General features: G+C 38.2%; 4 protein-coding genes and 1 long non-coding RNA gene across 10 annotated transcripts; 3 read left to right on the top strand and 2 right to left on the bottom strand.

Annotated features, from left to right (window-relative positions):
- The first annotated feature begins 32,086 nt into the window (after positions 1-32,086).
- Positions 32,087-45,369, top strand: CHORDC1 (cysteine and histidine rich domain containing 1). The gene is made up of 11 exons (XM_021545014.4): positions 32,087-32,276; positions 35,641-35,690; positions 37,681-37,737; positions 38,234-38,394; positions 38,974-39,074; positions 39,995-40,053; positions 41,066-41,136; positions 41,423-41,528; positions 42,618-42,737; positions 43,329-43,391; positions 43,917-45,369. The coding sequence occupies exons 1-11, from the start codon at positions 32,213-32,215 to the stop codon at positions 44,058-44,060; spliced, it is 996 nt and encodes a 331-aa protein (XP_021400689.2). The 5' UTR covers positions 32,087-32,212; the 3' UTR covers positions 44,061-45,369.
- Positions 45,370-55,325: 9,956 nt separating this feature from the next.
- Positions 55,326-85,029, bottom strand: LOC110478414 (N-acetylated-alpha-linked acidic dipeptidase 2). Its single transcript, XM_021545012.3, has 19 exons — positions 84,859-85,029; positions 83,264-83,375; positions 80,187-80,373; positions 78,999-79,100; positions 78,034-78,159; positions 77,165-77,351; positions 76,050-76,143; positions 75,622-75,720; positions 73,871-73,956; positions 73,139-73,258; positions 72,648-72,730; positions 69,750-69,813; positions 67,658-67,725; positions 64,494-64,585; positions 62,998-63,088; positions 62,073-62,337; positions 58,812-58,893; positions 57,796-57,888; positions 55,326-56,246 (listed from the first exon to the last, which is right to left on the bottom strand). Exons 1-19 carry the CDS (start codon positions 84,944-84,946, stop codon positions 56,057-56,059), a joined length of 2,229 nt encoding a protein of 742 aa, XP_021400687.2. The 5' UTR covers positions 84,947-85,029; the 3' UTR covers positions 55,326-56,056.
- A 5,789-nt stretch (positions 85,030-90,818) lies between these two features.
- LOC110478412 (putative N-acetylated-alpha-linked acidic dipeptidase) lies at positions 90,819-117,238 on the bottom strand. Of its 3 annotated transcripts, XM_085574819.1 has the most exons (20): positions 117,096-117,238; positions 116,487-116,567; positions 115,699-115,807; positions 112,517-112,703; positions 111,647-111,748; positions 110,012-110,137; positions 107,926-108,112; positions 106,697-106,790; positions 105,253-105,351; positions 103,330-103,415; positions 102,218-102,337; positions 100,812-100,894; positions 100,441-100,504; positions 99,848-99,915; positions 97,802-97,893; positions 96,883-96,973; positions 95,812-96,076; positions 94,222-94,303; positions 92,833-92,925; positions 90,819-92,166 (listed from the first exon to the last, which is right to left on the bottom strand). In XM_085574819.1, exons 2-20 carry the CDS (start codon positions 116,494-116,496, stop codon positions 91,977-91,979), a joined length of 2,148 nt encoding a protein of 715 aa, XP_085430945.1. In that variant the 5' UTR covers positions 116,497-116,567; positions 117,096-117,238; the 3' UTR covers positions 90,819-91,976. The 3 variants fall into 3 exon arrangements, with proteins under 3 accessions (XP_085430945.1, XP_021400679.2, XP_085430932.1); XM_021545004.4 differs by lacking the exon at positions 116,487-116,567; XM_085574806.1 differs by lacking the exons at positions 115,699-115,807; positions 116,487-116,567 and having other exon boundaries at positions 116,981-117,238.
- A 37,643-nt stretch (positions 117,239-154,881) lies between these two features.
- On the top strand, positions 154,882-189,593 carry LOC146768646 (uncharacterized). Its single transcript, XR_014953665.1, has 3 exons — positions 154,882-172,631; positions 172,698-183,314; positions 184,327-189,593. It is a non-coding gene; the product is annotated as an uncharacterized LOC146768646 (long non-coding RNA).
- Positions 189,594-190,264: 671 nt separating this feature from the next.
- Positions 190,265-288,071, top strand: NOX4 (NADPH oxidase 4). Of its 4 annotated transcripts, none has more exons than XM_021545015.4 (18): positions 190,265-190,422; positions 191,190-191,285; positions 200,172-200,282; positions 201,164-201,248; positions 201,884-201,981; positions 203,810-203,837; positions 206,105-206,177; positions 210,737-210,817; positions 214,594-214,822; positions 216,827-216,991; positions 217,122-217,184; positions 229,999-230,059; positions 251,922-252,003; positions 276,264-276,383; positions 279,758-279,866; positions 280,418-280,486; positions 282,542-282,642; positions 287,481-288,071. In XM_021545015.4, the coding sequence occupies exons 1-18, from the start codon at positions 190,366-190,368 to the stop codon at positions 287,599-287,601; spliced, it is 1,749 nt and encodes a 582-aa protein (XP_021400690.2). In that variant the 5' UTR covers positions 190,265-190,365; the 3' UTR covers positions 287,602-288,071. The 4 variants fall into 4 exon arrangements, with proteins under 4 accessions (XP_021400690.2, XP_085430915.1, XP_085430909.1 ...); XM_085574789.1 differs by having other exon boundaries at positions 190,339-190,422; positions 200,176-200,282; XM_085574783.1 differs by lacking the exon at positions 190,265-190,422 and adding an exon at positions 190,805-190,829.
- The last annotated feature ends 287 nt before the right edge of the window (positions 288,072-288,358 follow it).

The following is a 288,358-nucleotide window of genomic DNA, read 5'->3' as shown; positions in this document are numbered from 1 at the left end:
GGAATGACATCTGAGTAAACAAGGCTCTAGCATGTCTACTTGAAATCTAATTATTTTTCCACCATGTAGGAAAACCTACATAGCTCCATTTATTATGAAAGAATGACACAACACAGCTACATGAATGGAAAACTTCATAAAAAAATCTTTTTTGTTCTGTGCACGCACACTTTCATGTTCGTTTTTACAGGTTCTCTGAACAAATATAGCCCATTATAAGCTCCCATTTCCAAATAGCACTCTGCTTGGATAAAATTTGTAAAAGGACCTGAGGGACTGGGAAGCCAAATGCTGAAGTTTCTATTGCCTGTCACTTGAGAAGGATTTCAACTAAATTTTTGAAAGTCTCATAGTCACTTGAATAGCATTAGCTTTGAATGGGATTTGGGCTGCTTTGAAAACATAGAATCCTAGAATCAAATATAGGTTGGAAAAGATTTTTAACATCGAGTCCACCAATTAACCAAGTACTGCCAAGTACCACCAAACAATGCCCCCTTGTGCCACTTCTACACTATTAAATCCTTCCAGGGAAGGTGACCCAACCACTTCCATGGGTAGCTTTTTTCAATGCTTGACAATCCTTCCCATGGAGAAATTTTTCCTAATATTGAATCTAATGATGGAAGTGGCTCAGTGAGCACTTCTGCCAGCTCACTCACCTCTTCTCATTGAGCTTCTTCCACATTCACTAAGAAGAGAGTGTTTTCACCACATCAGAGAGAATACCTGAGAAATGGAGGAGGAAATCAGACCAAAATCCAAATTTCCTGCACTTTAAATATTTTTTTGCATTAATACTATAAATAATTTTTTGCATTAATAGTGCTTAATACTAGTTATTAAAGGGGATTGATAAGAGAAGCACTGCAAGGAATGGACTCACCTTCTAATTTTCCTTTCCTTTGTAGACCAGTTTTTGTCTCATTCTTTTTGCAATTTTCCAAAGAAATGCAATACAGGAAGAACTGACAGAATCATCCAGTGGAATGATTAATGTAGCAACTAGGCTTTTGGTCTGCATATGATGCAGAGGGATAGCTTTATCATGAGGAGTAATAATTAAATCCTGTGTCTGGTGGTATCTGGGATGTCTGATATGAACTGCACCCACCACAGAAATATTAATGACTGTAACTGATTTTCTGCTATTTGAATGTCTTTTAAAAGTGCGTCTTCTCAGAGCTGGAAGGGACTTACTATGACTTCCTAATTTACATGGCAAAGAGACTTTATTCATCTATGGTGTCAAAGGTAATTGTTGGGCTAATGAGATTTTATATCAGACATTTATCCAGCTAAATAAACAGATCAGACTCAGCTTGTAAGAATGGCCAGGAGATTAATTTGAAATGTGAAAGAGTAGAATTTGGAGAAAGCATTTCTTGCTGCAATATGCAGACAAACTGCAAAATTGGAAAAGGCAGAATCTTTTCTGTCATGTGGTATCAGACATAGAGCTCAGGATGCAAAAAATAGCTTTCAACTAATTCAAACTAATGAAGTAATTGAAAGCAAGCGCTGATTGTCATCTTTGATGTGAATCAGCATGGAGGGTGGGGAATATGTTTCTCTCACAGGGGAGATGGAAGCTTTCACATGTGCAGAGAGCAAGGAAACATGGTATGGAAACCCCAGCCCAGTGTGGGAAGGCAGGCGGTGAGTGAATTGTCTGCCCTTCCCTTCACCTGCCCCAGCTGGATTCACTCCAACATTATCCTGCTCTCCTCTTGCTCTCCCTCCCACTCCACGTGGCTCATCATAATTTCTTCTCCTAATCCTTGCCACACTGGTTTCCATCCAAGCTTCCCCAATCCCAGCCATCAGACATCAAGCACATTAAGTTCTCAACTCCCTGCTCCTTCTTCTGCACCAGGCTCCTTTCCCAATTCCCTCGCAACTTGGATCCTTGCCTAAGACACGCCCATCTCACCTTCAGTGCACCAAAGACCTGCTCCTTGCCCTAATTCCAATCCATACCATTCAGGTCATGTTTTCACTCTTTCTCTGTAATTTCTTTGCCCAGACTCGGGAATTTTCCTCCCATACCACTTCACATATCTTCACTCTCCATATCAGTATCCAGGTCTGCTGAGAGCAGCTAAGGTACAAGGCCATTAGAACGAGTTCAGAAGGGACTCACTATTTTCATGCCTGGTACTCTTTGCACCCTATCCCCAAACAGCCAGGCAAAGTCTTATTAATGAAAGTAAAAGATATTCTTGGCAAAATAAAATCATGCAACAGCAACAAATTGTGGGTCCCATCCCCATTCCTGAAATATTCCCACCCTTGCTGGATGCTTTAAAGTCCTGATGCTTAGGCAGAAGAAGTTCAGATAAATAAGACCTATTAGCAAAATTATTTGGACATAAAATGCCACCTTAAGTTTGCTCACTGGAGCTTGGGGACAGAGATATTAATGCAAGAGACAGGGGGTTTTTTTGAGAAAAACAGCCAAAGAAGACTGGAGAAACCCTCCAGAGATTCTCTGACAGCAACAGAGGTTTTCCTGAAGGGGAACAGAATTTAAAGGCTGAAGGGGAAGAATGTACTATACTGAGCCATGAAAACCCTAAGGAAAATGAAGGGACACTCACTGTATCCAAATCCAAATCCAAATCCAAATAACATTTCGACCTATTGATGACACAAGAGATATCAGGAAGGAAGCTGGAAAAAGCATTGAGGGGATAGTATGAAGGAAAAGTGCTTGGTCTTGGCATGACAGAATTAATTTTCATTTCTCATAAGTTATTTTGCCAGTTCTCTTGCAATGTTCCCTTTCTCCTTCCCTTGATTTGCATAATCTCTTTCTAGGGATTGTAATGTAGCCTGCATTGCCCTTTTGGTCCTTAAGGAATCATTATTTTACTTTTTCTTTACAGAGTTTTCTTTCTTAAGGGGACTTTTTCCCTAAGCCTAGCAATACAATAAACTCAGAAAATTCAGTGATCAGTGCCAAGGCAACATGCTAAAAACATCACAAAATACTATATTATGGAAATTTACATTTAGGACTTGTGCAGAAACTTAGCCTAGGGAAATGCTACAGAAAAAAAATGCTTGGCATTTTAATGTTGGTGGTCTCAGCTTAGACTAAAGATAGAATTAATATGACTATCTATCATTCCTCTTCCCATATACAGGTCCTTGGCTAAACAGAAATGTTTCAAAAGGAGTGATGGCTCAGAATAAACCAAGTTTCTATTTGTGGGGCCAAACATGGCCCCATTGCTCCTGTCAGTGGAAGGTGAAGCTTTCATTTAACAATCATTCCAACAGCATACAAGGGTTCCTCCTATTTTTCCATTATGAGAAAAGCTGTGCTTGTGTGAAAGTATGTCTTTCTTTAGGGAATGAACCAACATAATCCTGGTGAGTTCTCATGTGATCCCTCCTGGTTTCTCGCACTATGCCAGAGGACATTTAAATAAATATGAAAAGCAATGCAGCAGTTGGTTTAAGACAGAGACTGCATGCTGTGCTTCTCAGTTCACTAAAGGTCATATCCTTTGGCAGACACAAACCTCCTGATGCTTTTTTTCAAGAGCTCAGAATGCCAAACAATAGAATATTAACAAGGTAACTTTCCCCAGGTGACAGGTGAAGTTAAATTCCTTCTCCCTTTCAAACTCATACATTAAATGTGCAATCATGCTGTGAAATAAACAGGACACACAGAGTGGCTGAAAGAACATCCACATAATAGTGAACTTAATGTTGCGTGAACTGATATGTTCAGCATTTATTTTGAAAATTGCTTGTATTTAGTCCTTTTGCCCTTGTTTGGTGAAATTGACAATCCACGCTCAGAAAGGATCCAGAACCCAAACAGAGGAAATGCCAAAGTTCTGCAGTGACACAGAACAGAGCATGTGGATGTCAGAAGTGCATCCTGGGCTCCTATTGATGCCCAGGAATTTCCTATCCTGCGATTACAGGTCAGATATTCTACATTACACTACCACAATGGTCTCCCATAAGGTCCATGCTCTTCTCACAACTGGGGTTCAGCAAATCCCCATAAAGAAAATTCCACCCTGAAGGAAAACAACTGCTTTTGGAGGGAAACTGAGGCATGGAGGGTAAAGTGACCTATAAAGTTGAAGTAGATTAACACTGTAAAGCTGAGTGTTGCAACTTTTAGCCTGGTGCTGTACCCAGGCCTCATCTTTCTGCTGTGCTTATACTACCAGATCCTGCTCAAAAGCTCATTGAAAATGAATAAAAAACCTATTGACGTAGTGGTTTTCCAACTTTGCTCTCTAGCTCCAGAAATAAGCATCCCTATTTAATTAGAAATATCTACAAAAGGCATCAAAAATACCCCACTAATTTTTTACTCATTAACTTCTCATACATGCTTGATTAATTTGTGTGTATCTGGAGAATGCTGCCATTAATGAAGCTGACACCCTTTCACTAGGATCAGAGTGCTACGGATCTACTGGGGAACTGGCTGGGGCTGCACAGAGACTTGTGCCTTGTTAAAATTTGTTCACTGCATTAGTAAATACATTTCTGAGATCAGAAAAATAATGCTAGTGTGTTTTCCCCTTTTTCTGATTCCTTTCTTATATTTACCTGACTCCCCTGCATGTTTGGTTTGTTTTTTGGTTTTTGTTTTTTTTTTTGAGGAAATATAAAATTCATAGATTCTGATGTTGTTCATTGAAAAAATGACAAAATCCCCTGTATCAGCAATTAAACTGCAGCCATGAAAACAAGCTCAGAGATTTATCCTCCATTCCTTCAGGCAAGAGAAAGTTCATGCCCACAGGTTTGCTGCAAAGAAGCTCATCAAACTCATTAATACTCTTGGAGCAGACAATCAATCCCTTCAGGTCAAAGAAGGGAGGTAATGGTATCAAGGCTTAAACAGCAGCCCTTCAGCAGTTCATCTGGTGTTGGCTTCAGATTATGGAGATTCATCCCTGAGGCTGAAGGCTGGGTTTTGTGTATTCTCTCTCCATTTCACACAATCCCAGACAGTGGCTGGGGCATTTTTTTTTCTTTTTTTTAAAGGAAAAGGCTTCATAAAATACAAAGAAATAGAATAATGGTCCCTCTGGAAGTAAAGGGATGTCCTATTACAAGAAAGCCTAACTTCTGAAGCACATAAAATACATAAAATGCCTACATAAAATGTGAGCATATGATCAGGGCAGAAATGTTATGGTTCAAGGCACTTTATGCCCTTTTCCGTATCTGTAGGCTTGTGGAACCACAGCATGTTTATACTTAGAAACCAGAAGAATAGGTAATTAATGAGTGAAACTTCCTTTTCTTTTAGCTTGCTGCTCTAGATGCCCTATTGCTGTTATCATCCACCATAACTTCTTGAGGCTCAACTCTATTCATCAGCTATGAGCACCCCCAACAAAAATAAGAGAGATATTCCTTATACAAAAGGCACTTATTTTGGTAAAGGGGAGGATCCCATAAAAAATGCCTGGTTTCATAATGTGCACTGTTAGTAGATGCAATTTATTTTCAGTACTACCTGCATTCTTTAGTTAACAATAACTCCAGATTAAGGCCTGTTTACTGACTTGCAGTGTTCCCTTTGCTAGTGCAAGAAAGGACAGAATAAATTACAGGATGCCAAGAATTCAGGGAGAAGCACGTACTGCAGAAGCACACTGCTTCTTCCCAAATCGCGTGCGGCTTTCAGATGGCGCCAGGCAGAGTGACAGACCTGCACATCTCCCAAAGCCCGGTGCAAGCACTGCAGGAGAGAAGCAGGTCATGCAGTGCCCCAGCAGAAGGGCTGGGGTGCAGCAGAGGGAGGTGGGTGCAGAGCTCAGGGCACCTCTGGTGCAGGGCATGGAGCTGCATTGAGCTCTGCCACTGCAGCCCCGGGTCGCTGTGGCTGCAGCAGGGCTGCATGGCTCCCTGTGATGCTGTTCTGCTTATCCAGTGGGATATTATTGATCCCAGTGCTTCCTGGGATCCAGGGAGCTTTGTGCCAGCTATCAGGCTGGAGGGACCAACTGTTTAGCCACTTTCCACATAAAGCCTTATCCAGGTACAGCCTGGATCAACAAGACAATGCAGCTGAAATAAGTATTATTTTCCAAATGAACTGAACTTGCTGGTCCTGTGATGCTGTTCTGTTTATCCAGTGGGATATTATTGATCCCAGTGCTTCCTGGGATCCAGGGAGCTTTGTGCCAGCTATCAGGCTGGAGGGACCAACTGTTTAGCCACTTTCCACATAAAACCTTATCCAGGTACAGCCTGGATCAACAAGACAATGCAGCTGAAATAAGTATTATTTGCCAAATGAACTGAACTTGCTGGTCCCAGACCACCTCTGGGTGCAGAGAACATCACAGACAGGGCAAAGGCATTCATTTCCCTGTGTTTTTCAGTTTTCAAACAAATTGGCATCAAGCAAACTAGTTTTTGTAGGAAATAGCTACTAAAAACCATTTCATATACCCATGAGCTCTGTGGCAGTAATGGTAGTATATGAGTAAATAAAGGGAGTAAAAAGGTTAAATTAATTCAACAATCAGATTCTCTAATCAAATTGGAGGCCACTTTTTCTCAAAAAGCTATCTCTAAAGTCCACAAGTGCTCCCACAATGGCAGCAGAGCAAACCAGACTCAGTTTTAATTTTACCATCTTATTTGCTATTGTGACACTGAGATATTTCATTTCCAGTTATTTCTGAATTACAGTGCTGTAGCACAAAGCACAATCAGACTGGAAGATCAAGTATATTCCATATGACTTGAGATTTATATTTTTTCCCTGTGTTTTTGATATCTATTTAAGATTTCACAATGTAGAATTTGGGTAATAAATCAAATCTTAGATTAAAATATGCAATAGTATCAAGAACAGTGTTAATCTCAGTTTACTAGTTCACGTGAAAACTAAATCCCATATCATCACTTCCAAAAAGGATTCAGGCAGATTAAATCTGACAGGACAGCATGGGTAATTTGTGCTGTGGTAGCATGCAGTGTACTAGTTTTCAGATAATTTCTCATTTCCAGGGCATTTGAACATTTAGCTTTGAAAGTCTGACACATAAAAGGGAAAAAAAAGCATTTGAGGAAAACTGTTTTCTCTCTTTCCTCCTCACCTTTTAGTTCACTTTTGAAGAAGTGAAGGAACGTGAAGATGGATTGCCATCTATTGGTGCAACCAAGAAATTCAGCAAGTACCAGAATCTAGAGGTACTCAGTTTCTATATATAGCACTTGCTTAAACATATTAGATGCTGTCTACCACATACCTACAGCAACTTAAATGACCTATTTAGACAAAACCAGATTTCCCTCTTTTTTTTCCCCAAATGATATACCTGGATTCTCCAGTCAGGTCAGTTTTGAATACAGCCAATAGGTATCAGGGATTGCCTTTGTATTCTGCTATTGTTTATAGAGGCCTTACAAGCTATATCCTAGATCTGAAAAACAAATTAGAAAAAAATCAAAAAGCAAAGGTCTTGTTTATAATAGCTCATTTTAACAGAGGAATTTTAGGTTTCTTGGGAAGACACAAGACATTACCTTTTTTACAATAAAGCTCAGAGAAATGAAGGTGGAAAAGTAAATTAATTTAAAGATTTCAAACCATAAGGACATTTCCTGATAGGCAGGAAGAGGAGAGGTTATATCAGAGAAAAGGACCAAGAAGGGTGCACAAAAATAACACAGGAGAAGAGACTGAGACCAAACAACACAAATCTTTCATGGTTTTAGCTAGCTGTCCCCTCTACCAGACTTTCCACCATGAAGTAAGTATTTTTTGGGTAATCTTTTAATTTCATTGACTCTCAAAGCCAAGAGCAGACAAGATCCCTTATGGATGATGCTACCTCGGGTGCCTGGCACCACACACCAGCTGGATGTTGCTCTCTCCATCCACCACTTGAGAGATTTACATGGCATTTTTCAATTTCATTCACAGCAGCACTATTTAGATTATGGATATAACATTATTTATTATGATCCAGATAATTTTGCTTACAGGTAATTATTTCACAAAAGCAGAATTAAAGGAATGACAGCCAGCAGCAAAGGGAACGATGCTGATCTCTTCCCCCATCACAGCTGGGTCCTGCGCAAAGACATGTGCTCTGATATTAAGGTTTTTCCATCTGTGTCCCTACAGAAATGGTTAGCACAGATTGGAGTTTTAGTTCAGGCCTCACTGAGGACAAGGTCTCCCTTTTCTATTGCTCCAAAGATGATACTTCAAAGAGGCATGTCTTTGTTTCCTTTCTTCCTTCATAAAAGGAATGTGTCAGCATTAGTTTACTCATCCAGCCTTATTCAGACATCTTCTATCTTTCATCTATCCATAAGACTCCATCTGCCTTTAGATCAGGTTTCTGTCTTCCTCCTAACCTGCCATGACACCTTGCCATAATCTCCCCTTCTTCCATTGATGCAGAGCATTTTCCCATTCAGCATGATCAATCTGTGGGAGGTGGAGGGTATTTCCCTAATGCCTTGGGAAATGTACCCTGGAACAAGGATTCACTCTGCAAACCCTATTATTCAAACTGCAGACTGAAAGACTGAAAATCTTTTTTTTTTTTTCTGTGCATGATCTTAGCAAGGAGAGCATGAAATGAGAAGATGGGAGTGTCATGATCCGCTTATAGCGGGGTGTCGTGATGGTTCGTTAGCCGATCCCAAAGTGCAAAAGACAAACAGCAGGTTAATCACAACAAATGCACCTTTATTAGGGGCCAAAACAATAAATGTGATAGTGGGGTCAGAAAAGAAATAAAAAGGATAGAGAGAGAGAGAGAGAGAGAAGGGGGTGATGGGAATAGCTACCAACACAGGCGGAGTCCTCACTGGTCCAGACGATGGGGATCCGTCTTGTTGTGCTGGGGAGAGTCTCCAAAGTCCCACCTAACCCAGGGGTCCAGTTATAGTCCACAGAGGGAAAAGGGGGGAACAGGCAGAACAATGAGAGTCTATTGAAATTGCTATGGGGGGAACAGGCGTATCTACAGAAAATCATCCAGGCTGAACAAACACAATAAAGAATAAGTCCATTGAAGTTACTGGAGAACAGGTCAGGTAATTCTCCCCCCCCACTCTTTGTGGTAGGGGTCTCAGTCTCAGTCCTTGGGGAGAGGGTTCTTGATCTCTGTCTGTCGCGGTGGTAGTGAGACAGATGAGGGGTCTTCAGTGAGAGACCACCAGAGTCACCCCACCAGTTCATTTGGCTTAAAGGTGGAGAGTGAAGCAGGAATTGCAGTAGGCCGCTCCATGCTGGGTCCACGCTGGGTCTTCGCCAAGTCCTTGCCAATTCCTTGCCAAGTCCTTGCCGGGCCTCATTGGGAACAGCAACGTAACGGTGCAGCGGCTGCACCTGCACTGTTGCCTTCTCCAAGCCGGAACTGCAGAGGGGGAAGGGAGTTCCTGCTCGTGGCAATCGGCAAGCAAATGAGTGAGGGTCTTCAGATGGCCTCTTACAGGGAGGAACCTGCTTTGTGTTCCTGGGGGTTGCTGCCACCAGCACTGAGTCGAACTCAGAGGAAGGCTGGAGTGCTACAGCCCAGCAGCACATCCCTGTTCCCTGAATTTTGGGCTATCACACTGGCTAATACAAGCCAGAGCATCCCCTTTACTTCCAACACCACCACTTCTGGGCATCAAATTTCTCTCCAAAAGAAACTAAATGGAAACAGCATGCCCCTGTTTGAGAAAACAACTTTCCATTACTTATTCTCACTGTCAGGAAAAAGTTAACAGTGGCCAATGTTAGCACATAAGTAAATTAGACTACCATGATACTGCATCACAGAGATATTTATCAAGTAGATTTGTTGATATTAATGCCTCTAAGACCAGCATGGAAACAGCCTTTGGGGTATATAATGAACAAAATTATCAGAGTTGGAGTGCAGAGAATATTAGACTGCACTGCTGACTGACAAGGGAGAAATTGGCTTATTTACTATTAAGAAGCCAATTTATAGTGTTATGTGGTTCTATGTCTCTGTTTATCATGAAATAATATATAGCTCTGAGGTTCATTTATTTATTCTGCAAACCTTTCTCAGTCACTGGTTCCCCCCAAAAAACAGGTGGTGGTACTGTTATTTTATGGGAAAGGTGCTGCACAACAGCTTTCATTCACTTTGGTACTGCGAAATAAAATGCTGAGCTAAACCACATTGCAAGGGAAAAGAGCAATAATTAGTAAGTAAACCATTAAACCAGTTTTATAAAGCAAAATAGTTTAATAAGACGAAGAAAAGTCCACCTTGGGTTCTACTTTTGTCAACTGATTTTCAAGCAAAAAGGCACTGCAGATGGCTTTCAACCCACCTAACAGAGGTGCTGAATTTTGTCAGCATAACTACTGAGGTGCCAAAGCTCAAAAAAATCAGGTAGCACCCTAACAGCTATTTTCCACAACATGCAGATCCTGGCTCCATACACAGTGATGACAGAAAAGTGCCTTTGAGGCAAAGTACCCAATGCAAGACTTATCTTGCAACAGATTGCTTAGGAGAGCAGGAAAGAGACTAAGTACAGCCCCAAGACACTTTGCTGATATTTGGCAATAAAAAATTGCTTTAATCTGTGAAAATCTCTGTGAAAGGTGAAGTGTGTGGTAAACAAAGGCCCTGGCTCTTGCTATTGACACCAAGTTGTAAAAGGTGCAAAATCACTGATTTGAATGAAAGAGTATGCATTGGACTTAGACTGCTTCCTTCTTATATCATCTAATGCCTTTCTGTAAGTCACTCATTTGTGTTAATTCATATATATAAATACCTTTTTTTCAAGTGTCTACTTTCTTGAGCTTTCAGAAGTCTTGACAATAACTTCAAATCAGACCACACCTGTCAGCAGGGAAAGTCTGCTCATTAATATTATGGAATAGCTATCTTCAAGCACTCAAAATAAATTTTAAAAAGCTCTTAATGGATGTAATAATAGGCTACTATAAATATACAGAGCTGAATATTGTATACAGGTGAATTCTGAAACTTTGGAGTCATGGGAGCTAAGTCTATAAATCCCTGTGCTAGCATGAGATGAGTAACACCCCAAATATAGAAAGAGCCTGAGATGATTCATTCAGATTTTGTCTTCATAACTGCTTAGGTCAGGACAAGGGAATTACTCCATTTCCATCCCTACCATTCAGTTACTTCCACAGATTAAGGGTTTTGTGGAACACTGCCAAGTAAGAACACCACTGCCATCTTTTAAATGCCTGTTCATACTTTAAAACGCTCACTTTAACAAAGCCGGCAAAATTTGTTACTCTATGAATACAGCCAGGAGAGGACCTTCAGTCATTTAAGTCATGGTGGTAGCATGTATGCGACTTCTATTGCCTATTTGCAGAAAGAAGAATGTCCCCTCCTCTACTCCTGCATATTTTCCCAGCATTTCTGACATGAAATCTGCAACACAACAGCAGCTAAGAATTTTATTTCTACATATTTCACTGTGCAAAACTAAGAACGTAATGAAGGCACAGATCCAGAAAGGTCCTAATAAAGAATGGCCATGTGGATATTTATTCCATTCTCTATCAATAGTCCCTGGAATCTAATCAAGAATGATGGGTTTTTGGAAGGGAGATGGTCATACAAATTCTAAAAGAGATGTCTTGAAGTCAAGGAAGGTTTGTCGTTGGTATCAATGACATGTTCTGCTTGAGAATACTGGAGAAGTTCTTCTTTATTCATTCTGGGACAGTATCCATCACATTTAAAATTAATATTTCATTAAATATTGCACTATCCCAACTGTGCACTTCAGAGTTTTGGTTATAGATGGAAGGTATTTTAAGATTAATAATGTTGATTTCATAGACTACAGATTTGGCAAAAGTTATTTCAAAATTCAGGGCTTGATCTTGCAGCCAGCTGCTATTGACCCATTGGCACTAATGCAATGTGTACATAAGGAGAGCAAGGCCTGATCATCTGTGTGCAAAGTTTCAGCATGGACTACAGGAGGGAATCATTACAGTAAGCAATATAAAAGCCCAGCACTAATGACATGATAGTATTGACATAATGTAACAGAGACTGCAATCTCTCCAGTGCAGTTAAAGACATAGTTTTCAACTTTGTAATCATGCTGAACAGGGGCCTAAATCAGCACAGAAAAAAAGTCCATCAATTTTAGTGCAAATTAGAACAAGAGAGTCAACATAATGGGAAGCATTATTGAGAGCATTAATTCAAGGATTTCCTTCTTGCCAATTTTTGTTTCTCATTTTTTGTCAAGGCTTTCACTCAGCAGATACAGCAATTTTTTTTGTAAAGAGAGATGAGTGAAAAATGCCAGTGGGCCTTTCTGACAAGAAAGTTAAACCATGTTTTTTCATCTACACACAGAGATGTGTTACTCATTTGGAGTGCTGGGTCATAAGAGGAGCAGAGCATATTCTCATCCTTTTACACAAAGGCTGTAAGGCATCATCAAACCTCTGTCATGCAGTGACATTAGTAGCTTGTCCTACAGACAGCTTCCCACAGCAAGGGAGTAGTTCTTGCTGAGCATTCCTCTGAAATACACTGTTCACACTGCCACCAAGGGCATTGCACTTGTACATCTGTTCTGCTGTCCATTGTCACTTCATAGGGGTGGATTCTGCAGCAGAGTTCTATGACTGCTTTGTCTTAGGGATAAGCTTAACTTTTCTTACATGTTTTCTCTCCATTTCAAATGGCAAAATCCATTTCCATGGTACAATCACTCCTTTTGCTGTCAACTCTTATTTTGAAAGAGCACTTGTTTCTGAACCCTCTCTTCTTTATCTGCTTTGACAGGACCTGTTAGAACAGAGGAAAGGCTCAAGAACTTCTTGTAGTTCTGTGAAATATTCTGATTTTCATGTTGCTGTGCAACTGATTATTATTTAGCTTAGATTGTTATTATTTTACTATTATCTACAGTTGTAAGGCAGTAAATATTAGCCAATGTTCCTGATCCTACATGCTTTTTCAAAGAACTCAAGTCTTCCCTGTAGGAAAGCTCTTTGAAAGTGCATGACTTGCTAAGGTCTTTTGTACGAAGAAATTAACATTAAAAATACAAGAAATTAAAAAAAATAAAGAATCAGGCTTGGTTTGCTAATGTGGGCTGCAGTCAGAAACTGAAAAATGCTTCAGCATTTGCACTGCAGTGTTGGACACTTCCCATTTGTGATCATCTTCCATTATGGAAGTATTGCCACTAGTTTTTCATACTAGTTTATTTCTTAACATCTGGATCAGATTTAATAGTAATTACACATGTTGAAAAGAGCTTGGGATTTGGGGGCTCTGAGAAGGCAGGAAAGGTGGTTTTCAGTAGACAAATGAGCCCTTGAGTCATTCAAAGGGAATTCTATTCAGTACAAATTATTTACTTTTTCCTTTACCTTACTGAAATGTGGCTCAAAAAAAACCCTGTCCAGCAATTTAGTCCAAGAATTTCAAAACCAGATGGCACAGGGTTCAAATGCCTAAACATAAGCATATAGATCTATTTTGGATCCACTGGGCTATTCAAACATCAGTATGGAGCTGTCAGCCATGTCATCAGGAAGACTCATGCCACTCTGGCTGGATTCAAGTATTCCAGAGGGAGTGCTGAAAATTAGTAGTCACATTTGTAACCCTTGGCCATAATGGTAGAACAGGAGTTGCACAGACATTGCAACTTACCAGAAGTGCTAACAGAGAGTCATTGGTCATGTGGAAAAGTTGAAATCTGAGCCTTTAAACTAGCAAGAGCAGTAGGTCAAAACCACTGGAAACCAAAATATTAAAGACACAGTAGCTCGAAGGCGATTGCCTTGGATAGTTGTGTTGGATGCTGATCTTTACCTACCAGAGGAGCTAAATAGGTTATCAACTCAATTCTCAGTAAGAAGAAAATGGAATACAAATTGCTATCATGTGCAGGAGATATCTGATTGACTTTTATCATGTGCCAGGTGAAAAACTATAATTCTCGATCAGATTCTCCCCTTGAATAAAAATTGATTTTGTCCCCACTCACAAAATGAAAATACATTCAATTATATCACAAAAGAAGTCAATCCCTCCATTACACATAGAAAAGATATCTTAATTCAAATTCTTTATATTCCAGAAGTATTTCCATCACTCATTTGATCCTTTGGGGGCAGTGGGCAAATTTTATTTTGTCCACATGTGGTCACAATAATAGTTATGGGGCCATTGTTACAGAAAGTAGACATCTGGGGTGGTACTACTAACTAAATGTAGATTTCTATATTTGAACTACTCTCTGTAGACTTCTTTCAAAATCGAGTGGGGAAAATAAACATATTTTGCTGTTATTTTTCTTATGCTAAAGTAGGTATCTAAAATAGGTCAAAAAACCTGCACCTTAGTTGGAAGTGTACGTTTTACTTCACCAGTAACCCAGAACTTTGGGTATCTCAGAAGTAAATGTCAGCACTGCAGATGTCTATAGTTAGATGAGATTATTTCAGTCTCAAGGATAAGAAGATATGCAGATTATGTTATTCCTTTGCTTTCAAGCCCATAATAGTCCTGCTACTGCAGCATTCCTTCTAGTAGGAAGTAATACACCAGTGATGATACACTGCTATTTAATATGACAAGAGTTCAATATCAGTTCTGTAATGCCCCTATTAATGTATTTTTCAGCATCACGGTTCATCATGAATGTCTACATTAAATATTAGGAGAACAGCATCTGTCTTGCATAGAGCAGAGGTGTTTAAACTGGAATAGATAAAAATGTACAGGTGTGGAAGCACCACGAAGAATCACGTAGCAGGAGGAGGGCTAGAAGAATGATGCACTGAGGGCACTTAGATCAGGAGGTCATCAGGAGCCTAGCATATCTCTATGTTCCTTCTCAGGATACCCAAACTGGGAAAGAAAAGACAGTGTGTAAATCATGAGGGGTCACAGGTGGAACAGGATGCAGAGACTAATCTCCAGTTTATATGGGGAACGAAAAAGCCATATCCAAAATCACCAACCTAAGCCAAATCCAAAAGATTAAGAGAATCTGGCCTATTTCTCTCATCCTCTGTGTAGAATTGTAGAATCATTAAGGTTGGAAAATACCTCTAAGGTCAATGAGTCTAACCATTAACCCAGGACTGCCAAGTCCCCCAATAAACGATGCCTATAAGCACCATACCTACATCTTTTTTGAACACTTTTAGAGACTGTGACTCCAGCACTTCCCTGGGCAGCCTGTTGCAGTGCTTGACCACCCTTTCAGTGAAGGAATTTTTCCTAATGTTGAATCTAAACCTCCCCTGGCACAACTTGAGCCCATTTCTGTTTGTCCTTTTGTTTGTTACCTGAGGGAGTGCCATGCAACTCTGTCCTTGTGGCACCACTGGGAATCTCGGTCTGCCTGCACATGGAGCTGCAAGGGAAGACAGAATATTTGAACACACATGATTTGGTGTTGCATACACTTGAGGAAATGTGTGGATTAATGAATGAAATCAGCTCTGTTTCAAAATTTAATCGTTCTCGCCTCTCTAAAATCTCCTGTTGAGACCTCCTATGGTGCTGCTACAATGCTGCAACCTTCTTTCTGACAAAGTACCTCTCCCTCTCTATCAAAAACCAGCTCCTCATCACTGTTTTGTTTCATGCCAGTAAATATCCAAGAGCAGAAAATATTCTACACTACTGTAACACCGAAGACTTCATGAGTATTACACCAGATTTTCAGAGGCACAGTTATGAAGGAATTCCAGTCCTGTTCAGCTGTTAATTTCAGACTAGCAGCACAACTAAACTCACAATTACATTGTTTCACCTGGCTAATACCAAAGAGAAAAATGGTCAGTGACAAACCCTATCCTAGAAAGCACTGAATTGTGGGAGACAGGGTAGTTTAAAACTGATTATGTTCCATAGTTTTGTGAATTAACAAATTGAAATCTGGTTCTTAACTATAAGAAAGAAAAATTATTGCTTGGGTATATTATTAATTCAAAAGAAAAATAGGCATAAACTGGCATAAATTGCCACAGCTCTGTTGATATCAAGTAAGAGCTTATTTGCATCAGATGAACATCCAAGTCATATTTTATAACATGCTCAATTTTGATTAATTATTATAGTCCTAAAAAGAAATTTTCACTCCTCAATTATTTTCACACTATACATAAAAAGAAAAAAAATCCCTGTCATTGAATATGCCAATAAATATTCTTTAGCCATAAGACAATTAATAATTCTTTTCATAATTTGAAGAACATTAGACTTGTTCACAGTTGATTTGTCTTGGAAAGTGAGCAGCTACATCTCCTACACTCATTCAGGTGGACTCAACAATATTGTCTGTTGTCCAAGTCTCTGCTTTTTCCTAACCAATGAGTTAGTTCATCAGGAACACCTGCAGAACAGAAATCTCCAAATGGACACTTTAAAAATCTAGACAAAACTGGACATGATTTTCTATGTAACCAGTGTAGAGGTGCCTGTATGAACCATCTGCAAAACTCTTATCCTCATTGTTCAGAACTACAGAGGTATTATTCATGCAGCAGTCTGGGCCTCTATTCTTCTGCCTTTAATTCACAATTCTTCTTTAGAAATAAAAACCCCCACATAATTCTGAGTCCTTTGCTCCCATGTGAGACAGACCAGGTTTTTCCTTGATCTGCCAATTATTTTATGGTTCATTCCCTTTCCTTCTGTATTATTACAGTAGTAACATACTGGATGTTTAGAAAAATCATGTCTATGGGCTGTTAGTCTCCAGATGTGTGAGACGTGGGAAAAGGAAAGAGAATGGAGAGAAAAAAGCAGGAGTGAAGTAAAAGAAAATTGAGAGGTAGAAGCAGGCAAGGGAGGGAGGAAGGCACAAAAATACGCAGCTACCCCATTGCTACAGGAATCAACACATCTGATTGCATTGGGAAATGCTGAGTGAATTTTTGAGGTCAAAGCACAAGTCATGAGGCATTTTCTTCAGTCAGATCTCTGTGGAAGCACTTGTGCATAACAAGCATGCTTACATCTAAATTTTTTTTTCTTTGATAACTCTGCCCTATTTGTGTTTATTTAACATGGGAATTTTTTTCAGTGGCTTTATACTGAATACACCAATATCCTTAATCTCATTCAACCGTGGTGTAATACCCAATGTGGGTAAATACTTAATCTCTCCCTAATTTAAAGGATATTTAGAATTATGTCACAAACCTGTGCTGTCTAGTGTCATGATCTCCTCTGACTTCATATGCCAAGCAACCTTGGACTAAATTTATACTTAGATGGAAGACCTTCTGAAGAATATATCTACAAAAATGATAATTAAAAAAACTATTTTGGTAGTTCAGAACACAAGGTTCTGTGAGTAGGCATTCTGAACTTTTACAGAAAGATGCTATAGAATTTCTTATAGGATTATAAAAGGTTATAGACTTTAAAGCAGATTGGAAGATTCTTTAATAGGGAGTCTATGTACTGTTATATTTTAAGGTCCTGACCCTTTCACAGTGACAAACCATGATTGATTAAAATGGTCACATAAAATGGTATTTGCTTTGGCAAATTGCTTCTAAAATATACTGTGGTTCCAAAAGTCAGGGTCTATCATCAAATATAAACATCTACAGATGTTTTTAAACTTGATTCTGCCATCTTGAAGATATGACCAGAAAATATTCTATAGTGAGTATTTTAGGAACAACTGGTTGATCCCAACTGTTAAAGAAATGAAAATATGTTCTTTCTTGAGGTTGTTAAAATATAATATAGTATAAACTATGGAAGAAACATCAGTAAACACTGATTTACTCCTGTGGGTAAATACATCGTCATACATTGTCTTCATTTTTCCTAGGATCATAGGGAAATTCAGGCTGAAAGGAAGTTTGGGAGGTCTCTAGTCCAATCTTCTGCCCAAAGACAGACCACATATGAGGTCACACCCCATTGTGTCTGGCTTTATCCAGTCTGCTCTTGGAAACCTCCAGACACAGAAGCTGCAAAATGCCTCTGTGCAGGTTGTGAATCTGCTCTTTTCATGCATTCCCAACTGTCCCTCATCCTCCAACCATGCATCACTTCCTTAGCTAAGGCTCTTCTTTTGGTTTGTATGTTGTCATAGCTATGTTTTAATCCCTAAACTGGATTTATATTGGTGTACCTTACTGCCTGTAGAAAATCCTGGTGATACTAATGAGATTATGCCCAAGTGCAAAGGCATCCATTCCTGGGGCAGGCCTGCAGATTCTGCAGACCTCCTATGTAAGCAAAGGAAACAAATATCATGTTAAAAAAATATTTCATACAATTGCAACTTGCCTTTTAAACAAACACATTTTCTGTAGATCTCATTTGCTAAGCAAAAACTAAACCCAAACACTAAAATCAACAACAAAAACAACAACAAAACAAGAACAACAACAAAACAAGAACAACAACAAAAAAACCACAGCCAAAAAAAACCCCAATAACAACAAGAAGAAAGTCAAAACAACCCCTTAAAATCCTTTCAATTAGATATAATTTAACAAACCTAACTTAACAAAGCTGAGGATGTAAAAGAAGCTGGAACAGTATATATATTTAGAAGCTAAGTCAAATCCTGAGAAGCTTTATATAATGCAGTAATGATCTACCTAGAATTATAGGAAATTTTCTGTTCAATATGCTAGCTTATCCCACATATTTAAGGACAGAAACAGGCAAATAAATGAATACAAGATTTGAGACTGTGACATAAAAAACAGAGAAAACGGGAGTCTAATATATACTGTCAGATAAAAAGAGACTGAAGTGAGATGATAACATGGTTTTAACACCTTGAAGGAAGCAATATAAAGGAATGAAAAGACTTATTCACAGTGTGAGTAGAGCTAAACCAATTTGTATTTAACAGGACCTGCAAATTAAAAAAAAAAAAAAATTGGCAAAACAATATCAAGATTTTAGGGGAACAGAACAAAGACTCCGGCAGGGAGACTGCCACATTCTTCAAGTTTCTTAAAACCTCTGCTGCCTTGCTGGTCAGCCAGGTAGGCCCTGGTGCTGCAGTGAGTCTGGCTCTCTTTGGCCATGGGATGGAGGTTCCTGGCTGGCTGTCCCGCTGGCTGTCCTGTTTGCTCCCGAATCTGTGCCCAGCCTGCTGCTGGTGGTGCGGATTGCTGCGGCACCGGGAGCACAGCAGGGCACAGAGCACGGGGAAACCGAGGCACAGCAATAGGGAAGGACACTTGTCTGAGTCTCCAAAGACTTAAGTGGGGCACAGCAAAGTGACAAATCTGAACCTGAGGGGGCTACTTCTAAAGCATAGAGAGAACACGGGGAGGACACAACCTGTGAGCAATAGGAGGGTATTAGGGGAGGGGTGCAGGGTAAGGGCTCCTCAGGAGAAGCCAACACGGGGAGGGAGCAAACCTCACAACCCAGTTCTGCTCCGAGGAAGGGATGAGAGACAGGGAACACTCCAGAACCAAAGGAGTGTGCTACCTTTGACAGACAGGGGTAAGACAGGGGAACAAGGGAGGTATACAGGTGGATTGACATGTGGATTGACATACATTTTGGTGGGGAAAACTGTGGTAAACAACTCAGGACTGAACTATTAGGGAAGCCAAATGGGGTACATAGAATGAAGCATTACAAACTTATAACAAGGAATATCAAAACATACTACAGAAGAACCAACTGTAAAATAACAGACTAGCATACTGCAGTGGTCCCTTCTCAGTGGGATGCCCAACCTCTACCCACATTAATCACCTTGGTCAGCTGGAGCTCCATGTTCATCTTCACCCACAAGGACAGGGTCAACTACTGCCCACCCAGCTCTCAGCAGTGACAGACACACACGTGAGAGCCAGCCTGTTTCTGAGAAGGCTGCTTGGAAAGCATGAAGACTGAGAAGCATCTCTATGTGAAGACTGGCCCCTAGCCTCACTGTGGTCACTGGTGGAGCCCCATTGCACACCACCCACCACGATGCACTGCCCTCAGCAATTAGCAGTGAGCAACATCAGCAGACCTAAAGCCCTGTCATCAAGGGCTTTCATATTATCATTATTATATGATGTCTGCATTACACAATTTCTTTCCGATTACTGGACTAGATCACATCTCGTCTATTCCTGTCTCCTGCATGCCAACAGCTAAAATGGACCAGGTGTGCTCCTGGAGTCCCTCTGGAGTCCTGATTTCACCTGGGATGTTTCTAGTTTATATGCTCTGAGACCACTCTGAACTAAAGCAGAGAAAATGTGCATGGTGGGAGCTCAATTCAAAAGTCCACTCTTGATCCAAATTTAAATGCTAATAGAGATTAATCCAATTACTCAGAGTTTCCAAGCAATTGCCTTTTTAGCCCTCTTCACCTGGGTATAGAAAAATCTGGGCTTTATTCCCAGGAAAAATCTCTTTTGTTTCTGCAATTTTACTTTTGCATTCCTCACCCTCATGTGCCCAGTTTCTGCAGGGACCATAATTTATGTCAATAACTTCAAAGTTTCCTACTTTGTCTTTTTTTACTTTGTCCTGGTAATTTTTTTTATCCATTGGAAATGGCAGTACCTATAGATCACATTTAAGAAATATGCTTGTGTGTTTCTTATCTAAGACCAAGGACCCAGTGGAAGTGGCCCACAGATTTCCAGAGATTCAAAGGCCACAAGAGGGAAACCACTGTTTTACAGAAGAAAGGACAGAGGCAATAATCAGTCTACAACACTAACACAGAACTTATGGAGGATGACCTACTTCTGGAGAGGCAACAATGCCTCTTCAAATGCTCTACTGCTCTATTCCACTGCATCTCCCTTACGCTTCATGATTAAATCAGAGTAATCATACAAGGGAAAGAAAATTCCACATATGCTACAATTAGATTTTAAAAAATGCCCTTTCAAAGCTCAGCATCACAGATCATCTTTGATTTAAAAGACATTTTATTAGTCATGATGACTCCATACAGGCCTGAATCCATTGCAATAATATTGAAGATGACAGCATAACCAAAAAAATAAAGGAAAATGAAGGCAGGCATTGTCTTCATTATTCCTTTATATTGCAGTATCTTCTGCAGGATAAATCAAATGGATTTTACAAGCTAGGTGTTAAAGCAGAGATTCATTTTTCATAGCTTTCATACACATTTTCCTGGATTAGGCAAACAACTGTCAAATAAAGGCTAAACTGTGCTTTTGGAGTCAACTGATCCCTCAAGCAGTTCTACATAAATCACACTGTATTTATTGGTAGCCTCAGACAAATAAGCAGTAGCCCTGACTAACAACAACAAATGTAATAAAATAGCTACGCCTCATTTCTTCTAGAAAAGAGGAGAGAAGTAGCATAACCACATTCCTGCTTGTTCTGATGTTACAGTGATTTTTCTGTCAGTGCCAAACAAGACAGACATCCTTTCTCAAATTATTTCTTAAAGAAGGAGTGGCTGACTAAGAGCAAGTAAATTAGGTATGACACAAGTTACCTGGATTTTATTCCTTGTCTTGATATTTCTCTCTTAATATTCTTAGTATTTCTCTCTCTGTTCCCAAGCATTATATATGAAAATAATTACTTAAGTGTGTATTAAGAAAATGTTCATTGCATATTACTTGACACTATGGCAAGCAGAGTCAGACGGTCCAAGATCTTTCACATGTGGGATGAGTCTAATTGTTTTGAGAGATGTTATATACAAGCATAATAACATGGTTACAATAAAAGAGCCTGATTCACTATTGTAATTATCTTCCTAGGAATACAAATAAAATATTGTATCTGACTAATATTTCCTAATATTTTTCTTTAGAGCCTGAGAAATCATTGGAATGTTGAAATACAAGCGCCAGCATTCCTTTCTCAAGACTGAACAGAGAAGATTTAGAGCAGCAGCACCACCTACCGGTACATTTGTCACCAAATTACCTAAAAAGCAAACAAAATCACCAAAACAGACCATTAAATTAATTGCAAGATATAACACGCAAACTTTATCTTCAACTCTATCATCCTACTGCCCAGATCCATTGAAACCAGGACCCACATCAAGGGGTACCCACATTATTAGTGCCACAGAACTCTTCTTTCACAAGAACTTGTTCTTTTATTATAGGCAACTGTTTCCTTGAGCCACAATTTCACATTTTTTTAGCCTGGATAATTTTGCAGGACCAAAGTCTGCCTAATTTATGCAGAGGCTTCAGATAAAAATCAGGGTAGTTCTTCAAAGTGAGTATACACAGGAAAGAATGTTCCTGGAAGAGGCAAAGCCATCGTTAAGTGGCAAACGGCTTATCAAGCTGTCGGCAGTGTCAGCTCTGGCTGAGAAATCTGAAAGAGCAACAAATGCAAGGTTAGTCAGTGATTATTACTTGAGGATGGGTGGCATTCACATAACTGTGGAAACAGAGAAATCTCACGAGTCTCTACTGATGAGATTGTTTTTTCCAATGTGAAATAGCAATGAAAATACCTAGAAGATCATAAGGAAAATACCCATCTCATCACCTTAAGCTTTGAAACAGGCTCTAGCGTGCAGATAAATATTTTGTTAAGCAAGGATTATGGCACACTGTAACAAAGAAAAAAATGACACAGAACGGAAACTGCCATCAATTGTAAAGATCTGAGCAACAAGACGGGGGGTAAAAACAGCAAAAAAAATGAAAACAGACAATTTCACCAAATAAGCTTGAAATAAGAAAAATCTAGTCTAGTATCACATGATACTAGATATAATAGTCACACTTCTTACATTGAGTATGTCAGCTTCTCTAGACCAAGAACCCATCCTTTGGCAGGTGCTGTTGTGCTCAAACCACACCTGTAGTTTACACATCCCCACTGCCCACAGGCTTATCTGCCACTAGGTATTACTGCAAGGCACTGTTCCTGTGGAGGCTTTGATCTCGATGCTGAGACCATCTAAGGCAGACCTGGGCACCAAATCACTCGTTCTGCAGCTGAGCATCCTCTCAGAAGAGCTGTTCCAAAGCCTCTGTGCTCTTTTACTGCCAGCACAAGTTTAATGCACAAAGCACTTGCATCCACTGGGATCTAGTCTACAACCACAGAAATCTGGATACAAGGGCTCCAGCTTCCCTTGCACAACAAATATGGATTTTTTTTTAAGACCCCCTAGTAACTAATTGCCTGCTCACATATATTTTGGAATTACTGCTGACTTTTATAATGGATTTAAGCTAAAACATCTGGTCACATGACTATTTACATGCTACTTTGGAGAATTTTGAGACCAGCCCAGGAACTGAAATTACAAATACATATACCCTGGTCTTGCTGGTCTTACTTCTAATTACTCATTCCTGAGAACATGACCAGTGTCAGCAGTTTCAGTGCTTAAGGTTCTCCTAGTGGTTACATATGGTCAAATGCACAGTTTTCCTCCTTTTAAAATTTCTAACTGATTGACAGATCCATTTATTTACAGTTTAATAGACACTGCAGGCTGCAGACTTCAATTAGATCATTGCAATAGGATAAAGGGAAATGCAAGCTGTGTGAAGGACAAGTGGCAGTTGGGTGTCTTCATTCCTCACTTGGTCTCAATGGAAAATTTCAAAGGTATCAACAGAGGACACTACAGCATGTGATCTTTTCCACTTTTTACTGCTATAGGGTTTTAATTTCAGTTCTAGGAAAGTGACTGTCCAGAAAGTTTGTAGAATCCAAGCTTTTTGCAAGAACTGTAGAGGTGATTGCTCTCCAGATGGAAGCATTACTTGCAAATAACTGCACTGACATTTTCTCCTTTGCTCTTTTCCTCTCCTGTCACAGCCACATTAATAAGTCACTAAGAGCACGAAATGGAGACCAAATTGTTTCAGATGACTAATAGAGTTCAGATAACCCAATTAATTTAGTGTCTAACCTAAGGCACCTTAAAAGAACCTCAATTTTTCAGCAAATAGTCATTCAGCATTATATGAAGATAAAATAACTTTCAGTAATCTCAAAGGAAATGCCAAATACCAATTTAAAGTAAATGGGAACATCCTTGGGTTTTATTAAGACTTCTAAGACTTTGAGATTAAAAAATAATATATTATTTCTAAAAGATTCACTTGTGTCTATCTAGAAATTACACTTTTTTACACTGCACATTTGAAATTGCAGTCACTGTGCACTTCAGAACTGTCCTGAACTAAACTCCATATCTGCAAATAATTTCTGAATAATGTGGTCCTTTTTCTCCCATTTTGCAACAAAACAGAAGGATAATGTATTTTTTGAATAGTACTGACAAAATATCAAAGCTCTCCAACAAGCACATCCTTTCATTCATCAGCTCCATTTGATTTCAAGTCATTGTTTTGGTTCTACAAAATAAACATTTTGTGACCTTTTTTTGAGATGAAACAGTTAAATTCAGACAAGGAACTGGTAAGCATTACATCAATGATCTCTAAATACAATTTTAGGAAATTTATTACATAAACATTTGAACTTTCATTGAATAAGTTCATTTTGGGTTAACCCTCTCCTAGCTTCTGCCTAAAGAGAAAACAGGGCTGTTGCCAAAACTTGGGTTTTTCAAATGCCCAGCTGTTGCAATGTATTCTACAATCTTACCTCTGGCATCTTTACAACACCTATGTGTTTGCCTAAAAAAGATCTTCCCTATGAATATGCTTTCCCAGCATATGTCCAAAATGGATATTTGAATTTTGTGATTATCTCAATATCTTGGCAAGTTTTGCACACAGTATATACCTCTGGTTTTACCACATTTTCTCTATCTGTAGTCTAATATTTATATATCTATTTATATCTATAGCTACTTATAATTTGTATTTCCTTCTACCTTTTGCTGTGCTCTAAACCAGCTCATTTCATATCTTCATTGCTGTCATTGTTGTGGCTCCACTAGAAATTCTACACACAGTGCCTCAAACAACTTCATATTTATACTGTAAAGAACAGTGAAAGGGGAGAGAAGCACATATGATAATATACTCTGTTGTTGTAATCTTCTGGTAGAATGTTTTTCTCAGTCAGAACTTCAGTAAGAGGATACTATGAAAGTGGCAGTCACTGTAAAAAGCCAATTTTGAAAAGGCCATCAGGTGCAAAATTGTAAGAATGACAGAGCTTGCTCTGGGCCTCCTCCTCTTTTTTTTTTTTCCTTTCCTTTCTGCATAGCTCCAGCAGCTTCAGCCTGCTTGCTTATATGCTTACTTATAAGCTAGACAGCTTATAAGTAAGAGACTGATGCTCTTTTGAACTGCTATTTCAGTTTACTGCTATCTAGATCAAGCAAAGAATGTTTTATTTTTCTAGCTTATTTTATTGTTCTGACTCGATCCAATTTCACACTAAAGTCTTGCTCCCTCTATTTCCAAACTAACCAGTAAGTTAAAAAAAAAAACCAACAAAAACCCCAAGAAACCACAAAAATCATAGTTACCATAGAAACTATCTCTTAGGGACAGAACAATTTCTTAAAGAAGTCTGCAGAGGAGTACTGTGTATCACCAGGGCTGTGACACAATGGCTAAGAAAAAATGAGGGACAAGCTGTGCTCCAGAGTCTGAATTTCTCACAAGTTTCATGGAGTGATGCAGAGTGTCTCTGTTGAAATAGGAATTGCTATGTGCACAGAACCATTGTAATGGACACAAGTCCATCACAAAAAAATAAAACAGAGTAATAAAACCTATCCCTTTGCATCTTCAAGTTGTTACACTTGATAATAGTATGACTGAGGTGTTGCATCAGTCCCAGCTGATGGATATCACTCTTTGCATTTGTGTTTACATTTGTGAAAGAATGACAGAGTTCCTCTGGATGGAAATAATGTGTTATCTGGGCTTCTTATGGTACTGACATTTTCCAGTCTTGTGATACTATGAGGAAAATAAATCTCTTGTCATCTCAGCCCATAAATGGCTCCCATTGGCATTAAAAAGTCTGAAAAAACCATAATTACAATTGCAAAAAAAAAAATAAAAAATAAACAGAGACAAAACCCAAGTAACAGATCCTACATGCATTCCCAATGCATGACATCCCAGGCATAAGTGCAGACATTTTTCTATTCAAAGATGCTGCCAAATGAAAAAAAAATGTCAGTGCTATTTGTTCCTGCTACTAAAAAAAATATGTTTTCTGAACTTCATTTCAAAATCACTTTGTATTGAGAATGCCTTCTGGAACACAATCCAGAGCTGTTACCGGAGAATTCTGCTACCACCTTCTGGCTGACAGAAATTCTTAGCACTGATTTAACCAGCACACACTGAGTTCATAATGCATTTGCTGTTTTTCAGTCTGCACTCTTCACATGTTACTGCCCCATCTTCTTTAATACATAAATAGGAGTTACACACAAAAACTCAAACTGTCATTTTGCAAACCCTTCTGTTATGTATTTTTCATAACCAAAATTAAACTTCTTGGCATAAAACTAAGTGGGCTTTTTCCATGTTTTATCCCTCTCAAAAAAGTGTTGTGATTCAATCCAATTTATTTCATTATCAATGAACAGAGAAATCCATTGTTAACACCACTATGAAAAATACTTTACACAAAGTGGTCTTGTAAATTCTTTTGCACACTTCTCCCACTGCATGTGCAATTAGTCCCACTAACATCACAGCATCCGAACAAATGTAATCAGTATGCCAGATAGCTGCTTTTGCTTGAATATACTTGCTTAAAAGAGCATAACCAGATCATAGCTTCCTTAGCTGTTATGACCTTTTCTACCATTGCCACAATTTATTCTTAAAACTTCTGTAGGTGCCAAAAAAATCAGCACTTTTTTCCTTTTTTGCTTTTCAGAAAGTAGCCAGACATTAGCTCCAGAAAAGCCTGAAGCTGTTAGATTCAAGTTTCAGAATCCTTATGACAAACTAATTTACACTGTGTATTTAGGCATTTAAAATACCCTTATTTCGAAAACAATATCAGATGTGGGGAACTGTCCAAGAGATCACCTTGAATGAGTTTGGTAATACCGACCAAGTGAAAGTAATCATGAGGAAAGTGTAGAGGAGGAGCAAAGGAGGTCATCATTATTTACCAGAACTAAGGCCAGGTCACTTCTAACATAAGCCCTTTCTGTTGTTGAAACTGGTGCTCAGAACTTCAACCAGATTTAGCTGTGTTGTCACATTCAAGGGAAAAGAAAAGGACAAATAGCTGGAAATGGAAGCTCAAACACTCCATGAAAATATCCACCAAGTTAAAGTGAACACGTTACTATGCTGTAACTTTTCAATATCTGATCTAGAGACTCATAGAACCATTAACTTGGATGAGTGACCTTAAACATCACCTAGTTCCAAGTCCCCTGCCATGGGAAGTGGTGTTACCCACTACATAAAGCTGCCCAAACCCCCATCCAATCTGGCCTCAAACATTTCCGTTCTCTGAGCAATCTGTTCCAGTGTCTTACCACCCTCACAGAAAATAACTCCCTAATACCTAATCTAAACCTGACCTCTTTCCCTTTAAAGCCATTATCCCTTGTCCCATCACTCCATGTCTGGGTACAAAGTCCCTCTCCTGCTTTCTTGCTGCCCTGCTTGTGTACTGGAAGTATGCTCTAAGGTCTCCCTGCAGCCTTCTCTTCTTCAGGCAGAACAACCCCAGCTCTTTCAGTCTTTCTTCAAAAAAGAGGCGTTCCAACCCTCTGGCATCTTCATGGCTCTCCTCTCATTGCTCCAGCAGGCCAACATCTTTCTTGTGCTGGGGGCACCAGAACTGAACATGGCAGGTGAGATCTCATCATGACAGAACAGAGGGACAGAATCTCCTCCCTTGCCCTGCTGACCATGCTGCTTTTGATGCGGCCCAGGACATGGCTGGCTTTTTGGGCTGTGAGTGCACATTGCCAGGTTGCGTTGAGCTTCTTAGCTCAACATGCCCCAGTCCTCAGGGCTGCTCTTATTCCATTCTCTGCCCAGCCTGGACCTGTGCTTGGGATTGTGCTGACCCATGTGCAGGACCTTGCACTTGGCCTCGCTGAACTTCATATGGTTTATGCAGGCCCATCTCTCGAGTCTGCTAAAGTCCCCCTGGATGGCAGACTTAGTTTCAGTTCTTCTCCCACCTGTATTCCTGTAATCCATCAACTTTGTGTTTGAATTGCTTTGGGTCACAGCATTAGTGTGCTGTATGTAGCTACACAAATTATCTTACTATTTTCTGTCATCTAGGGAGTTGAATTCTTTAAATTCCAACATAGCATTTATGTTTAATAATTCACAGATTGTGTAGCATTTCAATCTTGTTTCAGCTGCAGGAAGGATGAAAAAGGTCATTACAATACATGCATGTTATGACAAACAAGTTATGACAAAGCAGCACTCTGGAGAATGGCTGTACATATTACATCAAACAGGTTTTACTCTCTGCAGTGAGGTCAAAGGCAAAGAAAAATTTAAATGGGGAAGCATCACATATTATCCCATATCCTACTCAGTAACAAAATTTTCAGTCTCTTTAGCAGCACTTGAAAGCAGACTTCTGAAAACTGCCTAAAATATTATAGTGTTTTCTAGATATTGCAGGCACCTAGGTCACTTAGAAAATTACCTTTGAAAATTCTGCCTTAAATGAATTCCAGCAATCGCACAGCAAGCCTGTGCTAAAGTCTGATATCAAAGGAGGTGGTGAGCCTTAATGAAGCATCTACTTAAATTCAGGTTGTGCTTTAGCAGCAAGCACGCTGGCGGATTATTAGAAGCAGATGCTGTTTAATCTCTCTTACCTCCTTGGGAAAACCTGGCATTTAAAAAATCACAGAAGGGATTCTCTCACAGAAGGAGAAAAGTGTTCTCTCCCAAAAAGTCAGTTGTTCTGCTTCTCCATGAGATGTGACATTTTAAGATGTTCTGCCCATCAAATCTGAAAATATTCGGATGAACAGGGCAGTTTCTTGCAAACTCTAAAGGCTTTTGGCTTTTAGCTTTAAAAGGATTTACATTTGTATTTTTAAGCATCTGCTAAGCTTCCTAAAGAAAGAATTTGATTAATTCTTTCACATTTTTATATTTGATCTGAAACAGAGCTACATGCCTTGATTTTAAATGAGTCCTCAGAATCCATTTAAATTTCAAGGACCCCCTCTCTGTTCCAAGGAAGTTGAAGGAGCCCCAAATACTCTCTGCCTCTGATTAGAAACAAAAATACTCTGGTATGGTGCAACAGCTCTCGCCTGAAGCTTGACTACTGAAAACCTTCTCCTCTCCCTCCTTCAGATTTATTGAAAGCTGGTTTAGTTTGAGGATTTTTTGCAATCCTATGTTCAGCAGTTCTGCACAATGTCCTGATTTGAAGACTCCAGGATGAAAGACTCCTCACTCAACAAACTGGGGAAGAAATCAGATTTGCAAAGATTCTGCATTTTGAGAAGTGAACTGAAACATCCTGTGTCTTTACAGATTCTCGATTTACAGGGAAGCTATGCCATTTCCAATGCTTGGAAATACACCTAAGTCCCATTAACTGTGGATGAGATGGAATAACTTTTAACTGGTAGAAATTCAAGGTGTCTTTTTTTCAGGGAAATCTTTGCACAGAATCTAGTTCTGTGGGAAAAAAAATCCCTCTGCTATCAAACATACATAAAATCCAGAATGAATATTCTCCTGTGTTCAAGGTAGAACACTGCTTCCAAAATTTTTTAACTGTGACATTTCTGACATGAGAAAAGTAGAGCAAATGTATTTAATATAAAAAGCATACACTCACAAATCTTTCACTATTTCTCAGATAAGATGTCCTATAACACCTAATACAAGATCCAATCACTAAAGGCACCATAAAAGCTTGTCTAACACTCTGGAATCCAACATTTTGGAAGACTTGAAACTGAGAATGAAGGACACGACACATAAAAATTATCTATGTACTTTTCATATTTTAAGTTCTAGGGAACCAAAATCCAGTAATCATCCATTAGACCATTATTCCTCATACTCTGAATCTCAAATGAAAAGTTTCTACACAAAATATATAGGAATAAATTAAAGTCTGTCATGCCCACAAGATGATTATCTAAATCTGATTTGAACAAGTTACTTTCTACCTTTCTGCCTTTCCAAAACTGGATTGAAAGCCTCTCATGCCTTCCTATCCAGCACAATAAATGCCTTTTTGAAGCTGTGCATACTTCTGTGAGATGAGGATTACGTACTGTCAATTTGCAGTATTTTGTGCCAAATACCCACAATTCCAAGAGCTGATTAAAAACCATTATTTGCTTCTATAGTGTTCTGTGAAACAAAGCACCTCATTCTATTTAGCATCATGTACAAAGATGACAGATACAGATCGGTAATTTTCAGAGGTCTGACTGTATGTGTTGAAATTAACAACAAACTGAGTTTTCAGGTGAATTTTCTTTAATGCCACACGCTGTAGAATTTTGAAATATGAAACAAATACATTCTTTTTCAATTTCTGTCTGGAAGATATAAAGGCATGCCTCCATATCAGTGAGATAGTAATTAGGTGGGGAATATACACAAGATACTTTTTGGGAACACATGGATTGTAGTTTTCTTTTCACAAGTGTTGAACCAAACTCCATTACTAACGTTATAGGAATGCTACTCTTTAATCCAGAAAATACCACACTGCTAAAATAACTTCTCTTGAATTTTTAAAAAATATTCTTTGAACAGAAATCGATGCTGCCTCTGCAGAAGCATAACATTTTTGCAAAATGTTGGCTCCTTCTAAAACAGATATATGCATGCACGCTACGGCTAAAATGCAACCATGGTCACAGAAATACCACTAGACTTATTTTATGGATATGAATTACATTTTATTTTCATGTGGCACTTTCACTGACAGGAAAACATGAACTTTATGTTTTAAGAACAATTCTTCATCTTATGAAGAATTGATAATGTAATGATGCGCATACACATATATACAACATTTTTGTTCATCTTCTACTTATTTTATAAGACATCTAACAAAAAAAGAAATAATTAAGTGACTTTATATAGAAAGAAAAGCATTCTCATGTATCCCCTCTCTTTCCAAACTCTTATTACCATTTGCATTTATACATTAAACTGCTTCTGGTAAATAGCAAGAAAATGTTTTTTTTTTCTTCTTTAAACTACAAGGGACTTCAATAGGAACTGCAGATCAGAGGGAAGCACTATGTATTCAACGGCTCAAACAAATGTGCATCTTTATGTGAGCCACACATAAAAAAATGCCAGCAGACATCAGGCATCAACTCGTAAATTAGCAGACCAGGGCTACATCAGAAGCAGTCTCCTGATGATTCTTTTGCACCCTGAAGCTCCCTTTAAGAAGCACTTTTTTTGTTCATTCTGTGCATGTGTGCTTCAAGATTTCTCATAGGCTGCACAAACGCCTGGGCAATTCTATTCTAAAAGCTGTGCTGTACATGTTTAACTAGGAGGAATCAGTTTGTAATTGCATGCAGAAACGTAGATATCTGTAGTTATGTATTTAGAACAGCATGCAGTGACAAGAGAAGGAACGGCTTCAAAGACTAAGAAAGTTTTAGACTCAGTATTAGGAAAACATTATTTATTCTGAGGGTGGTGAGGCACTGGGACAGGGGATGCCCCATCCCGGTGTGCCAGGCCACGTTAGATGGGGCTTGGAGCTCCGCGGTCCAGTGAAGTGTCCTTGCCTATGGTGGTGGGGCTGGAACCAGACTGACCTTGCAGGTCCCTTCCACTGCAAACTGCTCTATGATTTTAAATACAACCTCTATAATGCACACTGTACAGTACATATAAGTTGGCCAGCTGTCGGGAGCAGCCAAGCGAACTTTCAGACAGCTAAGAGAACGTGGTTTTCATAGCAGGCTTCCCACACTGGCATCTCTGCTTGAACGCAGATGAGACAGCCAGCCCATACATACTCACTAGCATTTATTTTAAATAAAACTCATAGGCAAGGAAAGGGGGGAAAAAAAAAAAAAAAAAAAAAAAAAAAAGGGCGAGAAATCCTGCGGAGACCGAGGGCTCCCGCCCGGCCGCGGCGCGGCTGCCGGCCCCGCGCCCGGCCGGCCCGCGGCCCCGCAGCGGCGCCTGCGCGGCCGCCCGCCCGCCGCCGGCCCCCGAAGCTTCGTGAAGGTTCCGGCAGGCTCCGGCCGGCGCTTTCCGCCGCGGGAGCGGCCCCGCCCCCGGGCTGCTGCCGGCTTCCTTCCTTCCTTCCTTCCCTCTCCCTTCCGCCGCGTCTCGCCGGGCTCGGCTCTCCCGGGCGGCGCGGCAGGCGGTGCTGCGGCCATGTCGCTGCTGTGCTACAACCGGGGCTGTGGGCAGCGCTTCGACCCCGAGAACAACACGGAGGGTGAGAGCGGCGGAGGGGCCGGGGCGGGGGGCGCGGGGAGCCCGGCCCGGCCCGCGGGGGCTCCTGGCCCGGGACACGCGTGTGCGGCCGGGGCCGGCCCGGCGCTGTCTGCCGCGCTTGTGCGTGCCAGAGGTTCTCCAGGCCCTCTGCTGAGGGCCTCTGAGTGCGGCATTCATCGCAGTTACCAGCGGCGGCCTTTTGGGTTTTAGTCTGATTAGTTGGTTGGTTTGGTTTTTTTTTGTTTTGTTTTGTTTTTTTTTTTTTTGTTATTTTTTTGTGTGTGTGTGTTTGTTTTTTTTTTTTTTTTGTTTTTTTTTTTTTGTGTGTGGACTTGCAGCAGTGATTAAATGTGTCTGGATTGCACACATGTGCTTTCTCTTCCAAGTGCCCTGAGCGCTTGCAGTACTGCTGTGTGTGCTGGGAATGCTGGTGAAGCGTATTAAAAGCTCTGTCATTTGGGGTTTTATCATTCCGCAGAGCTGCAGAAAGGTGAACTGAGTTTTCAGAAGGCTTGCCCCCACCTGGTTCATGAAGTAACTCTGTTGGTTGAATTTCTAGAATGCTCTCTCTGTTAATTTAATTTTTAGTGACCCCTAGGGCTAGAAGTAGGCTAACATGTTCTAGCTTGTTCATTTTCTGAGGTTTAGGACCGTGGTAATAAGGAGTGTTTATTTTTCTCAGCTACGTGTTTTTGCATAGAGAGGGGCAACATATTGTGTAAACTTCCTAATGTTTCTAACAGCAGAAGCGGGCATAGTTGTGGAATGCTTACATTTAGTGATCTCTTCCACCACCATCTCTGACACCCCTTTGCCCCAAAAAGTAAAGCCTATAAGGGTATTTATTGTTTTATAAAAATATCCTAGTAGGACTTCTTGACCTTTACTCCTTATAAATAACACTTCTTTGTGGTTTGTGATTAAGCTGTAGTAAACTAGGTCAGGTTGGCATGGCCATATGCTAGCTCTGTGGTGTTTGGGTTGGGGAAAAAAACTTCATGACATGAAATTTGTTTCAGTAAGTGGCTGGAACATGTAGTGGAATCACTGTGTCCGAGACTAAGCATTTCGGAAGGTAAATGTAATTATTCACAGATGGCTACAAAGACCAAGGTTTTGCATATGGGTGACCCCTACAAATTTCTACTTTGACATCTAATGAAAGGACTGTTAAAGTGCTTTAAGGATGCAGCAGTAAGGTGATAATAGTGTGTGCACAGTAGGTTCAGTTTGGCTGTGAAATTGACATCAAAAAAGCTCCAAAGAAACAAAAATCTGAAAAATTGTGGTACTTGTGTCTCCAAAAATTGCCTGAGGGTTAGAGAAAATGGCTTTGAAATACTTAGGTTTTCCTGGTAAAGGAAAGATACTAACAGCAGTGGGGAGGTGACTAGTTTTGTTTTGTTTTGTTTTTTAATGAAAATGTAGAATAGCAACCAAAGGCTGCAGCAATCTGATATCATACAAATCCAAACTAGAATATGCTTTTATCTGCTTGTACCCTAATTTTCCAGTTTTCCCTACCTAGTGTGAGAAGAGGTCCTTTGTGTCAGGTAAGAGCTGTTGGACTCAGCATGAGCACAGGCGAGATGGTGTTTTACTGTCCTCTAGCAGGCACAGTGGTCGGACTGCTCAGATCCCGCTGGCTCTGCTGAGACACTGCAGAGTCCTTGTCCTGGCATCTTCTCTCCTGGAGCACACAGGGCCCTCAGGAGGCAGCAGCCAAGTGTGCTGTCATTTGCTCCATCTGGTACCTACTTCAGAGTAGGCTCTAGGGATTGAGGAAAAAGGATTGCACTTGGCCAGATGGATGACCAGGCACTTGTCTCTGTCTACCTTGAGCTGGAGCATAGCCACCCCGAGACAGTTGATTTTGTGATAGTTCTGGTCTCTAAAACAGTTGCTGTTATTAACAGCATCTCTCTAGTGAAGAATGGTTGTGAAGAATTAGAAATATTCATTTAAGTCTTCTGACTCAGAAATAATTTTTGCTACAAAACAGAGTTTATTCTCATGATGCTTCTAGTGGCATACTTTCATACTTTTGGAAAAGAATAACCTCTGCTTTTATTTTTATTTTATTCAACTGTGAAGTCCTGGTCTCCTTCCAAAATAACTACCTTTTTCCTTTTTAAATTTTCCTGTGAGGTTTACCAGCATTAGCTTTTCATCCTGAAACTGAAGGAATTGATAAAGGTTTATGGATATATTTGTAAGTCTTGCTGAAGGTCTGATGTCCCAAAATATGTGCATTTTGATTAAAGGTGGGAACTGATGTCTCAGACTGTATTAGTGCTTTAGACTAGGCACTGAATATAAAATTGAAGAAAATTATACAAAATTATGTTAATTTTTAAATCTACATATTTATAAAAAAAAAGATAAAAACAACCAAGTTTGGGTTGGATTTTTGCCTATTAAATATCTGTAGGCAGATTGCTAATAAAGTTATTTATCACTCTTTTTTTTTTTTTTTTGCTTCTTATTATATGCATTGTTACTGTTTGTCATTTTAAATTTTAAGTGATTCTGATTTTGCTTTAAAGGTTCAAATGTAGTGTTTAGAATCAAGTCAGTAAAATACTATCCATGCAGTAAATGGCAGTGAGAAGTTATATAATCAAAGCAGTTTTATTACATGTGAAAGAATACAAGTAAAAGAGAGCAGCTTTGTAATGTTGATAAACATCTGTAAATACAAACACTTTGATTAATGGAGGCTGTGGTCCAGTGTAGTGTTTGTACAGAATGTATTAGTAATAAATAGTATTGACACATCAAAATTGTGTGGAAGACTAACCTTTGGGTTCACATCCTTAGGTGGCTTAGGATACTACAAACATTGAAAAAAGAACAAGGTAATTGTGGTTCAAATCATAAACTCATTATTTGCATCAAGAGACTTTTTTAACAGAATGCTTCTCAATAGAAAGCTCTGATCAGGTTCAAATAGATGTATTTGAAGTGTTAAATCAATGTTTTCTGTTGGTCAGGTAGCCATAGGGTCACTTTCTAACTTCTGCAAAATTACCAGTCAGGCCTGGTTACTGATAAAGGCCAGAGTGATCCATAGAAAGTTTACTTTCTCCGTGTGGAAGCAGTAGTTTGTCTTAGACACCTGCATTCTAGTTTGTGTTGTATTATACATAAGAAGAAAGAAGACCTGATTATTTCTGTTTAATATATGCACTCAGAGAGCATTTTTTGTGGAATCTGGATTTTTCTGAGTAATGATGTGCATTCGGGGAAGTGGGGTAGCTCATGGCATACATAAATTACAGATGTGGCATTTTCTCTGGGTGTGTAATCATATGAATAAAGATTCTTGGTATGCTTCAATAGTAATAATAATGATTGTCTTCTAGGTTCATGCACATACCATCCTGGTGTGCCTGTTTTTCATGATGCTCTCAAAGTAAGTATGCAACTGTCCTTTTAAATACTATCATTTTGGTTTCTCATCTTTTTAATTCCCAATTTTTCAATATGGAGAAACTGATGTTCAGACTATCCTGAGCAGCCCCATGAAATTAGAAAAGCACGGTTACTCATTCCTGAAAAAGAAATTAAAAACTCCACTCATATGGTCTAAATGCCATGCAAGTCTAGATTACTTGTTTCCTGTTGATTAACTGACTTTAAGTCTCTCAGCAGTTTAATTAGGTCCTCTAAATAGGACTGTGGAGCCATTGAGAGTTTTCATACTCTTTAAATTAATTAACCTGCTTGAAATTCAGAGCAGCTGCTTGTGGTCTAACGTGGCCAGGGCACTAATGTGTATGTGACATTCGTCTGGTGTAAATAACAGCAGTTCATTTAATCAGCCAAATGAGGTTGAGTTGGGACTGGTCACCCATGCCTTTTATGCAGCTGTCCAAGACTCTTGGGCTCCATCTTCAGTGAAGAATTAAATATACTTGTGATGGGTCTCCAGTGCTTAGGCCAACTGCACAGCCCATCCTTGGTTTTGTGCTAAACTGTTTTCCTTCTTCAGGATCTACTGGATGCATACAATGTGCTTACAGGGAATCATCTCAGACACAACTGCTGAAACAGTAGTGGAAATCATTATAATAATTTGTGTGTAGTCAGAAATCTGGTGTCCAAAAATGGAGCCTGGCACTATATTAATACTGGTGTAGCCTAATTGACTTTTCTTAGAACACTAAACTGCTGTTTAGCTGAGCTTTGAGGGGAGTGAGTGTTGTTTATTTTTCTTGGTACTTAGGAACTGCTTCTACTGGAAGTTCATTTCATCCCAACAATGTGGTGTGTTTTGGCCTTGTGAAAGCTTCTGCATTTGTTCTGGGCAGTGTGTTTGCTGTGAGCTGTTGCTTATAATGCAGTACTGACTCTAGAACCATCCATTGTGTGCCACTGGCAAATTGGGACAAATACTCTTGGGTCAAACACTGTACAGTTGATTAGACAATGGTAAATTTTTGTGTACAAAATTATAGCTGTACTCAGAGCACAGTACAAAAATCTACATAACTACAAAGAGAAATTATACAGTTAGCTCAAAAACTTAGTTTTACTCCCTCTTTCTCTTACATACTCACTGTTTATAAACAAGTACCACTTTCCCCCTTCTCCTTATCCTAATTAAAATTTTATCATAATTGCAAATGAGCAGTTTTCTTCGTGCTACGAGTTTAGATAACCTAGGTGGGCAGGATGAACCTTTGTCTCCTCAGCTGTTGAAATAGTTAATGTTTTGAGGGTATTTTAGAACGTCCTACATAAACCGATTGTGTTGCACCACTTAGGCTTTCAGAGTGGTGGTGCATTAGTCAGACTGTTGCCTCTTTGAGAGAGAACTGTTGTTCTTTGAGTTCTAAGGTAGATTATTCACAGTAGCAAGGCAATTTGCTCTAAAATTTAATTTCTGGTTTATATAATAAAAAGTGCTCTTAATTGATGTAGTTGGATAGCTGTGCAATGCATATATCCAGCTCTGTTGGTGGGAAATAAGCAATTGAAAGATTTGAGTCGTGCTCAAGAAATGAAAAAAAAATCCCTATCATTTTTGGAAGAGGGCCTGTGCATTGAGCCACAGGTGAGCTTGGTCTCAGGTGTAGTATTTGTTTGTTTTGCTTATGTATTATTTTATGAGATGAAGTAACATTTCTGTTTTCTGTTGTACAGAGTTGGCAACTAACTTTTCATGGAAGTATTGCCTCAAATTTCTGAACTTTCTGATTAAGGCAGCATCAGCAAACTAGAAGAATTCTCTGGCTTTTAAAATTGCAGATGATGATATTGTCCACAGTAGGGAAGAAAACAGTTGCTAATTTTGATGTGCCATGTCTTTTAAAGAAATATAACAAATATTGTGCTTTTTTTAATCTGTTGTCAAGTTTGGTAGTCATGCCTATGTTGTTTCTCTTCCAAAATGTTTATAGGGTTGGTCATGTTGTAAGAGGAGAACAACAGACTTTTCTGACTTCTTAAGCATTGTGGTATGTACTCATGATTATTTACGATTTCTATACTTGTCAAGTGACTGTGATTAATATTAAATGGTGTATGTGCTTACATGTTTTAAATTTGCCTACTTCTCTTAAAACCGTCTTAATTGTTATATACTCTATTTTTCTTCATATAATGCTCAAGGCTTCATGTAATGAAGTCAAGGCTCATTTTCAAGCTTTGTTAAAATTATCAAAATAGATTTTGACAGAACTGCTTGCTAATAAAGAAGGATGGTCAACATGTATTACTGTTTTGCTTGACTACAGAAAGTATGCATTTTTCTTTTAACTTACGTCCAAAATGAGAATATTTTCCTCTTTAGGCATAGGTTTTTCCTTTCAGCCAGTGTTTATAGTGGAATAAAGGAAAAGATGGAGCTGAAGAAATGAGTCAAGAAGACTTGTTGCAGTTTTTGTTAATTTTTAATGCATATAAACTACACTGCATTTATATATAAATAAAAATATATGCTTTCCATAATAGGGCTGTACAAAGGGTCTCCATAACAGTGAGAAACCTCCTGAGCCTGTTAAACCAAAAGTCAAAACTACCTCTGAACGAAAGGAGCTAGCTGAACTGAAACCCAAATTTCAAGAACACATAATTCAGGCACCAAAACCATTGGAAACAATTAAGAGACCAAGGTACGGTATATGAAACTTTAGGTTTTCCAAATTTGTAGTCAGTTGGCCAAGTTAAAGCTTGCTTGGTTTTTCAGTGTTGTACATTTCATGTAGTGTAGAAATTCTGAAATTAAGACCTTAGAAGACCATGGTTTTGGTAGAAGTGATGTTGTTATCTTGAGCTTCAGAACATGAATAAATAATTCTGGTTGTGACAAAGAAGTACTGGATATTTCAGCACTTAGATCCACAAGAAGCAAAAATTGAAGTCTATAACCTCATAGCTTAAAATGCCACTAGAAGCTGTGTTAAATGTTTTAAATAGTAAAAAAATTAATTTTGGGGTGCTTGTATTTAGATTCCTTAGAATCTCTGATTTATTTTTGTTTTTGTAGAATATTTAGGATTTCCAATTGAAAGCCAAGACTGCCTTCCAAGTTTTTTTCATAAACAGTACAGATTGACATTTACAAATGTAATTTGTTTGTTAAAGTGAGGTTTGAAAGGAAGAGCCTTGTAGGAAGATTAAAAGTTACTGCTTTGTCTTCTATAAATTCTTTCTTATTAAATGAGTTGACACTAATACATGGGTTTTTTTAGCCCAGATGAGCCAATGACAAATTTGCAGCTGAAAGTGTCAGCTTCCTTGAAACAAGCTCTTGATAAACTGAAACTGTCATCAGAAAATGAAGGGAGAAAAGGTAAGGAGACAGGGAAATTAAGTAGGTATGTGATACTGAGTGTCGCACAAATAAATGAAATGCAGATCTTGTCATTTCTGAAGTGATAGTTTCCTATAATTATGTTCTTTTTCTTAATAATCTGGGAAATACCTTCCAGTCCAGGAATGATGATTGCAGTCCAAATGTGGATAACATGGAGACTTGCTTGTCAGGAGCAGTTCATTGTCCTTAGCATTATTTGAACTGTGTCTTTTGTAAGATTTCATGGATAGAATGGACATAATGGGAACATCCATTTCTGAATGTGACTGATGGAGTTACCAAAAAATAAACTTTACTCCCTATTGTTGCAGAGACAGTATCATATAAAGCCTTCATAAATTGGTGAAATTCCTCAGAACACTAGCTGGTTCTCCCTTCTCTGTTTTTCTTCTTTCTTCCCATATTTAATTTGGAATTTGCTTCCAGAACTACACTCCTCCTTAAGAAACTTTATCATTTCAACCTACGCTTGTGGCTATTTTATGCTCTTTTGTTCTTGTGCCAAGCTAATTTAGCTCTTCTTTCTGTATGGTATCCAAATTATTTCCTTGTATGTATTTATAGACAACAGTTGAAGCCTTTTACATTCTTAGTTTTATAAAACTGAACAAGATGAATGATTGTTCACTTCCCCTGTGATTGTAATGATCCTCTCATCTTTTTTATTTGCCTCACTTAAAATGTGTAAAGATAGTATAGAATTTGATGCATAGGTAATACAGCTTTTCAAATATTTCTCTGTACCTCTCTGGCAGATTTCACTGTCAGGCAGAAAATAGAAGCTTGAAGAGGAAGGTTTTTCTAATCTACTCAGCTCAGTTTGCTCCTTAATAAAAGCTAAGTGTTCAGTCAATTATACAATTCATTTGCTATTTTCTATAATAATCTGTTTACAGAGGAAGATGGTGATGAAATCAAGATTGGGACAGCGTGTAAAAATTCAGGCTGTTCAAAAGTAAGTGGTTCAGTTGTACTCTAAATGCAGCTGCTCAGCTATAAAGTGAGCATTTTGGTTTTTTCTGTGCTAGAAGTTAATTTGGAAAAGGCACAAAGTCCATTGGGTTTAACAAATGCACATTTGATAACATGCTTTATTATGGACAAATGCAAGTTGTTCACAGAAATTTGAAGATTATTTTTTTCCTAAACCTGTCATGAATTTCTAATTAAGCTTGTCAGATCCATAGTACTGAGGTTTTTCAACTTAGCATATTAAATAAAATATAATATTGGTGAGAGGTGGCTTACTTGATAACACTTAAGTTGCTCTTGATAATGTGTATAGATCAGAAGCATCTACAGATCTTAGCAATTAATGCTTCCTGTAAGAAGAATTAAAAAGTCAGTGTTGTAACACTTCTAGCACCAAAATTAGTCATTATATTACATAGTCATTTAAAGTAAAAGTAACACTGACAGGCTTGTTTTGTGCAAAATGGGACAGTAAAATTTAAATAGCTATTTTATCTGGCAGATTTTGCATTATCTACCGAAGCTGTGGTGGGAGGAGAACTTTTGGCAGTCTTTGTGTTGGGAAGAACTGATCTGATATTCTGTGGCTAATTTGTATATTGTTTATTTTACTTTCTGTAGAGAATTGATGTGTTTTATAAATGACAAATTTAATTTATTTTCAAGTTCTTGTTTTCTCTGAATGCTCAGAGTATTTTAAAGACAGAAATATCTGAGGATCTGCAGTGACCTTTTTGAGCATAGATGATGTCACCATTCATGTGTGCCATTGAACTAATATAAAGACAGCTTCTCAGCAATGCCAGAACTTTCTGTGAAGGAAGGTTGAACAGTTACTGGGGAAAGCTAGGACAAGCCATTAGATCTAGATTATTTACCCAGGAGCTTTGTCATACTTTGGTCATTATTTCTGGCTTTTGTCATGTTACGTTTTATTTTTTTCCTTGCTCCAAATCCTGTAACAGTAATTCAATTTAAATGCTTTGTCCCACCAGACATACGAAGGACCACACAGCACAGAGGAAGTATGTATATACCATTCTGGTGTACCTATATTCCATGAAGGGTTAGTATTCAGCTAACTTCCATTTTTGTACCTGTGTTCTGTGAAGGGTTAGTATTCAGTTAACTTCAGTTTTTTTTATCTAGTCGTTTGTGTCTTCCTGCTTTCTTGTGTGTTCCTGCTAGATGAAGCCTTGATTTATTCTCTATTCCCTCTTCTGCCAAAAAATGGCAATGCTTGAAGGGGGTATACGGAAGTAACAGTAATATTACATAAAGGAAATATCTTAAATGGTCACAGTAAATAGTGTCCTAAATATTGTTTGTTAATTACTTTGCAAACTTTCAAGGATGAAGTACTGGAGCTGCTGTAAAAGAAAAACTTCTGACTTCAATACATTTTTAGCTCAAGAAGGCTGCACAAGAGGAGCACATGTATGGACTAAAAAGGATGCAGTAAGTAATGTTAAGATTGTGTTCTGTAACTGGCCATTCTGAATTTGGAATACTGAAATGTGGTTTGTAGCTTGATTGAGATATTACTGTAGCTGAGCCATTACAGATCACTACATCTGACATAATGTGGAGGATACATAATGTGCACAGCAGGAAAACTGAGAAATGGAGGGTGAAGTAGTCTGTGGTACAGGTATACTTGATTCTTTAAGAATATTATAGAATATAATAATGGACCAAAACATTTGAAAAACATTATTTGGTCACATGATGGATACAGGTGAACACAAAGTTCTAGTTACGTATGTATGTCTGTTGCCGAGACAAAAAGGGTTTGACACTACAAACATCAGGAATGTTTAACAAAAGAAAATAAAGATATATTATAAAAAGTGTCATTTCATTACCTCATTCCAAAACAGTTACTTCACAAATCCTTTATGTCCTTTAAATCTTACAATTGCTGGTTGCTTTGAATATTTTATGTTTTTGTTCAAGAATTATTTGCAAGTGCAGAAAGTAGGGATTAAAAAAAAACTGAAGACATGAGTCCAAAGCAGAAGAGTGTAGAAAAAGAAAGTAGAGAACTTCCCCCATTTAAAGAAACCATGTGTATGTTAACTTTATGTGTATTGAGATAATGGGCTTCTGTCCAGCAAGGGTTTTTATTACTTGAGCTTTTTGTTTTTATTTCGAGGGTTTTTTCACAGTTTACTTTTTCTGCATCAGAGAACAGAGGGCAATACATTTTTTTTTTTGCAGGACTATGAAGCATTTTTGGATTCATGTCATCCTTTCTATTTGTTCAGTTCCTTTCTATAACCTGCTGGCTAACTGTAGTCTTGGAAAGGAAGTTGATCCACCAAGTAACATTTTTTGTTGTAGTTTGTTTGAGAGGGAGATACTGAAATACTTAGTAAAAAGAACTGCAAATGGAGTCTTTCAGTCTTCTGTGAAGATGAAATTTAGTCCTTTATTAGCTGTGCTAATTGGCTATTAAAAAAAGTCCTGGGCGTTTATGCTGTTAGTCTTGTAAAAAATATTCAAATGTAATTCCAAGTCTTTTTTTTCCTGTACCTTTTTCCACAGGGTACAAAAGTAGTTCCATGCAGGCATGATTGGCACCAGACTGGAGGAGAAGTGACTGTTTCTGTATATGCTAAAAACTCTGTCCCTGATCAGAGTTACGTAGAAGCTAATAGCACAATGGTGAGCCTCTACCTTAAGATCAGCAACTTCGACATAGGGAAATCTGCACAGCTTTATTTACAAGGCTGAGATAGCATAAGACTCTTTTTTGAGTAACTGCTTTTTCTTGGCATTTGTGTTTGTTCAAGTATGTATAGCTTTTTCCTCCCTTCTGTTTGGACATCTGCACTTTAATGTGTGGGGGTTTTTTAAAGCCGCAATAAAGTGTACCAAAAAAAAAAAAAATCTTAAATTTGACTTCCATAAGTAAAACCCAAGCATGATGGGTTTGCATCACCATATGTATAAATAATTGTAGAGTCATGATTTAGTTGTATTTGACTTAATGTAATTTGATACCATTCTTTATTGTATGCTGTTTCACAGCTGCTAATAATAAACAGGTGTCAAAATGCCTCTGTGATTTCTTTATCTAAAATGATAAGCTGCCAGTGCAGATACTCACTTCTATTTCTGAGGGCCAATTTTATCACTTTGGTCATTGTAGGAGCCAAATTCTAAAATGGTATATTCTGTTTAAACATGCTTGAGGTGTCAGGTGTTTTATTAACATGATAAACTTGTCTTATTTTCTGTTGTTTTTCTGTTAAGGTAAATATCCATATTGTATTTGAAGGAGAAAAGGAGTTTCATCGTAGTGTGAAGTTATGGGGAGTAAGTATAAAAATATTTTTTTCTATTTAAAAAAAAACAAAAAAAAACAACCAAAAAAACCCCAGAAGGAAATCAAAACATAAGCCATTAGCTTCCTCTCTTCCAAAATGATTTGGTTTTCCTCACTACTTTGTTTTTTGAAAGAATTTTTGTTGTATGACATTGAGTAATTACATTTAAATCTGAATATAATGACCCAGGAGCATGACATAATGGGCACTGCTTTGTACAGGAGGTGGCCTTCCAAAGTCCTTTCTGATCCCAACACCATGGTAGTGGCATTGCAGAAAACCCTTGGTTAAGTACATTAGCCCATGTATGTTAGATATGCATAGGCATTTATGTCATATATTTATGTCATAAATATTCTGTAGCTTGGGAGTGGGCAGCAATCTTGTTTTCAAGATATTAGAGGGATCTTCACCTAAACATTACGGAAACTCAGTGGTGAGGTACTCCTTAACTTAATTCCCTAGTGTCTATCAGTCTGTTAAATTGAAGTGGGAAATACCTTTACTGTTTCAGGTGATTGATGTAAAGAGGAGTTACGTGAACATGACTGCTACGAAGATTGAGCTCACTATGAGAAAAGCAGAGCCCCTGCTATGGGCAAGTCTGGAGTTACCAGTATCCAACACACAACCTAAAAAGGAGAGTTCGGATCAATAACAATTCCAAGAGACAAGTTATTTCCCATGATGAAGTGGTGACTTGCTACTGTAATCAAATATTTAACTTTTATATGGGTTTCTTTTTTTTTTTAATGCTAGTTCATCTGTTTCCTTCTAGAAAGAAATTTGACGCACAGTAAATGGGGGCGTAAACTTGAAAGGGAGCTCTTGCTCCCCTGGGTATGTTTATGCTAGATGTAATGTCTCCATGGGAATTCAGAGTAAAACAGCTATTGCCCTTTGCTTGCAACCTTCCCTGCCATGCACTGACTATCCCAGTAGCTGTGCTCTCTGTTGACAGTGAGTGTCTTTGTTTTTCAGCCATTCTGTTTAGACTGGATGCATTTGGTAGCCTGTGTTAAATTCAACACTGTTATGAAGCATACAGTAATGCAGATACAAAAATGTGAGATTGAACTGATTAGCATGTAATTCTACATCTAGAGTAAAAGGTTACATTAACAGAAATAGGAAGTTGTACATTTGTAGACTTCCATGTTTTGAAACAGGTTTTTTTCAATTGCCCGTTGGCTATGGAGGAATGGAATGAACGGTGTTATTCCAAGGATTTCAGTACTTGTTGACTCCTGCTGTCTTTCATGTATCAAAGCAGATCAGGTTAAAATTTTAAAAAAGGTGGCAAGAAGGGATATTTTTTTACTTGTTTACATTTGCTATTTGAATAGTTAGATATAAGAGCAAATGGACAGTGAAATGGCTGTATAACAGCATTTCAGCTGTGAAGAGTATGCAAACAGGAAACTATTGTAAAATTACCAAAGTGCTGTATATATTTGGCAGCCTTTAGAATGTATAGTCTGTCCTATTTTACAACATCGAAGATACCAAGACTCAAAGTAGATGGATATGTGTAGTAGGAGAAACCAGGACACACTGTAGGTGTCTTGGTAAAACAATTTCCACATAAATGTGTGTATATCTTGACTCTGAGAACGGTCATCTAAGAACTGCAGTTATATACAGGACAAATCTTAGGAGAAACAACATGCTTTAAAATGTCTGTCTCAAATTGTAATTGTAGCTTTGAATCAAAATACTTTAAAAGAATACTGTACCTTCTGAGCAGACTGTAATTAGAAATCAAGATCATAGTTTTATTTTCAGTTTATCAGTAAAGGTGTGTAGCTGAAAACAGGATAGCTGTAAAAATTAGGTATTTTTTATTCAGGTAGCAACACACACAGTAACATTACTGTCTATTTCTGGTTGGAATAGTTCCTTAATTTTGGCTTTCAGCTGAAATAAAAATGTTTTCCTACTAAAGTAATAAAAAATGCACACCATTATTTATTGTGCCTAATCCTGTATATGTAAGCAAGAGGTCTTCTGGACTGTTAAAATGCATGGACGCTCATCTACCAGCTGTGGCAGACCTGGAGTAGTTTCAGGAGAAACACAGGGTGTAGTAAAGGCATTCTGAAGTGAAATACAGATTTATGAGAATCTTGCTGTTTTCCAATAGGTATGATTTGACTTAGACTTCTGTCTCTAACAGTACTTGAAGTCCTACTTCATGCTTAAAGTAGTAGGAAATACATTACCAAAGAAACAGTCCCTGAACACCAAGAAGGTAACACTGGTGATACAAATATATATATATAAAATTGTTTTGGTGCTTCTCCTAATTTCAAGATCATTTGTCCTCAATTAGTTTGAGCATATTTGTATGCTCCCTTGGGCCCTTGTAAAAAATTTCAGCTCTAAGTTCTGCCATATAGATTCTGTTAACCTCTAATAATGCCCTTTTTTTCCTCCTTTTTTAAACCTAAAAATGTCAGGTACTGCAAAGTGATAGGGTACAAGCTTATAAAATATGTGCCTGCCAGGTGGTCCTCTAAAAGTGGAACAGATGTTCTTTGATGTGTTCTGAACCAACAAGCGGAGTACTTATTAGTATGATAGTGAGAACATCAGTGGATGAAAAATTCTAGATAGCTGTAGCTACTAGCATACCATCTGTGTTTGTGTGTGCAGAACTCTGAACTTGGACAGCAAAATTAGTAGTGCTTAAATGCCAGGATAAAGTTCTTGTTTAACAAGCAAGTTCAAATGTGTCTATCCATATGGATATATAAATACCCTAATTATGTTAAAAAAAATGTGGAAAACATATTTTCTCTTAATTTGCATCCTCATGTGCAGTAGGTCTACATAATGTAAAACCTATTTTAAAGAACTACATGGAAAATGGAATTCCTTGAGAAAACAGAATTTGTTTTTAAATTGGTCATATTCTATGTTAGTGTACTAAACCCTAAATGGAGAGAAATGTGGATGAATGGGTCATCTGCTGTGAATGCTGTAGGCTTTGGGGTCTTGTAACTACTTGTTACACTCTTTCAAACTATGTTCTGCTGGTAGCTTAGTCACCTTGGCCATAAGTGGGAGAAAGCTCCTGTAAACACCATCTCCAATTTTGCTTCTGCTTTTTATTCATTCCTCCTGCTCTTCTCCTGTTGTTCATACTTTTAGCACAAAACTAAAGATACTTCAGGTGTTCTGTAATGACTCCCCCCATCAGTGGCAATACAACCACTTTTAAAACGTACCTGTTTAAAAAAGCAAGCAAACAAATCAAAGAACCCTTGAAAACCCCACTAGCTTTGGCCAGGCAAGAAGGTATATATAGATTGCACGATAACAGCATAGTTTTTGTGCCCTGGAATGCTTTTGAAAATAAAAGTGTAAACCTTCAGATGGCCTAGACTGCCATAAACTGTCTAACTGCAGCAATTCTTAGCAGTTTCCTATAACCATGTCTGCATCTATCCTGAAGCTGCGGGAGCTGTATCACTTAGTTAATTTGCATATTTTGAGCAGTTGCTCACAACAGGCTTCAGCACAACAAGGGTTGTTCCTGGTGTTTCATGCAGTGACATCCTGACGTGAATAGTGGTAGCAGACACTTCGATAGAATATTGGCTTAGCTGTAACTTTTATTAGCAAGTGTGGAGAGAAGGTAAGGCCAACTGTAGTGTACTAAACCTATCAAGATACTTCCCCAAAAGCAAGATTTGTCAAGTAAGCAAAGTGATATTTGATCACAGGCATTCTCCTGTCTAATAATATGATACTAAATTGCAAACCAGTATGAACAGGCATACTCGGTGTCAAATTAATCCTTTCTTCATGTTCTCAGATGTTGTGCTGTATTTGTCAAATTAAATTGATACAGTCTAACTATATTTTTATAAATAAGTATTTAAGAGCTGTAGTGTGTTTCAGTATGGGTTTATGTGTTGCACCTGTAGGCAAGCATGTTACATGGGTCAGAACTGACTGTCCAGGTGCATATACAAATTCACCTTCATGATCCCTTTATAATATGAACAATTGCATGGGTATACAAGTTTATGACAGAAATCATAATCTTTTCCTCCATATGTAAGCCAGTCTTCCCATCTTACATATTTTGTACCAAACATTACATCCCAGGTAAAAAGTGATAGGATGAAAGGAAATGGTGTTGAGTTGCGGCAGGGGAGGTTTGGATTGTTAGGAAAAACAATTTTCATGGAAGGTGTTATCAGGCATTAGAACAAGCTGCCCAGAGAAGCAGTGTACTCACCATGCCTGAAGGTGTTGAAAAAAACATGGGTATGGCACTTAAGAATATGGTTTAATGGTGAACGTGGTGGTGCTACCTTGGTAGTTAATGATTCTAGAGGTTTTTCCAATCGTAACAATTCTATGATTTTGTATCTGTAACAACATTTCTCGGAGGAATTGGAATTTATGTGAAATGTTAATATGCTGCTAAGCACAGGGCAGATCAGCTACTCTGACTCTTAGGTGCTGATACAACTTGACAAAAAAAATCTTCCATTTGATGGTATTCTGGATTGTGTACATTATCAAGTCACCATTTCAGTAGTTTAGGAATCAGTTTTACTAGGAATTTCGCCTTGGAAAAAAAAATATACCTATTCTACATAATGATACATTTTTGGCTTGCATTCTTTAAACATGGCATGAGTATTGATTAAATACTATATCTGTTAATGATAATGGTCTTTCCCAATTTGCTACTAAATTTTTTTACTTTTGTTCAGGAAGGAGATCCATTTAAAGTAATGAATGTGTCTGGAACACTGTTTAAGGGTGGTAATAATTTTGCCATTATAAGAGTTTTGAATTACAGTTGAAGAGGAGATGTCTTTTCGCATGGCTGTTTGATTCTGCACATACACAAGACTTACACGCAGAAATTAATCTCGTGTCTTCATGCTCTAGTTTTTTTCTAAATGTATCCAATAAAATTCTTATTACATGCTGGTTGCATTTGGGGTTTGTGTTTGAGTCCTTCTGTTATGGGTGAGAACTTCCTGTTTGCGGCATAGTTAATGAAGTAAAATGTAAGTGGGCATTTTCCACATGTGAGTCTGTTTAGGAGGGAAACTGCATTGCCAAGGGGTTTTTCCCCACCTGTAGTTCCTTTCTTTGCTTGTTGCTTTTTAAAGCCACAGCCCAGTCCAGATATGAGTTTTGCAGAAATCTGAATCTGGTTACTGAGATGGGGGCCTGTCTCATTCACAGAAGTAGTTCAGTCCAAGAATTTTGAGCTGTCACAAACTTAAAGGAAGTGGAATAATTCCAGGTACAGGGGCTGTTTCTAAAGTTGCTGAAGGTACTGTTAATTTGATTTTTTTTCTGGTTTCTTAGAAAAAGAAGATACTTTACAAAACCTCCGGCATTCACTCAGTGCAGAAAAGGATTCACCTCTTGAAGCTTGATATCTTCTATGGTAATAAATACTTAGGCTTTTCATGAAGTTTGGGTAGATGTTTTAACCAGAGGGTAACCAAGGTATTGTCACAGACATTACAAACTAATCCACAGTCAAATGAGTGTTTAAGGAAAAAAATGAAGCATCCTTTTGAATAAAATATTTTTTGTTATCTACTAGAAACAACTATTAGAATAATTAGTTATTTGTTAAATTTTAATGAAAGCTGCATTGCAATAAAATTCATTTAAAGCTACCTAGAGGCAGATCTTTTACCTTACAATGGTCTATGAAATATTTTTAGTCCAGAAACCTTGTTCTCTGAAATGTGATTTAAACCTATGATAAATATTGATACTGCAATATTATTGCTGAATTCCATGCTTGGGAGAAAACTAACCTAATATACTTCTAGCCTAATGTGCTTTTCCTAATTTGTTCATCCTTAATTGTAAATCAGGCTTGTGTATAACAAGGCAGAGTTGATGCAGTGTTCTTCTTTACCCCAAGGGACTTAATTTAGGATTATAAGGAATGCCTTCTAATCAGGTTATATCATTATGTACATAAACAACCGAAATTTTAAATGTTCTGCCTGTAGTGAAAGCAGTTAACATTTGGAGTGTCTACTCATGATCAAAATTTACAATAAAGAGGTAGTTTAGGTTCTTTAACTGCAGCTTTGTGAACTGAAAGCTTGTTGGCTCTTCTGTTACCAGAGTTTTACTTTACTGGATAACTTAAATGGGATGCTTGTGCTTTCCAAGAGCAATTAACAGCTGTAAAGAAGAGAAGGTTGGTAAAATGGTTGGAGGACACTGAAATGTAGTTGAAAAGAAGCTTTTAAGAAAAAGATTACTGCATGTTTGTTGTTGAAAAATAATTCAGAGAATACGTGCTAAGAATGATGCAAAGGAACAACTCCCAACAGCTAAACTTGACCGTGTTTTGTACTTTTCTCATGTGTTTAAGGATTTACCTGCTTGCTGTGTGAGCACAGTGGTATTGGTCAGTGCTTCTTTTGCTGTTACTTTTCCTCAACATCATTTTAATTTACAAAAGAGCCAATTAAATTAGTTGCATTTATAATTAAATAGTTGTATTGGCACAGATTGCCTGAAGTCTTGGGTATGGCTGGGACTTGTACAATGAAAAGTGGCCAAACTCAGTGTGGTTTAGTGGTAATAACCCAAATATTGAATGTGTAATTCCTAAGCTAAACCATGTATAATTTTAATGAGTTTTGTATTTCACAATCGTATTATATAATGCACGTATGTTTTACATTAAACTGTCCCATAAGGGTACTTCAGTAAGCATAACTATTCAGGAGTGTATCGCAACTTGCAGTGTTCCCTTTTCCTCCGTGCATTGCAGGTGTTCTTCACTGAAGTTTTAAATACAGTTTTGTGCTGACTGAGCAGTAGCTGTTAGAGAGCTGATAGATTTTGCCAGAGGTTCTCCATATTCTGGTAATTGTATTTTAATACAAAACAGAGTGTAATGCTGCCTGAGAGTTAAGTGCCAAGTCCTGCAGTCGCACTCTGAATCCTATACAAATATCTGGTCCTCAGGCAGGTTGTTTTTTATCATATTGCAGATGACAAGGATGATATTTGCCAAACTAAAATCCAGTCAGGCTGAATTAGGTGAGTAGGAGTGGTTTGAAAATACAGAAAGAAAAGCTTGGTTAATTTCATGCATTTCTGAGGTTTACCAAGACTGGACACTAAGTGTGCATATGACTATAGATAAATAGCGGTCCTTAATGATTTTTCTTGAAAAAACTTGAGACCTCCCCCACATTGCCCCCAGGTGCCAATCTCTCCTGACAGTCCAATGAACACAGGAGTCCCGTGGCTGGTAGCATGGTAGAAGCTTCATTCCAGCCCTGCAGGGTCCCAGAACCCAGGCTTGCTTTGTATGAATTTCTTTTAACCTGCCTGCAGCTTTGTTCTGGCTTGTTTATCTGTTAAAACTTTTCTCATGTCCAGGTGGCTGTTGTCTTACTTGGTTTTCCTTGTTTCTCATTCTGTAGTTGCTTGTTGTAGACATATTTTTATATAACTACTAAACCTAGAGCAGGTTTACTGTGCAGAGCAACATACTGCTGACTCTAGAGTGCTATGTCACAGAGGGATACATGCAGGGGCCCTGAAAATTGAGGCATAGGATGTGGTGTAGAGGACTACTCATATGGGATGATTGGAGAAGGGGCACTTCTGGATAACAGAGATCCCAGGAAGAGAAACAGCTCATAAATATTATAACTGTTTTTCCATTGAAAGGTTTGTACTATCACTTCTTTTTTTTTCTTTAATAATAGACACGAATCATTCTTCAATCACACAGTTAAGATTTCAAGCATACCAGCAATGAACCTGTCTTTTCTTACAAAGTGCATTTCTTTCTGCCTGTAGTAAGACTGGCAGGATGTTTGTGTGACTCCTGTACTGTGGCAGTGGACGACGCTATCACTGCTGTCAGTACCCACACTCCTGTAAGGGGAGTGCCAGGATAATATGTGTGCTGCAGACTGAAGAGAGCTTTAGCGCAGGCAGGTGGTGTCCAGGTATGCAGGCTTTGCTGGAGAGTATGGAATTATGGCTTGGGAGACAGCTGAGAAAACAAAAGCAATGCTTCAGTAGGAGGATGGTGGTTCCAGAAATATCTGAAGAGATGAGCGACCTCAGATCTAAATCTTTCAGTGCTCAGTGTTCACAACTGACCATGTTTCCTCTGCCTGAACTCCTGCTTCTTATGGGTTACGTAAGGGCACGTTGTCACAGCAGTTGCTGTGTTCAGCAACTGTGGCTTGGGTTTCCTTCTAAAAGTACAGCCAAGTTTGGAAGTAATGTGGATAGCAGCATGAGGAAAGGTCAATTGCACTGTCAGCAAGCTAGCAAAGCACATCTGGGGAAGGTGCCATGTAAACTTAGCAAGTCTATTCTTATCCGATACCGTGCTGTGAAATGCTTTTCTATTATTGCCTCTCCCGTTTTTTCCCTTAATGAAAGGTTGGAGCATGTTTGGAGTTTAATTGAACCAGGTCCAGCCCCTCCTGCATGAGATGCCTAACAAAGCATTCTTACTCCTCCTCCAAAATTCCTTGAGCTGCCTGAGCTGAAGATGTTTAAGCATGCAGCATCCTTCAGGAGAAGCACTGTTGATGCTGACAGGAGGATCCTTGACCTTATAGATTCCAACTGGCACAAGTCTCAGTGATGTAATGGGAACAATCTTTAACAAAGACTGCTTGCTAAATTCAGCTCCTGCTGCTTTCTATAAGGACACCTTATATGAGCAGGTGCTGTTCTTTGAGGAACAGAGCACTTTGGTTCTGCTCTGAATAGCAGAAGCAAGATTTCTGTATTTCATTTAATTAGTGTTATCTTCTCTGCTCTGCCATAGGGAAGTTCATGATGTTCATCATTCAGCTTTTTCAATAGCACTGTTAACTGTACACTGAAATCCTATGAATAAAACTAGGGGAATTTAGAGAGAAAGAAAACAGGTCATGCATGACCAATTTACATGCAGAAAGAGGTCCCCAAATGAGTCTGACAGAGTAGTCACCTGAAGATTCTAGCACATAGGGTTACAGATTTCTTTCCAAAGGCAAACCAAAGGTATTTCAACCGTAAGAGAATCTGAATCATAGGATCAAACAAAGGTTTGGGTTGAAAGGGACCTTTAAAGCTATCCAGTCCAATCCCATTGCCGTCTTCAGCTAGATCAGGTTATTCAGAACTTTCAACTTGAAAGTTTCCAGGGATGGCATGTCTAGCATCCATCTGGGCAACTTGTTCTAGTGTTTTCTCACTTGCATTGTAAAAATCCTACTAGTATCTCATCTAAATTGACCCTTCTCCAGTTTAAAACTATTAACCTATTGTACTAATGCAATGGGTCCTGCTAAAAATTTTGTCTCTAAGTTGAAACAAACTTCCAGGCACTGTCCCTTTGGAACTGATTTTCTAAAGAGGCAATTGACAACCTATATATCCAAGTGATACTTGCTCCATCCAAGTTTAATTTTGCCAGATTGTTTTGCAGCTCCAGTCTACTAAGCTGAAGGGTCGGTTTCTCCCATTTGTAGGATTCGCTAATTGTTTCAGGCGGGCTGAGTGAAGGAACTGGGCAAATGGAATTGGGGAAGGACACAGTAAGTGATCCAGTGTTATCCATTTGTAAAGAGAGTCTGAAACACTTCAAAATTATGGGAAGGCAGAGCTACACTTTGCATTGGGGGACACCAACAGAGGTTTGTTTGCTTATCTATACAACATAAGATTCTACTTATTGAGGAAGGAAAGGCAGTTGGAGCTCTGAGTAACTGATCCTTTCAATACCAAGAATAAGGGATTTTGTGAAATTTAGTTAGTATAAGCAATTTGTAAGTAGTTTGGTTTCCTTATTTATAAGGGTTTGGATATCACTCTCCCTCAGTAGAACTTTATAGACAGGAATGGAAATAGGTTTAATATATTTTGTGTATTTCTCAGGATGTAGCTGGTCATGATGAAACTCCCATTCACACAGTTATCAATTAAGTTGACAAGAACAAAATGATCAATGCCAGCTGTGCATTCTGCCTGCTGTGAGCTGTAATTTATTCTTACAGCTTCAAACTGCACAGGGAAGCAAGGAAAGATTGTATGTTATTTTGCAGCAGCAAGGTAATAGTACAGAACCTCAAAGGCTAGCTACCATTGAAAGTCTTATGTTTACTGGTGAAACATTTGTTCACTAGTTATACACTTCTGTAAATGAAGGAAGAAGAAAGTTCCATCAAATATTTCCTTACAATGTGGAAACTCCTTTTTTTCTTTATACTCTGATGATCCTACAGCAGCAACCACTGGCAGACCCAAAGTTGGCTGTTGCTCATATGGAAGAGGCACTAATGGCTTTTTTCCACCATCTAGATATCCTAACCTTCCCTTGGGGCACATTGATTACTGCCAGTTGTAGTAAATGTAAAGTTATGATGGAGCTGGAAGAACTCATGATTTGGAGAAAAGGGAAAAAAAACAGTGTAGTTATGTACCAGTCACATCATTGCAAGATATTCTTAAGCAGTAAGTTCAGCTACAGATGGGGAAATGAACTCATGAACAGTAAGTGTCCCCAGGAAGGTAAAAGGAATGAGAACAACAAAAAATGTATTTGCTGTTCATAGGATCATAGAATAGGTTTAGGTTGGAATGGACCCTGAACATCCTCTAGTTCCAACACGCCTTCCACTAGCCCAGGTTGCTCAGACCTCCATCCAACCTGGCCTTGAGCACTTCTAGGGATGGGGCATTCACGCCTTTGGGCATCCTGTCCCAGTGCCTCATCACCCCACAGTAAAGAATTTCTACTTCGACTCTAAACTCACCTTCTTCCAGTTTGAAACCATTCCCCTTGTTCTGTCACTACACATCCCTGTAAACAGTCAATTCCAGCCTTCTTTAGCTACTGGAAGGCTGTAAATAAGGTCTTCCCAGAGCATGCCCTTTCCTAGGCTGAGCAACCCTAGCTCAGTCTTGTCCTCATGAGAGATACTCGAGCCCTTTGATCACCTTCATGGCCTCCTCTGGACTTGCTCCAACAGGCCCACATGGCTGCTACATTGGGGTCTCAGGGCTAGAAGGAGCACTCCAGGTGAAGCCTTGCCAGAGCAGAGGGAATCACCTGTTCTGTGCCCCAGCATCAATTACTCCTGTTTCTTATGTGTGTGCTGGCAAGGTCAGTTTTGTACTCTATTTCTCAACAGAAGAGGTAAAGCATGGACTGTGGAAGTGTAATTTCCTCCTCATGTGCCTAAAGCTTGATCTGTGAAAAGGAACGGTAAATTATGAGAACAAAATCCACAAGCATACAATCCATCTTTCATGGAGGCGTATTGAAAGCATCTCTTCTTGGTGGCATATATCCTCCAGAACAACTTCCCACAAGTTATTTCTGGTAACCTTGTTTGAATTCAAGGCATCTGAGATGAGAACAAGAACTCTGTCCTGCTTTTCTAATTCTGGCCTCTTTAGGGCCACATCAGTTCTATTCCCCATAAAACAAAGAAGATTTTATTCCTACAACATGTTGCAATTTATGGTAGTGAGAAAAACTGTAGTATATTTTACATAAGAGATTAATATGGTTAATGTCAGTTTGCACAAGCTGGAATGTGATTCAGTAAAATTATAGCAATTTAATTCGTTTTAAAGCATATAGATGAGAATTACACCTAAAAGGCAAATGAAGCATCACTTTTTTTTTTTCTTTTTATACAAACTAAACAGTTCTGTAAAACTGGCCTTCTCATACATTTCTATTCCTCTTTGAATGCAAAATCAGCTCCTGGTGGGAAATGGTCTTCAGGCCTTACTTGAAGACAAAATTATCTCAAGCTCCATGCTAATAGTAACTGCCCTTTAGATGAAAAAAATATTAAAGAGATTTCCTGGGAAAAATAGGAACAAAAGCTGCCATTGGTTTAGAACTAAGAAAGTGCCAAAAAGAGGAGAGAATAACTTTTGGTTACCGTGCAAAATCTTTATTTTCCAAAGTGCAAATGAAGGAGGGATATGCATAGAGACTTCCAGTGGGCTAGATGTGCACTCCACTGAGACCATGCTTTTGGATTTCTGCATATATGCAGCTGTTTTCCCTGATTATCAAGGGTCAGTACTTCTTTGGTAATCGTAGGCAAGTAATTTCTTTATTTTTTAAGGAATAGAAAGCAAATCAGTGTAAAGAGCATTCACCAGTCCTGCAGAATAAATTCTGAAATGCAGAGATACCTTTGGTGTTTTCTATTATAAAAGTAATTATCAGAACAAGAAAAATGTACAGGCTGAGTATTACATTTCTTCCATCAAAATGTCTGCTGTTCATCACTGCTGTGGACAGAATTTGCAGGTAACTTGGTAAATAATTGTTTTCATAACTGTACATCCAAAACATTGGGTCCTCAAAGCTGGTTGATCTCTCAGAAAATTCCAATCAGAAACTGTTCCTGCTTCCCCCCTGTTCCCACTTCTCCCTAGACTCAAATTTGTTTCCATCCAGGGCTGTTCCATAAAGCTACAGTTCTGTCAGTAGCAGAGATGCATCAGTTCCTAGCTCAGGAGTTCTCTGACACATAGAGCTCTGCTGACCTACCATGTGGTTTGGGAGGCTGGAGACTCAGGCACTGGGACACTGCAGTAGCCTGGCAGCCCTGTGTGCCACATTCTGCTGGGGGAGTTTGCAAAGCCATCATCTTATGCAACTTCCTTCAGTGTGTCTGCTGCTGCCTGCACAGTGAAGGCTGCAATGGAAATCTGCCTCTTCACTTCTTCCCAGGCTTCATGTTGATCAGCTTTGCTTTCGATATCAAACATGGCATCATAGATTCCTGGGAAGGATTCTCCTGCATATTTGTTGTGGCTGCTTGGAGCAAAGATAACATGTCTATGGGAAAAGAAGAAAAAGGCAATTATCCTAAATAAAATAAACTATTGATATGGTTGTGTGTTCATTGTGTGTGTGTACTATATAAAACAGCTATGAATCCCAGGAAGATCAGAACTTACTAAATATACAGGAAAATTGGTCTTTAAAAGGACAGGAATGGTCACGAGCAAAATCTGTTGGAAAGGGCACAGATTTAGGTCAGGTGGCCTACTCCTTGGGAAGAGATGACACATTTGTCTAATTAGGAACAAAACCATGTTACACTTTTTAAAAATGAGAGCTCAACAAACTTTTCAAAGTAATTTGCCAGTCTGGAACAGGGAATACAACTAGTTATAGATGTGAGATATGGGATAGAAACCTCAAAAACAATTAAGTAGCTGCATAATGGTCAGCAGATTACTTACCTTGGAAAGGAATTTAAAAGAAGGGGAAAAAAAATCTGTGGGTGAATTCGTGAGAAAAGCATGAATTCTTCAGAAAAGAAGTGCTCATATTGGATCAGAACTGCACGAAATATCAATCTTATTTTTTGGTATAGTTTTTTTCCCTAAATAATTAATAGCTGCAGATCTGCAATTAAATTGATTTTAACTATGAAGTATCAAAGCACATTTACACTACATGAAAGAGTCCTCCCAAATGAAAACAAAACATTAAAATTACATTAATAAATGCAAGCAAGTAAGAACTAATAATAAAAAAGCCCAGACAGCTCCAAATGATACCAAACACTCTACAAAAAAATTTCTAGAAAGAAATTACTTAATTCTTCTCAAAGTGTGAGTGGAGGATGGAAGTTCAATTCTCAGTTCTACCTGCCTGAAAGACTTCTGGCATGGTGTGAAAGGCATCCATCAGTGAATCAGACATATCCAGTTGTTAGAAAAGGGGGATACTGAAAGCAAAGTGAGGTACTTACACCCCTGACACTGAAAGCTGGCATCTTGTCAGCTATTCCTAATAAAAGCACTGGGTTTCTAGGAAGGATACAGTAGTTAGTGGTTTAAGCTTTTTGGAGCACCTATAGAAGCAGCCAAATCTGGGACAGATGGGGCTCTGTAGCACAGCTCACAGGCCTTTATCCTGTGCTGGAGGGTCCTTCCCTCTCCAAACTCTCCAAGCTCTCCCTTCTTGGCTTCTCTCTTCAACTGACCCTCACTACACATCTGTTCTCATTTACTCTACCCTATTTGTACCTTTCTTTTCAATACAGTTCATTCATTCTCCACTCAATCCTCACTTTGCAGACAATCACAAGAACAAATTGTAACAGCAATAGTACTGCATATCTGCAAGTAAAAGTCAGATTAAAATGCTGTTGTAGTTTAACCACAGCTGATAAAAAGAGCCAAAAGAGAAGAATTTGGCTCCACAAGACTGGTCTAGCCAAGTTCTCCTTAAGGGTTACAAACAAAATCCACTACTCGCTGAATTGTACTTAAAGCAATGTGTTGAACTGTAATTCCTGTGAAACCCATACAGCAATTCAACTGACCAGTCAGCTGCAAAAATAGGGTGCAGGTCAAGAAACTTTTAGCCTCACCTGTAAAACTTCCTTCCTGGCAAGCCCAGAGGATCAGTGAAAGCTCTTTCTACTAACATCAGCTGATCGTTCATGATGCGCACTGCAACTGAACTGCAGGAGAGTGAGACAGAGAAATGTCACACAGCAGGGAAACATGACCTCCCAGTTTCATTTGAAACACTTCTCTTTTTTTTTTTTTTTTTTTTTTGACAGAAAAAGAGAAAAAAAGACAAGTGTGGTCTACAGTTCACAAGAAAAGGTGAGGTTTTGCAAATGGAGATGCTGAATACATGTTATATTAATGAATTGATATTTCTGTGTTAGAAAACAAAATTTCACACTGTGCAAAATAAAATGGGAAACTTTCTGAGAGTGTCAGATACTTCCTTAGTGTTAAATGGCTCTGAAAGATGTCACTTAACAGCGGGAAGAAGAAGAATGAGATTTACACAGATGTAGACAGCTAAATTTTGGTACCCATCCATAAGCCAAATGTCCATAGTCCCGTTCCTATCTATACATAACATAGTAATGATGAGATTAACTGCCTAAACACAACTGGTACCATATGTGGCCTGCAGTCACAGCATTCAGAGAGCACAGGAGCCCTTCAGGGGCCTTAGGCTCTCAAGCATCATATGATATTCTGAAGCATCATCCTCTGTCTTTGAAGTGTGCTGAAAGTACAAATTCTAGCATCACTTGCAACGCTCAAGTGTAGGTGTTTAAGTAGAGATCTCAGTCCAACTCTTAATGTTCATTGCTACCTGCCTTTCCATGTATTACAGTAATTTTAATGCCAACCTGATACAAGCAATAAGCTCTACAGCTCATACTATCAACCACAGGAGACATTCTTGTATCTGCTAATTCACCTTAAAAGCTACTGCTTGTCTCAGGGTTCAGAGCTCTGTTCTACACTAATCAGAGAAAATCCTTGTGTAGTAGAAGAAATAAAGTACTGCCACTCTGCGTACCTAAGGCTAACCAGGACATAAATATACACATACACATAACTCTTTTTTCTGACTTACTCTTTCTTGTCAACTAGTTCAAGTCTTCTGTGAAATTCAGCAGCAGCCTTTGAAAAGTTCACCACAGCAGAAAAAAGAGGATCTAGGAATAGAAAGACTACATGAACAACTTCATAGTATTCACTAAGCCAAATATACCTTTCGGTTGCCCAGTGGGAAAAGAACTACATTTGTCTTGCTGATATAATAACATTAATTTTGTCATTTTTACATAATTGATTGGTTTCCTTAGAGCAGACTTTAAAGAGCTGCACTACTAGCAAATACTTTTTGCAATGAGACCGACAGTAAAGCAGACTGCTTGGGAAAGCTTTCACAACCATACATCTTCCTTCTGCCTTGCAAGCAAAAAATTGGCTGTCATTGCAAACTGAGAGCTCTGCAGTTTCCTGTTTAACAAATGCACTGCAGCGTGCAGGTATAAAAAGCCTGACTTCCATCAGAAATACCAGCTGTTCCAGAAGGCTGTGGAAAAAACAGCAGGATTGCACTCGAGGAGAAAGATGTCCCATTCACAGCACACCAGGAGAGTGTGATACGTGCACTGAGCAGTGTGAGGTGAGGCACAAAAGGCACAGCTGTCATGGCACACAGGGACAGGCACAGCAGGTTAAAGCAGCCAGGTCCTGTGCTTGTTGGGCATTGGAATTGCAGCACAGGAGGTGCCTGTGCCACGTCCCCCTGTGCTGTCCCACAGCACTGCCATTCAGACCCCAGGGATTGCCTGACTGTGTGCAGGCAGGTGGGCAGGAATTGCTGCTGCTTTTTCCTGCCCTGACCCAGCCCAGTACATCTAAGACGTGGAATAACTTAGAGAAGCCTTCCTTTTAATGGCAATACCAGCTGTGATAATTTTCTTGTGGAAGGCTCTGTTTAATACACACCTGGGAAAAGTATTGATTTATGCAAGTAATTTTTGTAGAATAAGTCACAGGTGGATGTTACGATGCCAACTTCTGGCCCCTCCAAAACTCAACTTAATTAGAAAAAAGACAGTTTAAAACTTGTAAATTTTGCCCACAAGTTTCAGAAGACTTTGGTTAAACCAGAGTATCCTCTCTTCAATTGCTCAGGAAGATGGGACATACTATCAGATCATCCCCTAAATCCAGTCCTCTGTTGGCAACTATTAACACATCACTGTTTATAGATTTATCACCCGATTTCACGAGACAGGCTTTCTGTTCCCTGGACTCCTATTGAAAGCCGTTCCTCAGACTCATTTGCTCTTCTATATCTAGCAAACTTATTTATTCATCACAAGCCTACACTGGCTTCATTTTTGTCTTATTTCTGTTGCTTAGTTGGTGCAATTGGAGGCACAGATTTTATGTATGCAAGCTGTTTACAGACTGCAGCTCAGAGGGACAAGTTGCCTTGTGAGGATGAGAATTCACACTTACCACAACCCTCTATGGTTTTCAGGGGGCAGAGTCCTGCCCTGCTGACATCATGGCCATATCACAACAACAGATTATATTTCAGGAGTAGGAGGGAATTTAAGAGTGAAAAAAAATAAAAGACCATCTGAAAAATAATGCAAGAAACTTTGTGTTCATGTTCACTAACTATTCAGTGTTGTCAATGTCGGTTATCTTAGAAAACATCACATTTCTTTTTTCCCCACTAGAAAACATTATTTCCTGATAGCATATGACTACAAGCACAAATTTTATGAAAAAAAGGTTTCATTTTCATTGTTGCAGATGAGCAGCTAAAATGTGAAACCAAATGCAAATAAGAACCTTAATATATTATTTTAAAGGACAATTATATGAATTAGTCAGGCTTAATCAACAATTTTCTGACATTCAATGTTGACAATAAGCAGTTCTATGAAAATGTTGAGTGAAATAGATTTTAATTTTCACAGTATTGTAAAACCTACCTATGTTATTTTATGTACTCTGGTGCAATACAATAAATAAACAATTAGAAATCATAGCTTCATTCAATAAATAATTTAAAATTCATCAGGCATCAGAGAAGAGCCATGAAAATAATGATAAGACTGAAAAACATGCCTTGTAAAAAATAGTCAAAATTACACATTTATAAAGTTATTAAGGAGAGGTGTCAGTGTTATTTAGGTGGAAAAAAAAAGCTAAAAATAGAAGATTGCTTCTAGATTCTAGGAATGAGAATAAATGCATTTGTCAGGAGGTAGTTTATGTAGCTTTTAATCTGAAAATAGAAATTCAAACAATAAAAGTAAATTATTTCACAGAAATTTTGATAGATGTTCTACTACTGTAAAAAAAAAAAAATAGATTTGATCTTACATGCTGCAGTGAACACTAGAACATATTGAAGTAACTCTTGGTGTTTTACAGAATCTCAGACCAGATGATCCATCACACAAGATGCTTCCTCTGTCTCAAGAGGCCTTTTTACAAAAAAGGGTGTCTTTTCAAAATGGTTAAAAAATTTTCACCAAAATCATTACATGACATTTCAAACGTAATTTTTAATTTCCCTCAAATGTGGGTTTAGTTTGAGTTACTTACAATGTTTCACACACTCCAAATGAGAACTGCATCTCCAAAAGCTGATTTCTCTCTCTAAATCATGGGTTCATCAGATAGCAAGTGAATTAGGACTGACTGAAAAATCTCCTTGGTGCAGAAACACAAGGAGTGATCACAGCAAGAAGGAAAAAAGAAGAAAAAAAAAAGGAGACTGAAAACGACTGTGTAAGCTATCCCAGCCTGGGATCCTGAGCACTCTGCCACTTTAGACCTGTTTTATGGGGTCCAGAACAATGTGCTCAGGTGCTCAGCAAATGGATGTATTCATGCAGGAGAGCTGGAAAAGTGCTCCTGTGGCTTAAAAATGGCAATGAGGCACTAAGGGAGATGGTGGTCCTCCCCAGGGTCAGAGGAAGTTTTGGATGAAGAGGAATAGACACCTACGTCCCTCAATTTCAAAGCAGTTGCCATAAGCACTTGTCTTCTTTTCTAAGCAAGGAAGTGAGGACCAGGCTGAGATACCTCTTTGTCCTATATTTGAGGTCCTTAACTGCCCATGAGCACTCAAATAATGCCTGTAATTAATAATATGCATGAAAATTCTTATAACTCTTTTGTCAAGACAATAATGTGCTAAACTTGTGTTTAGAACAAAAATAAAATTACTTTACTGTGATGGCAAAATTCAAACAGGAAAGAAAGGAATTGATTTGCAGAGCCATGACAGATGTAACGCGACCCTGCATGATTCTAATTAATGCACATAATGCACAGTCCTGTAGCTGTTACTCACCAAATGATACTTTGTAAAGTTTCAGCTGTTCTTCATGCTTCATGGCCAATTTATAAATTCTGTTGCTGTATCCTTTTAAGGCTTCTCCATAGTCTGTAGTGTGGAATGGAATGACCTGGGAATCTGCCAGTTCATAAACCAGTTTGCCTCGTAACTGGGCAATTGTTAGCTGTTTCATGAAGGTGGGGTCATAAAATTTTTCCACTAGCTCAAATGTCTCATACACAGTGTGATAAACAGGATAATTGCTGAATTTGTCTGCTTTCTGGAAAAGAGCAAGCAAATTTGTCAATGCCCTGTATTCTGACTGCAGTTAATAGATGTATTGATCCCTTTACAACTTTGATGTTTTGTTTGGTTTCCAAATCAAAAAAGCTATTTGCTACAAAACACAATTTAATATCCTTCATTTGGGTGTGTTTGTATTAAAAAATTGAACTAATCCAAATCCATGGACTGTTGCACAGGATTAAGTGAGCAGGTTTCCTTCTCTCTACCCAAACAGACCTGCCTTCAGTTCCATTGCACAGAGGTTGCCCTCTCCAAGAGTGAAAACAATTTGGAGTTTGGATAGCAAAAGTCCTCAATCATAGCCCCTTTTTACCTTGTGTAGCTATTTCTGAACACAACTATGGAAGATTTGTATATTAAGAGGACTATTAATAGCATGGTGGAACAAACTATCCACCTTCAATCAAACTCTATAAATACCTCTCTGTGAACTTGACATCCTATAGAATATACACATCACTGTAACATGCTTTATTCTCCAAACATTTTGGTTTCTTGCTAAATTAAGAAACGTCACTGATATACAAACCAGTCAGAGATGCTTTGAAGCTTTTTTATTAATTATTAATACATGCTTTTAACTGGATGACTGCTCAGCACTATCAAACTTCTTCAAGCAGTCTGTCAGACTTACCCTATTTTTGGTGTAACGAGCTCTGCCTGATGCAATTCCCAGTCGCTGGAAGTAAGCTTCAAAGTCACTGCCTGACCCCAGTTTATTTATTCTGCATGCAGAAAAGACAACATCTTAGTGAGAGCACTTACTGAACAGTATGGTAGTAATTTATGCAAAATGCAGATTTTTAAGAGAAATTGAGGTCAGTTCTTCTGAAGGGCACATCAGGGACACTAGCAAGATCAGAGACTAGATGAATGGCAAGCTTAATTATTTAACTGATTTTATTCCAACACTCTGATTCAGTATCCAATATTGCTAGGAAGATCTTTTAATTGTAGCAATCCTAATTATGGCAGCGATGACATTAAAAATACAAACACTTTATGCGCAGGAGCCATAAAATCGCATCAGGCACGTCTCCGCCGTCTTAAAACATCAATCATCTATTTCCAAACTAATCTGAGTTGGGCAGCAATATGTGTAAAGACAGATGTGTTTGTGCACTTGTCGCGTTCCGCAGCAGAATCCAGGGCCGGTACAGGATTCCCAGCGCAAGGCGCGGGCGGCGCTCGGCGCCTGCGGGCCGCCGCTGCCATCTGATGGGGAGCTGCGGCGTGGCAGGGCGAGGGAACGGCGCTAGGCAGACCTAGCGCTCCAAGCATTTTCAAATATTTACGTTTGAAGTTAAGCATTAGGTTTATATGTATGGCCTGATGAATAATTACTGTTTCTCAACTAAAAAAAAAAAAAAAAAATCTGTTTCAGCTGAAGTTAGTGTACATTTCTGCAAGGGACTATGTGCATGGACTAAGAAAGATCAAATCTGGCAGCTTTTTCAAAAGGAAGAAATCTCAGTGAGCCTAATGAATCCCGAAACTCAGCAGAGCCAGAAACATGCAGAAGACTTTTGTCAAATCAGAAAAAAGGGGCAGTTCTGTTTACCTTATGTCAGTAATGCCACACTGTGAATAAGATTTAGCCTGAATCACAGGTGGAAAGAGTGTTTTGGAGTTGTAATACCTTCAAATATGAAGTGTTAATGTATTCATACATAGCTTTGTAATGTAACACATTTACATTCATTGTATAAACAAGGAATAATTATCTCAAGTTTTTTAATTACTGCTTTTTAATTACTGCTCTAGGCAGCTTCTTTCAACTGTTTGCTTATCCTAATAATTTTGATTTTATCTTATCTAGTAGGTGACTAAACTATGTTTTGAACACTTTCCCCACCCTGCTTTTTTTGGAATGCTTTTCAAATTGCTTTTCTACTAATAAAAGGGTCTTTAGAAAGTGTGAGATTTCATAATGTCAACATAATTAAATAAAAATAATAAAATTTTATTTTATTTTACTATAAAACAAGGTGACTAGAGAGTCACCTTGTGCTAAAAGGTTTTGTATTGTTGCCATAAATAGCACATCTAAAACAATTCTGGTGAGTAGCCATGCCATGATATGATTAAAATATTGGGGTAAAAAAACCCTGAAACATATTAACAACTTACCTGGGATAGCTATTATTTTCAGATGCGGGATCTTTCTCAAGCCAACTCTCATAAAGAGATTTATTTTCATAACCCTCATCAGGGCTTAGAATCTGGAGAGGGAAATATAATAATCTCATTGGAATTACCTCTAACTCAATGAATTATCAAAGGAGATCTTTGCAGCTCCCTGCTTTGTTCCTAACCAGCAGTGTTGCTGCATGCAGGGAAGTGAATATTGACATTTGTTACACATATTTATGAATTCCCAAGCAAGGAAAGCATCTCACAGGCACTTGGAACCAACCACAGACAGTAGGAAAGAACAGGATAAATGGATGCTACCTGGAGCTCATCTGCTACAGGGGGAATGTGTGTGTACCCACCAGAGCATACATACTATGGGACTCCTCCAGAAACTAGAACCTGCTTTCTTTCAGCAGGCATGGGGAGATGACAAACACAAGTCTGTTTGCCCTGAGGTTTGCCTTGCACAGCAGCAATATCCTCTCAACAAGGCTAAACCTAACATTTGACTGCTTGTTCTGTAGGAAAAATACAAAAGAATTGTGCTAGAAGGAAGGGTCCAAAGCAGTCATATTGTAGCAGTTCCAAAGGGACTCAACAAAGCCTGGAGAATCATTGTGCAGGACACTGGATGTATAGATGTAGGTCTCACCCTTACCTCAAAAACAAAAACAAAAACAAAACCTCTGTAACCAGGATGGAAAAGGTAAGTATTAGTGCTGTCATCATGCTGCCAGCAAAACTATGAAAGAGTGCAAGATAAGTTGACCAAAGCTGTTAGAAAATCTGTGGCAGAGTAGAAATAAATCAGGACTCCAACCCTGGTCTCCAACTATGCTTAAACAACCTTTAATAGACAAGGTCCTTTAAGTATAAGATTGGTTGTGATGTGCAGAGGATTGGAATTTTGTGGTTTTCCAAAATACAAAGCATAAATGTTCATGGACACTTACATAGTCCCACCATATTGTTGAGACTTAAATTTGGCCTTGAAAAACAGAGACTCCAAATTGAAATTGCAAAGAGTTCTGACCTCTGAGATTCTGTCAGCAGCTAGCAAGAAAATAACAACTTTGTGAAATAACTGCTTGGCTGCTGTCATTTTCAGGGTACTCTGGTCAAGTCCTAGGGCTAAAGTAAAAACTGCACATTAATAAGATCAAGCTGAACTCTGACATATGGGAGCAAAAGCATTCTATGCTCTGGCAAAGATTTATTCTAACAGCTCTGGTCATGTAAAAAAACATTGGTCAGCTTTTTCATACAACACTGAGAGCACAGTAAAACATAATATTTGCCCTGACTTAGATCCAAAATTAGGATCAGCATAAACTTCCTGCTAACTCAAGAGAAGATGAAGAGTTTTTAAAGTATAAATGCAAAACAAGCACTGATAATCACAGGGGAATTGAACTATTGCAGACACCATTTGGTGGTGATCAAATGTCTAAATCCTGGCAGTAAAGCAGGGCCAAAAAGCCAGTCAACAGCTCAATGTCTCATCTGTATGTTGGATCACACTGAAATGCAGAACTCTCTGAGAGAAAGCACTTCATGTGTACACTACACATCTTTCTGGTGAGAATTGGCTCACTAAAAAACAAGAAGAGCAAAGAGATCTTTGGATGTTGGATAACTAGATGTGGGACACCTTACTATGAACAGAAATAACTTTTCTTTGGACAGGCATAATCGGGCTGCCAGGTTTTCTAGTGTTTACATTATGCTTCTACTGTTAAAAGCAAAAATAACAGTGAATATGACATTTATTTTTACAAGTCAGTCTCAAGTACTTTGCATGGTACTTTAATGGAAGTTTTCTACTCAAACCAGCAACAGCTGAATAGTTGACTTAAGATCAAGAATTGGTACTATTTTTAGCCCAAAGTACTTTTTTATAACTTTGTTTATCTTTTGCAGTAAAATGTCTTCTTGAGTTAGCAGCTTACTGCAGACAGAAAATAAATTATTTTATCAAGGGCCCTGCAACACTAAGAACATGAAAATTTTTATAGACAAAAGAGAATGCTCTTCAGTGTGCCGAATGTCAGAGCTAATATTTGAGCAGCACAGTTTCTTCCCTCTGCAAGAATGAAAGCTTAAGATAGAAAGAATTGATAGGAAAATAATATGTAGAAAAGAAAAGAAAATAAAGGGAATAGCATAGATAAACTTCCCCAGATCTAAACCATGGCATTTCAGGTGGTAAAAATGTACTTTGAAAATAACTTGGGATTAATGCATCTAGCAGGATGGGAGATTGGTACCTGGAGTCATCCTACCAGGTGCCATTACAGGGCAGATTTTTACACTGGACCAAGTGACCTTAGTTCCCTTAATATGAGAGGGGGGAAATAGTTTGAGTTCAGTACATAAAAAGCTAGACAACCACATCTGGTCAAACAAATCTCACCCTAAAGGCACCAATTTCTACCCAATGCCTTTACAGGAACCTGTGTTGCTTAAGTCAGACAGAGCTATCTGCTGTTAATGGAGATAAATCCTCTTCTGAGGATGGTGGCAATGACTCATGGAGGAGCCTAATCTGGTTAACTCATGGAAAATATGGAAAATAGAGTTCCATGCTTTAATGGATCACAACCTTTCAGCCTTATGATAATGTATCCTGAGAGGTGAAAGTGAAGGAGTCATGGTTAAACCGCTTGAAACAATGAAAATCCATACATCAGACCTGTTAAAAAACCTTCTTAATCCTTTAATATTTATCACATATTTCACGGACTCAGTGAGATATGGAGGAGATTCAGGGGATGGTAGCCAGCCAATGTAAAAAATATTTCTCTTCAATGTTTATAAATTTAGGGAATTGATCTTGCTCAAGCATTTTTATTATTATTATTTATTTTTATTATTGTGTTCTTATATCAAGCTTTTATTTTTTTTTTTTTACTATACATTGCAAATAAGGTTCCACTTATTTCAGTGACACATTTCAATCTTCTTAAGAATATTGAGGAACTGTGAACATGGGCTGTGTACTGCTGATGGGATGTTTTGCTATTGATTCTGGTGGGATCAAGATTCTTCTAGCACAGCAATTAAAAAAAATCTGGTATTATTCAATAGTCTAATTTTATAAAATAAACTTGGGGTCTTACTTATTCTTAGAAAGGCAGAAAAATAGATGGATTCTGTACCTCTTTTGTTAGATTATACACCAATTTGTAGAGAAGAGGGGTACAGTCAACTCTTAATGTGTAGTTACCTGAAAAAAAAACAAAAACATGGAAATTTTCCCTTGATATACTAGTGGCATTATCTTCTTAATGGATTAAACCCGGCAGTCCTTTCTTAGATAAACATTTTGACTAAGGCAAGAATTTAGATCTTGCCTTGGAATGTATACAGAAACAGACTGCATGGTCTCACTTTGTAAGCTACTGCCACTACAAGGCAATAATGTATTGGTTACAGTACATCCACAGTGATGTAATTAAGTCTTCCCATAGCTCTAAAGTATGCCTAATTATCCCTCATTAGCTACAAACTCTTGTCACTCATACACTTTCCAAAGTTTTGTTGAATAGAAGGCAGAAAGTAAGATGATGGAAAAAACACCAGATAATAATAATGATGTTTCCAAGGAGAGTCTGTATGTGAAAACTGGAAATTCAAGCCACAAAAGTGTTCAAAACAATGACTTGCTTTGCTTCTTTTCATTGCTATAGGACAATAAATAGAAATAATTTGCTGTCAAAAAAGTGGTATAAGAAGTGCTGTGGAGAACATACGATGATAAACTAGTTTTCAGAGTACATGGATGCTATGAGTCTACAGGGGATTTTACTGCTCAGGTGAGAGATGTACAAGATACTTAAACCAGTGCACTGAACATGGTTCAGTATCATAGTTATTACACTCTTCTTTTTCAGTTGTTTTGCTTTCACATTTTCTTTAATGAGAAAAGCAAGAGACATGTTTGAATAATCAAGATTTAGAAGAAAATTGTTAAGGCAGCAGCATGTTGGCTGCAAACCAACTAAAAATATGCGTTACAATCCATGGTGAGAATATGAAGCAGTTGTAAAGCTATTATTTCATTTGTGAGATTTTCTAGGTGTGAAATTCTGCTCTACTTTTTACACAGCATGTAAGCAGCATAAATGAAGGAACAGCTCTAGCCCTCCTTATTCCCAGCTCTAACTGAGCATTTAGAAGCTATGTTTGACCTTTCTTTCCAATCCTTTTGTGACAGACAAAAATTTTGGCTGACAGGAATAAAAAGAATTCCTAAATATGCCTATAGATATCCTATTTATTCACACACAGGAAGTCTAAATAAATTGTATTTGACATGGGAAGAGTAGTGCCCAGACTAACTGAGGTTATGATGCAGAGCAGCTTCACAGGACTCTTCTGACTATTATTTCAACACAGAAAAGAGTAAAAAGGTCATTCTGTAATAAAGCATAGCATAATTTCAGAAGGATTTTGTGATATAGATCATAGTGTTAGGCCCTCTCAAAAAAAAAGGCCAGTTTCTAAGTAGCATTCCTGAATGACATATTCTTCTCATAATCTGAAGGACACAGTAAATTGGATAGTGATGGATAAGGTTTTTTGTAAAATACTTTTCAGTGTTTATTTTTTTAAGAAGTCCTCCTGTAATAAATATATAACCCCCTGCTCCTGGCAATCAACAAAGGTGATCACACTGGCTCAAAGCACTAAAGCATCTCCCACCCCACAAAGTGTAAACCTGATGTTTTACCATCATAATAATTTATTGTCTCAAAAGATTATAATTCCACAGGTAAAGGAGCTGGAGCTGTGACCAGAACAAGGAGCAGACTGTCATATATTAAAACTACAGTTGTAAATTAAAGTTAATGCAGTTAAGAGACAATTTAACATACAGAATGCTCAGTTCATTAGCACAGAATAATAAACTCCTCCAGAGGAGACATTCTGGACTCAGACAAGTGGATTGCAGCTCGTGGATGGCACTACATGCATTTTAGCTCTGCACTTCTGGACTTTCTGAAAATGCAACATGTGACTGTGAGGTCAGCCAGAATTCCTCCATGCTTTTAATCCCTAGTTTTCCATATGGCTCCCAGCACTGAACACAGTTGCAAAAGAAAGCAACATGAAAACTTAAATTGTTATTTCTCTCCTCTTAATTAGGTATTTGCTACACTTATTCAGTACACTTATCCAGTAAATAATTCCCAGAAAATGAATAAAAATTGCACCTAAAGTCAGCTAAAATTAAAATAAAAGACCCACCTTCTATAGAAGAATCTGCATTGATGTAAGCGACTGCCCGTTCCTGGAGGACTTTGGCATTTTCCTAGGGTTGCAAATGTATAATTCTTACTTCCAATTAGTGGCATTTAGTCAAAAGCATGTCAAGTACATTGTTTTTTAGAGCACTGCCATTAAGATCTCAGTCAGGATAATTACTACTCTGTACCTTACTAATTATATTGTTTGAGGATGGGCAAATGATCTGGGCATATGAAATTCATTACTCCTTTCTGGGACTTAATTTGTTGTGGAAAACATCCACAAAATGTAGGTGCTGCCTGCTGCATCACACAAGAGCAAGATGGAGCAGGAAAGTTACCGAATAGAATTGTAACACAATAAAATAAGGTTATTACATGCATGTTAGCTCTGCACTTCTGTGCTTTCTGAACATGCAACATGTGACTGTGAGGTCAGCCAGAATCCCTCCATGCTTTTAATCCCTAGTTTACCATATGGCTCCCAGCACTGAACACAATTTTAACACTGATAAACTGAGCACTTCAGCCATATCTACTATCTTCCATTTAAAAAAGGGATAAGTCAAAACACTGAAATTTTCTACTAAAATGCAGTTGACTGACTATTTTGAGACCACTAAGCATTGCTTTCATGCTAAATAAATATATACAGACATCTTGTTTTTTTTTTTGTTTGTTTGTTTGTTTTGGTAGTTATGTTTGATATTCTAATCAGTAAGTGGTATTTCATGAGATTTTGGTTTTGTGGGAGATATTTTAATTAGGTTAGCAATTGTTACTTGATTCATTCAATTTATAAACTAACTAATAATTTTGAAGTCATGTGAACAAAAAATTTAATTGGTGATTGATAACTACATAATTAAATTAATATCTTAAAAAAAAACAGGAGAGGAGATCCTGCAAAAGAGTATGATGGGAAGGAGCAAGACTGTACTTGCCTATATGGGGCCTTGCATATATGCAAAATAATATTTGCAGCATAAATAAATTCCTGTTTATGAGCAATGGAGATCCTCTGTGTAGCAAAAGGATGTTGCCAGAGTTGAATTCTTTCTGTTACACAGAAGATGGTGAATATCATGGGTTAATCTTCCTCGAGATTTAATACATGACAGATCTGGCAGCTGCAGAGAAGAGGAATGTAAACTGTGAGGAATGTCTCTAGAGAAACTGAATCTAATTTATGTATAAAAGAGTAGTAATGCACACCACGAAGATGAAGCAAGGAAAAAATAATATGAAAATACATGTTCAAATATGAACTGTGCTTACAATTTTCTAACCTTATACAGCTGCCATTTCATGAAGTAATGAATGATAGATTACTAGATACCAAATTATTAGACAAAACTCATTACAGAACAGAATAGTAGCAATATTTAACAAATAGAACATTAGAAAACTCCCTAATTTATTAATGACTTGTTCAAGAGAAATTGATCTTTTAAGTATAATTTTTTTCATATTCCTCATAAAGAAAATAATTGTGTGGGTTTTTTTTCTTGACAGCACCTATTTGTATGCAGAGATACATGGACAAATAAAGTTTTACATACAGCATATTTTTGCCACCAGTGGAGTTCAAGAGTTCAAGTGGGGTGAAAATTTAATGCCAACTACTTAAAATTTCTCAGTAAATTATTTAAAATAATTTAAATTACATTTTTCTTCATGTTTCATAAACCAGCAGTAAGATGAAGACATTGCTATATCTGGAAGCCAAACAGTTTATGGTGAAAAAAATAGTGCAAATCTGAAGAAATAGAAATCTCAGCTTTGTTAACAGAAGAGTGATAGAATCTCCTTGGTGTTTGGAAGCATTTTTCTGGGTTTGCTACTTCCTCTGACATGTGCCATTTCACTATGTTATATTGTGATTTGGTGAAATACACACCAATAAACTAAACTAAAAAGATTTTTTTATTTTATAAATTCTGAAAGCTCTATCCACGCAGCTAAATATTAGCCCATAAATAAAATTCTAATAGACGAATAAGACAACATATTTCTGTTAAACTATTCAGTACTAATAAATTGATATAGTTTAGAAGAAATGTGTTTCATCAGGCAGTTTTCTTCCTGCGCTATGTCTAATTTGGATTTTACAGACAAAGCAATGAAAACTCTTTTAAGACCTATATTTCTTATTGGGGTTGAACAAATCCACTAAGGACTGAACATGCCCAACAGGAAAAGGAAGATATAAGTATTCAGAAACTCGCTTCTTAATTTCCCAACATTCTTCCCTCAGACAGGAAAAGGAAGATAAAAATAACATGCCCAATAGGAAAAGGAAGATAAAAATACCCACAACCTTACTTCTGAATTTGCCAGCATTCTTTCCTCAGACAGGTGTATAGTCAGGGATCCTCCTACAAAATTAATTGATTGTCCTGCTCCTGAGACTCTACAATGCTGGAATTCACAGGAATTTTGATCTATTCACTCACAGATTCTTTCATTTGCCCAGTAGGATTGACTTTCATACAAAGGCTTGGCATGCTTACAGATCAGAGGCTCAGGATCTGAACTTGAAATTGTAGATATTAAGGAATTTCTGAATATAAAGTTAGACCAATCTGGGTTAAATAAAATGCTATAATTCTGTTAAATGACAAGATAGATTTCCACACAGAGACCATTGTGGGATATTAAATTTGAATCAAAGTAGATTTTTAAATCTTAGAAGAGTTAGTGCACTTATGTTGTAAGAAGTTAGGTAGGTAGGCAATTTATATAAATACATGAGTGCCTCACAGCACCCGAAGGAGTCTGTTGTGCTCCAGTTTTACCATGGAGTTTTTGATTGCAGTTTAGGAATAGATCCTGGGTACTGCAGTCACCTGCAACACACTTTCAAGTTTTGCTTTGCTTTACACAGTTTTTTATTTACCTCAGCCCACTCTGTGGAACCCAATAATCCAAATTCTTCTGCATCCCAGCTAGCAAAAATAATAGTTCGCCTAGGTCTCCAACCTGCAATTACATAGTTAGACTTGAAAATTTGAGTCATACTTTAAAAGTCTACTGACCATAATTAACTGAAATTGCTTTAAAAACAGAACTTAACTGACATTAAAAAAAAAAAATCCTCTCTAAAATCATTAGAGGAACATATTATTGCAGAGGCTTTTCTTCTTAATACAATATTTTCATTCTGCACAGCTAAGAGGGTACCATTACACTCACAAGGGAATAAATTCAGCCAACTAGCATTCAATGCCACATATGCATCTCTTCAATGAATCTACAACTCTCATAATGAGAAATAAAACTTTCTATAGAGGTAAAAAGTAAAATCAATGCAACAGTTTATGGAAGCACTGATCCTCAAAGCTGCTGTTTTCCATATCCATAATTTTACATCTGTAGTAAATAAGTTACCTTCCATCTTAATTTTACCGAAACTCCGTACAATTTCTTGCAGAACAGCGGCACCAGAGGTTGGATCAATACCACCAAACACCCAAGAGTCTCTATGACCACCTAAAATAATATATCTGTCTGGAAACAAACATACAATATCAATTAATAATTAAAAATGCACTTGGATTGTCTGTGATTTCCTTTGACTCTATCTTTACTTGTATGAAATCAAATATGAAGTTCAATACCAGTGCTACAAGTTTATTTTTTAAGGGAATCTGCAATCATTCACTTACTCTACTAAGGTCTGCAACTAAAGACAATAAATATTTAATAAATATTTTTCCATTTAAAAGTCTTTGTTGTGTATGACCCGCTACAATAGTATAATGTATCAATAATATATCAATAGTATAATGTTAATGTCCCAAACCATCACTAGCTTTCTGTAATTTGAATTATGTTAATTTTTGCAAAGGCAAAATGTATGAGTGATGTAAGGGAAAGCCTACTGTAAAGTGACAGGCATTATAAAAAACATCCTCCAATGTCTATCACTGTATATTAAAGGGAATGCTATTTTTGGGAATGCCAATAACAAATATTGGAAGGACAGAAAAACTACTAAAAATTTCTCAAGACTCTGTTATGTGGTTATCTAGAACACTTTAAGTTTCTTACAACACAAGTACAACTTCAACAAATACAAAAGAAAGAAGGAATTAAAGTCATCAAGCACCTGATGCTCACCTGGTTCCAGAGCTCCTCTGAGGATGCCAATGACATTGTAAATTCGTGTTATTTTATTGCTTGTATGAACATGCATTCTGACTTTTCTGAAATGAAAGGGAGTGTGGAATAACCATTTCTGATTAATAAGCCAATAAAGAGCCAATGCTAATAACACATATACCAGAGAGTTTGTGCTTCTGCCCTGCTTTGTGTTTTCAGCACTGATCCAATGTGTGTTCAGCACTGTCATGCTTTCTCAGAGACCCATTCTTATTTCAGTTTAGCCTGGCTGCTGATGCCATAGAAAAAAGCATTTGAGCTGGGCCAGTCTACAAATTTGCAAAGATTTACAGAATTTATAGATTTTTTTTTTTTTATAGGAACAAATCAGGTAATTGTATACTAGAGGAATAAACTGAAAAACATGCACAGTAATTAAAAATGCATCTACATTTTAACCAAAATTATAATTGTAGATATGCAGATGTTTATAAGAATATACTTTGGTTTCCTAACACAGGCCAATGTAATAATATAGAACTTGGAGAAAAAGTCATTAGGAATATTTATTCAGGAATAAACTGAAATCTCTGTTTAGGACAGCAGAACTAAGTGAATAAGATTTGTCAGTCACAGAATCACAGAATGGTTTGGGTTGGCAGGGACCCTAAAATTCCAACCTCCCTGTCATGAGCACAGAATCTTCCATTAGAGGCAGAAAACCTCCTACTAGAAGCAGTTTTTTCTTCCCTATCCCTCACCAGTAAAATGCACTTGTGAAATTTTATTAAAAAAAGGGAATCCAGGTATTCCAAGAGAAAACTAACAACACAGTGTTCAGCCCCCTTAAGCTGCGGAAGAAACAAAGCAGCAAACAATGGGGGTGTTTTGTGTCTGGCAACACCTCAGAAAATTCACATTTGAAGTTGTCTTTCCAGCAGCAAATCTGCATAGCTGTCAAAATCAAAACCTACTTCAGGACAGCCACTGGATCTTTGCCCAGAAAGTAACAGGCACCAGTGCCTTGAACATTCATTTATGTGCACACTTTCCATGTGCAAGTGAGTTTCTACCTAGAATCAAAAGGTTAATTTTGATAGGGAATTACTTTGAGAAAGAAGTATGTGTAGAATTAATCCATATTTACAAAAAAAAAAAAAGTCACTCTACCAAGTAGGAAGCTGTTAAAAAAGTACTCAAAAATACAAGGTGTGTTGTATTGTTTTCTCACTGTTGCACTTCAAGATACTCCAAACAGCACTGTAATTATGTCAAATATGCTTTTTTATTTCATTATTCCTACTTTACTCATTTTCAGTTAGTGCTAAAGCAGAGCAGAAAAGAATAATGACAAATGAAATCCTTATAAAATTCTGTATATATTCAGATATACTCTTGTGAAGCTGGAGACGGAGTAGTGATAATGATACACCATTTTTACACACTGTTCATTGAGGTCCACTAACAGTCCTCATTGAATAATACCTCATGTAAACTGAAACTATTTTTACGTGGGAAAGTCACAGAAAAGTGATATTTAGCTTTATTACAATTTATTGCCAAATGTCATTGTCATGTAGCCTGATCTGCTAACTTATGATCTTTTTCTAATTCAACTTATTTTCGAATTCTAATAATTATCTCCCAATGTATCCCTAGCAGAAGGAAGTAAATATCTCGAGTATCTCTAGATGTATTACTTCAGAGTCTTTTCTTCAGAGGGATTTTTTTTTTCAATATTGTATAAACAGGCAAGTCTTAAAACAGACCTTGTAGAAGAGTTGCCTGTGAATCCTGGCCCTATATTATAAGGCACATTGAGACTTCCCTTCCAGCTGCTGTCTGGAGCTGCAGGTCCTCCCATTGCACTGTGAAATGGAAACCAAGACAAATGCAGTTGACCATTAGGATGAAACCTTAAATTATCTTAATAATTATTGCAGCAAAACCTAGGTGGTTTTACAAAATTCTTAAAAGCAGTATTGCAAAAACAGAATGCTTTGAACTTTGCACATTTTCTGGAATGACTACATTACTACTACAATAATTACTACATTATTACTTCTAAATTACTTTCATTACTACAAAAGAGTAGCAAATGCAAGTAACAGCATAGATTTTGCCATCTTAATATGTAAAATTTGTCTGCACATTTGTCAATACTGACTTCTGGAGAGGAGGACTGATGCATACTCACCGCAGCAATACTTCTGCATCATGATATCCAATGGGATGAACCGGGATTTTGGGAATCCCCACACCTTCATTAGCTTTGTACCTGAAAGTGTACTCTGAGAAACCAGAAAAAAATGTCAACTTTATGGTGTTCTTAACCACTTTAACCAAACTGGAAACACTTCTGAACAGAGCAGCCACCAGCATGCATGATTCTTTTTAATTCTTACATCATTTCTCACACATTGCTTCTAGAAAACCAAACTATAATGACAGAACAGCAAACCCAGTAATGCATCAGCACAGCAGTGCAAAATATGTCCCCTTGATGCAAGGTTAGATTTGCCATCCCACCATGTTATAACATCTCCTACAAGCTGGCTCTGGGGAAATCAAGCTGGTGTGTGAGGTGAAGATGGCACCTGTGCAGCTGCTTGACAAGGCTGCAGAGGACATCCACAGATGCATTTATCTGGGTTGAAGACAGCCAGTGTCTCTCTGAGTCTGCTGGGCCTGACAAACACAACCTCTCCTGGGTTTAGGTTGTCTTATGCCCCCAGCAGTGGCCACACAAGCCCATGAGCTTTTCAGAAGCATCCCTGTATAGTCATCCCATCAGCACCCAGCACTGGCAGGCATCTTAGTTTTGAAAGATTTCAGGGTGCTCTTATTTTTGCTACATGAATTTTATTTTCATTAAAAAGTATTTTAAACTGTTTTTTTTCTGTCTGGAACTTATGATCAGCAAGGAAACATACCTCCAAGTAAAGCTATTAGTCCTCTTAGCAAAGTATAACCTAGTTTAAAGCAGTCCTCTTGAGAAACACAGATATTTTTAAATGACTATAAATTCTCAGTCATTTTCTGCTGCTTCCCAGACTGTAAACCTATATATTCTGTTTTTTTAAGTGTCACAAGGGTGGGGATATACAGTTTCCTAGAAACTTTATTCCCCTACCTGAAAGCAGTTAGAATGACACAGACAGAACTTAGTGTCTAATAGAAAATTAACTACTGTCAATAAGAATTTCAAGCAGCTTTTTTTTCTGTACTGAAAATAAATAAACTTCTAGTGCCACACTTTCAACAGCAGTTTATAAAGTACTTGATGGCCCAGGCTACAGAATTTGCACTCACCTTTTGCAGGATAACCTGGTGTTAGAGGGTCCCCAGCTCCATTCAGATTTAAAACATTACCACGCTGGACTCCACCACCTGGAAGATTCCAGCCACCTGGATAAGCATCTACTCCTGGGGCACAGTAGTCAGCAGGGTCAGAGTAAAGTATGATCCCTTGGGCTCCTGCCAATATGGCATTTTTAACCTGAGAAATTATTTGTTTTTAAGATGTGGCTTTTTTTTTTTTTTTTTTTTTTTTAATGCAGCCATAAATACGAACATTGAGATTTACTTCCATGCAGGCATGGTTTTAGAGGACAAGTATGGGAAAGAGTGAAAATTACCTCAGATTCAACATAATAACCAAGCACAGTGAAAGGCAATATATTAATTTTTTGTGTTTAACCTTTAGTCATAGTTCAAGGCTATGAAATAAAGAATAGAACATAAAAATGAGGCACAAAACCTTACCACCATCCCCACTGCCCCACTGTCACCAATTTTGCCAAATTGGTTGTCTAAAGTCAGAAGAGATAGTTACTCAGTTTCTGTGCATCAGACTCCTTGTCAAAATGCTACTATTTCAAAGTACTGCAGTTCTATGGATGGCACATATCAAAAGACTTGGCTCTACAAACTACTCAGTTCCCTAAACTATTCTCATGCAAGAACTGCCTAAGGAGTTTGCAGTCATCTCTGTCTCAGGAGTTGAATACATTCATCTGGCTTTATTGTTTCAGAAGTTATTCTTAGACTGCAGTCACAATGGATGCATTGCAGGCTTCCTTCTGCTCATATGTTCCAATGAACAGCCCTTACTAATTCCCTCAAGCTCTACCATGAACAATGTCTGATCCACAGAGGAGAAATTAAAACACAACCCTTACTTTGTTTCCTCTGAAGATCTTCCCATATCTGGCAATGACAATTTTTCCTGTACAGTTAATTCCCATTTCACGCTCCAGCTTAAAAAAATCTTCTGTACGGCCATAATTCACATACACCAGATCTGCCTGGGCAGAAAAGAAAAGCAATGTTGTGGCAATTGGTCAGTCAACAAAAAGAATACCCATTATCATAAATAAAGTTCCATTTACTATGAATGACAGAGGATTTTAATTTTTTTTCCATTTCTATAAATGAGATCCAGTGCTCATAAAAACAATAGCAAAATATATCCACAATATTCTATAGAAAGCTTTGGCTCAAAATTCTCATGCTTGGCTATTATCCTGCACTTAAGAACAGTCCTAAAAGCAGGCTGGAAAATAAACCAGAGTACTTTGGGAAACTGAAAAACGTCTCTGGCTGTGACAAAGCAGTGACATGCCTTACATACACACCCATTACTATATTCACATACACACTCACTACTATATTACTGCTAATTTCACTCATTTATGCAATGCAATTTTGTCCCTAACCTGTTCCATAATGAATTAGCAGATGAGGGAGGACCTTTTATGGCCTTTGAAGGCATTCTTTCAATCTAAAATGTCTTCCACTTGATATAAATATTAATACTGCTACCTGTGCCTTGAACAAGTCCTCTACATATTACTGAATAATATGGACCAGTCTGAGATGTATCCAAAGTTATTCATCAAGATGAAAACTTTTCACTTATTATGTGATTCAGAGTTCTAGCAATTTGAGAAAGCTCTTTTTTTTGGTCATAAAATACTTCTAACCTTTGCATAATATGTGGCCTATCTGTGCCTAAGTGCTCTTTAATTAAGACAAATGGTATTTAAAACTACTGCAACAAATATTTTGAGAAGTTTGAGCAATCTGTCCCAGAAAGTGTTTCAAAAAATAGGTAATAGTACCATTACATAATTTCTTTTCTTACCTCTGGCACTCCTTGTGCTGAAAAAGCATTATATGGTGGTAGTATATCAGTAACATTTTCATATCCCTGTGGAGGTGGTTCAAACAATGATGTATTGAAAACCTATCAAAAAAAATAACAGTCATTTTTGGTCAAACATTCTAGGCACAAATTCACACACTAAGCAAATGCTAATTATAGTTTAAACTAAAGTCAGAAGAGACAGTTATTCAGTTTCTGTGCTTCAGACTCCCTGTATTACTATTCCAAAATACTGCAGTTCTATGGACTGCATTCTTCATTCTTTCACCTCTAAGCTGATGTCATCTCTGAGCACACATTCCTTACTTTCTACCCTGGCTCTTCATCCTTACCTATGTGCTATGGTGCTGCTATTGTAGTCCCACCTCCTCTCCTTGCTCAGGATCCTGGTCAGAATTTACATCTAGTTCTTTATTGTATTCAAAAGGGAGAAGATGTCTACAGACTGACTTGTTCATTAGGACTTCCAGCTCTAACTTAGGAGACACCATAGGTAGTCAGTGGGATCAGGTTCAGAGCAAGGGAAACAAGGCAATACTACATAAAATTTATAGTATCTCTGCAATTCCTTACCTCAGCCTCCTGTGGGAGGAAATATTGTACAGATGTTCAATCAAGCAGAGTTTGGATAGGTACTTGGAAGAGAGATGTAATGGGGGTCACTGACTGGATAAATACTTGGAAAAGGTCTAATGAGGATTTTTCAAGAGACTAATTGCAACACATTCAGAGAAACCCTGAGCTGAAAACAGCTAGACACTGGAAGAACTGCATGCCTGAAATACATTTTTTTGTTGTTCTTAAACATCCCTGTGCATCCACTTAAGGTTGTTTATGGAAACAGGATATTAGCCTATATGGATGCTTAGGCTGAACCCTTCTAACACCTTATGGTCTACTGGTGTTAACTGCAGCCTCTCCACACATCCTTGCTCTTCTGTATTAAGCACTGAGATCTCAGCCACTTTGCTGTGTTTTCTGCATAGCCTGGAAAACCATTTCTAAATATGAATTCCCTTTGCACTGGTTTTTTTTTTTTTTTAATAATATAAAGCACATGATGAGCTGAGTAGGTGAGAATACAGAGGAAGACACTTTTTTTAACAGGAAATCACTGGAGATTTTTTAGGTTTTACATCAACACAGTTTTGTCATTAAAAAGATCACCTCATTCCCTTGATCATCAATTAGTGAAATGTAGTTTGGCTGCTCTTCATTTGGGTATGAAAGAAGCACATCATAATTAACAAGTTCTGCTGAATCCAATCCAAATTCCTTCCACTGGCCTTGAATTTTTTTGGCAAGAAGAAGATTCTGTTCAGTTCCTGCGAGGTGAGGCAGCTTGGTAAATGAGCTAGAATAAAACAGAAACCCACTGGTAAGCAGCAAATGCAGAGATACACAATACTGAAATAGGATCAGTGTGTATAAAACTAATCTTCAAGACAGATTGCATGGACAGTAAGGTCTTAAAGCTTGAGCTGTAAAACATGATTGCTTATCAGAGTCTGCATCAGGACATGTACAAAATATACTCGGAGCAGAGAACCTTTCCTGAGGCTTTAAGATATGCAAAGAAAAAAAGTTCAGTTGACTTAACAGGAATAGCCACATCTACACACAAGCAATGAAAATTAATGTCAAAGATTCAGCAAAAGAACATTCGAAGTATGCAAGAAGCAGGAAATATATACAGGAAATCTACATATTCAGAAAGGAGCCTTCCAGATAATTCTGGTATCTGATCATGGATTTGTACTGTTATCATAGCATGTCCTAATAAGTTTAACTTGAAAATCATTACATTAAATTATCTGCACAGATTTGCTCTTTTTCTTAAGCAAAACCCTGAATAACTAAACCTTCTTAACAACATTTACTTCCATATCAGATATAACACATAATGTTGATAAATAGTGACAAATGGAATCCAGTCCCTCTGGGCTACCCTACAGAAATCAGTGTACAATTTGTTTGGCCCAGTGAACAAGGAAGGAAAGGTGAAAGCTCATCAGTCAGCCAAGTACTCTGCATCAGCTTCCAGTTCCCAACAGGCTACTTGTCAATGGCCACCACACAGATATCAGATACCAGCAATTACCATTAATTAGTGGTAGCAAATACCATGATTAATATCACTTCAGCCTGTCATTTCAGACTGTTTTCAACACTTGTTCTGCAGTGTGCACTTCCTCAGCTTCCAAAGGAGAATGATGTCCAAAGCCATGTTAAAGTCAAGGTTGTTACAGCCACTATAATGTCTCCACTCATGCATGTAACCAGTCATTTTCTTACAGAAGGCAATATGCTGACCATACAAAATAGTAAATAAATACTGACTCTTCTGAACTATATTTCTGTCCTTCATGTGTTTGAAGACTCCAGAAGGATGTTCTGTCACCCTTCCAGACCTGAAGCTGACCAGCTCAGAGTTCCTCCAGGCAGTCCTTATTAAAAGAGGGGCACAGTATCAGCCTTTTTCAGCTACCTGGGGCCTCTTGCAACCATCAGAATTTCTCATCTACAGCAACACTGCAATCATAACATAAAGGTCTTTCACATGAGTCCCACCTGGTCCCAGGATTTGAATGCATCCACATTCTCTAAGTAGACAACAACTTTTGCTCTCTGCTATTGTTGTTCCCTCTCTTAAACTGTGACGGTAGGCACCAAAATCTGGAAGCAACCTTTTCCAAACACTGTTGCTTGTTTGCTTCTTGCAATTTAATTGTCACTAGTATTTTAAGTATCTTTTAATTCTATAAGTATACTAATTATGAAATATGCCATCAGGAAAAACACACAAATATTTTTTTCAAATTTTCCCTTCCAAACAGTTTAATCTTTTCCAGAGCTCTGATACAATGCTAAAACCAAAGCATCTGCATTTTCTGAGACTCATATTTTTTTTTCTCCACATGATAAGAGCAGATGTAGTAGTCTGAAAAATGAAGAATATAGATCAAAATTCTCAAGGTCACATTTTTTTATGTTTTTGACAAACTTTTTGGACAGTGAGTTAATACAATTTCTCTGCATTTCCTGATTTTTATTTTAATTTAGTCAAAAAAAAAAAAAAAGTCCCCAACGAGCATGAAGCATTTGGCCCATCATCAAAGCAAGCAGACAAATGAGAAATCATTAACATCCCGCGGCCAAGAGACTTTGGCCTAATTACAGAGCTATCTCATGCTATGTTGCCTAGATTCTCACTCAAACATAATTTTCAGGAACTCTCCAATCTACTGACAGAATACAAAATAAGATTAGGCCTTTAGATTTGAAAAGCTTATTGATGTTAGGTATGAAACATTTTGAGTTTAGAATAAATATATAGAAATCAAATTTGTCAGTAATCCTTTGATGTTCTTGATGCAGCTGCTGACTTACATGCTGAATACAAACATTTTACTAACCAGAGTGAGTATTTATTTACTTTTCATGTGAGCATATTTATTCTTCTATAGAAAATATAAATATACAGAATAATGTGGGTTTTTTCATTTTCAGTGGAATGGAAAAAACAAAAGGGTATTTTTATATCCCTAGTATTTTAGATGTTTTTAAAGAACTGCATGGATGCACCACGATGCAAAATAGTATATTTACTAATAGTTGCAACATGCAACCATACATGGACAGAGCCCTTTATCTCTGAAAAAAAAGACAGGGTATATTGGGATGTCAGAACTCCCAATTAACAGCACATTATCCACTATGGCCACACTAAAGGAATTATAAGTTGTAAGTTTACATGCAACTCAGTGCCATGAAAATTTGTAGCATTAGTTTTTAATAGATTAATTTTCTACTTAGGCTAGCTAATCAAACTGAAAGTTTAAAGAGACACTGAACAGATGATCAGTGAGATGTAATTCATGGCAATCATCGCATCCCAAACAGAGTAAAATCATCTCAGTCTGAAAGAAAACAGTTATCTGAGGTTAGAGCTTCAGATACTTGTGAAGGAAAAATAAAATGGCACACTCCATTAAATCATGAAGACTGGTAGGCACAGGCAGCTGAGGGAAGCACACTTGACAGTACAACCACTTCAAAATGGGGAAGTGGGGGGAACAGAAGAGTTGTAAGCCTCTCCCTTCTTCCCTCAGACATTCTGTACAAACTAAATGCTTCCAAAGCATCTTAAAAGCTCTGCTTTCAGAGGTCCTTCCTTGGAACTGATGTTATCACTTTCTTTTTTGAATGATAAAATTGTTCAAAAAATGATGCGCAAGGCTTACCGAAGAAATTTCCTGATATTCTCTGCTTTCATTTCAGCCACAAGTTTCTGTCTCACATTTTGATGCACATCTGAAAAGTTGGGGTTTTTCTCGGTCAGTTTTGTAAACCATCCTGAAACACATTTGAAAAGTTTCCTACTTAGCAAGAATGTTCTCACATGTTTGAGCACAGGTGCAACCTGTGGTACTAAAGAGTTAAAACCACAAGGATGAACAGAGCTTAGAGCACCCTCTGTCAGTGTCTGAGGGCTCAAGCAGAAAAGTAAAATATATTTAAATTGTCTGAAGTGCTTAAAAGTGACATAATGAAAAGAGTAAACCCTAAATCCCCAGTAAATCCTCTTTTAAGTTAGACAAATCTCTCATTAATTTTAAACTATAGTTTAAATTCTCAATTGTTTGCAGTGTGACATTTGAATTCCTGATACTCATGATGAAATTACTTTATTTAGTTTATGCATAGATTTTAAAATAGATGTGTAAGCATATTTAAAGTGAAGGTCTAGGACCCAACAGCCACCCTGCCAGCATTTTAATAGTTACAGACTTGGGGAAGGGTGGGGTTAATCTATTTAATAATTAAAAGAATAAAGTTAACTGTCACCCAAACCAGTTTTAAAATATGTAGTAGGAGAGGGTATATCAACTCTATGAGTTTGTCTTAAGAAAAAAAAAAACAACAACAGCAAAAAAATCCTTTTATTATTTTAGCCAGATGATCTCAACTGGGAAAATTTTCATAAGAAAGACAAATACATGTGCTGTCATGTGCACAGTATATATGACCTGCTACACTTAACTACAATTTTACTAACATTCTGAACTGAACAGTGATGCTTAATCAGACTAAAAGTCCATCTTGCCTAGTATCCTGTTTTGCAGCTGGGCCAAAATATGTTGTTCAGGGAAATGTATAAGCATAGCACAAGGACCAGAAATTAGCATCTCAGATTAAACTAATGTTTTATATATTTTATATATTTTTTTAATATTTAATAGCCCTCATGGATTTTTCTTTCATGCTTTAGTGTTAGGTTTGTGTTACAACACAAGTTTAAAAAAGACATTAAATTTTAATTTGAAATCAAATCCTGAAAGTGACTTCAGAAAAGAATCTCTAGTAAAGTTCATTGTGCATAATGAAAACTTCAGTAACTTGGCTGTCAGCCAAACTCCTCCTCTACATTCTACCCTTAATTTTTAAAATAGCAACAGAATAGGAGCATTTAAAAATATCTTCAGGAAAAAACAGGAAATAAAAAATAATATATATATCTGGGAAGTCTTGCAATCGCTGAAGTCTCAAACTCTTCCACTCATCTTTTCTTTTTGAATGCCTGGCTGCCTCTTTGGGGAAGCTGCCAGTTCACCAGGGCTTGTGCTGAGCCGAAGCACAGAGCCGCTCTGCTCCTCGCTCCCTGAAGGCTGAAACTGCTGGACAGAAAAGCTCAGAAAAGCAGCGGCACGAATACTTTCTCATGCCTCTAAAGAGTAGCATAACCTCCCTGCTGGCGAGTGAATCGCACCAGGGGCTGCACACAGGCGTGAGCAGGGGACAGGAGCTGGGGGCTGAGCCCCTGGGTCTCCGTACTCACCTGTGAGAAAGCCCAGCACGAAGCAGCCCAGCAGCCCGGGGCACACCAGCCACGCACCGAGGGTGGCCCTGCTCCCGCTCCCGGCCATACGGTCAGCACTGGCCGCCAGCCTGGCAGGCTCTGCGACTGGCGAGCAGCTGCCTTCCTCCTCCTCCTCCTCCTCCTCCTCCTCCTCCTCCTCCTCCTCCTCCTCTTTCCACCCGCAGCCCCAGGGCTGTCCCTGCCTTCTTTGCTTCTCAGTTTTCACGCTGACTAAACAGCCTTAATCCCTGGGTGATGCTGATGACACGGTTTTCCAAATACAATTAAACTCTTCCATTCCTTAGTCTCATCCCATCAGACAGCCCCTGTGCAGCTAGCTGGGTGTGTATCTCTGTAACAAATATGTATCCAGGCTGTGCACCAGGCAATGTACATGTAGTATTTAAAATACTAATTTCTACTAATTATTAGGACTTCTTGATTTTGAGAGTTTTGAAAGTTCTTGATTTAGGCTTATTCTCAACCTGTTCCAGTGGAAGTGGCCAAGAGATGAAATTAAGGGAAAACTTATTTCTTCTTTATCAACAAAATGCTGAATTGTTTCCCTTTTTAATCCCTGGTAGCATTAATCCTTAACAAGGAATGTATACTTAGAGCAGCTGAGAATATAATTTAGACTGGCCAGACATCATCCGATTTGCAACTAGAAGTCACAAATGTATTTCCTATATTATCTAGCTACTTTCACTTAAGATTACAAGGTTCTTAAGTTTTCCTAGTCTAATTTAGTTGAATCCATCAGTATCTCATGGGGAAGGAAACGACTGCATCCCAGGGAATAGACAAAAGATACATCCACAGAATCATCATATTTTGCATAAACTTACTCTAACCTTGCACATCACTCCCTGCTGTTGAGTCCCTTCATGGCTACATGGAAGCCAAGACTGATCTTTGTGGAACTGAGAACCTGCCCATTTGAGACCAGTTATATGGCTGAAGGCAGGAAAACTTTTCTGGGAGCCTGGGCATGCTCCAAATTCCTGCCACTCACTCCCAAAGTCCAAAGTAGGTACCGTTTTTTAAAAGAAATGTCAGTACTCTGAGTATCAAAACTTTCTTAAATACATTATTATGAGCTGAAAATATTCAGAAAAAGTAGGAAAAGCTGGTTAATGTCTTAATTACTTAAACAAAGGCTTTTCAGAGAAAAATTACACCACTTGGGTATTCCACACCACTCACAGCCACTGTCTTAGGCACAGGGCTGGATGTCTGTGTTCAAATGATAAGCAGGTCCAGTCCTGTGATTTTTTCCTGTCATTTCCCAACTGCTCATAAACCATCATAAATTCTGAACAGCAATGACATTTCACACCAGCATCTGAATTGACATATACAAACCAGATGGAATTCCACCTACAGAACTCACAAAGAATGAGCATATTGATGTATTATTAGCATTTATATAGCGCCACAGGTGTAGGACTGGCACATAATAGACAGTAAAGTGACAAGGGCTTTTGGAGATTTCTATCAAAATTAGACCTCACATGATTATAACATCAGTGGAGGAAGGGGGTAAGAATAGCAACAGTGAGAATGTATGAAATGCATTTATTTCTATGTGAACGTCTTTTTAAAGTGACAAGGGCATTAGCAATGCTGAGGTTGAACAACAGGCAGCAGCCAAATGGCTTCTACCACTTAAAATACAGCCCTATAACTATTAGTTATTAGTTGTGACATGTTCTTACATGCCATGGATTAGCCACAGGTGGAGTATATTACGTTACAATTAATTGCAAGGATAATGTACAGTGTAAATCTGTCCTCAATCATATGCCCTCCTCAACAAGACTGGGGCAGAAAATTACTAAAAAGCTCATGGGTTGAAATGCACACAGGAGTATCACTTGCTGATTACCATCATTAGCAAAACAGATTCCACTCAGGGAAAAGTAATTTATTACAAATTAAAATAGACTTGGATAGTGAGAAACAAAGGCAAAAAATTAAGACATTCCACATTGCAACCATTTTTTTCAGCTTAACCTTCTTTACTCCCAACTCCTTTTGTGCCATAGGGTTTCCCAATGCAACACAAGAGCCATCCTGAGATCAGGCTAGATGTCCTAGGGTATCTAAAGCATGATAACCACCTAACTTTAGGCACTTGAATTATTCTGCACTGAGAGTGTTCATTTCCTAACAGAAAAACAGCCAGTGTCATCTGGGAGCTCACAGAGTCCTAAACTTCCTGATAGAGCAAACCTGTACAGGGTAGCATTTGTGTCCTGCTATGGGGTAACAGCTACAGGCCAGGTGAGATTTTTGAATTCTGCTCTATGCAGCCAGGGTGCTCACCATGGCCTGCACCATGGGCTCCAGAGGAATCTCTGCTCTGACACTTGCAGCACCTCCTTCCCCTCCTTCTGCACTAACCATGGGGTCTGCAGGGCTGATCCTCTCACTCATTTTTCACTCTCTCTCTGGCTCTAATTGCTTCTGCACAGTAACCTTCTTCCCCTTCTAAAATCTGTTATCCCAGAGGTGCTGCCACCACCACTGATGGGCTCTGCCTTGCTCAGCATCCATCTTGGAGCTAGTTTGCATTGGCTCTGTCAGACACGGGGGAAGCTTCCAGGGCTCCTCACAGAAGCCACCACTGTAGCCCCTCACTATGAAAACATTGCTACACAAACCCAATACAGATGGGGACAGCCTTTTTAGCAAGGCCTGTTGCAATAGGCCCTACTAAAACTTAGTTTTAAACTAAAAGAGGGTAGATTAAGACTAGATATAAGAAGAATCTTTTTTACAGTGAGGGTGGTGAGTCACTAGCACAAGTTTCACAGGGAGGTGGTGGATGTCCCTTCCCTGGAAATATTCAGTCATGTTGGATAGGGCTCTGAGCCATCTGGTCCAGTTGAAGATCTCCCTGCTCACTGCAGGGGGGAGAGGACTAGATGGTATTTGGAAGATGGTATTTCCAACCCAAACTGCTGTGTTGTATTCTATGCATCAGCTTGGCATCAGCTTGGTGTGCTGTGGAGGCTGGTGAAAAGAGTGACATTACTACACAAGAATTTTTGTTTGTTGTACACCTGGAATCATAACTGTTTTATATACAAACATTTTGTATTGTCTTGCTGACAGGTTGCAAAAGTATCCCTGAGTTATCTCACCTACAAACTCCTTGGAAGAAAATCAGCATATGAAGGCTGAGTAACTACCATTCACCTAGGTGAAACAGAAGTGAGATGAGGTTTGGTGGCATGCATACACACACACATACACACATTACTCAAACACAAACCCAAAGTCTTACAAGTGCTCCTCAGAATAACTGAGTCAGGGAAAAATAATCTTGACATGTGAGATTGAAAATGAAGCATATCAGGAATGCAAAGTCACATATATGAGAAGCTGGAAGAAGCTGCTCCAACCCAAACATCATCTCACTCTTACCTGTTACTGATCATCTCATTTTGTACCCAAAGAGAGACCTCAGAGCTTTTGAGATGATCAGCAGCCCAAAAGACTTTTGGGTCCTTTGAGTCCCTTCCTGGTGATACTAAGGCCATATCCATCAGCCACCCTGTTATTTTACATGGGGCTTTTCCAGCCAGAATGAAGATACTACCAGTGTCAGATACCTCTACAAGTGCATTGATGATAATAGCTGAGTATTTTGCTCAATTTTGAAAACACATACTTCAGTCTAAGTTTAATCAAAACTTCGAGGCTAGAAGGAGGTAAGACCAACCCAAAGTAGTTAGAAAAATTACACAAAACTGTGAAAAGATTACAGGATAAAAGGACTCCTTCCCTTAGCAGAGGTGAGAAAAAGGGTCCAAACCCTAAAGTCCTGAACATACAGTACTTTAAATTAGTATCACTTTTAGAATGATCATGAAAAGTATTAGTTATTGCATATGCCTCATGCTGAGTTCAGAGTAGGGAGATTGTTCGTTCTGACAGTGAAAACAAGAGTGAGATTCAGTTGAAGCTGGAGCACTTGCAGGTAGCAACATATACTTTACTCACCTATAACATATAAATTGCTGGTAAACTAAAAAGCTCAAAAAAATGGCAAGAATACATACACATGCCAAATGCAAAACTAGCATGCATTTGTGTGTTGAATGTATAATTCTCCTATTCAGCCAATTAGTAAAGCTAGTAATGGTACATGAAACACAGAATGAATGCCAGAGCTTGCAAACTGTAGGTTGCAGCTGCTCAGTAACTGAGCCCTAAAGTTTAATATCTGCAGCAAGAAAAATACACTACTGTTGTGCTGCTTAACCTACTGTCTGAATAAAGGTTGAACTTGCTGCTTGAGAGATCAAGGGACCCTGATCTGTGGAAAAGACAGCTCTGGCAGGAAAAATGGCAACAGGGGAATTCTCAACTGCAATTTCAAATCAGTAGTTTCCTTGACTCTGCCAGTTGCGCTGAACTCTCTCACGGCCTCTGCACTTTTCTATCAGATTACAATGGTAGTAGATGTTGATTCCTTGTGTCAGTCTTTCTTATCTTGAGCTTCAGGAGTCTATCAGACTCCAACTAAAAGTTTACATTGTTGGCAGCTGACAAGTGCAGCGTGCAAACTTTGACCCTTTCTTCCACCAGAGAATGTACCCAGTAAGGCCGGAAGAGTAAAGGACTGTGCACTGAACACAGGGACTGTGCACTTCACCTTAAGGTCACTCCTCCTTGTCCTGTCACGCATGTCCTTATAAAAAGTCCCCCTCCAGCTTTCTTTAGGCCCTTTAGGTACTGGAAGGTGCTGTGACGTCTCCATGGAGCTTTCTTTTCTCCAGGCTGAACAGGTCCAGCTGTCTCAGTCTGTCTCTACAGCAGAAGTGCTCCAGGCCTGTGATTTAATGGTTCTTCTCTAGATTCCTTGCACAGGTCTTCCTTACACTGGGGCCCCAGAGCTGGACAAACACTGCAGGTGGGGCCTCATGAGAGCAGACCGGGGGATAGAACACCCTCCCTCAGCCTGATGGCCACGCTTCTCTCGGTGAAGCCCAGGATGCAGCTGGCTTTCTGGACCACCAGTGCACTTTGCCAGGTCACAATGAGTTTCTCATCCACTAACACCTCCAAGGCTTTCTCCTTAGAGCTGAGCTCAATCCATTCTCTGCCCAGCCTGGATCTGTGCTTGGAATTTCCCTTACCGAGGTGGAGCACCTGGCACTCAGCCCTGTTGAACTTCATGAGGTTCACATCTATGTCTTCAGCTTGTAGTCACTAGGAGAGAGAAAATTTCTGTTCTGTATCCTGTTCCCTGCAGTGATTAGGGAACAGGCAACACGTTTTTTAATGGACGTTGCTGTAGTTTAAGAGTTTAACTACTGTATTTTGTGTCATCCTGGGCCAGGACTGCTAATTATTGCTAAAAAGGGCCCTAATTAAACTTAAATGAAACAATGCTATGTTTCAGCCAGAGAAAAAATTATATCTTCTGGACTGAAAGAAAAAGTTGCTGAAGCAGTGTACGGTCACATAGGGAAAGATCTCCACAATTTTGGAGTTTGGCACTTCATCCTCCTCAGTAATAGAAGAATACTTTTAATGCATCCACCTGATCAACAGGAGCTGTTTATCGCTGCCCCTCTCTGCATGGTGGATTTGGCTTATTATTATCCTGATTGCTTCAGACAAAATCATTTAGTGTAAGGTAACTAAACTAACCTGGTTAACTTTTTTCAGAGGTAGATTATAGACAGTCATAATAAATTCTCCACTGGTAAAAGTGGGGCAATGGAGCAGCTCGCAGTGACAAAACACTCAGCACTGGATTTGGGGGAAGACATCTCCATCATTTTACTCCAAGCAGCTCATAAAAAATGTGAAAATAACTGTGCAATAACTATGGGTATAAGAGCATTTCCCATTATCTGGTAAACTAGATTATTTTATCAGAAAGACCAACAGTTAAGCAAAATAATGAATTACTTAGCGTAACTTGTCTAAAAGGTTTTAATGTGAAGTGCAAAAATATTTATTATTAAATGAAGCCTCATTGAAAAGAAAATAATATGCCATAGTACTGAAAACCATCAGATCATAGGACAGTAGTTAAGACATGGTAGAGGTCTGAGTTAACATGTCACATCAAATCACACAAAATATTAGCTGTACAAGAGGTTAGTAATAGTCCAGTGGCAAAACTGCAGATGAAGGGATCTGATTTTCTGAGTCTTCTCTGTCTGATCTTGGTTGCCCCATGGTCTGTCACAAGAGTAAGCAGCACATGATCATCAGATATACAGACTCTACAAAAATGGTAATAATTTGGTATCCTTTCAAACTAAGGACATGATGAGTTTTCTTTGCTTCTGTCTTCATATTAAAAACACCTCTACAGGGACAAGGCATAGCAAGGGTAGATTTTGGTTAAAAGAATAACAGTAGGGTCTTCATCTTGAAAGATATTTCATTAGATGACTATATGTCTCACGAGATGTATTGCCTTGCTTTTATTTCAGTGACTAAAAGCTTCTTGCTTAAATTTATTTGCAAACAGCTGCAAGGTTCAGCATGTGAGGAAAAGAATGTCAGGGATGAGCATTCTGGGCTGACTGCCCAAAACTTGTTATGATTATTATAGATCCTGCATGTGGTATGTGACAGTTTTCCCATCTCCATGTCCATCTCAATCTTTGTGGAAAAGGAGAGCTGAGAGGTCTGTCTTGAGGTATAATTATGCAATCCCAGGGTAAATAACAAAAAGGCAACAACAATATTAGTAACTGATAGAAACATATTAATTCTGTTTTCCTGAAGAACTATGGGGATCACTATAATAAGCCAGAAAAATTCAGAACTCTGAAAATAAATCCAATGGTTAGCAATTCTTAAAATACAAAGCTGGGAGAAAATCTGAAACATTATCAGTCTCAACTCAGAAGACATCTAAATCCTGAGCTCTTAGAATGGAGTATATTACCTTGCTAACATTACTAAATGCATTCAACTTGGGTATATTATTTGTAAAGACCAAGATTTTTTTGATTTTTTTGTTCTTCTTCACAATCCTCCTAGTGTTTTCAAATGCACCATTTTTAAGGCTTCTGCAAACTGTCAGATTTAGTCTTCACTGATGATTATATTGTTCATATTTATGCTACTTCTTTCAGTGTGTCTGCTGCTGCCTGCACAGTGAAGGCTGCAATGGAAATCTGCCTCTTCACTTCTTCCCAGGCTTCATGTTGATCAGCTTTGCTTTCGATATCAAACATGGCATCATAGATTCCTGGGAAGGATTCTCCTGCATATTTGTTGTGGCTGCTTGGAGCAAAGATAACATGTCTGTAGGGAAGTTGAGGGAAAAAATAACAATATGATGCATTAGGAAAATAAAACATACTATTTTATGTTTTATACACCAGCTGAAAAAACTTGACATTGAAGATGTAAATAAATAAGATTATTGCAGCAATAGTAGCTTGAAGTCCATGAAGCAAGAAAATAACATAAGCTATATTATAAGACCATTTACTCATTGCCTCTTAAATAAGATTTACTTCTTGACCTGGATGAGAGGACCACTGAATTCCTTCCCTGCTGTTTCAGTACTGCACTCCACAGTATTTTTGCTAGCATGGCTGTGCTCTTAAAATTGATCAAATTGTAGGTTCTTCAATTAGACACTATTTTTCTTTCAAATAATAACAACTTCCTGAAGTTTCTACAATTAAAATTACTTAAAATTCAGGGCTAAACTTTTCCATCTGTTTAGAAGCCAAATGAAACCAAGAGAAATTATTTGAATAGGCTTCCAACAAGAATCTTCCTAATTCTGTACAGTTTCACACTGAAGTTTTCCCCAATGTCCCTTTTCATCTCATTCCTCCTGTCTTGTGTACTTTTGCTGTGTTGAATAAAATCATTATAACTTTATTTAGAGACTTGTAAATCTTACAGGAATTTTCATAGTGTATTCCATGAGAAAAGTGAAAAGTAAGACTTTCTCACCTATAGAATGGCCTGCCAGGTAATCCAAGAGGGTCGATGAAAGCCCTTTCTAGAAACATGAGCTGATCATTTAGTGATCTGACAGCAAGCAAGCTAAAGAAAAAAAAAAAACAAAAAGGGAATCTGAATCTGTTGCATATGTTAAGTGCAGTGTGTTCATTCTACTCTCATCCCAGCATACACATCTGGATTTATAAAGGACAGTAGGTCTGGGATGTTGAACATTAATTGTATCCCACAAAAGATAGCCCAAGCTATCAGTTAACCTGCATAACCGAATTATGCTGATCTGTCCTGTGACAGAGTCTGGTTCGTAACTGGAAAGTCTTTTAAAGCTGTTTTTAATGTCCAACTGATAGCATCAAAATACAGTGTTTCAGGTGTTTTCTCTCATCTTTTCTCTCATTCCTTTATTTCCTTTTCATGAGGATGCTTAGACCATTTTCTTCCTTTGCACAACAGTTTTCTAAGGATCCTCTTTTCCAGAAAAGTAGCCAGCCACAAATTACTTAAATAAAATTGCATTTGTTTTTACGTAAAATCACAACATATGAGAAAAAGGAACCCTGTGATGTTAAAATCCTCTTTTGAGCCTTCTGAGAATTGTATATTTCTGATGGTAGATTTTAAATTCCCTAGAGCAGAGACCATCTGTGTCTGTGTGCTCCTAATAGCCCTGCACATACTATTGATGCTTAATAAATAAAAGAACTGTGATGAGGTTATACAGAATACATGTGGGCTTGGTGGTTTACATACAAAGTAACTTGTAGACCTTCAAAGGCATTCACCAATAAAAAAAGTTAAAATTTGTATCACAGTAAAACTGGAGTATCTCTACTACCATTAAGGTATTTTTTTTCAAGTTTACAGTGGTGTAAACAGAAACTGAAATTGGCTGGTTTAATTAAAGCATAGATTTAGGCCAACCATCAATAAAGCCATTTTGAAAATGTCACACACATGCTATATGTCATAAATGTCATCTTTTGCATAAGAGATTAGCGTTAACTCCTTTATCTGAAAGTTCTGCCATTAAAAAGATGGCTTTTATTCTCAGCTAGTGTTCCATAAGGGTAAGCATATGGCTAAATTAGATTCTTCCCAAGAAATGGAATATACATATATGGATATATGAAAGGAAGTTTGGCTTGTCATTCTGGGCATGGCCTACAAAGAATAAATTAAGAATTAAGTCAAGTGCAGACTAGGCTTTTTGGCATAGGTGGTGCACAGAATTTCTTGGAAGCTCATCAAAAAGCATGCCACAACTACAGCTTCTTTATTTCTTTTTTTTCCATTAAGTGGCGGCAATTGAAGACCAAGCCCTCTTGAGCTCAGAGGACTACATGGAGTATTTGACTGTAAGAAAAAAAGAGTTGAACTTACTTATTGAGATCTATTTGTTGCAGTCGCTCATGAAAGCTAGCAGCAACTTCTGTAAAATTCTTCACAGCTGAAAACAGAGCATCTGGAGGGAGCAGGAGCAAAGTATTTAACTTCAAATTCAGAAGATACCATTTAACAAATCAAATTCTTCAATTAAAGCTTTATATTCCACTGTGATCATGATCATGAACTGTTAAAAGTCTTACTGAAGGAAAAGAAAATGACCCTACATTAAAAAATATGTAATTCTGTGTGAAAACCTGTCTTAGAAACAATAGCAGTAAGTATTGTTGTGAATATTGTTTAGTATTTGCTACTTGAAGAATGTACAGCAATATCAAAAACCAGATCATGGAACCAGAAATAGACTGTTCAGGTAGGTCTGAGATTTTACAAATCCCAGCAACCTGTTTTATGGTTATGTCCCTCCACACAGAGTTTTGAGAAAGATTGAGAACATGTGTAGTTGTGTGTACACACATGCACATGTACCTGATATTTGCCATTAGCAGCCAAATCTTAAACTGATTATTTTGTAATGTTGCTATGATTTATTGAAAAAAATATGGATATTGATCTAGTACTGATATCCAACTGTGATGGACAAAAACTCTCTACAGTTTAAAGTTAGAAAGTGTATGTTTGTTTGACGCCGGGCAGCATGTGGGATAGCTCCCGAATACACACCGCGCCTTCCAGGTGATTACAGAGTCTTTTTATCCATACAAGTATTGAATACACAAAATACAAATACATATTCATAATTTTGGTACATCCCATTCCCTGCTTCATATGCTAATTACTCCAAAAGCTACTAAGCATGTGTAGTTTGTTCCTTGAAATGGGTTGGTGGTCCCTTTCATCGGGAGGGGTCCCAAAATGAGGAAGTAAATGAAGTCTTCCTCGTTCTGACCTTTCTACCTTTTCAATGCAAATATGACAAATGAACTCTTGGTAGAAATCCCATTCCTTGTCTTCAATTAGTTTCAGAACAGAGGAGGCCCACAATTGTCTTATGCTCCTAAAAGCTATTTGTCTGTTCCTATATTCTTCATTATAAACCCAGCTAACTAAACATTGTGCTGACAAGCAATCAATTATTAGTTAACTACTAACTCCTTACTTCATCTAGGCCTACTCATTTATTATTATTATTTTAATTAACTCTAGTAAGGCTTATTTCTAACTAAAATCTTAGCTCCTCTAAAATCTCTAAATTTCTTTAAAATTTATGTTTCAGCTAGTTAAAAAAAAGTTTTTCAGGCACAGAATTATCCAACACTGCAAAACAATGTGATTTTTTTTTTTAAGGAAACATGACAATGATATATTGTTGTCAATGCTGGTGAATCATACACAGGTTGAAGCACATACAACTGTAAGTGATAGCTCTATTTGCCAATGGCATGGTCATCCCCACACAGGCATGCTAATGACAAAATATTCCCATTTCAAAGTAATGGAGGGTATTGCTCTTGTTTTATTTACTATTCATACAGCATAAGGTAAATACCAGGTCATGACTAAGTCATCCATTAATATAAGGCACTGTTAGCATTAACAGAACAGGAATGTGAAGATTGTACGTACCAAAGGATACATTGTATGTTGCCAGCTCCTCTTCGTGATTCCTTGACAAATTATAGATGATGTGAGCATAGTTGCTCACAGCTGATGCATAATCTCTACAGTCAAAGGGAAGCACAACAGAGTTGGCCAATTCAAACACCAGCCCTCCCCGTACCTGAGCTACTGTCAAATGATTCTTGAAAGTGGGATCATAAAACTGTTCCACAATTTCATAGGTTTCATAGACACTGTGGTAAACTGGGTAGCTGCTGTATTTTGCCACGTTCTGAAACAAAGGAAAAGAAGCCAAAATCAGAACCATTATTCAGCTATGTCTATTTCAGTGTGGGTTGAAAACCTTTGCTGTGGGATTCAAAGAATGGTACAGTTTAACTGTTCAGGTCATACTAATCCTATGTAGCCACTATAGACAGCTGAAGGAGAACTCGTCAGTATTGGCTCTCTTAGACATTAACCTATGCTGAGATGAATGGTCATTTGGAGAAATCTCTCTCCACTGACCATGTACACAGCCCAAAGAAGGTACTTAAGCACAGACATATAACTTTCAGTTGGCTAAATCTAGGTGAGATTGGACTTCTTCTCTAGCTTGCATTCAATAATAATTTGTTTGTATCCTTGCATATTCCTTCCTTTTCAGAGGAAATGACCACATTGAACAGTTTGGTCCTTGAACACTTTTCAGTTAATCTCCTCTCACAGTATGCTCCAGAGCCCAACCCATATTTTCCATAAAGCACAAACCATTTTGCATTCAAAGCTTTGTAAAGCGTTACAAACCATTCAATAGTCACCATAAACTAATTAGAAACCTTCATCAGCCATAGGTAATTTTGAGCACGTCCATTTACCCTGAGCAAAAGTCCTTTTGTCTAAGTGACAAGTCGATCATTCTTATTTGTTACATATTGGTGTTGAGGTAGGACATAGAGTTGTAGTAATTAGACACCACTCTGACACACTAAACTGAACTACACTATCCTAAAAAGCTGGAAGTCTAAATGGCTTCTTTACAAGTGATGTTATTCAGGCAGTTACAAGAGAGACCAAACTAGAAAGACACAGACTTACCCAATTTTTACTGTAACGTGCTCTGCCAGAAGCAATGCCAAGACGTTGAAAAAATGCTTCAAAGTCATTGCCAGAACCCAGTTTATTTATTCTTTAAACAAGAAAGAGGAAAATGCCTTGAGTGACAATACTTAAGGTATAATTTTAGTTTGCTTCCAAGTATACCATGGCAGTTATTTATTCAGCAGTCAGTCACTACACACTATACAGCTTTCCCCAGTGTGCTCTTTTTTGTCAATACACCCTTCAGGAACTGCCTCTGACCCCTGAATTACCTGCACCTCATCAACTGCATTCTCTGGGGATCAAAGTCACCCTTCTCAGCGTCAGAAATACCCAGTTCTCAACAAGAGAATATACCTCACTGTCTTTTTATCACTGACAAAAACCAATGGCCTTCCTCCTGCTGAATTTCCGCTATCCCAAGCTCTCAACTCAGAGATATCACAGCAGTACCAGCATGACTTCATGGAATAAAATCACTTTTTTAGATCCTGTAGAAATCACCTGGTAAATTTGAAGAGCAATGCTGTAAAATCCTGCCTGGTGTGCTCCCCAGCCACCCAAACTCAGAGGCCTTCCAGAAGACTGGAAAAAAATGCAAAGGAAAGCTGTCGAGTCAACATCTTGTGTAATAGCCACTGGCTTGTGCATACTACCTTATTTGTCTAAACTTCTATAAACTAAAAGAACACATTTCATATATAAAGCCTCTTGCTCATCTACAAAGGCAGGGTCACAAACCTATTGTACAGCAGCGTATCAGCTGCAATCATTACAACTCTGGAATTTATGCCAGCTGGGAATCACACCATTTCTCTTCAGAACTCAGTTTTTCATATGAGTATTTCTTTAAAAAACCACACTCTACAAGTAATAATAATGCTCAGTATGTAATTTGTTTTCTTTTGTCACTGACCTGGGGACCTCTTTATATTCACTTGATGGATTTTTTTTATACCAGCTCTCATAAAGAGATTTTCCCTCAAACCCCTCATCAGGACTTGGTATCTACAAAAAAGAAAAAGGGTACAATTTTAAATGTTACCAAACAAAAAGTCAACAGCCTGTCATCAAACCAAGCCTATGGCTTAGGGTTATGAGTGAGTCATCTTAAGTCCCTCAACCTTTCTTCATTTCCATTTTAACATTTCAAATGCATAGCATTTTCCAGAATAATAGTTTATTTGCTAAAAAATAGGTAAATTTGGATGGAAGAAAACACAAAAAAAGGCAAAATATTTCAAGTCAATATTTAAATTATATTTCTTTATGAAATTTTCAGCCATTTAATTTAAATATTCAACAGAAAAATCCCTAACAAAACCAAAACATTTTGCTTTACTTTGGCAGAAAATTTCAATTTTCTCTTAGTTTAATTTAAAACTGCTTCTACCTTGTTTCAGTTCACAAAAAATATGTTTTTGGATGTAGAAGCAACCTTATAAGGGCAAAGTGCACAGTACCTGGTGTTTATGTTATCATAGCTGCTAGAGAGGTATAAAAATCACAATCATTCTAAAGTTCATTCTGAGCACTGACTAATTTGCAGGTAACTGAGCAGCTTAAATAAAGATATTTCTTCATATTTCCTTTATATTGGTGGACTGCTGAGGTTTTATTATTTTGAATCTGTTAAAGATTATTTATATATATTCCATTATTAATCTGTCTTCTATCAAAGAATTACTCCACAATAGGAATCAAATTAAAACTAATTTGGGGGTTTGTCCGTGAAGGAAATTGTCCACAGAACAGAACTATCAGTATGAAAACTTTTTACCACAGATTAACTATGGATGGGATCACATGGGACATGCTCCCTCATCAGTATTCTCTTCACATATCAGCTACCAACAAGCTGTGGTTACATGCATTCATCAGCCTTTGCTTCCTAACTCGAGGAAGTGTTACACAAGCATTTTTACTAGTATTTAGGTCAAGATTTTAATGATGGCTCTTGGCGTCCAAACTGGGACTCTGCTGACCTGATTTCCTGACAGTTCTGAACACCTTCACTTAGCATAGGTTACCATGGGAACTGCAGGTCATCAAGTTTTCTAGAGTTCAGGACACAAGTCTCTTTATCTGTGTACCCCCTTTAAAAAGAGCTACATTTTATTTGCTGTCTTTTAATTGCCAGAAAATTATTATACTGTTTTACTACTTTTGCTTTACTTTTGCACCAGTCAAATATCAGCTTCCAAGAGATAATAAATTATCAAATGACTGAATACATAAAGCAGATTAAGGCAGATAAAGTAAATTCACAGAATATACAAAGTAGTTGAATGTACATTACATTGGCATCTAAAATATACACAAAAGCTGTGTAAAATGGTCACTGATTAATACAGTTAAACAGAAAAACCCCCAGAAATAAAATCCCAGCCTCTAAGACCCACTCCCCAAGCAAGGAACATCTTACATCTAAGATGGTGTGCCTAAAGGTCCCTATCTCCCAATTTTGTGTGCCACACAAATGTGTGACAGCCTTATGGTCAGAGACAAAGAATAACTAACACGGTACACTGAAGCTGAGCACATTGACCAAACCTGTCACATCACACAGAAACAACATGGCAGCCACCCTAAATTCTTCCCCTGCCTAAAGGGAGTCACAGTCTCCTACTACCATGGGCATTCTAGTAATTGATCTGGGCAACCAGGTATATGCCTGTTTTTGTCCTCTGGTTCACAGCATGCTTTTATGCTTTTGTCCTTAGAAGGAATGCTTTCACAGGAGTGGAAAATCCCCTAACCCTGAATAGTTACTAATTTAATGGTATAAGCTTGGATAATCTCCCCTTATCTGTCCAGGGAAAAAGCTCCAGTTCGTTAGCTATTGACCTAAAAGGGGTACTGCAGTCAGAAAAGAAAGATCTGACAGCATATTTTTTCAGACAGAGCCCCATAAAGTAAGTGAGCACTGAACATACCAGCTAAAAATTTCAAGCGATATTACCTTTTTAGTCAGACTGTAAACCAGGCTGTACATCAGTGGAGTGCAATCCACTCGCAGTGTGTAGTTTCCTGAAAAAACATGAAAAACTATTTATTTGAAGAAGTTCCCTCAGCTCAAATTTCATGCTGTTATTTATTAATAAGAGAGGGACTAGGAAGCTACACTCTTCATGAGGAGCAAGCTGAGAAGAGTCTTCGTATGATCTTCTCAGTGCACTTTATTGGTAAGGATGAATTAAAGCCCAGCTTTTGAATCAAGTCTTAAGAACTTTTCTTATGTCCCAATGATTATTATGTATATTATAAGAGAAGAAGCTGACTCTAAAGAGTTGCCACAGAAATCAGGGGCCAACATTTCTTGTCTCTCTTATGACCTCCCACAGAGTGGCTCACTGCTGTAAAGGACTTTTCCCCTGAAACAACATGAATACCTGAAGGATACTTTATGACTCAAAGCCATAGTTTCTCCCCATATTCATTTCTGAATTAATGCGGCAAAAATTATCACATGGAAGGTCTTATGAATCTCCAAGACAAAATCCCTCCCAGTCATACCATCACTATTCCTATAAAACACAACTCATATCCATGTACCTTCAACAGAAGAATCTGCATTGATATAAGCCACTCCCCGTGCTTGCAATACTTTAGCATTTTCCTACAAGAATGAAAAAAAGAAAGAAAATGCTGATAAATTTTTTGTCCCTCAGAATTTTGAGGGACTTCTCTGAAATAGCTGTTCTCATTCACAAAAGAAACAGCTATTTCAGAGAAGGATATCATAAAGTGCAAGAAGCTAGAGATTCTTGATAGTTCAAAAGGAAACTCAGGGGAGAGAGAGTGTGTGTAAGGAAGGAGTGTGTGTGTATAAGGAAGGAGTGGGGGAGGGAAGAAGTGCTTCTTTCTAGAGCAGATTTCCCAAAGAGCAGCCACCATGCAAATTTCTTTTTGAACACTTGGTTTACCTCAGCCCACTCTGTTGATCCTAACAAGCCAAATTCCTCTGCATCCCAGCTCGCAAATATCACTGTTCTCCTTGGTCTCCATCCTGAAATGAAAGACAACAAAAATCATATTACAAAAATAAAGGCTGCTTGTTACATGACTAATGTGAAAACATATGGCATTTTTGGGGGGCTTTTCTTTTACCATGATCTGTAGGGGAAAAGATATACATAAGGAACTGTAACATCAGCTTCAGTAACCTTATCTAATAATGATTTGCTATGGTAGCAATCTCTCCTCTAATTCAATATTGGGCCAAATAATGTATTTTTTTCTCACCTTTAAATGCAAGAAAATTTTCTAGAATCTAAAACTCTGATTAAGAAAAAATAATGTGCTGTGCACAAATTCTTGAAAGAAGGCTTTTCTAATCCTCTTGCTCTGTTCAGTCTAGTATACATTGTATATCAGTGTCTACTCTGACAGAAAAGTGACATATTTTCATATCTATGACAGAATTTCCTTGACCTGTCTTTCAAATGCCAGATTTCAAAACCTAAGCAATTCCCTGTAACTTTGACAGATCACCTTCAAAAGAAAAATCTTTCACTTGAAGTCCTCCATTCAATTTAAACTCAGGCCAAATAGAACAGGCACTATTGCCCTGATGCTGTACCTCAGCCCAAAGTTTCCTTTGAAGCTACTGGAACCTTTTCACCTTTTACTGCCTTTTTTCTAAACTTAATTTTTTTCCTCATTTGCATTTCAGAGACAGCTTCCCCTGATATTCAGTTACTGGGAAGGAATGGAAATAAAATTTAATGTCAATAGGTTTTATGGGTAATAGGCAGGCAAAGAACACTCCTCTAACATAGTATTTATGTCAGAGCTTCTCTCCATGGGATGTCAGATAGGGAGACAGCATTTGCTCTGACAGCAACAGAAACTTGGTGCAGTTGACATTTCTTCCTATTGTAATGCAAGTAGGAATGAAGTATTTTTAACCATTACCTCCTACTATGTTTGCACAGCTCATTCTCAGCATTACGCTGACATTCTCCACTTATTCCTGAGTATGCCTCCAAGCCACAGTCAAATGCTTAGAAGGTTCAGCCTGTAGCCCTGATGAAGTTCGCCATTGTGTCAGTATTATAACACCACTGACACATCTGCCCCAAATACAGAGTAGCCAATTGCACCTAAATGTTGTGTTTATTTCAGCATCCCCTATTCTGTTTTGTTTCCCTCTGGGTGTACTTTCTCTTGAGTGTACTTCACATACACCAAGGTGCACAGCAGCATGTTTATTCAAGATATCAGTGAGATACATGTTTTTAATTTCAAGCATATGTTTAAATCTCACAGAAATCAATGAGCACTGCTGAGAGTAGCTACTTTGATGTGCTTTTTTCTTTTATTACATTACCTTTGTTTTTCAGTTTTCCAAAGCTCCTCACAATCTCATGAACCACAGCTGCCCCACTCTGAGGATCAATGCCACCAAATACCCATGAGTCACGGTGGCCTCCTAGAATGACATATCTGTCTAGAGAAATTAATTTTGGAGGTTTACTTTTTTCCTGATACAGAGATGTTAACTTGAAGTAATTTCTAATTTTCCATGTATGTATCAAGCAACACAGATCAATAGTTTATAATACACATGATAGAAAGGAAAAAAAGTTTTAAATTTCTGAAGACATTTTTCTGTACTTTCAGTCAGTGTTGAAGAATTTGTCAAACCCAGTAACTGGATCCCACAAGACTTAAAACCTCAAACTCCATGTTGTTAGGTCTATTATTGAATATACTACAGGTTTCCTCTAAAGATAAAAGCATTTTTCCATACTTCACCGTAGTGTGATTCATGGTGAAGCTGATCCACTAGTCATATCTGTACAGTACAGAAATTCACATTTTGAATTCATGTGCTGAATGCAGTATTTCTCTGGATATACATAATCAATCACAAATAGGGTTGCCCAAATCATGACAGAGATATGATTACTGAGATAAAATTCAGACTAGGTCTCTGTGCTACTATAATATGGTTAACAGTTCTGTTTTAGGCAAAAAGGAAAATGCTGCAGTCAGAAGAAAAATGATGTTATCATCATTATAGGAATGTCTGTATATCTGGGTTTTTTTAGATTATAAAACCACACTGGTTACAAGACCCCATAAGATAGACAAAAAGTCAATAATGGTGGATGTAGTGTCTTCTGATGGAACACAAAATCCATTCCCATGTTTCCTAGTGGAGAATATCCACTTAAAAATATTCTTTCAATTGCAAAGTTACTTGCCTGAAGGCAAATATTTCCATCTTGGTTATGACTCCCCCTTGAAAACATTTACAGCATTTACAGTGAAAGTGCTAACATACCCCGAACCATATGAAAGCCAGGGCAGACACCACTTCAGAGAACATGCAATACAATATTTCAGAGAAAACTATATTCATCTCCCCCTTGTAACCATAAAGTACATGTAGAGGTCGCTGTTCACTCAGATTATGCTGAAGGAAAATTATTTCACCTGGTTCCACTGTGCCTCTGATGGTACCAATCACATTGTAAATCCTTCTTACTTCATTGTTGCTATGAATGTGCATTTTCACCTTTCTAGTGTATTGGGAAGAAAATGCAAAGAGAAAATCCACCAGATTAGATAATCAAACACCTTGACACCTTTCAAAAGTATACAATATAAATGACAAGGAAAGCATTTTGACCAAATTTATCTCCTATTAAACCAAAGTAAATCTGAAAATACTACAGTAGTTTTTTTCTGTATTCATACTTGCACAAATGAGAATAGCATTTAGCCCTTGACAGCTGTGTTATATTTCTGATGTCAATAAGATTTATACAGATAACAAGATCAGAACTCCAAAGATCTTTTGCTAGCAGCTAGTTTTTAAATTTGAAATAGTGAAAGAAAAATGGAAAGCATCTAATGTTAAAAAGGTAAATAGTACTAATTTTCTGCAGTTTGGTGCAAATCAAAACTGACTCCATGTCAGAGTTTCATCCCCACCAGCAACCAAACCCCACACAGCCACTCACTCACTCCCCCACTAGCAGCGAGAGAATATAGAGGGGAAAAGGTAGAAGAAAACTCATGGGTTGAGATAAAGACAATTTTATTTATAAAGCAAAAGCCATGGAAACAAGCAGAGCAAAACTGTTCAACCATCTCCAAAACAGCAGAGCCCCATCACATGTAATGGTGACTTGGGAAAGCAAACACTATCAGCCCTTTCCTCCTTCTTTCCCCTACTTTATGTACTGAGCATAGTGTCAGATGGTCTGGAATATCTCTTTGGTCAGCTGGGATCACCTGTCCTGGCTCCTCCCAGCCTCTCATGTTCCCCCCATTCTCTCACCAGTGTGGCAGCACAAAAAGCAGAAAAGGCCTTGGCTCTGTGTGAGCTCTGCTCACAACAATAACCCTGCTCAGCAATAACAAAAACAATTCTATGTAATCAACCCTATGTTCATGACAAATGAAAAACAGACTCATACCAGCCACTGTGGAGAAAATAAACTCTATCCTAGCCAAAACAAGAACATTCCAGCATAGTCCATACTACTGCAGCATCTCAGGCAGCAGAAAAAAAGACAACCTGAGTTGCATCAAGAGATTTTTTTCTACAACATCCAGAGTTGTTTATCTGTACCACAGCTGAAGATGTAACATCTCAGTCCCAAGGGTTCATATAAAGATCAGTATGAACAATTATATGAAGTTAAACAGTTCATATGAAGTCAGTACATTGTACTCAGACAACATTGAAACACATAGACTTTAGTCCTAAACTGTAATTACTAATTCAGTTAAAAACAATCTGAAGCAATAAAATTGACATCAGAGTTTAAGCTCTTTTTCTGGAAAAGCTGAGTGGACAAATTGCTTATAAGAAGCAGTTTAATACTGCTTTATATAAGTAAAAAGGTAAGACCAAAACCTGGACTTATATGAACTTAAAATGAAAACAAAACTTATCAAAAACAAACAAACAAAAAACCCCCACCAGAAACAAAACAAAGCAAACAAAAAAAAAAAAAACCAAAAGAAAAGAAAAGAAAAGAAAGAAAAGAAAAGAAAAGAAAAGAAAAGAAAAGAAAAGAAAAGAAAAGAAAAGAAAAGAAAAGAAAAGAAAAGACCCCCCAAAAAAACCCCAAAAAGCACTCTCAACAAACAGTTTATCAAAGGCTAGATGCTTTTCAAATGAAACTGGTTCAAGACTAGCTGGAAACTAAAGGAAGTAGATCATATCCATCCAATCAAGACATAATGTACTAATGCTTTGCACTGAGCACATTCCAGCCAAGAAAATAGCCAAAACCAAAGGAATTATGTAAATAAACCCAGGTACTTCATCTTTGGTCAAACTCTATTGCTCTACCTGTTTTTTCCCTGATCCCAAGAACACTCTCCTTAGGAAATAAAACTGACCTTGTAGAATAATTTCCTGTAAAGCCAGGACCAATGTTGTAAGATACATTTAAATTTCCTTTCCAGCTACTATGAGGTGGTGCCCGTCCTCCCATATTACTGTTATGAAAAAAAAATAATCATTATCAGTTACAGACCTCTTACACCAGTACCAAAGAAATGGGTGAAACCACACTATGCTAGATCCCATGAACATGCAAACCAGTGTTGGTCTTTGTTTTAGATAATTTATATTACAAGCTTTGGCAGGAGAATAATCTGGAATTTTAGCTACACTAATACTAGTAAATTAACATAGAACAATAATCCTGGGCAGAGAGATCAGCTTGGAATGGCCTTCAGCTACCCTGGAAGACAGCATTGGCCACAAGGTTTGGCATATAAACTGCCTCTTGTAAATGGTCCCTGGAACATTCTACTGCCTTGAACTGCATTTGCATTTGAATTAGCAGAGAGCAACTCAGGCCATTCCATAACTTAACAGCACAAGCAGTAGTTTTATGGTGCCTGTCCCATGCACACCCTGTCTAATTTGTAGCACAGGCAGTTGATGTGTGCCAAAGAAGGCTAAAGTACAGAAACATGATCAGTCCCGGTCACCCTTTCTTGTTCCATTGTCAGAAGTGCCATGTTTTTCCTGTTAACACAACTGGAAATGCAGTAATTTGGTGGATTTCAATCACCCAGACTTATTCCCTTGAAGGACTTTTATTTTTGACATGAACTTCTGAGACACAAAGCATGGTTCTTAGGAAGCAAAGTATATTTATTGTGAATGAAAGCATGTCTTTTACTGTAAATACATACTTCAGTCAAGCTTTATTACACAGAACACTTCAACATGTCTACTGGCCCTGAGGAAAATGTTTATATAAAAATATGATAGCAGGAATAACAAGATGCTGTGACTTCTCAAGACAAAAGTGAAAACAAGGACCCAGTATTTTTAAAGGATTTAGGTTTAATTTATAATTATTAAAACCAAGTTCTAGTATTATTTAATACTTATTGAACAGAAATATCTGGCTACATCATATTTGTACTATATATTACTCCATCATATTTATAGTCTATACATATATAATAATCTGCTCTAGCACTACTAGTTGGCAGTGGATAAATGAAGTTTTTTAATCTATACCTTTATCATCATGAGCAGCTATCCTGATAACAGTGATAGATAGCTATGAAGTTTTAAAGAAAAGAAAATTTGGAGACATATTAGTCCGTATTACAAAAGACTATTTCCAGATAATTCTTTCCATACCTCATATGTAACAACAGATACAACACTTATCTCCTAAAGAGGTTCTAATGAGAAACAAACATATTATTTCAACAGCTACAGGAGAAGAAGAGTGCAAAAGTCTTCTTACTCTCTTTTCAAATACCCTCATAACTTCCGAAAAACCCTAAAAATACCTCATGTCTCCCACACACTTACCGCAGTAATGACTCAGCATCATGATAGCCAATAGGATGAACTGGAATTTTTGGGAGACCTACACCACTGGTTTTGTCTAATCGGTATGCATATTCTGAAAGCAAAAGATAGATATTTTTGTATATTTACAAGTCTCAGAAGGAAGCTGTACAATTCTTAGCACAGTCTTAACACTGCAGTCGGGAATAATCATTTCACTTTCCCGGGAGCTGAGCTGACATCTTCCCAGTAATTTCATTCTTTGTGCTTTACCAACATGTTTTCAGAAAGACACTAATAAAGGTTCTCTCACAGTCTGCAGTCATGCATTTAAAGATGGCTGGAAAGTTTAAAATTATTTGTTCATTCATTTTTTTTTGGGGTGAAATACTTTTACATAGAAATATTTATCTTCATGGGAAAGAAGTTCAGGCTAAGCTACACATAAATAACAAAGCAAAGAAGGAGCCCATAGTGTGATCCTTGGAACATTCAGCTGGGAACTAAAAAAATTTGCCAGTTGATAAAGAGAGGCAGATAAAATCTTATACACTGGACTACTGAATATTCTGGATTGCTGTTTTTGTGTACAAAACAAAAACTAGGTTTTGTTTTGACAAAGCACAAATACAAATAATTTTTTTTGCAAATCTTAATCTTCATGACATGGACAAGAGCATATACAGAATAGTTTCCTCCTTAATACAATATTTACCTTTGTGATTGAGGGAGACAGAGATTCATTTGTGTGATCACTGACTCTAGCATGAGGAACCAGAAATCTTCTTCATGGTCTGCTCTGCCATGCTGCTGTTTTGAATATATAACCCCTTCCAGCACAAGTTCTACTGCCTAGAGGCAACACTGCCCATCACTTAGGAACTACTTTTATTGAGGTGATTGCCTCTCTCAGATATGTTGACCCAAGTGCTAGAATAAATAGTTCTTAATGAATTTCCATCAAAATGATCTGGTTTAGTTGCAAAATAAAACAGCTTAGGCACAACTCAAACAGTTGAGGAAGACTGAGGTGAAGGTGATGAATACAGATCAGCACTCTAGGGCTCCCCTAAAGGAAGGCTCTCACTTTCTCTCACACACCATTTACAGAAGTGGCAGCAGTGAAACCCAAAGCTGCCTTTTAGCAACAAAGAATAAGAAAGAAAGGGTGTTGTTATAAGGGAGAAAACATCCTCTGCCCTTTCTTGATACCAGAGCCCTCAGAGAATGCTTTCTCTAGAGTCACTCACCTTTTGCAGGATAACCTGGAGTCAGAGGATCCCCTGCTCCATTCAGGTTTAATACATTTCCACGCTGGGCTCCTCCACCTGGAAGGTTCCAGCCATTTGGATAAGGCTCTACTCCAGGTGCGCAGTAGTCAGCAGGGTCAGAGTACAGAATAATTCCCTTGGCACCTGCCAATTCAGCATTCTTCACCTGCAAAGCACATCTCCTGTCCCTATCCAGTTCTTTATACCTTGACCCCAGAGTTCAAGGGGTAGAACAAAGTATAAATTACTGATTTTTCCTCAGGATCTTTTACAGTGCTTGGGATAAGTCAAGGGCCCATAACTGTCTTGCAATTTTCTGAAAAATATATATACAGATATCAGGTTTCATATGAGAGTGAAAGGCTTCTTTTGCTTTGACTTTTAGTTAGCAGATTACAGTGACATGGAAAACATCCTCCACAGTATTGCTATATAACCTAAGTTTGCATTCTGTCATCCAGATCAAAACAATCAGCTGACTACGGAAATGTTCACAACATGAAAAGAAAAAAAACTGTATCATAATAATGCAACAGTATCTTTCAGGTAGATACCTGTAGCTACCTTATTTACCTAAATTATCTCTGAATGTATCTCAGTATCTGAATGTATCTGGTCTATACAGTAAGACTGTAATTGGTGAGCTTGAAACTACCCTTGGCTGTGAACAAGACTAACTCCAGAGAGCCCACATTTTAGGCTCATTATGGCAGAAGGACTGACCTGCATGCTGTTTTAAAAGTGTTCTTGTGTGACTTTATTATTGCATAATATATATCATTCTGACATTCCAATCTGGTTTGCTACTAGATATGACAGTGATGGATTGTGACAGAGTGACAACTAATTCTCAACAGTGTTAAATTTGGGCATTTTAACTCAGAAATATCATAGGATTTTTTTCCCTTTTTTTTTTTTAAGGAAACACAGAACTTGCCTACATCCTCTATCCTATTTTTGCGCACCATTAGGAAGTTTAACAACTTTCAGTACAGTTCTCCGGATTTTATATAGGCTACCAAATTCTTCAGTATATAAGCAGTCATTAGAAATACTACTGTAAGAATGAGGAAATCCCTTTATGTAAATGAGGGGAGGGCATATTATCTCCAAATCATAGGAAAACTGCCTCTCTAGATATTAGTACTCTAAGATATTAGTGTTTCATTTTAAGGAAAGATTCACAGACAGTAATACCTTCTTCAATTTTTAAGTCTTTTCCATTCATATAGTACCTTGAAGAGTGATAAACAATTTAGTGACAATATTATCTGACCCAGAATATGAGTTATATACCACTTCTCACTGGTGAAAATGATATGTATATAAACCAGTGAGTTATCTATTTAAAAGCTTCACACAAGATTAATCAACAGTATATAATAAAAACTGGCATCCAGTGAATTCAGTGCTTGACACCCTTAGGTAACTGACAAATACAAATAATAATCCTGCTCAAATTAGGGTCACAATAGTTGTTAAATAAGAGCTGAACACTATTTTTAAAATAGACTGTCTTCTTACATCTCTTTTGAGAAAATAACTTGAGTGTATGCCTGAAGTACATACAGGATTATGTCCTTTCCTGTTAGGTCACGGAAATCTGCAAAAACTGTAGTTTAAAAATAAATTTATATGACAGGGACATTGAATAACCAAATATAAAACTTTAAAATCGCTTTCATATAGTTATGGTCTCTCTCTGGTGCACAGAAACTATTATACAGAAACACAATATAGACAAGGTAAAGAACAGTTGAACCAACAGGGAAGAACAGTCTAGCTCATAATTAAGAGTGTATGACAATCTATTAGTGATATTTTGGAACAATTTATAGAATGCAAATGAATATTAAAATATGGAACATTTTCCAACTGATTTACTTTTATCCTAGAAATACAACATAATCATCTTTGAACACAGGTCTATGGAAACTCAGTTACTCTAAAATCTCCAGAACACCTCAGGGAAGTGTTTCAGTCTCTTGAAAATGCTGAAGGGCAGAACAGCTGAAGTGAGAGCAACACTGAGAAGGGCAGCAACATTTTTATACAGAAAAATTACCTTATTTCCTCTGAAGATCTTCCCATATCTGGCAATAACAATCTTTCCTGTACAGTTAATTCCCATTTCACGTTCTAATGTAAAGAAGTCCTCAGTGCGGCCATAATTCACATACACCAACTCGCCCTGAGAGAAAAAGGCAAGATTTGAAACAATAATGTCAAAGAGCACGTTGAAAGGAGTATGTGATCTAGTAAGATAAGAACTCAGAAGAGCTTTGGCCTCACTGAGTATTCCAACTGAGGAACTTTATACATGCTCCCTTCCTGTGCTGTTTGCAGTACAGATGCAGGCAACAGCTTGCTGGAGAACGCTACTGATAAAAGCACTAGATAAGTACCTGGAGGTCGTGTCAAACTATTATGTAATAAGGTGAAAATAAGCATCAGATTTTGAAATGACAATCTTGTCTTTAGGTATTGTTTTCACTGGAAAGAAAGTTTTCATATTTAATTAAAATAAAACAATTTCCTAAAGAAGGAAGCTGAAGCTTTTTAAACATTTCATCATTTTTTCACATCTCAGCAATCTGAAAAAAGCAGTGATGTTATTCCATCTTTCTTGAGTGATATGTTATGATAAAAGGTCAAAACACATTAATTTTATGTTACACTATCTTTCAAAATTCCCATTGCAATTCTTGGAACACTCAAAGCTCTTATGTTCCAGAGTACAGATTATCTGCCTGATTCTCCAGCTTTCTTCAAGTGTCTGAAGCAAAAGTATACAGTATTCTTTTTGTTTTCTGGATTTGACCAGCTTATTAACAAGCAACACAAAGTACATGACTGATATAATACTGAGCTGTGTGAGCAGAAGCATTAGCATCTTTCTAGATGGAACTTTAAAGCAGAGCCTGGCCCAGGGTTCTGTCAACCTAAATTATTCTACATATAGAAAGGAAAGATATTGAGAACAATACCAAGAAATTCTAATCTTACAAAAGATAAACTGAAACCCCTAATGATAGAACAGTAAACTCCTGTTACATAGGCCAGCTTTATCAAAGAAAGCTCATCAGCTGCTACCATCTGTATAACAAGACATGAAGGATTAGTGTTAAATTCAGGTCACAGCCAACACCTTTATTGCCAGCTAGAAATGTCAGCAAAAGCTTTTCAAGCATACTCAACACTGTGCAGCTATACCTGTCAGTGTGAGCCTTGGGCAAGCAGCACTTTGAAAAGTGAGATTGCTCATTTGGCCAGGTAAATGTAACAGCCTATTTGTTCACCACAATGGGAAACAATGGCGCAATGTCTGGGGAGGTTTACACCAGCTGATATTAAAGATTTATTACCACAGTTTTTAAGAAAAAGAAAAAATACAATCCAGTTCTAACTCAAACTAGAGAAAAATATTAAATATATATATGACTGCTCACTTGAGCACTGCTTCATCACAATAATCCCAAGAACATCAGAGCTATGTCACCTTTCCTACTAGTGGTAAATTGGGTTTTGAACTAAAGCCTAAAGAATTTCAAATTATTCTGTATTGGTCTCTGATATTCTCTGCTATGCTACAGTACACTGTGGTATTCCATCTTTTCCATTTCTACTATTTCTATTTCTGTCTCTGCTTCTTTTCCTACTTCTGTTTCTACCTCTACTATGTAGCATTCTACTATCTTACCTCGGGCACTCCTTGGGCTGAAAAGGCACTGTAGGGTGGCACCACATCTCTAACAGCCTCATATCCTGGAGGAGGAGGCTCAGACAATGATGTGTTGAAAACCTAATAGGAAAGGAGAAAAGGAATAAGGTAAACAAGGCAATATGGAAAATAAATACTTTCTATTCACAAGCACATTTCACAACCATTTGCAATCGAAAGGACTCTGGTTTTAGAATTCTACCTAAGAAGTAGCCAAAGTTTTAGCCAGCATTGGGCATCCTTTTCAGTAGGCATGTTCAATGTGTGAATTTACAAATCTCATCTCCACTCTTCACAGAAAATCCTGCAAAAAGGTTCCCTGAAGAGGTCTGGGTACAGCAGATAACAACAGGTTAGATCACAGTGGTAAAAATGCTTGCATTCTGTTCATCCCTGAAGCTTCTATGTGCACTTCAGCCAGTATGAAACAAACTCATCCCCCTTGTGATAGTATGTCTTGAAACTTAAATTCAAATCTTCCATAAACTGAATTTAGCTGAATCATCGGTACTGTAAAATGAATTAATGCAAATAATGGTGCTTACCAGGGTTTCTTTCCTCTTTCTAAATAACAGAGTAATTTTCAAACAATTGAATTACATGAAGTAATTCTCGTACATAATTGTTTTTTAACCCTTATGTCTGGATGCTGTATGAATCAGGGTAAATATTAGTATTCCTAACAAATATATTATGAAACAAAGTTGCAAAATATAAAAGCAAACTGGAATCCCTGATTTCCATGAGCTTGTTACCAGGCCCAATACCATTAAATGAACAGAGGACAGTTTTCCCAGGTGCATGAAAATGATTTTGTTTCCTGGTTGGAAAAACTGGTGGTCTTTTTACCTCATTGCCATGCTCATCAATTATTGAGATGTAGTTGGGCTTAGTGTCATCAGGATAAGAGAGCAAGACATCATAATGAACCAACTGAACTGAATCCAAACCAAATTTCTCCCACTCAGCTTGGACTTGCTGTGCCAGATGCATATTTTCCTTTGTTCCTGCTAGGTGAGGAAGCTGCGTAAAATTGCTAAAGAAAAGGAAGAAATAAGCAGGTCAGGCATTGAAAGTCATAACCAGTACTCCTCTTAGCCCTTCTGGAAATAAACCTAATAGAGATGTTCAGATATACTCAGGCTAAATAAGGACCAAAACTTCTCTGCATCTATATATTGTTATGTTGCACACATAAACTGAGATGAAGGGTTTCAGGATGCCCTGATCTAGCACAGGTATTTAAATCTTCCTTGCAGCATGGTTTAGCAAGAATGGTGTGATGACACCAGCTATGGGGTCCTGTCCTTTCTTTACTCCTTGCCTTCTGAGCTACAGTAGGTCTATGCACTCCTATGCACAGTAAGACCTTATCATTGTGAATGGATAAAAGAACTGAGTACAATTATTTCTGTGTACTCAATTTAGAAATGTGAATAATTACTCTAGCCCTTACTTGTAATTAACTAGATGTTCTCCTTGAATCCCAAAATTTTAATTAATTTTGGCACAAATACTGGTTTATCTAAAAGTTCACTTCTAGTGTGTCTTGTTGGCAAGTAAAAGAGAGTGAGTTCTAAGTACTGTATAAACAAGAGACAGAAAAACTCAACAGTTTGTGACTTAAAAGTCATGCCAGCATGAATAACAAACAGTGAAAGAGAGCATAAATAATGAACAGCCCATTGTCTGGAAAAAAAAAACAAAAAAACTGTCCAGACCATTATGAAAGCTGAGTTGTGGAGCCAGCTGAAAAAACCCTCAGTTCAATGAGGCCGCCATCATGATGTCCTCATTCTATCATATGACCATGCATTAACATGCCAAAAAAAGCATGTGTGGCACCAGCCGGTGTTAATAAAAAAAAATTGTATCTTCAATTATAAAGGGATGTGAGATTAGGAAAAACTTAAATTCTGGAATTCATATAAGACCCAAGCCATCAAAGAAATCCACTTTGAAAGAACTATTCATATAAAATAGAAATAAAAATAGAAATTAAAGAAATAGAAATAATAGAAATATAAATAGTTTGCTTGTAAGGGATCTAAAACAATGATCTAGCCTCACTGCCTGACCAATTCAGGGCTGACCAAATTAAAGCATGTTGTTAATGGCATTGTCCAAATGTCTCTTGAACACTGACGAGCTTGGGTCATTGATCACCTCCCTAGAATGTGTTTCAAGTCTGAACATCCTCTTGGTAAAGAAATGCTTCCTCATGTCTAGTCCGAACTTTCTCTGGTGCAGTTTTGAACTATTCCTATGCATCCTATCACTGGATATCAGGGAGAAAAAATGAGCACCTCTTTTGCCATATTTCCCCTCCTTAGGAAGCTGTAGGGAACAATAAGGTTGCCACTCAGCCTCTGTTTCTCCAAACTAGACAATATCCTTAGCAGCCAAATGCTGGTGAATAAGACTATGTTCCTCTGATCATGCTAAAATTTAATACTGTACTAAAAGTCACTGTTATAGTGACAATATCATCTTCTGGATGACATATACTGAACCAAGACAAAATTACGTGCTATTGTGAATGAGAATGGTTGTTTTCTATGGAGTTACAAGTGTTTAAGTATCACATTTTCATTAGAAGTTTATTTATGCAACAACATTTTCCTGTATTACCCTCTCATTTAACTGAACATTGTGATTTTCTTCATTTTCTCTTCTAATCTGACTGCCTGTACAGGTAGCTCTGAGCAGTGACTAAACATCTGCTGTATTTCACTGCAGGACTGGCCACGTGACAGTAAATGAAGTACAATGCTTTCTGCTTACAGAGACGGGGAGTTTAAAGGGCAGGAAGGTCCTTTCACAGAGCTGTCTAACAACAGTTGACTTTGCAAAAGTCAAAATACAGGTTAAGACTTTAAAAACTCCTAAATCTTTGGTTTTGAATGGGTATGTTATAGTCCAGTACATGACTGCTACATACCAAAGAGACCATACTTTTGAGATCATTTATCTGTAGTAGTTCATGGCAAATACACTTAAAATGAAAGCAGTGGGATTGCCGGGATTGCCACAATCCCATGAACTGAATATGGTCTTTTAGTAATTTAGTACATGTACAAACCCTATGCTATGTAATCAGATGGGGAGTATGGGGCAAATCCAAATTTGTTGATTATTCCTACAATAGCTGGTCCTCTTTCTTTACACTGAAAGTAAATTCCTATCAATAAATGATGATTTGTGTCCTATTACTGACTGGAACAAATATAAGTTTTTAACAAATTCTACACCCTCTTAAGAGAAAAAATAATCCATTTACAAGATCCCTAAAACAAATCAGGTACAAGTACTTGTGGTTAAAGCATCTAAGTTAATAAAATAGAAATATTTATTGCATCAATTAAATTTTAATAAAAATTTAAGTATCTATATTGTAATTTTCCATTGTTTTGAATTGTCTGAAGCATGACTAACAAGTCAGAGAGGTGATTCTTCCTGTCTACTCTGTTTCATGAGACCCCAGCTGCAGTGCTGTGCTCAGTTCTGAAACTCAACACAAGAAGGACAAGGACATGATGCAACAAGTCCCAAGGAGGCCATGAAAATTATCAGAGGGCTGGAGCATTTCTCCTGAGAAGAAAGGCTGAGAGAGTTGGGGCCATTCAGCCTGGAGAAGGCTCTGAGACCTTACAGCATTTTCCAGGGTCTGAAGGGGGCTTACAAGAAGACTGGAGGGGGACCTTTTCCAAGGGCATGTAGTGATATAAGAAGGGAAAATAGCTCTAAACTGAAAGAGGTCAGCTTTAGACTGGATATTAGGAAGAAATTCTTTACTGTGAGGGTGGTGAGGCATTGGCACAGGTTGACCAGAGAAGCTGTGGATGCCTCCTCCCTGGCAGTGTTCAAGGCCAGGTTGGACAGAGCTCTGAGCAACCTCGTCTAGTGGAAAGTGTTTAGAACCAGAGGAGTTTTAATGTCCCTTCCAACCAATTCTATGATTCTATGATCACTGGGCTGACTCCCATTTGATTTTTTTCTTATCTGAACTGATTAGTCTACACACTGCTTACTAAAGAAACTGCTTGATGTTTTCCGCTTTCATTTCAGCCATAAATGCTGTCCTCATGTCCTCATGAGTACTCAGAGATGTCTTCTTATCTGTAGGTTTTGCAAACCAGCCTGTACAACACATGAAAATACCAAAGTAAAAACATCAGAGAAATATTCCCATGACACATACCACTTCTCTTTGGTGACACCACAAGATTTTCACTATTTTACATTTTAGAACTGTTTTTATTTCAGCACATACAAGCAGCTACATCCTAATGCAGGCTGTAAAATGATGGCAGTATTAGTCCCACATGGTCGATGCTGAGGGATATAAAATACTATCTTACATTTATTCATCAGTTATTTTTCTGTAGATGCTAAGGAGACTTATCTATCATCCTTGAGCACCAGAGCATCATGCTATCAGTTATATAGTTACCTCAAGAATAAGACAGCAGCTTAACAAAAAACGCATGGAAACACAGGCACACTTTGTAAGGAACAGATGTCTTGTAACTCTCACTCTCTGGTCTGTCTGGCTTCTTTCTGGAGTCCTTCCCTTTCTGAGCAAGCACTACCACTCTGATGAGAGGAACAGCTGGCTAGAAAGTGTTCCTGACATCTGTTTAAAAGTCAGACTGGACACAGCAGCAGCGACATGGGTAGTGTGAATGACAAAACCAGTGGGTTCAAGAGGGTAACAAGTTGGCACCAGTGAGGCACTGGTTACTGGCACAGTAAAGGGCTCCACATGAGAGAGGAATTCAGTCGGAGCTTCCCAATGGCAACAATCCCAAGTACATACCAAATGGCATTGCAAAATACAAGTGGTTCCTTTGTTTTCCTTCCTTCCTTCTGTAAACTCATCATCATTCATATGTGAAACCTGAAGGAAGGTAGGGGGAAATTTCTTGCGGCAGCAACCCTCTGTCCTGCCTGCTTGGGCCAAGGAGCAGGTGAGACACTGAGAGACTCTTTCTCCCTTCCTGTCCGCGCCCCTCCAGCCCCGTGTTTACCTCCCTGCCTCTCTGGCTGCGGCTGGTGCAGTTTCAAGGCATCAGAGTCGAGGGGTATGTTTTTTGTCCCTTCCTCACAAACCCCGCGCCCCTTTCTCTTGCTCACAGCACTATTTTACCCCTATTTATTTGAACAAAAAGTAAATAGAAAAACAAGGCAAAGACACAAAAACCCTCCTGCTGCGGAGAACAGAGGTGTCCCATAGAGGGTCAGTGACTGCACCTGCCCGCTGTGAAGGTGGAGGCACGGAGGGCGGCGCCGGCCGGCTGAGCACGGACTCACCTCTGGCACCGGGCTCGGGAAACCCGCCCGCTCCTCCCCCCACCCCGGCCCGGCTCCGAGCCACGTCCCCGGCAGGACGAGCCCCGATGCGAAGGAGGGTCGGTCTGCACTGTACCGATGAGGAACCCGAGGAGGAAGAGCCCCGCCGCTGCTCCCAGGACGACAGCCCAGAAGCGGCCGCCGGCTGCCCTGGCCGCCTCCGAGCGGGCGCCGAGCGATGTCCGCATGGCTGCCGGCCCGCCCCGCCGCCGCGGCGCTGGCCCGGGCCCGGCCGGAGCCCCGCTCCGCCCGCCCCGCCCGGGCCGGGCCCTCCCGCCGCACGCCCGGCCCCGCTGGACGGCGCTGGGCGAGCTGCGCTGCTGCCCGCCTCCCCTCTGCCACACCCCTGCCACATCCTGCCGTCCCGGCTTTCACAGATCGACAGAATCATACAGCTTGGGAAAGACCTCTGAGGTCATCGAGTCCAGCCTATGATCAGCGCATCAACAAGGCAGCAAGTGTTACAGCCAGTCCTTCCTTTAATATCTCCAAGGATGGCGACTACACCACCTGCTTGGGCCCATTCCAATGTCTAATCACCCTTTCTGTAAAGAAACTTTTCTTAATGTCCAGACCGAGCCTCCCCTGGCACAGCCTGAGGCTATCTCCTCTTGTTCTGTTCTTGGTAGCTGGGAGAAGAGGCTGATCCCCACCTGGCTACAGCCTCCTTTCAGGCAGTTGTAGAGAGTGATAAGGTCCCCCTGAGCCTCCTTTTCCCCAGCTCCCTCAGCTGCTCCTCACAGGACATAGACTCCAGAGCCTTCACCAACCTCATTGCCCTTCTCTGGACACTGGAATGTCCTGCATGAATTGAGCGGCCCAGAACTAGACACAGGATTCAGGGTTTGATCTTACCAGTATTGAGTTCAGGAAGATGATCACTTCCCTCTCCTGCTGGCCATGCTATTACTGATACAGGCCTGGATACCATTGGCCTTTTTGGCCACCTGGGCACACAGTTATTTTGATTTACTACAAAGGGCAGTGAGAACACAGAGCAATGACTTCCACTCATGGTTTGCCATATGAATTTCTCATACTGTGCCATGCCACGCATCCTCCACCAGAGCTGGCAACCCCAGCAGGGCAAAGCTGAGGGGAAGAAATGTAAAAGCCAATATTTTTAAAGATGAATTTTAAGCAACATTTTCCTCTAATACCTAACACACTCTGCCAGGCTATAATGACTCTTCAGAGAGATGCGTGCCCCTGTGAAGGGGGGTTGAATACCATGTATGTATATGCTTTGTGATTCCTTCCATTTCAGGGAGGCACAGCCTGAAAGAGAGGCACAGCTGCCAGTTTGAGGAGAAGGCTGAAACTTTGTCCACTTTTGACTTTGCTGGTGCCTTTTTTTCCACCTCTGAAAATTATCACTGTATGATTTTGGAAAAACCTCTCCACTCAGGTCAGTCATCATATTTGGAATGAGAGTGTATCTTTAAGGCCATGAACAGAGTGGAACTTTGCCTGCAGAGGTGACCTTACCAGCCCTGCATGGATTTTCATCCTCAGAACCCTTGCTCGGATGCCTGCTAAGGAGACAGCTGATGACAGACACAAAAAGTCTGAAGATGTGTTATACCCATGTCCACATGCAGTACAGGCAGACTGCACTCAGCAGCAGTGCAAGGACAATGCACTCTACAGGTCTGCTCTTATTGAGCCATGCTGCTTGCTGATGCAGACAAAACCTGAACCTAGGACAAATTCCAGACATTGGACTTTGAACGTATCGTGCCAGGAAATCTTGATACAAGAACACTAGAGGGCTACCGTGGAAAGCAGGAGTGCCTTAGAAAAGCAATACACCGATAATACAATTCTTTTATGTAAGAAATTTTCTAGATAGACAAAAAACCCCTGCAAATCATCAGCCAGAAGGTTTAAAAAAAAAAAAAAAAGCCTATATTTGTGATATTGGTCCTGTGTCCTGCTTTATCCTATCTTGTGCAGTCTAACCCTGCTGTGCAGAAGCCCTGTTTATGATACTCTGAGCAGGATACTCTGTCACATTGTCAAGTCAAACTCAGATGCGTGACAAGTTGCCATCAGCTTATTAACAGTTCTATAAACTATTCTGGAATCTCCAGCTTTCCCCTATAATATATAGGGAACATAAATTTGGAAATGCACATGGTGGAAAATTTTACTTCTGCCTTACAGTTTACTTTCCTTCCCCGTCCTGTACCTGTGCATTTTGCCTGTATTTGTTACTTCTCTGCTATTCACTGGTGGATGATGAAACCAAGGCAGCATTAAGTAAACTGAAAAATGACTATGTCTTCTGGTGTTCTTAGAAAGATTAATTTGGCCAAGGCATCTTTGGGTACAAGACATCTTTGGGAGAGCCGCTGGATCAGTTAATTGGTTTTTGAAGCACTTGGAAATTAGGTTAGTGAAGCACCATGGGACTAGGCACTGAACAAAAACACCTTAACTTTTGATTAATATTCCAGAGGGATTTAATCAATCCTAGTAGTTTATGACCACACTTTTTCAAGTGAAACAAGATGGGAAGTAGCAGTGAGGAAATCGAGAATATTGTTGAAAGTTTAGTATTGTTTAGTACTCTAACTGACCTGCCCACACCACTTAGACGTTCTGAATTACTGCTTTGACATGTCTTATATATATTTTTTCAGTGTGCCTGCAGCTTGGGCAGCACATTATGGACTTTAAATATACAATAGCAGCAGCCAAAGGTCATAGAAAAAAATTATTCAAGAGTAAATGTCAATTGTGATAAATGTTATATTTGTTCTATACAGAATCATATAGGTCACTTTGTAGGCAAAGCCATTTCACTAAACCAAAATTAGAAGGGGTTAATGTTTCTCCTGTTTCTGTGAAAAATCTTCTACTAATGAAAGTACTATAAATAATTTTTCTTATCTCTGAGATTCAAGGAATGTATGAAAATTTTTGTGTTTCAATACATCTGCTTGAAGAAACAAACTGGGTTTTGTGATGCAGATTTTAGGCAATGTTTTTGTTAGGATTATCCACTTCTTTATCATGACACAGTTTTCTTTAGATCAGTTGCAGACAATGGTAGAACCTTTACTTGAAGGTGTTAAGGAATCTACTTGTATGTTAAGGTGTTGTTCAAACACAGATACAGTATGTTCAATTTCTGTGTTACTTTCCTTTTACATACCCACAGAATAACTCTATTCTTTGCTAGCCCTTCAGCATGTGAAAATGTTGTCACAATAATTTACTGCACATAACACTTGGAAATATTTGTGGGGAGGGTTCTTCATATACCTACCAAATGTATGCTCTGAGTTTACTCAGACTTGGGATTTAGAAAAGGATGGAGACAAGTGTCTCAGTGATGGTTTTTGCAGTAGCCTTTAATTACTCTGAGTCACAAAGCTATTTTGACGGATGATTGAGTTAGGAGATTCCAAATTCTTTTGTTTAGGGCAGAAAACAAAGAAGGTAGAAGTGGCTATGTCACTTACAACCCATTGGAGGAAGAGCCAGTTTAGTGTGGTGGTAACACTACTGTGGTGTCAGAGGCCAGCCTTTATAACTTGTCAAATAAAGATGTGTTTGCTTGCAGCTGCCAGTCTTTGTTACAGTTTTAACTGTGAGAGAGTGGATGAAAAGAAGATGCTTAAATGCAAGGACTTCTGCTGTGGAATTATGTCAAAGCTCAAGAGGAGGACAGCAAGCAGATATGATGGGGGTCACCTGCTACTGACTGCTCTATAAAGCTGAGAAAATGGGTCAAGCCTACTTTAAACAGCTAGAAATTTCATTATTACAGAGCCTTCAGCATGGGAGCACTCAAACAGGCTGCCCAAAGATGTGGCATAAAAAATCTTGGACCTTCTCCAAACACCTGAACAAAGCCCTACGCCACCTGATTTGACTTGGATCCTAACTCTTTTTTGAGCAGCAGTTGGTCTGAATTGACCTTCTGGGGTCCCTTCTAATGTTTTCCCATGACTCTGTAATTTTAATAGAGAGTTGTTTGTAAACTAATATGCAGGATGCTTTGTAAATGTGGAAGTCTGTGTTTCTCTACTTATTTCTCTGTTAAAAAATTGAGGAACAGATAGTAAAATAAAAACACTTGCCTCTTTCCCAGGCGTTCTGTAGGATCAAATAATTTCCTCAAAAAAAAAAAAAAAACAAACAAACAAAAAACCCACCCCAAAACAAACAAACAAACAAAAAACCCAAAACAACCAAACCAAACCAAACAAAACAAAAAACCCATATTAACAAGTTTCAAGTCTCTATTAGGCTATAGGAAGAATCACTAATTAAATTTTAAGTGGTTTGGATAGAAGTTATTGTTATATACTTCTTGAGTGACATAAATTGCATATATTGTTGTATAATGTCAATAGAATAACATGAAATGAAACCTAGAAGACTTTTCACCTAGAAACCTTTTCTTACACTTTATTCTAGCTTCATATTTTCAAACAATTCAAAATATCAGTTTCACAGTTTTTATTCACATAGGGAGTGCAACTAATAAGTAGATTTATAACTCATGTTTTCCTTTCCCATACTATATACTCTTCTCATTGTATTTTCATTAGGAAGTACATAGATAAAACTTTAAAGGTGCCTAGAAACCATGCTGCTTTTGATTTTCACAAGTCACTTCAGTGCTTCTGAAACATCCCACTCTGCAAGTCACATATGGCTATGTACTGGAAGGAAAATGTGAGCTTGCACAATATTTTTCTCCCTACAGGTCTCTGTATAAAGAAGTCAGAATGATGCTTCTGTGTCAACTTAAAGCACTAAGTAATCCTAGGTTCCCAGGATAGTTTGGACTGGAGGAGACCTTTGAAATCCGCCTCATCCAACCCCCTTGCCATGGGCAGTGACATCTTCAAGTAGACCAGGTTGCACAGAGCACTTTCTAACCTGACTTTAATCTATTCAGGCATGGGACATCCACAACCTTCCTAAGCAACCTGTTCCAGTGTTTTACTGTCCTCATTATAAAGAAATTTTTCCTTATATCTAGTCTGAATCTACCCTTGTTTAGTTTAAAATAATTTCCTTCTGTCCTATCAAAATAGGCCCTACTAAAAAAGTCTATCCTTATTTCTCTTACCTCCTTGATTTGAATTCAAGTAGTAGTAGTCACCTTTATTACCTGCTGTGTTGGGTTTGTACCTTGACCCTATGCTATGAGCTTGGAGATCTGTGGAATATTTGCTGTGATAAGATTCCTTCTTCTGTGACTCTGGTGACCATCTAAAAAAAGCATCAGAGCAGAGCTGCTTTTCTGCTGTAATGGCTCACTAATTTTGTCCTCCTTTCCTCTTCTGGGATCCTTTTGTATCCTCCTTCTGCTTCTCCCAGTTCTAAAAGGTCTCCAAGGGAATGAATTTTTACAACCTAAAGGAAAGGCTAATGATTTTCCATAGTAACTGTCCAGGTGCACTCTTTTGTTGAGTCCCTTCTGTCATGAATGGTGATACTTGTTACTGTGTCAGAAATAATTGTGCTCCCGTCTTCCGGAGCTTCCTAATGAAATGCTGGAACAATAAGTTCTACAGAGGTCCTAGAAGTAAATACCCATCTATTTGCAGAAGGGAATTTGATTTTTCAAATAGTACAACATTTTGGGTAGTGCACTGTGAAAGAAGGAAGATGAAGGTACTGTGAGCTAGTATAAATACCTATAAGGATCTGTGCCACACATGGAAAGAGGGGAGGAAACTCACAACTGGAACCAGTTGTAACAGGAACCCCAGTGTTGCAAGTTGCAGGGATGTAAATCTAAGGGAAGGTGCTGTGCTTATTTAAAAGCTTTTCATATTGAATTAAGAGCTTTTGCTGTTAGTACTGCTCTTGGCTTCACAACTCAGTTCTCTTCCAATTGTTGTACTCACTGGACTGCTTATGAATGGCTTCTTAATATTTCATCACTATGGTACAGAAGAGTATTTATTGCTATCAACTTCAGTTTACTGCTGGATTTTGATTTGTTGATTTGGTATGTGGACAAGTCAGACAAGCTTCACATGTGACAAAACATGATTCAGGGAGTATCTGCCCCTTTTCTGGCATGATAATGTTAAATCAGCTCAAGGTGCCTGTGTTAATGTCACCACGAGAAAAGAAATGGCCTGTTGTTACTACAGAGTTGACTCCACCATGGCTGAATTTCCTTGAATAATTTTACAGCTTCAGAACAAGTTTTTACAGAAATATACAGAAATTCTTCTGTGTCTGTGTTCAGCTTTTGTCTTCCCAGGACACTGATCTTTCCCATATTGGAAGTATGGCAAGTACATTTTCTTGTTGTTCTTGTGCCAGAGACTGGGGTGCCAATGTGGAAAACAAGGACGAGCCAGAGACTGGGGTGCCAATGTGGAAAACAAGGACGATGAAGCAGAATAATGTATGTATGGAAATTCTCTCAGATGTTAGAGCATAGCTAATATCAATATATGTGCCTCTCTGAGAAATCAATAAACTGCAGTTTAGTCATGCTGCAGCTGCCTTAAGATGAGCATCCTGAACATTTTTGCTTTCTTCAAAGCTGCACTGGAATACTCTGAAGCCTACAAATACTCCAGCTTTTTCATGCTACAGGAGTACAAGAAAAGAGTTGAGTTTTTTCCTGTTTTTTTTTTTTTTTTTTTTTTTCCATTTCTGCTTATTTGCACGGACTTAAATTTTAGTGCCTATTAAATAACCTTCCTTATTGACAGTGAGCCACAGGTAACCAGCATGTACTTTTGGAATTTTACAGAATAGTTTTGTTGCTGTGATTATCATTGTTGTATGCATTTTGGCTATTTGTCTGCTCCTGGGTTCTTATTCTTTAAATTTTCTGCTGCAACTGGAAGAGATTTATTATATGTAGACAGAAGCAGGAAACCATTTCAGTTCTGTTGGTGAACAAGACATAGCGACTTCAACTTTTAAAAACAAGTTAAAAATAGGCACTGCTGTTATGGACATTTGTGTTTGTTGTGTGATTACATCGTAATGCAAAATATGAAGCTTATTTTTTTAACAGTTTCCTGTTGTGAATTTTATTTTCTCAGAAATGAGAGGCTAATAATTCTCAGTGGGATTTTTGTGGCCAGATGTAAGAAATAAGTATTTGCTTAAGAAGTTTACAGGGTCTATTTCAATTTTCCTATTTGGGATAATTCTGTGGTTTAATGTTTCATGTTCCTTTATTTCTTTTTATTCCTTTTATTATACAGATAAATTAGAATATTTGGCCTTAGCACAATTTTTCCTGGATTGTTAGAAAAACTTTATGCATGATACTTCTTTTAGTCTTTACAGAGTCTGAAGTACAGAGTCTTTCTGACTTATCTGAGGTCATTATAGTAGACACAAAGTTCTCTGATTTCTCAGCCCAGCATCCTGGTCAGAAGACTACAATATTCCAAATCCAGACTGTAATATTCCTAATGTCTACATTCTTCTTTCAGATGATTAGCTAACTAATTCTTTGTATAGGCAACTGCTGCTATTGCAAAGGAAAATTGTTTTGACAAATATAGTTATTCACTGTGTGCACAAATATAGTTATTCACTGTGTGCATATAGAAAAAAGAAATGCTACCAGAGAAAGTTCCACTTACTGTATCATAATTTCCACTGTCAGTAAAAATTGGGGAGGATCTTCCTCTCCTCCATTTTTCTACATATTTCAAGCAATGTCTTTCCTTGAGGAATATCCCAGTGGCCTGGGAACTGTCCCCCAAACAGACACCTAAATACTTGAATGATTTTCAGTGCTGCGTTGGCTTGAACTGCAGCAGTTTTGCTCTCTAGTCTTTTTCTTTTTAAAAAGAAACTGCACTGGCATGAAATTGGAAGGATACACAAGTAAATCAGACTCCTGAACTTTTTGTGGTCACCATGCGAAGGACAAATTGAAGTGCACTCAACCTCCTGATAAAAAAAAGCAATTGGGAGAGCAATAAAAGGATATGCAGCTGTAGAAAAAAATGTGAGCAAAGGACAGAGTTCAGATTAAAGACAGAAGCTGAAGAAAGGCAAGGCAAGAAATAAACAACTCTTTAAAAAATCTCTTGTGAAAGTCCTGCAGTGTAAGGGGAAAAATACATTCTCCTGCCCTGACCTCTGAAGAGATGTCATCAGTTCTCTGAAACTCTATGTGAAAAGGAAGTGCTAACATCTGTTTTTCCCATGTTCAGTCAGTGAATTTGATATTGTTTGAAGAAAGAAATTTACTTCAAGAATTCAGTCACATTGGCTGCCCTACATAGCAGTGTAAGGAAAATCCTCTTCTGCTGAGCTTTTTTATGTTGAAAATGCATCTAGTGGAGCTTGAAACAAGCATTAAACTAAATTGACTGAAATGAGATTCTGGCAGCTTTCAGGATGAATCAAATTGGTTCTATGGGGTCTACTCCATCCCTCATTCACTACAAGATTACTTACTTCAGCTGTAAATATCTTTACATCTTGTCTTGTTAAGAGATAACATGATAATTCCTACACCTTTGTGGTTCAGTTAAAATTGCATCTACCTCTGAACCTGCAAGTGTGAGGTAAGTGAAAACAGTGATTCTGAGGAGACCTACCATGTCTATCTTTTTGTTTCTTTCTGTGTGAATGGCAGGCACTAGAGATCAGGTCCCATTCATATCTATTTTAGTTGCTGAATATCATTATCATGAAAAAAAGATCTCTTTGCAGATGTGAGAAATGCAAACCAAACACATTTCCTGCACCTCCATGGATGACTGAAGTGAAAGATGTATGACAGTAGGTACATATGGTGATCAGTTCAATATGCCCCATCAGAAGCTGATGATGGTCAGTGAAATTGATGGAGATGTTAGGTTTTGTTGCTAAAAGACAACTAAAAATATGCAAGTTGATGAGAACTTACTGGATATTTCTGGATGCTGAGAAGGAGCTGTGAAGGTTTGGTACATTTAGCATCCCAAACTATAAATGTGATCATTGGAATAAGATTACATTCATTTTCATATGTGGAACATATGTGAGATTCCGTGCTCTGTATTATTAATTTTTGTTATAGGGGCACACCTGCATCCTCATGTGGGACCAGTGCTATGCATATGTAGGAATACCTGTGAAATATGCCACTGTAACCCTACATATTTGACTGAAGGATTTACATCAGTATTTGATCAAAATGTATGTATCAAAATTCTGAACCCCAGGGTGATTCCTTCAGACAGTCCTACAGAAAGGGATTAAAAATAAATGTTTCCAATAGCAACTTGTTCTTCTGTTGGAATAAGCCAAAGTTATTTGGAAAGACAACATAGAAATAGGGAAGTTTGGGAGAATTAATGTTATTTTGAAAATATAAATGGAACAGCTCTAAAGTGAAAGGGTTTTGATGGGGAAGTGAAAACAAGCAATCTATCCTACATAAGTTTTACAGAATTGCATCCTCAGTTTTAAAGAATTGCATCCAATATTAAACCTCAGTCATTAGACTTCCTCAAAATGTGCATATCTTCCCCTCTTCTTGGCCCAGAGGTACTCTTGGCCTTCTCAATATGAACCTCCTGGACATCACAACCAATCAACACCTTCTGTTATTGTCTGACAATACTGTTTAGATTGTCTAGGATCTAGGGATGTGCCTGCAAAGCTGGTGTTCTGCTAGACAAAGGATGAGGACCATATGAGAATCTTTTGCTCTTCTATATGCAACTGCTTTTTAGAGCTCATTATAGTAAGTATTTTTAGAGCTAATCTTCAGAGCATAAGTTACGTGAGGGACAGGGAGGGAGAACACCATAAAAATTGATGATTTCTGGAAGCAAAAGGTAAAATAAGAGAATTAAATTCCTGGCAATTTGCATATGTAAATAATGACTCTTGGAATATCTTGTACTAACTCCTAAATGTTACTAACTCCTAATGTTACTAACCCCTAAATAAAAGAAACTGATAATACATACATATTCTTTTCAAATGCAGTTTTAAAAAGCATGGTCGAGAGGTGGAAGTATTTATTTTCCTTGCGTAATTTTTACATTTACCCACCAGATGGCAGCTACAGACTGCCCACTGATTGGTGCACACTCGCCTCCTCTTCATATAACATCAATGACCCGAGACCATAGTCTGAAAAGAGTTGCTTTGTTTTCTAGAAAGCCAGCAAAAATAAATACAACTGTAAATTGAGCAGTTTAGGTCTTCTGATTTCCAGTTATGCTTGCTTTATGTAAGTGCAGTTAGAGTACTTAATATTTGAGAAAGTGAGGAATCTGGACTTATATGTGTGCAAAGGTGTGCCTATTTAAATCAATAGAATAAATTTAAATCAATAGAATAAAATCACTCTTTGAGGGTTAGATTCTCCTTATAGCTCTTTTTCTGGTCTGGTCAGGTCAGGTCAGGTCCTCAACTTGTGGAGAGAGACAATGATACACATTCAATCTATTTACACTGGCCTAAGCTCACGAAAACAATACTCCCAGTTTGACAGCATCTGGTGACATGCAGCCCACTGACTGCACTGACACTTGATAAATCTCATGCATTCAATGTGAGAGGCTCTGGTCAGGCTTTTGGATACTCATGCATTCTTTCCTGCTTTCTTATGCCTTCTTTCATTCCCTGGCATGCGTGCTGTGTGGGAAATATGGCAGTACACTGAAGCTTGTTTGGAGTATTCCTCCTGTGAGGAACCTGCTAGGATCTCATCTCTTTGTTTCAGCCCAGTGTTCCACTCCTTTATAGAGCTGTTAAAAAAATACCTTAGTTCTCCCACGCTCACATCATGAGGAGCAAAAAAGTTGAAGTCTGATTTAGGTACTTTGAAAGCAGATGCTTAATTTTTTCAATCAGAGATGATTGCCAGCATTTTGCAGAGATGTAACTCTGCTGAATGGACCCTGTGCAAATTTTTCATGGGATGGGACCTTGTTAGAAGGTCTGGTGACTAAATAGTGTGGAAGAGCTATCACCAGAATGAGTAGGGATGTATGCAAGATCACAGAGTCTATCTAGACAGAGCCAAGAGTGAGCCCAGGTATTCTGGGTCCCTAGCACTATAGCACTCACTCTATAAGCAATATCACTTCAGACTATTTTTTCTGCAGCTCTTAAAACTGATTTTAATTTTATGTAGTGGCTACTTAATTTAAAAATTACTATCCAAGGAGGACACAAGGATAGCAACAGGGGAAACTGATTTTTCCTGAGAGCAAACAGATGTGTGCTTTGTATTTGGCTTTTATTTTGCCTGTATGCTGAGAGGTTTTCTGAGCCAGCAGGATTTGGGGGACATAGAAAACCCAGAATTTTTAATACTCTTGCTGCTCCACTGGATAAGCTGCTCCACTGGATAATTTGAGTGAGCAGCTGGGGAGGGATCATACAGAACAGAGATGAGCACTAAACAAAATGAGGCCTGGTGATTAAATGACATTTATGTCTTTCCAGAGAAAATCTCTCCATATTAGTATAGTTTCTCTGGATTCAAGGAAGGGCAGTAAATGGCTCTCTATCTATTTGGACTTTGGCCAGCCTTGACAGTGTTTTTCTAAGAGGATTTTTGTATTTTTATTTATCTTTGGACACCTTTTATCCTTTAAAGAAAAAAAAAGAAGTCATCCCTCAAATGAAGCTTAAATCAAAAAAAAAAAAAAAGTTGCATAGCTGAGTGGATGACAAAAAATAATATTAAAGCTTCCCCAAAACTGCCTTTTAATCTAGAATGGTGCAGGGTAGGAGGTGTATGGTTTTTATCTATGGAAAAGAAAAAATGAAACTTTTTGCGTGCTTGGGATGTGATAATAACTGGGGAATCTTGCACATGTGTAGGCTGAAGAAGTAAGAAGCCAAGTAACATAACTTTTGTTTCTTCAATCTCCATGTGATGTGGAATAAAGGGGAGGCTTCCTCTCTTATGCAGAACTACTTTTTCACAAAGAAACCTAATCACTCTCCAGCATGACATCCTGGTCCCCAGCAAGCTCCTGTCTCAGCAAGCTCTAGTGCAACTCTAAGCTGATGGAAACCGAGGCATGTACGAGCTCAAATGGAAAAGTGTATTAGAGTATTGATATCAAAATGTCTCATAGTAGGCCAGTGTGCTTCTTAAGAGGATCATGTTGGACTGTAAATCTGTGGTTGGAGTGCAATGCCACAGGCTCTTCTCTTGCTCTGCTGACCTGATAGAGAGGAGCAGCCTGGTGGTGGGATGCAGCTCAGGGCAGTCAGCTGCAGCTGACACATTCCATCAGGCAGCAGGAAGGAAGATGTGATGCCACATCTTGATGCACCTGGGAGGGAGCATAAAGTGAGGGCCACTGGCATAGGTCCCTTGTGCCCTCTCTCTTTCACAGTGACTGAAAGAGAAGACAAAAGGCTGAGGCAGGCTGTGTCTTGGTTCTGTTAGCAGCTATTCCAGTTTTCTTATCCTTGGTTTTGATCTGTGAACTGGTCTTAAAAAGGAACATAGCTATGAAATTGATCTCTTAACTAGCTGTTTGTCTCAGTTCTACCTTAAACAGCAGCCTACACATTTAAAAGGCTGAACGGAAGAGAAATCACAGGCCCCCTTCTTTCCTTCCCACACATTTCATTTGCTGGTAGCTTTTCTGAAAGGCTTTGTCATTGACTGCTTCCTGACCTACTTTATTTCACATGTGTAGACCGGGAAGGCTTTCAGTAGTTGCTGATCATCCTCTTCTGGAAACTAAAGCTGGCAATACTATTTTTATTTTCATCTTAGGAAGAAGAATGCTACTTGTGTCCTAAGGCAAGGTCATCATTTGCCTTCAGTTTAGGTAATGTGAAAGAACATGCCTATTAGAGCTTTTTCTTTGGATATTAACTGCCAGTTCTTCACTAAAACAAAAGAAGCTGCATCCTTATATTTTCAGAATGTTTTGAGACCAGCAGGGACACCCAAGCCTGTTGGTGCCTTTTTGTTTCCAGTCTGGGAGGTCAGGTAATGGGTCTTGCATACCTTAGCCAGTGCTCAGTGCTCTTAGAGCTTTTGAGATTTCCTTTAAAAAGAAAAAAAAAAGAAACCAACAAACACAAAAGTAATTTCACTCAGCTAAAAATATAAGACTGAGGCTTGTTGCTGTGAAACAATATGATTCTTAATAAAAAAAGTGGCTTATTCAACTTAGTATTGGACTAGAGTAGTAAAATCTGCCATCCTAGAATATATATTGTATAATTTATAGATCTCTAATAGCTGCTATATTATAGACTTCTTCACTTTCAGTACACAGGTACACAGAAAAAAACCAAACACATTATATTCCTGTTATTTAAGAGCAACACAGACTGTAGAGCACTGCAGAAACTTTAAATTACTTGGCACTAAATCCTCTTGCTGCTAAACCAGAGTAATGTTATTTTTTTAAATACATTTGAAATTACATAATACTGTGGAATACCTATATTATAAAAATCCTTGAAGTTGCCAACTGTTTTGGCTGGGGGTGGAAGATATTTTTTCTTTTCCTTTTTTTTTTTTTTTTTTTTTGTTTTGTTTTTTTTTTTTTTGTTTTTTTGTTAGATAAACTATCCTTGCAAAATTCTTTATCAATATTTTACTGGGATGTTGGGATACATCCTCCTCCATTTGTAAATGCAGTAATCAGTAAAGAATGATGCTATGGTGCTTTGCCAGCCAGTCACTTTTAACAGGAAAAATGTTTGTGAGGCTCAGTTTGACTGTTGGTCCTTGTCTTGATCCTACTGCTTCAGGAACTGGTAGTGCAGGAGACTCAGCTCTTGGACCTTTTTGACATGTTCATGCTGCAAGGCAACAGAAGAACTGGGTGTTTTATTTCTAACAGATGTTATACACAAGGAAATTCCATCTTTCATATTTGGTATTTTTAGAACAGAAACATCTTGAAATTTTGTTATTATTACAGAAGTTATCTGTTAATATTGCAGTGGACAATGTTGGTACTGCTCCTGAGATGACATGAAAATACCTGTGTCTTTACAACCCCATCCACTGTATCTGTTACAATATATGCCCTTATGTCTTCTCCTGTTTTCATCTGCCACACTGGAATGCATGTTGGAGAAGAGTGCTATTTAACAACTGCAATAGAAATATGTTCTAAGACTTAAAAAATTTCCCAGTTATTGTGATATTTCAATTTGAGGGAAATTAAATGACCTTACCTTTTGTTGTTAATTTGATTTTGCAGACAGGTATTGGAGTGTACTTTTGGAAAATCATTCTTTCTGAGGTGTGTGAAAGTTCACATATGAGAACCTGAGATCTCTGGCTCTGACTTGCTATGTCAACTGGAAAATGATCCCTTCTGTTATTTTTAGGACTTGTCTATAAAATAAAACAGATCACACTCAATTTTATTCATATTTCAGTTTCATTCACATAAACATATAAAGCAGTCCTCAAATGAAAAATATTACCGTGAAATAGGTCTTGTTTTTCACTCATTTGTATTCCTACTATTATGTAGAAGACAGTAAACCAAAGGGAGAAAGTGATCAAGCTAGAAAAAAACCGGACTGCTTGGAAAAAAGGGAGGATGCAGAAAATGACAAGGGCATAGCTGAAAGAATTGAAAACTGTTGAATAGCCTATATGAACATGAGGTTGGATAATCAGGTTCATTGTCTTGAATTTCTCCCAAAAAAAACTTGGAGGGTATTTTTGTTAAAGGGCTGCAGTATTTTCTCTGTGTGACATCTCAAAGAAAGTATTTCAGTTCAAGACCAGTGGTCTCTGTGCTATTCTGTAAGTCCCTGTTGAACACCTGACATGGACCTGAATATTCATGATGCTCAGAAACCCTAAACAGACCAATGATCTGAAGGGTGTGAATGGGGATATGAAGTTAAAGATCAGCGCTTTAGGGATGTCATGCTCTTGTGTATGTTTGTCTTCTCACACATGATAGGGGTTTTGAACATACCCTAGGGTACTATAACCCAGAGATTCCTCTGTGTATTAAATGAAAGAGAATTAAGTGGAAGGCAAAGAGTTCTCAAACCCAAATATCATCTGCTATGCTGTGGCATTGCATCTCTTCCTTCTAGTGCACCACGGGCCACCATATCCTATCTCCATCCCTGCCTCAGGCAACAAAGCTCTCCCTACCTATACCCTATTTATTCTCCTAGCCATCATTCAGCAACACACATCAGTGTGACTTAGCTGTCTCTGCAGATTGCTGACAGCTACTCAGACAGCACTTTATTTTAAAAATGAGATCCCTTTCTATTTTAGGTCAGCAGATATGCCTAGGTTGTGACAATTGCTTTCGACTGCTCTGTGCTCCTGTAAAAGTCACTGTCATAAAATTGTATCAGGAGATGAGAAATTACTTCCTTCCTGACTAAAATTTGTGTCATAAAATTTATGAAAGCTTTGAAAAGTCTCATTCATTTTTCAAATTATTCAGGAAAAATCTCAATAACATTTGGGTTTTAATTCTCTGTATATTCATGTGCCTTCCTTGACCTGATAGTGTGAACTCCTTTGCAAGTCAATGAAACTCCCTGTTTTCTCTCCATGCAGTAATTTCCAGTTCTGTATCCTACCCACTGAACCATTAGGGCTGCAATAATATTGCTGAATTTAATCTTTCTTTGCACACATTGTTAACATGTAGGAGTATCATAGTATTGTTGCATTCGTTTTTTTGGGGGTTTTTTTGGCATTTTTGCTAGCATTCTGGTCTATATTCCTTTATGTTTAATAGACAGCTATTAAATGTTAAGCTTGTCCTTAAGCCTGTTGCTCAGTATATCTTCCATAGAAAATTTCTATGGACTTTCCTTTCAGACACGTATTCTGATGTCATGCTTTCAGAATATTTTTTGTGGTGATTTCTAGAGTAGTGATATTTGGATAAAACTCCTTCAAACTCATTATTTTCAGGAAAGGGTGTGAAGACAGATGATGATTACTTTCTAAGTCATATACCATTTATTTGAGATGAATCATCTGCATGGTTAGATGTCTGCCTTCTCTCATTGTGTTTGAATACTGTTTATAGATTTGAGTCCTGCTTTTATTGAAGTCATTGACAAATCTCAAACTGTATTGAAAGGAAAGCTACATCTCTTTGTTTAGGACTTATTTTAAGGTGGCTGCAAAATCCTTTAAATTATATGAAGAAATTTTAAAATTATGTGGTTTGATGTCATTATTTATTCAGCTTTTGAATTTTGTTATGTATATGAAATGCATACATTTTCTTGGGCGATTTTTAAATAATAGTGACTTATTTAATTTAGAATTAAACTTTTCACAGCATTTTATGTAACCTGAAAATTGCAATTCTGTGTTAGGATGAGGGCCAAAAGGTGAAACCACTAAGGAAGAAATAAGCAATTAATTTGTAACAGCAATACTGCTTCAAATGTAGAAATGCATAATAGGAGTGAAATCATTCCCCTTGACAGAGAAACTGGATTGTTTTTGTGGGATTAGAACTCTACATTAAGAAATTCATGTTTTCCTGTAAATCATGGTCTAAGTTATCCTTCCCATTGTTAGGATTCTCTAGGATACTTTTTTCTAAGCAAGGTAAGAGTTTGGTCAGATTTGAAAACTTTTTTGAAAAGTAGGACTAATAGCCTTTATTCTCCCGGATTAATGTGTGTGTCTCATGAGTAGTTAAAGTTTGAAGACTCTGCCACAAAGCCTCCATTATGATTAAAGCTGTCACTAACTGAAAGCCAGGTCAGTCTCAAAAAGATTTTGAAATGTAATATTTTGATCAGCCTTTTCTCACAGGACATTCTTACTTGTCATTATAGTAGCTGTCTAAAATTAATAGCAGTAGTGGTACCAGTTCTTTGTGAACTTTGCAAAATGTGGTATAGCCCTCTCTTTAGAAAGCGTAGCAGAAGCAGAAAGAAATTGTTATTGCCCTGACTTAGTTTTTTAATTAACATGTTTTCTTCTGTGGGCAGTAAGGTATACTAACTGGTAAGAAATTAGGAATAGTAAACGCCAGTGTTACCCTGCATAATGAGAAAAATGTTTTCTTGCCAAAGGAAGGGTGAAAAACATCCATGAGATTTCCTAAGAGGGCCAGACTTGGGATTTACCTGTTGTCTATATTTCTGCTTTCTTCTGTTATTTTCCTTTCTTTTTTATGTCTCTCTTGAAGTAATTTCACTATTCAGCAAGTTTTGATAAAAATTAAATTGAAATTAAGTGTTGACTCAGTGTTTTAATCTTAGGTAATTTCTACCAGTGTCTTCACTCTAGATTTTCACTCTAAGAGGTCTAATTAAATGTATCATTTTTGGTTACAACTTTTTTATGCCTGCCTTGGTATTAGATGGTTGGGTTACATTTCTCTAACCCTGATCAAGCACCATAATCTGTCCTCATGCGTGGCTAGCACTCAGCTGTGCACATTGACTCAGCTGTGCCAGGGGACTATAAATGATGATGATTTTGTTCATGAGAGACCAAGCATCTGAAATCTGTTTTAACTCACAGTTTGAAATGGGTGCAGTCCTTTCTGCAGCAATGTCTGTCGCTGAAGGGCATGTTCAGAACTTTACTGCCAGTTTATTTGAAGTAAACTGTATAATTTGAAGCAGGAGTCCTGAGGCCTGGCTGTCCCTTGCTGGGTTTAAAATGAGTGTAAAGGAAAGACTTGTCTCTGTTTCCCGTTTGATAGATGGCATCAGACAGGGTGGATACAAAAACAGTGTCAGTACAAAGTGACGAGTGTATAGAAGTACAGAGAGCAGAACTGGTGATGAACTTGGATAAACCCTAGAAAGATACACTTACTGGACTTGAGTGTCAGAGTGATGCACTGTGTGCTCTTTCTGTTGCTGGAATGCCGAGGATGCTGTCTTGGTCTCTGTTCTTGTGGGAGAGACAAGCCACCATTGGTATTGTCCTTTTTTTCCACTCAATGTGGCAAAAGTAGCAGGTATCATATCCTTAGTGCATATCTGTTTGGATGAATCTACCTCTACAATGACAAACTGGTGGTGGGGCCAACAGTGTCAGGGAGGATTGTGGTGCCTTTGGAGCCTGGTGCAGAAATCTTGCATGGACAGAAAGTCACCAGACTTGCTCCACATTCACTGTCCCCTCAGAAGGTTTTTCACAACTGCTGTTAGGGCTGTTTCATACCATTCACATGGTTGGTCTAGGACTGACATGATCCGCAACTGAAAACAGCACTGACAAACTTCCTAACTTGTACCCCAAAGCCTCAACCAGCTCCACAGTCACTGTGGATTGGAGATTCTCTTCCCAGGTATCTGCTGCAAAATGGCAAACTTGTAGAAAATGTATGAAGTAGATGTTTTTCTCTTTACATTTCTCTTAGAATCTCTTTGAAACCTTTCATACTCTTCCAAGCTTTCTTTGGAGCAGAAAGTTAGTTTTCCCTTCGGTGTACCCATAAAATGATCATGCCACTGTCATCAGGTTTTCTTTTTCTCCTCTAAGGTTTGTATGGTGTTTCTACAGGGTTTGGGCACCTTGTGAATGTGCAATTTAAATGCTTGTTGGTTTAGCTGACAGTGCTTCCACAAACTGTGTGTGTGCATGTGTATTTCCTTATCTGATCTTCAAAATAATACTTGGATCTGTCAGCATATCCTTCCGCATTTCTGCAGAAAGCCAATTAACCCCTCTGCACCCCTTTAAAAGCAGCCAGAAATCATGTGCCAAAGCTCACTGAGGTGCAACTGCTTTATTTCTGTATCTTAAAATAGCATTTTTAAACTCCTGTAGTTAATAGCTTCCTTAGAAAGAAACCTTCCTCTAATCAAAACAGCTGAAGCTTTGCAAAGACTTGTGACTTTTATTTCCTCTCTGGAGCACTAAAAATGTACTTTTTTTTTTCCCTCTTGACATACCACCTTAAAGTTAAATAAGTTATTGGGTATTCCAGGACTGAAAAACAAAAATTATTTGTATTCTAAAGCTGCTCCTTATAGCTCTAGTAAAACATTGTATTCATGTCTTTACCATTTAACAATGATTTGAGTACTTTTTAAGCAACTAAAACTAAAATATACTTATTCATTAATATTTTATCTTTTTTCCCTGAAAGTCTAAAATCACAGCTTTACTGAGGCCATCCAAGGGAAGCCATGCTAGGAGAGGAAGAAACAGAAGACATAGAATAACTGCTGAAACCCCCTCATAACTTGGCTTGATTACCAGCTCTCAGCCCAGAGCATTTCAAAATTTGCTCAGATGATTCATTCACTTGGATATTTCACAAAATGGGCAACTTCAGTACTTTTTTTCATTTGTCTTTTGGCAGTCTATGTAAACTGATAATTTATGCAGTTTTCTCTCTCAACTATGTCTCTATTCAGAGGTCTTCAGACATTGTAAATGCATATCTGAAAATGAATTAATATCTATGTTATCTCCACTGCATGTAAAATTTTTCACATCAAGAAAATACGTCAAATACATCAACAACAGGCCAGTTGTACTAAATAGATTATTCCATGTTAATGCCTCCTTAGTTGCTTCAGCTGTCTATCCACTAGCTAACAAGCAACACTCTGTGATATCATTTTAATATCTTCAGAGTATGATGCAGAGATGCTCCAAAATATTTATATTGAAGGTACAAAAAGTAATAGTCTGCTGCATCATCAAATCCACTGGATATATTTCTAGCTTCTTATTCATGGCACAGCCCTCTAATGTGGTTAATTTTTACACAAGGCAGAGACAAAATAAGAGACAGCCAAATCAAAATAAAGAAGAAAATAGCAAATATGCATCTGCAAAATGAGGGTGTTAGGTCAATGTTAATTAAAGAATGATTTTTAGAAGCAGACAAGCAATAATTTAAAAAAATGTAATATGTTTTTTCTAACTTTTGACACCTTATATTAGTGTATAATTATTTCATTAACAATTCTTATAATCTTACATATGTAAAACAATGTTGGCATTTTCTCTTTGCATATTGTTTGAATTAGAAAACAATATATGAAAGAAAGCTGGATAGGAAGAAGAAAATTTTTTAAAATGCTTTTCTTTCAAGGGATTAGAAAAAGAACACGTAATTTTTGCAAGAGATTCTTTTTTGAAATAATAATTTTCCAATTTTTTTTTTTTGCAAAAAAATAGTTTTTGTCCAATTGAAAATGAAAACATTCCTAAAGCAAAGTCACCAATTTTAGGCAAGCATTTTGGAAAAAAGAAGAATGCAAGCTTTTTTAAGTAGTGGAAGGAAGGAAATCCTACTCTAAAATAGTCTTAATTAATCTTTGATTTACTCCTGGCAGCAATTCCCAAAGGTTACAACTTGAATGTTGTCCTGAGCCCAATTCAGAGCATACTGAAGCTTATTAAGAGCCACAGCAGCAAAGTGGCAGTGGTGGAGACAGGTGCAATGGGATATAAAATCTGAACCTTAATTGAACACCTTTGAAGCATTTCAAGTGATAATCATTACAACTTAAATTACAACACTGAATCCTGAATTAAATCTGAGGCTGTTTCAAAAACTTCAGTAGACTTTTGGTTTTCTTCACAGATTCTGCACTCATGCAACTGAGTCTTAGGTTGCATATTACCAAAAAAACCTCCAAACCATTAAGCAGCTTTGGCTCAGTGATTTCCTAAGCCAAAATTCTTTACAGCCAGTGAGTGTAGTCTAAAGAAGTACTTTAGTACTACAATGTGTTTGTCTTGTTATTACACTCTAGTGTTTATAGCTGGTGGAGATAAAATTCTGGACCAAAAGGACCTTTGACCTAAAATAGTTGTTCTTAGCCGAATTAGTTCACTCCTGCATGAAAATTAGGAAGAGATTCCTCACACTCTAAGTGTCATCGCTTTCTTTATAGGTTTTTAAGGGCAGCCAACCTAACTTTATGTGGCTTCTGAGTGGATAGAAAATTACTAGGCAGAGACATGAGCTTTTCCTTCAGTTCTGCTTCACAATTGCAATGTCAAAGTTAGTGAAATGTGCAAGGAAAAGAGAAGAAGAGTATGCTCTTAGTAAAGAGCACATCCTGAAGTATCTTTTCAATCCCTTGTGACAGTGACATACAGGAATATTCCAGCCACTAGGGAGAATATGATAATGGCATTGCCAAAGTGGATTGCATTTGGGTCACAAATATCCACTGCTCATGGCCCTTCTCTGTATTAGGAAGCTGGGAAGATAATGCTTGATGTAGCAGCCAAGGTTCATCGCTTACTGAATAAGCAATAATATATTGATCATTCAGGAAACGTGTCCTGTAGAGCTGCTTGCCCTGGAAAATCAATCCTTGGCTTATCTATGCATTCTTTTAGCAGAAGAATATACAATAATGCTTAAATTACTTACATATAATGTTATGTACTTGGAGTTGGGTATCATGTGGGGATTTTTATCATGTGGGACACTTAGATATTTGTTCCAAGTCTACTGCTTAGTGTTAAAAATTGTCTAATTCCCTTTCTTACATCTTCTAAGTTTCTCAAATATTCTGAAGGGTTGGGAAAAGAATTGAGCTTAAGTATGTTAAAATTTGTCTGTACTTCCACCATTCCATGAAGAGCAGAGAGTCATACAAGGTTTCCAGTGGTAAAAGAAAAAGGCTAAGCATAAGGAAAAAATTTGAAAGTATATAGACTGAAAGATTTTAAAAACTTATGTAAGGTACTGCAGAAAACGATCTCTTCTGAAATGGAGGATTCTTCTGCCCTTCAGCAAAATTACAGTTTAACTTACATCAGTGAAGAGTGACAGAGCTGGTGGTTGTCCTGGTTCTGGCTGGGATAGGGTTGATTTTCTTCACAGTAGCTGGTATGAGGCTTGTGGTTTAGATTTGTGCTGACAACAGCATTGATAACAAAAGGATGTTTTAGTCATTGCTGAGCAGAATTTTTAAGAGTCTTTTTTGCTCCTCAGCCCACCCCACAGGAGGCTGGGTGTGCACAAGGAGTCAGGAGGGGACACAGCTGGGACAGGTGACCCTAACTGACCCAAAGGATGTTCCATACCAGAAGGTGTCATGCTCACAGATAAAGATGGGGAGAGAATAAGAAAGGGGGGGATGTCTGGAATGATGATATTTGTCATCCCAAGTCACAGTTACTATAATGGAGCTCTGCTGTCCTGGAGATGGATGAACACCTGCCTGCCCATGGGAAGTGGGGAATGAATTCTTTTGCTTTGCTTGTGTGTGCTTTTACTTCACCTGTTAAACTGCCTTTATCTCAACCCATGAGTTTTCTCACTTTGACTCCTTGGATTTTCTCCTCCATCTCACTAGAGGCTAATGAAGGAGCAGTGTGAGATTTAGTTGCTGACTGGGATTAAACCATGACAGGGCTGATTGTACTTTGCAATCTTCATTCCAGGGACTAGAGCAAATTGTTTTGTTAATGAGATAAATCATCAAGTGAACTAAAAAAATATTATATCATTGCAGCCTTGCCCTTTTCCCAGAACTGATTCAAATGAATCTTGGCAGCTTGGGATTTTCATATCAGAAAAGTCCATAAACTGTTATTTAATTTTCTATCAGTATTCTCTCTCATAAGACTTTCAGTAGAGAGATATTTAAATCTTGTGCAGCAAAAAATCTTGCAAAAAAGATAAGAAATAAAACAGGCATAATCAAAACTCTGTGGCCTGACACTAATAAAGAATGCTAAAATCCACTTATCACACAATCCCTCCTAGATTTTGTATCTATTTAGCAAAATAGAATCATTAGCTGCAACTCCAAAGCTCTCTTTTTCTACACAATCAATGGAAATGTCGAGAGAGAATAAATGGCATATATTGAAGAGGCTGCAATTGCATTTCAGAGCCATAGAAAAATCCATTACTTAAACATCAAACAATGAATCTTCAACTGAAATATTTCTTTGCATTATCTGAAAATTTTAAAGTTGGAAGTACATCAGAAGTCACAGACAGACATCTAAGTGCTTTCTGGAGCAGACTGGGCTGCCTGAAAAAATTCTCAGAACCTGACTTACAGGGAGGATTTGATAATAGAAAATACAGTGCAACAGAACACACATAAAGGACAGTATACATGAAAATATCCATTAATATGTACATGAAATCTTAAGGTAGGTATATATGACATGGATTTCATTACTGAAAGTTACCTATCCAACAAATGCTTAAAAGTTTCTCAGATGGAGGTTCTGACTTTGACAACATTCCTGCCCTTCACTGTTCTTATTTCAAGAAAGTTTTTTTTAGCAACTCTGGACAATGTTGTTAGTAGAGGTAGCAAAGCTATGCTACTATAATTGAAAACACTAATATTGTTGTTACTCACGATAGGCATAGAAGTTTATCTCCTTCGTCGTTATATTTCTACCCCTTAAATATTTGAAAAGAACAATAAGCATCTCACTAGTCTTGACTCTCTAAAAAAAAAATTCCATTTTTTCTTTCTTCAAGTAAATGTTGGTTTTCTTTTACTAGTCCTGTTCCCTGAACCTTCTGCAGCTAATCCACATCCTTTCTAGGTTGCCATGTAGAAAATTCAGTGACTATACATACCAGACATGTATGTAAAGAGGTGTTCTGGAAGAGATACAGAGGATAGATGAGAGTCTTGATTCCAAGAATGGAATGTTCCCAGATTCATGCATATGAAAAACTGAAATGCAGGCATAGGTGAAGCTGAGCTTGCTCAGTTAAACCAACTGAGCAACTTCATCAAAGTCTGAAGTGTCAGATAAAGCTGGCAGACACTCTCAGATGATATATCAATCACATTATGAGTCCAATGTATTCAGAGTCAGGTTCTGCTGCAGCACACGCTTGTGAAGATGAGACTTCTATGCTTTAGAAGGTATGAAGTGTGAAGTAGCTGTCATTTCTTTTGAACAGGATCTTAGCATCAATCAGCTGGATTATTGCACTTTGGGCTGCTTGATTAAAGTAGTCATTCTAACAGACAAATACCATAGGTGAAATGACTGATAATATGCCAATTTTATCACTGAGCTCCTTAGAGTCATTGCTTCTCTCATATTTGATATTTTGCATGAAGTACAACACCCATTTTTTTCAACAGCATAGGGTTCTGCTGAAAAGTGAAAGATTTGTTTGATACCTCCTGGCAACACCTGACATTTTGCTTGCAAGTTTATGGGGTAAAAAGGATTTCAGATTATAATTTTGTTCTTGAGAAATATCATTCAATCAATAAATAATGCTTATTTGAGAAGGTGAAGGAATTAGAACTGTGTCTGTTAAATTCTCTGCATTACTGTTTTGCTGTATAAACAATGAAGTGCATAAGATTAAAAGACTAAGACACACATTACTAAATCATTGCTTTTCATGTAAAATTACTATGGAAGACAGTTCACCACATACTTTGCTCAAAAGAGAAGAAGGTGTAATGGCGTTCAGTAGTTAGCATAATCACTGTGAAGGATATTTGGTGTGTGTGATACACACTGAGGTGGGAAAAGGACAGATTGGAGCTGAGGCTGGAAAATAGAATTAGTCTAGATTTAGAAATATGGAGAATGAGTTAGAAGATTGCTGGAAAGATGCTTGCTGTAGGCCAGGAAACTGTCTTCTTTTCTTATGTAAAATAGAGTTTGGATGCTTATGAACCAACAGAAGCATCAAACATGTACTGTCTCCTAGCTTCTTCAAAATTTTATTCTACCTGATTTTAAAAAGCCAATTTAGCTTTTCTGTCTGGTCAGGATAGTAACCTGAAGAAGAAAGAAGATATGCTGTAACCTGGTATCCATCATTATAATGTGGAACAAATAGTGGAACAGCTTCATACAATCCAAATATTCTTGTATTTTTATTACCATAAAGAGAAGCAAAAAAAAAAATGGCATATGTTTGAATAATTTTGTTAGAACAATAAACATAAAATGTCTGGGCAGGCTGAAACAGTGTTACAAAAGTCTTTCCTGTGATAGTAAGAAAGCTTAGATAGATTGTCATTTGGCCAGATGTCAGAAGCAATTTACATAAAAATTACATACAAAAAAATACATAAAAAATTACTTACATAAAAATGCATAAGGACAGCTTATTTTCCTAGTTCATTGTTGTAGCACAAATAAATGACAAGGTGTGAAGGCATATATTAATAACCAAACAAAGTCATCCAAGCCTAATAAAACTGAAGAAATTGCTCTCAGATTGGTCTAGAAATGGTCTAAAAATTATGCAAGTCATGGGTATGCAGTAGAAAGTGAACTAGCTCAAGCAAGATCACCTAGACCTAGTTACCCAGGACCAAGATCGTTTTTGAATGCCTCCAAGGAGACTTCATAACTTCAGTATGTAACCTATTTCAGTACTGAGTCCCCCTCATAATAAAAATGTGTTTCCTGATGTTCAGAGGGAGTTTCCTTTATTTTAGTTTGCATCCAGATCTCTTGGACCAGATGATCTCCAGAGATCACTTCCAACTTCACCCAGTCTGTGATTCTGTGGCACTCAGAAAGTACATAATTTACTGTGGTGCCAAACATGAGAAGGACAGAAAGCAAAAGCTGGTCCATGTATAGCACTATGTCCAGGGAAGAAAAGATTTTATCCCAGGTCATAACATTATTGGACTATTCAAACATAAAGGAAATTGGCAATAATGTCAATAGTTCTGGTTAAGAAGAAAGGACAGACTGCAGACAATTAGATGAAGTAATTTTAAACATTTCTTGACAGTAAAATAGATTATACCCTGAAAGATGTAGCAGGTTGTGGTGTCTGACAGTCACTGTTAAAATTGAACATGAGGAAGTATAAGATGTTGTCAAATTTGTTGGACAATTGTTTTCACAGTGGACAATTTTGGGATCAGTTTGGAGCTGTACTCCTGTTGCAGCTGAGGTTTAGTAGGAGTACCCTGAGGTGGGCTGTTGGCCTCTTCCAGATCTACCAACATTGGCAGGTCTAGCTTAATCTCCTGTGCATTCACAATTTTATTGCCCTTCAGAAGACAGTGGAATGCCCTTTGACTCAACACAGCAGAGATCACTGAAGCTGGTACTTAACTAGTAAAAGTGGAAAGGGTAATCCATGTGCCATGTTTTCCCAAGATATTTATTCTAGAAGAGTCAAACTTTTGGGAACAAAAAAACCAAACAAAAAACCAAACCAAACCAAACCAAAATAAAAAAATTCAGGTGTGAACTGGAACTAGAATCCAAAAAAATTACAATTGGATCCAGTGCCAGAAGGAAGAAGGATGATACTTTTGCTAATGAAGAGCTTTAAGGTTATGTGTTGTACAGCTTTCCATAAGCTTACAATATTGAAATTCCACATATATCCTATCAAGGAGATTTAGACATTTCCATGGTTTGTTTTTGGGGTTGAAGTATTTTTTGGGCAGTTTTATCTTTTTTCCTACCAGCACATGGACTAGGCAAATCACTGCAGCAACTGACATGATGTTATGTAGCATTTTCAGGTTTGAGGTCTGTGCCCACTGTTTGTGTTCTGGGCTACCTGTGTTTTAAAAATATTTTCTTGTTAGGCAGTGCAAGTGCTGTTAATCTGGGGGGCAAGTCTTGATGCAGGAATATAAATTACCTGCAGCTTTGAAAGTCTACATTCCTGTGAGAGGGAAAATTGAACCAGAGTGATGAATTCCTAGAGAGGACTTACAATTAGAAATTACCTCTTCAGTCTTCAGTTGTACAGGAAGAGCTTAGTGAGTGAGGTCCCTGTAGCAGAGCCTTACAATCCTGCAAAGCAATGTCCCAAATGATTGAAGAAACTGTAAAGCTGCTCTTTCAGTGAAAAGCAAGAGTAGGCATAAATGTGGGAACTATTATGTTTTCTTTAAGGATCAAGTAGAAAAGAAAGGAATTAATTGCTCAAAGACATGATCATACTTGACACGAGATTTGTCCTCTGTTTTTTTGCCCGTACTTAGCAGGGGTGGAAGAGGTGCTGGCCTAATTGCAAGGATGTCAGAATAGACTGCAGTAATAAAGTACCTGCATATCCCAAATCTGTGATAATGTAGATGCTTCTCTAGTGCTGCTTGTGGAACTTTATTTGCCAAATTATATATAATATTATATATATAATGATTTTGCATATTTTTATATCAGTTCACAGTTGATATTAAAACACATTAAATTTATTTATGTTTTTACCTGCCTCTTCCATGTTTCCAACAATTTTTTTTCTGATTACTTGTTTGTCTATGTACTTTTCATGTTGTTCACGTCCATGTCTTATTTCTTCTCCTTTATATTCTTCTTACATATTATGATTTCCCTGGAATCTAAGGAAATATGATCAACATTCACAGTCACTCCTAGACCAGTCTGTTAGAAAGCATATTGGTGAAGAATAGCTGATGAATTCCCAGCACCAGATGTTCTGTCAGACTGCTCACAGTTAAATGAGAACTGTGCAAAAGTATATTGCTCAGTCATCTTCATGATCTAACAACATCTGGTTCATTTGTAGGTGACCTCTGTCCCAGCAGCATTATATTAAATTCTGTGTACTGCATTGTAAAGGGAACTGATTTATTTTATACCAGGCTGTGAGGAAAAATAGCTGCTTTTGTCTGTAAATCAGTCTACTGCTAACTGTTGAAGGAAAAGGACTATAAATAAATGAGTATATTTGCTACTGTTGGAATTCCCAACTTTCAGATAATCCAGAAATTTCAATGGCTGTTTTCTGTCTAACCAAAGTATTTCCCCTGCAAAAATGTTAAAAAACAAACAAAGGCAAGCAAGCAAACAAACAAACGAACAAAAACCTACAAAAAGGAAAAAAAAAAAAAGCAACAAAACCCACCAGAAATTAGATGCACAAGTTTGCTTTCATTAATTTATTACTTCTGGAATTACAGTTACAAGCTGTTAATCTCTTGATTGTAAAATTTCATAGTGCAGGAATTTAGAAGGTTATGTTTTGGAAGATAGCAGAATGCCAGTCTGGGACAAAATTTATCTGCAGTGCAGTATTTTGATGGAGTGATATGATACTTCCTTGTCCTACACAATATTGTTAAAGGCAAAACATCACTGCTGTTAAATCCATGCTTCACTGGGATATGCACAGATTATTTCCACTGCTGGCAATCTGAGGCACCTTAAAATTCTAAACTTTGGGGTGCAGAATGGAGAATGGAGTAAAGATGCCCAGGTCAGTCCTGTTCTCAGCATGATGTCTCCTCAAATATGATTTTTTTCATAAGTTAATTGCTTCTTAACTCCATAGGTCCCATAGCTGATGTTCTCTCTCATGTATCATTAAAGAAGGGAGCTATCTTGCCACCACTTATGTGGCTGCCACTTCAGACCCAGGCAGTGCAATGTCTTCTTGGTCTGCAAATCAGTGAAGAGAGCAGTGGGAGCTGCGAGGCCCTGGAATTGTCATGGGGGAGCTGTATGGCTTCAGTGGGATGTGCCTTCCTGCAAGCGTGGACAAAAAAAGCTTCTATGAGGTCTGATAGAAGATATTATAACCTCAACATCTGCTGAGAATGGAGACAACTAAAACATCCTGTAGCAGGCAATCTAAAAAAGCATCCAAAGCCATGTATCCTTACATTGTCCTTTCTTTGAAAACAGGTGAAAAAATGTCAAATTTGCATACAAGATTGATTTTTTTAGTTAAGGATATGTGGCTCATCCAATTTTTTTCTTTCCTTGCCTTCTCTTGTGTTTATCATGATGTAAAGGCTTTATCCAGAGATCTGGAGATACAGATCCAGAGATTTGATGCAAACACAATGAAATTCAATTTTTGCTTGTTCATCTGAAGACTGACTCTGATTTAATTTGATTTACCTAATCAAAATCTTCTAATCATCTAGATTAGTATAACACAAAGTAGATGTATGAAGGGACATGCTGCTTCTTGCTACTGAAACAGAATTTTAGCAGTCTGTTTATTATATAGCTTACTGTGGTATCCTTCCTATTTTTTTTAATAGACCTATGCAAACACACAGAACTACTAGGGGTACCACATCTGCCAAAACTGCCAAAACAATCCAATGAAATCTTGCACTGGAAATCAAATTCTATAATGGGTGACATTGGTACTATTATACAGATGAGGTTTCCATTAACTGCAGTGAGAGATACCTTTGTGAGTCCAGTTCTAACATGGGGCTGTGAATATTACTTGGATATATAAGTCCTATTGAAATATAAGTCCTATGGAAATATAAGCTATAATATCCTCTTTTGCTGGTAGAAATCTGGTGCAAATGTAAGCTGCACTTGGCCAACAGGGTAATCACTGTTAACACGGGTTATCTCCTTGTTGGTAATCTGGGTTAACAGGGGAAGAAATCCTCAGCCTAGTCCTGCTCCTCATTGTGCATCTGTAAGAACATTTTGTTGTTACTGTCTTTTTATTAGCCCAGTCTGTAATGGTGTGGTTAGAACAACTCTGATAGAGGTTTTTTCTTCAGTTCAAACACAAAATACAATCGGCTTCTATGTAATTAAGCCTTTCAACTCTGCAGTGAATATTGACTGCAGAACAGTGCTTGACATTGTTGCTTCACATACAGAACCTAATAAGAGATTCATTGCTTCTGCTTCATTTAAGGCACTCTCATGTCAGAGTTGTTAAAGATATTCCTCCCAAACAATCTATTTTGTTCTCTCAAAGTCCTAATGGACATCATAGTAACATGATGCACTTAGTGCAAATGAATTCACAAAGACCACAATGACATTTGTTGTTCTTTGCTTCCAAGAATTGGTGTCAATTATATCACTAGCCCTTTTTACAAGAAGGGAGAGAGAAGAATTTGGATGTCTGCAGTGTTGAATGCCTGTGGTTAATAGCTTTAGAAGGAGCTGAGGTATCTAGATACATATGCCAGTGCTGACCTTGACAAAAAAGTAGGCTTTAATTCTTAGTAATAATACACAAAGGTCACAGTGAAACAATGTGTTGGAAAATCTCTGAGCTATTTTTCAAACAAATAACTTGGTTTAAGTCAAGACCAATTCTAGCAATGCTCTCCAGTGGATATGCGTGTCCCCATTTGGGTACTTTTTTTCCTCCCTATCATCTCCAGTTGTTTTGGCATGGATAGAGCCATACATGGGGTTTTCTTTGTTAATGATAGTGTATCTGAATCCTGTAATCTGTTTCCAGGTTGAGTTTCACATTCTGCAATAGTCTGTCAATCAGACTGTCCCTCAGCCAGGACCAGGGCTATCACTTACTCCCCATCAGACACCAACTACTAAAACTAGGATCTTATGTGCAGGATCCCTGCTATATCCTATTCCCCTGAGAAAGAAGCTTCACAGAAAGCATAGAGATGTATTAGTGTTCAGCCCAGTTAAATTCCCACCTAGAGACAAGTCTTTGGTGAAATTGGGCAGTATTTCTTCTTTTCTTCATTGCACCCCATGCACCTCACTTTGTAGCAGAGAAGAGATGGGAATCTTGTATGTGGGAAGATAAATATGAGCACTATTGACTTTTGGAGCAGATGAATTGCACCGTTGTTGGTAGTGCTTTTCCTGTCTTGAGTAAGACCAGTTGTGGATAAGCATGCCTTTGTTTTGAGGCTGTTCTTAGCTCTGGTTCCTGTGTACTTTGATTGCTTTGAAGAAATTTGCTCTTCTGGGTTATATATCTAAGCTGGGATACTTGACTTGTGTTAATCTCTTCAAAATGGAATATTAGCAGGAGAATTGTCCTGTGAATTTTGCTGAGAGCAATGCATGTGCATATGTAAAGGCATCCTTTGTAAGATTGCTTTCATCTCTTTACTCTGGGCTCTCTTATATTTTTAGTTCATTCCCAAGAAGTGTGTTTGTTAAATTTCTGCTTGATTTCTTTTTATTTTTATCTTTTTTGATATTACCATGTTCTTTGATAAGGAAAGGCCACTCATCTGTCATTTGCATGAGAACATCCTTTATAAATTTTATTTTATTTAAAAAACATAGTTTTTATCCCCTAGAAGCTGCTAGTGACGGCAACTAGATTTCTTTTAGACAAAAAAATTCTGATTTTTTTTTTCACTTTTCCTTTAACATTGCCCTATCTTTTGTCTAATATTAGACTTTATGCTTCATTGGAATACATTACTCTTGCTGAATTTTCTTCTTTGTTTTTATGATGATTTAATAATTCTAGGAACTCATGTTTTTTCACTAGCTCTTCTGGCTATATTCCTTTCTCTTTAAAAATTCTGCTGTTGTGTTCTTCTTTAAGTGGCTCCTCAGTCAAGAATAATCTAGATATATTTCCTCATTACTGACCTGTCTGTTTTGAAAAGCAAGGGATTTATTTTAATTATTCCTTTTTCCTAAGTAGTTATTCATAATTTCTTTGTATTTTTGGGGGACAACCAATTCACTATCTCCTCTACTGTTCTGAAATGCGTTTTCCTATGTAGGTTTGTTATTTCAGTGGCAAGAAAGGTTGCAGGACAGAAAACAATACTTTATAGTTCTCCAATCCTCTGAGATTTGGGTTTCTTTTACAAAAAATATTGCTGCAGTCATTAATCTATTTTTACTTTGCTGTTCTGCTTTTCTCTTTGATTTGATGATGTGCTTGGTGATTTAGAGTAAGAGAATGGATACATAAGTTTGAAAACAAAACCTAAAAGTCTTGATGCAAACACATTGTTTCTTCAATCTTAACTCTATTCTTCACAGGGTAGAACATCCTATTTGAGATGCTACAGTCTCTCTGAGCTGAAGAAAACACATATTCATAGTGCAGACATGAACTAACTTGTATATGAGCAAGGCCAATGGCTCCCTACATTTCTGAATTGTGTAGGTGTTTCTGAGGGGAAAGCACACAGACAATCCTGGAATGCTCTGGTTCAGCAGAAGCTGGGGACACATTCCCTGTACATCTCTTCTGAACATATGTATGCTTTGAAATTTGGGCAGCAGTTTGGGGCTATCTCAGCTTTGGTTCTTGTGTGTGTGTCTGAGTTGCTGAAGCAGACATGAAAGGGTTTCAAGGTGTGTAGGTGTGATTTGGAAGTTCTCTTACTGATAAATTTGATAGCTTGCTCTTGAAAAGCAGCTGCTTTCATTGAAACTTTTTTTTTTTTTTGGCTTTTGCTTTTGAAGTATATCTCTAAATACTCTACTTAAATATTCTGAAGAAATGATTGTTAGAAACCTGCTTCAGGATGGAATCAAACCCTTCCAGGTGTCTTTGACTGCTTTGAATGTTATTATTAGTATTGTTTTACTTATGGTAATAAGTACTTTCCTCATTGGTATCTGCCTGAGTGGACTTCTCAGAATAGCCATTTTCTCTTGTCATCATTAGAAATTACTCTCTTGCTCTTGCCATAGAATCCCATAGAATGGGATTTGTTTGCTTGTTTTGAGTGTAAAGGTAATAAAAGAATAAAGAAGGCACAGAGATAGAAATACTTATTTTCTGAAACCAGTATCTTTCCTGATATAATATTTTCAATTAAGCTCTCTTTCCCAATAATTCAATTTAAAAAATAATATTATGGATAAAGCTGTTCATCTGGAGATTAGACAAGTTGTCTGAGTTGTGGGGAAATCCAGGACCATGTAAGTGCATTATCTGATTTCAAATACGTATTTCCCATCTACAAAGCAAGTGAATTTATTTCTTGGAAATGTTTCCTAACTGAAAACATTGGTCTTCTTTGTATGACTTTTTTAATTTCAGCTTCCAAAGAACTTCACAATGCCAGACAAGTTTCACAATTCCTGTTGTTTTGGGAGAGACAATTAAAATACCAAGCAGACAGCATGCCTTGCTACACTAGTACAGGACATAGGACTGAAGCCAATATCTCTTAGATATCCACTCATTTCCCTAAATATCCTCAATTATTTTCATTCTTTCTATACATAGTAATATTAACAAGTTCTTCAGCTGGAAATCAACTTGTATTCAGTGATATTATCCATGAACAGGCATGTTAATAGGGCATATCTTGCTTTGGATTTCTATTACCTCTCATGGAAAACAGGATGCTTGATTTGAAGATAAAAGTTATGTATGGAAGGCAGGATTCCTGGGACATAGTTCTGACTGTGGTTCTGTTTCAGTTTTGTGTGAACCTTGGTGTCTTGGTTTCATCAGTTCTGATGAATAAACTGTAAACAAGGTCTGGCTCAATCAGTGCTGTGGGGCTGAAAACAAAATAGCTGCCTCATGTGAAAAACTGTTCTCACAAAAAAATTACTATGACAGAGCAAACAATGCCAGAGTTCTGATCCTAGACTTGTTGTGAGACATTGGGAAACTCAGATGTAATCACTGCCCTGCCTCAAAGGGATAACTATGTGAGGATAAATATATTAAGGCTTAAATGGTCTGCTATGGTAGAAATGGTTGGCCATGGAAAGTCTACATGGAATTTGATACTAACCCTTTTGTCAGCTGTTGAATTTGAGTAAACAAATATAATTTTGCTCTGGGTAAAGAATCCCAATTCTAATGTATCTTTCCATTAAAAAAAAAAAAAAAAGAAAAAGACAAAGTGACTATACCTCATGTTTATAGATTAAATCTTAAAAATAGTTCAAAGTAGCTTAGGTGTTTAAATGTAAATATATACAGTTTTTAATCACTTTCCCCTGCCACGGCATTCTTTGGAGCTAACTCATAGATGTATTTTACTGCTTGAGTTTGGCAGTCTTCTACTAGCTGTGTTGTCATCCAAAGGTAAAATCAAAATATTTTTATAACCCTTAAACAAGGAAAAGAACATTTTATACAACAAAGAAAGGTTAAAATGGATCTGTTGCTAAGTAAGATAAAAATAATTGAATGTCAGTAATTTCTGAAATTTCTTGGCAGAGTTTGAGAACATTTTTGGCATGGTTGCATGTTAACTACTGTGGAATTAGTCCCTGGTGCAAACCTAGGCTATTCCAATATCTGACAAAAGAGAGAGAATTAGTTTTATTTACCTCATTTATCTCAACAGTTCTCCAGTCTTAAAAGCACCCCAAGGACAGCTCTTAGATTTAAATATTTATTTATTAGAAAGCTTTTAACAAGAAAAACTGGAGAGCTACTGAATTTCTGGATGCTAGATTTAACTCTGAAGTTCAGGTTATAACATATGCTCCTGAAGACCAGATTTTCTCTTTTGGGGGCTCATTTTACTGTTTGGGATATTTAGACTCTTATTTTCTTTGGTTGGGTGATATTCTTGGGAAACTTATACAAGAAACCGTCTGTGTGTGACAAAGGACAAGACATGGCAAAGTTCCCTGCTTCCTCCTCTAGCAGCCACACTTCCATTGCTAGATGTGCTGCTGATGTTTGGGGGTTTGCATGAAGCACCTCCTCACCCTCTGAGCTGTCACCTCTTCAGAGAGTAACAGCTGCCAGGGGTGATTGTGCTTAGGACAGAGCCTAAGTGGAAGTAAAGTTAGGTTAAAGAGGAGCTAAAGGGAAGGCTGAACTTTCTTTTCCCTCTGAGACAGCCAAACTGGAGACTTTGAGGGGTTGCTGGTTTGTAATTAATGCTCATTAAAAGAAATGGACCCATAGCTTTCCTCCAACTTTCTCGTTTGTGAAGATACCTATAGATTACTCTTCTCATAAAATATTGGAATATGAGGGCAATGGACTAGAGGAAAACAAACTAACAACTTTGTACTTGAAAGTAGCTGAGATTGTGGAGCTTGGACACCTGGAAGGCATTCACTGAATTCCCCTCCCTTGCATTAATGGAGTCCAGCAATATGAATAATATCTTATTGAACAACATCTCTTGGTATTTGTCTTCATTGCAGTTATTTCAGCTCCATCTTATGGACATCCAAATAGTTCCAAGGTATATTATTATAATAAAAAGTAATATTTACCAAAATATAATTTTAAGAAAGCTAAGCACAATAGAGATAGCTGGATGACTATTCAATTTAAAGACAATAGATGCAACTACATGAACTTGGCAATGCTGACTGTAGGTGATGTCCCCTGATCTTACAGCCAGGTCTTGTAATAGAAGACACCTGTTCTCTATTAGGTTGAGTGTATTTTAGCTACCTAACTCTTTCTACCGTTTCCAGTGGTAAAAGTGTTGCTTTTACAAACAAACCAGTTTTGATAGGCATGTCTCTACTGAGCAATGAATGTTGATCTCCAGGGAACTGGAAACAAGCCTTACCAACACTGTAACAGTGCTTTGTCTGTCTGCTGAGTGCTGAAGATAATTGCCTCCTTTCTCTGGACAATGACAGCTTTATTTAGTCCTAGATCACTGTTTTGCTGTCTTTTGCACCTGCTGTGTTTTCCTCCAACTTACTCCTTAAACTGTGCCCTTGCTTTATGACACTGTAATGCAGTGATCCTTCTACAAAGGGCGGGGAAATGTATAATAGTCCAGTCATTATTATATTTCATAACGAGAGAATTTTGTAAGGAAGTCAAATCAACACCACATCATATTAATGAATAAATATTTAGAGTTCTTGCACATTCAGACCAATTATTACACACTGTTTGTATCTTTTCAGGTTATCCTGTCTCATGTCCTCAGATGACCTCTTGATCCATAGGGAGCAGTGACAGTTTTCTTATTTTTATAATTTTTTAACAGGATGTTTTTAAGAAGAGATTATATGGAGCAGTTTGAAAATGCCTAACACATCCCATGTGTGATATTAATTTTTGTTCCATGTGTATAAAACAAACAAGCAAGCTTCCCAGTAATTCTAGTGATTTCTAACCTGCCTGTGTATGGATAACATTGTAGAAATTATCTGCCTATAGAAATGTATTTGTATATAGGGAGAGCAAACTTGAGAAAACTTAGATAAGGTAATAGAAATCCATTTAATTAAGAATGTACCCTCTGTTGCCAGTAGTCTGCTGAACAGTTTGGTATCATTCCTCAATCACTAAGTCACATTTAAGCAAGGTGATTAACAACTTTGATGTCACTGCTTTTTTTTTGGCAGCTTAACTAACTGAGAAAACCAAATAAGTTAATTGTAAATTCCTCCACAATAGAGTTGAACAAAAGTAAACATCACAAACCTCATAACTCTTTCCAGTATCTCTTGTGCCTCCACACTGTGATTGCTGATCTAAGGCACTATGTTTCATATCAGAAAGAAACTGTATGAGATCAGTCTAACACATTCCTACTTATTTTTAAATGAAAAACCTTAAAGTATGTTTGTTTGGAGTCTCTATTTGTACACTGTGAAGAGGGCTAAACTCTGCACATCCCACACAGTACACAACATAAATTCTATCCATTTAAAACTCATAATAAAGAAAAAAAAGCTTACAGCTGCTGATCCAAATGTTTATAGTTGCCTTGAAAATTCCTGCTTTTCCCCCATTCTACCATCTTGGGGTTACATAGGAGGAAAGGAAGATGTTAACAGTTTGTCTGCCACAGATTGCTTTAACACCGTGGGTTCTTTCCAGCACAGAGATGTTTGCAATGAGAATGGCACATACCACAATGGGAAACCTGCTCTGTTTGAGGGCTCTCAGAACCTTCACAATTCACTTAAATTCTCAAGTCCCCTCCAGGACCTTCTAGACTGAGGAGCTGGCCTACTCTATTTGATTCTAGCTGGGCTATGGCATGGAGCATGAGTTTCTCACTTGCAAGTATGTGAGGAAATCAAGCATGAAAGAGGTACCACTAATGCTGAATTTGACCCTTGTCTGTTCTGAGTGTTGAGCATCTTCCTTATTTTAAAGCAGCAGAGAAGAGTGTCAGAGTAGAAAGAAGAGAAGCTGGCTGAAAAGAGGTGATGAGATGGTGGAGCTCAGTATGTGTGTCTCAATCTGTGTTTGATTTTGCTATAGAATTCACATCTATGATGGAACATGGAGGAATGCAACTATTGGACAGGCTTGTTTTCTTTATGTCTCATAACATGTGACCTGAGGCACTATTACTATGCAAGAATCACAGCCATAAATCACTGTCAAAACAAAAATGGATAAGCAGACGTGCTTTGAGAGGTTAGCTGCTTAACACTTGGGCCCTTCTTAAACTTGTCTTCTCTGACTTAATTAAATAGCTACAGGACTATTGTCTTTGGCTCTAACTTCATTGTCCACGACACTGATTAACATGAAATGCATCCCAGAGACTGAACCAAGAATATTCTATTCAAAAACATTAGATAATTGCAGCTAGAATTAAGGAACCAGTGTTTCCAAGTTTCTGTTAGAAATAACGTCTGTGTTGGTGATTCTGATCCCACACAGAGTGATGTGCAGTATGCTCAAGAGGTGTAATTAGAATTCTCTACAGATTTAAGGGAAAGCATGGATCTTTGCAGGCTAAATACTTGAATGAATTAAGCTGTACTACTTAGTTCCTATTTGGTTTTAGAACTTAGATGTTTGGTTTGGATCCATCTTATTTAAACTGGAACTGTATCAGCATCTATCCTTTTATTTGCACATTTGAGTAGATAAAAAGATTGTTTCACTAGGTCATGACCAGCACAGTTGTTGTGAATCTGTCAAAATTCCATGGTGCTCTGAGTTGCAATAAAGAATGACTTTGATAAATTTAAAAAAAAGACAAATACATAATTTATCATTATTTTTGTATATGATCTTTTTCATTAATTCAAGGTTCAGTACCAATACCATGTCTCTAAGGAAGCTGAAATTACTTATATGATTATATGTTCAGTTTATTCTTTCTGATATGCTTAGGAAGCCATCCATTAAAAGACATTCTCAGAACAAAAAGTACAAAATGCTAAGTGACTGCCTGGCCACTGGATATGATCACACCCTGTTATTATATTTATAAATATTTTTAGTCCATCTAAAAACCTTTTTAAACTTATATACATAAATATATTGATATTTTATATCCCAAGTTAAAAGTAATTTATATATTTGACATATATAAATTATGTATAATAATATATAATTTGTAATAATTACATAATACAGAATACATAATATAATATATATAATATATGATATATAATATATAATATATCATATATCATATATCATATATCATATATCATATATCATATATCATATATCATATATCATATATAATATATCATCTATCATATATCATATCATATATCATATATCATCTATCATATATCATCTATCATCTATCATCTATCATCTATCATCTATCATATATTATATATAATATATAACGGATAATAGATAATAGATGATAATAGATAATAGATAACATATTTATATATATATGACATTTATATATTTAATGTCTACCATTTGCTTCATCCAAAGTTGATACCCTAACAAAAGCAGCTAGGTAGTCTCTGTGTCTTAAATTCTACTTCTTTGTAATCATTATATCATTTTTATGAAACAGCCCAGAAAAGACTGGACAAATCTGAAGAGATCATGTCATCAGTCACACAGATGGGCTAAGAATATGATGCAGAAAAATTGCATGCTGTCTGCTCAGGTCAGGCTCCAGATTGCACATTAAGGACAGACAATCTGATAATGATTTAGGATACACTTATGGGCAGACAGGAGCAGAAGTTCTGGCCAAAGTTGTTCACACTGAGGTGAAATAGTACCAGTGGATGGTAATTTGTCACCTAAAACCCACAGAACTGAGCTGCAGCTGGACAGCTACCCAGCCTATCATGCCAGAAGTGGGCAGCTGTATAAAAGCCATATAAAAACGCTGAAATATACTCTGAGGATACTTTGTGTTGGCTCTTTTCCATAGTGAGAAGAGGCATGCACTTGTGAAGGACATGCAATAAGGGTGCCACATTACCTTAAAGTTTATATTTGTACTTCTTGTCACCTTTCAATTTTATCTCTATTTATTTTTCTGCAAAGTAAACACTAGCATTAATGCTGATGCCTGCATTCTAAGCCAGGGGGATAATTTTTTTGTTATTTTATTTTGCAGCCAAAGAAAACACTGCCTCTTAAACACAGATGACAAAAAATGGAGGGGCATACCACTATCAAGCCTTAAAATACAGCTCTAATTCTTACTCCAGCTCTGAAGAACTCAATATATGTCACTTGAGAAGGTTTGCAATGTAGGTTGCAATGAAATAAGTAATTAGGTTGAGCAAGAACTGTTCTTTGGTTCACTTACTTTATATTAGTAAATACCCTGATTTCTGTTTTCTCTGGTTATTTCATCGTTATCTCAACTGAGAAACGGAGATCTGGTATTTTATGTTTTGTATTTGTAAAGCTTTTAAGACTTTCACACTACATGTCCTGATTTAGGCATCACTAATTAATAATAATAATAATTAATGTATTTTTCTGTCATGAAAACAAAGTATTTAATTAAGTTGTTATCTCAGAATGCTTCACACTGCTAATTTTGCTACCATCATGGTATTAGCTTTTACTGGCAGCATGCATTTTAAAAGACTGCTCAAAATAAGTACTGAAGGTGTTTCCCAAGCATGTATTCACTGCTGGGGACAGAAGATGGCTTTGGAACTGCATTTACTTTTTACAAGCTCTCTTCAACAGGAAACATGAAACTGCTAGAAATATTTTGATTTATGTACTGTGAGAGAAATGGGAGGTCTTTGAACAGTTGTAGCCTGCAATAGGAATGCTGAGGCACTGAATGGTGTCCGGGTTAGTAATGGATCTATGGTTGTGTTCTTCTATTTACTAATGACACTAAAATAAATGAGTTTGGTTAGTTTTGCCTTCTAAGATTTTTGCCATACAAAATAAGTAATAGTCAGCAATTCCAGAATTTCAAAGAGATTTAGACATTATTTATACAGCAATAATGCATACAAACCTCTTAGTAGCTCAGGATCTCTATGGTAATATACTTCCTTCCTCCTTGTTAAGCTGACTACCTAAGTAAGCATAAACATAGAATTTTTTTCCCCCTTTTATATTGTCCCATTGGCATAATTGGAAATATTTTATAATTCTTTATATGCAAAGACATTAAAAAAAACCTTATACATCAAACAGGCATTGACATAATAGTCTGGCTGGAAGAATTGAAACAATGAAATAATGAAAGTTAAAAAAAATAGACATGTTGACATCCATGGGGTTGTGACTATCTTATATAAAGATACACTTTTCTAGGTCTATTGTGTCTGTCTGAATTCTCAAAACATCCAATGTTATTTAGATAAGTGAGCTGAACTAACACTGCTTCTTTTGCTTCCAAGGCTGTATTCAGATTCTCCACTGGAGAAGTCACCCCATGTCAAGCTCTGAATTAGTGTGATGAGGCTGCCTCTTTCAGGCAAGCTGAGTTGTTTTCTGTGCAACCAGTGGAGGAGTGCAATGTAGGTGTGATGCTGAAACCACAGCAATCCTTGCCTCTAAATTTGTGCCAAGATACTTGAAAGTCTGGTTGTACAATTAAAAATGACTGGTTCTGTTGTGGTTTCTACCTGCCTGCTGAAGGGTCATGATAACTAGTGTTAGACATCTTCAACTGAGAAGTAAATTGCTTCAGCTTCATGACTATCAAGCAATAAACTGTTATACTGTCAGAAAACAAAACAAAACAAAACAAAATTAAACAAAACAAAACAAAACAAACATTTTGTATGCATAACCTTACCCAAGTTCTTCTTTTTCCAAATTGTATATTTTTCATTAGACACAATATGTTTAAGCAGAGCACAATACAACTGCCTACTTTTCAAAGTAGCATGACCTTCTCAGGGTTTTTTAAAGAAGTATTGACACATTTATTTATAAATATTAAAGGTAACAATTGCAGAGTTCCTTCTAATGCATAAGGTGAACCAGAAAAGCAGTAAGAAAGTCAGGAGATACTCTTGGTAGCTTTGGGACTAGGAATTTAGAACACTAAGTTTCATATGAACTGCTTCTCTAAATAAATCCTATCTTTATGGATAAGGCAAAGAGAAGGCAACATTTAGGCTGACCTTCCAAGAAAACTAATTTTGGTTTTATTAGTTTAACAAGAGCTATGGATGTTTATCAGAGCGTCTGCTAAATTTACCCTGGTTTTGAACTTTGATACAACAAATTAATGTTCAGTCCATGAATATGAATTATTAATAGGTTTTTAAAAATAAAAAGGAAATTTTGACCTGTCATGGAAGGGCAAAGGCTGTAATTCTCTGACCTATGCTTCGTCATACTCTGTATTCAAGAAAGTATTTTTGTAAGTCTAATGGCATTAAGTAAGTTTACATTTAGTGATTTGGTCACTTTATTACATATTGGTGTAAAATTTGCAAATTATGGCAGCTCTCAAAGCTTCATAAAAATTAATGTGCTCTGGAGATTCACACAGTTACTTGTACACTTCTGAGTCATAGTAACTAAGCCTTTTAATAAATGAATGGTAAACATTTTTTTCAAACGGTGTCTGTTTAGACGGGAAGAAGCCCTTCTGATGGCAACAATAACATCCTAGTCACCTTATAAACAAAATCACAGTCTATAACACTGTAAACCTTCCCATATTTTATACAGAACCATGTGTGAGCTAAATGCATTTAGCTCTTCAACCCTGTGAATTATTTACAGCAAATGTATTCATGAGATTCAACTGTCTGAAACATTTCTCAGTGTGTGTTCTCTTGGTTGTCCATAGACCTGAAAATCACATGTATCCTAAAGGGAGTGAGTGGGTAAGTATAATTCAATAGTTTAGGCTGGAAGGGGCTGTAAAGATTATCTTATTCCAACCCCCTGCCATGGGCAGGGACACCTCTCACAAGACAAGGTTGATCAGAGCCCTTCCAACCTGGCCTTGAACACTTCCAGGGATGGGGCATCCACAGCTTCTCTGATCAACATGTGCCAGTGCCTCACCACCCTCACAGCAAAAACTTTCTTCCTAATATCAAATATAAACCTAACCTCTTTCAGATTAAAGCCATTCTCCTTTCTCCTGTTATTACACACCCTCTTCAGCTTTCTTGTAGGACCCTTCATGTACTGGAAGGATCCTAGAATGTCTCCCTGAAACATTGTCTTCTCCAGGCTAAACAACCCAAGCTCCCTCAGCCTGTCTTCACAGGAGAGATACTCTAGACCTCTGAGCATCTTTGTGGCCTCCTCTAGACATGCTCAAACAGGTCCATGTCCTTCTTATGATGGGGACCCCCAGAGCTGAATGAAGTATTGGAAAGCTTGAGACAGCTAAATAAGTTACTGTCTGGAGTTTTCCTGTCCCTTCTGCATTGAGGATGGAGCTGTTCATAAATTATTTGACACTCTAAGTACATTAGAGGTAAATTCACTTAATGCATGAGACTAATGAGTCAATGGGTCACCTCACTAATGGAATGGAAACTGGAAGCACTGATCTGGTCAGTGCCATCCTGTTGTTCCTGCTTTCACTTATTAAGCTGGAACATAAAGAGTAATTTACCAGGGTAGCATAGGTTTTATAACTGTACAAGCACTCAGTCTCAGTCTTTGTCCTGTTTCATCCTTGAGACTGTAACCTTGCTAATCTTACAATCATCATAGCCAGTGAGTCTGATAACCTGAGTGATTAAAATTTAAAAAACAATTCCCATATCTTTTAGAAAATTTATTCATCTTGTATTGAAAACTGCATCCTAATAGGCTCAATGTTGATTTTATGCTTGTTTGTTGTTTTTTTTTAAACTTTGTTTTACCACTGTAGGTTTAGACATTATATAAAAAAAAAAGAGAAAGGGGGCAGGGAGGCAAGAGGGAAGAAAAAAATACACATATTCCTAAAAATTATGTCATTTACACAGAAATTAACTGGAGTTCAAGGTTGCAATCATTATTGCTGCTTGATTTATTCATTAAGGGTAACAGCCTCCTCTTCCATTGTGTCCTAAATGAATTCTATATTGAAAAATCTCAAGCTTCCAGAAACATCTGCAATTAGCAGAAAAGACCATGACAAGAGTAGGGAAAAGAAAGAGGACAGTTGTTTTGTTGATTTATTTCTGCTGAGAATCTGCTTCAGAGAAAGATCAACACCTACTCCCTTTTCCTATAAGAAATGCCTCTGCTAATTCCTATGTGAACAGTAGTTCTTATAGTACTTTTCCTGGGTAAGGACTGCACAGCTTAGCTTTGCTTCTGGTTTTCCTCAGTTCAGAGCAAGAACTTTACAGCAGCTGAAAAATTGTAGAGAACCATCTTGGCTGGGGTGTATGCACAGCATGGATAAAAGACACTTGCTGCTCCAGAAACATATCCTTATACTCCCTGGAGGGCAACTGGGCAGCTTCCAATGGACCCAAGCCACTGCACACATAATGGGATAACACACTGCATTTGTTACTGAAGCAATACACTCATTAATATGGGTCAGAAAGTATTGGACCTGACACTCTCTGCTAAAATTCCAAAGTACCTGGTCTGGGGTATGTTTGTTAGCTTCACCTTTGCAAGAGGTTCAGGATGGATTTAGTGGTATGCTAAATATTTTGATTTATCCTCTGGGGTTAACTAAAATTTATCTCAAACACAAGTTTGAAGATAACAGGCCAGATCTCTGAAGGACACATGCCTTCTGTTACCCCAGTTAATGTGAATGCATGTTGATCAATGTTTTGGTAGTATGTCCTAGTTCTATTTTAAGGAGAAGCACAGAATTATCTTTGCAATGTTGTCTGACAGGCCCTTTCAGCTGATCAACTCAATGTGTCTGTTCTGGAGTGAGAGCTTTGTGGTTAGTTTTCTCTACAGCCCTTAGTGGCTGAACCTTAAAAATAAGGACTAAGGGTGGTAAAAGTTGAAGATTACACAATTATTATATAACAAATATGACAAGTTCCAGCTTCAGAGGACTTTAAAGGAGGTCGGGAACAAGCAGAACAAAAATAAAGAATTTCAAGGAAATACAGTTTGGTTCTCATCAGTCTTCTTCTAAAAGTAAGGAAGATCATAAGAGCAATTTCTGATTTTTAGCTACCACAGCATAACTAATAATAACTCTTAATTTAGAGCCAAACAAAGGGAATCATGTGTTAGTATGCCTGTGCACTGTAGATATATTATTCTGATTCATCAGTAGTTGTAGGAGCTAGTTTGAATTTAATGGAACAAGTAAGCATGAGGAAAATTTTTTTCTCCTTTAGTGGTAAATTTTTACTTTACAAACATTAAAACACAGTATTAATATGTCTTGGACCAAAATGACAGCTGATGCAATTTTTCATTCCAGGCCCTTCTATTAGACGCAATAGTACTAATTTTGCAATATCAACCACATCCAGCTTTCACTGAAATAACTTTAATTAAATAAAAAAAATAAATCCAACTTTTGAAATCATGTTCTTCCACTAGACCAAACAAAGGCTTAATGACCAGGATGATTTTTTTTTTTTTTACAGTGAACTGGAAATTTTTTCTTCCCTTTACTTGTCCTCTCTTGTTTGTTGCAAAAGGATTGAAAGTATTGAAAAAAAAAAAGGGAGAATGATCAGTGGAGAAAACTAGCCAGATGAAATTCTATCTTGAAAGAGAAAGCAATTTTTTCTCTACTTTATATTTTCTTTAACAGTCATCACTGGGAAGAAACACAGAGTTGAAAATGTGAACTTCTTTCCCTCTGAAACATGTCACTGCATTCCTCCCTTCTCTTTTGCCCTTCATCTGCTGCAGTTAACATGCAAGCTTTCTTGATGCTGTAGTATGATTATGACAAAATAGTCTAAATATTTATTGGAGACTTTAAATTTATTCTTATACTTTCTTGTGAAACAACTCCAGGCTCATTTATCAGCTGTCTATCTCTCTGGAAAGACTTCTGAAAGAAGTAAACAGAGGAAAGCAGGAGAATTAGCTTCCAGGCGTGCCAAGCAGGCATAGGTGAGCTTGTTTTTAAAATTATTTTTGATTTTTAAGGCGTCTTACCATTTGGTGGTTCCCCCTTGATTCTTGAAAAGAGTCACATTTACTGATCTTGGACTCCTTATCCAAAAAATGAATCATTTGTGGGACTGTCTGCTTGGAGAGAGGGGGATTTTCATGGATAAGGCATATATAGGACATGGAAGCTCACAGCCACCAGGGTGCAGCTGCCATTCCCTGTTCCACCCAACACAAGCACCCTGGAGCTGTGTTCCTGCTGTACCCTCAAGATCTCAGCTGACCTGATTGAGACAAGTTTGCTCCCTGAACCCACGTTTTCCTGTGGGGAGATGTATTTTTTTCCTGCCTTTAGTGAACACTGCCAGCTCATGAAGCACTCAAGAAAGCATGAGCACAAGGCAGCACTGACACAGAGAGGAGGTGGGAGTCCTGACTGCTTCCTTCTGTAAGCTCCTAGACTTGACTTGATTTGCTGTAGCATAACTCTTACTTTATAAATTAGCATATTAAAATACCTTTTTTTTTCCTTTAAATCTGAGGCAGTTTTGGAATCTGATCAATAGGAGCAAGAGATGTGTCAACCAGTCCAAATGGGGATGCAATAATGACAAATTGTACTTTTCCTACAGTTCCCTTCAAGTTTCTCTCATGTTAATTAAGACTGCAGCACTCTTGCCAGCTAACAGTGGCATGAGAATATGAAGAATCTTGCCCAAGGTCACATAGGAAGTAACTAGCAGCTCTCAGGAGTCTCTGCCTTGCAAGAGTGAACTTCCCTGCTGGAGTCAGAGGAAACAGTGCTGCTTAATTGAATTGGCATTCTGTGCCCCATTCTGTTCACTGGAAGCTGCAGAAGTCTTGTACCAGTAAAGAAAAAATATTCTTGTTCTCTGATCCACTATTTGATTTGAACCAGATGCCCTTTTTCTTCCCTAATAAAGGCTCATTCCCTTTGGGAATAACTCCTTGGCTTATAAAAAAATTCTTCTGGAGGAAATGCTACTGGGCTTGGCAGAACTCAAGAGAAAGCTAAATAAAGATTTAGTGAGTGAGTGAGAGGTGACATTTCAAAGCAGGGCAAGATTGTCTTGGGAACCTTTTCTACCCTGCAGCTGAAACCTCTCCCATCTGAAATTTGGCATCCTTGGGAGCTGCTGGTGGTGTTTATTTTTGAGTCAGATTTTATGATTTAATTTCAGAAATGGGCATAACTTTGCAGATAACCTGTGAGAAATTGTCTCTTTTCTCAGGCACTGCCCAAAAAGCAGGGTTGTTGTTTGGGTTTCTTTTTTCAATGTGACTGTTTCGGTTTCAGTGGCAATTTCAGTCCCAGTAGTCCCTCCAATTTGCAGTTAGTTAGCTGAAAATATATTTAATTAAACCTGCCTCGTACAGCAGAGGAAGTATTAGCAGTCTGTATATCATTAGGGGTTTTTTGGTTTTATTAGTCTTACAGTGTTTTAGGACCCTCACTATGAAAATATCATGACATCCCCATCTGCTTTCCTACTTGACAGAAGCTGTAGCCAGCTACAAAATGTTGACTGTACCATCTGCAAGATGAGAGAAAACAGTTCCCTAATCAACCTTGTCTTAATTGCAAAGCACTATGACTGCAGTCGTGCTTTAGTTTTGCGTCACTAGATTTTGTACATCCTCATGCAAAATACTTCAGTGATAAAAGTTAATAGGAACACCTGTCATTAATTTGTGTCAAGGCAGACAACAGAAATTGGGAAAGAGGAAATATGAAACCCAAAAAACCCCATGTATACATTTGGAGGCTTCATCAAAATCATCCATCCATGAATCCACTGTCCATCATTCTTACTGTATAAGGAAATAAGGGGGGAAATATTTTTTTTTGGAGATGTAATTATGTCCTGGTTCCAGCCACGCCAGTGTTAACTTCTTCAGTGGCCAGGAGGAGCCATGTCCAGAGCCTAGAGATTATTCTATACCACGTCTGTCATTGCTGAGGGCAGAGAAAAGGGCAGGGAGAAGGAGTTCCTTCCAAGGAGGAGGGATTTCTTCCAGTCTGGTAAGAGTGGCAGAGGGAGTGGTTGTGTGGCTCTGCTTCTGAACCAGAGGGAGAGGTTGGTCAGCACCAGTTCTGAGCTGGAGGAACCAGTCAGGGTGGTGTGGCTGTGCGGGGCAGGGTTGGGGCAAGCTTCACAGTGAGCATTTTTGCATGTGAATCACTGTCTCTATTGTACACTTTTGTTATTAATATTATTACTGTCACTGTTTGTGTCTTTCTCATTGGTGTTTATGGTAAATTGTTCTTGTCTCAACCCCTTCCTTTGCTGCCTCCAATTCTCCTCTCTAGCCCACCAAAAGGGAGTGAGCAACAGTGTGGTTTGGAGGGTCTCAGCAGGAGCACTAAACTGGGGACTACCATTCTTAAACCATGACATAGTCCATGACCCTTATTTCCTGTTTCTCTGCCCCACTCTCTCAAATACACTGAAGCAGTTGCCATAAGTGCTCCCTGGCTAAGGGCTGAACACCTTTTTGCTGCCTCAGGCCATGCTCTTCCACCTGTAAATCCCAGAATCCTTCAAAAGTCGAATATGCATTGTCACTCATTACTCAGTCTATCTTCTGCAACATTGTAGCAATATTTTCACCTTGTACAACCTTTGGTGAGATTCTTTTGACAATAAAAACCAAATCCAGCCTCTGTAATTACTGGGAATCTAATAATTACATCAAATGTGCCTGCAGCTTTAAAAAGAGAAAGTGGCAGAACACTGAGGTGAATGCTAGAAATTGTTACTGATTTTGATGGTTTAAGACTTTCATTTTCTCAAGATAAATTGTTAAGCAGAAGATCTTTACTAGGAAATAACTATTAATATAGTGTGAAAACTAGGCGTCTTTACAGGTTGTATCTAGGCATAATGGAAAGCCAAAATGGTGCAAAGATGAAGGAAATCTTTCAAAAATCAGTGCTTTTCTTTATCTGGTGGGAGGGGAGCCATAAATGTGAACTATGAACCATGACTGTAGGTTTGACATTATAATCTAATGAATTATTGTCATGATATTTCCATAGTGAGAGTCCTAAAATGCTGTCAGATTAATAAAAATAGTGAAGGGGTTCTATTGCCTGTTGGATGCCTGAAGAAGTGAGTGGGTATGAAGGGGTCAGCATCAAAGACTTATTCATTTGAATGTGCTATTTCTAGGTTATTTTTCAAGTTTATATAGTTAATACTTTCCCTTTCTAGGTCTGCTTTTTGTTAAATCTATGCAGTGATTGGGACTATGGTAGTGCACAGCAGGCCCTAATGTCCTGACTAACCTCCCACTTGGACCTCCATTCACTGTCCTCTGTCCTTTTCTCCTGAAGTTTTGAAGGGGCTGTTTTTATGCCTTGCCTAAGTTATACTGTGTGCATTTCTAGCCCTGTCTCTTGTTGGCTTGTCTCTGGCCTTGCCTCCAGCTTATCTCTTGCCTCTCTGGACCCCTAAGATACATGTTGGACTGGATTCATCACCTTCCTTTGTCTGGGATTGCCAACAAAACAGCTGCTATCAATATCCTGGTGTGCTCAGATATCTGGGTCTTGCAGCAAGATCACTCTGCTCTGATCTTCTGCAACTCCCAGCTCATCTTCCCCTGTGCAACAGCCTTGCTCTTGCTGCTCCCTAATACAAGAAACATTTGCTTTCCTTTTTGCAGAATTTCCAAGTAGGAGCTTAGGTATTGTCTTGCAAATAGCCAGATCTGAAGTTCCATTCAATCAATATCTTGATTAAAAATTACCAGAACTGAATTGGAAGCTGAACTCAAGATACTTATGATCCAAGGGAGAAAGCGTGTATATGGGGAGAGTGTTTAGATATGGAATAAAATATGTATATTTTATTCCAGAATTCAGATATTCTGATAGCTTTAAACATGAGTGTATTAGTAAGAGTTATAGCCAAATGGTGGGGGAAGAAAGACAGAGAGAACAGAAGTCAAATGCAACTTGTAGAGAGGATAAAACAGAATTTGATTATGTTAGACTGAATTGATTGTATGAAAGATTTTACAATATAATTTGAAGAAGAATATCCTTCGTCCATGAATTGTTTTTGAGAAATGAGGAAAAGGCAACATACACTTCCCAAGAAAAAATAACCAGTAACCCAAACATTTTCTCTGATAAGAGTTCTGGGTTTTGCTAAAAAAAGAGACACAATAAATTTCCCTTATCTTGGCTTCAGTAAAGAATTTCAAAACAACAAATAAAATGCTGTGATATATTGAACAACATGTTTCTACCACAGAGAAGGAACTATCAATGTTATTGACCAAGGCTCTGGAATCTTGTATGTGATTGCGGTCCCTTTCCAGGAAAGAGTCATAACTCAGCCTTGGTACACATGTGGAATGCAAGACCACCCCAGAAAATATCCTTGTTCTATATTTGGCTTATCAAAGCAGAGTTTGAGTGGGCAGGTCATAGTGTTGAAAAGGAAGAACTAGAAAAACACAAATTAAACTCAAAAAGAATATTGGAAAAAATTGAGGATAGATTTCAGGAAGTGTAAATACATTTAAGCTGGATAGCAGAACAAAGAATCTAGATTCTGAAGAATGAAGCTGTTTGATGATCACTCAATAATAACAAGAAGAGCAGAACTGAAACTAGTATGAATTTTAAGAAATAACTTAATCAGTTTATGAAATAAACCTCTGAAAGGTTCCTCAAAGGTCTGAATATACTGATTGAAGAGGTTTCTGCCAGTCCAGTTGTTTTTTTTAGTGGACTGAGAATGGATTGATTTTTACAGAGCACAAGACTATTTGGCAATGCTGAAAATTGTAATTTCCCCTTTATACTTGTACATGGTCTATTCTTTATTGCTGCATTGTTCAATTTCTCACACATTTCAGACTGTTTCATCCTCACATGAATAATGAGAAATATTTATGTTCTGCTGAACTAGATGTGTTTCTGGTTAATGGATGACATGGAGATAATTTTCCATTATCGGGCAGTGGCACGACTGTGTCCACTGTAATATAAAATCAATTCAATGCAAAATTATGTTTTCTGCTTCAAATAGATGATAATGAGTTTTTTCACAGATACCTATCTTAAAAATTCTGTCTGCCAGCCTTCTAGAAAGTTCCAATTTTCCTCCCATAGCTGAGAAAGTGCAGCTCGAATTCCCCTTTTAAAAACAACTTAGGGTTAATGATATGTTTCAGGAAGAAGAGTTCTATTCAGGTCAGTGTAAAAAGCTCTTTTGCTTTGTGTGTGGGAACATCAGAGATTTAAAGCAAGAGCATTACTGGACACAGGATCTGCCTGGTGGTAGAGGAGCAGTGAGAGGAAGGCAAATTAACATCCTGCCCTGGGCACTGAAACACCTCAATACAGCACTGCAGCCACTTCACTGAGACATGGCACCTACTCCTGTGAGAAGAGAGGTGGAAATGATTCCATTTAGCACCTTTGCAATATTAAGAGGAGAGGGTAGCATCTCTGTGAAACAACTGAACTGCTTATAGGACAGAAATTCCTGTGATTGTGTATTAAGGTGCCTGCTACTCTACTGCTCAGGAGTGATTAGGAAGCAACAATCTCTGTCCCATTACATAATTAATTATTCTTCTCAAGAAATAATTATATATAAAATTATCTCATTCATATTTATAATTCTTATGAAACTATATGTTAGCTCTGATTTTCCTCGATTACAGTTTGAATTAGAGCAGCCTAAATCTGCTTATTTTTTCCATTTCTGAATACTTCTCATCCATTCCTTCAAGTTTTTGGCACAGATGCTATTTCTGAAGCAAAGGCAAAGAGAAAATAAAACCTTTCCCTTCTTTCTAGGGCTTCTCAGAACTGTTCTATTGCCCTACCGGGAAAAAAAGATTTTAACAAGGCTGACCATTTCACATGTTGTTTTCCACTTTCTTTAGAGGAAACCATCATGCTTTCTGCCTTACAGTCTAGTAGTGATCTGTGTGTTAAGATCTGTCAGGGAAAAAAATTTATAGGACATGCAATGCCTCTATGAATAGAAAAAAATTTAATTTGTTCCTTTAAAAGAAAATATGAATTGAAAAAAGCTATGTAGTTTGGGGAAATAAGTTTAATAGATGTGTTATTTCAAAACATTGTAGAGAGGTTATGTCTGTGTCTGTGTGCACCCGCACCCCTCTGCAATGAGGAGGAAGACATAGACTTGTTGCAGTCTGAAACCTCAGTGTTTCTCATTTCCTTCAGAAAAGGAGAAAATCTGTCCAAGCTTGATGGGGAAATAGATTTGTGTTCTGGAGTCAATGTGTGTAAGTGGATGACAGAGCTCTGGATGTGCCTAACCATTGCTAAGAACTTTGCTTCAACTAGTGCCACATATCTTCCATTTTGCTAGAAAGGTAGTCCTGGTTATTCTGAGAAAGTTTTTGTTGGTAAGCATGTGAGGAATACAGCTTGTTTCCTGGAACTTAAGAAACAAGACAAAAATAGATTGAGATGTTCAGACTTTGACTAATGTGACAAGCTTGATTTTATGGAGAGAGATAATAAAGCTGAATGATATGTGCAGCTTTGTGGGTTTGGGAAACTCATTGAAGCATGCTGGAGAACAGAAAACAGGAATATGAGCAGCATGATATGAACTTGCAGAGATAGTCTGACTAGAAAATAGCTTTTAGATTAGATAATTTTCATTTCAGTTTCATTTTTTATGTGAAAGCAGCCTTTTCCTTAGTTTTTCTTAGAAGAGAGATTAAAAGCCGTGTTTTTGTTAAATGGCATCATAACAAGAGTAAAAGCATTCAGGAATGAATTCATCCTATCAGGATTTTCCCTACTGCAAAACAATATCTTGAATAATTTCTCTTACTGCTTACAGCGCATGCTGTGATATATTCCTTTATGATGTTAATCATTATCCCCCCTTAGTATTCCTTTGGGAGAACTAACCTTTTAATTTCCTTTATTTTTTTTTTACATTTTAAACTTTCAAAATATCCACTGTATTACTGTGGATAAAGAGGAATGGCATTATGCCTCTTAATGTTGAACTTCAGCTCCCCAAAGAATTGTTGGAACATGTTAATGGCGAGCTCACTTCTTACAGCCAGTCAATTCAGGCAAAATAAGATGAGGTCATCCCTATCCAGTGTCTGAACATTTTATGCTGTGCTACTGTTTTGAGTACATCTCCTTTTCCCTTAGGTTCATGTGCAGTACTCTCCAGACAGGCAAATATGAAAAAAAAAAAAAAATTAAAAATCAACAAGTTGGTCTTGCAAATTAAAAACAGAATATCTTGCCAGGAAAAAAAGAAAAAAGTGAATTTCACTGAAGTTATTCAGTCTCTGTTTATCTCAGTTGGAATGACTGATGGCTGTTTTTCTTCTACTCTTTGGCTGCTTCCTCTTCTCCAATTTGAGTTTAAAGTCTTCATAACAATATTTAAACTTCAAGTAATTGTAATATCTAAACATGCTAAATCTCGAAGCACGAATACTCAAGATACTTAGTCCTCAAAATTACTCTGTGGGCAAGTTTATTAACTGTCTCCAGGAAAGCAATGATACCAGTATATTTATAAATTTTAATATCTTGAAACTACTCTCATGCTTGTAAGCGCAGCATATATGTGATTTGTGTTTTCCTTAAACAAATCAGCAAACATCTTACTTTTATTTGTGTTAGTCTTGGCCAGTGTTGCTGAGATATTTAGTTTGGCTCAAAAACACCCAAAACTTAGCACATGTAGTTTTCAAATAAAAAAGAAGTTAGAGGGCTGGTCAATTATATCAATAGGTTTCTACTGTTGCATTTGGAATATACCTATGAATAATTTGTTTCTTAATAAAGTTATGCATAAAGCCAAGGGAAAAGGCCATAAACATATAGTAAGAAATCGTCTCTTGGAAAAATGATTTTGACATAGGGGCTGGGTCATGCAAGTCAAGTGCAAACTTATGTGTGGTGTGGTGCTGTAGCTGAAGATAAACAAGTTGTCACTTACCTTCTGCTACACCATGGCATGTTCCTGCCACTTGTGCCATGATCATTTAGTCTGTCACTGAAATAAAGATTTGGCATGCAGTGGGAATTGCATGAAGCAGAGGGACACACCTAGATCAATATCGTACTGCAATTGGTCACCCCCCAAAAAGTAAAATGTCTTTTACATGTAAGCTTCACCTAAGTTCACTTTAAATAGAGGTCAAAATGCAAACAGTAAGTTTGATTTGTAGAAAAGCAAGAAATCCAGTTCTTGGCTATGAAATTAAATATTTTTTTTAAGGAAAAACCCAGAAGTAAGAAGACATAAGTCACAGAAACATCTTGCTGATGTCTTGTCCCAGATGACTCTTGGTGCAGACTTGCAGGTTTCCATCTCCAAGCTTCTGAAGGCTGCTCTCACTCCTTTTTCCACCTGCGCACATGGATTAGGAGATGACACTGAATGCAAATGAGATTCAGAGCAGTTCCAAGGAACTCTCAGTTCTTCCTTCATAACAATGGAGATTTTTTATACAATGACTTCTATTAACTTTATTCTTTCTGAGGACAAACCCACTCTTTTTTCTGGATCTGAACTGCATTTTGAAATTCAATGAGACTTCACTGTGCTGCTTTCCCCCTGGGATGACCTCCCTGTTATGAAGTTAATTGCATTAGAGTCTGATATAAATTTTTCTCAGTCTGATTTGCCCTGTGAAACTTTGTATGGCTTCACAGCAAATGATAATAGCATAAACATTATTTGTGGACTTTCAAAGTCTTACAATCCTTGACAAATTTCTGGCTTTGAAAGAAGAACCCTCATGCCAAGGGACTGATAGAGAAGTCCAAGGCAGTCCTTAAGCCAGCTTTGCTGAAGCTTTTTTAAATTTTCTCCTCCTGCCTGCAAGGTTTGGTCACTTTTAAGGGTCAGGCCTGATGAATAACTCCACAAACTTCTGCAGCAGCCTGATCCTTGTTTTTATGCTTTTGGTGGATTGTTTGTTATGTTTGAATATTTTACAGAATTAAACTCATCAAAATTCTGTTTAATAAGGATAAGGACTGTGAGTTGTTCCTCTTCTTATTCCCATTTCTCATTATTTGAAAAGTTGTTTTCCATTTTCCTTTGTTTCTCAGCAGCTTCACATTCTTTCAGGTGACCTTTTTGATTTGTATTCAGATGTACCTAAAACCAGCTCTGCTGAGGTGATTAAAGCTTATCCATTTTCCTCTCTTTGCCAGTCTGTGTTTAGTTATTTTTCTTCTATTCAACTGTGATTGGAGGCTGTCACTGCAGCTTCGTCCCAGCTGATAGTAACATTTCTCTCCTCATTATCTTCTCACAAATTCATTCCTCAGCTTCTTACAGGAGATCCCCAAGTACCACCCTTATTTGATAACATCCCATTGCACAGTTTGTTTCTATTTTCAAATGCCTTAGGACATTGATCATTATTTCTAGGGTTTCCTTTCCTTTGTAATTTTTTATTTTCTTCTCCTGTTAGGCCACACTGTACCATCACTTAGTAAGTAGGATTCTTGACGGGATTTAGCTAATGGCTAATGACATCCAAAATGTCAATTTAGGTCACTGTGTCTTTAACAATTCCAAATCAACTTTGTTTTGTCACTTAATATCAATATTACTTAAATATTGATGCATATCTTCTTAGTCTATTCAACATTAGAAAATAAACAAAAAAACCCCCAACAAAACACAAAACCATAAGTTTTTTGGGTTTTTTTTTTTTGTTCATATTGTTAATTTTGTTTCATAACTTTGATCTACAGTGTGGCAATTTTTCTCTGCCTCTTCAGTGCAGCCTTTGCACACATTACAGTATTTTTTCTTGGGATTATTCATCAAGCTGTTCATTTTTTTGGTTAAGTCTGACTAAAACTGACAATTGTCAGATGATCATAAAAATATGTTTCACTTAGTTCTAAAATTCTCAATTTCTTTTATGTCAAATTTTGTTCCTTACATCTATTTGAATTACAGAGTCTAGAAGCAATGCCAAGGCTCTTTTGAACCAGTGCTACACAGCATCCATCCTATTCCAAAGGTTATAGTATACCTGGGAGACGAACAGAGAAGGCAACCAGTTTGAGACAGTGCTAATAGCAGAATTCGGGGGGCACCACCCAGAAAGAAACATATCTTTTGGGAGAAGGGTACATACAGGTCTTCTAAATATCAAGTGCTTTGGTGAAAATTAGCACATAACAATTGTAATTCTAAAACAGTAAGTAGGAGACATCAGATGAAACCGGTGAGTGATCTTACGTGGGTGAAGAAAATATTTGTTAATCTATAGTTCAACTGTGGAATTTCTTACCCTTGCAGGTAGTAGACACTGAAAGCCTACATGGTTCTTACAGTGATGGACAATAAATGGAAGGAAAAACCCCTTAAATATTAAAAAAATTATTATGTAGAGGCATCCCCAAGACTCTGATGTTTTTTCTGATGTTTTTTTGCTGTTTGCCCTAAGACACAGGACAATGTATGAGGCCATTTGTCTGACACTGGAATGGATATTGCACACAAAAGCATTTTTTCAGACTTTTATAATGCGAACTTGCATGCTTGGAATTCAATAAATAATAATATAAATTGCATGTTGTCTTTTGGCATTTTGGGTCACTTAACATTGCACAGAGACTGGAGCCTCTGGGACAGTCAACTTTGAAAACTGCAAGGGCTCTGCAAATGCTAGGGAGACATATCTATTATGTTTAGTCTAGAGAAATACATGCACTTCTGGGCTGGAGAGAGAGCACATATTCCCTAAAGCAATTTCCTTGCAAACTGAATCTGCCTGTACGTTGCATAGAATAGAGAACTTATTTGAAAAAGTGAAGGTAAAGAAAATGCACTGGGAGTCCAAATTTTTTTCTTCCATAAACAGTTGTTTAGCTAACCAATACTTGACATGTGCCTGGCAAGATGGTCAAAACCGCAAATTCTTTCTCAATCTGTGTGGGGAAAAAATATCTTCTATCATTCCACATTGTTTATTCAGCACTGACAAGGCAAAAAGATGAGGAGGGCTATTGATCTTGTAGAGCTTGTAACGTAACAAGTGGAAAGCCAACACAATTGGAGAGCAGGAAAAGGAAAAATTGAAGGATTTCAAACTAAAGAACTTCACCCATTCAGAATGAGTAAGCATTTTAGGGACAAATTGCTTTACTTTAGTTTCTTATCTGTAAAATAAGGATATCTCACTAGGTTTCAAATTTGTGAAAGTTAGAGGTGTTTATTTTCTGTAGTAATGCACACAATAAAAAGCTTCTAAGGAAACTGAATATTTTGTGCTCAATGCAATACACAAAAGTGTGAGGCCACACACAGGGTAAAGAGGAAAAGAAAAAAGAAACAAAGAAATAATAGCTAAATAAAAAATAGAAACAAAGACAATTCTGAACTGCAAGATGGTTCATTTGCTGAGCACTCTCCATCAAAGGATCTAATAAAAAAAAGAAAAAAATCCAAAGCACAAGTTTTGTTAAGAGTACAGAGACAGTCTTCTGAGGACAAAAGAAAAAGACTGAGTAGCACATTTTGTCCCTCAGCAGGTCTGGGTTAATATGAAAGGATGGAATGTCATGTTCTTATTTTATTTTTCCTCTGAGAAGTGAGGATTTTTCTCCTTATTATCCCCTTTTTAAACTTTCCTAACTAGTTGATCTTCTCTGTGTGCTACTATATTTTTTTCTAAATATCTATATTCTCACAGCCTTGTGAAGTTTCTGAAGTTTTTCTGGACCTTGTCATACAAGCATCTGTTCCTTGGAGCTGTCTCCAGACCACTCATTTTTTTTGTACCATGTCAGTTTGCTCAGTCTTTGTGATTATGGTTCTGGATGCCAAAGTTATGCTTATGATTTTAATAACCATAGTTCCAACTCTCCTTCCCTGCACAGTTTAGATGTTATCTCCATTTTATCCAGACCCAGGCACTACTTCATTCTCTTTGAGATGCATCATTTTAACTCTGGCCATTCTCAAGCATCTTAAAGGTTGTGTTTCTACTCAGGCCCCAGGCATCTCTTCCCAGAAGGTAACAGGCTGCCCATTACTTGCTTTCATGCAAGTCATGTTCTCACCTGAAAATTTTAATGACAGCTGAGCTACATCAAACAGGTCTTCTCAAAACTCTTAGCAAACTGGGAACTCTGCTAAGTACTATTGGATTATTTTCCTTCCAACTAGAGAATAAGATGACAACTGGTTTGATTCAGTACCCTAACAGTGAGAGAATACAGGCAAGGTGCTGGAAGATTCATGACGAGGTATTTCTCAAACTCAGGGATTAAAACTCACCGTATGTGCTTTGTGGGAGGGTGTCTTTACCACCAGCCTGTCAGACAGGCTGGGCTGGAAGCAGTGTCTTCCCTCTGGTGATGGTATGACATTGTTCTTTTAAACAATGATTGTAGCATTCTGTAGGGCAGAAGGCAGCTCTCTGAGCAGAGGAGGAAAAGCCAGAAATCATTTTCAGTCTCTGACCCAATGTCTTTCATGTCTAAAACATCTGACTCTAAAAACTGAGTTACAGATTTAGGAAAAAAAAATAAAGAAAAAATATCATGTCTTACAGTCAAAATAGTTTTGAACTTTATTTCACTGTCACATTAGTAAGAAAAAGTACTGGAGCATTAATCTTGCAGAAACAAAACAAACAATAAAAAAAATAGCAAAACCCTTGCTTGTTTATTAAGATTTCTATGGATTTGATTACATTAGAATTACTAAAACCAGCAAAACTTCTCTGCATTACATGAATACTGAAAGATTAGAGCTCTATTACTGATCTTTTACAAATGGGATGTGAAGATACTAAAGTTTGTCCCTGCCACCAATACTGAAGCTTTTGACACTTATTTGTGAATTGCCCTTCTTCATATGGAAAATTTCTTATTATTTTTATCAATCTCCATGGTGAATTGCTCCTTTTCACTGACATATCAAAGCTAAAGTACTCAGATTATGAAGTACCTTGGTGGTTATTACCTCTCATTTACTATCACAATATCAATCACCAACCTCTGTTAGCCAGTATTGCTGACTTTCTGGGTCCACTTACTAAATCCATCAGTTAACACAAACAGGGCTTTTCCCCATTTTGTCACTCTGGCCAAAAGGAGCTTGCTGCAAAAATGCTGAAAGCCACTTAAATGGCCTGCTTCAAATTCTTCAGTTTCATGCTAACAAAAACCTTGCCCATGCTGGTGGGCTTGCACAACTTATTCTAATTATTTTAATCCTTGATATCCATTCCTTTGACTTTAGTTCATCTTCTTGTGCCTTCTGTCTTTGGAAAATATGGAAAGTCACAGCAAAGGATGATGCTAGCTAGTAGTGGTGATGTTCTTAACATGAGTAGTTACTTGGATATATAAAATGTACTTCTGCCATTCTAAAAGAATGTTTCCTTTAAGTGTGTCTTTTAAACTTCAGCACAAGAACCTTGGTGTAAACCAGTCATGCATTTTAGATAGAATATTGCCATACTGTTTCTGAATTAGGTTTTTTTTTTTCTGGAATGAAACCAATGCAAAAGCAAACTTTCCAATCCCTAGGCTAGGCTACCCCAAGGAACTGACATTTCTAAGAAGTCTGTTGTATTGTTCATTATTACTTCATTTTAGTTCATTGAAATAACAAGTAGACAATGTTCAATGTAATAACAACTCTTAAAGTTACATTACAAAATTATTTTTGTTTTTTTTTCATATAGCATGATAAAGTTTCTTGTTATACATCAGTTAATAACTCTCTTTTGTTCCTTTAATTTATATAGCTAGAAAATCAAAGCATGAGAAAACTCCAGCTAAATTAGAATTGCACTGATCACACTTCAGTACATGTCTGACACTCCTTTGAAATGTCATCTAGGCCAGCTTAAAATAATAGAAGTGACCAAAGGGTAATAGCTGTGATTAGAAAAACAACACCAATATTTTGTCAATTATTCTTGCTTTCAGAAAGTAATATGCTCTATAAGTAGTATAAACTAATGTGGAACAGTGCTGAAAATCTCCAAGTGTTCTGCTTTTTATTGTTTTGGTTTTATTTAATTTCTGCAACTCTGCCCAGGTAAAACCGTCTTACTGCCATTGTTCGGCTGGAGGAATGTTATGAGAGCAACTCTTTCCTTAAAATGCATGCTTATTTACTTTCTTTGAATACTAGAGACTTTAAATACCAAATCTTAACTTCTACAGAAGTTAAGACAATGACAAAGAATAAGAGTCAATGAGAAACCTAAAGTCAAATGTTATCTTGGCATTCAGTACAAAATGTGAATTCTAGAATTAGAAATTACGTGCAACAACAGGTAAACAATCAAAACATTCTTCAGCAAGAACATCGGTTTCTCTGCTGTAGGTTCAGATTCTTTGTTGAATTAGAACAATTTTATGCCAAACAAAAGAGAGTTCTTTATTTAAAAAGATGAAGTGTATAAATAAACTGTATAAATGCTACAGCAATCATAGCAAAGGAAGTGGATGTAAAAAGTTTTCCTATTGGCATTTACATTTGCAAATAATTATAAATATTGTGGGATATAAAACAAATTAATAAAACTATAAAATGCTATCAGGATCTTTAAGATGCATTTTCTTATATAGCATCAGTGGTTTCTCTGGTTGTGCCTACAATAAAAAGATGTTACTCTGAGTAAATATACATGTATTTATAGATATATAAGCACATGTATTGCGGATTTTTGCTAAAAGAGATTAAATTTAGTGTTGTATCTATAGACAAACAGCACTCATATAATGCACAGATTTGCCTGGAAGATGTGATAAAATGTTGCAGCACTTCTCAGAAAATGATGTTTGTTTTTGTGTCCTGGGGAATGTGGTGACCATCCAGGTGCTCAGCACTCCCATCCAGGCATGACTGTTGCCCTTGCAGTATACCTTACCTCACACCTGTCTGATTGGGCCATAAAGATGATGACTGCAAAATGCTACAGGAATTACTTTCTGCTCAAAGTGTAAATATTCCTATTAGCACAACATACTGTTCAGATTCCTGTGAAATACCCACATATTTCTGTTTTTACTAATCCTACTAAACGTCTTAGAAACAGTTCAATAGGTTTCTAAAATGACTCTGACTGTGGGCGTCATTCCCCTTCTCCTTCCTTTCTTCCTTCCCTGCCCAGTCTTGCTGAGACACCAAAGTGTTCCTTGAGGATTTTTATCTCAAAGCAAGGGCTGCAAAACCTGTTTTTCATGCACTCTTTTATTCAAGACTATCAAGATGTGCAAGCCTCTCCCTTCTCCACTCACCTGAGACTGCTAATCCAGAATGCTCAATAGCACTATCCTAAGGAATGTTATCCCTCGGGGAGAGGAGGAGGCATGTGTGGTTTGCTTTTAATGCCATCTCTTTCCAGCATCAGGGTAAGGAACTGTATGCAGATGCCAGAGAGGATGGAGAGGAGGCCCAGATGTAGCAAGAGCAGTTGGTAGTTGTAGAACAATCTGGAAGTCCTGGATTCTGCAGTAGACTTGAAACAGAGCTATGTTGGTAGAGCATCTACTACAGTACCAGGATGCTCTGGCTAAGTGGAGGCAAAACAGCTTGAACAATACCCTATTTTAAAAAGTTATCACTGGTGGAAGAAGAATGGGAGTCGCTGTGATGTTGGTGCTGGAGGATGCTGAGACTTATCTGCCAAAGTTAAACACTGAGGAAGTGCATTGTTTCCTGACAGAAACTGGCACTAGAGATGATGTGACAAAGTTTCTGATAAAGAAATCAACAAGTGATAGTGCTGATAACTTATCTAAGGCTGCTGAGCTGACAGGAGGTGACACTGCTGGCCTGTAGACACTTGACTGACAGCCCAGTACCACTTTTTAATGGTAGGATCTTCTAACAAACCCTTTCTGAGAGTATGTGTGGAATTTCCTCCCTTGAGTGGGGATATTCCTAAAGGTTTCCCCTTGAGCTTGAACAAAATTTGCCCGCAATTGGGTATGGGTGAGTAAAATCAACCTCTACTCAATATTTATCTTGCTACATTTAACATTGCTTCAACATCGCTTCCATTAAGAGGGCACTATACTAGTAGTTGCAGCTATCTGTGCAGTAAATAATTTTGGTTAAGGTTTTTAGTCTAGTCATCACCACCATCCATTTAGATAGATCATTTATTTAGTCATATAAATACATTTGGTTTGCTATCCTTAATCCTGTGGGAAAAAAATCATATAAGGGATCAATTACACACATTATAATCCTTTAGACATAAGCCTTTAACCAAGTCTGGGGCTAAGATAAGATTGGATCCAACTGCACCTAGACTTCTTTCTAAGGAGTTTAGAAAGCAAGGGGGTCCTTTCTGCACCTCGTGACACAAGAGGAGGATCTCCCTGATAAACTTTGTCTGAAGCTTCCATTTTGCCCATGGCAACTTCCACTATTACAGTATTCCTTTACTGCCCATCACTGAGTTTCTTGAGAAGCTGGTAAATGAAATAAAAGAAAGGCCTTTTTCACAGAAGACATTTGTATTTTGAATAATAATGAAGACTATCTACCAAAGCCTTGTCTGAGAAAAATGCAAAAGTTCCTTTAATTTTTGTAGTTGCATTTTTTAATGCCTTGCAAATGTTTATCACATGGTCTTGAAATACATCACATAATGTCAGAAGATACTCTGTGTAATTCTGTATCTCATATTAAAATATTGAATACTAATAAAAATGCATGATTTTCTGAATATACTGGCTTCTGCTGTAATAGTGTGACACAAAGGAAGAAGGCTAAGTGCCTGGTGAGCTAATTTAAGGAGCATCTGTTTTTGACAAGTTGTGTTAGCTTGTTAATGTTCTACTCAGCAGCAATGTGAGGAGCTGGGATTGCAGGTGGAAAATCATACTTTTTATATATGCTTTTCCATTGTAACAGTAAAAAAATATTACTTGTGCTTGTCTTCCTTTTTGCTACCTGAATTTTCCATCATTTAGTGCACTGGAGGAGAGTTTCAGGGACATGTCCATACTCCAGCCTGCCCTGGAAACTGGTGGTAGGGAAAAAATATATCTCCTTGGACTCAGGACAAAACACATAAGTTCAATATTAGATGCCACTCAATGATAAGTGTTAGATCTAATGGCCATCCTCAGTGATCTGGGATTCATTCCATGTTTTTCGTATTTGCTCAACTACCACCATGGACTGTTTTTTTGTTTTTTGGAGAGGAATGCTCATGTTTCAAGAAACCCTAAAAATAGTAACTCCACAAAAAACAGCACAACCAACCAACCAACAAACAAAAAATTTACCCCCCTCCAAAAACCCCACAAAAATCCTCCATGCAGGGCCTAGTTCCAAAAAAAGAGTTTAAAACTCACCATTATAAATTGATTAAATTGCTGTATGTCTGGAATTTTTAGATAGGTAGCTAAGGTCCTCAGATTACTCAAGAAGCAATGTCTTGGTGGAAAGACAATCTAAGTGACATGTAGCTTTACCTGCAGAGAAATGTGATGAGAATGTGTCTGTGAATTCCTTCACCAATGTGTAGCCAGACAAGGAGAAGAGAGAAACATCAAGGAACAAAGTGAACAGCAACCAGCTCATACAAATAATTTTATACTGAACTAGCTTTTTCCTATTAAAGCATTAATTTCTGTCAAATAAAATCTTATAGATTTACATACTTAAAAATGTTAGTATCTTAGTGTTTCAGCACTCTCCTTGTAGATGCTGGGGAATGTTAGCTAATGAAAGGCTGTGGCACTGAACTGAAAAATTTATTTCCTCTGGGAAGCAATTTAATTACAGAAAAATGTTTTTCATTTTCACAGAAAATTGACTATATCTTGTTTGTTTATTTCTTTTTGCTTCTGATGTCAGTCCATTACCATTACTGGAAGGAAAATGGAAATGCATTCAATTTCTGGCAAGTGTATTTCACCTTCCCCTTGTGCTTCTTAATCAAACAGCAAAATTAACTTGGCATTAAATTACTGAAAAATTATGCTGTCAATTGACCTTTGGATTTTAAACATATTTGTAAATATTTCCCCTTTAAATTCTTGAAAAATAATTAATATTATCTGTTTATTTGATAACATAATTCACATTTTTGCCTTCCAAAGCAGCAATAATAGATAACATTCCACTGAGGGTACAGGGCAATCAAAGAACATCCAAAAAATCTGCTCAAGAATACTCAAGCATATAATTCACTATGTAAATTATTTAATGTACTTCAAATTGAATTTGTGAGAGAAAAAACTTTTGCTTTTTAATAACATTTAAAGAGTGAAAATGCTTTCAGGCAACAAATAACCAAGTAAGGAGGAATTGCTGATGTAATTCCAAATGCCCAGCATAGTTGAAAGTAAATGTTACTCATTTATTCTAGTTTATAAAGTGTTCATAACACTTCACACAAAAAAGGACGAATAATGATAAGAAGAATTCTTATTTGGCAGAATAAGAGCAATTCTTTCAAAGTTATATATTTTCCTTAAGATGGAAATTGGAATTACTAAACAATTAATTTTGTATGTAAATTAATAGAAAAAACATATCATTAATATCTATGCTAATCCTTTATTTTTTTAATCAGTGGAGCTAGACTTGCAGAAAGCAAAAATGCTAGATGAAAACAAGCCCTTCTTTCTCAAATAAGTATTTGGAAAAAGTGTTTGTTCGTAAAGAATATACATTTATATTTTCCTAGCAAGGCATCCTATAACAAAGAATATTATCTTCCTATGCATTCCATGCTTTTTTCATCAGTTACAATTCTTGACACTTTTGTTGAAAGTGTCCCACCTTTCCTATTTTTTCCATTTGTTTCTTTTGTTTTTATCCTGCAACACAGTCACATGCAAATGTAAATTTTCCTCTTCTTAATCAATATGTAGCAAACTCTGCCTGGCAATAAATTCAGCTTTGTCATACTTGCCTTTTAGAGCAGCAATGTGCCTCATATCTGGGGATATTTATTTTCAACAACTTTTTGCTGCACCTCAGTGACTTCCTACGCTTCTCTCAGTGGAGGGAATGGAAGCTGGTTACAGCCCTTAGTTTCAGTGAGGCTTAACATAACCCATGGTGGCACTGTTCCCAGGGGGAAGCCTTTGCCCAACATATTTTTGGACCTGCAGTACAGAAAGGTGACTGCAGCAAAGATTTCAGAAGCATCACATAAATAAGGAAAAAGACAACAGTGATGTCATATAACGTGGTCAGGGCTAAATAGTTATGGAAATAGGTCGCTCTCTGCATAGCTGAGGGGTGCAACTGCCATGCAAGAGTTTTAATTGTTCTCTCACAAACCCCAGACCCACTTTTCATTATGCTGTTGGTAGGTTTAGTTCTAGTAGCCTCACCAGAAAGAATGTTTCATTAATTTGCAAGGGTTTGCATAGTGCTTGTGACTCCAGAGGAATGAGGAACATTAATTAAGACCTTGCTATAAAGTGAGGAGACTTTCAGCTTCTCCCAGAAGACTGTCTAGTACAAAACCACAAAAAAGGTAAGACTTGTCCTAGTTTTCTACCTGGTTACTTTTCAAAGGAAAGGCACTTTCTGACAAAAAAGACATATCAATAGCTATAAGCAAATCATAAGCATCTAGATATTCAATAACTCTTAAATGTGTTATTAAACTAGAAATGCAGTTAATGTTGTTCCGGTTTGAGACAAATTTGGGAGTCTCCCCAGGACACTCATAAGCGTTCTCCGGTCAGCAGCATTTTGTGTCAAGGTTTTCATAATGACTTTCTCTAATGAAACTGGCTCTGTTACTCAGAATACTGAGAACAAGGAGAAATACAAGCCACATTATGTTCCCAGCCTAACTGACATAATTTCATGCACCTCAGCAATGGTGCTTCCCATTTACTCCTGTGCAAGACTTTGGTTCAACAAAGCAATTACATATGTGCTGAAAGCCCTTACTGAGCAAAGAAATCCCTTTACTTAACTGTAGGCAAAGTTAGACTGGATCTAACTGTGCTTGGTGGTTTTTTTGCTGTATTTTTTTTTAAGTTAAATATGTGCCTAAGACCTTTACTGGATGAGAGCCTAATTGAATAAAACAGCATATTTGAATCTATCCCCTATAATCTTCTCCATAATATTAGCAATCTTTCTTCTCTAAACTATCTTTCCTGATACTGTTTACCTTGTATTAGCACTAAATGCAACATGATCCTGTGAAATTTCCACATGGCACTGGGCTTCATAAAACTGAGCAAGGGGTGGGGATCCTCTGACATTATGAGATTGCCTTTGTAGGTCATACTAAGCAAGAAATATGAGTTAAATTTGCAGTGCAATTAATTACCAAGCAGGAAAATTAAGTATTGCTTTTACAAAGATAGTTGAACTCCGGTGTAAGGCCATTAATTCAGAAAATAAGAAGCATATTCTCAATAAAGTTAATGAGAATTGTAATTTAAAGAAAGAGAGAGAAATATTGTGTTCAATATTAAATAAAAAATAAAATGCCACAATGAAATTGGCAATTCTGACCCAAAAACCTGCTATTGAAACTGGAAGGAGTAGTGAAGTCAGCAGTATGCCTGGCTGATGGGAGTTCTGGGTGATTGTGGAGATGGGAGTTCTGATCATTGTGATGATTTCCAGAAGATGTGTTTGGAGTGGAAGGCCTTTTCTGAAACTGGATCATTTAATAGTCTTCCACTTACTCTGACAGATATTATACAGTCGTTTTCATAAAACAATAGAGCTCTAACTCCTAACAAGTTTCTTTTTTCTTTCCTCACTACTCTCACTGGAAAGCTGTTCCAGCACACTGCTGCATCTTGTCTAATTTCCGGACTAAATTTAACCATGACTAGGCTATAAATATTTATTCATGTACTGGTGTTCTCCTTTATTTAAAGGCTGATAGAGAGCTTTGCCTCATTAGTGTTTACACTTTTACTTCCAAGCACAGCTGCTTTGTCTGACTGAATCCCATATCACCATTTCTCTCAAAGCCAAGCAGATCTTGCTCTTTCACTGTGTCTACATTAGTCCTCAGCTGCCAGCAGGTGCAGACGTATGGCATAGGCAAGTTTACTGCCTGAAGTCCCTCCTATTGTCATGAAAGATTCCAGTCTTTTATGTGCTTTTGTGTTGTTTTTTTGGTTGGATAGTTTGCTTTTGGTTTTGGGGTTTTTTTCCTGTTTTGTTTGCTTGTTTTTGTGTTATTTTGGTGGTTTTTTTTGTTTTGTTTTGTTTTGTTTGTTTTTTTGTTTGTTTCTGGTGCTGTTTCAGGCCTTCACCTTCATGTGGACATTTAGAAGTTTTTGGTATCTCCGGTCATGACATGTACTGCACTTCAGATTGCCTATCTCTACTGGCAGCAAGACACATCTTGAAAGAAGACCAAAAGGCATCTTTTGGAAAGCAGATTTTAAAGGCCGAATAATTAGGAGTATCCGAGCAACTATTCCTTGCATCTCCATATGAACTTCTTTCTCAAATGTGCAGACAACAGTGAACTTCCACAGAATTAATCTACAGGACTCATTCAAGCAGGTTTTATGAAGGCAAATGTAATCCCATAAGTAAATAAGAGAAATAAAGTTGTGCATGGAACCTAATTATAGAGGATTGTGATGTGTGACAATGTGAATAGACAAAGAATGAACTCTCCCTCAGGTAGGAATTTGTAATATCTAGAATATCTGACTAAAATTTGGTTACTCTTTATCTTGCTACATCAAAACTGCTTTTCTGATTTTACTTTTTATTGTAACCATAGATAGAAGTCAACTTTATTTCTCAGACATCCTTTTTAGCTTCATGCCCTCCTTTGCCTTGCCTTTCTGATTTCTTTTCTTCGTGCCCCACTACCTTTTTAGTAAAAGTGCAAACACCAGTTTGGCAGAGTTAATACAGAATAACTTGCTAGCCCCTCATATCTGCAGCATAATGCTTTTAACTTTGGACTCTTCCAAGGGAAAATGTTTTTTCCATGAGTTCAGGAATTATGAGTGCTTATTCAATGTTGATACTTATGATGTTTACATAAGCAACTTAGTTATAAGCAAGTTATAAGCTGTGCTATTTTGGATGTTGTGTTGTAGACTTTAAGAGTTTCTGTAAACTATGGTCTGTAAACTATAAGAGTTGTAGTTTGTACTGTAATTGTTTAAATTTTTTCAGTTAACTGAGACTGATGTTTTCTTGATGAGTGCCCTAAGCAACTTGGATACTGTAGATTATTTGGCACTGACTTTAGTATCCTGGCATTGAATGATTCCCCCTGACACAATGTTAGCATGTACTACGTCACCTTGGGATGTGATTTATGAGAAATGTTTTATTTTTTGTCTTAAGATACCGCTGCATGCTCTAAACCAGTTCTCCCCTTCCACCTGAGCAGTGACTGTGCTGCTATGAAGCCTTTCTTGACCAGTTTTTTCTTAGCTCATGGATTGTTCAAAGACTATTAATGATTCCACTAAAGCTCTGGTCTCTGAGGGATTTTCACTTTTTTATTAAATACTGAACAGGGATTGATATTCAGTGGTAGTGTGTTAAATGCAATTGTTAGGTAACTTTTTTTCCACACCAGCTTTGTTCAGGAACTTTTATTCATGGTCTGGAAGCATTAATTATACTCAGTTCAGTGATGTAGCTAAAATGGCTAACACAATAACTGCTTCAGTCTTCAACAACAGGTGCTCCAGACACACCATCCAAATCAAGGAAGCCAAAGGCAGGGACTGGGAGAATGCAGAACTACCTAACTGTAGGAGGAGATCAAGTTCAAGACCACCTGAGGAACATTAAGATGCACAAGTCCATGGGATCGGGTGAGATGTCTCCATAGATCCTGAGACAATTGCTGAATGAAGTGGCTAAGCCTCTTTCCATCCTATTTGAGAAGTTGTGGCAGGCCAGTGAAGTTTCCACTGACTAGAAGAGGGGACACATAACCCCCATTTTTAAAAAGAGGAATAAGGAAGAAACAGGGAATTACAGGCCACTCAGTGGCATCTCTGTTCCCATCAAGATCATGGAGCAGATTCCCCCTGGAAACTATGGCAAACAAGAAGGTGATTGCTGACAGCCCTTCAGTAAGAGCAAATATTGCCTGACAAATCTGTTTGCCTTCTATGGCAGGGTTACAGTGTTGGTGGATAAGTGAAGAGCAACTCATGTCATCTGCCTGGACTTGCACAAAGCATTTGACACTGCTTCACAAAACATCCTTCTTTCTAAAGTGGGGAGACATGGACTTGATGGATGGACCACTTGGTGGATAAGGAATCCAGTGGATGGTCCCACTTCAAGAGTTGCAGTTAACAGCTTGGTGAATTTTTTTCAAAGAAATTCCAAACAGAGTTGAGTGGCCAAATACAGGAATAATTGGCTGAAAACCTCTGGAATGCCATCTTGAGGGACTCTAATAGCCTCTAAAATAAATGCAGTATACACATTAGTCCCTGTACTATTTGCAGACCTGGTTCCCACTAGCAGCAAAACCAAGGAAAGGTCCATAAATTCAGTAGAAGGTAGATAGGACCTAAAAGCTTTTACAAGGAACAAGATACAGTGTGCTAATGATCCGTAGATATGTGGTTCAGTTTTGAAAGAAGTGTTCAAGAAAATTTTGCAAATAGTTGGAAAAATAAACATAACTGACATTTCTCTCAAATTGTCATGGAATGCACTCCAGCTGTATTTATTTTACACATTTTCCCCATGTGCCATGTGCTTGCATTCTTTTCTGATGAATGATGTTGCCGTGTGTTGGAGTATTCGTGCTATCTCTCTTTGAATCAGGAATGTGGAGGAGGTTATTTGAGAACAAAATACTGTAGGACCTCCCCTCATATTTTTGAATTTTTAGAATGGAGCTGAGCAGTGGCTGAATGGCTGGAAGGAGAACATAGCTTGCTAATGCTACCAGAGGACTCACGCCTTGCTGCTCATTTTGCCATGTCTACAAGAAGGCAAGGAGGATCAGAACTACATCTGTTATTGTTTCACTTTTCATTGGAAGTCTTTGAACATAAATGTTTCCTTTCTGATAAGGTAAACTGTGGGTCTGGGCCATGGCTAATACTCCTAGACACTACAGCAGCAGTAAATAATGCATTACCATGAATCACTTCAGCTTCATGGAAATTAATAAACTTGGCTGCCACCCAAACCTGGAGAAGAATTTCACCCTAGGGAGGCCTCCAACTCCATCATGGGGCATACTAGAAAGCAAGTTGATCTTGTGGTATGCAGCAAATGTAAAGATCCAGTTTCAAAAAGGGAAAGAAATGATACAACATATAATGCCATAAAAGCCATATGCCATCACACAGGATATTGCTCACATGGCACAGATCCCCACAGTGACGTACACTTTGATTGCTATTTTACCCTTACGTTGTGACTGAATGCTAGAGTTAGAGGAAAAATGATAAAGGTAAACAGCATGTAGCTTAAGTTTAAAGAAAAAGTATCCAAGAAACACAAGTTCATTTGTGGGAAAAGCTTTCTGTTTCTGGTTTCTCCTGGGATTGCAGTTTTCTCATAAACATGTTGAATTTTGAAATTGGTTCTGCATTTCTTCTTCCAATAAAAACAATAAATGAACTGGCATCCCAAGTCTTCTCTTCCTAGATGATCTCTCTTTAGTGTGCTGTTACCACTCGGCCAGCATTGCTTTTTGATTTTCTCTCTGACTTCTTTCTCTCGTCTTCCTGGCAGCGCAGTGGCTCACTTGGAGATTGTTTCCTCCTCTGATCATAGTGAAAAGCAGTGGTTAGAAAACTTTCCTAGGATGTGAATGCAATGGCTTCAGCTCTTTGAGAAAGATCCAGCTCTCCCACTACTGGGCAAATGCTGCAATCACTCAGCTGTTATGCAGAATCTGCAATTTTCCTGTTCTCTGTAGTGAAGTCAGTGCCAACATTTTCTTCTCTGCCCTTGATTCTGAGAAGGTGTAGGGAACAAACTGTCTTAGGGATGCATGTAGAACTTAAGGGCCTAAATCCAGAACGCAACAGAGCAGAAGATGAGGTGCCCAGATCACTCCCCAGACAGGAAGGACAGAGTGTTGTGCTCACAACAATACATGCCATTACTGCAGGCACTTGAAGGATGGTCATGAATGACAGATGAAGATACCTGGGAGTTTAGGTGATTTGACTCTGGATCATTTTCAGGTACACAAGCAGAATTCCATCACAAGAAAACCTATAAGCCATGTCTGTAACATTGACTACAACTTTCACCAAGTGTTTGTTGCAAATACCCAAATACACTTCAGGAGAGTAGATCTGAGTGTAGAGGATGTTGATGGGAAGTAGCCCTGGAAGTTGACTTTGCTGGTGCAGTTGAAGAAATATTATCAGAGAAACTGTATGTTCAGTCTCTAGGATGGTGTAGCAGGTTGTCCTTGGCTGGATCCCAGGCAACCACCAAAGCCTCTCTATCACTCCTCTCTGCAGCTGGACAGGGGAGAGAAAATAAAACAACGGGGTCATGGGTAGAGATAAGGACTGGGAGAAATCACTCACCAGATACTACCATAGGCAAAAGAGACTGGAATAGGGGTTATGAAATGAATTTATTACTAACAAAATCAGAGTAGGACAATGAAAAGTAAAACAAGATTTTAGAAACACCTTCCCCTCATCCCTCCCTCCTTCTCAGCTCTATCTCCAATGGTGCAGGGAGATGGGGAAAGGTGTCTCTGCTCAGGGAGAAGAGTCCTTCCCCTGCTCCAGCATGGGATCCCTCCCATAGCAGACAGTTCTCCATGAACTTCTCCAATGAGAAGCAACCATCCCATGAGCAACCGTTCTCCACAAACTGCTACAATGTGGGTCACTCTTTCATGTGGTGCACTCCTTCGAGGACAGGATGCTCCAGCATGGGTCCCTCACAGGGTACAAGTCCTACCAGGAAACCTGCTCCGGCTCCTCTCTCCATGGGTATGCAGGTCTCTGCCAGGAGCCTGCTCCACCACAGTTCTTTCATGGGTTCACAACTTCCTCTCAGGCATCCATCTGCTCCAGTATGGGTCTCCTCCATGGGCTGCAGGTGGATCTCTCCATCCCTTTGGACATCCATGGGCTGCAGGGGCACAGCTGCCTCACCATGGTTTGCACCAGGAGCTTCAGGGGAATCCCAGCTCCAGTGCCTGGAGCACCTCCTCCCCTCCTTCAGCACTGACCTTGGGGTCTGCAGGGCTGCTCCTCTCACATATTCTCACCCTGCTCTTCTCTGACCCCCATTACATCTTCACAATAACATTTTTTTCCTTCTTCTTCAATATGTTATCATGGAGTCATTACCTCAATTTCTGATTGGCCCAGCCTTGGCCAGTAGCAAATGTCTTGTAGCCTCTTGGAACTGGCTCTGCTGGACATGAAGGAAGCTTCCAGCAGTTTGTTACAGAAGACATCCCTGTAGGCCCCCTCACTACCAACACCTGGCCACGCAAACACTATACAGAGGGGCTGCCTACCTTGGCACTGCTGTGTCCAGTTGGTAGGACAAAGCACAAAGATCATAATGATCAGAGGATAAATACCCACAAAGCAGAGATGAGCTCAACAGGTTTTAGAGTAATATTATAACTTTTCTAATTATTTGGATTATAACTAGCATCTATGGTCATTTCTGAGTGTTCTGAAGTTTAAAATACACACTCATATACATCTGGGATGGCTTAAAACTGAACTCAGCCTTTTTCTGTGGAGGAAGAATGTAGATGTATTAGCATGACACTGGTCTTTGCCAGAGTCTTTTTGGGCTAATGATTCAAAGCCCTTGGCTGTTTCCAGGGAGAAGTAAAATAGGGGTGTTTTCTACAAAAACACATTCCTTGCTTTGTACCTAGATATGATGTAGGATCCAATGTGGATGAGCATGAGTCATGTGCTCCACATGCCTTATGGCACTTTGTAAGTAGGCAGTGAAGTGCTGGCTCATGAGTCACCAGCTTCAAGTGAGTGGGCAGTCAAATCCTGCATAAGCTGATTTTTCAGAACCATTTCTAAAGTGCAAATATAGCATGGGCAAATTATTTTGGTTTTGTTTTTGTCTTCTCGGCTTCTGTTTCGGCCAAGGCCCCATGTAATCAGGCCTGACATATCCTGCAAGTTTTATCTTGTGCCATTCCATCTTTGACATGCTTGTCCAAAGAAGATTCATCATCTGCTTCACTGTAAGCAGTTTCCATTTTCCTTAGAATTACAACAGAAGCAAGGAAGTGAATGGAAATAGCAAACAAGGTAAATAAACTGTTCTATTTCTTCTGCTGTTAGGGTTGCTTTGGCATTAGATTATGGTTCTGTTGAGTCTTAAATTCAAAATATATATTTTCCCTTTCACTACTTCTCCTTTTAGTGTCATTAGATGATATAAAATGGATGCAACCCTGCTATTTCAGAACTTCACCTAAAACTTCATACAACCACAGAAATCCTGCCGCTTGTTGAGACAGAACTCCTGCTGCAGCAAAAATACCCTCAAATGAGTTTCAAAGGTGCTACGCCCTACTTGTACTCTTTATTTGCAAGACCACACATGGGTCACACATTCCCTCCACCTTGATATAAACTGCAGAAAGATGGCACTTTGCTCCCTTCCATTCTTCTATGGACCCTTGGTGTGTAGCTCATAAAGAACTCAAAAAATGGCTATTTTCCAGATAGTAAAAGAAAGACAGCCAGCTCAGACTGGACTGGATGAGACTACTCAGCACCACTCCTTGGACTTGGCATCTCCCAGAAAACCAGCCTTGCTCTGCTGCCAGCAGAGCCACTGCTGCCTTCTCAAGGAGCAACATGAGCACCACAATGCCTGGTGGAACTGTTCCGCTGTCTCACAAGGCTGTCCTGTTTGGAAGCTTCTAGCAACAAGCATTTTCTTCAAAAGCTTTTTCTTAATATAAAAAATTAGTATCGGTGCAACTTTTCCTCAAACCCCACCCTCCTCAAACCCAAACTAAACACGAAGGCCACCAGCAAAAGCAGGCTGCCGGCAGCAACCCAAGCTGTGGACACGGGATGCGCAATTGCCCACTGCCCCTTTTTCTTGGCTGCTGTTCACCGCGCACCCGCTGTGCCGGCACACAGGAGGCGGCCCCTTCCAGTGTCCTCCAGGGACACCTGATGGAGCAGGATCAGACTTGCAGTCAGCAACACAGCCTGTCCCTTCCCGGCTTTCGAGGGCCCCACGTGCTGCCCGGTCAGTAGTTTCTTGGACAGCCTCTTTGTTTCACCCGAACTGCAGAGCGCTTGCATGCGCTGCCGCTCCCCCCGATCCCTCCTGCGAATTTCTGTATCACATTTCAGCCCGGGCGGGGATGGGGGGGTCGGGCAAGTGGGAGCCCCACGGACGGGATTTTCAGCGGGGAAACGCTTTCCCAAACTGGGGGACGCGAGGCAGCGGCCGCACCGCAGCGCGGCGGAGCAGAGCAGGGCAGAGCGGGGCAGGGCAGGTCCGGGCCGGGCCGGGCCGGGCAGGGCATGCTGCCCTCCGGAGAGCTCCGCTCTGCCCCAGGCGGCCGGGCCGCGGATGGAGCCGGGGGCCGTCCGGCGGCGCGGCGCGGCCGGAGCGCTACGCCCGGCGGCCGGAAGCCAGGGCGGGGGGTGAGGGGTGGGGAGAGGGGAGGGCGGCTCGGCCCGGCTGAAAAGGAGGGCTCGCCCGGCGCCCCCCCACCCTCGGCGCTGCCCCGCGGGCGTCCCGCAGCATGGCGCTGTCCTGGCGGAGCTGGCTGGCCAACGAAGGGAACAAGCACCTCTTCCTGGTAGGGGCGGCCCCGGGGGATCCCCTCGGCGGGGCTGACCCGCGGAGGAGGCTCAGGAGGGGCCGCTGGGTGCTGGCAGGCGGCGGGGGGCGGCACGGGGGCTGCCCCGCGGGTCGAGGAGCCGGGGCACCTCATCCCGGAGTGGGGCAGGGGTCCCGGAGTGGGGCAGGGCTCCCGGAGTGGGGCAGGGCTCCCGGAGTGGGGCAGGACGCCGTGCGGCTGCCGCGGCTCGGACGGGCGGGCGGGATGCGCTCCGAGCGCGTCCCGGTGCGCGGCTGGCAGGGATGGATGCACACGGAGCCGTGCCCCGGGACAGTGCCCGCCTCCGTGCCCTTCCCGGCTCTGTGCTTGCTCTTTGTTAGGCTCTCTTTGGGAAGGTTTGGGGGAGAAGATGTAGCTTCTTGGAGGTCAAGTTCTTTACCTTCCTTTGTCTCTTTGTTGTTGTTTCTTATTCTTTGAGTCTCTTAAATGCAACATCCAGCTAAAGAATTGGGATAGTATCTTGTATGGGAGTGCAGTGCTAGCTCTAGGTTGTTGTAACACACAAAAAGTTCTGTGAAGTTCAACGAAAGTGAAAATTTCCAACATAGGGGCACTTCCTTTTAGTACTTTCAAGCATACTATGTGCATGAAATTTGCTTTTCCATTCCATTTGCGAATGTTTATGAAACTACAGACCTATGAGTTTTATGAATGAAATGAGAACTGAAAAGTTTGCACATGTAACTAACTTTCACTTACAATCTCTTGTTTCTGTTTCATTTCAGTTTTTCTGGCTCTCCCTCAATGTATGGCTCTTCGGGAAAACCTTCCTGCTTTATAATCAAGGGCTACAGTATTACTATTTGCATCAAATGTTAGGGGTGAGTGACCTGGATATTACATTTTGCCCTGGAATTTGGGATGCTCGAGGATGGGGTAAGGGGCAGAATGCATTTGCTAATCAAAGATGACACAAACTGCCTATTAACTTTTCAAAGTGGGAAAAGATCTGGTAAGAAATTACTGGGGTACTTCTGACAGTTGTTTAGGAGCAGAAAGTGAACACTGTTGAGAATAAAAAGAGCCAGTCAAGTGTGGGACAGCTATTCTTTTCCCTCCTCTCTCCCATCCCAGTGTTGCCAGCAGCGGCATACAAGGTTTACAGGAACACAGACATACTCAACAAATGACTGGAACTCCACTTGTTGTCATCAGCACATTTAGCAAGCTATGGACTCTTGTTGGCAAATTCTTTCCAATCCCGTTATTGTAGTATTCATGCTTGCTGAGAGACTTCTAATAAGTCTCAGTTCTTTTCAGTCTTTGTCATTCTCATGGATACTCTGTTATGTGTAAATTCACTATAATGCATGTAACTTTAGTTTTGTTTTCTAATGGTAAGTTCTTTGATTCTGGGTGGTTTAATGAAGATTCAGATATTTTGGCTAAGCAAGGGCAACAACCACCACCAGCAGATGAATCCAAAAGGTACTTTGGAGACGTGAGATACCAGCCTGCCTTGGGAAATTATCAGTGTAGTAATTTGAAAAAAACCTTCTGTTTATAAAAGCATAAATTGAGATTTAACATCTTCCTGGGAAATGCCCATGAGTTGCTCAGAATTTGACAATCCAGGAAAAGGTGTCTGAATAACATGATGCTTTGTAACACTATGTCATACTCAGGAACGGATTTCAATAGAAAGTTGACATGGGATTAAACACAGATGATGCACATCCTAATCTGCTGTAGAGCCTCTGGGGTTTAGTTTTGGTGAATCCAGGGTATATAGTTTCATGTGGCTGATATTGTCATAACTGGACAGTACCATAATGTTTTGTGATCTTGCTTGGAAATAAGTTGGGTTGATACAATTTTTTCCTTCTTGTGGTTGTTTCAGATATGTTCAAGAATGAATCTTAGTGAAGATAGTGCAAAAAAGAAGGGAATGACAATAATTAAATCCTTCATGGTATTGACTTTCTTGACAGAAAAACATGAAAATATGTTTAATTTTACCTTGATTTCTAGTGGCTTTGCAGCCCAGTGTATCCATTTGAAAACTATGTTTGTTCCTGATGGAGCAAATGGGTTGGTTGTTTGTACAGCAAATGTTCTGGGGTAATGTTGGACCATATTTTCAGCTGGTATCAATCAGCAAGTTTCTCTCAACTGAGATTGCTCATATGCCTCATACCAGCTCATCATCTGGTTAGGATTTTTCTTGGTTTTCTTACACTTTAAAATGGAAGACACTTGCAAAGTAACTTAATGTGTGTTCAGAATCTGTGTGATGACTCAGGCAAGAGATTCCTTGTCTTGGTCAGGAGATGAGGACTAGGAGGCCATGCTTTTAACTTTGTATAATTGTGTCTGCCACTGTGGGAAAAAGTACCACAGAATTTAGGGACTTCTAAAATAAGGTTAAAAATGAAGAGCCAAGTCTAAAAGGTACTTTTGGTCAAAGTTATAAAACTAATTTTAACATTTTGAAAATGCTAAAGACTAATGTACTAAATGTACTTGCAACTCACTTTTTATACCTCATTTAAATATCTTCAGTAGATCCCAAAGTTAGCTTTCTCCCTTCTCTTCATTATATCTGTGTATGTGTATTAATCATAGAGATTATTTTGCAAGGGATAGGAAAACTGCACCCAATTTGGTTTCTTCAGGAGATGGCATAAGCAGTACTAGACCTGTAGTTGCCTTCCACAGGGATTTTTGCACCTCTTCTTTTTCTCTGTTGGTTTGTATAGCCACTGACCCATGGCCCACCTGTATAACCACTCTCCTCTCTGTTCTATGCACGCGTGAGTGGTTTGCAGAGCCTCTGTGCCACTTCTTGGTGTCTGAAGATTTTGAGATTTAGATTAAATTCTTAATTTATAATTCAACAGTTGATATTTTTTGTGTGAACAGATTGAACTTTTTAATGGATACTTCTGTGATAACTGATTCCTTTTTCCAGAGAGGTAACAAAGTTGCCAAAAAGGAGTGGCACTTTTTGAATTAAAAAAAAGTTTCTGTTTTTTTCGGTGAGATCTCGTAAGGAGTTGGCTTTTTTTCTTTCTTAATATGCTATAATGGCCTTAAGAACTTCTGCACTTGCAGCATGGAGAGATTTACCACAGGTAGTTTTCGTTGTTTACCAAGTAATAGAATGGAGAACAAGAAGAGTTGCTGGAGGGAATCAGAGTGTGATATGAAATGAGATCTTGGACTGAATATTCTGAGTATATTCAACTATGCCATGTTTTTATGCCATCTCTTTCTGATGTGAAGAAAGAGAAAGAATGTGGTTGGTGTTTTGTTCAGTGGTCACTGAAGTGATTTACTTCCCTCCAGCTGTCTACAGAAGAATGAGGCTCAGATTTATCCTTTTCCATTTGCATTCTCTGTGATGTTGAACAAGTTACTTTAGGACAGGATTTAAAATTTGTTTAGGTACTTAACTCTCACTCAATCTTTCAATAACCATCTTCCTGATTCTTAATTCTAAACCTGTGAAACACACTAAGAGCATGGTGGTGTCCTGGAAGTAACAAGAGAACAGATAAGTGGAAGGCAGTAACGTGGTAGGAGGAGGTTGGTAAATCTTTTATGTAACAAGAAACTTAGTGTTATTTTGTGTCAAACATGTCTGCTTCATTCAGTTTGACTTCTGTTGATGAGACTATGAGCTCTTCGCTGTGCAACCTCTATCCCTGGGTGTTTTCAAAACCTAATTGGGCAAAAAGCCCTGAGCAAACTTTATCTGAGTTTGGTGTGGAGCATGCAGGAGGGGGTTTCAGCAGAGACATCCTGAGGTCCCTTCCAACCAGAATAATTCCGTGGTTACATAATACTTGCAGTGAAAGTTCACCAGATAAAGAATCTAATTTTTTAATGATTTCTTAGGTGTTAACTTGGGGTCTTACATTGCTTAAGGAAGAGAAGCCCATGAACCAATCCTCAACAGACAAGAATTTCTTATAAAAGAGTTTGGCAAAGAGGAAAGGAATATTCTCATCTTTGTGTTCATGACAAGTGCTATAATGAGTAGGCATGAGTTACAGAAAGAGAGTCTTAAATTACTTGACTCCAAAATGTTTGCTGTTGGAGATTTTGGTCCACTCAGTCAGTGAAATTGTCCAGACTGATTTCTTCAGTCTAGCTTGGCTGTATTTTTGTCCAACAAGTTTGATTGTGCCTGGTCAAAAAAAGTCAGCCACAAATTTGGTACTAGCCGTATAGACCTCAGTCTTCCTTTAACAGCATTGAATGAAATGCTTGTTTCCTGTTGCTTGAGTTCCCTGTAAGCAGAACACACTTTGAGCTCATTTTGTCATGATATGAAGGGTCTCTCTTTCCCCATTCCCTCTCTTGTCCCTGCTCAAAGAGCTGTAATGTAATAATGTTAATGCAAGAGATAAGCTTCTGGGTTTCAGACCAAAGTGAAGAAAATGCATTGTCAAAAGGATCTCTTTGGGAAAAAACTGAATAACTGAAAATGGGGCTGAAAAGAAAAAGTGCTGCCTCACTTTTTTATCTGTTGCCTTTTTATTGTGTAGTATTGTACATAGTATTTATCACCATTATTCACTGCTTGGAATATGTTCCAGTAACTTTTATGTCTCTCCTTGCTAGTTTATCATAACAACAGAGATTTCACTAATTGAGACCATATTCCGCTTTCATTGATCCTTGTGCAACCATGTGGAACCTGCTTACCCCCCACAACTTAGCATTGGAGGGAGTTGTGTATCTTGATCCTTTGCTTGGAGATTATCAGGGAAGTTGAAAACTATTACTGCACTCAAGATTAAGTTAGTTGTTTTCTTCAGTTTGAATGACTGATTTAAGCAGAAGGAATACATCTTACACAAAGGAACTGTGTATAAAATGGGAACATGACCTGAACTTGTAGACAAGAAGAGATTGGAAAACCTTCAAAGAATGCCTGTGTGTTGAGTTACAAGTGAACATAGAGAATACTGATTCACAGCAGTGCAGGGAAGATACCCTATACAAATAAAAAAAAATATTGCACTACTTAAAATAATTTTTAAAGGGTTTCAGTACATGAGGTTGGGATTTACTTTGAAGCCTTCCTTCTTCAGGTGCAAAACCAAGTCAAACTTCTGTGGAAGTTTTCACATGTTCTGGTTTCCCCTACCTTCACATTTTCCTTCTTTTCAGCTGCTTCGTTTTTGTTGCTAGATCTTCAGCCAGATTTGACAGGCCTAAGGGGAAAAATTGCTGTGCATACAGTTCAGTTCTGTCCTTCATCTTAGGTTATCAGTGCTCTGTTACTCAAGAGAAGGCGTACTCTGTGAAGAAAAGGAGGCTGGGTCAAAAGGAGTCGTGTTGTGTGGCACAGTTTGTTTCACCTAGGAAAATAACTAACTTTAGCTGCTCCAGTACTGATCTGGGAAGGTGGTCTGTGACCTGTGTCTACAGAGCAGGGTGTGGCTTGTGAGTCTTGCCAGAAGCTTTCAAGATGTCTTGAACCAAAGAAGATCGAAAAATTTTAAAGGCTCTAAGAGACAGCATCAAGTGTGGTGCCTCTATTGCAGCATGATCTGTTTAGGGTTGTTGCTTGTATGTGGTGAAGTCTTGAGAAACAGAATCACATCACTCTCAGGTGTGGAAGGGTTTGCATTATTCTAACATTTTTTTGGTACAAGATTGAGTACCAAAATACTGTCCTTTCTTAAAAGGTGAGATAGGACAGTATTTGTTGAAATCTTCATTTTGCAACAGTGTATAAAATGTCAGATCTCTCTGCACAGCAGTTGCAGGTAACATTCACCTCTGTATTTATAAATTATGGACTCTGTGGAATTCTGGGGTACAAGTAAGGTACTTCAGCCCTCAGTCTAATACTGAAATCATTTGTCTAACAGAGAAAGCTCCTTTTCCTAATAGAGAAAGCTCATTTTCTCATTTTCAGTCTTGCTGGCAGCAATATACAATGAGGATTAACTCTTCACTTCTCTGTCCCACTTTGTATGTTGTATGAGCACAGCCAGGAGTTGATCTGGATTTCTGTGGACTATATATCAGACAGGGATAACTGTAGAATTTGCATTCTGGAGCTCTTTTATGCTGCTTTGGAGAAGATGGCAGTTCCCTTACACTTGTCTGGAGGAAAAATCTAACCTAGTTTTTAGGATTTGAGTTTGTGGATGGCCCAGTTCCCTATTATTTTTGCCACAAATTTAGTCTGTAAATTTGAGTATGTTTCTTTTCTGCTCCATGAAATCAGATACCAGTATATGTTGTACCAGATAGGCAGATTATGGAAGGAGGTGGTCAAATGCTTGGATTTAGTATCAGCAAAGCTGGATAAAATGGTGTCCAGCAGAGATTTTGTGTGTGTGGTTTTTTCCTTTTTGATTCTGCAGAAATTTCGCATGCTAGTAACATGCAAAAACTTTTTTTTTTAAGACAATAAAAACTTCAGGAAGAAACTAGGATTATATTTTTCTCATTTCTTAACTACTTAATAAGGGTATATATTCCCTTCTAGACCCAGTGAGTTGCCTTGGAGCAAAAATCATCCTACTATTGTTTAAAAATCCAACAATAATGTACTGTGTTAATTTGTTACTATGCCTTCCAGGCAATGCAATGGAAGTTAAGAAAGAGATCTCTTGGAAACCATTTGGAAAGAATTAGTTCCATGGTAATATATTTAGCTTTTGGCTATATATCAAGACCAAACTTAAACTCTTTTTCTTCTTGCCTGAATTTTGATTTTAAGAATTTCTAAATGCATTTCCCATTGTTCGCAAATCAATCATGGGCTTGTTGCAGGAAATATTGCTGAACTTTATTTCTTCAGAATAAAACCTTACATGAACCATTGGTAACAATATTTTAATATTTGAATCATACCTCCTTGAAAATACAGTAAGTAGTTGTTTGCTGGTTTCTCTTTTCTTTTTTTCTGTTTTTTTTTTCTTGTGTGTACACGTGTTGATAGCATTGAATTATATTGAATGCAAGGACATCGTTCCATAGTAATTGCATTATGAATGAATATTTGCTATTTATTAAATAAAGGAGAAAAACAAAGGAAGGTTAGTAGGATAGCCTTTTCTGCACATCATTAGTGATTCATACTTGTTAAATTGTTTGGTGTTTTACATAGAATCAGAGTCCATGCTGAGCTGGAAGGGACCTGTCATCCAGCTCCTGGCCCTGAGCAGGACATCCCAAAAATCACACCATGTGCCTGAGAGTGTTGTCCAAGTGCTTCTTGAACTCTGTGACAGGAGTTATTTCATTTATTTAACACTACACAGTGTAGAATTGACTCTCTCCTAGGCCAAACTATTGTTTTGTTGAAGTTTTGTAAGAAAAATTGTTGTGCTTGGTAAAGGAAGTCTCGGATAACTGATGTAATGCCTAGTTTATGTTTAAACTCAAAACCAAAAGGAATTCTTGAGAAATTAGTGATGTATCATATAGGTCATACAACAGAAGTTATTAAAATTTTCAAACTGCTCATTAATGGTATTGCAACTCTTTGAGATTTCGGGTATTAGTCAACAGCTACAAAAATGGTTCAGTTTGCTTCTGGAGTTTGCATAACATTATTTCTACATAATTCTTGAGTTTTTCAAGTCATGCCAATTTAATCAGTGCAATACTGTAGCACATCAGTAAGCCCCAATAAAAATTCTTACATGTTTTAATGACCATGTTTCTGAAGTTATTGCTTCAATGAGGTGTACAGCTCATTTTTAGCTTCTCTTTAGAGATTTAATCAGAATAGAGACAGTGTTGTATATGCAAACAGTGTATTATAGAGACATTTTTCTTTTCTTTAAGTCCAGTCTGTTCAAGGGTTATTTCCAGTTGGAAGAGTGCAGAGTGGGGAGGAGAGGATGGCCTAAGGTCTGAAGAACATGGCTTATGAGGAAGGAGTAGCAAGAAAAAAACAATTCTCATTGCACAAGTAATCAGAGAGTGAAGCAACAGATGAAATAGAAGCAAGGGAGGTTTTATGTAAGGAAAAAGAGGACTAACAGTACATTGGAAGAAATTTTGGAGGACATCTGGAGAGTGGGAAAGAACTAAGTGACATGGCTCATTTTAGTCTTGTTTTCTATCATTCAGTAGGTTGGAGATGATCTGTTCCTGGGATTTTTTTGCTGGAGATACCACACTTACATAGTAGAGAACAAGGTAGAGCACATTTTGTGGGGTAATTGCTCCTACTTCTCAAGGGCAGCTTTTGAGAGAGGGTGCCCTTGTGACTATTCTGTTTTGTGGAAGCAGGTAGGGTCTGGTGAGGAGGTCCTTAGCACTCAGGTCAAATGAAATAATGTAAAGTAGCTGGAAGAGAAACAGGATTTAGGTGCAGAGCTTGGTTCTTCAGGTAGACTGAACATCTTTACCTCCTGTTTGCCTCCTGGTGCTGTGCCCAGGTGCGCTGCAGAGCAGGTGAGGTACATGGACGTTGCTAACTGTGAGAGCAGGAAGTTGTAATGTTTTATGGTGCTGGTATTTAGAAACACTTTCATGCTGTTGTGCATGAGGTCTTGCAAGATATTCTGAAGTGCAATTATTCTGTTTGTTTTTACTAGCTTATATATTCATCCATTTCTGTGACACAAACATAGGTTGGTATATTTTGTTTCTTCTTGATAATGAAGATAAGGATATAATAAATGTTGCACAGTTTTTTTTTGTCGGAGAAAGTAAAACATACTCATTTTTTTACATTGAGTTTAATTTTGAAAAGGTAATAAACCTTAAGTAATTTTTATTAGATAATTCATACCTGTTCAACTTATTCACATGATCCTGCAGCACTTGAATTATCTTTAATATTATAATACTTTTGTACTAATTAATTCAGGAGTTGAAATACTTGGGGTTTTGAGAACAGTGTAAGAAATATCCTTCCAGAAATCTGTTGACAGTCTAAAAGCATCATTTATGTAAGCTAGTAAAATGTTAATTCAACCTAATAACTAGGAGAACAATGGCATTTTGCTAACTTTTTAAAATTATAAATGAATGAGATAATATAATAAGATTAAAAATACAGGTTTATGACATGAATATGTGCTTTGTTCATTTATTTGACAAGTGTTTTTCTTCTAATTATGTAAGTTCCAAATATATCAGTGAAAGCATTAGTGAAATTAGATTTCATTACAGTTCCCAGCTATTGAGCAGTTAAACTGAAGAAAACCTACTTTCTTTATGTCCAAATATGGCATTGCATAATGTGCATGGATGAGGAATTTTGTGGCAATTCTATAACAGTCCTTGAAACACTATGACCATTTCAATTTGACTGAATCAATATTTTTTCACATCTTTTTGTGGCTTAACAGAAAATCATTACACTCGAGTGGCTGTCTAGTGTCATCATAGTATTTATCGCTTTTTATTTAGTTATGTCTTTTGAAGCTTTTGGGTCATCTCTCAGGGGACACTCTTGTCTCAGATGTTTTGTTCCATGTAACTTTGAGCACAGATGAGGATATTGGATCTTCCAGTAGAAAGTTGTCATTTATTGCTGACAAAATAATTTTTTAATAGCTTCTTGATGCAAAGATGAGAGCTGTTTCCTTCCCTGTGAGGACAGGATAGCATGCTGTGTGTGTGCCATGGTTTCTCCAGCACATCATGAAATTCCACTATTCTGATGAGTTGGAAAGCACGGGAACCATTTGGTTTTGCAGCACAGAGAAAGAGAAACAAGACTGACACATGTGCCATTCCTTTCTCCCCATAATCTAACTCTTGCAATGTTTGTTCAGCTAGGATTGTGTGTTAGCAGAGCTTCGGCATCTGTCCTCAATCTCAACTGCTGCCTGGTCCTGCTCCCGATGTGCCGTGTTCTCTTGGCCTTCGTGCGGGGATCCCAGAAGGTGAGTGCTGTCCTTGGAATGCAGCGCTTGAGAAGAGGGCCCTGGTCTCTGTATGGTATAAAAACAATTAAAAAAGAACCTGTTACATCCCTGTTTTTTCTACAGGATGTGCTTGCATGGTGCAAGTATCAGACATTTAGCCTGGATTCATGACTCCTTTGAAGACAGGCTTTGTCTGGTTTGATTTGACCTGTTTAGAGGGTGGTTTCTTCAGTGCATTTTTGAAGGATGAGGAGTTGCTGTGGAACTGTAGTCAGATGAATTCTTCTCTGTCTTTCTAAACTCTTATATTAGAGATATGTGTCCTCTCAAGTGCTTCCTGATAGAATTCAACAGATTAAACCCAACTTTGTCTCTGCATGACCACAAGTGTCCTCCTGGAGGTGATAGAATGTTCTGTAAAAATGCCCAACTTGATACACTTGTTATCATGGCAGAAACAATGTTTAGCTTCTTTGTGGTTCTTTGTTGCTTTTACAGAAATATAAATAATGCTTTTGAGGAACACTTGTGTTTGCTAGATTTGCAAACTGAACCTGTGAGTTTTGTTGACAATACCTATCAGATTTGATACGTATAGATGCACATATATATGCAAATACACCATTCCTTTTGATCCTGCTTATGAGAGTCAGTGATGCCTTCACAAGTGCTGGGATTTCTAAAAATTAGGGCCACGAGGTACATTATGTACTCTTGAGATCTGTGTAATTTCTTCATTAAGTCCTCAAAATTGTCTGCTTGGCATAATCCAGTAGTTTTCAATTTAGATAGTAAGCTTGCAAAGGTGTTAAACCTAACTGAAGTTGCTATTGTATCACCACAGTATTTTTTTCTCTGTTTTGTTTTGGAAGAGATTGCTTGAATTCTTCTCTTACTAGGTTGCCAGCAAGAAAACCAGAAGGCTGCTAGATAAAAGTAAAACTTTCCATGTGACATGTGGTGTTACAATATGCATCTTTTCAGGTAAGATCTTACTGTGCTGAGCAGCAGCATGTTTTGGAAGCAGCACTTTGTGGTTTTTCTGCTGCAGTACATTTGGGGGTAGTCTTGCTCTGTGCTTGCTCATCTTAAATTGCAAATGCTTCCTCAAATGTGTGTGGGTTTTGATTCACTTTTTGCTTTAAACACATGGGCATACATTCTAATGTCAAGCCTTTCCTTAAAATGCCAGTTTCTTTGAAGACAGGTACGTGAGATCAGGTCAAAATCTGCCCTTACAAGTGAAACCTCACTGTTCCTAAGAAATTTGAGTGAAATAGCAGGGTACTACAGGCTTACCTGCAGAGGAGACAGCAGTGGAGACATCTGCCCACTTTGGTGAAGGGAAAATGTTCTTGGCTGGACACCTTTGAATGTTGTGTCTCAACTGAAGCTTTGCAGTACAGAAATCGTCACTGTAGTGTTAAAAAATCCTAAAATACATACAGCCTTCTGTCATTAATATTTATAAGCTGATTTACTCTTGAAGAATAATTTAAAATTCCTTAGTCCCTGGTATATTTCATGGAGGTGATGTGATTATATCTTGACATCTGGGTGGCTACAGGGAACATCCAGCACTTGTTTACAGATTTACTCAGGATTTTGTTTTTTTTTAGTCTTACATGTTGCTGCTCATCTAGTGAATGCTCTTAACTTCTCTGAGAACTACAATGAAGAATTTGTGACCCTAAATGCAGCAAACTATCGTGGTGAGGTGAGCTAGCTTTCCTTTCATAGTTTGGTTTTAAGCATATAATTTAAATATATGAATATTTGCATATTCAAGACCATTGTGTAATCTGTACAGTGCAGTGCTCCTGTTTCATACACTAAAAACTCACCATTGTATGGATTCCTGTGGATTTTATTTCTTGGTCTGGACAAAGCATGTATTAAAGGTTCAGTCCTGTTTGATTATTTTCACCTTGCGCCTTGTTCTCTTTCTTCTCTTCTATTCCTCTCTATTCCTTGGGTGGGCCTGGTTAAGACATTTCTGCTGCTTTTTGGGCAAATTTGTTCTGCATTTCCACTCTTAAGAATACAGTGAGATTTGAAACTGATTTTGCATTTTGCAGCTGCAGTGAGTGCATGTATGAGTATATATGGTAAGCATGGAGTTAGTTATCTAGATGAACTGATTTCTGCTTGTGAAATACTTGTTTTGTGTGCCTTGTCTGACTGTGGTGCAGATGTCTTGCAGGAATATCAGATTTGTAGTCCCTTGGCCAGGTGCTAACTTGTGTATTTGGCAATGGAGAGATATTTGCAGATTTTAGAAGCAAGATCAGAGTCCAGCACCCTTTCTTCTTGGGCTGCAGTCAAGTTCTCTCTTGTTTATGTTCATTCTAGTCTCTCGTCTGCATTTCTTTTCTTCCAGTTTCATTAGGAAATACTTAGAATGACCCTATCCCAGCTGCACCATTTCCTGGAAAAAAGAGAGCTTGACTCAGTCCAGGCTCCTAAGGACCAGCAACCAAGGTCTTCCACTCCCTGGGTGAATGATCTAATCACAGAGCTATTCAATGGCAGACATACATGCCAACACCAACTATTGTGCTGAGCTGCTGGGTTGAACTGTGTGTCTGCTTGTGTTAGGAGTGGTCTGATAGACTTCCCTTCATCAGGAACATCAACAGGAGCTTGCCTCAGGCAAGAACATGCCAGGGTTCTAAGCTTCTACTAAGTGGCAATAGAAAATGGAGACAATAGCAAGTTTTTTAAGAACTCTAGGATCAAAGCTCCTGAATTTTATGTACTTCAGTAGCTCTTGCACCTTTATATTTGAATCCCACTTATATCCCTTTTTAAACTGTGGTGGACAGTCTGGATGCTGCTCACATCTTCTCTACCTGGGTACACACATCTGGATGCAGACAAGGTCAGAAAGAGGGTCACTTAATTTTTCCTGTCCTGTATAAAAAAAATCTCACCTCCCCTCACTACATTCTACTGCAAGTTTAAATAAAAAAGTTCTCCAAGCAGTGAAGACAAAACCTCTTGAAGTATAGGATCAGGGGAAGTGAGGCAGTTTCCCTTGATGTTGAAGTATCCCCTCTTCCTTTCACGTGTGGTGAAGGACACAGGAACATCTGTCAGATCCTTTTTGTTCAGTCTTGCTTCTCGAGGGTCCACTGCAAATGTCTTGGTGATGCAACTGGCAGTAAAATGCTTGCCTCCTGTCTTGCATTTAAATTCAAAACCTTTCCCTTTTATGCTCCACTCTGTCCTCTCAAAGGGATGAGGTAACTGAGTAAAATTATGCTTTCAAAAATCAATTGTCTGTAAAATTATCTAAATCCAGATTATAGATCAGAATTATCTTTGCTGAGGGAATGCAAAGGCTAAAGGTTTAGTTTTTGTTGAATTGCAGTCAATGTAAACTGTTACCAAATGCCAAATTCATTTCCGGTTCCAGATTTAGGGACTGCATATGTCTTAAAATGTGTGAGCTTCATGGGCTACTTATTATTGTAAAATTATTTGCATAATAGATATAAATACCATATGTTGATTTTATTTGTTTTTGCTCATCTGTTTTTCAGGACCCGAGGAAACTACTTTTTGCAACTGGTAAGTCCTGCAAAACTGAATGAGAAAAGTTTACTGCTTATCATCATCGCTTATCATCATCTTTTGGTCCTGTATTGGCATGCTCCATTTATTGTATCTCAGTTATCTGGAGTTGTGTTATTTATGTTAATATAATCTGGATTTGGTTATCCAGGAGGCAGGAGTTACATAAACCCAGTAGTAAGATGAGCAGCATTTTCAAATTTGTTGTTGTACAGATGAGTCAGCAGAAATCCATTCATTTCAAACAGAGAGTCTCTGTTTTTTTATTAAAACCAAATTCCTAAATGATCCAATTTCTAGAAAAAGAGAACAGAAAACCAATCCTTTTGCTTCAGCTGGTTTATTTAAGGGCTGGTTGGGTTTCTGAGCAATCTAAACTGTTAAATGGGAATCAGGCTTCAACACTCATACATAATAAATAGATGAAGACATTTTTGGTGCAGGAATTTAGACTTGAACAATGTTTGGGTCTGGAGGGGCAGGCACCAGTCTGAGCTGTAGTACTTCATAAGCAGATAAAGTTCCTTCCTGATGCCATCAGACTTTCTCCCTTATTTGGATCAAACACAAAAATCCTGACTTGGTAGCATTTAGGGCACAGTAAAATAAAATCTATGAACAGACAGCAATGGTTCTAGGTTTGCCGATCCCAATAGATGTGCTAGAATTAACAGCTGGTGTGCCAGTGTTTCCCAAAAGCCCTAGGAAAAGTTTAGATCAGTTGAGAGAAGAGGAAAGGAGAAAGTGAACTGACAGAAACTGAGGTCAGAGTTATCCTAAATTTAAAATTACTCTGTTCACTCCCTGTCTTAACAACTGGTAATTAACATGTACTATTTGTGCTGAAGGAATGCTCAGGCAGGGACCATGATTTTGCTGCACTGGGAGCTGTGCAAATAAGCAAAAAACCCCTGGTTTCTTCCCAGACAGTTCAGAATAGCAAACAGAAGGAATAAGGAATCAGAAGGATTTATAGAGTGATGATAGCTTTTCAGATTAGCCCAGGAAAGAACCTCCTTGTACAAGGGTGTGAGACAGACTGTGGGAAGAACAAGTATTAAAGATTATACTTAGTAGAGGAAAGGAGAGTCAGGGACAGGGCAGAAAGGAAACACTAAAAATGAACTGATAAACTGGGGCAAGACCGTGAGTGATTTCAGTTTGATGGAGAAGATAATTGAAAAACTGGACATAAAAGGTGACCTCTGGCTTGTGTGACAGTGTAGAAAGTTAAATCAGGTGCTGTACTGCAATTGCATTGGAGGTATTGGTTCAGAGTTGAGATTCATTGCACACTACACATCAAATCAGATTGAGAAAAAAGAATTTGAGAAGGAGGCAGTGGACAGAATGCATATTTTTTTTATTGCAGCTGCTTTTAACTGCAGTCTTTCCATGATGGAGGGAAATTGAGTTTTTTTATACAAAGCCTCCATTGATTGTAGGTCTGTAAAAACTGAGGAGTGAGTTGTGGTGTGTCAGATTTTGGGTATCAGACTTTTCAATGAAAGCGTATTGAGAAGTTTATAAAAAGGTAAGATTTGAGATTCTCTCCTTCAATTTAAAAAAGACCTGAGGACAAACTAATTCTGATACAAGTCTTCGTTTGAGCAGATGAGTCAAATTGTTAATATTTTTAACCTTTCCTTCCCAAGTGGTGGCTGCAGATCCCTCTTACAGACCCCTTGCTCTGTGGGCAAAAATTTCAAGCATGATGCAATGCCTTGGAGAGTAATTTCAGGCTCTTCCCCATTCCAGAATGAAATGGGCTGGCAAAAAATTGTAGTGACAGCTTGCATAGAAATTGATTTGTTTGAAATTCTGTCCCTGAACAGGTTTTTAATTGTCATGATCAACAGAGTGTAATGTTTGGAATAAAAAAGAGACAGAAGCTTGTACAGTCAGTCTTGCACATAAACAGTGTTTGTTCTTAGTTACCTGCTTAGACACAGATGTCACAAGCAAAAGATGACAGGAGCAAAGACAAATAGAAAATTGTGATGCATGGTGAAATGCAAGGAAAAGGGTATTTTTTGGGACTAGGGAAAAGGAGGAAGGAAGGGAAAAGGGAAAAAGAAGGTGGGAAATTAAACAAGAACTCTTCTTTCCTATCTGGCTTGATGCATGAATTGTCCTCAAGAGATAAGTTTAAACAAGAGTTTGATTGAATCATGATTTGTATGTCTAATTCCACTTTCTTAAAAGCTCATAGTAGACAAAGATACCTCTTCACAGTTCAAATGTAAAAATTATGTCCTTTTTAGTTCCAGGTCTTACTGGAGTCATTATGGTGTTAGTATTATTCCTAATGTGTACAGCTTCCACATATGCCATCAGGTAAGATGTAATATGATTGTTATGCTAAAAAATGCCATTTCTGTAATCATATTATCCTACTGACTAGATTGTTTAAAAATACCGGTTTTCTTTTCTGTTGTTTCTTCCTAGCTTGCAGTTAAATTAGCACAGTGAATTTTGTATGAAAACAATTACAAGACCTGATTGAATTGCCTTCTGAAAAAGTACTATTTAATAATTGTGCTGAGTTAAAAATGTGGACCTTTAAAAATTTAAATAGTTCTTCTATTCCTGGTTGTAGGGGAAGCGGCAAACTCAGCAAATGGGAAGTTCTGTGCAGTGCATAAATTAGGTTCAGTGGAAGAAAAATAAGATCTTATTGTAATCTTAATTATTTTCACCAATTAATTGTAACAATAAATTGTAACAAGAAGAGTAACAAAACCCAAACAAACAAACAAAAAAAAAAACCCAAAAAAAAAGAAAAAAAAACAAAACAAAAAAAATCCAAACACCCAAACTAGCAGCAGTGAAATAAACCAACACAAAACTATGCTACTGAAGTAGAACATTGCTTTTAGAAGTTCTGCTTCTGGTTGTCAGATATATTCTTTTTAATGTGAATTATAATATATCAAGCATCAATGCAGTATTGGCTCAGAGCAGCTGCTGGGTTTTCTAGGGGCCTGGTCCTCTGGTGGATTGACATTCTATACCAATGTTAATGAGCACATATGATAGTACCTGTGAGTGACTGGTACCTGGGGGGCTCTAGCCCAATGTTGTAGTCTTTTTAAGGCTTGGATTCTGCAATTGAATGTGTAAAAATAACCCCTTCATTTTTACAGAGGTTGAATTCACAATGTGAGTGCATCACCTCAGTTCAGCAAACATGGAAGGATATATTAATTATATTAATTAGGTATCTTCAAACATTAATGGTGCTCCACTGGTGTGAGTTAGATATGTGGTTATGAACTTTGTTGAACTAATCCATCTTTCCTGAGTAGCTGCATTAACTGGCAATGTTATCCTGTGATTTGAGAAACTAGTTCAGCAAATACTTGTGCATTTTCAGTAAGCAAGGCTTCTTCCAGGGCTGAGACTTTTGTGAGGCACTGCAGGCTACAGACGTGCAGGATTAGGCTGCTGCACTGGGTATAACATGGCTGCACATTACATGGTCCACACATGGCTCTACTTGCAAAAAAACAACAGTTTTGGGTAGATTTAAAAATAAAATTATTACTTTACTCTGCAACATTAAGCAGAGCAAAGTCTTGTCTTCTTCAAAGCCAAATTAAATTAGAAAAAACATCAGGTATTAGTGATTGGGAAACTTAGAAAAATATATGTAGTTGTAAACATTTGTAGAAATACTTTTTGGGTTCATGCAACATCTTTTGAAGTTACATGCTTTTTAGTTCCTTCCACAGTTACTGTAAGTGCAAATATTTTCCCAGCTTTCTGCCATCTAGCCAGCAGAATGAAAGCCCAATAGAGATAATCTGCATCTCCTGTTACCCTAGCAATAGTTCTTACTTGGAAATGTTATCCTGGCTTCTCCCTCAGGCATAGAGCTCAAGCTTGTCTTTATTATAGTGTTTTCTCCTAAGGAAACAAGCTGCTGCATGCATTTCAATGTCCCTTTTCAATCTCTTTCCCTGTATGATGGCTGAGCATACAATACAGTTTTAGGAAAATTAATGGCAATGTTCACTGTCTATCAGAAACTGAGCTTTTTAAAAGGTATTTCAGAGGCTCTTATAGTCTTGGATTTCAGCCCTAATCTCTTACACACTGACCTGCTTGGTGATTTCTTCCTTTGTATGTTTTTCCTGAAATTGTTCTGTGCATGAGTATGCCTCTATTTTCCTGCCTTTTCAGTAAACTGTGAAAATAAGTATTAGAAGAACTGAATTAGCTGCTAATGTTTTAAAATGATAAAGTGATTATTAGTTGAAAAATTTTCAAAATTTTTGCTGTGTTATGCCTGAGAATTAGACCAACATTTTTTCTTCGGTAGTTGTTTTCAGTAGGGTTATGAAGTTATCAGAAAACACAATAAATCCTGTCAATAAATGTTGACGTTTCTGACAACTTTAAAATTAATGGTATTTAAGATTTGGAAGTTATGTATTTAAAATAACATAAAAAAATAAGGTGCTGCAGTGCTATTTATTTTTGTAATCAAATATTCTAGTCTTCAATTTCAACTTCTAAACTGTAGCATATATCTTCCTTTTCAAAACTGTAACAGGATTAAAAATATTTTTCTAGAACTGTGCTGCTTAGTGTGTCCCTTTAAAGCATGATAAATTCCTCTTACATTTCTAAGTAAACTAACTCTTTCAGGTCTTCATCTGCAAAATTCTAAAGTAGGTTAACCAAAATTAAATATTTAACTTACCTCAAATTTTCAGGACTCTGCATTCCTAAGAAATGCATCCATTCTGTGAGTAATGTCTATTTTAAGCCCTACGAAGGTAAAAAAATTAAATGTTCTGAAGAGCATTGTGTATCAATAGGAAGATTATTGACTATATTAGAATACTAATGTATGTATCTGTAAGACACACAGTTTAAGGATACAAGTAAGAAATACATAATTATTACAGTATTGGAAAATATGCTTCATGGTAAGAAGTTCAAGGATTTGCATATCCGTATAATTTAAGGAGGGTAAGTTCAGAGGGCCTGCTCACATTTAGGGCAACTTGATACATATGAGGAACCAGCAGAGTTATCTGTAGGAGTGCTGAAAGGAGAATAAAATGCTCAACGAGCTGGAAGCTGACATTTAGATGTATTCAGGAAAGAAGTGTACAGTAATTTTAATCAGTAGCAGTAATTAGCTGTTGAAAGCAACATGTCAGAAGCAGTCCAGGGATTGAATTTTCATCACTGAAATTTTGAAAAATTGGTGCATTCTGAAAAAGATGCTCAAGAGCCAATAAAACATTCAGTGTACAGCGTTTGGTTTTGTAGCATGAAACCAAATTAAACCAGAGCTCCAAGACCTGTCCTTGTCCCTTCTCATGGCATGGGGGTTTACACCATCTTTAAGGCCCCATTCTAGGATTCTATGATCTATTTTGAAACAGTGAGTCTGTTTTACACTCCTTGTGCCTTCCAATCATGCTTCCACTCTGCACACCATTGTTCTTATTTTCTTCTTACTGATGATTACTCCCACAACTCCTCACAGATACTGATGAGTGATTGCATCAAAATGACTCCCAGGGTGTGGGGAGTTAGAAAAGGCTTAAGCAGCTCCAAGGAGGAAAAATTGTTAACATAGTGCTGACTGAGTGCTGAATGGCAGGGTGGAGGGGGGATTTCAGAGTCCCTTGCTGTTGCTGTATTCCTTCCTTTGCTTCCTTTTTCCTCCTTTGCTTCCTTCCTTGTTATTTTGCTGGCTTGGATTTTATTTTGGTAGCCCTTGGATTATCAAAATTATTTTTCCTCTCTTGAGGAAGCAAACAAGTAAGTCCTGTAATAATAGAAACAAATGCAGTATACATTTCAATTGTATTGAATGAAGAACAATTAGCTGGTTCTGTAGAAGACCATAGGAGGGAAAAAGCTCTGGAAAAAAAAAAAAAAACAAGTTAGCTGTGTCAGAGGAATAGCCTCTTAAACCATGTTCTCAGAGCTAAAGATATTTTTTATTTAATAATTGTTTTGGTTTATGAATGGGAGTAGGTTCTTTGGTTTTAGAAGGGACTCTCCTACCATGCTGTGTAGTGTGAGAGGTGTGTTTGTTTGCTGTGAAGTAGTGTATTTTCTTAGCCATTTAGGTTTTTTTTTTTTTGTTCATAAGTATTTTACTCAAAAAAAGCCCAAACAAGCTTAACAGAAAACAGTTCCAGATGAGTATTTCCTTTGGTCTGGGTTCTTTTTCTATTGCCTGACAAATTACTGATAAAAGGAAGTCACCTTCACCTCTCCTAATCTCACAATGATAATGTTCTTCTTGTTCCTCCCAAGACCATCAGTCCTAGAACAGTAATGTATGTGGCTTCCTGACCTGAAAATTCTCCTGCCATGCTCTTGTTGTCTCCTTGCTGTGTGCCCTAGTCTTCCTGTATCTCCCTGTACTCCATACCCTCACAAGGTTTTTACCCTTCCTGCTGGCCCTCCTGCTGCTGTCCATGCACCTGATTGTGTGCTGCAGCCTTAGTGACACATTAAATTTTATTTGGGCAGGGAGAATGCAAGTTGACACTCACTGTAAGGAAGTTGAGTTTTGAGACTGGAGGTGGAAGAACTCTTCCAGCAATAAGGATTTTGTGAAGACTAACTAGGACCTGTGAAAGCAGTAAAATCTCCCAGTTTCAGAAGAGTTTTCCATCTGGCTCTGTACTTCTTACACCCTTACCTCTCTTTCTTAGTTTTTCTTCTGTGCCAGTCACTTGTTCTTCTCAACACTTAATTGTGTGCAAGTACAGTATGCCTGTGGGAAAACATTCTGGGCTTTGACTATTTTGCATAGCTCTGCAGTGTATAATGATGTCCTGTGTGCACAGGTCTGCTTTTAATTAGCAGTGATTCCATCTGAGTTGAAACAACATTGAACCATGGTTTATTCTTTTCAGGGTTTCAAACTATGACATCTTCTGGTATACACACAACCTTTTCTTTGTCTTCTATATGCTGCTGATGCTGCATGTTTCTGGGTAAGTAAATAGAAAATACTCTTCCTTTTCCTGAAGCACAACCTGAAAGAGCAGTTTTATTGATTGCTGCCTTTCCTGAGCTTGCTTGAGCACAGTGGGCCACCTTTGGGACAAGACATTGGCCTCTGGTGTGTGATTAAATAAAGATCAGGATGTAGCTTGGAGATCTGTGTATGCTATAGCCAACTAGCACAAACTTCTTTACTTTCAATATTATTCCTTTTCCATTTCCATTGCTCAGTGTTTAGTGAGACATCAAGAAAACATTGCTTCATATTCTTGTCTCAGCAAACAGGTAAGAGGGGGCAGAAAAAGAAACTAAGTTGCTCATCCCTTGCATTTTCCTTTCTGCTTTCCTTTTGACTCCAAAGGAGAGGGAAGGAATGGCATCTCCTTAATTACTTCTTTCTCTTTGCTTACAAAATTTCCTAGTTTTTCCTCTTTTCACAAACATCATACTAGTGTTTACGCGCCATGAAGATGACGGTCAGATCTGTATCAGGCACAAACAAACTGAACTCTGTTGTAAGGTAAAGCATCTTCCAGAAGTTACGACATATGTCTGTGTGGGTTGGGGGTTGGACTAGGTGGCCTTTAAAGGTTCCTTCCAACCAAAACTATTCTATAATTCTGTGAAAATATGCTCCATTAACATCTCAGAAGTTTCCTTTGTGGATGTAGACACAGAGTGTAGAGAAGGAAAGGTTTATTTGAATGAGGTTTATTTCTCCATGTCATCAAATATCTACTGAAACACAGGGTGCTTAAGTGTGTGACAGTGAGCCCTTCTGATTAAAGTAAATTTGGAAAGGCAATTAGTCCTAGCAGGACCATGGTAGGAATGTGATGTTGAATAAAATATTCTGTTAAAGAAATAATGAGTTTGAAACAATTGAAACTTCTAGACACTATTCCAGTTCTCAGTGAGTTTGTTGGGGTTGTTTGGGGTTATTGTTTGTTTTGGGTGGTTGTTTGGGTTTTTTTGGTTTGGTTGTTTTTTTTTTTCCTTTTTTTTTTTTTTTTTTTTTTTTTTCAATGCCATAGCACTTGTTTATAGCTGGGGAAGATGGATCTAACCTGTTCTCCCCATCCTAGGCCAATTATTCTTGACAGGTGTTTGTCAAATTCTTTAAAACATCTGTTGACTGAGATCCTCTAACCTCCCTAGGCAGTCTGTCCAGTGATTGCCTTAGAGGTACTTTTCATGTCCAGTTTAGTTGATCTCCTTCACAGTGTTGTCCTTTGCCCATTGTTTCCTAACCATGTTCCATTTACCAAGTTTGCAAACCGAGACTGCAGTAATACAGCAAGCATTGAACAGGCATATGCTGGTCTACAGCCTCCTTAGAACTGAATTACAAAGGTATTCAGTGTAAATCTAAAAGAACTGAGTGTCAGAAGTGGGAGAGGAATGAGTCATGGAGAGTGGGTGTTAGTTCAACTTTAAGATGCCTAAATGTAGGTCTCTACATGTTTTCTCAGTCCAATGAGTTCTGATAAATACAGCCAATGGAGCCTGAAGGATGCTTCATGTAATTTGCTGTTTCAGAGATCTACATTCAGGTGAGCTGGATTGATTCCTGGCTCCATTAGTGATATTGATAAGATCGATAGAACGTGGCCACAAGTTGCATGAGGGGTGATTTAGATTTGACATTAGAAAAAATTTCTTTGCCAAAGGGTTGTCAGGCACTGGAACAAGCTGTGCAGGGAAGCAATAAAGTCACCATCCCTGAGGGTATTTAAGTGATGTCTAGATGTGGTGCTTAGGGACATGGTTTAGTGATGAACATGGTAGTGCTGGGTTAATGGTTGGACTTCATGATCTTAGAGATCTTTTACAACCTAAATAATTCTGTGATCTCTTTTGAGAATAAAGGATAGATATCCATGTTTAGGTGCCCAAATTACTCCTGTGTAGCATGTTTTAGAGATTTGCAGATGCATAGCCACTTACTGTACAGAGCAAGGCATTTCCCTTGGCTGCACAGGCAGGTAGACTGATGTTTTACCTGTCTTAGGAATAAAGTATTTTCACATTATTGCTGGATTCTAGTTTTGTTTCAAACTGTTGTAGATATGTTCTTCCTTCAGGCAGCCAACCACTTCTCAGCAGTATATAAAGTGATGTGCTTCATCTGTCATATGTTAGTGGTTTGTTTGTTCAGTGCAGAACTCAGCCTTTCTGGCCACTGATCTTGGGTGTGTAAGACTTACTTTTCCTTGGCAGCTTCAGAAATGGGAGTTATTGAGCTGTTGTTAACAGGCAGCTTTGCCATCCCTGTTTGCCTCTCAGTTAGCATGTTTATAATAGGTTAAATAAACTGGAGATCACTGGAGGGGATGCTCATGTATGCAGCTACTCTCGAGGCAATCCTCTTTGGGGATGTGCTGAGAAGAGAGAAGCTGTGGGAGCTGCTGGCAGGCACGCATGCAACGTTGACTGCAAAAGTACTGCACAGGCTTTGGCTTCAGCTAAATCCATGAGGCACCATAATATTTATGTAGCAGGGAACTAGCATAATGCTAGGGATATCTGTCACTTTGCCAATATGTGGTGACCAGCAGTGATGCCAGATGCAAGTGATTGAACAATAAATGCAGGCAGAAGTATGGGTGTAGGTGCAAGGACACTTCCCAAATGATTCTCCCAGGGTCAGATGGAATTTAAGAGTGAGCAAGCTTAACTTCCAAGCTGACATGATTCACTAGACCATGTAGGAAGCTTGTTACTAGCTGTCAGGACTGCATTTTTGTAGGGAAGATTGCCAGTAGCCTGTCAGAGACCATTTAGGTTGGGAATATTGCAGATGTCCTACTTCTCTTTTGAGTTAAGCTCTGTTGCTGCTGCTACTGCTGTGTGGATGTTGAGGAGAGGAGGGGGGAGCACCTGTCCTTATGTTTGATCGTATACTTGAGCTCAGCCTTCATAACAAGGCACTCAGAGGGCATTGTCTTAGTATGCCTCATTTCCCACCCAGCACCATCCTCTACAGGTGCTATTCAGCATTTTTTTTAATATTCTTCCTTGTGTTTTTACTGTCATCAAATCTAGGTTTGGAAACAAGTAGTATTCTGAGGAATTTTATTGCAACTATTATCTGTTCTTCCCTGTTTTCAGTGATTCATTCATGTGCTGAGATATCCCAGAGTGTCTCAGGTTTCCAATTCTTTCTTCAGAGATTCTAACTGCAGCTTCATTTTACTGTAAATTTTACTTAGCTTGAGGAAAAATAAAATAAGGATGGACCTCATAAAATAATTTGCAAGGAAGGTTCCTTGGCTACCATGTAGGACTTTCTTTTTTCCTTCTATTTGTATGCAAACGTGATAAACACCATGTAGTGGGAACATTCCTGCAGTTTATGATTTGGCAACTTAGACTACTTCTGCTACAAGATTGCCTTAAAAACAGGGCTTGCTGACTGTAGGCAGGATGAGTGAAAATAGCCTGTGTGTGATTGAATTGGAAATGCGATTTTTTTTTTTTTTTCAAGGCCCCCACAATATTTTCTCCATTTCAAGCAGTATTAATCTTGAGGCTATTCAGTGCGGGAGTACCAAGTGAGCTGGAAAAGCTAAACCTTGACTGAAGTGACAGAGGGCTCTATTGTTGCAAAGTTTCAATCTCATTGAAAGTCCTGAAGGCAAACAGAATAAAATTTCTAACAAAAGATGAGGCTTGTGACTGCTTTCTGAAGTCCTCTCCGAATGAAAATAAGTTGTTTGTTATTTACTGTTACTTCACTGTCTTTACTATTTTTATTTTCCTGTAGGGGAGTGCTCAAGTACCAGACCAACTTAGAGGAACACCCTCCTGGTTGCTTTAATCCTAACAAAACGCTCCGACAGAATCTGACTGTGCCAAAGGCTTTTGAAGAGCTGTTTCCTGACTATACCACTGAGCCTTTCCCAGAGGACCTACCAGTACCAGAACCCTTTGTACAAAATAGCTTTATGAGAGTTTGTTCCGAGGAACCCAAGTTCCAGTCGCACTTCCCAGAGGTCTGTATGATCCGACATGTCAGGTATTAAAAGCCATGCCAAGCCTTTCAGTCAGCCATAACCACTAATTATTGCTTTTCCAGACCAGATGTTTTAATACTGGAAAATATTATTAAAACCTTTTGAGGCATTCAAAGATTTGGTGGGGAAAAAACAATCTGTATTTAACCCTGAAGTGCATTACAATGCGGTGCATGGAACAGGGAGGGTAGAAAAATGTCAAGAGATTGGCTGTAATGTTCTTTTTTGAACAACACCATAAGGGGATGTATTGATCCTGCTAAAAATGTGATTTTACAGCATAGCTTTTCAGAGCAAACATTTATATAACATTTCGTAAGGTCCTTTTGTAAGCATTGTGTGGCAGTGGTTAATTGAAATAATCAAGCTCCATTTGTTCTCTTTTTTACCATGCGGATGAAAGTCCTAATACTAATTTCTGGGTTGCAGTTGGTTGTGGTTTGGCTTTTATAGTCTGTTATTTGCAGACAGGCTTGTTTTATATGTGGCATGGGTAAATGAGTATGATGAGAGTGGGGACCGAAAAGCCTTTTCTTTTTCAGTTTTCCATTTTCCTTTTGTTTCCTTATGTTTTGTGGCAGCAGCTTTTTCTTTATCCAAAATTTTCTCTTTTCTTTTGAGAAAAGATGAGCTGTGTTGTGTTGGCAAGTAGCCTGAGGAAGCTTGCAAATATGAGTTCATGAGTCCAAGGCCCACCATTCAAAATGGTCCCATAACAGACCCCACAGGGGTTATTATCATAGTTGTTTTCTGTTGAACATGTGTCCCCCTTACTAGCTGCACTTGGAACCCATTTTTCTATGGAGTATATAATCCTAATGAGAAACAGTTAGTTTTACACTGAATTCCTCCAACAAAGCTCTTTGGATTGGTATTTTGTTGTGGTAATACTCCTGAATTACAAGCATCAGTGTATATTTGGCTCCATATGACCCACAGTGCAGCAAGGAGCCCTTCTTAAGGGCTTAATATGCCTGCTTTAGAGCCATTAGTGGGGCAGGAGTCATGGAAAGAAATGGCCACTCAGTGTTCTCCTGACAGCTTTGAAACACTATTTAGGAGTTTTTTGGATTTGGAAATATTGTGATACCAAGTTTAAATTAAGAAAAAAAAAAACAAAACAAAAACTGTGAGCTACTAAAACTTGTAGGTCTTTTTTGTTGAAACTAAATGCTCTGTTAGTTGCAAGAGATGTTGATGTGTAATGTCAGAAATTGAGAAGGGAGGGAAGATGGATGAGGGCTGAGGGGCACTTCAGTGCCAGAGCTTGAATGACTGAACAGATGTGGAATTAGTAGATAAGTCTGCTATAAGCTATTGGTAATTGACTCTTAGGAAAGGGTTTAGCTGAGCAGCTGCAAATGTCTCCACCTGGAGTAGTCACCTAGGACTCCCCATATCATCAGTGCAGAGAAATGGGTATTTCTAGGGCATTTTCTGTGTAGCATATACATCTTCCTTGGGAGCAAATGGATTGTGATTCGGAAGTGCCCATTTCTCTCTGTTGTCTATGATTTTACATTAGTTTAATATCAACATAATTTCTTTAGCAGAAGAAGACAGATTTCTTTGGTTTTTACTTGAATATGAGATGACTATAAGAAGATAATAGTTTCATAATACTGGAAGTCAGAGAGCATTTTTCCATACATGTTAACCAATTGTATAGTACTCTGGTCTGTGTAGGTTTCTTTCATTGCTGAAACCAACTGCTATCTAACTACATCAAACCAGAATAACATGGTAGCAAATGACATCGTTAGCATTTTTTTTCTGATGAGTTTTATGATTGAAACTGCTGGTGCTTGTGGGTGATGCTGCTGGTTAGATTGATTAAGGCTTCTGAACATTCTTGGGTTTCTGCATGTAGAGAGGCGTGGATGTTAGATGTGAAGTGAGATCCTGAAAGCACTCATGTAGTTCTGAAAATAGGAGACAGAAAGCTAAAAGTCTTTGAGGTACAATATTTTTGTTCTCCCTTAGACCTGGTTCTGGATTTCGGGACCTCTGTGCCTGTACTGTGTGGAGCGGCTGTACCGCTACATCCGCAGCAACAAACCAGTCACAATCACCTCAGTAATCAGCCACCCCTCCAATGTCCTTGAAGTCAGGATGGTGAAAGATGACTTTGAAGCAAGGCCTGGTCAGGTGAGTTAATGTGGCCCTGAAAAACCACTTTGCTTTCATGAAACATTATCTGTAGGGATGACTATCACTTTATAAGTACTAGCCCATCACTGAATGTTTTGAACGTATCCTTTCTACCATTTCATTTCAGTATGTTATTCTCCACTGTCCAAGAGTGTCTGCCCTGGAAAGCCATCCATTCACTCTTACAATGGTAAGAAATAGTGTTATTTTCTGTACTTTCTCTTCTGTTTATATTTGGTAGGAAAATGGTTTTTTTTTTCTCTCAAGGTGACAATTCTCTCCAGCAGAGCTCATGTTTCATTCATGAGGGTACCAATGAATATGAAATGGCATGATTATTAAGTGTGACAGTACTCAGTACATATTTAATTCTCTCCACTGTTGAGAAAAAGATAATGGGAACTTTTTCAAAGTCTTCCATAAGTGAAAACCAATAATAAATAAATCCATTAAAAATCCATAAATAAATCAACAAAATCTATGTGATTTTGAAAATTCTTTTATAAAAGAAGTTTCAGCCATATTTCTAGATCTTAATATAGAAGGGGCACAAATTGTTATGAACTTTTACCTCCTTTTTCAATGAGAACACATTCTGTGACTGCCTTTTTCAAAGTTAGAAAACCATGAAGTTAAAAAAAAAAAGTTTCTACAATTGTCTTCTGACTTATTTTTATATTAAGAGATATATTGATGACTTAGGATGATGTACCAGTGAGGTCATACGATGTTAGGATTGCTACTTACTCATTTGGTCTAGAACAGGAACTGAAACCTATGGAGACTGGAATAATATGCAGTTGTATTCTCTAGGAGTACATAGTGCAGACACCTGGTAGATTCTGCTAAAAAAATCAAAACAAAAAGCAGAGTATGAGACTGAATATTAGTGACAGCCTTTTCTTTCCAATGGAAGTAAATGCTTTTGGATTGCCTGAATTGGACATTCTTCTTCAAGAAGACCTTGTAGATGAATGTTCATGTGTAATTGCTTTCTTTGGACTGATAACTGATACTTTATTCCTACTGAGTTATAGCTAGTGTTGTGGAGCAATTGAGATGTTTTTATACTTGCTGATATTCTGAGGGCACAGCCAGGTCCAGTTCTTTGGGTTTGTGGGGTCTTTTTTTTTTTATTTTTTAATTTACTTATCTGTATCCTGAGCTAGGAGTCACAGGGGAACCCACACTAGATTCCATCCAAAATCAATTTTGTGCTGTAAATCTAGGAATTAATCTCTTGAGGGAAGGTGCCTCTGTATAGCTTGGTGAAGCATTCATTGCACTTCTGCAAAGTTTTCATGGCTATTCAGTTTACCAGTACAAACCAGAGAAATGTGTTATTTATGTGTTAATGGAAGTAATCACTTTTAAAACTGTCCTCGGTATAATCCACAGATAACTTGATATGGAATGATGAAAAGTTACATGCATATATGAATTTATGCAGAATGGTTTAGTCAGAACTTCTTTACGTCTTTTTATTACATTAGTAATCAGACCATAAATTTCAAGAATTTAATTTTAAGTCTTGGGTAGCTCTTTCCATTCATTTTGCCCTAGTGCAGTTATAGAGCTTGTCTGTACCAGTGGGCACATCTTATTTGAACATTAATCTTAAAATACCATGTTCCTAATTCCTCACTGTCCATCTCAGTCAAAATTAATATGATGGTAATAATTTGATCGTGATTAGTAAATGCACAGTTTGGAAACTGGAACTCTTATTATATAAAGATTTAGTCTTCTTGTATTGGGACACTGCTAAAACAATGGAATTTGTGGTTTTAATTTTTAGAAATAATGTCATAAAAAAAATTGGCTTGGTTGTCAGAGAAGAGACACAGACCTACTGGGTGGAGTCATAAGATGAAGTTGAATTAGATGTCAGATTTCTTGTATGATTTGAGAATTTTGTCCAGTATTTAAAATTGTATAGTATGACAATGCGTGTTATGAAAAAATATTTTTGCACATGAACTTCTAGAGCTAGGAGCTATGGAAAACAGATCTCTTGTTGTGAATTTGAATTTTCTTAGTGAATATAAGTAATTTATATACAGATAATATGCAGTATATTTTCAGTATGTAATTGCAGTTGATAAATTACAGTTTGTATAAGTTTTACAACTATGTATTAAATATCTAACATTAAAACTAGCAATTTCCACTCATGCATAATGTTTTACACTTTTAAGTGTGATAATATCCTTCAGCATAACAGCATATCCTTCAAGATCACACTTATATTCTATTACAAGATACGAAGTTATCACTGAATTGCCAGAAGTGTATTTTCCTACAACATTAACTCAGCTGGAGAGAGGCTGTCATTGGGTAAATGACTTCTACAGCATAATGAGGATTCTAAGTGTCTAGGTCTATGACAATCTTTTTACCCAGCCTAAGCAAGGGACACATTTCCATGTGTCCTTCTAGGTCAGACAATATGGTGTGGCTTGATGTCCTGCTTAGAAAGCCTTTGTGTTGTTTATATATGTTGCTAGCCATGGGTAATACCTGTAGAATGTGTAGGCAAAAGCTTGACTCAGTTGTTTTTCTACTTTCATCTGACCTACTTGCAGTTCCCAAGCACACTGGAACACTACTACTGCTTCTTTTGTTGAATGATCGTAATCCCTGGGTTATTTTTGGTGATGGGGTGAGTGGCTTAGATCCACAGTAAGAAATTCATGAAAGGTGTGCATGGCTTCAGATACTGGAAGTGCACTGCAGCAATGACTTCAGCAGAGCTGCAGGGGAAGACTGCAGTCTTCTTCCTGGCACTGGTATCTTGCTTAGAGTAATAGACTACTTTGGTTGGAAGGGACCTCTAAAGGCCACCTAGGCCAACCCTCACTGCAGTAAGCAGGGACATCTTCAACTAGATCAGGTTGCTCAGAACACCACCCAACTTGGGGATGTTGAATATTTCCAGGAACAGGGCATCTGCCAGCTCTCTGAGCAACCTGTTCCAGTGTGTCACCATCCTCATTGTACAACATTTCTTCCTTACCTCTAGTCTAAATCTACCCTCTTTCAGCTTAAAGCCATTACCCTATGTCCTATTGCAACAGGTCATACTAAAAAGTCTGTCTCCAGGCCCTATGTGATGTTCTGTTCACACTGGTGAAATATGTCACTGTGCCTAGAGCATGCTTAAGAGACAAGAAATGACCATTGCAGGCATTGCACTCTTAAAAGTGGGTAATAATCTTAAGTGGAAAGGAAGGGGTGAATCAGCATGAAGGAGTCGTGGATCTATTTTACTAGTCCCTTCCCTTTTTGAGGTTGTGTAATATTTACAGTTTAGGTCAGTTTCTTACATAACACCAGGGTGGAGGAACACACAGGAGGTTGTGTAAAGACACTGAACTCACTCCCATTCCACTCTGGCAAATCTCCCATGTGTTTTGCTCAGAGCCAGAGGGAGCTCTGAATTGTAACCAAGTGAGCATAAAGAGGCTTTATTCTTTTTGCATCCTGCCTTTGGGTGCTCTACATTGAAAAGGTCCCCTTGAGCCTTCTGTTCTCCAGAAGTGAGAGCTGAACAGTCACAGCTCTCTCAAACTTCGTGGGAGATGTGTTCTAGTCCCATCATTATCTTCATGGCCTTTGTCTGGACTCTCTGCTGTATGTTCTTGTCTCTCTTGTGGTGAAGAATCCAGCACTGGACACAGATCTCAAAGTGTGGCTTCACCAGTGCTGAATAAAGGAGGATCACCTACCTCAACCCTCTAGTAGTTTCACTGAAATTCAGACACTTGGAAATACCAGTTTTCTCTCATGAGCAGTGCAATTTCCATTTCTGGAGTGTTTTTAATGTTTTTTGTTCACTAGTGACTTTGTACTCACTAGAGTGACTCCTTATCATTGGGAAGTCTGGGAAAGGTAATGAAGAGCTGGCCCAGCATTTGGGATTCCTGCATGTGACCTGCTGGACACTTCGAAGTAGTGCATAGTGGGCTATTTACTTCATAGTGTTTTCATTGCTCCATTGTTCTGATTTCAGTTCCGTAAAAAGCTTTCTTTTTAGCATGTTGTTTTTTTCACTGTTTTTTTTACACAACTCTACATATCTGTTACTGTGCTGTGTAAGACAGTGTCACATTTTCAGTCCTGTATACCCTCATGTCCAATCTAATTATTTTAGGTAGGGTATTATTGCGTCTTAGAATTTGAGCAGAACACAGTCAGTTCCAAGTTATTTTCATCTGTAGTGAGGAGAATTATGTTCTGCATATAAATACTTTAGTTGAGTGTATGTAAATGGACAAATTATTTTTGTGTGATTTTCCCTTGATGAACTTGTAAGGAGATTTGTCTTTCAGATCAAATGTGAGATACGGTCTGGAGATCAGACTATCCAGAGAAACATGCTCTGCTTCCTGAGACTGTCATTTCTTTACCCTTTTTGGAGGAAAGTGTGGAAATTGTCTGCTGTGGGATGTAATTTAAATGTAATTGTCTAAATCAATCTTTAGAGACCTTGAAGTCTTTTTTTTTTTTTTTTTTAACGTTTTGGAGAGTGTTCATTTCTGTCAACATCATTCTGGTTGCTCTTTGTTTTAACCTGTAGGAAGAAGAGACTAAGGTTTGCCGTTTACAGTGGCATTGTTTTTTTTTCATCTCCATCATACATTTTCCCTCTGGTTGAGTTCCCTCTCTTTCCAGACACTTAACTGTTTACTTGCAGTGATTTGCAGTGCAGCAGCATGACTCTATGACTGCATGCTTCCTTTTTTTTTTTTCCCCAAATGAGTGGCCACAAACTCTTGGATATCGAAACACTGATGTCTACTCCCAGCAGCTCATAAAGCTTGGTAACCTTGTTATTTCAGTAGTGTTGATTTTCTTGTGTCAAAGGAAGGTAGGAAACAATTACATCACTTCATTTAGAATTTAGACTGTAACAGACCTCGAAATAAGGACAAGAGTAAGAGCTGAATCCTCCTAAATTTAGTGATGGCTCAGATCTAAGGTTTGATTTGGCAAAATTCTGTTTTGCAACAAACATTCATAATTACAGCATCAAATAATCTGTTATTCTAAAGTTTTGATAGTTTTGGCTGTCACTGGCTGCTGTCATTCCCCTGTTTCTTCCTTGGAGCTAAAGTCTGAATATCCTGAAGTTTTTTTTGTTGCCTTTTCTTTTCCTCAGTTGACACATACCTGTATCTAAAGATACCGCTGTTAATATTTAAACATAGGTATCTTGCATAAACAATTGCTGAGCTTTTTCTGTGTCTGTATAAGACATTCTCTGTATATCCACTGATTAGTAGATTCATGAGATAGAGTTAAAAGGGATAGGTGGCTTGGAAGTGGCACATAAAAAGCAAAAAATCGAAACAAGTCAAACCAAAGATCCCAGCCTTGAGACTTCAGGTCTTTATGAAATACGTGCTTTATTAATAAGGTGGGAGACTGCTTCTTCAGATCCTTTAAAGAGTTTTGGCTCTTCATTCAGTGTCTGGATCCCAGTTCTGGTAAAAGCTAAGCAGTGATCAACTACTGGCAACAAGAGGCTTGAAACATTCTTTGAAACTAGAAATTTTGTCCTGTGTCAGAGTGTGCTCTGACCTCCCCTATTTAAGTGCTGCATTTAATCTGCTTTTAAATCCCATTGAAGCAGAAACTGGAAGAGTCTGGTAATGAAAAGCTCCAAGAAGTTCTGCCCTTTTTCTGGTTCTCCATATTTTTGAGCAGATGGTTAACTGGAAGCAGATCACATCAGGAGGATTTGTAGTGCAACATCTTCCTTCCTTTCCTTCCATATACAGTTCTGTAGGAGTAAGAAAATTCCAGAGGGAGGATGATATTTGTGCATTTTTTAACAAGTCAAAACTGAGTTTTTAGGAGAGGACAAGTTTGCATATGCAGATACTCAAATCCACTCATATCTAAATATTTATTATTACAGAAGAATACTCTCTTGATTAATAACCAGATTGTAGAGTAGTATTGAATCCCAGGCAGAGAAACTTTTAAATCCATTAATCATCTCAGGGTAAATAGGAAAATTACCTGGGAGGTTTCTGAATGTAGACAAGTTATATACTGTACCTAAAATCTCAGGGCTATTACTTAATCATAGATTTTCTACCTTTAGTGTTTAGTTTAGGTTTGATTTTTTTTTTTTTTGGTTTTTGTTTTGTTTTAGATTTTATTCCTTGTTACCTCTGCATCTCTGTAAAAGTCCATTTGGTATCTGGATTTAGACAGGATGGGATTAAAAGGTGGTAGCCCTGACCTGTACATTTTATGTTTTTGGGCCTGATCCCTTGTCAGAAAAATCTCGGCAAATGTTATACTCAGTATAAACAACATGAGAATTAGCACATTAGCATTTGTAAAATACAACCAATATTTTGTGGACCCAGAGTTGTCTTTATCCCTGGATAATCCAGGGTTCATTTAAAATCAGTGAAAATCTTAGCAGTCTAGCAGTGAAATTTTAGCTCTAAGCTTCTTTAAGCCAGAAATTTTGTACTGCGTAAGGAGATGATGGAGAAACATGTGCCCTACACTGTAAACTTAAGATATAAACTATCCACAACAGGAAAAGCCTAGGGGCCAAAATCTGAAATACTTTATAAAAAAATGGAAAAACTGTTGGAAGGTTGCCTGAGTAAAAAGTATGTAAGGACATCAAGAGCTAAGTTCATACTGTCAGATAAATACAATAAAAACAAAATCTAACATGATGACATTCTAATAAGATTTGTTAAATATCTTGTGCAAATAGTTATGAAACTTGTCTTTATGAGATGATTTGCAGAGTGTTTAGGGAAATTTTGAAGTATCTTGCTGGCAAAGTAAAGAAATCCCTAGAGCTTGTCTGCTCTTCATAGAAGTAGAAGAGTGTCTAGCAGCTGTTTGATGAAGAATTTAAGTAAAACAAAAATAGAATAGATTAATATTGCAGATGTCTTTAGTATTTCCTTAGACTTGTTTGTTTGGTTTGGGGATTAACGGTTGTGGGGTCTGTATAAAAACCCTATGTAAACCCTGACTTTTATTTAAACTTTCAAATCTGACTCTTTCAGTGAGAAGGGAACAAAGAAATTGTTACACTCAAGTTCACTAAACCCCAAGTTCTCCTTCAGCAGATACTTTAAACAGGTGACAGATTCCTCTAATCAGCAAGGTTTGAGTTTTTTAATTCGATGAAAGTAAATTTATAGTACATAGTAAGTATGTACTGACTTTAGCAGAGAAATGTGTTTTCTCCCATCAGAGATAGTGTTTTTAGTTTAGCTGTTGTCAGGTTAGGGCAAGGTCAAGGAACTGCAAGAGAACGTCAAAATAATAAAAAAAAACCCCAAAAAAACCAATGTCCCCCCCCCCACAAACAAGCAAACAACAAAAACAAAACCTGAGCACAAGCTTTAAGCATGAATACAGTTAACATGTAGACAAAATATTAGAGGAAATTAAGTGCCTTGCCTCTTGCTGTCTTAAAATGAAGACCATCTGGCTGGTGGGGCTCTCTGCTTTAGCCTGGCAAAATACAGTGTGTGCTGGTAGGGGAGTTCAGAGGGACACAGCGGTTCCTTGAGGTGGTGGTGATGTGTCTGGAAAACTTGATGATCCTTTGGTTCTTTCCATGAGTGTCTCACACCACTGAAAGCCAGTTATCATGAGCCTGAGGTGGCCTATTGTTTTGCATGGGGATGATTGGACCTTCTTGTGCTGTTGAGTTTCCTTGTCCTGTGTTAGCTCTGTGCATTGTTACTTGGCAATGTGTCTGTGTACCCTTGGAGGACTTGGAGAGGCAGCCTTGGGCAGAAGCATTGTTCTTCTGCTTTTTATTCCTTCAGAGACAAAGGCTTTCATTCTGAGCATCTTGAAATGTTGTGATTTGTTTTTTTCCCCCCAAGCCAGCAACTTGAGATGCATAAATTATATAGGCTAAATATTGCTAGGATTGAAACATTTTTATTTTCTCTGCTATAGAGAGTTGGGACTTCATGATCCCTATGGGTTCCTTCCAGCTTGAGCTTTCTATGACTCTGTGATATGTAGTGTGTCTGCTGGGGTGAAAGGGTAGTCAGCAAGTTTTTTGCCTTGGTTCAGCTGCAGAGAGAAAGAAATGCTGATTAGTCTCTAAAAGTGTACCTTTGTAGTGAGTGCATCCATAGCAACAATAGAAGCAGCAGTTGCACTATTACAGACCTGCTAGAAAATAAATGAAGAAATTTCATATTATATGTTCAACAATTTATTTTATGCCATATTGTGTGTGTTATACAAGTATTGGTCTATTTACAATTCTAAGACAACAGGACGTTAAAAATTTGCATTTTCTTGTGGTGCGAGAGTGAAATCAAGGAGCAAGTAGATTTTATAGTCATCTCATAGATTGAGACCTAAAGAAAACAAAGATAATTTTTAACACTGAGAGTAATTTAACAACTGAGATTTCAGGGAGTGAATTAGCAAATGCTGAACTACAGACTCATGGGAATTAGTGGGCGTGGGTTTGTGGTTTGTGTTACAGAGGAAGTCAGACCCCAGATGACCAGAATGACCCTTCTTGGAGCTGCAGCTGCCCATGATGCATCCTGCAGTTTGTTATGGTGTGTTTTTTCCACTAGCTCGACTGCAGGTGTCTGAGGTTGTACAGCAAGGAATATATGGCAGTGGAAAGTGAAAAATGTTTGGGATGTGTTGCTGCAGCTGCTTGCTGGGAGTTGGCTCTACTACGGCAGGGCTCAGGCTGAAGCCATGGGTATTTGAGGCATGGTGGTCTTGCCTTGATCATCCTGGCACCCCTGATACTTAAATCATGCTCCATGGTTAGGATTTCCCCACATTCAAGATGTTATGATGTCTGCCTGTTCATTTAGGATATCTGTATGGCCAAGTCTCTAACAGGAAAAGCTTTTAACCAAAATTGAATCTGTAAAATAACATGAAACAGAAATAAATGGATACATTTAAAAAAAAAATCTCAGAGTGTTTGAGGAAGAGCTGTATTTAACATAACTCCATGTGGTAACTTTTTTTTTCCTCTATAATTTGCTTCTACAGGACTAATTAGTTAAAACAGGGATAGCCCAGTGTTACAGAGTTCACCTCTTATGAGTCAGACTGAAGTCTAGCTACTATTTCTTGGCTACCTTTATATAGCATGCCTGTGTTTGTCATCACTCCTCTCCATTTTCTAATGTCAGAATGAATCATTTTAGGAATGTTTGTGTCAGTTCTGTATGAAACCAGACAAGCTGCAGCTTAGTGAGCTTCCAAGGTTCATATTTTCTTGTCAGTTGGCAAAGTTGAAAACTTTTTATTTCTTTTTTCTCTTTTTTTTTTTTTTCCCTTTTACAGAGGGGAAAAATACATTTATTGTGTTTAGTTCTTTTTTTCTTCTCACTTCTGCCTCTTTTCAGAACCTGCCAAGTCTCTAATGTGTTTACCTTGGTCTGGGTAAGGTCTCATTGAGTCTGCAGCAAGGATGGACTGATGAATTAGGGTTTGCAATGCAGTTGGTTCACCCTGGCAGGCCAGAGCATGGAAACAGGGTCTCTACATTGTTTGCAGTCCCTGCCAGGATATCTGCAAATCCATATTAGGATCATATAATGGCTTTTTACTCAAAGTGAAAGACTTCTTTGAAGGAGTTTCCTTTTATGTAAACAAATCCCACAACGAGCTTTTTAAATCCCCCAATCAGACACTTTGTTCTTCCAGCTGTAGCACAGATCTTCTTTGTAATTTTGGTCACTGTTCAGGCCACCTACTGGAGCATCAAATGCAGAGGTGGTGTTTACTGTGGTGGAGTTTACTTGAGAGCAGTATCTCCACTGGAACTTCTAAGGAGCTTTATTTGCAGAGCCACTGGGGGTTTGTAACTTGGGCATCCCTTTCATCTCCTTTTTTCTGATAACAGCTATTCCTCGGTGTTATTCTGGTGCATGCATTAGCATTTCTGTGATAGTCAGTAATCAGAACTTAACACCTCTCTAAAGAGCCTTCACAGCTCTTATGATAGAGGTATACAAAAGAACTGGAAACATTTAGGAATTAACTTTCTATTTACTTGCTAGCTTGCTGTTATCTCACCCCATTCCCTGCACCCTAGCACCTAAAAAGAAGTGTTTTAAAATACTGAATAGCAATTAATAACATTAAAATAACTTCAGTAGGATTGGCTCATTTCTTGTTCTGGACAGGATTTTAACTGGGAGTAGATAAGCAGTGATGTTAAATATTCTTTAAGCTAGAAGCACAGATGTTAATAGTTTTCAGTTGCTTTGTGCTGGGCTCTCATGTACAGATTTCTCCACTGCTCATTGCTGTGAGCAGATTTTTGTACCAGTATAGAATCATAGACTCACATAGGTTGGAAAAGATCATTAACCCAGCACTGCTATGTCCACCACTAACCCATGTCCCTAAGCCTCAAATCCTGTGGTGAACCACACCACATCTGTCCTTTGAACATTTCCATGGATGGTGACTCCACCACTTCCTCAGACAGCCTGTTCCAATGCTTGACCATTGTTTTGGTAAAGAAATTTTTTCCTAACACTCCATCTAAATCTCATGTGGTGCAACTTGGGCCCATTATAGTGGGGTATAAATTATAACTGCTATGATCTAACAGTAATTAGTTTAGTTTGCATTAGTTTGCATTCACATAAAAGCAAGGCAGAGGACAACAGAGAACCATGATCAAAATATAAAGGTGTTAAATAAAATATATATCAAATATGTGTTAATCTAGTAGTGTATTATAAATTAGTTAAACTATTCAGTTTATCTTGGTGTAGAGATAGATAGTAGAGCTTAGGTTACTGGTGAATGTAATTAATTTAGTGGTTTTAGTTATTGGTAGACAGACATCTCCCCAAGGCTTTTCTTCTATGGGTTGCCCAGGTACATTCCCGTATTGACCCCTCTTTGAATGTCAGGCTGTCCAATCCTCTCACTGCTTTGGAGGTCCTTTGCTGTATCACCTACATTCTTTCTCTCTTTTAAACTGGGGGAAATTCACTCCATGTAGCCCAGATGGGCTTGTTTCTTCTGGTAGGATTTAGCAGCACAAGGGGATTTTTCCATAACTATAAGGATGTCTCATAACTAATTATAAGTGCCAAAATAGTTTTCCTAAAGTCTAAAGAGAAATAAATCTCACTTTTATTGGATAATTTTTTCAGGGTAGTGCAGAAAAGAGTTAGCCATAGGGGTGATGTAAAGTATAACAGATTTGAACCTATTCTGGCAGGAGACAAGGGGTATTCTGCCATTAACTTCCTGGAAGCAGGGAATAACAATTTTGTAGAAGACATGCTGAACTGAGACCGTGGATAGTTGGACTAAGAAAATCAGTCCACCTCCTGTGAAACAGAGAGCCCTGAGGTAGCTCAGAGTGAGAAATCCTACAGAAGCCTCTGGAACAGACCTTTCTGCTGCCAGTATACATCTTCTCACCTAAGAGAGTGCTTACTTGCTTTTATATGGAGAATTGGTCTTGATATTTTTGATGAAAGATACTGCAATGAGACCTAGCAAACACTGGCCTCATTGTGTATTTGTCTGCATCATTCCCTTGATGCTGCTTTTCTTTGGAGACTAAGACTTGCTGAAATAATTGGGACTGTGGGTTTCTGTACTTCATTTTAACAGGAAAACCTGGAAGATAATAAGGAGTTACATAAGTCTATATAGTAATCAGTAGTTGTAAAAGGAGTGCTCTTCCCCCTCAGGAAAATGGAGTGATGAGCTGGGACTTTGTATTCCCTGTTTAGATTTTCCAAGATGTAAATAATACTAACCTTTTGCCTGTGTCTGCTGCTAAATACAGAACTGAAAGAAACTGATTCTCAGCCCTGTGATCAGTGATTTTACACTGCCCAGAACCAATTATCTTGGGAACACTTATGGCAAAGGTCCAGAAAAGAGGCAAGAAATGTCTTCTTAAGTGTGGTGCATGAGTATTTGGTGCATGGATTCTCTACCTGGGCCCATTTTATTTATAATATAGATGTGTTCCTTGAATTTAAGCCCTTCCTTCAAACTCCTATTTGTCCTTAGTAGTAGGGAAAAAAAAAATAAATAAAAGAAAAGGGGCAGAACATTGTCTGTTGGGTATTGGTTTTATGATAGAGCTTGGATTGATCATTAACAGGTTCTAAGAAAGGCATCAAAACTCAGGAATAATATCTCTTATGAAAAAGAAACCAATGGTGTTGATTTATAGAAGGAAACTGAAGAATCTTTTCTTGAGTAATGTTGCTTGTCCTGTTTATGTGTGCATAATTTGGTGTACCTGCAAAAGTTGTCCAAACAGTGCATTTGAAATGTCCTTGTAGCTAGCCAGGAATGAAAGTGAGGGGGTCTTTAGTCCTTAACTGGAGGTTTTTAAATACCATGGTGTGGATAAGATTGTGATAACATTTGATAGTCACAATAAATAGCCCTAAAGTGAGGGCATATGTATAGAGTGAGAGAATGGTGGCTGCAATGTGATTTTTATGATATATCATGGAATCTGGTGCTTTTCCTTTGCAAACTGTAAGGTCTTGTGAATTGCTTCCAGTTTCCATTTAGAAGAAAGCATCAGTTGTATGAGAATGGTCAGCTTGACTGTGAGCCTTGACATTCAAGAATCAAAAGTCTTTCAAATGCCGTAAGAATGATGGGCAGCTCCTTATTTTTAATGATGTGTCAGTAGTAGGAGTAGTTCTATTCTGTTGTTGGTATTCTTGCTGAGTACTGCTTAGTGACTTCTCTGTTCCAAATCACACCCCCAGGCAAGCATCCAGACTCCTCTGTGACCAGAAGAAAGGGTTAAGTCTGAAAGGATACAAGGCATGCTTGGCTTCCCCAGCTGTGTTGATGATAGACTTGCTTCTTTAAGGGTACAGCTGCTGGTGTGACTGTTTAGGAATGGCCTATTTACATCAGGTTCTGTCTTAACAACTGTACTTTGAATGCATTTTGTTACTTTTTTTTTGTTGCTTAGAAGTGGTGCTTAATATATTTAATATTTTTAGTGCCCTACAGATACCAAAGCAACGTTTGGGGTCCACCTAAAAGTAGTAGGAGACTGGACAGGTATGTAGAAACACAATTCCTTTTCAGAGGCAAATGCCTTTACTTGAACTGTTCTCACTTTCTGGCTTCAGCACAATTGTTCCTTGACTGTGGTGTATTCTTACTAGAGATTGTTCATGCTTGTTTTCTCCAAGTTATTTTTATTACATTCTCAATGCAATCCCTGCTTTATTCAGATGTACTATTTCTTCAAATAACATGTTTTTCCAACTACTAACTGATCTTCTGATTGCACTGTAATAATTTTCAGCGTTCCTCCATTTTTGCCTCTTTTTCTTGGTTTGGGTAGCCTGCTACCCCTGTGCAGTGCAGTGCCTCTGTACATAGTAGTGTCTGCAGAAATGCTGAAATGTGCAGCTCCCAGATAAGCGGATTTTGGTGCCAGCAGTTTGGATGGCAGCCAGGTTAATTAACGCCTGTGGTACACTGTGATTACAGGTTTGCTTTCATGTTCTTCCATGCTCTTCCATTGCTCTTTGAATGTCGTCCAGATCAGGGGTGTAAGCCAGAATTCCCTGCAGAGGAGTAGGGCAATTTGGTGCTCCCTGTGACAGTTGTATACTCAAGTGATAGTTGTCCTTATTCTGTAGTGTCTGACTTTGTTCTTGCTCAGCATAGCATTTCCTTGTAAGGAAGACAGATACACAGCAGGGTCTGGTTCATTTCTTATGAAGAAATGTTCTCCATGTTAATTTATATCAGCTTGTGTGTTTGTGGAATTGAGTCAAATGAGCTTGTCACCCTAAAAGGGATTAGACCAATGCAGAGATAATAACTCTATGCATATTTGTTCAACTTTCTAGTCTGGCTACATGCTTGCCTCTGCAAGACTTCAGTAGGCAAAGGCTGGGAGGGCAATGCCATAGGCTCATGTGTTCCATAATCCCCCCTGATTTTCTCTCCTTGCTTGAAGTGTTGGCCAGACAGGGGCAGGTTAGCCTCTGGTCTGCCTCAGAATGACTCTTTGTTGATGAGCATCATTCCGGCATGGGAGGTGACAGAAGGCTCTTTGGAAAAGTGGAATGGAGAGGTACTAGCTAAATGATTTTTCCAAAATAAGTGGCATCTTTATAGTTTTCTGATTACCTCTGTGGTGTGAATTGCTCTATTTTAGCATTTCTACATTATTCTCCCATGTCAGCATCTATAGTTGCACTGAAAGGAAGGTCTGCCTAGGCTGGACTGTGTGATATTCAGGACACTGTCACATTACAGAGACCATTTGTTGTAGCAGTTTTGCTAAGCAGAGATATCTCTCCCAGTGTCAAATGTGCTGTTGAGATGCAAGCCATTTACCCAGCCCTTGGTGCTGCATCAGTACCATGGAGCCCTGTTCTCACTCATTCCCTTAAGTCCTGTGACAATTAATAGTCTCTAATCTGCTGACTGTTTGAGGAAGGATTATTATATTTGCCACGTTCCTTATTATCTTTCTTAAGCATGCTCTAAAGGCTGCTTCTGCAGACAGGATATTAGACTGGAGGAGGTTTTATGAGACATACTGTCATTTCATCTCTTTTCATGACCTATTCTCTCAGCCTTTATCCTATTTATTAAAATTGTCTTTTGTATCACCATCTCCCATTCCTGACAGTTTATACCTGACACCAAAGAGACTTGATGATTTATTCAGAGAACTCAATTATAAGCCTAAATTAAAAGAATGCAAGAGAGGTGCAGATATGCCATAAAATGCAGAGAAAGACTGGTTAGTTGAAGTATTTCTCCTCTGGATGACTCCAACTTCTTTAGCTGCCTGCATCTGGGAGATGTGGTGAAGGAACATTTCCTGCCACTAGCTGTAAAGACAGGAGAGGGAGTACAGATTGCTGGCCAATCTGTGCTGGCCAAGCCAATTCTGAAAGTTGTTTTGGGTCAAGTAATTTAACAATGTTTCTGACTGATACTTCGAAAATGTAGTAGAATTCCTTGTTTTGTAGGTTGGGAAAGCAACTCTATGTCAAAAGAAAAGGGGTAATAGTATTTTCAACTCCTGATGAGAAGCTGCTGTTGATGGGAAGTGATTTATTTGCCCATATCCCAGTATATGCAATTTTAGATTTCAAATAAAATAAGCTGAAAGAATCAGCTTTCGGAAAATCCAGTCATTTTAGAAATAATGCTTTGCATAAGAGCTGCTACTTAGTAGATTTTCAGACAGTACTGTTATTTGTTTTTTAAAATCAATTATTTAAATAATGGAAAATGTAGGACAGAAAAAGTAGGTAAGAGAGGAAGAAGCTACAGTAGCTCAGCACCTACTACAGCTCAGTAGCTCTGAGACCTTTGCAAACCAACTGGTAATCTAGACCCTCTATTTCATGCTCCATTCAAACAAAATGGTGCTGTCTGAACTTAGAACAGTTGAGAATTTGCCCCCCTCAGAACGCAGATTTGGATAAAACCACAAATTTCCTTTCTGTTATATAAGCATCCATATCCTTTTCCAATGCAAATCTGAGATCTCCTATTTCTTATCCATGTTGTGCTGGTATTAATAACTCTATAGTGCTTAACTTTCACATTCATCACAGAAAAGAGATACACAGACACTGGTATTGCTGTCATGTGCCCTCAGATGCCTTTGGAGCACACATTTTCTTCTGAAATGATTCCCATAGCTCCCTTTGTAGACCTCTGACCTGTTTATATGTGTAGTTTAGAATAAGACAAGCTGGGCCCCAAGCATGCCTTTTTCTCTTCATTAATTGTAAAGAGTATATCTATCTCACTGCCTCAGAGGTAGGTAGTTTAGTTCATTGGCAATTGGTTGTGATTTTTCCCATGTAAACGTTTCTAATTTGATTTTTCATTCCATCTTTTGCCATGTGTCATGGGTATTGTGAACAGGGGAGCAGTTATCATAGATCTTCCTAAAAATGGGTTTGTGATTATGCAATTGCTGTCCTTGTGCTGATGTGTGACTGCTTAAGTCAGCACCTATTGTGTTAACAGAACATTCCATACCTCTGAAAAACCTGTGGCTGTGGAACAGGGCTTAGCTGGACAGTCAGGACTTGGGTGCCCAAGTTAGGATGTGTTTACAGTGGATGATCTGTGGTGATTGCACATGTGCAGGTTGGTTTAGCCCTGTGGTACAGAGCTGAGTCAGCCTGTCTTCCTCTGTGGCTTCCTCAAGCTGAGCTGGTGGGTGTTTAAACCCTGCAGTAAATCGAGGGTCCTGCTGTGGCTCATGCATAAGTCAGAGCTGTGAGATGCATAGATGAGCTAAAAAGCTGATCTAGTTACTGGTCATCCCCTCTAAATACCTGTTTTGTTCTGCTTCTCTTAGTACTTGTTGTCACCTATTTTTCCTTTAGCTTAGAAGTACTTGTTGGCTTAGTATTTACAACAAAATTTTTTCAAGGTATTTTTTGTCCCACTTACTGTCTGGTTTGTCCTCAGCATTGTCATCTATCAGCCTTATGTCTCTTCTGCCCTTGCTGCTGCCTCAAGTACTACTGCTTGTTTAGTTTGAAAGCTGACATTTCATCTGGCACCTCTGGAGGGAAAAAGAGAGGCCATGGGCCATGCCTTGTCTCCAACAACTTGACAGCAGTGAAAAAAGACATGGCAGTGTATCAAGACAATGTGTCTCATTCACTAGACAAACTTGAGGGTGTGAGACAGAAAGTGATATTGATGATGCAGGAATAACAGGCTTCAGAAGCCATGCAGCTTGTTTTTGTGGAAAACAAATACACAGCACTCAGAGGTGTTGAGGTGATCTGCATGCCTTGAGGCAGTGAAACATTGCTGTTATGTTGCAGTGTGTTGGTGGAACAAATTGATGTGGCACCGTGTTTAGAACACTGATGCTGTTCTGCAGTAATTTGTATAATTTTTATCTAGTAGTGACATCATCCTGCTGTGTAGTTGTGTATGTTCCTAGAGACATTTTCAAGGCTTGTTCTGAGCACTGTGATATTTATTGTGGGTATGCCATAAGAGCACTTGAATACCACCCATTAAATCTGAGAGTTCTGTCCCATAGATTACTAAACGTCATAGCAGCAGGAGGTGGTGATATGTGCAGGAACTGTCCAGATAGAGCCAGAACAGACAGATTATGTAGTACTGATGTGCTTCCCCCTAATAAACTCCAGATCTCATCAGAAAATATATATATTTGCTTCATTTTTTTTTTTTCTGCTACAGATGAGGTTATGCTTGCTAACTGAGTCATTCAGGATTCAGGCGACCTTATTTGGAATCATGGCATGATGGGAATTTCTGTCACATATTGTCACAGTACTTTTTTCTGGAAGGTCCAGCTTTGGAGCAGGAATTTTCAGGAGGGAAAAACAAACCAACCATTTTTCAGTTAAAAACAACAATTTTCCAGAGCATGGCAAATGAATGGAAGCATGGATCTTATTTAACTCCCTATGGAGTAAGACCTGAGAGAGCAAACAGTACACACCCCAAATTACTTGCTTTTAAACAGAAAAACAACAACAACAACAAAAAAAAAAAAAGTAAGGCAGCTGTTTGGGATTTTGGAGCCTGACTAAGGATTTTTCTCATGTTGACCAGAAGAAGAAAATGACATACCTTTTAAGTGCCTCTGAAGGAAGAATGATCTGAACATTCTGGTCTGGGAGAATTTGTCAGGAGTATCGCCATGACTGTGTTAAGCTCTTGCAGTTCCTGATTTAGGGCATGCCTGAAGCATCCTAAGGCTGTACATTCCTGTGCTTACCTGGAACTTCTCATCAAATGTAGGATCTAGCAAAGAGGCAATATTTTATATTCAGTAACCCTGAGAACAGTTTTAGATGTATTAAAATAGTGGATCATTCAGTCAGTATTTACTGTATTGTTAGTGGAACTTGATTCTGACTGGAGTCGTGTGGAACAGAAGATGATGAGAAAGAATAATAAGACTACAAAGTCTGTCCACAGGAATTGACAAGGTTTTCCCAGGTTCACTGTGTTACTGAGCTTCTTTAAAAATATCTACTCACTGGTAGTGAACATTTGGTCAACTCTTTTGCTATTACCTCAAGCTCTGTTTGATTTGGGCCTTTTCCACTCCATAGTAATATTTTTTTGTGTTTAGTTATTCCATCAGATTCCTGGCAGGGTGTAAAGGTGTTAATGACGTGGTGCTGTCAGTTGTTCCAGCAAAATCTGTGTGTGGTTTTGGAAGAACAGGATAGAGATGAGATAGGTGTTATTTTCCACTGATAGATTTTGTGACTAATAATTTTTGTATTGTCAGGGAATCTTACTTACACTTCTGAGGAAGGCAGCAGAACTGAGCAAGAAAAAGGTTTAATTGTGTTTCCTTTTAATATAATTTGACATTAGTAATTAAATGATATAGTTACATTATTGGGAAGTTAATATGCCTTAACAATATAATGAGCCAGATTGTACTTAAAGAACACTAATTTTATTGTTCATTGCCATTAACACTCATGATTTATTTTATTTATTACTGAAAAAAAGCTCAATAAAAGACAGGATTAAAAGACTGAAGAAAAAGGAGAACAAATTTAGTTTACTGATTAAAGAACTAATGCTGAAGGTGAACACATCTGAATTTTTGGCTCCAGACCCAAATTGTTTAACATTAGTTGAACTCCAGCTGATTTATTACCAAAAACAGTGTAACTTGAGTCAAATCCAATTTGAACAGTTAATGAATTTTATGTCTAGAGGGGAAAAGAGATATTTGGATGAGAAAGCTACATAGAAGGAAATTTTCTCCTACACAGAAGTCCTTTCTTGATGCATCCTGATATTTGTTGCATCCTGATATTTTAAACTTCCACCTTTTTGCATATCCCAGGCACTTTTTAATCATGTAATGATTATAGAAAATGACACGACTCAGTGATGTAAATTTATTTTTATCCTTTGACACATTATGCACTGGATGTTGTTGTTAAGAAGTGATCCAAGAACACAATGTTGCAGGATTTCTTGTCATGCCTCAGACATTTTCAGCACTGTTAGGAGCTACAGGAGTGAAACCTGTGGAGCACATTAGCACATAGCAGCTGATAGAATCAGAATGAATGTAGTGAAAGAAAGCAAAAAGCTCTTCACTTTGAAAACAGAATTATAAGAGTGAAGAGCTCTAGGACATGTATTTTAGTGCACTGCCAGGCATTTTATGGTTTTGTAATCACTGTGTTCTGTGTTTGCCTACTTAAGGAGGCAAAGTTGCTGTTCTGGAGTATTAACATTTTTCTGTTAATATCTGCTTAGGGAAGACTCATTCTTATATAGTTTCTGTGCAGAGGTACACAGCTGCTTCAAGCACTGAACATACAAAGTTTGGATGGATTTTCAGGTTCCTTTGTGTGAGCATGATTTCTAGAGAAATACAAGAGTTCACATCAAAATACTAGCTCTTCATGCATATCTGCACTTCCCTGGGGCAATAGTTTCTCTTAGATGCCATCCAAATTCTGCTGAAGAATCCCTGCCAAATGTCTAACTTTGTTCCCAGTTTATTGTTACTCTCCCTTGGGAACAGAAGAAAAAAAACAGACACATTTCAGATTTGGAATTTTGAGTTACCACAATTTAACTAAAAATTATTGGTTAAAATTTCTTAAAAGTAGATTTGAAATGGTTATTTTTGGGATCCTTTTCTAACAGATTATAAAAATTGCCATAGTTAATTAGGAAAAATCTTTCAGCTTTAGAACATTATAAAAAAATTGGAAAAACCTCTGTAGGAACTGTAGGTATTTATAAATTTTATGGTCAGAAGGAACAGTTATCTTTACATGCTCCCAAGTCCTTCATGACGCTTCATAGTTTCTCAGAATAATTTCTATACAGAAGTTATATTACAACCTTGGGGTTGTAATATTCTGCAGTTTTCAGCTTCAACCTTTCATGGGCTCTTTTTGTACTATTTGTGAAAATGAAGCTCAACATTGTGATGATTACATAAGTTAGTAGGTTTTTTTCCTTTGTTTTCAGTTTTTTCCTTTCTCTTTTTAGCTTTTTTCCTCATTTCAGCACAAGAGCCTCTACTAGGAAATGTGTGTGCATTTTAGTTGTTGCCTGTTTGTGTGTAAATTCGTACACAAAATATGTACAAATATGTACAGAAAATGAACATGGCACCTTTGAACCTTCTATTTGATTACCTGTTGTATTAAATCTGATTTTTGAGACATTGTTATTTTTCTGGTCCTTTGCTTCCTGCACCTTCTCCACTTCTAGTGTTTCCTTGAGATACAGAAGCAGGGTTGCTTTGCAATTGCAGTCTTGTTGGTTTGGGCTCTGATATGATTTAAAGTGTAGCTCTCTTTTGTATGAAGACACCAGTAATGGTGGTGGCTGACCTGTCACTGTATTGCACTTTATTCCTTGGCCTCTTCTACCTGTCTGCTCATTTCTACTGGTGCTTGGATTGGAGGGGAGAGAGGGGCCATTGCTCGTTCAGAACTTGTGCTGAGTTCAGCACTTAATTCTGTGGGAGTTGATTAAAACTCCTACACCATTGCAAATGTCATTGTGATAAAATAACATGGTCAAATGAGTTTTCCTATTTTCACAACAAACATTATATAACTGCTTTTTGGCAAAATATGAGCTTTGAAGTTTGAGTTAGGATATCCCATCTCCTTTATTGCAGTATTTTTTCTCATTCTTTCTCTTAGTATATTTACTCCACCTTTTGCCAGCTGCAAATTTCAGTCATCCTTGAAACAAGAGTTACCTGTTCCAAAATGGCTTTCCATTCCAAAATGCATTAAAATCAATGCTGGTCTTGGATGTGGGAGGCAAATCCTACATCCCAGATTTTATCATCAGTTCCCTACAATCCCTTGCAACTCAGCTTTGCATTCATGTGCCACTTCATCCAGTTGCTCAATCCTGTCCTTTTGTATATGCATCATTTCTCAGATGCATCAAATATGAGCTGGAAAATTCGAGTTTCACCATAAGGAAATAGTTTGTGATCCAAGAATTTTTAAGGGGCATTTTGCAACCACAGCTGTCTTTTGTCCCAGTTCTCCCCTAGAGAAGGACACCTTTAAATCATAAATATTAATAATACAAATCTGCCACCAACCACTTTTACAGTTATCAAGTGCAAAAATAGTATTCAGGTGTATGTGGTAGCCTTGAAAAAGTTGACTTTCTCCTTTAAAAAAACAAGTCAAACCAAAACTCAGAGCTTTCACTGAAAGCATATGTCATAAGAACTGGCCAACAGCAAGTTTCCACAGCTTCTCCAAACAGATATTTTGCTATCTGCTGTGAACAGAAGAGCTTGGTTTAAAATATTTATGGCTACTCATTTCATATTAACCACACACAAAAATACGTGCTAATTCCAGCTCTATACTCAACTTTGAACCTCGTGGTGTTATGCCTCAAAGTTTGGATACCCCAGTGCAAAACACAAAGGTGGAGGCAAGTTCCTACTGGAAATGGAGGTAGACTGCCAGTGTAGTCCATGTTTAATATTAAGGCATCCTTTTGTGAGTGTCAGTCCACTAAATTAATTTGCAATTAAAACCCATTTTTTCCCTTTTATCAGGTCCTTAAATTGCAAAAGGCAATGAGGCAGAAATGCTTTAAATATAATGTACTATAAAGTTTAAGATACAGCAAAGCAAATTAATTACCAGTGCATCCCAATTTTGAGACTTGAAATGGTGGCTGCTACATGCTGAATGTGGCATTTCTTTGAGACAAAGGACTCAATTATCTCAGTATTAACTGAAGTGCTGTGAAGAGAAACTGTAGGGGGGAATTCATAGCCTGGAAATCACTTTCCAAAATGAAAAAGAGATTGCATTGTGGTACATGGAGCAGACTGTGCTGTGACAGCAATAAATAGCTCTTTGGTATGTAATGCAGCAGCTGATGGGCAGGGTGCAGTGTGTATTTCGTTTCACTGATATTATAACCCACATTTCTGCAGCTCTGGCATGTTCCTCTTCTTCCTCTTTCTCTTTTTTAAAGCTTTTTTCTCTCAAAATGGGGACAAAGTGTCAGAGCTTGTTTCAAAAAGGATACCATGACTCTTATTAATATAGTTTGTAGCATTTGTAGCAGATAAAACCAAAATACGTTATAATGATATAGTATTTCATAAGAGAGTGGTTTTCTAAGAAGCAGTAATATCTTTCATTAGATCAACTGAAACAACTGGAAAAAACCAGGTTGTCTTCCAGGCATGCAGTGCCTTCAGCGGGTTTGACAAAGAAGCAGGGAAGTCAAAGGAAAGAGAAGACATAACATTCCTGGCTACTTTTTAAAGCAAGTTTTCCCTTGAGAAATATGAACAATAACATTGACTAGTTAATGAATAAAATATAAAATATAACACCTCTTAAAAAAAAAAAGTTAATTTAACTCTTTAATAGAAAAGTACTAATTGATTCTCAAAGAATTTACATGGTTAAGAATACTGTCCAAAAGCAAAAAATATCACTTGTAAATGCTCTCCCAACCCCTTCTTTGCATTTGTATGTCTCCAGATTTCTTTATCTTCCCTTGGCTGGGTTCCCAGATTAGGGTATATTTGCTGTAACATGCCATGGTCTCACTCCGTCCTGTAAAGACACAAATTCACATCTTGGCAGAGTGCAGTTTCTGGCAGGGAAACTGGGAAAAGAGATGGACATGTTAGAAAGCTTAACTCTGACTTGCCTGAAGTACTGCATTTTATTTATATATATGTGCCCACATATGCCCTAAACTTTCAGCATTTGGATGTGGTTTTTAATTTTAATTTTTTTTATCTTATGATCTCATTATCCTTGATAAACCAAGGTTTGATTGGAAATGTTTGACCATCTACAGAGGGTAAAATTTGGACAATGGTTTACAGAAAGCATTACTGTGTTCTTAGTAATTTAAAGGGAGCCTATTCTGCATATAGAAGCTGATAATGAGTGGCTGACTGCTTAGCTTTGTGACTTTCCTGGAGTCAGAAAATTTTTAAGAAAAAATATTAATAAAACTTAAAGTTCTCTAGTGAACACCATGGTCATGAATAAGAGAGAATGCTTCTCTGCTGGGGAGACAGACTGGAATATCTGTGGGTCCAAATAAACATATTAGTGTCTTTATATCTATTGGAGAAAAAGGCACTTGTTGGAGGTGACAACAACTTCTTTCAGTGTTGAAGGGGGATTTGGGGGAGAGGAGGAGTTTCATAGTTTATGGGCTGTTTTGGGTATTGCTCAAGTGTCTGCTGTGAGGATTTTACTGTACTGTCAGTGATAATAAGTACACCTACAGCCTCCAAAAAGCCTCCTCATGTTATATGAAATTAAAATAAATCAGTGGGCAGTTTGTGCTCTTCACTGCAACAAGCAGCTTTAAGGACTATCTCCTGTCATAAATTTAACATATTCCCTTATTCATTAGACACACTGTAAGTGCCATTTCCTGAAGGAAAATGCCACAGACACCCACGCACATTTCAGAGTCAAAGCTGTGGTGCTTTGCTGTGCTTTGCCAAGTGGCTGGTGCCAGCCTGACGGCACAGGGCTTTCCCTCAAGGATTTCACTTACACTGTGTCAGCTGAGTGTCTCCTCAGCTTAGCTGTGACTGGTTTGAAAAAAGCAACATTTTTAATTAAAGGCATTTTTATAATTTCTGTTATTTGATGTTTTCCTTTTATAATAGGTTAAGGGGATTATGCTAATTGTGTCCTGTTATTAACAAGCATGGCAAATGAAACTTTCTTGGTGCAATTTCCAAAAAAAGCAGCAATTCCTTAATCCAAAAATTTGTTAAGAAAGAATATTTCTTTAAAAGCATCCCATACTTCCCAGCACATATGCACCAGAATGTGCCATGTCTGCTTGAAGAGGATTTTATAATTTCTGTGCCATTATGTGTTGCTGAGATTGTGATGGTGCATTGACGTGTTGTTATATGCCAGGTTGTGTCTGGTAACTGATATCTAATGATAGTTTATACTTACAGGAATTGGCAAAATAACTTTTTTAGCTAAAGATGTGCCAAGTCATTTCCTTAAAGTGATGTGATGAACTGTTTGATCCAAATCATGTTAATCCACTTGTTCTCTGTTCTAGAGAATAGTTATCAGTTATAGCATTGCTAAGTAAAAGTTTTCAGCTTTTGTCTCCTGTTCAAGGCTGGGAATACTCCTTCTGTTGACTTGAGGAATAATAGACCTTCTGTCACTTTAAAAACATGTCTACTTAATATTTCATTATGTTAATAACATTATTAGTTGAAAGATGGAGGTGACAACCTTGTAGAAAATCTCACCGTATATTTTAACAAAAGTTGACACAAGAGCTAGTGCTAAGTCAACAAATATTTATAAGAAATTATGAATTAAGAAAAAATGAAAACTACCCAGACTAGGGTGTATGTAGTAGTTTATATTCAGGCAATTGTCTGGCTTAAGTTCTAAAGAATGACTTGCCTAATTCAAATGTAAGAAGAAATAACAGAATTACACCCATCAGGGTGAAATGAAACCATGCTTTGGATACATTTTCTGACACACTTGTGTGTATTACATTTTATCACCTATCAAAGAAAAAAAAGGAGGAAAACAGTATCTAATGGCTCATTTCATTTGTCAGTGTTTTTAAATGTTTTTGATACTGCCCTTTGAGAGATGTTTTAAGAAATGGAGCCTCAGATCTCATTAGATCTTTGGAAAAAATGTACATTTCTTCCCAATGGATCATCCCCAGCTGACTAGCAAAATTTATATAGGAAATAGGATCCAGCTGAGCTCTGATTATGTTATCCTATGTCATGCTTCAGTGTAACTGGTGCTTTCAGGGAAGAATTTATGTGTGTTCTTTGAAAGAGACAGGCAGCTGAAAACACATGGGAAATGATTTTTAGATATCAGTGGAGTCCTTAGTACCCTGTTTCTGCTTTTGTTTCTCACTTGCAGCCCCACTGTTATTTCTAGCAGTTCAGTTCAGCTAAGTGTTTGGCTGGAGAGGCATTTCCCACACAGGGTAGTGTATCTGTCAGCGCTGCTCACTCCAAGTGCTGCATCCAGCACAGTGCAGCTTCCTCTCTGGGAACAACTTAGCACCTTTCCTGCAGGTATTCACTCAGCCTGGCTGTGAGCAAGGCCACGTTATGCCTGATGATCCCTCTAAGCTCAGCTAAGCCTTGGTGACTGGCAGCATAGGTGACCAGCAGCACGGCTCAAGGCTGTTGTTGGAGGGATGAAGGTTGGGCCATCTCTACTTTATATTCCAGGGCTGTGAGTGAGGGTGAATTAACAAGGAAACTCCCATTCTGTTTCACAAACTCCTTCTTTCTTTGGCATTCCCCTTCTCCTCCCATCCCTGCCCCAGCTAAGAGAAGCCAGTATTTAACCTGCCCAGCCTGTCTGAAGCTTATTTCAGGGCAGTGTCTTGCCACACATGTCTATCAGCTGTGTGGGCAGTTGGCTCCTAACCGGCTGTGTCCCTCTTGTCAAACTGACATGGGTTTGCGGTTTTGTCCAAAGGTGGCAATTAATGGGAGCAGCAAAAAATATTGCTATTTATATTTTTTTCACAAGCAGACCTGCTGATTATATCATAGAATGGTTTGGGCTGGAAGGGACCTTAAAGATCATCTAGTTCCAGCCTTGGAGATGCATAAAAACTACTGAACATGGCCATGAGCAGCCTGCTTTCTCTAACAATTCTTAGAGCAGGTCTAGATTACTTCTAAGATTTCTTCTGTCTTCAAAGATTCTGTAAGTCTCTATAGTTATTATACAGTAATTTATTTGCATATTTGAGAGTAATGGTAAAGTTGTGTCTATATTAGTCAGAGGGTGTAATGTTCCCATGCTTACAGTTTAAATTGTCACCAAATAGGAATAGGCAAAATCCCAAGAATGTGCTCACAGTGACTGGTAGTGGTTTTGTTATGGTACAAAATTTCAGTCTTGGATAGGATTAATTCCATTATTTTGTGACTGCCATATTGATCTGTTTAATGAAAAGTTCTTTTAGCTTGTTCAAATATGTAAAATATATGACACTTGCAAACCTATTTTTAGACCTGGTTAAAAATACCAGTGGATGTATGCATGTGGGTATGTGCTGATGTTTAATGTATTTGGTGACAAGCCAAATACACATGGCTGGCAATGATGGGACCATGGCAGCCCAAGAATAACACTTTGGAGTCATGATAACTATTTCCATGAAGACATCAGCTCAGCAGCAATAAAGAGAAAAATTATTAGGAGTGGAGTAGAGAATAAAGCCAAGGAGATGACTGTGCAGCTGCTGGGTGTTTCTGTGGTGCTACCAGGACTTCAATCCTCTGTGCAGGTCTGGTCTTCATCACTCAGACATAACACTGGCCAGGGTTCAAGAAGGAATGGCAAAGATGATCAAAAGCATGGAGAAGCTTCCAAACATGGGGTGACTGACTATGTAGGGACTCTTTAGCATGAAAAAGATAGATTTCAGGGGAATATAGCCACAGTCTGCAAAATTATGCATAATGCTGGAAGAATGAGTGGGTGGAGCCTGACCACAGTTTCTGCCAGTATCAAGAGTTTTTGGCCATCAAATATAGTCAATAAGATTTCAGAGCAAACATAAGATGATGAATCTTCATGTAGTAGGTAAGAAACACAGGGAATTCCTTGTCAAAGAGTGTGGAATGAATTAGGTTTACATGGGGACTGGGCAAGTACATTAAAAAGAAGTCTTAAGAATTTCTTATTAGGCAAACCACCTTAGGCTCAGGAGATGCACTGACATAGAAAAGCTTGAAAGCAGAAGGGTCTTATCCTGTGATCATTTTTTCCATAGATGTGCCTGCAGATGAATCCAGATAGTAGAGTAGGGGGGATGGTGTGAATCAGCACAGCCTGATGAATCGTGCCTTTGCTCAGCCTTTTAGAGGCAAACCCCCTGGAGATGTGCAGAGCTGGATAGTACTGCAGTAATTGCACAGCTGGATAGTAGCTCAATTTCAGTGTTAAAAAGTTCCATATAGCTTTTGAAAGGCTGGGCTTTCTCTGGTTTCTGTAATGGATTACAAGTTACAAGGAGAGAACCAGTTAAATCCCTCTGCTTTGCGTAGAGTATATTTTTCTTCTTTTTCTTTGAAATAACAACTTTTTAGAACAAGTGTCACTACATTATCTTAAAGCCTAAAAGGGCATACTGGTGCCTAATCACTTCTTCTGGCTTATTGTGAAAGATGAAAGTACAGCACTAGTGAAGGAACTAGTTGAGGTAGTTGAGCCTCCCTGCATTTGCTCATGGGGAATTCAGAAAGTAAAGTACAGCCCTTACTGGCTAAAGGCAGCAACTGTAGAATGCAGTGAAAAAATATATAAAGAATCTGCATAAATCTGTTTTCATTCAGAGCATGTATTTATAAAGGTATTTTTTATAGTTGAAGTTCTGTGTTGTTTAGAAATTGTGTTTTACTGTTGCACTTTGTAAGAGCTGAGTTGTGGAATGAGCTTTACTGTCATGACAGAAATAGTCTCCAAGTATACTAAGGATCTATCTCTAAGGCAAAAAAATGTTCTTTGACTAAGGTTCCTTGATTATTTTAAACTCCAGCAGTCAGCTAATTCCCAGCTCCACTAGGGAGTTGCTGTCTAACCTTCAGAAGGATTTCTAACTCAGTAGAGAGCATCAAGACCGCCTGCTTTGGTGTTGTGTTCACTTCTCTTTCCTAGCTGTCTGGTAAGTGTAGCTAACGGACAGTCTGGGTCTGGGTCACTCAGTGATGTCTTGTCAGGTCAGTCGTACAAAATGCAGTCTAAATATGGTCCTACAAATCTCTCCTCCCTGTTTTGAAAGAAAACAATTGATGCTTTTTCCTCCCCATCATTCATCTTCTAACCTTTTAAGGTTCCTGGGACAAGAACTGCCTTTTGCTCTGTTTCTTAATTGGCTAATATATGGCTATATATACCTAAATCATGCAAGATGTGTGATTATAGTGTAAATGAGGGAGATCTAGTTAGAAATAAATCCATCCAAGCTAATTTTGATGTAACAGTTAGGACAATTTAAGGACTCAAGAAAGCACCTAGATTTCCATGAGGAAAAGGATTTGCTGATGCTGGAATGAGGGAGGGAGAATAATTTTGAACGGGTAGGCACACAGGTAGAGAAAAGAGGAGCTTTTTTAGGATGCAAAGGCAGGTTACGAGGGAAAACAGGACATACACAGACTTTCTTTAAAGAAAGGAGGACTATTCTGCAGGTCCAGAGTGACTGGGAGCTCATGGCAGATCTATGCAATGATTAGTTGAATTGCTTATTTCCCCCCTCTCTGCTTATAAACTAAAGTAAAAGAAAATGCTGAAAGGAAGGATGTTCACTTTATTCACCTACCTTAGAAAATTAAGAGTCCCCTTGCCTTTCTATAAAGGCTTCTCTATTTTCCTTAAATAGATATAAACAGCAAACGGTTTATATATAGTTTTCAAATTCCTGGGTTTTCACTAGTTTTTAGGGTTTTTCAGTAGGTCTGTAAATAATGACCCTAATTAGTCTTTCAGACAACTGATCAGGAGGAAAGGAAATGGTGGTGAAAAATAGGAGAATTAAACTTTGTGAGGCTTAATGGACTGAGAATCATGGAAGTTCAATCTGGTCAAAAAGCCTGTCTCTACCACCAAAATATGTATGTTTCAGGGAAATTCCAAGGCTGATGTAATCATTTTGGAACCTTTTGATCATCAGCATTAACTCATCATCTTTTTTTTCCTCCCCTTTTAATCTGATGGAGGATATTTGTAACACTGACTCTTCAAGAGGAGAGGAGTGAAAGCTCCTTAACTTCAGGAACTTCAGCCATTAATAAGCCACAGGTCAAACTAAAATATCAGACATTTCATTTTTATGCCATCTTGTTGCTCACCATCATTTTATAGCCCTTAACGGCAGAGTCTTCTTCCTAATTGACTTATTTTTACAAGGCACTGCAGAACTACTTATGACAGCATTTCCAAATTTACAGAGCTTGAAAACAAGTCATATTAGTGGAGCTCAAATCCTGTTAAGCATCATCAGCAGTTTTAAGAAAGCTGACTTATTTTTAAATTTGTTTTGTTTTAGTTACTGCAAGTTGTTATTCGTGACATGAAAAGTATTCAGACCACTATGCATTTTGCATAAAATTAGGCAGATTTTTTTAGTTTGAAATTGCAGGACATACAAGTGTCCTTGTGGTGAAAGGTGGAACTGATATGTGTTTCTCAGTGAGTGCAGAAGAGGTAATTACAGAAACATGACTACAAAATATCCAAATGTAGAAGTATGGGTAGACCATTTGGTACACAGCTTGGCTGTCTACTGACCTGCAATTTCTGTAATTTTTAGCTGATGAAGCTGTTCTGTTCTCCCACTCTCTGGTTGCTTTCTCACCATATTTCTTTTTATCCTTATTAATTTAATTATAAAAAATCCATAAAACTGATATTAAAGAAATCCTTATCCTGTTAACCCAGTTGCCATCAGTTTTACAGTGTTTTTAATTGAGTTATCTGTATGCAATTGAACCTTTTTTTATTAGAGGTTCAGAAAATGGTCCGAAGGTGTTGGGTAAAAGATGGTTGGGATAAACAAACCAATAATGTCTCATACTTCAGGTATATAGTGCAGTGACCACATAGCTTCATACCCATCAAACTCTGAAGGAGCAGGGATTTGCTTTCTCAAGACCCTTGGAATTCGGCAGAGTGAAATCATAGTGGAAGTGATTTTGCTGTTATTTTCTGTAAGGTATTTTGCAACAAGAAGGAGTGAGAAAAAGCAGCTCTAAGACCTAACTTTTAAAGTCAAATCTTACACAACTGCAGTGTGTGACTTTTGGCATAATTTTTGAAATGCTAAAGCAATAAGAGCTTCAGGGACGTGACAGCTTTAAAAAATAAAGCAAGTGCTCTTTGTGCCATAGCATGCTTTTGTCTATAGAATGTGAGTAATAATGTGTTTTAATTCGTGGGGACTTCTATAGAAATTATTTTTCTCTGCTGTGAGAAGCCCCAGATAATAAAATATTGAAAAAATTTCCTTTGTCTCTCCACTTCTGTAATAGTGTATCCTGGAAGAGGGAAACTTGACTGTGTAACCAGTTTGAGTGACCTTCAGACCATATGCCCATTCTTGCTCTCATTTTTCTGACATTACTGTCAACTTATCAAACTGAATACAACCCCATTCTGTTTGAGAACAAATATGGCATTAATCTAAATATTTTAAAGGGGAAACTTCTCTTTAAATGCATCTTTCTGTCCTTGTAGATTAACTGGCTTGGCATAACATGTGGAACTGAGATTCCAGTAGCTGACTTGTGAATATGTTATGCTGGGAGGGGGAGGAGGTGCAAAAGGTAGAACAGAGAGAAGAAAACTTAGATAAAAGACAGGGAAGAAAGGTGTATAAATATATAGGACAGGTTAAATCCTTAAAGATTTCAATGACAAAGTATTTCTTCTTTAAAGTCTGGAGCCTTCCTGATTTAGGAGGAGAGGGCATAAGACTGTTATTACAGCCAGTCTCCAGTCATCACAGGTAACTTATGCTACATGTTTAGCTAAACATGTATGTATGGTCTCAATGAGACTGCCTAAATTTAACTAAGGACTTCTCACTGATAAAGGATTTGAAAGGAATTGTACACTCAAAAGGAAAGCCAGGAAGAAGTTGAGGTTCTCATCATATTGAAAACATAAGTTTGAGCATAAGATGTGACTGTGCAATCCTTTTTGATGTCTCTGAGAACTTTGTCCTGTGGGCAGACTTACAGGACCATCAGTGAGACAGTGTCTCTCTGCAGTGTCACACACAGCAGAGTGACAAAACAATCAGTGTTATAGCTGATCTCAGAACAATATGAACAATCCTGTAGTTAGTGCAGACTTTAACTGATGCAGATTTTATTAATAGGATGAGGAGCAGAGAAGGTAATTGACAGTTTTCAGAAGTAGACAACCTTGGCTAAGTAACTGTTATTATTTTTTATTTTAATGAATCAGACCAACACCTAGACAAAAGCATCACAGGAAAAAGGACTCAGTTTTGGAAGATACCTCTCTAAAATTATCCAAGTAATGAAAAGATTGTGACTTGTTTTAGTTCTATTGGTTAACTACTGACTGCAAATCAAAATAATGTACAAGTGCTCTAATTATTGGTTTCATTAGTTCTCAAGTCTTTTATTTGTTGTTGTAGCATGAATTAGATCAAGGTCCTAGGTTTCTGAAAAAATTCTTCCCTCTTTGGGAAGCTATCGTTGTGACTTTTTTCTTGTGAATTGAAAAGCCTTCTCTTCTAAAGCATTAGTCTTCTCATATTTGCTTTTGTATGAGCGCCAAAAGTACCTGTGCCGTCAGTAACTACCAAAGCTCTTGTCACCTCCCTCATCACCTTGATGGATGGTCCTTAAAGGCAATAGTGTCATTTGTCTAGAGTGACTTTGGTACTATGCACATATATGTGTAACAGGAGAATGTCATAGAGCTAAAAAGTGACATGTACACAATGGTCACTTGGGACAAATCAGTCCTAAAGATTCCATTTCTTTTAATAGGATTTACAGGACATGGAGGTTAATGTTCTGGGAGAAGCTGTGGAATAGATTTGAGATGAGGTGCAGCACTACCACAGTAGTGTGTTTTCGTGCTGTCCTGGTTTCAGCTGGAACAGAGTCAGTTTTTGTAGTAATAGTTGGTACAGTGCTGTGTATTGGATTTAGGATGAGAATAATATTAATAGCACACTGATGTTTTAGTTGTTGCCAAAGAGTCTTTATGCTAAGACAAGGGCTTTTCATCTTTACACGCCCTGCCAGTGAGAAGGCTGGAAGGCATTAGGAGTTGGGAGGGACACAGGCAGATCAGCTGACTCCAACTGGTCATAGGGATATTCTGTAGCATATGGCATCATGTTCAGTGCATAAACTGTGAGGAAAGCTGGCCAGGAGCTCCTACTCAGGAACTGGCTGGGCATTGGTTGGCAAGTATGAGCCGATTGCATTGTACATCACTTGTTTTGTATATTGTAATTATTTTTATTATTATGACCATGATTATAAGTTTTTCCCTTGTCTGTCCTAATAAACTGTTATTGTCTCAACCCATAAGTTTTCTTGGTTTTACTCTTCTGTTTGTCTCCCCCATCCCACCATGGGGGAGTGAGTGAGCAGCTGTGTGGGGCTTGGTTGCTGTCTGAGGTTAAACCATGCCACATGGAAAACTGAATGAAGTCATATGGTGAAAAGAAAATACATCTGCCTGGGAAATTTGCCATAGCGTGGGGAGGTGGGGGAGGAAAGTTGACTTTAACTAAAACAAGATCTAGCAGGAAAACTGTTCAGGCCAATTTCAGATGCCATAACTTGGCTGCTTTTGCTCCGGTACTGGCCAGCCCTGTCACATTACTATTCAAAATATTTTCAAGATCACTGCTTGCTGAATTGAGTCCTGGAGTGCAGCCAGGTGGCCTTGATCAATGTGAAAGGGCAGCAGCACAATATAAGTCGCAGAGTAGGAGATAGGGATGGAATATGGCTCTCTGCCTGGGTGCTATCCATCTCAGATAGAACAATGGGGCGGGACACATCTGCACATTCACTCGGATGTGTTTTGTCTCTCCTGGAGAATCACAGATCCTTACCAAGATCTGAGAAACCAGCTTCACTCACCTACCTGTAATGTGTTGTTGTGCAGCATTGAACTGAGTAAGAACATGTCTCTCCATGTCTTAAAATGCTGTCACACTTGGTTACAGGCCCTCAGAAATAAATCAGCAGTGCCACTGCAAAGGCAGATCCTTAATCATGGTGTCTCGCACCATGTTCTGGAGATTAAAATCCTCAAGTCATGGAAAGAAGTGCTGTCACTCAGTGTTTGCCATTGTAAACTTCCATTTCTCCACCAGGCACACACAAAGGCTGTTGTTTGAGTGGAGGCTTTTGTAAAGGATGCCTGGAAATGCATTGGTAGCTTGGGCTGTGCAGGGAGATTACTGAAGGAGAGGTGGAGGTTAATGTGCTGGCTCTGAAACATGAGGGGATATTTTACATCAGTGAAAACTTTCTGTAGCCTTTCAGTTCTTGTCCATTGGCTTTAGAAGATGGTAATGTATTATCTTTAAGGATGATAGGGCCTATGTACAGCCTATTGCCATGTACCAGAAGACAAAAAAAAAAGAAAAGCAAATTCTCCATCTTCCTAAAATTTCAAGCAGAGGTCAAGAAATAGCGTATTGGCAACCTTTTCCTCAATACAGTGCGAAGACTGTTTCCTGAAAGTTGCTCATTGGATTTAACTTTCATCTTTACAGCGTTGTATTTATTGCATTTATTTTTGTTGGCCACATCTGTTCTTTGTGCTAGTTAGGTACAGGAAGACTAATTAACATTTTGAAGATATGAGAATAGTTTTGGAGGTAGGAGTGCTTATTTCTTTCAGAATTGACTATAAAGAGGTGTAGAAATAAAGGAACAAAGATAAGCCTTCCTTTCTTCACTGGCAGATCCTGGTATCTTATCCAAGATGTTTGCAATACATCTTAGCCAGCTGAGAAAAGACTCAGGTGTGAGACAGCTGACCTTTAAAACTGAGGCCTTAGCAAGAGAGTTTTCCTTCTGAATTAACTGTGCTTTTTTCAAGGTATTACAACTTTATGAAGTATGGTTCTGATGGGTTTCTTTCCAGTTTAGAGGCTACATCACAGAATTGTATCCAAATTAATGCAGTTTAGTTTTGATGACAGAATATTACATAAAACTAAGTGGGGTTCTTTTGTCCTGTAATTTCCTTATCCATAAATACGGTGTTAGAGGATATTTTAAGATACATATGGATCTGAGATGAGGATTACACTTACCCTCAGGTTCAGTTTCCAGAATGAAAACTTTCATGGAAGAGAGTTAGTTTGGAGAAATCCATGGTACATCTGGCACATAAACCATAGGCTACACACTGTGGTTTAGCAAATGAAGGATAATACCTCTAGCTGAAGACTTTCAGCCACAAAGTATTGAAGGAAGGGTAGGAGGTGGAAAGGGCATCAGTTCTGTGCCACTGTAGGACAGATTAAAGTTGCAGGTGATGGAAGGAAAGAAGGAAACAGAGAATGTCCCATGCTATGGAGAGCTACTAAAGGAATTTGATCTCTGTGGAAATCGTATTCTAACCCTGAATCTGGGTATCACGTGACTTTTGAGGAGGTTCCCGTCTTTCATGACTGAGAAATCTGGATTGATAGAAGGTCCTACAGATCCCACTTGACTTACTGTGTCTAACCACCTCTAGAGAAATGCATAAGAGAAAGGTAGCTATGCAAACTAGAACCACCCCTTCATTTGGTGGTCAGTGAAATTAAGTTACAAAAGCTTTACCTCTTGCAGAAAATCCTATCATGCAGTTTTTGAAATAGATAACAATGACAGAAAAGAAATCCAGTCTTCTAACCATCCTTAAAAACATCAAGTCAGTTATTGAAGGATTTGTACTGCAGTTTAATTTATGTGAATTAATTAATCTAAGTTTGTTTCAGCTACTGTGATCCTTGAGTGGCTGGTGAATCCTTAGGGGCTCCTCCTTTCTGTTTAGACTAGGCTCTTCAAGGCAGGGACTCTGGCTGGCTGTGCATGATACCCAGAAGACCTCTGTGCAGACCTTAGAAACTTATAGGCACTACTAGAACTCAGTACTGAAGAAAAAAAGGAATTTTAAAATATTAGAAGTTTTTACAGGAAACAGTGATTTTTAGTCCCTCTATGCTTAGTTTTGTTCTCTGCTAAGTATTTCTGTAGGAGAGAATTCACTGATATTACTGCTTGCTTCCTTGTGGCCTGAACGTATAATGCAGAGTCACAGTCTGGGTTTTTTTTTTCTTTTTTTTTTCTTTTTTTCTTTTTTTTTTTTTGTCCTGACAGAAAGATTTCGGGATTTACTGCTTCTGCATTCAAATCAAGATACAGAGATTCTGCCCATCTTTCAGCAGAGACGCTATCCCAAGTAAGTAAGATTGTCTTCTTGGGAGAAATAAAATCTTTATCTATTTACAGCAAGGGGGATTAAAGCATTTATAGCACTGTACATCTTTTGGTGCAGAATCCTTAGGCAGAGCTGTCAGGGAGCCATGCTAGCATTGATCTCTGCAGTCTTTTGAGTGGTGTCAAGGAGAAGCAGACGCACATTGCAAGCACGCTCTGCTGTCAGTGGGGGAGGTGGTGCTGCTGGTGGAGCACAGATGTTGAGTCGCCTAGATCAGTGTCTGATGAAGCTTTGTTTCTCTGTTGACACAGGTAGATGTTTTATCAGGCTAATCCCCACCCTTCTTCTGGGATTCCATCATTTATGGTGATAGATTCCCTTAAATTTTAACAGGCTTTGCTCTGAAAGCCTATAAACACTAGGCAACATTTTTTTTCTCTGCCTTTTTTAGGGGTATATGTTCACTTATATCCCTAAAGGGATCGAAAGAGTAGTGTTGAGTGTTAAAGAGGTCTTGAATGTATTGTGTATCCTGGACAATACCTCTTCTTTTTCCAATGACATACCTGAGTGAAACAATAAAAGCTCTTTGCTATTTTATTGACTAGAAAAAAGTCACTTTCAGCTTGAACAGAGGCAGTGAAGGGGAAAGAAGAAGAAACATTAACCCTGACCAGAATGAGCAATAAAAGAATGCTAGTGCAGGGTGAACAGAAGGAGGAGATGGAAGAAAGAATGTATGTATAGAGTCCTTCAATGATGAGGGAAACAAGCACGGTTATGTATTTTAATTATTATTGTTAGGAGGTTTCTGAAATAGATAAGAAGTCAGTGAAGCTAGGTGTTAAATCTCTTTAAATCTGATAATACACATTTTTTTTAAGAACTGACAATTAGAGAGGCTGAGTGTTGAAAGCCAGTCACCTCCTCACTGTGAATACTTGAAAATACAACCACTCAGGGATGAAATCCTGATTCTGAAAATAGTGAAGTTTTGCTTTCACTTCAAGGGAGACACAGTTTTGTTGCCCTAAATTTCTTGTTTGCATTGTCCATTGTCACTATATTGCTGGAATACTGTGGAGGTAAAATATATGAAATAGTGGAAGGCACTTTATATGTCTGGATTGATCTGCTTGTTTCATTAGGATTTCTATGAATTATTGCTTTTTCCCCTCATCCTTTGGAACCCTGGCAGTACTATACTTTGCTTGGCTTAGGTGATTTTATTTTTGATATGGACATTGTCAGACTGGTCTGAGAAACCAGTTTGTTGTCCTTCCTCAAAGAACAGACTTATCTTTATATAAATCATTCCTAAGATGTTTGAGTTTCCATTTCATTGCATTCAATTTATTGCTAGCATTCTTGGCAAAAAGTCTACTAACAATATTACACAATGTCAGATTCATGGGCAAATGAGTTGTCTGTTGTCTTCTGACAGAGGATGCGTTCAACTCTTCAAAGATCACAGAGAAAAGAGCTTGTATGGAGCTCTCCTGCTCTTTGAAGTTACAGTGGCCTTGTGTCACAAAAAGGATACGTATTTTCAGCTATGTTAATTGGGAAAATTGACTGATACCTCTAACATACAAAAGTCAGACAAATTTTGGCACCTAACCAAATAGAAGTTTGCATATGTTCTAAAAAGCAATAGATTCTTGTTTATAGCATCATTAATTGGTACAAATTTGCTTGCTTGTTATAGAAATTTATCATATATTACCATTCATTTAGAAACTAGTTGAACACTACCAACATATCCAAATTTTCCCAAGGGTTGTCTTTTGAGCAAGGTACTTGTGTTCAGCAAAGTAGAAAACCTGTTTATCTTCATAATACATTTTGTCTTATTCCCATATAATTTTTTCACATTTCCTATTCTAATTTTCATGGAAGTGTCAGTTAACAGAAATTAATGTAATGAAGAGACAGATCTCATAAATCAGTGTCCCTTCATTGACTTCAGCTGAGCAGTGGCTGGTTGTGCTACATTAGGATTTGCATAGAAAGATCATTTTAATGAGATGTTGTCACAGGGCACAAACTGGAACTTGTCATGATTAAAGAAATCCAAAGAATATTGAAGGTTAAAAATAGAAGAGAATTTTAGTAGTGACTTAACTGAATAGTTTGACTAAGCAGGGCTTAGTAGGTAGAAAGGATAAAAGTTTTCACATATTTAAGAGACAAATGTCCAAAGGAAGGAGATTGGATAGGAGGATGTTCAGCACCACTCAGGATATTCAGAATCATTGCAATAAATATTAAAGGCTAAATGAGCAAACTATAATCCATCAACTTTTGAAATAAATAGAAACCTTGGTGTTCTTGCCTGAATTATGTTCTTGTTCGTTTATTACATTAGGATCTGAACTCTTTCCCAGGTAACAGCAGGATAATTTCGGGTGCATGTTGTTCTCAGAGGTGTCTGTGCACTGAAATGGTTGAAAGAAGTTTTCTAAAATATGCATGGACATTAAATTTTCTAGAATATGCTGGATATTCTGGGTAAATGTGTCAAAGAAATGTGCTTTGCCCTCCTAGTTGATGGAGAAATGTGATATCTTTTTATTTTCTTTGTGTTTGCCTGAGTTTATTTGACAGCCTTGGCTTTGGACAGCCATGGAGCCATTACCTGCTCTGGCAAGTAAAGGAGTCTAATGAGAGGCCTGATCTTACAAAGATCAAGTCTTATAAAGCCACACTGCACATAACCTTGACTTCTTGATGTACCACTGTGTGCCCACATGGCATCATGAGCATCAGTTCTCACTGTGTCCTGTGGGCTGGGAGGCAATGCTCTGGCAGCTGGTGGGACAGCACCCACCCAGCCAGCCCAGCCTGCAGTGTTTGTCCTCTCACTTTTCTTCACGGGGTTGCAGAGCAGAAGGAGGTTGGTTCTATCTTTTGCTTCAGTCTCATGCCTAAAGTAGAGTTTTTAATGAAATACACTGCACTGCATGTAGTTACGTGTTACAGAACTAGAAAGAGCAGTCTAATCAGGCAGGTCTTTTTGTTACTTCAAGTCACTAATGTGGTTCAGGAATCAGATTCTGTGACCAAACCCTCTTTTCCACCTCATCCAGAAACTGACCTGTCCAGTCAGAGAAATATTTTTAGGGGAAAACCTGTCTCCTTGCTGGCATGCAGCCATTGCCATGTCCACAAGGATTCACATTCCTAAAACTAAGAATAAACCTGCAGCTGTGGACAACCAAATGGGCTGAGGTGCGTAGCTGCTGCTAAGTGTAGCCACTTGGGAGAACCCTCTGCATTCAAAACAAATGACAGACATGCTTTGTCCTGCTCTCCCTCACTCCACAAGCCTGCTGAAGTCACTGAGGGGAGTTACACCAACACAATCAGGTCTGTCAGCAAACCAACTTTTTTCCAACAAATTAAGATCTGTTAATATTAATTTGTTCATTAGTTTAATTCCAACTCCTTACTTTTCAAATGAGCATTATGGCCCCCATATCTCATAAAAAAACTTTAAGGGTTTCACATTTAGTACATTTCTGCAAGAGCTTTTCTCATGTTGGTATCCACTTCATGCTTTCCTTGCTTGTCCACTTTTCCAATGTCATTCCTACATGATTTTTTTCACAGTCTCACTCATAAAATGCAAGAACTGCTAGAGTGCAGCAAAGACTACACAGGATTGCTCCTGAAGAAGGCCCTATGCTCATTAATTTGGCTGCAGAGTCCAGCATGTGATACGGTGCTTGGCAGTAGCAGGAGCTTAGGTTGTTCCATCCCTGCTGACTCCACTCTGCTCCCGACTGCCTGTGCTGTGTGCACAAGGGAAGGATATACAATTGCCTTGAAATGCCAGAGAGAAGTGCCACTTGTAGCTGGGCCTGATAATGTTAAAATTAAAAAGCAAACCCAAAAAACCAGAATGGTAAGGGAAGTGATAAAAGAAGTGTGAGAGTGAGAAATCAGGTTGATGGGTGAATAAGGCAGGAGAGAGGCTGACACGGCACAAAACAGCATTTAAAGAGGGATGTGCCAGATGCTACTGGCATTACAGGTTTTTAGCAGGTTTTTTTTCTGTCTAGAAGTAACTTGACAGTTCAGCTTTAGTTTATATTCTCAATTTAGTGCTGAAATCCTCATAAAAATATGTAATTTTTTAGAGGGATTATTTGCTTATTTTTTCCCCTTGCAGTCTTCATTCTTATCTTTTGTGAGTCTGATTAAAAAGTTTTTGGGTGATTCAGAGATTTTAAGAACAGAAGGAGTGGTTATGTTCCAGCTAATTTGAGTCCCTTCTTAACATAAGCCATAGAGCATTACTGATAATCCCTGCAGCAAGTTTTTTATTCAGCCAGAGCAGGAATTTAGAACAAAATTGAGATGTTAAAAACTGGAAAACTCACAAGTGTTTAGATCATCTTGTTTCAGTTGTCAGTTACTTCACCTGTGATATTTTTTTTTACTTCAGCTTCAAGTTTCTGCCATGTCACTGTACCATTTTCTGCTGAAGAAGTAAGTCCTGTACCATCTGAAATGACACCTCCATACAAAAGTGGGGAGGTCAGTTTAAAACTTGCCCTTCTCTTGAACAAAATAAATAATAATTTCTTGCAGTGTAAAGCTTGCTAAACAGGTCTTTCTCCCAAAATTTTAAAACATTTCAAAAGTTTTCCCACTTAATTTTAAAATAAACAAACAAACAAACAAAAAAGGCAGAAATGAAGAAATGGTGACTGTTTCCATAGTGTGCACATAGAGAAATAACAGCACTTCTTTATAGTCAAACAGGGAGACAATCTAAACTCATAAATTTGACTGTATAAGAAATAAATCTTATTATTTAAATAGAATGACAAAGTCTTGAATTATGGAGAAAAAAAATGAACTTAAAACCGAGCAGGTATAATGGAATAATATTACAAATGCATTTACTTTGCATCAGTCATAAAGTTACAAACTATTCTTTCACATATATTCACAGTAAATTAAGGTAGTCTTCTTGTGTATGCATAAAAATGCTAGTAATTTTCACATCACGAAAAAATCCCAGAAAATACAGGATCTTCATAAATATATATATGTATATATCTTTAGCTACATATTTGTGAAGGTTATCTTTGAAAAGCTGCTGAGAAGTTTCAGCTTAAACAAAGCTAAATGGTGTTATTCGATTCTCATCATGGAGAAGTCTAGACAAATAGACAGCAGAAAGTTAGTGCCCTTCTTAAACCATTGTGTCTTCTGATTCCCAATTGTTTATTTTAATGATAATGGATCTGTAATGGATCTCTGGCAATTTCCTACAGCTTGAGATCTGAGCCAAGAAACAGATAAAATTTCATAAATAATACCCCAGGAATAAAACTTACATCTTATTTGCAGCTGTCTTGAGAACATTTTTCTTTTTAGAGGAACATAATTTGTGTCTAACTCAAGAAAGTAGTGAGATATGGCTGCTGGAAATGATGCTCCTCAGTCAGTGCATCCACTGAGATCCTCTTGTATCACAGATTGAAATGAGTATGAGAGCAGCTAGCAAAGCATGGACTAGAAACCCAGTTCAGTTTGCATTAGAAACAAAGGCAACATCTTCCCTGAACTTTTTCAAGGGGAAAAATCGTGACCTATGTGTTCATCACTGAATCTTCATTGCAAAGGCAAAGAGATTTTTAGTTTTAAAAGGAGGTGGAGAACTTTTAAGGAGTGGTTTTCTATTAAAGGCTTCCTGTGAAGTGCTTTACAAAAGATGTCCTCTTGTTACAGAGGAAAAACTGAGGCATAGGACTCTGATGTGAGTTACCAGCTTCATCCAGGATCAATTCTCCTTGGGATAAGACCAGAAATAGAAATCAGGTCTGCCACAGTCCTTTCAGTTGTGTGCAGTTGGCTCTCTTATCTGAAATAACATCTATCCTGTTTTCCACTGCAAAAACTTGTGCCCTGCCTGCCCATATTGCTGAAATCAGATGAGAAGGTGCCAAATGAGGGAGCCTTTCAGAAGTGCCCACACAAGCACTTTAAATGCTTTGTGCAGCATTGTACATGAAGCATGGAAATTACTGGTTTTGAAGTGCTCCAAGATTTATTTCAAAATGCAGGCTAGAAGCAAACTATCTCACCATCAGTCTATGTCCTCAGAAACCTGAATTTCAGAGAATTTTGATGACTTGATTAAAAAAAAAGACTTCAATGACTTGATTAAAAAAGGGACCTGCTTAAGGAATCTGAAATGACCTTTAAAAGAAGTTCAAGCTGTTTGAGAAGCATATTTTTAGGAAGTTGGGATTTTGTCTCTTTTTTTAATTTTTATTATTTTTCATGTGGCTTTTTGCAGCGACAGCACCATATTCTGTAGAGTTTACAAACCAGTACAAGGCTGAACTCCATAAAAATAAAACCTCCATTCTAAGTAAAGTCCATTTTCCTGTCATTAGGGGATTTTATGAAATGGAAAGAACAGTATCGATGGAGTAGCTGGTAGGTGTTCATTAAAAAGAGCAATCGTGTTATAGGAGTAAAAATGCAAGTATTGGATCTAAATTTTTTTGAAACTGAAATGAAAACAGAAATAAAGAGGACAGTAATTCATACTGTGCATTACATATTTTAGCTCATGTGGACCTATCCAGATAATATTAAATGAGACCAAGTCAGTATCTTGAAATATTAGGACTACACTTTAAATTGAGATATGGGTCATAAATTCCTCAAAACATAGGCTATATTTCTTCAGAGTACCAGTACAGTACTGCAGTAACTTGCAAAATAAAGACACTTTTTGTTCTGTTTCCAGTAGCCTTGAGTTCATGTAACAACAGCACAGAGTAGCAATTTTGCTGCTAACTTCAACAAGGCTCAGACCTGAAATCTAAGGCACAAGTATAAATCTTTCTAGGTAGAAAGATGTGGGGGAAAACAAAAGAAAGTATTTGTGCAGCAACATACATGCAAAATTGAAGCTCTGTATGCGTATATATTCTCTTGTAAGTAGCAAGCATTCTAGATGCTACTTGAAATTACCTGTTTATCATAGAATCATTGTGGCTCATTAGGAGGCATGAACTGTTCCATGCAAAACATTGCGATAATCCCAGTTAAGCATGGGAAATGGGTGACTGAGAATAAAAGATGATTAAACCTTTCACAACTTTTGGGAGATTAAATCATTGCTTTGTTCAAAGTGAATGGGGTAAGACAAATAATTAGAGCTGGTTTTCATTTGGCTGTCTGGGAGTTTGTGCATGATACTGGTTCTTGATAAAGTTTGCCAATTAATTGATACATGCATGTCTACTACTCAACAGCATCATGAGTCTATGGGGAATTATCTGCCACCAGGTATCTTGAGGGATATTTTTTTTAAACAACTCAAACAGAATTTATAGTAGTTTGATGCTGAAACTATTAGTGAGGTTCTTTGATTCATTATGTAAGACAGTTAAAATGATACCTTCCACCCTTATATCCAATTTTATCATAGTTTTAAAAATAATGGCTTATATTAGTTTAAAAAAAGTAGTTTCAAAATTACCATAGTTACAGAAATCCAAGCACCAGGCTCTGGAAAAGAAGAAAAACAAGTGCTAAGGAATTTTGATTGTTGACAGTAGTAATTTCTTCCTGGATTAAGCAGTCCTGTGCAACCTACTCTAGGCAGGGGTTGAACTAGATGACCTCCAGAGGTCCCTTCCAACTCTAACCAGTCTGTGGTTCTGTGGTTCCATGTGACTCTGGATAAAAGGGGGCAGCATCATTCATTCACTCCCATACGTCTACCTGCATATTAGCATTTTTATTTTTGGCCCCATTCTTTCAGTGAGAGACCCCAAGGCTGTTTTCTTTCATAGAAACTGTTAAAGGAGGTAACATCTTTGATTGCTGTTTTGTTAGTAAGTCTTAGTGGAAAAGGGAGGAAAGAAAGATTCCAGCTATAGTAAAGGGCAAAATGGACAATGTTATGCCCCTAAACATTTGGAGGAAAAAGAAAAGTCTGCCTGCCATGTCATCCTTTGTGTTTCATGTTAGACATAACCCATAAATGTACTTCCTGGTCTTTAACAATGGTAAAAATTTATCAACACTCATTGCAGTCCTAGCCATTTGTCAAATAGGTTTGAATATGCAGGTAAACTGTCAGATAAGCATTTTTTGTGTGCCACAAGTGTCTTTTCATGCTGTAATACTGCAGAGGAGAGGAAAGAACAAACATTCAAGACAAAGGAGACAGTGTTCTAGTTTGGCATAAAATGGGCAAGGATGGTTTGCTCTTTTCAGGATATGAGCCTGGGTTTAAGTTTTAGCAGCCTTTTGGTGTGTGGCACTGGTTGAGTTGTTTAATTCTGAGTGCCAGGCTCTTAAATCTATATGTGAGGGAGATGCTTCACATATCTTTTTCGTGAAACATGTTGGCCTTTAAATTCTTGGTGATAATTAGAGGCAGCAACAGACCCATGTTGATCTAACAGCCATTCTCTGTGTCTTCAGAGAAATATATAGGAGAACTAGGCTGTGGGATTCCAAGAGGACCACCCTGAATTGATCATCCCCAAATATACATGTCAGCCCCATTTCATGGAGGAAGCTGTCTCAACACCTGGGCTAGAGCTTAGCTCAGAACTATGAAATTGTAAAAATTGGCAGTGGTGGAAAAGCTGTCTCATCCTATAGTATGTTATTGTAGATGTTAATTATCCTCAGTCATGAGGACAGGAGTTGGCTGCTGGTTGATAGTGCCCAGTGGGCCAAGCCTAGCCCCAAGGAAACTTCTTCTGTGACCTTGTCAAGTGGTTTGAAAGAATCACAAGTGCTTTTGAATGGCCAGACAGCTAGCAGCTGGAAAACATTGTTAGCAGCTGCAGGACTGCAACAGCCCATGATGTTAGCTGCCAAATCCTTTCTGATTGTTGCCTAATCAGCTGGCTGAGGCTGCTCACAAACAGTTGGAGACTGAAGTAGGTAAGTCCAAACACAAAAGCTGTTTGAGTAGAAGATATGTACTGATTTGTTGGATGGCAAAGATAAATTTGGAGATATTCAGAGTTCCTGGTTGTTGTTTTTTAATAGAAGAATCTTGTGGGTTACAGGTTTGCAGAAAATTATTAGTCTAAGCATTTGCCTCACATTAGGCATCACGTGTTGAGTGGGGTGATTAATGATGCGTTTCTGTTGTATCAAGAATGTGGTGACATTTTTTCTTCCCTTAAAGCAATGAGAGAAGGTGTATTATAGGCACCAACCAGAAAGAAAAGATATTAAAATTATTTGCTTTAGAGCCTAATAACTTTAGCATAATACTTTGCTTTATGTCTTAATTATCCATTGCTGTCAAGGTATCTTTATAAAACAAGGTTTAAATTAAATTTTGTGTGGTTGAAAGTCAGGTGGAATCAAACTCTCATTTAAAATCAAACATTTAAAACTTTCTCATTCCTCTGGGAGCTTCTATAAAGCAAAATTGCTGCCTACTCCAAAAAACCCCACAGCATCCGGGTCAGTCCTTTTACCTCAAGTCTGCTTCACCAGTATGGAAATAACGACCTATATTACAAGTGTTCTCTGTATCCTCTCTGGTTTCAAAAAATACTCAAAAGTGTCTTATGAAAGCAAAATGCCTGAGAATTTCCAAGGTCTTGTTTTCCCTCTGCAGGGTGCATTATGATGTTACATAAAGATATTATAGCTTTGTATTTCCATTCACTGTATCTTCAAGATTAAAATAGGTTTTCTATGTAGTGTTGGTGATTTCTAATATTCTTCAGGTTTAATTAGTTCCTCTTTTAGACAAATCACATGAAGATTGAATATTTTTATTCTATTGAACCAATTCTGAAACTCTTACAATAAATTAAATTAATTTTTTATTTGCATGGATAGCCGAAGTTTACTAAACAATATTTAAGATGCAGACATGCATTTACAGTGATTTCTTCAAAATGAAGGTATTTGCATCCTTTCTCAAAAGCCCTTTGAAAGCTACTTTTACTTGTTTTTCCTGTACCTTATTTCCTAACGTTGTTAGGGAAAATACAGCAATGGTAGTGGCTGTAAATTTCTCCATCACATGGTACTCTTACCAGAACAAGCAAAGAAATGGTGGCAGAACTGAGCCATCCATTTTCCTGTGCTTCAACTTGGACAAGGCAAATCATGTAGCTGTAATGTTAACTTGTGAAGGAGTCACAAACCTGATGTTCTGGCTGTTTGAACATTGTGAAGATGAAGCTCTGTGATCTTAATAATACACAAAGAGTATCTCCTGTCACTGCAGTTTTCAAGGGAACCATCTCTAGGATTTCAGCAGTCACCCTATGAGTAAGAGTTTGAAGTGCGTTGGAGAGATCCCACACACTTTGCTCAAATCTAGGAAGCTGCACTTCATTCAAGCTGGTATAAGGTAAACTCTGGAGTTGTGAACTGAACCCAGGCTTTCCATAATTTTTTAGTATCAGTTGGAAGAAAGACTAGAAAGTACCAAAATCTACTTATTAGGATGATGCAGTGAGCAATTCAGGGTCTGTGCCAGTGTTTCTGAGTGCTGCTGTCCTGAAGGATCACTGCTGGTCTGTAACCAGTGTAATAGTCATTGGTTTCATATTTAACTTATGCAGAGTGAAATGCTGTGCTGCTTTCCATCCAGAAAGAGCAGACTTTCTGTGAAGGGCAGTTGTTACATGCCAGCCTCTCTGTCAGCCCTGTTTTGTTTCAAGGAGACAGCATGAAATTCTGCATCAACTCACGTATGTCAGACATGGCTGCTGAACTGCAGCAAAAGAAGAAAAACTCTACTATAGTTTGTTTTCTGAATAGCAGGAAGGGAGGGTCAGAGGTAACTTTCTGTTTTGTGCACAGTCCATATATTACATGGAGAAAGATTCCTTACTTCAAAAGAGCAATTTACCTTGTGAAATCAACAGAGCAAAATGTAATGAGCTTGTTCAGTGACACATGCTGTAATGAGAGCCTCTGGGCACTGCTCTTGTGTGACAGGCAAGCGATGTTGGTATTGATGGACAACCTCATCTCCCTCTGTTTTGTACTAGGAAGGAGGGCTGAAAGAATGTTTGGTTCTTTTCTTTGCGAATTGCTGTGTCCTGATGAGAAAACAGGCTGAGTTCAGCATCTGCAAGTCTTCTTTCACACATGATTCCATTAGCACTTGAACATCTTAATTCCAAGGTCTAAGTGCAGCAGAAGGGTTGTCCCTGGAGCTCAGGACCTGCTTCACTCTTTTCAGAGTCAGCACAAGCTGAGATGGGAACTTTCCTAGCTTTCACTGCTCCATTGATAGCTGTGCCTCGCTGTCTGATAGCATAGTTAGTGTGTATCTTGTATATATTTTGCCTTTCTATTTTTAGATGTCAGTAACTGGATATGTAATGCTGGATGGTTAACTTTTTTATTGGTGCATATTTGCACTTCAGTTAAGGAATCCACTTTAAAGAAGCCATGCAAGCAGGAGCAAAATTTGATCTGTCTCTCTCAAGTAATTTGATATCAAAATAGAGCAGGTTGGCTGCAGGCAACTCTTAAGAGCACCACTGGAATTTAAGAAATCAATTTAAGAAATTTAAGAAATTAATTTAAATTAATTTAAGAAATCAAACAGCTATTCCAGCTGTTTGTGTGGTTGGAGGCACCCCCTCACCAAATTAACTTTCTTTTTAGTTATTTGGCCCTGCACTCAGATTCTGGCTATTATGAGCTAATTAAGTTTAGCTTGTTCCATTGTTCGATCCTTCTTATGATATCCCGCAAGAAGACTCATGACTGAGATATTTAGCATCTATTAATATACCAAAAATGTTTCAATTTTGTAGAGTCTGCGGTCTGTTTATCTCTGTACTGAAGGTTCCTTGAAGAATGAAATTTCAAGGGAAATTATCATTAAAACTGCTTCATAGAAAAATATATATGAAAAGGAAGTTTAAGTCATGTGTGGTTTTATTGTCATTGGGCCACTTGTGTTAAAACCCCCCTGAGCACTCAGGTATTTGAACACTGTTATCTAAGGTTAGCTAAACTGATAAAATAGGATTAACAAGGAGATAACAAGGATGGTGGCTTTATCCACAGTCATCTTTACCCTTTCTTTAATTTTTTTTGCCTTGGCAAGGCTTCTCCAATGAGACATGAAGCTATTGCTTACCCTTTTTTAAACTGTCAAGTCAGATCTGAACATAGAAGCCATCAGTTGGACAGATAGGAACCATAAAACAACGAGTATCTAGAAACACTCCTTTGTGTAATGTTGTATTCCTTTCCTTTTACTTGCTCATTAAAGATTGTGATCCATTCATTGATGAGATTTATGACCAACATTATAGGGTATTTATGGGCCTCACAAACTTTAAATGAAGTCATTTTTGCAATGCTGGTTTCTGTGTGAGAAATATAACCATTTCTGTCTAAAGGTAGATACTGTCACACAGTGTCAAGCTGACTTGCCCTGGTTCTCTTAAGAAAGGTATGAGAGAGACTGGTTCCATCCCAGCATGGCACCTCAGCTGCTGCATTCCTCCTTTGTCTTTTTGCTCTTTGTAAAGTTCCTGCACCAAGGGGGAAGTAACTTTTGATCAGGGATCTTTAGGCACTTTCACAGTAGTTGAAGTCACGTTAGAAACATTCAGTGGTGGTTTAAGGAATGGTTGATACATGCAGCCATTAGGAAAAACATTAATGCAGTTTTCAGAATCTCAGAGAGGAACAACCAGAAGGCGTTCACCTGTCTGTCCAATTCTACCTTTACAGTTTGTTTAAAATACAGCTGTTAAGGGAATCCTTAAACAGAAGCAAATTAAGTGATATGTGGAACACCTAAATCACTGATCACAGCTGATGGATAAAGAGTGAGGTCTTACAAAGGTGAGGTTCAGTAGATACACAGAACCTAGAAGGTTGGAATTTCATCGACTCTGTACTACCCATGTCCTATTGTCAACCTGCAGTCATAGGCACCATAGCAGGATAAACAGCAGAAAAGCTGTTCCACTAATGCTAATCTACTTTTATAGTGTATTTCTGCCTGATAATACACGTTTTACTCCTGCAGAACTAAATTCTGATATCAAGTAGTTCAGTGGCATTTTCGCCATTTGTTTTGTACTGGAATCAGATTTTTTTTCCTATGGAGAATTCAGGGAAGTATTATCTATATATATATAGCACAGTGTATTAAATTATTAAAAAGTCAATGTTGACAGGTGGGAAGCAGGAAATAGTTCTTAAGCAGTGAGTTTTAAAATGAGCAAGGTATCAAATAGAGAGCAATTCATTTTGGGATATGTTCTTTCAATATTTCAAATAATGAATGATAAGGAGGGAGATGTAAACACCAAGTTAATTAAATCCTTGGATGATATTGGACCAGGGAGGATAGTGTATACCAGAGCAGATGGAATTCAATTTCTGAATCATCTGCCAGATTTTAGGAGATGGATGGAAGAAAAGGAAAATGAGTTGCAATAGGCAGAAATGTCAGACAGTTCATCAAAAGAGAAATTGTTGAATAAGAAAGACTGACATGGTGTAGGGAAATTGTTAGGCTCATACTTTATAACAGCCTTTTGTCTGTGTTTATTAAAGTGTGAAATGTTAGAATCATAGAATCATTAAGGTTGGAACAAAACCTACAAGATTATCGAGTCCAACCTGCGACCAAACATCGCTAAGTGAACTAAACCATTCCACTAATGTAGTACCTTGTACATTAATTTTTTGAACACTTCCAGGGATGGTGACTGGATGCTACCAATGCCTAATCACCCTTTCAGTGAAAAAATTCTTCCTCATATCCAACCTGAGCCTCCCCAGCACACCTTCAGTTGATGTCTCTTTGTTCTGTTGCTGGTTGCCTGGGAGGAGGCTGGCTACAGGCTCCTTTCAGGCAGCTGTAGAGAGTGATAAGGTTCCTCCTGTGCTTCCTTTCCTCCCAGCTAGACAACCCCAGCTCTCAGTCACTCCTCCAGGACTTAGTCCAGACCCTTCATCAGCTTCACTGCCCTTGTCAGTCTGGACTCATTCCAGCAGCTCAATGTCTTTCTTGCAATAAGGGACCCAAAACTGAGCACAGGATTTGAGGTGCAGCCTCAATTAAACTTAAACATTAAGCTAATTAAACTAAACCCTATCTCATGGAGGAGAGTTCTGAGAATGTGTTGCTTTCTGGTTTCACCAAAACAAAGAGCATTAACTGAGTGTGTAAGTGACATTCTGGAAATGACAGTGGATAAACATGAGAGAGATGGGATTAAAAGTGTGAACTTCTCCTTCTCTCTGACTGGTCAAAACTATCATTTGAGATTAGACCTGAGACACAGTCCTAGGACCTGCATCTCACAATGATGATGAACATGAAGGGGATCAGTGTGGTTGTGCAGGACACTGATTTTGTGCAAGAAGTCTCACAGGTCATGAATTGTTTTGTGTAATGAAAAACAGTCAAACCCAGTGTTGTTTCTCTGTATATATGCAGAGCAGCTTCAGGGGTCCTGCTCAATAGGAACTGATATGGAACCTGCAGGAGAGGCACCTTTGGCTTAGACCCTGACTCTATGCCAGAGATGTTCATTCTCCTGTGATGCCCAGTCTCTGTTCTGTTCAGTCACCTTGTCCTGCAACAGTGTCTCACACCCAGTAGGTTGTAGACCTCAGGAAAGTTATGAAAAGTGAGGATGGGAAGGATTAGGAAAAGAATAATGTATTTGCAGTAATTAACACTAGTCCCATATATCTCTGTCTCTCACCAAATCACTCACGTGTTTTGTTTGGGATCACCTGTTCTCTGTAAACTTCTTAAATGTAACTCATAGAGAAATGCTAAAAAGTAAGGCTCTGTTAATATGAGCACATAGAAAGGTAAGAGCTTGAAGGAATTTAAAAATTCAAGGGATAAAAATTTCTTTATTTTGAATAACCCAAAGCAGCTGCACAGAGGCATCTTTGTGTGGCTAGAAAGGTAATAGCAATGACACTGCCACTTATGAATAATAATGTCATTTATACAGGGCCTTGGCAGGACTGAAACTAGAACACTAAAGACAATAATAGGCCATTCACTCTGAAAAACAGAACTAGAAATAAGAAGTTGGAGCAGAGTCAGAGAAAAATAAATAAGAGGTCAAGATAGTCAGGACTGCATTGAGCTCATCTATGATGTAATGCTGTATATTTTCTGGTAGATGATACGTTTCTGCCAATGAATATATGTGCAGACTCATCTGTAGGCTTCTGTTGACTTCAGAAATTCCTGCTCCAAGTTGGGTGATCTCATCCTTAGTCTGCCATTTTATTCCAACTGTGTATGGTTCACTCCACTGCTGGGCAGGTGTTCTTTCTTTACATTTTGGTCTTGCCAGTAGTCTTTATCCCCTTCCAGATAAGAGACTGTCTGCCTAAGGAAATGAGCTTGTCTGACCATCACTGAACATCTGGAAGCCATGTGAAGTTGAATTATCACTATCTTGCAGACCTCTCTCTTCAACTGTCAGAGGAGTATTTAGAGAATTTCTTTCTAGGCTTTCTGGCAGCAAAATTGAAGCAAAAACATTTTACAGACCCCAAGCCATTAATGACTTGCTTCATGAAGCTGGCCTGATGGAAACCTAGTTCTATAGGCACAATCACTACCCTGTAGAGGATGTGAAGCTCTAGGAGAACATCTTTTCTTAAAGGAAGTGTAGCCAAGAGAGACATTGTTTTAAAAAGAGAGTTCTCCAGATAAGAGATGGGCTGTGACTGGTTTGCGCCCAATATAAGCCCTAAGACAAGAAGGAGTTTGCAGTGAGACATGACAAATTTTTGGTTTATTACATTTTAGGTAGCATATTTGTGTTTAGGCTTAACGGGTATTAAGGATTCCATTTTATTGCAGAACTGCTTCATTCCAACTTCAGAATTTATTTTGAGATTTGCCTTTCTGTGTTTTTTCTTTATATTCTCTTAATTTTGAATTCCTTGTCTCTACTTAACCCAGTACAGAGAGCGTGAGCGGGCTGACTTTGGAGAGAACTGTGATATGCTTGTCCTTGTCTTCAGATTGATCTGCTGCCAGCTCTATCTGCCAGCACTTCAGTTAGCTGCTTCTCTCCTCCTTTTTTGTTTCTGCAGATACCTAGCTAGGATTTGAAATCCTGTACTTTGTTATCCTTGTGATTTGTCAGCAGAAGCCAGCTTTTCTTTTCCCATCCCTAAGGTGTACTGGAGCTTGACTGGGAAAGCCTAAGGCACTGCTGATGTTCAACTAGAGTGGTCTTCTTTTTCCCCCAGCCTACTCTATCCAAAGAAGTATTTTGCCCTTTGGTGTAACATGTCTCCTGAGTATATTTGTAACTGGAAAGGAGCTGGCAGGGGTGTGAAACTCACATATGTACTGTCAGGCTTTCCTGAATCCTAAACTCTCATGTAGTTTTCCCATTCTTGATTCAGTTTAAAATACCCAAACCCTGGCTTGAGGGAACTGCATTAGACTTCCAGTGCTGGTTAATATATAATAATTAGAGATGTGAAAAACTTGAAACAGCATCTGAAACCTGCAATGTGGTTGCATCAATATGCATCAGTATGGAAAGGGGTAGGAGGTCTTTGGTGGTCTTGATCCCCCCCCCACATTTCATTCCAGCTTTTTGACCTCACTCCTGCACTTGTGCTGTACTGTGTTGTGCTCTTCTCCAGGAGCCAGAACAAGGATGTTTGTCCCAGGAAAGTGCTGCCTTACATCTGTAGGCCCCTTCTCCAGCCACCTCCTGTTCTTTCTCACAGTATATTAATGCAAACAATGCTTGGCTGTTGCTACCAACAATCCTTGTTTGGCTCCACAGCTATCTATCCAGCTGTTGCTGTTTGCAACATGAACATTAGCCACCTTGCCTTCCAGGCTTCTAGAGGAACTGATGCTGCAGGTATTTCCACTGGTGTGGAGACATGGGATATCCTGTCTCAGTGAGTATCATTAACCAAGCGAGGAAGAGGACTAATATTGGCACTATTTCCATGCCATCTGTTAGATGGCATCACCTCTCTGAGATGACCACCAAAGGCAGTGGTATAGGCAACAGAAAGCTTCCTGTAAATATTGAAACAGACCAAAGCTCAAATATGGAAGTGGATTACTCTAAAGCACAAAAACATTCTGCAGTGGGATAAGCAGATAGCTGCTGTGTCAGTGAATGGGCTGTGGAGAAATATGGCCAGCACATTCTACCTCATTGTGGTTGCTGTTTGACAGCAATTTATCACTTAATAATGGAACAGATAAATTTTCAAAAAGCAAAATGCAGTAGGTGGTGCAGTCATTACAAATGCTCTTCTTTTAATTTTTCTTGATTACCTCAGGCAAAATTGGTAGGACACAAGTTTATAGAAAGGAAAGGCGCTTTGCAAAATATAAATTGGTAAGGAAAAAGGTGTATAACGGGATTTCTTGTTAAAATAAAATGAAATTGTGTGTTTTTTAATCAAAGGAATACATTTTGAGAACATTTCATAAAAATTACCTTAAAAAGGTTGCCATGGAGAAGAATTAATGCAACATTAATTAAGAATATTGACCCAAAAATTTGGTACAGAAAGTACATGTACTTTAAGGGAACAAAGTTGCCTTGGTTTATAATTATATTTTATTGTAGTTCTCATAGTGATTTTACAGACCTTTTTAATAGAGTAAGTGAATGATGTAAACTGTTGCTCTTCTCCTGTAATAGTCAGCAATGAGTAGTCAGAAATATGGATTCTCCATAAATACTTCAGGCAATATTTAGATAATTTTATTCAGTTTTGAGGGAAACTAATTTGGTCTGAGAGTTTGCTTTCAGATTGCTGAGGGAGTCATGAACAAGGAAGAGCCATGTTTGTAAGGGTGTCCATCAGAGGTACAAGTCTGTTCTTTGCTGCCATCAGTGGTAGTTTGATCTCCATGCTTTTATGAGCATCTTATTCATAGTTAGGAGGTTCTTTTCTTCTTCTCTCGTCCTCCTCATTCCTCTCAAAAAGTAATTGTACAACTTTTGCTGCTCTAGTGTTCCAGCCCACTCCAGTGGAATCTTCTCGAACCTGCACTGTGTGTCATAGAAACTCACAAATCTCATTTTGTGATTTACAGGAGGAACATTATCCATAAAAATACGGGTGCCTGCTCAGCTGTTCCGCTCTCTTACCCTCATCATCATGCCTTCAACATACTTCCTCTTGCTAAGGATGTTGTAGAGCTGAAAATTCTTCTTTAGTTACCTCTGGGCCCTTGAGAGTATAAAAAGATGAATAAAGGTGATTTTGTTCAGTTTTGCCCAGCCAGAGAGAAATAAATGGAACTGAGATGTACTAAAACTGATGGTTCTTATAGGATTCTAAAAATAATAATGATTTATCTGGTTTCTATTTGAAGAAAATTTGGTATTAATTGATTCTCTAGTTTTTTGAGCCATCCATGTTGTTATAATCAGATGTTTCACTAGCTGATCAAGGAATCAGCTTGGGTAGAAAACAGAAGAAAAATTCTACAAGCTATAGTACATATTGTAAGAGTATGTGTGAAGTTGTAAGGAGGAAAAAATGTGAATAAACAACCAGAAATTAAACTCAAGCAGTTTAAAAAAATCAGGAGAGGATGGCTAATGAAACCTGAATTAGAATCATAACCCTTTGCAATCTTGCACAGAACAGTATATAAATTTAATTGGACCCACTGGGTCTTGCAAGCTTACTTATCAAGGGGCTGCTGATTGCTTTAATGGAAACATCATCCTTCACAGTGTCAGGAGAACACATGGGAATCTCTGATCCCACATGCCAGATGTCACATTTTGTGACACTTTTAAACCTTGAAAAGCTGTAGTAGTTTTGTAAATCCATAAAAACCAAGGATACCATGCTTTGTTCACTAGTGGTTCTTTTGTAAAAGGCTATTGGTACTGAGATGCTGTCAATAATCACAACCCCTTTGGTAAAATAGTGTTGGGGTGTACACATATCAATTGAGGCTTAAATAATGTTGTGTAGTATTGTATGTTGACTTCATAAAATGAAATTACTGTCTTGATTTTTGCTGCAGAAAATATTTTAAAAGCTTTGATAGTAGAAAATGCAGCTTCTTTGAATAAAATCAGATAGTTTGTTGTAGGTAGGCTTTTACTGAAAAATGTGAATTGAGCCTTGGACTCCAAAATGTTCCAGAACAGTGCAGTAGTCTGTTTTGCTTTCTGCAGACTATGAAAGATTGTCTCTGATACAAGTTTCAGATTTAGATGGCTTACAGCAATCCTTCTCTGATCTCTGTTATGCTGGTGCCCTGAAGAAGGAGTCATGCATCAGGGAGCCATTCTGACAGACAGAGCCACACAGCAGAGAGACAAACCAGCTTAAGCTGGAGAAACAGCAGACAACAGATGGATACAATCGACAGCAAAATTCAGGGAAACAGTGAGATGGTACTGATCCAGAATATGAGCTGCAATGAGCATATCAGGAGCCTGTTTTTTTAGATATCAGAGGAAAGAGGAGTCTTAAGAAGGAATTTGAAGGGAGATAACGAAATAGCTCTGCAGATGTTTACTGTGATTCCCTCCCAGGCATGAGGGAAAGTGTGGGAGGAACATGGAGGCACTTGTTTGAATATTTGTCATGTGGGGGTAGAAGCTAATATTGTGGGTTATCAGAGAGAGATTATTGCATCTCTGGTGCAGCAGAGTTAGAGCAGCAGAAGAACATAAGGAAACTGCTTCAGCCATCAGACAGTCAATTCCTTGGAGTTCTCAGGCTGAATCCATCAGTACTGAGACGTGGTTTTGGCAGGACAAGTAAAAGAGAAGAACAAGCATGGGAGAACAGTTGTTTAGTTGATTTTGTTATGATTTTGGAGAATGTCAATGATGTTTTTATAAGGAATCAGGAAAGAGATTAATCTCCATTAGCTTTATGACTGTGTCTTTTGACTGTATCCAGAACTTAGTGTGCTCACACAAAGATACCTACACATGGATCTTGGTAAGAACTGAATACCAAGGATATAAAACTTCATACTGTTGGTTTAAATCCTTCTTCAGTTGACTTTGGTAAGAGCTTTGCCTGAAACTTCAGTCAGACTAGGATTTCACTTTTTGTGCATACAGTACTTTGTATCCAAGCATTTAGTTCAGCTTGGAGATTATGACACTGCTTTAATTAAACTTTCCTACAAGCTCTTGATTTAACTCCCCTGTCCATCTGTTATTGCACTAATATCCCAGATAATGTGTTACAGTAGCTCCCAGAGAGCCTAGCAAAAATAGTGGTAACATCATTTATATTGGGTTATGAAGTACAATCAAACTATTATCTTTTCTAAGGTCTCCTACAACCTGAAGTAAAGCATGGCACTGAGAGCCAAGTCCAAGAGGTGTGAGCAGGTATATCCACACATCACTGTGCAGTTCCTTATGGAAAATAATGACTTGGATTTCAAAAACAGTGCAGCTGCCTGTGTCCCTGAGACATTTTTAGGGGTAGGCCCATGTTAGTGCAGTAGCATTGCCCAGCATTGGAACAAGCTGGTTTAGTGCTTGTTGGGCTATTTTGGTATCACTGCACTGTAGAATGGAAGTGTGCTTTAAATAGAAAATATCTGTAAGATGCTTTGATACATTTACATCTGTAATGTGCTCTGCTATTTTTTGTGATATATTCTATTTTGAAGAGCTTTTTTTTCTCTATCTGAGCTAAAAAAATGTGCCACAATAATAAGCAAGAGCACTACTAAGACTGGAAGTAAATACATGTGAAAAGAACTTGTTATTTGAATAAGTTTGCCTGAAGGAACAATTTCTACACTTCTAGTAAAATTCCATTCCCTTCCTTCATGTTAATTAAATGAAAGCTGGGGGTATAGCATAGTAGTGTGGTATATCTGGGCCACAGCTTAAGAAGCAAAAAGTCATCTTATCCCCCTTGTCTTCTAATTGAGCGCTGTGGTATTTAATTTTCAATAATGAACTGCACTCATGCAAAAGTTTTCTGTCCTACCAAATGAAAGGAGGAACATGTTGACAGGAAACAAAAATTGCATAATCTCTGCAGAAGTCTATGACTGAATCACTGCTCTGTTCAGCCCTGTGCCATTTGATATGGCATCAGGAGGTTTCTAGCTTCCACTGGCTTGAATAAGAAAAGGATAAATTACCACTGCCACTAAGGCATCAGGGCCACATTTGTCTCAGTTGTAAATTATCCCCGTAGTAAAATGGAATTAAATAGTACATGTTTATGACCTCCAACAAAATCTTCAAGGGAGATCATGTTATGCTTGGAATCAGTCTTTTCAGGCATTCCGGTGGAGTGGGTTAACACAGTAGCAATATTTCTCCATGTTTTCCCCCATTTCTCTTTTTCACACTTGGAAGCAGTGACTTCTGGCTGCTATGTGCTGGACCACATGCAGACACAGCAGGAGGCCCTTGGCTTCTCTGACTGCATCTGCTGTCCAAGCAACTGCTCCTCACTCCCTCAGAGGAAGACGCAGTGGGCAAATAGAAATATTTTGCAGGCCAGATGGGGCTAATGGACCACAAACCGGAGCATTCTGACCAAAATGCATATTTAATTGCAGGTTGTTTCTTGAATTTCTGGCATGCACTGTGCTTGACTGGTTTCTGGTGACCAGAACTAGTTTTGCATTTTTCCATGCCTGATCATGTCAGTGTTATTCAGAGGCACTCAGACTTTCCAGGAATTTCTTAATCCCTCTGAGATCAGACATAGACACATATATTCAGGTACTCCTCAAATAGTGCAGTTATGTTAAGTGGCACCTCTACAATAAATAACTCTTGTTACATCCACTGGGGTAATTTCTGGAAAAATGTGCTTTGATTGTTTTTGTTTCATTAGGTTGTGTTTTTCACTCAAAATGTTGGCTTTAGGTTTGTGTATCCAAAGGAAAGTTGATGATGCTTGTCCAGAATGTAAGGAATTTCCCTCAGGCCTGTGATTTTGCCCTTCATACCTTTAGGAGCAATTCTCTAGATTTCACCAGCCAAGTGGGGCTTATTAGGGTAAGATGTATATGAGGAAGGCCAGGAATGACAGGGTTGCTGGTCTTTGTTATCAGTTTTGTTTGTTTGTTTGTTTGTTTTTGTTTTGTGGGTGTTTTTTTGGTTTTTTTATTGGTTTGGGTTTTTTTTTTTTTTTTTTTTTTTTTTTTTTTTTGACATACTCTGACATACCAAAATTAGATTTCTGTTACATCTGTTACATATACATCTGAGATCCATAGAATTTGTGGACTTTTTCAGAATATCCCTTTGACCAGATTATTTCAGTGTTATAACCTGCTTCTCAATATTTCTCCTGTTGTTTAGTTAAATAAGAGCTGCTTCTTTCCATCCTCTGTCAAACAGTGAAACTTTAGATCTCTTAAAGCAGCTGCTGCTGCACTCTGCACCAGCAGTGGTATCATTTCATTAGTAGAAAATAAAGCCTTGTTAAATAAATGTGGTATAAAGTGTTATGTAAGAGGAAACATTTAATGAGCAGATACTTAAAGTTCTGTTTATATTGTATGCACATGGCCAGTTAAGTTTTTCTTGGCCCCATTGTGTAAAACAATATGTCTGTCCTAAGTAAGGAGTGAATTTGTTTTTCTAATATTCTCACCATGCTGGAACTAACATACCTGACATTGCAATGCTTTGAGATTCTCCAACAGAACATTCGTAAAATACTATAGAGACTGTAAATGCAGAAATAAGAGTAAGCATATTTAGGTTGAAGATGGCGTAGTTATAAAATTTGGTTGCTTAAAAACATTTCCAATGTCTTCTGATGGTGTATGTGGCTGGGCCAGTGTCTTCTCTGTTTCTCTCCAGGTAGGACACCAAGTAAGGAGTTTGTAAGACAGGACATAGTTAAGGATCAGCCTTCAGATCCTTCAGAAAGTTGGTAGTTAATCTCTGTTCAATTAAGGCACCACAGAAGAAGGAGCCTAAACATGTGAGGCATATCAAGCAACAATAGCAAAGGTCTGGAAAAAATTTCCTAAAAAGGACCATATTGGCCACAGACACGCAGACAAGATGTTGTCTTGACTGGTGAGATGATGCCAAGGGTCAGACCACAAAACTAAAAGAAATGAGATCAGACTAAGAACTTAAGTTATGGCTAAAATCCATCCCTCCAAAGGAATTAATCAGATGAGGTTTGGAAGGCTTTGTCTGAGAAAGGTGATGTCTTCTCTGCCTTTAATTCTCTGGCTGTTGTTATAAAGGAGAAGCTTAGGCCCTTTGATTAGCCATGGAGTGTGTACAGCTTGGTTGTGCAATAAGTGCCAGTGTGTGTGCATGAAACTGATGTGTGTTGGAGCTCCTTAGTGGACTCAGGCCAAAGCTTGCTCTTGGTCAGCAGACCTGGGGGCAAATATTGTTCCCTGAGCTGCTGTACACAGTGCTGGTCCCACCACACTTGAATTGTTCTGCAGTTATCTAAATAAAACTCATGCTGATCTCGTGCTGATCCAATGGGTCACTCATACACAGAACAGGCCTTGACTAAATGTTCTGTTCAAGTTCTCTTTGTAGCAGTTTCTAAAGATGAATATGTTACTGAGGTAGGATAAGCAGTTGGTTTTCCATAGGTAGAAGAGAGTGTATGAAATCTTACAGCCCATAAATTTTGAGCTGCCAGTGGGTGACATTGCTCAGATTGTCAGCACTGTAGGAAGAATCTTGTGGGAGGTCAAACTTTTGAAAATACCTAGAGCCAAGTTTTAAATTATAATCAATGTACTATCCAGTAGTGTCTGAAATGTTAAAAATGGATTGGAAATGGGACACAATCTCCTAAATAACCTTTAAAATCAAGTGGACAGAATGGTTGTAATAATGATAGGCATGAGTCAAAGGGGAAAAACTCAGCAGTTTTTCTCCCTCGTCAAAAAATGTGTATAAGATGAACCTCCTAGGCAGGCCTAGCTAAACTGCTTTATTTCCTACGTATGACCCTCCAAATCACTGTTTCTAGTACAGCCCTTTCTTTGCCCTCTGACACCAGACAAAATAGGAAACCATAATTTAGTCACCCCCACTCGTTCAATTAAAAAATAGCTTGTCTAATCATGGAACATGCCAAGAAATTTTAGGTAACAGTTTTTCTTACCACCTGTACATTCATTTCTGTCCACATAAAGTTTTCCAGGAAAAAAAATTTCACATTATGCATCCAAAGACTAATAGAAATTTAAAACAAATTCTTTCTAGGGTTTTAATTCCAGCTTGTTTTGTTTTATCTTTGCCTGATCTTAACAGCTTCCTCTAAAAGTGTGCTTTTTTCTCTTTATGCAGAGTGTATGTGGATGGACCTTTTGGAAGTCCCTTTGAGGAGTCCCTGAACTACGAGGTCAGCCTCTGTGTGGCTGGAGGTATTGGGGTTACACCATTTGCATCTGTGCTCAACACACTGCTGTAAGTGAGCTTAAGCCTTTAAAGCCATTTTGCCCCAGTTTACAGCAACAATGCACGTCGGAAAGGGTTTAAGGGTCTTAGAAAACTTCCACTGGCAAAAGTGAATGATTCCTTGAAAATATGTAGAGGACTGAGATGCCCCTAAAGGGCATAAATCCTTTCATACCAGCTCTGTAACCAAATTGTTGTGGCAGAGATGCACCTGCACTGGGACAATATCACCAGCCTTTGTATCCTGCCTCCAATTAAGCCTGTGATTAATGTAGTCACAGGCCTTCAGCAGGACTTATTCCCCTAGTCCCAGCTTAGATGAGGCTGTGTACTGTAACAGTTTTTGGGAGTCAGACAATTGTGACAATCCTTCTGCTGGAAATGCAGGACCAGTTCTCCTGGTTTGACTTTTTAAATGTCTAAGCTTGAGGTTTTAATACAAAGAGATCAATCTGAATTGAGGTAATATGCAAATGTTTAACCCCATTTGAAAAGTTTAAATTTTAGGTATGCATTTTTCTATTTTTCACTGATTGTTTCTCTATTTTAAAATTACATTTTAATGTAAAGTCTTTGATATTCTATGCAGATTAAACCTTTCACCTCTTGTTTTTCTGTCACATTGACAGCATGGTTCCCACTAAATTTTATGCTGTGTGAAATAGGCTTCCTTTTATGATTGCTATTGATTTTATTTATATTTTCTTAAGAGGTCCAGTCACAGGTTAAGAACCCCTGTATCAAATGCCCAGTATAAAGAGCCAGCCAAAGCAGCAAACCTTCCCTGAGAGGCTGAGAGGCCAACTGGCTTTGGGAGGGCTTTAAAAAACACAGTTAAAGCATTTCTTGCAAGATGAGCATGCCAGTGGTCAGCTCTAAATCAAAAGTAAGGTTGAAGTGTGGAATTTAGATGCTTCTGTCCTTAGCCTGGGCTGGACCTGACAGTGCCAAGTGCTACTGAAAGTCATTAGCCTTGTGTGTCTCATAGTGCTGCAGCCCCCAAAGGCCATCTTGGGCTCCCTCATTTTCTTTGATTGAGAGCATATGGATCACCCTTTCAAAACCAGAGTAAAATTTTGCTGAAAGCCTGGGGCTCAGGTGGATTAAATGACTGTTTTCCTTGTGATGGATTATCCCTGATAGCATTTAGCAAAAATGCCACAGAACACAAAAATGGGCCAGCAGCAGGTAATTAGATGTTTGCCTCTACCAGTGTGTTATCTGAGGCTGTAGGAATTCTCACAGACACTGCAAGAAAATGGTAGTGTCCAAAGGATTCTGCAATGTCCATTTATCTGCATAAATTCATAAATTGACTTCCAAGGAGCTAATTCCATAACCTGCCTTTTTAGCTGCTCTTCCCCTTGTGCACTGTACAATATACAAAGAATTAATTCTAGGAAAAAGTAACAGTTCTAGTCTGCTTCCCTCCTCAGTATTTAAACATCAACAAGACACTGGTTTAGTGGCTGATCTGTGTGTGTCTTTGCACTGGCTTGGAAGCAGATATTGGCAGGTATGAACATGCAAACTGCCTGATGGTGCCAGCTCTGCAGAGCAGCAAGGCCAGTCCTGTTGTGTCAAGGACACTCAGATCTAGGAGAGATCCAAAGTCTGTCCTTGAAATCTTGTTTCCTGCTCTGTTGTTTTCCTGTTGTAGTACATAATTTGATTCATGCCCCTGCCCTTCCCTCCACTTAGCTGTTGAACCCTGTGCCCTATTTTAAGAAATTATGGAAAGCTAGAGGCTTTTATGCATAAGAGTCTGTAAATAATGGCTGTTATGGGCAGTGAGTGTAACACAGAAACACACAAGAAATGGGGGCTGTTATGGGTATTGCACCTCTCCTGCACAGTATGTCCTGCTGGAGGTAGACCCAGGCATATGTGTCTGGGGTGCTACTTTAAACCTATGCTGGACTTATTTGATGAAATCTTGCAGTCCAGGCTCTTTCTCTGGCTGCAGTGTTTCATTACTGAGAGTGGTGTTTTGTTACTGAACTTGGGCATGTCAATACAAAATGCCTTGCATTTTTCTCTTCTTTTATCCCTTTTTATGGTGAAAGGCACTTATTTTCCTTGCTACTGCTTATAGTTCTCTTGTCTTATCTGACCAGATTGTGACCCTTCCTAAGTGCTTGTCTTAGTCTAGGCAGTCAGAAAGAGAAGGAAATTGTATTTTGAAAGTCAGCAGTTAACAAATGAAAAATTGGAAATCGGGATTTGAAAGACACTGTACTCACCAGTCTGGAAACACTTTTTTTTGCTCTCTCTGGGGAGTTTATATGAAAGGTGAGTTCTCAGTTCTGCGTGCTGCTGAGGTGCTGCCAGTGTCTCCATCCTTGCTCCTCAGGGCAGAGGTATGGGGAGGCAAGACACTGGTTAGAGCCATCACTTATATAGATCTATTAACCCTATATCCTGGTGGGATATGCCAGGAACTCTACAGTTTGGAATAAAGTACAGTGGGTATGGTGAGATGTATCATGAAACTTTTCAACCAGGTCTGGCTCCTAGGATTGGCATTTTAAGTGAACAGGCTATGGCCTTCTCTAGCTGAAAATCATTCTAGGAGGAAAAGGAGGAAACTGTGCACTGACCATTTCAGTGATCAGAACAACAAAAAACACTGTTGGCTAACTAAGAAAATGCTTCCTGAATTCTTGTGCTTAATTTGAACTCATTATCCATCAGGATAATTTATTTCTATTTTCTTTCCCAGTTCACTCAAATCCTTCCTTTGTACTTCTTTGTGTTTTAATTGAATTAGAAATCTGACACGAGAGTCCTGTTTTTCTAAATGCAATGCCAGAATCTGCCCATGGCTGCACTTTATCCACCAGCATTTTCTGAGGTCTGTAATATATCACGCAGTTCCCTAGCACAATGGAGCTATGATTTCATGGTCTTTGTGGTTTTGCTACAATATTAATGATAATCAACCAGAGCCTTTCAGATAGAAGGGCAGAATTAAGTCCTGACATGATTGCATTTGTCAATATTTTCCACTTAAGGGCCTCTTTATAAATGTAATAAAGCATTGACATAATATACTTGAACTTAAAATGTCTCCTTTGCTTTGAAATAAAAATTTGATGATGATACATGAATCCATATTTGCTGCCCAAATCATCTGTATAGCTGACAACATCCTAGTGTGGAAGCAATGTCTATGATGGCTGTTAGCTCTATGCTAGATATTTAATATTCTCAGGATAATCTGAATTGGTCAATTCAGCGTCTGATGTGTCATAGCTTGAAGAGCAGCTTAGCAGTTAGCTTCTAAAGGAAATTCATGTTTCCATTAATAACTATAAAGCATCCTAATTAATGTTTCCTTTTTAAATTATAATTTTTAACTACCCACACATTTTATTTTCAAGTGACGGCTGGAAATGTTACAAGCTCAGAAGACTCTACTTCATTTGGGTGTGCAGGGACATTGAGTCTTTCCGCTGGTTTGCAGATCTGCTCTGTATGTTGCATAACAAGGTAATGGGTGTTGTTTGGAGGGATCCTGACAACTTAAATGCAAGGTATGCCCACAGCACACACGTGGCATTCTGTCGAGAATGGCAGCCTTGCTCAAAATGAGAGAGCGGTAGCTTGGGCTGCCTAATCCAGGCTTCATTTATTCTTGGAGCTGCAAAAACCAGTTTGAGTATCCATCACCAATGTTTCATTGCAGTGTTGCCAAGTTCCAGTAGCCTGGACACTTACCTGTGTCCAGACTACTTTATGTGATGGAAGAAGCAATGCATGCAGTCTGGGAAGCCTTGAGGGGCCTTTAGTCATTTGGTTAGTAGGCAGATTGAGAAGGGAGTGGAATTAACAATTTCAAGTATATTTTAAGAGCCATGTAGCTTCCTAAAATAATATTTTTTACACAGCATGATGTGCTATACAAGCACATCCTCTTCATTAAAAAGCTTACTTCATTGATGCTGAAACCCATGTACCTCAGCATAGTAGGCACAAGTGATTTCACACTTACATTAAGAAAAAGAGTATTATTTCACTAGCTGTTTTTATCATCCTTCCAGCTTTGGCAGGAGAATCGGCCAGACTATATAAATATCCAGCTGTACCTCAGTCAAACAGATGGAATACAGGTATGTGGCCAAATGTTGTTTGTAAACTAAACTAGACCTTGGAGTAATAGTCAATGCAAACTGTCAGTCAGAGGCAGAAGGGGATTACTGCAGATGGTAAAAACAGGAGATGAGGCCACAAGCTCGGGTGACTGATTCATTAATAGAGCAAGACAGCCAGTTCATCCCCACAGCATTAAGAGAGTCTAGTGCAGTACCCTTAACTTGATTAGGCAGAAATCCATATCTTCCTTTTCTAGGAAAAAAGGTCCTTCCAGGCCAGGCCACAGACCAGACAGTTGGCTGTGTTTGATGGGAAATCTGCATTGTTTCTGGGCTAAGAACCAAACCAGAATAGTTCTAGGAAATTGCAAGCTGAAATCTTGTTTTCTCATATATATTTTGAAAGGATCTAGCTATTTTTAAAAGCTTTTTATTTAATTGTCTCATATATAGATGAAAGGTAGAAATTTCTTGATGTGTAACACTGAAAATTATACTGAACTGTCAATTGACATGTATTGCCAATGCTAACACCAGGCTAATTCCCCAGCTCTTGGCATCTCCTGTAACTATTTATGCTTGCAATCTTCTTTTTACATTATCTAGCACATAAGCCTGGGTACAAGTCTTTACTGTGCTGTGTCAGAAAGCTTTCCACTGACTACAGGGGGTCCAGAGGCAAGCCTAACAATTACTGCAAAACATGAAATGCAGTGAAAAACCTTGCCCAAAGGATTTTAATCTGTCTCCTATCAGATGATCACATAACATTCACAGCTCTGGTACGAACACAATCCTGTAGTTTAAGTGATGTGGTAGCTACAGTAGTTATGACTATGATAAATGTAATGCCTGGACAACAGTTGATGAAAATGGAGTCCTTGAAAATGCCTAATTGATGAACCTGGTATGTAATTGTTAGGTTAAAATTAAAACCTGAAGCACGACTGCAATGCAAGATAGGGAAAGTGAAATAATAGTCAATTCAAAGGGAGTTTTCTGATACTATATAGTATACTAATACTGCATAGTGATACTAATGAAGCAGCTGCTGAATTTAAGTCAGCTTTTTGATTGAAGTACTTCTTTAAGGTTACTTTTTTTGTTTCTGTTGAACAAAACTGCCATGAAGCATAGTGCTGTTCATAAATTACTCAAGGAGGAGTTAAGTTTCCATGGCTATACAGGTTGTGTGTTCACTGAGGTTAGTCCAAAGGGCTGACTGCTGCCAAAATTTGGGCAGTTGCACTTCTTGCTCCCTTTGTGAGAAGCCCTTGTGGCTGTGTGGTAAGAGCTCACCGTGCAGCAAGTGTTTTGTCTATAAAAGCCCAAAGGAGGCTGAGTTGGCCAGGACTGTGTTGGTGTTGGTGTGGGCAGTGTTTTGGGTTGTTCAGCAAGGGAAGGAATGTGTGAGCCTAGATAATGTGTAACTCTCTGACTCTTGCTGCTGTGTTAGGACAGCAAACCCAGGGTTGTGCCCTGCACTGAGAGGGCATTTCACCTTACCAAAATGCTGGTGAGTTAGCATTCTGGAATGGAGTGAGTTCTATCTGGGGAGCAGTTTTGGCTGCTTTCTGCTGTTACAGCAGCTCAAAACAGCTGGCAAACTACTCTCAGGGAGAAAAGTAAGATTTCCCTCGTTACTTTTTCAGACCTAGTCATCTTAATAGTTACTTGCACAAAGTTTTAAAAAAGACTTCAGACAAAAATATGATTTTTTCATCAGCAGCATTTCTTCCAGCTTAGCATTAAAAGCCAGTGTGGGAATGAGTAACAGAAGCATGGTTATTGTTTTATGGATTAAATAAATTGGTTTAAAAGTAATGTAGAAATTAATGAGCAGCTGCATGAGGGACAATGTATAACTAAGACCAAGGAGAGCCATTGAAAAGATACTGAGCAGAGGTATTGGTGCATAAAATGGCTGCAGTTCCCATCACAACTGTTTGGTATTTGTGCTCAGGTTTTACACCTCAGCACTCCGGCAAGTCAGCCAATAGCGAAAATGGGAGCCCTGGGTGATATGAGGCAATTTGCAAATCAGGCAGAATGGAGTTTTTTTGTTTCTTGCAGAAAATAATTGGTGAGAAATATCAAGCTTTAAACTCCAGGCTTTTGATTGGACGACCCCGGTGGAAGCTCCTGTTTGATGACATAGCAAAGTGCAATAGGAGGTAAGTGCTCGTCCACTTGAAGGATGCCACAGTTGGATGGCTGGGCATATCTCTTTCTAGCTGTTTGTATGAAAATATTTCTGAGATTTATCTTGCTGAGAGATAGCCTATACAAACTGAAACACTTTTTTTTACGTTCAGAGCAGTTCAGTTTCTCATGTAGTTGAGATGTTCAGTGGCTCAGAAAATAAAAATAGCAGATTTCCATCTCATTGCACAGAGATTACATATGTTCTCGTCCATGGCAGTGTCTTGCTTTCAGCATATGCTGGTTCTTTATATAAAGTTACATTTCTTAAAATTGTTGATTCATGATTTGTAATGCTAGCTTAAAAACAGAATTCACAAGGAAGAATTTGAATTACCTGTATTGTTTTTATTCAGATGATTTATTGTCTTTGGGTATTTCCAGCTATTTTTTATTCTCTGTTAAAACCTGGCAATGCTTTTTTACTGTGCTCGGAAAGCATGTTATGGTCTGAAACAAGACAAGTGTAAACCAGGGAAAGCGTCCATATGGAATGTCTTTGTCCAAATCCAGCTTTGTTGGTTGAGTATTTTATCTGCCACTGGCAGTTTATTGCCTAAAAAGCTGATCTGAAGAAGGGACTGTGTGAATCTTCCCTAATCCACTTCTAGCAAAGTCAGTGGTGTGGGAGCAAACCTCCCCTGAATAGCTGTTGATAGTAATCTGGGTGCACCAGGTTGAGAGGTGCTTTGCAGAACTTTCCCTCAAGAACTTTTCATCCTCTCTTGCACTTGCAAAGTGAAATCTGCCCAGTGGTTTGTTGACTCTTCTCTTCTGAGGCTAGATATGACTAGGGGACACTGAGCCCTGGCTCTTGAGAAATACTGGGTGCCATATGTACCACTGTATCACTCAGTGTCAGCTGCTGATGATACTTGTCTTGGATTCAGGTCATATGTTGTGAGCAGGACACCCCACAGGCTGCTACGTCTCTAGTAGAATTTTCACACTTAGAGAAGAAATTTAGAGCAAATAACCATGGGAAAGAAAGGGAAAGAGAACCAAACTGACTCTCTAGGCTCAAAGATCTCTGCATAGTGGACTGTTGACCTTTTATGCTCTATTCTGATGTCTTTGTTTAACTACATGAGTGCAAATTTAAAAGATGAAAATTATGAGGTTCCTGCCACTTCCCTCCAAAGATGTAAGAGCACATAATATAGATGAAGCCATTAGTAGTAGGAGTCATACTTTATTTTTCTTTTTTGCTTTCCATTGCATTACTCCTAATTAGACTTCAAGTACCATTTCCTCTGCATTTTCACATCAGGTCTTTCAATTTGGCCACTGTTTTCAAGCAAGGTGTCTTTAATACCAAAATAATACTCTCTTTTGATTATCTTGCTAAGATGTAGGCTTTGTCCCTCTTTGTCATCTCTTTCTCAAGGTTTATATAGGTCTGTACCTATAGATGTAGTTACTTGTAACAGTGTACAGTAGTGAAGCCTTTGACAACCTCAGCTGTTGTGCAGAAATTTACCTTGAATGAGATGGGAACTTCAGTTTTTCCCACTAGTTCAATTTCCAGGTCTGCTACTAGCTTTATTTCAGTTCTTATTTCTCTGTAACTTTCCACCTAAATGTCCCTGCTGCTCTACAGAGACAAAAAAAAAAAAAAGCCAAACTAAAGCAAAACAGGTCAATCAAGTTGTTTCCAACATCTGGTGCCAGCGTTCAGACTTTCACATTTGCAATCATCCCCTTGGGCTTGTTTATGGGCAGCCAAGATATTTTCCAGTTTTTATCTTGTGATTTTAGGAAAAGCTGCATATAAATAAACAGGCAGCTGGCAAAGCTCTCTCTCTCTCTCTGTGTAGCTGTCTGATTGCTGTGTGCTTTGTGAATTGTTGCTGTTGTTGCTGTATGGGTCCCAAATAAGCAAAGTGCATTTGTAAGTGTCTGAGCTTTGCCAGACCTTCGGAGCATGACATGGGAAGACCCAGCATCAGGCTCCTGATCCTTTTTGATTTTCAGGAGAAGAGGAGCAGATGTATGCCATCTACTGTTCATATTTCAAATGGCACCTGCAGACCCAATCTGATTTGGAACAGTTATGTAATAAATTACAGGTCTTGTTTTTTCATGCTTTTTTGTGGGAGAATGGAGCAGCAGCCTTGTTCTTGTTCAGTTGTGTCCTGGATGAAAAGCTTGCACCCTGCTCAGTTTGCTTAGGTCAAAAGGGCATGTGCTTTTTTCCAAGTAGAGAAGAACCTAGAAAAAGACATGAATACTTGTAGGAGAAAAAAGAATGGAGCACCATGATACATTTATCATGTTTTCTAAAGAAGAAACTTCTCTCTAGGAATGAATATGGGATTTAAAAGAGGAACATTTCAAGTCCTGACTCTGTCCTCTCAATGCAGCAAAGTATTTAATCTTTCTCAACTCCTACTGTTTATAAAGTGGATGTAAGAATATATGTCAACCTACTCATCCCATAGGAACACTGAGGAGTTACTTGCTTAACGTTCTGAATCAGTAAATTCTGTATTGAAGTTTATAAATATTACAAAGAATGGTCTGTAAAATAGTTTCTTTAACTGTAAACGTTTAAGGTGTTATTGGAGATTTTCAGACATAGGACTACACAGCTGCCTGTTTTCACCTAAGCCACAAAGAGAAACTTTGTCCCAAACAAGTGATAGATAAACAGTTAAAGCCATCAGCTCAGGGTAGGAATGTGCTGCTCCATGTAGTAGGTTTTCTCAGCCACCTTTCTGTGTGTGTTCCAGCAGCCAGGCAGGAGCTGGGGGAGGAGGAGGGAGACATCTGCAGGCAGGGACAGAGGGGAGGAAGGTAGATGGTGCGTAAAGGGGTGTCCAGACTAGGTGCTGATGGTGGGTATCCCAGGAAGGCAGTCTGAGAGCCTGTGGTTCACTGTACAGAACAGTGACTCAACTGGGTTTTAGGAGGCCATAGCCATGGGTCTCTTGTGTGACTTCAGGCAAATTATTTAACCTTCCTGTGATTCTGATTACTAGCCAAAATATCTGTATACCTTGGAAGGTTGTTGCTGGGATGGGAATACATTGGCAGTATGTATTTACTTCGTTGGCTATTTATATGTAATGAAAGGGAAAGGGGCAGCAGACCTCTTTGGGGTTTATTTTATCAGTTCACTGTAGTAATTCAACTAAATAAAAATAAAAATAAAAAACCCCCACCCAAACCCAACAGCAACATTCATTATTTCAATTAAATGCGCAGTAGAAGACAGAGTCTTGCTGGCAGCTCATGAATACTTTTTCTCCAGTGGGCACAGATTAGAGGGATTTCAGACTCTGCAAGTGCTGAGGAATCTTACTTGAGAGCAACAAGGAACAGCTCTCTCATTATTGCAATAAATTCAGCCACCAGCACAACACCCATTGCCATTAAAAGGACTACTGCCAGAACAGGAAAGCTTAATAGATAAATGTAAGGGTGAGAAAAGTATGACTTATGACTTTGCCATGGATTGATAGGAGAGATGATGTCCTTGAAGACAATCAAAATCTGCATTGTAAGGTGCCTGCACAAGGACACCACTGCAGTTACCTGCATAACTTTTTGGTGATTTTTTGATGTTTGAGTGCTCAGTTGTACCCTGCCAGTGTTGCTGGGCACTGTTGCCTGTGCACTGCCATGCTATTCCAGCAGCTGCCTGACACCTGGCATGTACACATCAAAGATTTCTTCTTATCTTAGTTCCCTCTTCTCATCAAACACATGCACAGGGAGCTTTAAACTGAATTTGATTATTTTGCATATGCTAAAATATTGTATATTAAACAGTTACTGGATAAAATATAGAAACAGTCCTGGAAGCAGAACCCAGAACCCAAATCTCCATCCTCTTGGTGAGTGCTATAGATCACAATAATTAGAGCCATGTTCCCTCTTGTATGCTTTTTCTTCATCCTAGTATATCTTTTAGATCTTTTTCTGTAGTGACACAATTTCGGCAGGAAGATGATTTTTTTTCCACGATACAGAAAAGGCAGCACTGCATTGTCTTTTCCTTTTCTCATCTTAAAAAAAAAGGGAGATAGTGAATGTTGTGAATTGCTCAGTCCTGCTGTGGTGGACGTGCTTTGTTCAGATGTTGGCTACAGTTCTGAGCCCTAAAATGTTGTATGACTGTGAGTCTGACTTATAGCCTATTTTAAAAGTGACCAGAGAGCAAAGAGCTGTTGTCAGTAGGGTGGTATGAAAAAGTCAGGTTGACTAAAGAGCCCAGGCCAAGATCTATGGGTGATGAACAAGGATCGTACTCTGCGTTTGACTTTTTGTAAGATTTCTCAGTATAGATGTTGAAGGGAAAACTGCATGCTAATGTGAAAGTAAAGCAGTAAAATTATTCTGTTGCTGACAGAAATAATCTTGGGTTAGTAGTGCTCTGATTTCATTAGTGTAACTAATCACTGTTAGTGACTAGATATGCTTGTGTAATTCATGAGTTACACAAAGGAAGTCTTTACAGTGAGATATATTTTTAACAAAAAAGTGATTAATCATGAGAAAAAAATAGAGTGAAAGATAGTCATATTTCATCATTTGGTATCTTGAGACTAAGAGGAAGCACTTTTTCCTTAGTGCTGTCTTAGTCAGATAAATAATAGAGTTTGTTGTAGGGATACTTGGGAGAGATGTGGTGGCTTCAGTAAAACTAACTGTATCATCTAGTGAACTGTTCTCACCTTAAAATCTGTATGTAGGTGGGTTATGTATAATACCATGAGGCCAGGATCCACTTCTGTCTATTATTGGAAATTACTGTTTATTCACAATGTCATAACTTCCCCTTCCCTCTTTTTTTTTTTTTTAACAGGAAGACCATTGGAGTTTTCTGCTGTGGACCAAACAAAATCTCTAAGATACTTCATAAACTGAGCAACAGCAGCAACTCTTATGGGACAAGGTTTGAGTACAATAAAGAATCCTTCAGCTGAACGTCTGTTGGAGCAAGACTCTCTAGAAGATAAAAGTGCAATTTTTTGTTTGTACAACGTAAAAGTTCAGCTGTGGTTTAGACAGAAATGTACCAAAGAATAGCACAAATGTTTTTATTTATGATTATTTAAGACTGATGGATGCAGCACCATACCAACAAATAATCAGTGCTTTTACTCAAATACACTCACACAATATTTGTGGTGGGAGGGATTCTTTGGATTTGTTTCTGTCAATTAAAAGTACAGAAGCTGGGGAAAGACACAGTTGCTTTAAAAACTGATGGAAGAAGAGTCTGTGGAATGTTTGAACTTCTTCCACTTCAATCCTCTGAAGCTGGAAGCTGGATCTGTAATGAAACCCTAGGTTAATCCAAGTGGCCAAAGACTCTTTCTTTTGTTGGTATACAAATCTTAAGGCTTTGGGGTGAAAATACTCCATATTAAAGATTTTATTATACATCGCAGAACTGGGATTCTGTATTTGAAATATAGAGTGTTACTCTTGCTAGTCTACTTCTGTAATGAAGTTATCCTAAGGAAAAGTGAGCACAATTGTGTAGCACCAGTGGGCAGCCTCTGCTGTGATGTTAGTCACAGCCTTTTGGCAAGCACACATCTGTACATGGAGAACTCTGTATCTTGCATCAGTTCAGTATTCATTGAGTTTGCAAAATAATTATGATTTATGCAGCCATAAAGAGATGGAACAAGAAAAGCAATGAACAGGAACAGACAGGACCTGAAGTTTTATTAT

This window comes from Lonchura striata, chromosome 1 (genome assembly GCF_050655825.1).
Source record: "Lonchura striata isolate lonStrDom1 chromosome 1, ASM5065582v1, whole genome shotgun sequence".
Lineage (NCBI taxonomy): Eukaryota > Metazoa > Chordata > Aves > Passeriformes > Estrildidae > Lonchura > Lonchura striata.
Note: the sequence above shows the minus strand (reverse complement) of the source record. Positions and strands in the feature narration are given on the sequence as shown.

Coding starts and splice junctions, on each gene's coding strand:
- LOC110478412 (XM_085574806.1), bottom strand. CDS start 117,207: ATGCGGACATCGCTCGGCGCCCGCTCGGAGGCGGCCAGGGCAGCCGGC. Junction 111,749..112,516: donor TTGATGAGCATGGCAATGAG/GTAAAAAGACCA, acceptor CTTTCCTATTAG/GTTTTCAACACATCATTGTC. Junction 96,077..96,882: donor CACGTTACAGTAAAAATTGG/GTAAGTCTGTGT, acceptor CCTTTGTTTCAG/AACGTGGCAAAATACAGCAG.
- NOX4 (XM_021545015.4), top strand. CDS start 190,366: ATGGCGCTGTCCTGGCGGAGCTGGCTGGCCAACGAAGGGAACAAGCAC. Junction 190,423..191,189: donor GGAACAAGCACCTCTTCCTG/GTAGGGGCGGCC, acceptor GTTTCATTTCAG/TTTTTCTGGCTCTCCCTCAA. Junction 282,643..287,480: donor ATAGCAAAGTGCAATAGGAG/GTAAGTGCTCGT, acceptor TTTTTTTAACAG/GAAGACCATTGGAGTTTTCT.
- LOC110478414 (XM_021545012.3), bottom strand. CDS start 84,946: ATGGCCGGGAGCGGGAGCAGGGCCACCCTCGGTGCGTGGCTGGTGTGC. Junction 80,374..83,263: donor AATATCAGGAAATTTCTTCG/GTAAGCCTTGCG, acceptor GTTTTATTCTAG/CTCATTTACCAAGCTGCCTC. Junction 63,089..64,493: donor GAAAATAATAGCTATCCCAG/GTAAGTTGTTAA, acceptor TTCTGCATGCAG/AATAAATAAACTGGGGTCAG.
- CHORDC1 (XM_021545014.4), top strand. CDS start 32,213: ATGTCGCTGCTGTGCTACAACCGGGGCTGTGGGCAGCGCTTCGACCCC. Junction 32,277..35,640: donor CCCCGAGAACAACACGGAGG/GTGAGAGCGGCG, acceptor ATTGTCTTCTAG/GTTCATGCACATACCATCCT. Junction 37,738..38,233: donor CTGACTTCTTAAGCATTGTG/GTATGTACTCAT, acceptor TTTCCATAATAG/GGCTGTACAAAGGGTCTCCA.